General features: G+C 34.2%; 5 protein-coding genes across 9 annotated transcripts; 3 read left to right on the forward strand and 2 right to left on the reverse strand.

The window, feature by feature from the left end:
* Positions 1-4,235: 4,235 nt before the first annotated feature.
* LOC111053129 (sarcoplasmic calcium-binding protein) lies at positions 4,236-37,484 on the forward strand. The gene is made up of 6 exons (XM_022339973.2): positions 4,236-4,758; positions 12,368-12,520; positions 13,597-13,764; positions 33,770-33,910; positions 35,504-35,584; positions 37,002-37,484. Exons 1-6 carry the CDS (start codon positions 4,654-4,656, stop codon positions 37,143-37,145), a joined length of 792 nt encoding a protein of 263 aa, XP_022195665.1. The 5' UTR covers positions 4,236-4,653; the 3' UTR covers positions 37,146-37,484.
* Positions 19,688-20,871, forward strand: LOC120354346 (histone H3.v1-like). Its single transcript, XM_039441358.1, has 2 exons — positions 19,688-19,804; positions 20,067-20,871. The coding sequence occupies exons 1-2, from the start codon at positions 19,797-19,799 to the stop codon at positions 20,500-20,502; spliced, it is 444 nt and encodes a 147-aa protein (XP_039297292.1). The 5' UTR covers positions 19,688-19,796; the 3' UTR covers positions 20,503-20,871.
* Positions 37,485-49,058: 11,574 nt separating the features above from the next.
* On the reverse strand, positions 49,059-216,760 carry LOC111053130 (transcription factor 12). 5 transcript variants are annotated; one of them, XM_039441352.1, is made up of 17 exons: positions 216,626-216,760; positions 208,587-208,633; positions 203,750-203,849; positions 196,795-196,820; positions 193,709-193,762; positions 112,762-112,849; positions 73,184-73,359; positions 70,209-70,385; positions 68,246-68,401; positions 66,540-66,608; positions 65,229-65,369; positions 62,823-62,916; positions 60,751-60,880; positions 60,268-60,363; positions 58,468-58,613; positions 51,146-51,288; positions 49,059-49,795 (listed from the first exon to the last, which is right to left on the reverse strand). In XM_039441352.1, the coding sequence occupies exons 1-17, from the start codon at positions 216,705-216,707 to the stop codon at positions 49,757-49,759; spliced, it is 1,764 nt and encodes a 587-aa protein (XP_039297286.1). In that variant the 5' UTR covers positions 216,708-216,760; the 3' UTR covers positions 49,059-49,756. The 5 variants fall into 5 exon arrangements, with proteins under 5 accessions (XP_039297286.1, XP_039297281.1, XP_039297282.1 ...); XM_039441347.1 differs by lacking the exons at positions 193,709-193,762; positions 196,795-196,820; positions 203,750-203,849; positions 208,587-208,633; positions 216,626-216,760 and adding an exon at positions 170,623-171,271; XM_039441348.1 differs by lacking the exons at positions 193,709-193,762; positions 196,795-196,820; positions 203,750-203,849; positions 208,587-208,633; positions 216,626-216,760 and adding an exon at positions 170,623-171,270 and having other exon boundaries at positions 60,268-60,360.
* LOC120354344 (probable serine/threonine-protein kinase DDB_G0276461) lies at positions 174,418-176,081 on the forward strand. The gene is made up of 2 exons (XM_039441353.1): positions 174,418-174,473; positions 174,799-176,081. The coding sequence occupies exons 1-2, from the start codon at positions 174,429-174,431 to the stop codon at positions 176,041-176,043; spliced, it is 1,290 nt and encodes a 429-aa protein (XP_039297287.1). The 5' UTR covers positions 174,418-174,428; the 3' UTR covers positions 176,044-176,081.
* A 29,429-nt stretch (positions 216,761-246,189) lies between the features above and the next one.
* Positions 246,190-261,859, reverse strand: LOC120354345. Its single transcript, XM_039441356.1, has 2 exons — positions 261,230-261,859; positions 246,190-246,323 (listed from the first exon to the last, which is right to left on the reverse strand). The coding sequence occupies exons 1-2, from the start codon at positions 261,680-261,682 to the stop codon at positions 246,276-246,278; spliced, it is 501 nt and encodes a 166-aa protein (XP_039297290.1). The 5' UTR covers positions 261,683-261,859; the 3' UTR covers positions 246,190-246,275.
* Between the last annotated feature and the right edge of the window lie 14,795 nt (positions 261,860-276,654).

Below are 276,654 nucleotides of genomic sequence, written 5' to 3' on the forward strand. Positions count from 1 at the left end.
CTTTATATTTTCTGAAAGATTAAATGAATTTTCAGGTAGAGATAATCCTGAAGCCGATTACGACTATTGAGAGTGGAATGATAACCACTTAAAAAAAAGTAAGCAATTAGCGTTGTTGGCAACTCAGTTGCAATCTATGTCATCGAATTTGGAATTGCCTTTAACTGATTATAAAATTAATACCACAATTTTTATCAACAATAGTAGAGACTCACCAGTGATTAGAATTTAAACAACATATTAATATTGAAAATAATAACACAAGACTAATGAAGTATGATTATGAATACAGTATCAATATCAATCGTTTGTACAATAGGCGTGAAAGGACAATATTAAAGAAGTTCCAAAGTATGCTATTTTTTTAAACATAACAATACGTAAATTGCACTTTTCTAACCCCACAATGATAATAGTTTTTTTTAAGTTTCATAGTATTCACTAAAATTCTTCTAGTATAATAAAATAATAAAAAATAATTAAATAAAATTTTGCTAAAATCTCTCCATATTATTATAAACATAGTATTTTAACAAAAAATGGCATTATTCTGGATGTGGTTTGTAATTGGCAGTCTGGAAGAAATGCATATGCAAATCAGTTAATGTAATGCAATTTGTTGGAATTTTAATGCCTAATCTGGATGTTATTATGCACGCAACAAGTATGCTATTCGAAAAAAACATAAATAAAAAAAATTGGTTGATAGTTATTTGAATAAATAATATAGAATTAAGATTTTTTAGTAGAAAAATATCAAATAGCAAGTCATTAGGATGTTTTTAGTTATTTCAGGAAATATGTCTTTAGAAACTATGCAAACAAATCACCTTTGTAGTGTTATTGCACTATATACGATTTAAAAAAAAAATACATTTTGGTGAAGTAGTTGGCAGTAGTTTGCAAGCTCTCTCAATCTCCTTCCATTGTTTCTTATTGGAACGAAAATTAGTAATGGACATTCAATAAATGAGTAAAGGAGATGTATTCGTTGCTAAAATACTACTAAGTTAATTATAGTTTTGTTTAACTCTGTAAGTTTACTAATTGAACATCACTATTCAGAATTATAAACCAATTATAATATTGAATATTAATATTATAATATATGATGTAGTAAATGCAGAGAAGGTATGCAATCTTGGTAGGTATGGTATGCAATCTAGAAGGTATGGTATCTTTATTCAATACCTTGATTCTATAGCCATGATTCAAAATGTTGACATAAAATATGAAAAAAAACCATGCATGCCCCCCCCCCAAAAATGTTGATGGCGCAAATTGCGCCATGCCCCCCCTCCTTTTGGGCACCCCTGGTCAGAGTGCTAGTAGGCTACTGTGCATTGTGAGCATTCCTTTGTGATTTATCAATTACTGTGCAATGATGGAGAATATTCTAAGTGAATTTGACTGGAATAGAGACAATATTGAACTATTCAGAGATTACCCTGTGCTATGGGACGCTAAAAGTTCTGACTTGAAAAATCTAAACAAAAAACAGGAAGCGCGGAACGAAATTTCGGTTGCTATGAAAGTGGAGAGATTAATAAAAGTAATAAAAATATGAAAATCCTAATCGAACACTGGTTTATTCCAAACTAAATTATATGTAGCTCTGCTAAACAAAATTAACGTAAAATTTACTTATAGCAGAGCTACATTTAGCAGAGCTGTATGTAGCTGACAGAGCTATATGTAGCTCAAATTTAATAAAGCACTCCAGCTATATATAGTGTAAACGTAGCCTTGTTAGTGTAAACGTAGCTATAGTGCGGTCCACGTTATAATGGCAGTAGATAAAGATAGAAGAATAGCGATGCCGATTCTCTCCATCAATTAATTATATTTCTACACTGTCAAAAACATAATTGGCATCATTGTGGACCTAGAAAAGTATAGTAACACTTACTCGGCTTTGTCGAATAATAGACAAGGATAGCGAAACCTAAGTTGATCAAATACTGTCATTATAACATGGACCTCACTATAGTGTAATTTAGCCATGTTGAATCTAAACCCCCAAAATATAATCGATGATAGGCCTAATCTTAATTCCACTGAATAGTCTCAAATATGAAGAAATTGTGTACCTCTGGGTAGAGCAAGTGAGCAGAGGGCCGCAAAGGCCAAAAAAGTCAAGTTTGTTGATCTATGTGCTTTTGGCCTAGATGCGAGGCTCATGCGTGCAGTGCTCAGTGCGTGAATGAACTTTCTCTCACTCTCACGCATTCTCTCTCTCAACTTCACAACGACAACAGTGGTGCACGGTGCGTACAGAAAGTGCGTGCGCCTGTGTTTGTGCGTGTGCATGACCTGGTCCTTCAACTGACAAAAAAACAGGGCTACCAACTCAATTTTAAACAAACTAGTATTTTACCTCAACTGCTGTTACGCATAGAGCCTAGCGACAAAGCCAAAACTGCTTATCAATGATTCTCCACACTTGATTGCTCTATTAGAACTAACAAACGAAAAAATATGAAAAAGTTTCAGCCTTTTAGCTAATTACTTGTTTATTTGACTGCAACCGATTCTGACTTTAATATTGGGCACACATTCAACATTACGATAATTTAGTGCTAGGAAAATGATTGATATTATTACTGTATATATTCACTGTTTAAACTACATAATTTAGTGCTAGGATAATAATTATTGTTGCTGTACAGAAATATATCTTATCTGTCTGTATTTTTTTGGTGGAAAACATTTGCATACAAAGGGTGAAGTTTCAAATAACTACTGATACTACATGAAATATTGACAATTGATGAGTGAAATAAATAATTAAGATAATATTAGCATACAACTTCATAAATTACAGAATCATGTAGCTCAATTCTAAATTCTGAAGATGTTTCATTACTGCAAACACCAAATCTTTGAATTTAAAAAGCAATACAAAGAAAATACATCTGAAAAAGTGTTTAAATTATGTCAATTCATCATTCAATTAACCAAGTACAAAGAACGCCTACTTTTATTTTTGTCATTATTTGTGTTCATAGTTTTATTATGATTTTCCATATGAGTATAGTAGGCCTACCGATTTTCACTGTTTCTCCATCACTCCCCCACTATATACAATGCAGATATTGAATGTAAAGAATGTAGAATATGGTTACTGTATTTTATTTATCAACATCTTCACCATTTAATTCTTCAACTAGGCTAATGAAATTGTTTCTGTTGAAAATTATTCATTCTTCTTCAAACTTTTCAAAGATATGTGAACGAGTTTTAAGATTTTTTAGCTTGTTTAAATAACTAAATTTCTAAAAATATAATGATATTAAAGCATTACACGATTCATTCATTCTTCCATTCTGTGATGACCACATATATCTTCATCTATAATACCATTTTTTTTCTATTTACTACGCCTCTTTCAATTAATTTTTGGATTATAATTCAAGATTTCCCCAAATATTGTGGAAAAATGGGCACAATTCCTCTCACACCATTTCATGTAATTAAAGAGTGTGCAAATAAAGTCTACAAAAGTTTCACAACTACCTATGAAAAATGAAATGAAAGTCATTATTTTGATGGTTGTTCTCATTATTGGAATTTGACATTCTCTATTACATTTTTCTTATTTTCAATAAGAAATTTATTATGGTGTATGCACCACATTTACGTAGGTACTTAGACTGATATAGTATAATTTGTAGTACTTTTACTTCAGTTCGGAATAGGCTTATTTGTACCTAATCCTTAGATACAAATTCTTTGTATTTATACTTAGCAACGATAGTTTATGGAATGTGGGAGAAAATCATTATTGGAATATGAAACTTCTACATTCCATTTCTCAGCTCTTCTATAAATTGTATCTATCGGCTCTCTAATTTAATATGGGTAACCAATTCCATATTAATTAATGAAACAAAGAAAAATATTCTTCTTTGCATAATGGATGATGATAATAAATTCAAACATGATTCTCTGTTATGAATTCATAACAAACAGCCATCATTATCATTTCCTATTTATAAACAATCCTATTTCCTCATTTGAACTGCATGAACAAAACAATATTAGAGAGGATTATTATTGAATCACATAGGCAGTTATTTTTTCAAATCGAATTAGGCCTACGGCTACAGGCCTCAATAATTTATCTCCTGTTATCCGAATCAAAACTTTTGCTTTTCATTCTACATAGTTTTACTTAGACCTGTTTGGTTGACTGATAACGACGATTAGGCCTACTGAGCTGCCTCCAACTTCATTCAGGAAATTCCCTGTTTACTGATCAGTTCAGACAAACTGTTTCCAGTCGTTGTGCGCACTGCGCATGCGTAGATAGAACCCAAAATTCATCAGGCAACCAGTTTCTCACCCTCGATTGCTCGATTCAGTGCTGCGCTCCTCAGCTCTTCACGTCTTCACATCGTTTCACTAGCGCAATTCTACTAAAGTAGTGTGTGATTTAATAAACTGACTTGTCCAACTCAATAAATGATTTTCTAGTGAGACTGTAATGTGTATTGGACATTCGAATTGGAAATTCACAAGTGGTATTGTGCCGTGGTATTTAATTTAAACAGCTGCTTAGTGCAGTTGTTGCAGTAACTTGCACACAACCCCAACACTGAGACTGAGACTGTTAACTTTGTGATTGAAAACCAAAATAAGCCTAACGTGAGCATGGCTTTCAACACGTTATTTAAACTGTGTGCTCGATCCTCTGCATCGAGTGTGCTGAAAAGTGCAAGTGCAAGAAATGCTGCTGCATTATACCAGCAGATTCAGGTAAAATTGCATCCATCCATATCTATTAATAAATGCCACTTTTCAAGTCCTGCCTTGAAAACTACTTGCAATCTAACTATAACTAGCTCCGTTTCTCAACCCTTGTTAAGTAGGTTATCTTATATCATCATCTTTTATCCAATATAACTCATCTTATATCCAATCACAGTCACAGTAAGTTTATATGCTGCTTTTGAAATTTGAATGATTCCCCAATATCATGTAACCAAGTTTCCCACGAAAAATTATTGGTGCTCTGTTGGGAACTGTAATGATGTATACTACTTCTACTTCCCCACCTCATAAATTTCACAGTATGATAGCTTATAACTATAACAAATCTTATTGGTATATTAATATAAGTTGGCTATGGAAACTTTGGGTGCTAAACTTCAATAATATATAATAATTGAATGATTATAATTTTTATCAATAAATAATTAATCATATTAATAGTTTATTAATTCATTCAAGGTGTTCCACGAAAGGTGTAACAGCCGAACACTATATATTTTACATGAAGTTTGCAACAAAAAATGTCTATACTCTGTACAAAATTACTTCTTATTTGGGATGGACATGCGCAGCAGAGAAAGCACACAGCGGGAGGAATACAGAGGCGTGATGTTGCAGTTTTGAAGCGGCCAGCGCTCTCCAACTTCTAGTGACATAGAATCTATGGTATCCGGCTGTTACATCTTTCGTGAGACACTCTGTATACGAAGCCATACATAAAGTATTATTACTTTTATTCCATAAAAAATAATATTATATTAAAACTCCACTTATTAGAAAAATTATTTATAGGCCTACAAACACTCTTTTCATACGTTTTGTGTTATATGAAAATCCGTATGATGAAAATTATTTTATCACTACAAGCTTATCACTCTGTACATTTGCTCTACCATTATCACATTGACTTGTAGAATGACAATAAATATTTACATGAGTTCCAAGTCTATGTGTATAGTTTACCTCGTACGTAATAGGGATAGAATAATAGTATCATATTGTCTTTGGTGATAGGCTACTTGTCTTCAAGATAAGCTCATTCAATTTTTATCTGAATTTAAGGGATCTTTTTTCAGTATTGTAGGATTGATATTTTACATCTATAATATTTCCTTATATTGAGCTGCTTGACATATTGTGTGTTTTCATAACATTATTGTAATAATTGGAAACTATTTCTTCATTTTTAGGTAATTAGTGTTGACATGACAGAACCCGAAAAAGTTTTTATCTGATTTCTAACAGTATCGTACCGAATACTGTACCGGTACTGAATACTGTTCGAACCAGTAGAGAAAAGATTCGAGGATGTTGAGAAATTTGAAAATGATATGCTTTATTAATAACGATGAAGTGAATTGGTGATTATGATTTTTTGTGAGATAAAGATTTTAAAATTGGAACTTTAATAAATTCTATTCATTCGATTAACTTAACAAATACTCAGTTTTTTGGGTTCTTAGATAAATGAAGTCTGATGTTTGAAATATAAATTTGTAGTCTATCCATATCCATAGTGATTGGGTCACCTGCTAGGTTGCGAATACAATAGCTGTTGGAAGGGTGAGCGTGGAGCGAATAAGAAAGAAGGAGAAGAACCAAAACAGAGAGAAAAAGTGAGAAAGTGTTATGGAGGGGTAGACGTTTGATTAATTCCATCTGTGATCTGTTCTCATTTCATATCGCTCGTTAACAATTGACAAGTGGTTGGTCCCCACAATTGAATAATTTATAGTATATATTGATAGAGTATGTGAGTGCATGCTCAAACTCAAGACCGTGACATACGGTATTCTCTTAATAATATGATCATACATCATTATCATTTTGCGATTTGCATTCTATTCCAGCAAGAATGAATTGCTCTTGAGTTCTTTATTCCAAATATATTTAAATGTATACTTTTGGTAGCCCATGGAATTATAATATATTTTTGAATTGTTTAACATGAATAATCAGAATCACGATTCTATTTTTTAAATGAAAAACAGAAATTTCAGTTGGATATGGAATAAAAAGAAGTTTTTTCAATTTGCAGTTTCGAATTCTAATTCTATACGATAAAATTTCAGAAAAATATAAACCACAAACTTAATATGAGAGATATTTATCAAAAAAAATGTAAAAAATATTATTGAGATAGATTGTCTCGCAACGCAAAGTTGCACAGTGACAATGGTGGGTTCTGAAGTTGACAGTGATGAAATTAGTGGAGATTTCATATTGACGACATTCACGTAGAGCTTGAGATAGAGAATTGAAACTTTCAACTTTTATATGTGATCAGTTGCTCTTACGTTCCCTACATTATTTCAATGTATTTATTTATTTTTTACTGAGGTGGTTAGCGTGTAAGTTTTATCAGTAAGGAATGAAAATACCTTTCCAGCTTCAACCAATGGAAAGCCATTTTGAAACCTAAGAGAGTTATTAAGCGGAGCTGGTTCAAGTTGTCTGGTCACCCGTCCAACGGAAGTAACAGACGCACGTCTCTTATTAATCGTCGTTATTCAAACCTACAGCCTATTCAATTCAAATTAATTTTATTATCAGAAAGTGTACATTTTACAATGGAAATTACTCCTCTAATATGGAATAAGTGCGTGTTTAGAGGAGGAGTCAATACAACAATAGGACAATACAAGAAAAGAATAAGTTGATTTTCTACGGCCGTAGTTTACAAGAAAACCACAGGCTATTCAAGCATATTTACATACAATAATATGAACACATAAAACAATTAAAAATGTAATCTTAAATTCTTAGCCAATAATAATAAAAATAGATTCAATAAACAGAAACTGATTGCTCCGATACCATTCAATCGTTTTTACCATCTATTATATAATCCACTAGCTATTAATGGAGTAATAATGTAGACCTAGTATACTATCATCATCATGTGCACTATTAGCAGCGTTAGAGTATCCTATTATGAAGGACAGCCCAAGGACAAGTCTAGGTCTAGCCTAGAGGCCCATAAACTAAACACACGTAAAAGGTCAACCGAAATACAAATCAACTTTCACCGCTCAGCAACCAGCTATAACAAACAGACTAGTGCATTCAATAATTATTTATAGTCTCTTTTAAATATTTTTAATATAATTCCAGTGTCCGTCTTTGTACACTGTTCTTTCATACATATTTGTACATTGTTATAAATAACAAAGACTACTTCTAGTAATAAGTATAAAATGAACTGAGAATAGTAAACTCTTCGAAAAACACGTGTTACTCATTTCAAAAAATAAACTCCTTTAAATAAAAAAAAATTATTAATAATGATTAATAACAAGTTCATATTAATCATTTGTTTATTAATTTTAATAAATGAGTAAAAAGTGTTTTTAAAAGGTTACTATTCTTTATTCTTTCTTATTCATACAATAAGTACATCATCAAAATGATAGGAAGTGAAAAAATAAGGTAACCTTGTACTATGCCTCTCCCAAATTTAGATAAAGGTTAGGCCTACACATAGTCCGAAATAGGTTAAGTCTTGTAGTTGTTCAGTTTACAAAATTTTCAGTCCTTAATTATTTTCACAAAGTAGATTTTAAAATTTAGATGCTTCAAAACCAAACATAGAAGAAATATTTCACATTATTATCACTAAAATAGGAAATATTCACATATTAAAGAATTAATTTGCAGGACCAAAAAACAAACTTAAAATTCTAAAAGCACAGTTGTATAATTATTTTCATCCAATTTTATTTTTATTATACATCTGTCTCAAGCATTTTAGGAAAATTAACTTTGAAACTCATTAACATCTTTCTATGAGCAAATAAATTACGGTATTTCTAAAAATTATATTCCTACAAAATCGTATCTACTTTAAAATAAATAGATATAATCGCTGTCGACTTCTGTCAGGTTCTGGGTGTGTTGAAGGTTGAAGGTGGCGCGTTGCCAATAAATTAATGGGGATATGGTTTCTTTTCTTAAAAACCCGTATAAAATACAAATAAAATTTTATAATAATTGACTCTAAATCAAATGATCAAACAAATTTTAATCATGTAGTTGTAGGATATAATGATTCTTTCTTACGTATATAGTAAATCACTACTGGAATGTTTTTAATCTATCTGTGTCGTTAATATATTAATATAATATTATATATAACACTAATAGATGTTGTTTACTGTTTAATGAAACTGATCTAATGAAATAAGACATTCCAATAGTGATATTTACTATTTACGTGAGAAAGGATCATTAAAATAATATCCTACAACTGAAATTTACTCATCAGAGGTACCTGGGTGTTCGGTTTTTGCTTTTTTGCTCTCTCATTTATAAGCAACATTAAAATCTTAAGTAAATTCGAAGCGCAAAAACCGATCACCCACCTCTGAAGAACCTGGTACCCTACCCTGCAAGCGCCCCCGTTGTAAAACCTGCCCTTTCATTAATCCCTCTATTTCCTTTACTAGTCCAATCACCAACTACATCCATCAAATCCATCAATCCAGTAATTGCATCTCCAAAAACTCCATCTACCTCCTTTCCTGCAACTTCTGTCCTGCTTTTTACATAGGTGAAACCACCACTGCCCTAAACCTCGGAATCAAAATAATCACAGAGCTTCCATTGGAAATAATACTTCACTACTTACCCCTCTCCATGGCTCTGAGCACAACAAGGACTTTGACCAATGCTTCAAAGTCAAGGTTCTTGCCACTCCACTATAGACTATAGAACCTGCTTTCAATATTGAAGGGTATTTGGAAGAGTTATATTTATTCCCGATACTTTTTATTATGATATCTTGCAACAGCTTTGCTCATTGCCTTTTCTGTGATATTCAATGATAGGCCTCAACCTAGTTTATTCATTGTAGAATAACCTTCACTTCATGAGCTGTGGATTTTAGATAGGCTGTGGATATTGGATTGGAAGTAGACTTTCAATGGAAGAATGTCGGAAACGTGTTTAGATCCAGTTGCATGATTTAAAAGGATCAACAATCGAAATTGAATGTAACCGATGGTCATGCAACATGATATGTTGCTTCGATCTATTAGAACAACTACATCTTTTGTATATAAGCTATAGCCTCACTACTTTGTATGTTGATAGGATAAATCAGTGATTGACAACAAGCTAGATAGTAAGGTTCTACTTGTCCGTGCAAAAAGAGATGAGATTGCCATAAAAAACTACAATTTGCTTGGTGGGATTCTAACCAACTCAGTAATCAGATGAAGATGTAGAAAATTAAAACCGGTTTGCAACAATTGAGAACTTTATGTATGCTTGGAAAGGTTTTTAATAGTAAAATATTTATCCCATAGCAAGCAGGTTGGCGTTTATAAAGTCTAAATAAAAGACTATATCGATACGTAAGTAACTATAACTAAAAATTATGAGCTTCAAAACCACTTCCTGGTGGTTAGGAGCCCACCTAAAACTGAAGGTTGATTCACCTCTTCTATTAGAATACCACACAATCCTAGTACTTGAAAGGATATCATCCTCAGTAATATGAAAAAGTATAGAAAGAATTAAATGGTAGAAACACATATAAGAATGACACTTAAAAACTCACCGTGTTCAATAATAGAAGACTAATGAAAATGTGAAGAAAATTCTATTCTTCTTCTCCTCTCATTTTTCTCACCCTGATAAGAGTCTACCATTTTATGATAATGGACTCTTGAAAAGTTTGTGGAGGTTTAAGATGTTTATTTCGACTTAAGCTCAATCGAAATGTTGGTATCTTCTCTTGGTTCTATTTAGAAGCCACTGAAGCAAATTGATGATGTTACTGTGCCACTGTGGTTGTTGTTTGCGGAAATATTCTTCGACTGAGTAGCATTTCCTGTAAACATTCAATTGCTTTCAAACTGCAATAATGTTTTGACTATTCATCATCTACAATGTATCAGAGTTTGCTAATCTAAAATTTATAACTTGTATAGAACTATATAATGTATATAACTACTATAGTTTTCAAATAGTATAGCAGTCGTCCTATCATAATATGCTTTTAAACTGCATGTACCGTACGGTTAGTTCAAGTGAAGTTATTATTCTATATAATAATGATTTGAAAAAGGAATAATCAAGATACCTTTTACAGGTGAGCCTAACAATCTGAAAGTTAATCCAAGGTGAATTTTGTGTATTTCTTGCACACATCATCAAGTTCTTATGAGATTTAGTTTGGTGGGAGATAATAGATAGGATATAATGTTCTTAAACTGAAATACATTAGTTACTTAGTTTGACGAAATAAAAGTTATTAATGAAGGAAATCAATTATTAAAGGAAAATATTGTGAGCTCCTTGCACAAGCTATTGAATTGAATAAACATTCGAAATCTCTTATTGAGTATGAATGTTAATTTTTTCAACAAATATAAATTACATTCCCATTAAGTGGAATAATAATTTTTCGAACATGCATAGAAGAGATTGGAAATAAATTACTGTATAGAAGAAGTCTATTTGGTTTATGCTAAGAACAATATTTGATTAGAGGCTTTAAACATTTTTTTCTATTCTTGATCAATATTAAACTTCATAGTAGTTTTTAATGTTTGTTGAATTATATGTATGAAATATCCTACAATCAGTGTTCATCTTTTATTCTTTATTCATCCATACGATAAGTACATCATAGAAATTATATGGAGATAAAAATAAGGTAACCTTGTGCTATTTCACTTCCAAATTTTAGATATTGTTAATTCCTCTCCCAAGTTTTTACTGTTCATATAATAAAAATGTGTTTTGAAATTCCTAACCCAATTTGAATGTGAACCTTATTCTAAATATATAAAAGGATGTTGATACAACAAAAGTAAATACACTCTAAGAAAAACGCGTTTGAAGGGAATATTTCTTGTCATGACTTCTATTGTATATAATATAGCCTATATATTTTTATTGTAGTTTTTTCTCCTCAATGGTACAAAGGATGTAATGGACCTCACAGTAGGTTTGAATTAAGTTATCGATGAGTGAATTAGGAAAGAGACGAGAAAATGTATTTAAGTATTGTAAAGATATGCTACTATATTTGCTGTATGAATGGATGTGAGTTTTCAAGTCATATCTGGAGAGAGAGGAGTACTTATACAAAGTACATTTACACAACATATAAAAAGTTAAGGTATGCAGGGGGTTGGAATTCATTGATGGTTCCATTCACACTCCCAGTAGTGGTGCATTTGAGAGCTGTTGTGTCAGCGCATGGGTTAGGCCTATTTGTTAGCATAAACTAGATGTGTTACTTGATGAAGGTTGACCCAGGTTAGTGTTTAGCTTCAACCATCCTTGTTCACAAGTGAGGTTGTCATTCTCACTACATACTATGTGGTCTCAACGATCGAAGTTTGAACAGTATCAACAAAAGCACCACTACAATTAAAGACCAGTTGAAGAAGGTGACACAGTCACCGAAATATCCTGAATCATGTAAGTTTTCAAGTGTGTTTAAACCTATCTGTGTCTATGTCTTCATAATCATTGCACGATATATCAAAAGTAATAATTTTAATGATTACTTGAATCGGTTGTTAGCTACCTCATAAAAATTGTCTCAAATTGATAATGTTGCATTATTTTTGTTTGACAGGATTTCTCAAGTGTGAAGGCAGCTCAGGGCTACCCAAGCGCCAGTGCTAGTGCTAGTGCAAGTTCTGCCAACCTACAAAATAAATCTCACCGTAAAGAGCTATCAGACTCTGATTCAGATTCAGATACTGAATTTGATACATACGTGAAGAAGGCGAGTCTTTACAATAATAAACTACTAAGAAGTATAATACTGTTAACTCTTTGTCAAAATCAAAATCTTTTTGGGAATACGAAGTTAGTACCTGATCCATCCAAGAACTCTTGACAATTTGATGAGAATTAATTTTGCAAATTTATGAGGTGAATGTTTCGAAAGTGTATGTAAATCAATGGTACTAGGTCTTGTCCAGCTTTTTATTTGCTTGTATAGGTACTACCCATTCTTAATCTCATTTGAACACTTCATTCTACATACTATCCTGTTTGCTTGTACATTGTATACCATCACATTGTGATTATTTCTTTATTGAAAACGAACTTAACAACTAAAAGCTCATTTTTAATAGTGGAAATAGTATCTTCTTCCTTTTCCTCTCCTATTACTTCCTTTTAAATAATTTAATGTCAAAGTGCTCCTGTAGTTAATTTCTTTTTGTTATTTTCATTACTCAAAGTAAAACCTGTGAATTATTAAACATTTTTTTCCTGAACTGCTTTGGATTGCACATTAATTTTTAGTAGCTATTTATAATTTATTTTCATTTGTTCCTTTGAATTGTTATGGCTTCTACTTGATCACATTTATTAACATTTTTACTACGAAGATGTATTATGGATATAAGTTATTCTTATAATTTTCTGCCCTAGCTAGTAGCTATGTAAACTAGTAGGCATCCTGTTCTGTGGATATGGCTGAGAAAAAAGCTCTTCAGCTCTACTCATAAAAATAAATCGATTCATTCATTCATTCCCCGTAGATTTTTTAATTTCAGTTATTCGGGATCACATTTTACTTTATTTTGTCCAGACAGTTTTGTAATTTTCGTCAATAATTCACACTTTTTTGTTCTGTTAAGAATTCTTCATATTGCTTATTTCTTCTTATCCCTACGGTATGAATTTGTTTATAATTCAATTTTTAATGTGCTTTCTATCACTTTCCTCTGTTTTGTATTCTCTAGTATTTCTTCTTCTCCATATTAATAATGTAGTAAACCTGTTGCTTTGCCTGGACCCTCAAGTTTAATGATACATTTATAGTAAAATTGAATTATCAATTGTTTTAAGGATGGAGTTGAATTCTGGAGAAGGAAAATGCGAACGTTCCATGGAATTCTCGATATAAACAAAGACGGTGTTGTATCTTATGATGACTATCAACTACTTGTCAACAGGTTCATAAATCTAGGACATCTTTCTCCTAAACATGCTCAAGAGTTCAGGACACTAATTCAAGTGAGTTTATAAATCAGAATAATATCAAGTTAGCCTAAGAAATAAGCATTATCAATATATTCATGACTCATTTATAATTTTATTTATATCGCTCCAAATTTTTTTATTACTTTTCTAATAAGTAGGTGGATTCATAGTGAATCAATATTTATTTATTATTTTTACAAGAGAGGATTGACCGGGAGAGAAAAACTAAGGTTACTCCTTGTACTATTTCTCTCCCAAATTTAGATTACATTTTGAAAGTTCGAAATAGGGTTATGATTTCACTTTTCTGAAATTTAGTCCATTTTCACTTAAAAACAACAAAAACTAAGAATTTTCAAATTTTGACAGTTGAAAAACTAGATAAAACACAAAAATATTACACTCTTTGTAATGACATAATGTAAAATAATGACATTGGGCTTGTTTCACAAGGACGAAATTTTGAACAGCTCCAAATTGTGTTGAATGAGGATTTAGAAATAATGGCAGAATACTTCCAGCAGTGGTTTTTGAAGCCAAACCCGTCTAAAACTGTCTCAACAATATTCCATCTCAGTAACCAGCATGCAAAAAAGACAATTGATCTCAGGCTATGTGGCAAAAGAATATCTCATCAGGAAGCTCCCCGTTACCTAGGAGTCAGACTTGATAGATCCCTCACATATCGACAACATCTGCAGGGGTTGAGAGATAAACTGAAGACAAGGCTACATATCATCAGCAAACTTGCGGGAACAACCTGGGGTTGTGACATGAATGCCCTTCGAACATCAAGTCTTGCACTTCTGTACAGTACAGGGGAGTACTGCTCTTCTGTCTGGGCACGTTGAAAATTGATACAGTTTTCAATGAAACTATGAGGAAGATTAGTGGGACATTGAGACCAACAGAGACTGAGTGGTTGCCTGTGCTTAGTAACATCATGCCTCCAGATCTCAGAAGGTTGGAGAAGAAGAACAAGTTCATTTCCCACTTGCAACACATTCATGAGGATCTCCCAGTTTCTAGAGATTTGGCTAACCCTCCACCAAGGCGCCTCAAGTCAAGAAGATACTTGAGACTGGATGAGCAGAGGGAAATAAGAAGTGCGAGGGAGTTATGGAGACTGAGATGGTTGCAGGGAGAGGCCTTGTGGATGACCCTAATGACATTGTTCCTGGCACCCAGCTGAGACGTAGAGAGTGGTGTGGCCTTAACCGGTTCAGGACGCAGGTGGGAAGGTGTGCTGAGCTGATGACAGCATGGGGATACACCTCTGATCCTCTGCGCCAATGTGGACAAATTCAATCAATGAATCACGTAATATCTGAGTGTCCACAACACTCCTATCATGGAGGGCTGACACAAGCTCATGATGCTGGAGAAGATGCATGTCAGTGGCTCCACAACTTACTAGATTCCATTAGTATTTAACATATTAAGTGTAAAATTATGTTTTTTCTAACTTTGGCCTATGAATATATATATATATATATATATATATATATATATATATATTACACTCTAATCACCACATGACTCCGAAAAGGTTGAAATATTGAGTTGAAACGTGAAAAGTAAATCCAGCATTATTACGGACTATGTTATGCATCTCAATACAGGAGAGAAATGGTCAAGGATTCGCCTGTTTCCTGTCTCACAATTATTTTGATAAGTATTTGTATGAATTAATGAATCAATCAAATATTGAATGAAACTCATGGGCAACGTCAGCTAAACTTAGCTTGAGTTTATCGAGTTAATATTAAAATTGCTATTTGGGTAATCTATATAATAAGAGAGAGTAGGGTTGTGTTTGTTCGTGTGTTCTTTTGTTCGCATCAAAACATGTCAACTTGTGGATTGCATACCGGAAAAACAAGAATGATACATAGATTCTAAAAATATCAATCTCGTGCACCAAGAAGCCCAAATTTCAATTTTCATTCTAGATTTTTCAGAATTAATGTTCAAACTTCATTAATGGTACATACGATTTCATAAAAAAATCACCAAATCATAAGGGTGGAATTAAAAAAGGAACATCTGTTTCTATTATTGCTTTCTACCTAAGAAATAAAGAAATAGTATCATGTTATGGATAAACTTCAAAATGGTCGGCCCTTAGTTTTAAAATAACATATTTAACACCACTTAACCTCAATAATATTGTTTCGATAATTGATAAATATTTTTAATAATATATTTATTTTAAATATGAAAATAATAATAGTATTGTTTTGTTAATTAATAGTAGAATAGAAATGGGGAGTCTGGCACACAAGTGTGCCAGACTCCCCATTAACCTCAAGGTCACCCAAGTCGACCAAACCTAACCTCAAGGTCATCCAGGTCAACCAAACCTAACCTCAAGGTCATCAAGGTCAACCAAACCTAACCTCAAGGTCATCTAGGTCTACCAAACCTAACCTCAAGGTCATCTAGGTCAACCAAACCTAACCTCAAGGTCATCTAGGTCAACCAAACCTAACCTCAAGGTCATCTAGGTCAACCAAACCTAACCTCAAGGTCATCCAAGCCAACCAAACCTAACCTCAAGGTCAGAAAAAAAAATTGAAAAACAAAAAAAAAAACACATAAAATCGAGAATAAATCATTGGGGATCTGGGGATCTTGAACTGTAGGCTATAAAAGGAGTTGTTCTGCAAGGAGTGGGACATTGTGTCTTGTGCAGTCGTGCCGCCAGTACGTGTGTGTGCCACCAGTACAAAAAAAAAATTAAAAAAAAAAAATATTAAAAAAAAATTATAAAAAAAACTCATAAAATCGGGAATAGATGGGAAAAAAAATTAAAAACATTTAAAATCAGGAATAAATGGGGAAAAAAAACAATAATAAAAAACACATAAAATCGGGAATAAATGGGAAAAAAAATAATAATAATAAAAAACACATAAAATCGGGAATAAATCGGGACTTGGGGCTCTGAACTCTGGACTCTGGACTCAGGTTCTGAATGCTGGACTTCTGGACTCTGGACTCGGGGCTCTGAACTCTAGACTTCTGGACACTGGACCCTAAACTCTGAACTCAAATGTCCTGCATCGTTGAAAATGTCTGTCAATGAGATAATACCATGACTATGTAGTTCCTCCTCCTCAAGCTCAATCACTGCATCCCACAGACATAGCTCACTGTTTGACAACATGTCACAGTAGATGAAATACCTCTCAGTGCTGACAAGCCATCTTATACCAAATAGAGAAAAGTGGTGGTGGTGGTGGGGATAACCTTCCTTGTCAACAGGTCTATGACAATGCCACCCCATCATGACTCACTTCTCAATTCTTTGTTATCGTTAGTATAAAGAAGTATCATATTCTATATAATTTAAGTCTTTAAACATAAATCCTCTATGGTGTAGTGGTTAGCAAGTCAGCTTCCCGAGTTGGAGGTTCTAGGCTCGAATCCAAGGCGGTAAAGGTAAGTATTAAAGGTCAGTATCAACAGAACCAGAGGATATATTTTTTGTATGTAGTGGGTAGACTAGCCCACCACTGCCAGTCACCCCGCCGCCAGTCGTCCGGCCGCCACCGATCGCCCGGCCGCCGCCGGTCGCCCCGCCGGTCGCCCCACCACCGGTCGTCCCCGCCAGTCACCCGGCCGCCACCGGTCACCCGCTGGTCGCCCCGCCGGTCGCCCCACCACCGGTCGCCCCGCTGGTCGCCCGGCCGCTGCCGGTCGCCCTGCTGGTCGCCTAGCCGCAGCCGGTCGCCCCACCGGTCGCCCCGCAGGTCGCCCCACCACCGGTCGCCCGGCCGCCGATGGTCGCATCACCACCACCGGTCGCCCCACCACCACCGGTCGCCCCACTGACGGCTGCCATCCCACCACCAACAATTGACCGGCTGCGGCTGGCAATTGTCCCGCCGGCTGAGCATGAGCATTCTCAATGACCCTAGCTCCTCCTGCCACATGGACCATGCTCACCAGTATTCAGCATGTCTGTGGCAGGACGGTAGGGTCATCCACTCAGTGGTCAGTCAGTCAGTTCAATTACTGATCAGTCACTGATCAGTCACTGTTCAGTCACTGATCAGTCACTGTTCAGTCACTGTTCAGTCACTGATCAGTCACTGTTCAGTCACTGTTCAGTCAGTAGTACTCGGCACTTGGTATGGGTCCAAAATGTATAAATAGCGGAGCTCAAACTCTCAGACCTCAGTATACTGATAAACACTGACCAGTATGTATATCAAACAAAGGAACCATAAGCCAACATTGGAGGAGGTTGCTCCTACCATATTGGAGATTGCTAGGTTGAAGCGTGAAATCAAAAGGAGGCATAAGGAAATCATGCTGGGTAGATGGATTGCAGAAGAGAATCATGTGGAACACTTCAAACCTCTAGCTGAGCCACTAGTCAACCTAGTCAAAACCTTCCAACAGATGCCAGTTCAACAACCACAACTACCTCCATCAAGAGCATCCAAGAAGCATCCCAGGTATCTGAAGCCTAGAATAAAAATGCGCTCCAGGCATGTGAAGTGTAGGCAGAGACAATCCAAGCCAGAGTTGTTATCATCAGAACATCGTCCTTTCTCAGCAGCATCAACACACCACACATATCCTACTCCACCAACAACACCATTTGTTAAAGATGCCACATATACAAGGCGTGGACTTACTGGTGCAAGTAAAGCAAAACATAAGCTCCAACTCTCCAGCATTGATGAAGAGTCACCAACATTTGAATCATATGGAACTGGAGAAGTTTCAAGTCCAATGGCAGGCACCTCAGGAGTTGGACGGCAACTATGGAAAGCAGGCATTTGAAGGGGATGAGGGTGAGGAGTATAATATTAGTAGAGGATATGATGATAGCAGTGATGAGGAGCTGTCTGGAGATGGACAAGATGATGATAAGAATGTTGAACAATTATTGAATGAAAGTCATGGTACAACAGTTCAGAATATCCTTGATCAAACTGATCTAGCTGGAAAACAGGTAGCTGATTACATTAGAGGATCATTGAGCAAGGACAATGACGATTTTGATGACACTTTTGGGCCAAGAGTGAGAGACAATGCTTACTACCTGGGCAATAAGTATTCAACTTTTGGAGAGAATGGTGATGAAATTGTGCTGACTGACCCTGTAGATCAGGAAGAAAAGACCTTCACAGCTACATTGGGACTTTGTGAGTTGATTTTCAAGAAGAATCCAAATCGTGCATTAGTTGAATCCGCTGACAGACAGGCTTATGGAGAAATATTGAACTGGACCAGTGTGCACAGACAGAACAATGATCCAAGAGGTGAGATTGTTAACTACAACAAAGCCAAGTATAAGAATACAATCAAACGCCTTTTGGATGATAGCAGAGATGGTGGTCAAAGACATTCTGAGAGACAAGTGACTGGGAGAGGATCTATTGCCCCAAGGCGTGATTTTAGTAAGGAGAAAAGTCAGAAGATCTATAGAGGAAGAGGTGTTCTGTCAGCTATCAAGGGAGCTGCTGGTACAATAGTCAATAAGGCAATCGACATTCTACCAGTTGAACTTCATATCCCTGGCTATCAATACTGTGGACCAGGAACAAAACTTCAGAAGCAATTAGCACAAGGTGATCCAGGAATCAACAAACTTGATCAGGCTTGCAAGGAGCATGATATTGCCTATTCCAAGAGTGGTGATACAGCAAGCAGAGCAGTAGCAGACAGCATCTTGGCAGAGAGAGCCTGGGACAGAGTGATATCTGAAGATGCAGGGGTGTTGGAAAAAGCTGCAGCACTAGCAGTCACCAACATCATGAAGGCTAAGGCAAAATTTGGGGGAGGTATGTAAAGATCACTGAAGGAAGTCAGCAGGGTGGTTGAGAAGGGGAAGAAACAAAAGATTCAACCATCAAAGAAAAATCAATGAAAGGAGGTCGAGGTCTTTACTTGAGACATCAGAAACCAAAGGTTGGTACAGGTCTTTACTTGAGACAGCAGAGATCAAAGGTTGGTAAAGGTCTTTACTTGAGAAAGCAGAGAACAGCAACACCTTAGACATTAGGTAATATATTGAGGTACAATCAAAATCATAATGCTGTACAAATATGGATATATATTGGATACTTTTTGTGTAGTTGAGAAGTTGATATTGTGGTAATTATTCATATTGAATGAAAAAGACTAAGAAATTGTCAAAAAACCACTGATTTATTGATAATTAGAAAGACCGGTTTCGGTTATTACACCATTGTCAATCTCTTATAAACAAGTTTATAACTAAGGTAATTGACAATGGTGTAATAACCGAAACCGGTCTTTCTAATTATCAATAAATCAGTGGGTTTTTGACAATTTCTTAGTCTTTTTCATTCAATATATTGGATACATAGCAGATTAGATTCATTGTGCTGGAATCATCTGTGGAGAATAGACAATTTGTCGATCATCTGTGTATCTGGAACAATAGAGAAGATGGTACTCCTATTCTCAAAGTGGGGTGACTATGGTGAGACAAATTTACCATCAATCTCCCCATTTGATCTGAAGAAGGATGAGGATCATGTAGAAGATGAGGAAGAGGAAACTGATATGGAGGAGAACAATGAGGTAGAGGTGGAAGAGGAAGAGGAGGAGGAAGAGGAAGAGGAGGAGGAGGAAGAGAAAGAGGATGAGGAGGAGGAAGAGGAAGAGGAGGAGGAGGAGGAGGAGGATGATGTAGTGGTGAGAAATACTACTATACCTATACTTTTGACTCGAAGGAGCATCAATTACCTGAAGGGAAGAGGTTGTGAGGTGATTCAACAACAATGACAGGGTATTGTCTCTATCTGAAACAGTGTTCTAGAGTTATCGCTGAATATCATCCGGAAACTATCAGACAACATAGAAGACTTGCCAAGGACTAGTGCTGGGAAAGGAGTCTACTACCTGGGACATCACCTGCTTGACATGGACCAAGGAGAAACATCATGGATAAATCACTTTTCTGCACACTCAATATGATAAAAAACTTGGATTTTGGAACAGAGATATACCTGATTGTAGTAAACTTTTCAATGAAATGGATGTTGAATTGATCAATAAAGAGCTAATTGTATTCCAAACTGTTTACTTATTACCTACCATCTCCTTAGATATAGTTTAGCTATAAGTATATTCTGAGTGCCACTGACTGAACAGTGACTGAACAGTGACTGAACAGTGACTGAACAGTGACTGATCAGTGACTGAACAGTGACTGAACAGTGACTGATCAGTGATTGAACTGACTGACTGACCACTGAGTGGATGACCCTACTGTCCTGCCACAGACATGCTGAATACTGGTGAGCATGGTCCATGTGGCAGGAGGAGCTAGGGTCATTGAGAATGCTCATGCTCAGCCAGCGGGACAATTGCCAGCCGCAGCCGGTCGACTGTTGGTGGTGGGATGGCAGCCGTCGGTGGGGCGACCGGTGGTGGTAGGGCGACCGGTGGTGGTAGGGCGACCGGCGGCAGCTGGGCGACCGGTGGTGGTGGGGCAACCGGCAGCAGCTGGGCGACCAGTGGTGGTGGGGCGACCGGCGGGGCGACCGGCGGCGGCTGGGCGATTGGTGGCGGCCGGACGACCGGTGGCAGGGTGACTGGCAGTGGTGGGCTAGTCTACCCACTACATACAAAAAAAATATCCTCTGGTTCTGTTGATACTGACCTTTAATACTTACCTTTACCGCCTTGGATTCGAGCCTAGAACCTGCAACTCGGGAAGCTGACTTGCTAACCACTACACCATAGAGGATTTATGTTTAAAGACTTAAATTATATAGAATATGATACTTCTTTATACTAATGATAACGAAGAATTGAGAAGTGAGTCATGATGGGGTGGCATTGTCATAGACCTGTTGACAAGGAAGGTTATCCCCACCACCACCACCACTTTTCTCTGTTTGGTGTAAGACGGCTTGTCAGCACTGAGAGGTATTCCATCTACTGTGACATGTTGTCAAACAGTGAGTTATGTCTGCAGGATGCAGTGATTGAGCTTGAGGAGGAGGAACTACATAGTCATGGTATTATCTCGTTGACAGACATTTTCAATGATGCAGGACATTTGAGTTCAGAGTTAAGGGTCCAGAGTCCAGAAGTGTAGAGTTCAGAGCCCCGAGTCCAGAGTCCAGAAGTCCAGCATTCAGAGCCTGAGCCCAGAGTTCAGAGCCCCGAGTCCCAATTTATTCCCGATTTTATGTTTTTTAATTTTTTTTCCCATTTATTCCCGATTTTATGAGTTTTTTTTTTTAATTTTTTTTTTTTTTTTTTTTGTACTGGTGGCACACACATGTACTGGCGGCACGACTGCACAAGACACAATGTCCCACTCCTTGCAGAACAACTCCTTTTATAGCCTACAGTTCAAGATCCCCAATGATTTATTCTCGATTTTATGTGTTTTTAATTTTTTTTTTTCAATTTTTTTTCAATTTTTTTTCTTTTTTTTTCTTTTTTTTTATTTTTTTTTATTTTTCTTTTATTTTTTTATTTATTTTTTTTTTTTAGGTATGGTTGACTTAGATGACCTTGAGATTAGGTTTGGTTGACCTAGATGACCTTGAGGTTAGGTTTGGTTGACCTAGATGACCTTGAGGTTAGGTTTGGATGATGAGGATGGCCTTGAGGTTAGGTTTGGTTGACCTAGATGACCTTGAGGTTAGGTTTGGTGACCTTGGGTGACCTTGAGGTTAGGTTTGGTCAACTTGGGTGACCTTGAGGTGAAGGGCGATTCTGGGACACTTGTGTCCCAGATTCGCCCTTTTTATACTACTATTAATAAATATTTTCATTTTCACAAACTCTGTATAATAATAAATGGTGAATGTGAAACAGCTGCATCAAATTTATCTCAAATCATCTGTTTAGAAAAAACTTTCTCCCAGTTGCACGTATTCCGGTTAACGTTTATAAAATGCTATACTTCAATATTGATATTAACGCTAACTGAAGCATTTTGGTTGCACAAAAAAGAAATTTCAAGAGATAACGCCAAATCGACGTGAACAAATTTTAACAGGCGGTGACCAAACATTCACGGGGAATTAAATTCAACTAACGCCGATTAGGTACCTACTGATAGCTTTCTTCCAAAATTAGTTTTTGGTAAAAAAACTACAGAATTCAAAGTATGAGCTAAACATATGAATGAATTCCATCCGTTAATAAAATAGCAATAGTTATTTGTGCAACTAGTGCGCAGTGACATTTGCTGCACCGAAAGAAACGTTTACGCACGAGCCGTAGGCGAGTGTGGAATAATGGTTTCTTGAGTGCAGCAAAGGAACTTTGCACACGTATTTCACATTAAATTTTTCCTACAGTTACCATTGAATGTAAAAAATAGATAATTAAAAGTAAAAATGTCTCATAATTCATCAACTTTTTTTGAGTGTTATATTGTTGCACTTGAATTGCTGATAAAGAAGTATTGCAATCATTACACACAGAAATGTTCAGAAGTTAATGGAAATGACAATAGACGTGATATTTCAGAGTTATCCAGGAGTAAATTATTTTTATCTCATCTACAAAAAATCATAAAATAGTACTATAATGGAGATTATAATATCAAAATAATATGATTGATGTTAGAAAAAATTTCCTTTCCACATAGGCATGAAATAATATAGTTTTACTAATTTCGCTTTAGATCTAGTATTTACAGGGTTTTCTAACTTACCTTTTTCGGAGAGTAAAAGTGGAATTCAAATATTCTTCTTTCTTGTATGTTCATTGTTTTTTTCAATTATTAGTCAATTTTATGAGCTACTGCTGCTGCCTACTATTGTGTCTCACTTCCCCAATCACATTCAACACTATCCACATCCATTTTTTACACAAATTATTACGAAAATCAAATAAGAAACAACAAATTTGCATTCAAAATACACGCCAAAGGCTGATTTGAATGATGGAAGTATGAAGAACCGACAGGCACGTGACCTAGCGGAAAAAATCGTTACTACGTTCGTTCCATCTTTCCAACTATCTAAAAACAGTTTCCAGAAATTATTTTAGATTTACGGTCTCAATTTACGAAAAAATGCTCAAAGTAGCCTAAAAATATTAATAAAAATAACATAGACACCAGAGAATTGATTTGATTTTAGTTTTTTATTCATGTAGAGGCCAGCAATCAAGTATTATCAGACAGGCAGGCAAGATAAGATAGCGACCGGTCGGCTACAAGGCCAATATTCACTGTTCCCCTTTTTATAGTTAGTTGTGGAATCGCTTTCCTCAGTGAAACAACTCGACGCTAAATTTGTTCTCCGCCATTAATACTACAACGCTTGATAATTTATTCACATATTTCTGGAAACCTGCAGGTAGTATAGTATCTCCTTATTTTGATCAACCAACGGGTGAGTCATTTATGTTTCTTAATTAATATTCGCAATATACAGTCCACTTATTTCAATGCTATTACCGCCCCACCGTTTTGTTCGCTCCGCGCCGGAATTGTGGTCGCACAAAGCCACATTTATTTTAAATTACTCTATTCTATTATAATTTACGTTTTTTTAAATATTACTTCATTCTATTAAAATATTTGTTTTTTTTTTTAAATATCACTCTCTCAAATTTCAAAATGCCTTGCCTGTCTGATACACAAAAATCATGTCTGATTTTGTAGAATTGCTTATCTATTGTAGGCAATAAACGTCCATCAAAATGACCGATAAACAACAATCGGTAACTATCATGTCTGCTAATGAAAAAAGATTACGAATTCTAGAAGCTAGGAAAAATCAATTATTTCAAAGAATACAGCAGAATTATGATGTAAGCAAAAATCTTTCAGTTTCGGGTAATAGAAATATATTTTTAAATAAAATAGGTACTATCAAAGAAACTAGAGATGAATTTCGATCTTTAATGAACGAAATAAATGAATTATATCATGAAATCAATAACGAGTTTCAACCCAATTTTCAAGCTGTAGACTCTTTCGAAGATTTATACTGCTATATTGTAAGAGTAGAGAAGGCTATTTTATCGCAGGAGAAAAAAGAAAATGAAACAAAATTGTCTACTGAAAGTAAATTAGTATCTGAAATAAAACCAAAAATAAAATTACCAATTTTAGAACTCCCTGGATTTTCAGGAGAAATTTCAGAATGGCCCACATTCTATGAAAGTTTCAGAACGAATATCCACGAAAATACAAATCTTACGGATTGTGATAAAATTAGGTACCTCATTGGAAAATTAAGTAAGAAGGCTTTATCTCTAACATCTGGAATATTGCCTACCGCAGAAAATTATCCTATTCTATGGAAAACCTTGACTGATTAATATCAAGACAAAAGAAACTTAGCTTCTTATTATCTTAATAAGATAATTGACTTCAAACCTATCAAAAGTCAATCATCTAATGGATTAGAATACTTTCTACGAAATTTCGTAGCATCAGTAGATGCTATTAAAGCTCTCAAACTAAATGATTTAACAGATCTCATTATTCTTCAACTAGCTCTCTCAAAACTAGATCCAGCAACGGTGCTTTCTTTTGAAATGGATTCAAGAAAAGACGAAATTCCAACTTATGATAAATTGTTAACTTTTATCAGAGAAAATGAAAAGATTCTATCTCGTAACCCAAAAAAATATTTTCCAGAAAGCTCTTCAATGAAAGATAAAACAAGAACGAATAATAAGCTTCCACATTCTTTCTTTGTCAAGAAAAACAATAATAATTATCAACCGCCAAAATGTGTAATGTGCAGTGAAGTACATCAATTGTATTCATGCCCAGTGTACAAAAGCTTATCTACCGCTAATAGATTCGCGACGGTTAAGGAAAAGAATTTGTGTGTGAACTGTTTATCATCTCAGCACATATCAAAATATTGTAAGAGCACAAAATCATGTTTATTTTGTGGAAAACATCATCATTCTAGTTTACATCGTGACAGTATAGAATTGACAAAGGAATCAGATGTGAATAAGTTTAGTATAATGAAGAAATCTGTTGATTCACCATCAACATCACCACAAGAAGGTGCGTCAGTGTCACATTGTTCAATACATTCGCCTATTGTTAGCTCATTGTCATGTCGGGCGTTGTCACAAACAATGGTCATTCTATCAACCGCAAAAATTATCGTATTTGATTCTATGAATCGTCCTCATGAAGCTCGTGTTCTTTTAGATTCTGCTAGTCAATTGAATTTTATCACAACAGAGTTTCAACGCAAATTAGAACTCAATATTTCTCGTGTAAATTCTAGTGTACAAGGAATTGGTCTTAGTAATCATTCTCTCAAATTCAGCACTGCTTCAACTATTACTTCTCGATTTGACACGCAAAAGACGTATAATTTGGATGCATTCGTTATTGATGAAATAACCGATAATCTGCCAAATCGGTTCTTCTCACTGTAATCATTAAATTATTTGAAAAATGTTCAGCTAGCTGATATAGCTGTAATATTCCTGGAAAAATAGATATTTTATTGGGATCTGAAATTTTCTCATTGATGATGAATTCAAATAAAATTACAGGCCCACCTGGTACTCCAGTCGCTTTATCCACTTGTTTTGGATACATACTCATGGGTAAAATTGATGCTGAAAATACTGCCGATACTCATTCATGTTTTACAGCTACAGAGATTCATCTTAGCTCTCTGATGAGTGTAGAAGAGGTTCCATCGCCATTATTTCTTAACAAAGATGATGAAATTTGTGAGAAACATTTCACCGACACTCATAAACGCTTACCTTCAGGTCGCTATTCTGTACCTCTTCTTTTCAAAGAAAATCCTTCCAATCTTGGAGACTCATTGCCTATTTGTGAAAGACGTTTTCTATCTATGGAGAAACGACTTGAAGCCAATAAAGAATTAAAATTGGAATATCATTCCATTTTAAAAGATTATATTGATCAAGGTCATATGTCGCTCTCATCCTTCACAAATGATAGTTATTACTTACCGCATCATTGTGTTGTGAAACCTGACAACACAACCACTCGCCTTCGGGTTGTATTTGACGCAAGCGCTAAAGCGTCAAATAATCGCTCGCTAAATGATTTACTTTTCACTGGTCCAAAATTACATTGTGATTTGATAGCAGTGCTCCTAAGATTTCGCTTATTTCCAATTGCTATCACTGCTGACGTAAAGCAAATGTACCGTCAAATTGAAGTCAATGAGGATGATAGGAAATATCAGAAAATTCTATGGAGATTCTCTCCAAATGAAAACCTTGAGTGTTGGACACTTAATACTGTAACATTTGGCGTTAAATCAGCACCCTTCCTAGCGATTCGTGTCACACGACAATTGGGAGAAGATGAAAAATCACAATTCCCGGATGCCGCCTTTGTAATTGAAAATTCAATTTACATGGATGATTTAGTTTGTAGTGTGAAAAATATTCATGAAGCTAAGAACCTGTATAGTCAACTACGAAGTTTGTTTAAAGCTGGAAAATTTGAAATGGTAAAATGGTCAAGCAGTTCATCTCATCTCCTGTCAATTATACCCAAAGAAGATCAATTGCAGAATACAAAAAAGTTTCAAGATGATGATGTAACAAAAATTCTAGGCCTAAGATGGGTCCCGTCTGATGATTGCTTTAATTTCAATATTCGATGTGAAAACAAGAGTTGTACAAAACGCAATATCCTTTCAACAATAGCTAGAATATTTGATCCATTGGGTCTTCTTGCTCCAGTCACGCTTCTCGCTAAATGTATTATGAAAAAATTGTGGATTTTGAAAATAGATTGGGATGATATTCCCCCAGATGATATTGTTCATGTATGGAATGAATTCCAGTCGCAATTACCCACCTTGGAAAAGATGAAAATTCCTCGGAATATTTTTATCATTGAAAATCAGACAGCAGATCTGATAGGATTTTGTGACGCTTCTCAGATCGGAATGGGATGTGTTGTTTACGCGAGAGCTCAACAACCAAATGGAAGTTATAAGATAAATGTTCTATGCGCTAAATCCCGTGTAGCACCCATGAAAATTAGTACGATTCCACGCTTAGAATTGTGCGCTGCTGTCATGCTTGCACGTCTAATTGAATTTGTTACCAAAGAGTATCAAAATCAATTCAACTTCAAAAATATTTTTGCGTTTTCCGATTCAATGATAGTGCTTCAATGGATTAACAATGATGCATCTCGCTGGAAAACATTTGTCGCTAACCGAGTTGTCTTCATTCAAGAGAAATTACCTCCATCATTCTGGTCTCACATCAATGGACCAGAAAACCCCGCTGATTGTCTTTCTCGCGGCTTATTACCGAAAAATATAATTGAAAATCAACTTTGGCTCAATGGTCCTGAATGGTTGAATGGAGATTATGATCGTTGGTCGAAAAATCCTATTGACTTGACAATTGAAAACGCAGTAGAACAACGTAGTCTAGTTGTGACCGAGAAAACGATCTACCCGCTAAGAGAATTGATAGAGCGATGCTCCTCGTATAATAAAATATTGAGAAGTACAGTTTATATTTTGAGATTCATAAAGAAACTTCCACGCAATTCGCTGATACAAGCTTCCGATTTATCCGCCGCCGAGTTGTTTCTAGTTGGAGAAGTACAAAGAGAAAAATTCACTTCCGAAATGTCATTGCTTGATAAAAATAAGAGCTGTCGTACGTTCAAATGCTCAATCCATTTTTAGATGGAAAATTAATACGCGTAGGAGGGAGATTAATTCATTCAGAAATCTCTTATGAGAGAAAACATCCATTACTATTACCAAAGAGAGATAATTTTACTAATCGCTTAATAGTACATTATCATGAAAGAAATCTACATACTGGACCTTCACTTGTCCTAGCGCTAATAAGACAACGATTTTGGATATTAGGAGGTAGAAATGTTGTGCGAAATGTGATAAGATCCTGTAATATTTGCTTCAAATGCAATCCAAAACCATCATTCCCCATGATGGGAAATCTTCCGGCAGGAAGAGTAAATCAATGTCGAGCATTTTATCACACAGGAGTAGATTATGCAGGCCCATTTTGGGTGTCTTGGTCTAGACGAAGGGGAGTCCGACCGCAGAAGGCTTACCTGTGTCTGTTTGTTTGTCTAACTATCAAAGCCGTACATCTAGAATTAGCATCCGACTTATCAACTAAAACATTCCTATCCGCATTCAAAAGGTTCTTATCTCGTTGTGGACCCTGTAAATATGTATATTCAGATTGCGGTACCAATTTTATTGGAGCAAAAACTGAATTGAAAGAAATATATCAACTAATACAATCGAACGATTATGTACAAACACTTGGCTCAGAATTGGCTAGTAACGAAATAGAATGGAAATTCAATCCGCCCTCTGCTCCACATTTCGGTGGCTTGTGGGAGGCTAATGTGAAATCGGTAAAATCGCATCTTTATAAAGTAATTGGATCACAGATTCTAAGTTATGAAGAATTGTCTACAGTGCTGTGTCAAATTGAAGCAATATTGAACTCACGCCCGTTGTACTGTTTGAGTTGTGATCCGAGTGAACCCTCAGCTTTGACACCCGCGCATTTCATGTTCCAACAACCGCTGCATGGATTCCCAGCAAGTCATGTTTTGAACGAAGAAACCAATCATCTGGGTAGATATCAATTACTTGATCGTTTGATTCAAGAGTTTTGGAGAAGGTGGAACATAGAATATCTCCATAATATGCAAAAGAGACAAAAATGGATGACTCCCACTAATCCAATAGAAGTTGGATCTATTGTTATAATAAAAACTGACAATAGTCCTCCGCTCCACTGCATCGCTTATGGTTTATAAGCCAGTTATAGCCTATTATTTTACAATCGAGAATATGAGTTTATTTTTTTATTATTCTATTTTTATTTATTATCTTATTTCGCGTTTAGCCGTAATTATTTGCAGTTTCCATTACCTTTGTCACAATTTCCTTCCTTTAAACCTTTCTCTTCCGCGGGCCTCTTTCCCCTAAACCCTTCAGTGAAAGCCTCCACTGAAGTGAAGATCTTTCCTCTTCCTGTCTTAGTTTTTTCTCGCGTTTTTCGCTTAATCTTCCCGTTTTTTCATATGTGGTTCAGAAACTGTCGTTTCAGGGCGGGGGAGTATGTAGAGGCCAGCAATCAAGTATTATCAGACAGGCAGGCAAGATAAGATAGCGACCGGTCGGCTACAAGGCCAATATTCACTTTTCCCCTTTTTATAGTTAGTTGTGGAATCGCTTTCCTCAGTGAAACAACTCGACGCTAAATTTGTTCTCCGCCATTAATACTACAACGCTTGATACTTTATTCACATATTTCTGGAAACCTGCAGGTAGTACAGTATCTCCTTATTTTGATCAACCAACGGGTGAGTCATTTATGTTTCTTAATTAATATTCGCAATATACAGTCCACTTATTTCAATGCTATTACCGCCCCACCAATTCACATGGATATCAATGAACAGTAATTATTTAACCTCAAAATTCAAATTTCATTAATGTGTATTTGCTAGAGTACATTTCTCATTGCTTGCAGTTGCAATAATAATTATCAATAGAAAAGAAACATTATTTATTATTAAATGATAAGAAGTAATTATTTAATTATGATTTACATGAACATTATTCTTATTTTGGATTACTAGAATGAGATTTTATTAGAAATGTAGCCATTGAAATGATTCTTATCCAAACACAGTCATTCTAACCAACTTAATTTTGGCTTTTGCGCACCAATCATCCATATAACCCAATAACTGTTTTGTGTTGCCATGTTGCAAATCTGGAGTACAGAAAGTAATCACTTTGTGCACTAGTGCGGAAAAGTGATTCTTTGCATTCTGTATACAGTGCAGGAATGGTCACTTTTCAAGGAAACTGTAGGAAATATTTATTTGTATATCTAGAGTGAAAAGTACGACTTTTTCTCCCTGAGGGAAAAGTTTGAAGCCCGAGGCGAAGCCGAGGGCAACAATTTTCCTGAGGGAGAAAAAGTATTTTTCACTCGTGATGTACACAACATTTTTCCTCCATCTACATTTTTTTATAGAAACTGCAAATAAAATCATTTTAATAACTTACGTATTGGTGACAATATTTCCTAACAACATAACCTAAAATCTAAAACTTTAAAACCGGCCGTCTGATTGACACTGCCAATTGCGCTATCTATCGGCTAAAGTTGTAACAAGTATATCAGCTGGGTGTTTACCAAAAATGGCTGACTCCAGATCACGCGGTTCAGATTTGAATTGCAGATCAAAAATATTCGTTGGCTGGTATTTTGAATAGAATAAGATATTTTAAAAATTGTATAAATTTTTATCGTCTACTAATATTAAGAATATAATATCATACAAACATATATTTCATGAGTTGATCAAATTTCTGGTTGTGGTATTGAATTCAGTTGACTCAATGACAGACACCTCTTTATGCTTTCTCATCTGAGCTTAGACCTTCTAACCTATTATAATGTAAGTTTTTAAAATAGAGATGCTTCCCATGTTATTTAAATGGAGTCACTTTTACTCCCTAGGGAGTTTTTCTGTTTTTTACTACCGAGAGCGAAAAAGTGACACTTTAGTATTATGTTTCAGGGAGTAAAGTAAGTACTTTAGCCAGTAGGTGGAGGAAAAGAGTATTTAGCTGATATTAGCATTCAAAATTAGATTCTAATTTTTGAGGTTAGTTTTCGATCTTCTTCGACGACACTGGCGACAGACAGAACACTTTTATGGCGCATGCGTAATGAATAGTCACCGCTTCAATAACATAACCTCACTTTTTTGCCATTTGTTTAGAATAATAATTTTAATAACATCACTGTCGGATGAATTACAGTGTTGCTGGATTGTGAAACCGTTGAAATCTTGGTTAGTTAACCGGAAAACTTAATCTGAATTGAAAATTAACTGATCTTTGTGGAACAGAAATGAATCCGTAAAACTAATGCTGATTTGTTAATTGGCTTTAATGTCCATATTTTAACAGACGTACGTGCAACTGGCCCATAGTTTTGAAACTTCGTTTTCCTGATGCAATGTTTAGGCCTACACGTGGCATGCATTATTAATTTTTCAGCTAGAACAGCTTTTTGAGACAAAGTGCTAAATAAACGTCTACAGTTTCATCAATACAATATGAAAGCGCATGCAGTTAATATGTCTTTGAATAAAGGTGTTGATATTTACATAGGCTAAAGAAATTATTCTCTTCTATTTTCATTTAATTAAAATTTCAAAATTATTCGAGCCCTGATAGAATGACTGACTCACTGTACATCAGTCAGTCGAAAATGTTAATATTGGAATGAGGGGTATTTGGGCAAGCTGAGCAAAAAAATAAGGTCATATGAACCTTTTCGTTATATCTTCAAATGAAAAATGAGTTTTGTGGGTTGTCAAAACTCCTTCTGAAAGGAAAACTATTTAACTTATTCTATCTTTTAGTAAAATAACAATGATCATCCATCCATCTATTATCTTCTATACTATAATAAAGGAAAAAACTGGATTATACACGTATACAGGTGTAAAGTAGTATAGGAAAATTATGTTTGACGCATCATAATGTCTGAACTACTGGACTGATTAACTTGAAATTTTGCTTATAGATTCTTGCTTAACCGAGAATGGTTATAAACCTATTTTAAATTCTTCAATTGCTTATATGATTACATCAAGTTTACAGTTTGTCAAGTTTTCAATTATTTGTCATGCTTTCAGTTGTTGTAAGGAAGCAGCAGAACATTTTTCTTAAAAGGGAAATTAGAAGATAGGTATGATTGGGGATCCTTTTCGAATGATAAAAACAGGTTTTCCGTCGCACCCAAATTTTTTCCGCCATATTGAATCCAACTAATTTTTTTAATTGAAAGGTGGTCATATGATACATGATTCCGATACAGGATTTCCAGAGAAAAGGTATGGTGAAAACCGCACATCGATATCTCAAACCTTTTAAAATTTATTCTCATTCATTTCCTTTATTATAGTATAGAAGGTGATAGATAAATGGATGATATATCCATCTATCTATCATCTTCTATACTATAATAGAGGAAAGAACTGGCTTAAAGACGTATACACGTGTAGAGGATAGGGAAATTATGTTTAACGCATCATCACGTCTGAACTACTGGACTGATTTACTTGAAATGCTGCTTATAAATTGTTAATCAACCGAGGATTCTTATAGGCCTATTTTCAATTCTTCTGGATTTCATTACGTCAAGTTTTAAAACAGACCCTTGCGAAGCACGGGTTACCTGCTAGTGTAATAATAAACAAGAATTTTCATATTTATTTTTATAATCATGTTTGTTATAAAAAGGAGATACATTATCTTATAAAAGTTAATTTAGGGCTCACTATGTGAATAATTATCTCTATCGTGAATCATGATTGTAAAGCTAGGTATTATTTTTTGAACATAAATAGCTTCAGATTTTGTCAATTGTGGCACAAGAAGGGACTACTGGTACTTCCAGTCCAGCTTAGTGCAATTATTGAGTGAATTTTTAAAGTGTCATGGAAATGTTTGAAATGATATAAAACTGAACCAAAATATTATACATTTTTTTGAATTGATATTTTTGTTGTTTATTAGCATTATGGTTGGAATTTTTTATTTTCATAATAGAATGCCTCAATATCCATAATTTGAAGTACTCTCACTTGAAGTCCGTTGTCTACTGTTCACAGAACTATTTGTACATTATATATCAAATAATATGCTATTGACTTTGAAAGAGTTAAAAACACGGATTACGATGATTTTCCAAGTCTCTTTGTCTTGTTTTACATTTGCCAAATGATCATTCATATCCAGACTCAGTGTCACAAATGATTCCCATTTTTTCATAAAGAAAATCAACAAATAAAAGTTTGATTCTGAATCTCAAGAGTCAGAAGAAACCCAAGAAGACTCTGAATCTTCTATAGGTTCAGGACCCGAAAAAATGCAAAATATGAACCAGCTTTGAGAAGCTATTATTATTTTTAGAAGTCACCTTGATACGTAAAAATGATTCATCCAATTATTATCATAGGAGAAATTAATTTGCTTTCTCATTTAATTTTCTTCTGACGCAGAAAATGTGGGAGGAGAGATGGGGAAGCATCAGTGAGTACAATCTCATAACCACTGAGCAATACCTTGAAGACATGCATCATGTCATCGGTGACAAGTCGCTGAGGAAGAAAATTCATTACTTTCTTCCATACCTGTTCAAAGTAAGTAGAGCTCGTTTAAATTCCAATAATTAGAGTTTCCAATTAATATGTTAATAGAGGCAGACGAACCGTACACATAATCATATAAAACATGTACCGAAATAAAAGCCGCTCTTGGCCGTCCTAGAGACGTTAACCAATACATGTACTGTTCGTTGAGTTCCCCGTTCTAACCATAAAGAAGCTTTCTTTATATGATGAAAATTAATTTTGTGCCTCAATAAATGAAATTTCTTTAAACCATACACGATAACATGCAACTTCCGAGCTCAACCAAACCGTATTATAAATAGAATTGACTTGACTGTTTGCCGAAGACTATTAACTTCAATAAGAAATATATTTATTATCATGGTAGCCTACCTGAACATTTTCCAATGAAAAATATTAATAAGACGTCCATTAGAAAAAATTTAGTTGAATATTGAATGGATGAAATGTATCTCACCTCATAAATGATTGATATTCTTATCTTTTGTCATCTCTATGTACGGTATATTTTAGTTTTTATTAATGTTTTTTGTATTACCATCTTTAATAATGAACTAGTTTTGTTTCTATTTTCTCTAATATCGATCTATCGATTGAAGAATGATTGTTTGAATGAATGTTTTATTCATTTATAGAGTTAACATTTCTAATATTGATGCTCATTGCAGCACTCAAACTTCTGGTCTTGCTGGCGATGCCTATAAGGTTATGTTGAGAAAATGATAATTTCTTGTTTTTGTTTAAATCAAGTATTTTATTGGTGTTTTTGTTTCCAAAATTGTACGGTATTATGACAAGTAGAGGGAGAGAATTTATAGCGAAAAAAATTGCATGGTTGCCTGTAAAGTCGGTATACAGGCGAAAGTTTCACGTGACAACGACTTGAGTGGTAAAATAATTTTAATGTGAATATTCATTCGTATAGTAGGAAGAAGGATGGAATAATAGTAACAATTTAAAACATTTATTTATACAAAGAATTATATTTAAAACATTAATTTATACAAAGAATCTCGCACTGAACCACAACATTGTGATTACTACAACATAACCTAAGCAGGTTCACCTAAGCAGGTTTACTACATTCACCTAAGCAGGCGCAGTCGCAGGAGATTGCTTGCGGCGCCTGCGCAGGTTGACTGCTCCGTTTCACTCTCTCTCCAGGTGAATGCCTTCCGGTTGCTGTTGCGTTGGTTGCTCGCCACTGCTCCTATTCGTGCTCTTTCCAGACGACCGTGAACCGAAACGAACGCTCTCACTCGCACTCATTGTGAGCGCATAACGTGGGAACGTAACGCAGTTTCTTGAAGTGTCACCCGGCAAACCAATTTATAAGACGTTATCACGTCAAAATAAAAAATCACAGTATGCATCAATCATATTATTCATGCAAAGAAATTCAACATTAACAAATTCAAATTCTGTAGACAGTTCCAACTAATACATCAAACTAATTTTGATACCAATTATACACATCTCATCATGTCAGTTTTTTGACAATCATCTGTTACAATTTAATATTGTTGAGAAAAAATGTATGGTGTGAAAATTTATGTAAAGAGATTCACATTGGTAAATCATGGTTGAATTTTTCATCTACAGGCTGTTGACAATGACAAAGATGGATCGATAACAATTGAAGAGTTCAAATTATTTTTTCAGTGTTTGGGCTTATCTTCAGAGGTAAGTAAAAGATGAAAATCTCATTTTCATTCAAACTTGAAGAAGTCTCACTCATTGCTGATTCTAGTACAGTTGTATTTTTGCAAATGTAGGTAGTTATGTAAAATTGAGCAGTAATGAACTGTTCCAAGAATGTTCAGAATCCCGACCACTGAGTTAAATGGGCTTACTGAAGTCAAATTCAAATGTTTTCAAACAAAAAATTGATACATCTGAACGATAAATTCAGCGCAGTTAGAAAATGGTATATAAACCTTGTCTGATTAACTGCTGTCAGAACAGTCGTGAGTTCAAATTCCGCCAAACGTGAGATACAGAGTGGGGCAGAGCCGATTGACGAGTTTGGAAGGGTTGAATGTAATGAACCGTTCAACTTGGAAAAAATTCTTCAATGGGTTCAATTCAGTTTGAAATGTAGTTTTTATTGTTAATTTTTGAAAATTATATCAATACACTGATGTAGCGTATTTTTGAAACGTATTTTGGCACACTGCGATTGGTAAGGCCTGGATCTCTTTTCTGATTCGCTCTTTTAGTTCTTCCAAGGTGTGTGGGCGATGTTTGAAAACTTTATTTTTGAGGTAACCCCCATAGAAAAAGATCACATAATATGCTTAAATCGGGTGAGCGTGCTGGCCATAGTTCTTTGAGAATGGCAACATCACCGTCAATGTCACCTCCCAGCGCTATGTGACTATGTTACAAACGTTTCTGCGCCCCAAATTGGAAGAATTTGCTAAGAAACATGACTTTGGAGGAATATGGTTTTAGCAGGATAAAGCTACAGTCCACACAGGGCGCATTTCAATGAATGAGTTGAGACAAATGTTCCCAGGGCGGCTTATCTCACTAAGGGTGGACTTGAGGTGGCTGGCACGCTACTCACCCGATTCAAGCATATATGATCTTTTTCTATGGGGTTACCTCAAAAATAACGTTTTCAAACATCACCTACACACCTTGGAAAAACTAAAGAAGCGAATCAGATAAGAGATCCAGGCCTTACCAATCGCAGTGTGCCAAAATGTGTTTCAAAACTTCAAAAATACGCTACATTAGTGTACCGGTATTACTGCTGATGGCCGCCATTCAAATGATTAATTTTCATAAATTAACAATAAAAACTACATTTCAAACCCATTAAATAATTTTTTCCAAGTTGAACGGTTCATTACTTATAACCCTTCCAAACTCGTCAATCGGCTCTGCCCCACTCTGTATTACTTGATGATCACTTCTAATATCATATCACCCACGCACAAGCCAAACGCTTATATCTGGGCATCTTCCAGCATATTGACGAATTTTTACCTATTTCTGTTGTACAGCTCCAGATCTTTCAAACTAATTCTTAAACCTTGCTAAATTGTTTTTATTGTGATATTTTTTGATTTCATATTTATTTTATATTTTTCAGGATGCAGTAGTATCTTTTCACTTGATAGACGAAAACTGTGATGGGAATTTAAGCTCAGAAGAATTTGTCAAGCTTGGAAAAGAATTTTTCCTAAGCAGAGATCAAAAGAAGCCAAGTAAGATGTTTTGGGGCCCTCTCATCTAATTCCATGCATAATTCATAATTTGGTCAAGTGCCTTAGAGAGGGATTTCACTGAACTGTAATTGAGATACTAATATTATTTTATGTTTACTAGTTTGCCATAAGTGATAGACCGGCATACTATCGACTAAGAATTGAATTTGATTTTAATTTCAGCAAAATTATATCGCTGTTCGAGCTGGCTATTAGCTATAGGCTCTAGCTATAGTTCTTGACTAATTAGATTTTATTTCTCAACTTTCTTTGTGATCAGCATTCTTGACTTTTCCAACAAGTTGCATTGATGTACATATTGTTTATCTAGATTCTAGTACATAAATAAAGTAGATTTATAACATGTATGTGTGAGTGTGTTAATTGTTAACTGTTCACTGATGGTTGACAAAACTTATTCCAATTCGTCTCAGTTAGGAATGAGATCTAATATTCAATTAGCCTGCTTCAATGTGTGGTATTATCCAAAAAACTGCAATGTCATTGAAACCAGGCAACAGTATACTCCTCAATACAATAGCACTGACACTTTTCTCTAACTTTCTATTTATTGATTCTTTATCACAAATGACAATGTATTGCCAGGTATTGCAAGACCCATTGCATACTAGCACTACATTATAATGGAAACAAATGAACAATTATTAACATATTCAGAACAGAAAATAAATATGTAGATGAGTGGATAACTTTTAGAAACAGAGAGTAGAACCTATTTGTTATACAGAATAAAAATGAGAATACACCTGAAATTCTATCAATACTAAGTAAATAAAATAACTCAAATTTTCTTAACACACACACACACTCACAACAGAAAAAAACGACATGTTCAGGAATAGCATTCCAAAGTCTTGCAGCAGTCACCGCAAACGAAGAATTGAATCTAGCAGTGCGATGAATAGGAATCTGCAAGGTATACAAATGAGATCTCGTGTTGCGATCTGGATTGACATCAACAAGGCGGATGAAATCATCTGCTAGATAAGTAGGGCCCTCCCTCATAGCCAGAATTTTATATACTTGACAAAGAAGAAAATACTGTCTACGCTTATCCAATTTGAGTCAACCCAACACCATGAAGAATGGAGTGATTCGCGAGAAACGACTAGCATCAAATATGAACCTGACTGCATAGTTCAATGAGCGTTGGAGCCGTCCATTCAACTCATTGTTATGTCGTTATAAGGGATGCAGCAATAATCAAAGAATGGCATTATCAAGGACATGACAAGGGAAGTGCGAACAGCTCTGGGCAGAAATCTTCTTATCCTTCTAAGTTGATACATTCCTCCAAAAACAAAAACCCTATAACAAACATGAGTAACTTGTTCCCGCCAGCTCAATGAGCAATCAATTAATAAGCCTTTGACACTGGAACAGTAAGGAATATTAGTATCATTTATGGTTCAACAGCCTAGGATGTCCAATGACAATACTTTGGGTTTTTGAAGGGTTGAGTGTTAACCTATGAGCAGAAGTCCACTCAACAAGCAATGCAGTGCTGCTATTTTGTAGTGAAGATGATGTGCTAGATATCTGCACCAATCAATCTCTATCAATTATTATTACAGTACGATCATTGATCTCTATCGAGATATCGGTCAAATCGATAATTGTGAAATCGAAACCAGTTTATTGAAAATGTTTCATAAAAAAATAAGTGGTTAAGAAGAAAACCGACATTTTATCTGAAAATTACAGATAAATTACCAGATCATATTAAAAAACTGGGAACATGGTCATCTTCAAAAGATTGCCTAGAGAATATTTAATAGAAGTTGTACAATACAGTGTGCAAGAATTTATGGATCAGTATGCTCCAGGATGTTAATCCTGTTAGGTTTTACGTTCTTATAAATAAATATATGTATATACATCAATCATGTATATATTGTCGATACAATAGTTTTACTTATGACGATTTCCTATACTCTCCAAGAGTCACCAGGAAGAAAATTCAAACATGTCAAATTCAAGTTGTATTAATTCAAGCACTGACGTTTGTTTTGTTTCTTCAAGTTATAACCTTTTTGAAGAAATTAGGCTATAGGATACTAAAATTACTTAGGTCCACCTCAAATAATTTTCTAGGTGTTAATAATATGCTTCAGTCTTGAAAGAAAGAACAGTGGAAATTTGAAGTAGGTACTTGAACTAAACCTACAAAAACCTATAGTGGGCAGGGGTGCCGAAATTAGTAGTTTAAACAATAGTTTTATAATAGGAGTCTTTAAAGCACTAGTTAGATGTAGAGTTAATGTCTTAAAAATCTCAAGAGTGCTTTTAAGGCCATATAAAACCAATCAATCAATCTCTTTATTCAAAATATACATGAATGCGTCTTTCATTATTTATAAAAAAAACTGTTGTATACACTATTTTATTTACGACCACTCAAACAAAGTAGGCTACATTAGGGTATCAAATTCCTTACTGGCCTATAGCCTATAGAAAATGATTGCCAGCATGAAGCTCGATATGCAACGTTACAGCCGTCACGACTAGAGCACATAACCTATAAATTCATCAGATTCGATGACTAATTGAAATTTTATGTTGTATAAGCGTTATGGCGATAGATGAATATTAAAAGGGTTGGCTATGCTTTTACGATTCATATCTAATGAAAAGTCTTGTTTTGAAAATCCATTGCGAAAAGGAAGCTCTTATCGGATTGATTGTAATGTTCACATTATAACATGGTCGTAGATAAAATAGATTTAGGAAGAGGTTCGAAATTATCCTTCTTCCTGGTTCAAGGAAACAGGAATAGAATATGCCTTCATTGGATTTGCTACTTTAAGCCTCAGATCCAAGAGGATTGAAGAAAGGATATAACATGGAACATAACTTTTCATTTTATGCAATATTGTTTACTAAGGAAAAATGAAATGACCAAAAAATAATTCACAATACAGTTTTATTATGAAAAATTTATATTTTATACAAGCTATGCATATTTATATATAATAATTTTACAATCTATAAATATGCTATAGGGTAATTTATAAAAATATTTCATAAATTCTTGTTTTAATTCTCAGTTATTTCAGCATAAAATTTTGATAACGTTTTAATACTGTGCCACAACAGAAAGTATGCGGGCTTTTCTGCTATCAAACAACTTACATTAACTTGATTTTTACATTTTTATTTTTTACAAGTATTAAACTTAGCATAACACCTGATGGTATAAAAGTTGGAATACAAACTTGATAATCGTGATAGATTCTCAAAAAAAAAACTTAAACGCAAAATACTAAGGAGAATGAAATACAAATAAAAATGTCAAGTAAGACGCTTAACAATTGATACTTGGATTGTTGCAAATATACATTACAACGAAACATATAAAAAGGGAAACTTAAACTAACGTAGTTGAGTATACATAACTACCAGAATACAAAATATGGCAATAAAACGTTCATCAGTTCAAACAGGATAAATATTAAAAATGCAATTCTATAGTTTTATTTCACATGTTCATACACTAAGATAAGTGTATGATGGCACAATCTTTTCAAAAGTTTTTGATGCATCAAATAAAATAAGCGAAAATTCTTATCACAAAACTGTAGTACTTTTTGTTGCCTAGTACCTACATTTTGTGGCAATTTTTTAAGAGATCTTTACTACAGAAAACAATAACCAGGTCATGCTCCTTACTTACACAAGAGTACCTGACAAATTACAATTTATTAATTCAAGTCAACATTTTATAGGCTAATTGCACACATCCTCAAGATGTCTTCAAATCTACAGAGTTGGTGAAAATATGGAAACAGATTAATTTTTATTTAAAAAGGATAATTTGATAGCAGATTTCTTTGGGGGTCCTATTTGAATTGAAAATCTACTTTTCTGTCGCTTCAAAATTTTGTTCCGTCATCTTGGATCCGCCATTTTGAATCTATTCATTTTTTCAAATGGGAAGGTGGTAATGTGATAGACAACATTCCAAGTTGGATTCCAAATGGCAGACCAAAATTTTGAAGTGGCAAAAGTTGTTTTTTACTTTCCTTGCCCTATTACCATAGGTAAGGAAAGTATTGCTTTTCGAAAAAAATTAAGGTACCCCGATTTCTAAATTTCTAATTTCAAGTTTCAAGGTCCCCTGAGTCCAAAAAAGTGGTTTTTGGTTATTGGTCTGTATGTGTGTGTGTGTGTGTGTGTGTGTGTGTGTGCGCGCCTGTGTACACGATATCTCATCTCCCAATTAACGGAATGACTTGAAATTTGGAACTTAAGGTCCTTACACTATAAGGATCCGACACGAACGAACATTTTCGATCAAATGCAATTCAAGATGGCGGCTAAAATGTTGTCAAAAACAGGGTTTTTTCGCGATTTTATCGAAAACGGCTCCAACGATTTTGATCAAATTTCATACCTAGAAAAGCCATTTATAAGCTCTATCAACTGCCACAAGTCTCATATCTGTAAAAATTTCAGGAGCACTGCACCATCTATGCAAAGTTTGATTTTAGATTTCCAATTATCAGGCTTCAGATACAATTTAAACGAAAAATTTCAAGTCGAAAAGATTGAGCATGAAAATCTCTACAATTAAAGTTCAGTAACATTTTCACCTAAAATTGAAAATAAGCTCGAAATTCGAGAAAATAAGATTATTCAATTGCAAACTGTTGGCAACTGTTGATTCTATTAAATCATTCACTATGAAGAGATAGCAGAATTCGTGTGTCTGCAGCGCTATTGTCCTGTCACCAGCTGGCTCAGATCTTAGAAAAGTAGACTTGTGATGCGCGGGAACACTAGCGTCAGTTGATCAATTTTCATAACGGCAAAGAAAGTTGTGTGAGTGCACCACACCAGATTTCGTTGTGTTTTGATTCGGATAGGTTTCCCTATGAAATCTACTGTCAAATTATTATTGTAGAAGGAATATCAAGCTGTTTCCATAATTTTTATCAACCTGTATGGAGAAATTCAAAATCAACATGGGAAATTTCTTCAACTTTAAATAGGTCCTGAAATCCTGCTTAGTTAAAGTGCATGCAATTGAATGAAATCAACACTCAAAATATTTCAAATAAGTATGATTGGTTAAAAATAAACGAAAGAATGAATATGATAATAAATGAAATATTTTTTGAATAAGTGTACATATAATTTTGAATAAATTCAATAATAGAAAAGGGAATGGATAGACATGATGGGAAAATATTACCGAGCCTACTGCTTCATAAACAGCTGATATTCACATCCATGAAAATTAGTTACCTAATGTCAATGTAAACACAGTTTTTCATTATAGCTGAATAAAGTAATCATTGACTCGCAATCCATTTTTAAAACTTTAATACATATTCAAGATTTATTCCCAAGTATTCTTCATACAAAGTTATCCCAGTGATATTTTGGGTAATTATGATTTCCAAATCAGGTTAGTCGAAATAAGGATTCAGTTTCTGACATTTTAGGCCGGTTTCCGAGCTCGGAATCTATAAGTTCAGGACGTACAGAGTCCAGGACTAAAATAAGCGCTCGGTCTAAATCGACTTTCTGAGCCACGATTTTACCTTCTAAACTTTCGACTCGGAAAGGGGCGAGAATCTAATTCAAGCCCTTCACTCAGAAAGCGAAATTATAAACTCCAGGGTCTATTTGAGTCCTCGACTACGTTAACGCTCTGACTCGGTAAGCCAATTTTCTGACTCCAGAGTTTAAAGCCAGTTAAAGTCTAGAATCCCGAGCTCGGGAACCGGCCCTTAGAGTTGATTGATAATCAAGAATGAATTTTAGTCTTTGTAATTTTTAGTACTGAATGATTTTGAAAAATTTGAGTAGTTTTGTGACTTATTATATTCAAATCATGATTGGATGAATATTTTTAGTATTTTTGATGTTTAATATTTCCTAAAGAGCCGCCTTCAATTTGGATAATTATAATGATTTACGATTATAACTAATGAATATGAATACACATATTATATCTTGACTGTAATTTCCCAAGCTTTGCAATATTAAAATACCTTCAACTTTACATTACTTCCTATTACTTCAATTCCTGAAACGTATCAAACTGGTTTTAAATCAATAGACAGATAAAAGTCAAGTGTAACCCTTAGCGAATGAATTCAACAATAATTTAAGTAAAAAATGTGCTAGGTCAATTTATAGAATAAAAAATTGGTTTACAATGAAAGACATGGATGATGGGACGTGAAATTCATCCAATTCAAAATTAATACCTGAAATATTCCTTTACGTGGCGCTAAATTAACATCATATTATAACTGCAAATAAAATAATTTAAATTACTTTTTTTGAAAAACTGTGATTACATACTACTTTCAACGTAACTTGCTCTAATAACAACAACCGAACCTTACTTTTCACTGGATTATCAGGCATTCATTCCTGATCGAAAGAAGGCTGAGTCTATTTGAAAACTGCTATAGCATGTATTCATGTATTTAAACAAACAGATGTCAATAAAAATGAGACACACAATAAACTACAAAGTAGAAAACATCCGGTAAATCAATTCTATCGATAATTATTATAGAAATGAGACATGCATTTCATAATTTAACATTATCTGGAAGGTGATATGATATCAACAGTGCTACTGTAATTACAAACTAATATCAACAACATATGAATTGGAAAATTCAAATGAGTAAAAATAATTAGTGATGAATGCAATAAGTACATTCAGACTCACATATGATTGCAATAGGTACATTAAAATAAGTCTGATCGAATAGCATGTGGTATATTGTATTAACGGAAATTCGAGCAATCATTCAACAGACATGGAGTTTTTGAAATGTCAATCATCCAATGATCCAGTTGCTCGGGCTGGAGGAGCGTATCAAACAACTAACAAATGAGCTCATATGATTTTTAAAATACTAGCGTGTAGTATACAAACAATTCAAACAAAATAATTTTAAATGAAATAGACTGAAGTGGAATTGATCAGGCCTCTTTATGTGACATTAACAACCCCTTTCCATTGTGCACAAGTCACATCCTTGGATTACGGTACAAATGACAAGAAAACCATTTTCAAATTTAAAACTAATATACACACTTATATTTATATAGCTAAATATCAAACATAATACAATTGAAGGGGTATAAAAGTACCAATCACATACTCATGTGATGTTATAATCTTGATTGTGATGACAATAATAACAATTCAAACGATTCCATGATCTGAAATTACTATACTGATTACTTACGATGAAAATAACTTTTCATAACATTTAAGAACAGATAATGACGTCCTAGGTGGCCGGGCCTTTACGACATGTCTTTTGCAACTAACCATAACTCGAAAAAAGGGCATTTGCAAATAACTTTTATAGGCTGCGAAGTAATTAGCAAACAATATTCGGTCCTTTCGACAAGTTTGCACGCTTGTCAGTGTATGAAAACCATTCATAGTGATAATTTTTTTTTTAAATTGAATAATATTGTACACAGTACAGAATTGGGAAAAAAATCATTATTAACTACCTCTGTATAACGAAGTCGATTATCCCGAGAAAAAATTCGCTGCTGAAAGGTATTCGTTATTTAGATGTTGTTCTGTCAAGAAAACTGCCACGATCTTATGGATCTTGTAATATGGTATCAAGGCGGTAAATAAATGAATATGGTACATAAAACATATCATCGCGAACGTAGGTAGGGTACCTATTAGACCAATATTAATATGGAAATTTGAAAATTCATGCTGTTTAAAATAAATAAAAAAAATTGTTTTTTGAATATTTATAGAATGTAATAGGTAAGTAAACTCGCCAATTTATTTCTAGAAAGCTTGATTTGTACTATTAGTAGAGTTTAATCAAAGAACATAATCAGTACGGTAACAATATTTTTCAACTTCCTTCACCAAAGATTTTTTTGTACTTTACACTACTACTGTATTAGATTGAACGCAAAATACGGTAATTTTGTCAATAACTTCACTATAAATACTATAATAACTCAACTTCCCTATTTTTAATGGTTTATTTGAAAAAAAGTGAGTAATTTTCGACTGAATTTTGCATTTGAATAAAACATCATGTTCAATAAACGACTCACATCTATTCAAACAGTCTAACATAAAAAGGCTGGTACACTATTTTTCAGATTTAATCCTTGCCTCATAATTTTGAAAGCTTCTAGAACTTCTTGATCTGACGGATTCTTCTCCACAAGTTCGTCACAACCATCATCATCTTAGTCAGTTGAAAGAATTGAAATGTGTGATAAAAGCAAGATTTAGAAAGTCCGGTCGTTCACCTGCCTGGTCTACAAATGACAAGTTCTTGAAATCCAATTTAGAGTAACTTGCATTCAATTTCCGACATGTATTTCAACCTCTATTGACTGTCCACCTCCCATCTTCTTCCTACCTGAATTGCCATCATTTTTAGTCCATTGACCTTTCTGCTAAAACTAAACAATTCCTTGAAAATGATCGTCTGCTTCCTACACACACTACATTTTGTATGTTGAAGTCAAGAGAAAACTTTGTTGATGAGGGGTCCGAAATTCGTTAGAGGTGAATAAGCAGCCAAAACTCCAAAATGTCATGGGACCAGGTAAAAATTTGTTGTGTAGAGGATTTCGTCAAGTGGAGGTTCGTTATAGACAGGTTCGACTGTATTAGGATATTAAAATTACCAGAATTATCCATTTATCCTCCATCCAAACAATACTCTAAACTTTCAATCGAACATTCTCATTTGCTGCTCAATTTTATCTCATTTTGAATAACAGTCGTTGGCCATCCGTGAAAATGAATGAAAGCTAGAGACTCATATTTTCCTAATTCATGTATTTTTAGTAATACTATAAGTTTAAATTCTAAATGAATGTACCAAGTATATGGAATAAATATTTAAATAAAGGTGAATTTAGACCTTTAGTCGCTTAAGTTGTTGGTAGTATCACTTTGTTGGTCGCAAAGGCCCTAGCACCTATTTTTAAAACTATATCCGATATAAAATATGACCGATATTTTTGAAATCTTGATACTGATTTCGTTAAAAGAGAAAACTATTTTATTTTGAATTCGATTTGAAATGCAACAAATATATGCATAAAAATTCGCACATTAGCATTCGCTGTGATAAGTTATGAGGTGAAAGTATCCGAGTATGACCACACAAACAACACAAAGTCAACATCTTACATTTTTTATAAAAAATAAAATTATGAATGAAAGACATTGTTGAATAACAATACAGTAAAGACTCAAGTAACAATGCAGATATTTTTTACCCAGGTATAAAAAAAGTAAAATGATACACGGCGGCAGTTTGAAATATATTCTATCACTTTGCCGTGAAAACTGATCCATGAGAAAATTATTTACAGATATAACACATTTTAAATTTAATTGGTTAATATTTGTCATGTTATTCGACCCTCAAGGCCTCGTTTGATTCGGATAATCGAGGCTCTACTGTACTATTAATCGTCAACTGGCGCTTGCAAATTGTTAGTGTGGCCATTCTGTGATAAGATCATTACAGTTGATAAGATTGTGCATGACATTAAAAAAGCAAAAGGTGAAAATATATACTTCCTACAGATACCTTGAAAAGTGGCCATTTCTGCACTGATTGCAGGCCGCAAAGAATCACTTTTCCGCACTAGTGCGCAAAGTAATTACTTTGCGTACTCCAAATTTGCAGCATGACAACGCAAAATAGTAGGTTACATAGAGGACCAGTGCGGGAAAATCGAAATTAAGTTGGTAACACTGACATTAGGATAAACCCCCTTTCAAGCATTCATTCATCTGAGAGTGGCTCAGTAGCTCAGTTGAGAGCGAACTGGACTGGTAGAATATTGACAAGGATGATGAGGTCGAATCCATGAACAGTCTCTTTATTTGGCTGAGAATATTCAACTTCAATGAGAATTATTCATATAATTTTGACAAAATAAATATTTAAAATTAATAATGAATTATTAAAATAAAAAAATTGAAAATTTAAAAATATAAAAAAACAATTTAAAAATTTGGAACTAAAATTTTTAAAAGTTTGAGATTAAAAATTTTAAAAGTTTGAAAATTTTAAAATTTAGGAATAAAACAATTTTTTATTGAATTATCAATTTTAAAAGTAATAAAATTTGTTATTACAAAATCAACATACATTTGATGGATTTCAGGACATTCTACCCATAATTACTCACTTTTCATATTCAATGGTAACTGTAGGAAAAATTTAATGTGAAATACGTGCGCAAAGTTCCTTTGCTGCACTCAAGAAGCCATTCCGCACTCGCCTACGGCTCGTGCATAAACGTTTCTTTCGGTGCAGCAAAGTGTACTTTGCGCACTAGTTGCACAAATAACTAATTTCAATACTTTGATATAAAGTAGTGAGATTCATTTTTAATTGTCAGTATTGGTTAAATAGGAAGCATCTTTGTTATTCAAATGGAATGCTGATAGTTAGAAGTGAATCTCACCATAGTACAGTCTCGCTAATCGAATCTTTGATAATCAATACGGCACTTGAGATGATGTAATATACAATTTTGGTTTTGTTTACTCTCCAAAGCTTCACTCTATTTATAGACAGTAAATTATGTCTTTTTTTCACTTGAAATTTTAATAGGGTTTCCTCTCTAATTATTATAACTTTCATTAATTTGGACTGGTTTGCTTTCATCAAGTCTGGATTAGCGAGATTGTACTGAATCACTTTGGATGAAAAATGCATCGATTCATATATTGGAAAATTACGATATCATGCAAAATCTTCCCAATGAACACGAAGCTCAATTTTCTAGCCTTATCTCATCACATTAAATATAAACCTTCAAATACCGATAGGATCTTATCAATCACTGAGTTCCTTTGGACAGAGGCCGTGAAATTCAACAGATGCGACCTACATACTCACGACACCAGACCTTCAGTCTGCCGGAGGCCCAAATTAAATATTTACTAATTTTTTCAACAAATTACATGTGAAAACACACGATTGTTTTATAAATACACATAAGTTAACTTATACAATAAGTTGTACAATAACTTATAAAATAATACAAATAAGTTGTGAACAAATAAAATGTGAGAGATCAACATAAACATACTGTTCAACAGTTTTACGGGCTGCAACAGATGACTAAATTAATATAACGATGTATCTTGATGAATATCATGAAGGTGAGTACTGAATTTTCTCAACAGTATGAAGATTGGATTGATCATACTGGAATTATACACAGATACTATTGATAATATCGGACTTTCCGTTGTGTCCTATTTCACGAGAAGAAGAATTTAACAAAATGTGACTTTGATAAGATAACAAAATATCGGACTTTCTATTTTGTAAGAAGAATAATTTAACAAAATGTGACGTTGAAAAGATGAAAAATATTGTAGGTGAATGTGATGATGTAAAGGGCAATTTAAATTTATAAAATAAAAAATATCATAAATATAAAAAACGTAGGTGAATATGATGAAGTGAAGCGCATTATGATTTTTTTAATGAAAATCGAATCGAAACACACTAGAAAACACGGATAATATCAATGAGCACTATATAATATCAGAATAAAAGTTGAATGCGTTTTATAAAATGTGATATTATAAATGATTGATGTAAGGATATTCAATAATACTGCAATTATACTGAGATGCTACAGCTTTCTATATGCACTGAGTAAGTTGGTGAACACTTGTTTATATGAATAAAAACATATGACTTATCATTTAAAAGTATTAAAATTTTTCACCGCAGAAAATTCAGCTTACCAATAGGAAGTTAAGAACTGTGAAAACAGGTCAAGTTTCGGGTTGACTGTTATTTGTAGGGTATGTTAATACAAACTCTTATAAAGCAATGATTGTAGATAGTTTCTGGCAGACAGTCTATTAATTAATCTATTCGGGACTAGTATAACGAAAATTACCGTACGTAACTCGTAAAAACTCATAAAGAAAACAATCGAGATGGAATAAATGACATTTTTTGGTGAATGTGATGGCATCTAGGGTATTGCAACTATTCTTGAAAATATTAATAATACTTTGAATCATTCAATACAAATAAATTCATCATAACGTCAGACTGGAAGTTATTTTCTGTTTCATCAAAAACATTTTATGAAGATGATAATAATGAATAATTAACATGATAAAAATAATACCATTTTTGGAAATCAACCGAGTAGAGTCTCGACTATCTGACTGAACGGCCCTGGAGGTTATCTGACTGATAACTCGGAAATCGAGGACCGGATAATCGAAACTCTACTGTCTGATAATCGAAATACTATAGCATTTTGGCTGCAGCATTAGAAATAAGTAGTTATAAATATTGATGCAGATATCTTACAAGTTGATGTACAGTGTGGGAACAGTAGATTCTCGATTATCCGACCACAGTCGAGACTCTACTGTAGTTGTAAAAGTTACTTCAAACAAGAAGTAGAAAATAGAAGTTGTTTTCTTGTCATGAGAAGACTTGACTCCGAAAACGTTTGATCACAATAGACATTGCTAATAGATTGATTTGGTAGTTGTCTTCGTTCAGTCATCACCTACTATCTTCTATAATTTCTCAATGGGGACACCGGATGAAGTTCTTGGAACTGAAACCATGTTTTGATGCTATGGCTGTGTATTGGGCGGCAGTGTACCTTGCGTTCCCTGAAACAAATTCAATTGAAAATTCCATATAATTTTATCCTTTGTTCAACTAGTTTTAATTACAATCAACATAAAAAATAATCATTTAAAGAACATTAGTTGATGATATAACATGGTATTAGTTTACATACAAGTTTATATTCAGTGTTGGAAATGCCCACAGACCGCAAAGGACCGTGGGTCTTCAGTTGAAAAACGTTTGAAGAATTCAATAGTATCCATTCTCTAAATAAAATTAGTTAATAGTATTAGTTACAAATTTACATTCAGTGTTGGAAATGTCCGCAGACCGCAAATTGTAGCCGAGTTGAAGCACTTTTTAAGAATTGCATGGTATCCATTCTTTAAATAAAATTAGCTCACGATAGATCATAATAATAGTTAAAATTACAAGTTATAAGTTATAATTCGTTTAGCATTGAGAATAATGAAGTATTTATTTGTATAGATAATCTAAGCATGCTTATTTAGAAGTTTATGTTCATATGATGGTTTTTTTACTTATCTTGTTAGTAATTTTTTCTTTAAATTCCGTATCGAAATCATGCATTGCATGACCACCTTCCTATTTAAAAAATAAAATTTCATTCAAAATAGCGGATCCAATATGGCGGTTCAGATTTTTAAAGTCATAGTAAAGTAGTATTTTCAATTTGAGTAGGATCCCCAATCACACCCACCTTCAAATAGCATTTGTGTATGAGATATTAATGTGAGACTTTTCACCCACTCTATTAAAAGTGAGTATTTAAATTCAATTGCTTAACAGACTTCCTATGGTTCATACGCTACTCTTCCTATTGTCATATTTTGCTAGACAATTCCTTCTATAAACCTTGATCAAATGAATTGTATGAGATGCGATTGGTTATTAAGCCGTTGTCGGACTTTTCACCCACTCGTATATTAGTGGAATTGGTTTGTACTTTCAACTATATCTAACTAAATTGGATAGTTCGTATTTGTTTGGTTTAGCATCTCGAAACATATATGTAGGAAAAATGACATGTAATGTACAATCAGTAGCATGTATAGTTTAATACAACTCTAGTAGAGAATTTGTACAGCATTCATCGTATTATAATATCCTGATAATATCGCTCGAATTCCCCCCAAAAAACAGCAAGTGGTGTTGTTAACCTATTTGTAGGTAAATTGGTGGAGAGGGCTCTATTGCCTCAACCTTGCGTGCAATGCTTGTAATGCATGAAATAAAGGCTTTTATTTATCTACGAGAATGAGGCATTCATCTCGTATCTACCTCGTATGATAATAGGAGGTAGAACATTGAAAAATTAACATCTTGGAGAAATAATTGTAATAATTGATTTGGAGATTGAGATTACTCACAGGAGGTAGAGTAGTGACAGGGAAAAGAGGGTTAGCGAGTTGCTGTGAGACAGCAAGATGACCGAGTTTTGGACCAGCACTGTCCTCTGCCTTCTCCTCTTCCCTCCTTTTCAGACACGCCGCCTTCGGATTTAAATTACGTTCTAAAAAACAAACATCACATTCAATATATATTTTTTATAAGATAGATAGGCATAGATGGAGAATTTCATTTTTACATTTTTGTACAATTATATCAATACAATAGGCTACAAGATAAACATTTCATTCTCTGACATCTTACAACACTGTATTAAAAAAAACTCAAATTCGATTAGCGTAGCCGAAGCCGTCAGCCAGAGTTGAGTAGTTTCTACTATCTAATATCGTTAGAATTTCCCCCCAAAATAAGTTCGATTCTACTTCCTAACTGATAACAATAACACTAAACGAAACGCAAAATTATTATCAAAAACACAGACGTAAGCCACAGTGGTTTCCTCATTATCTGTTCTAAATTAACATAATTTCAATTTTGAAGAACACTTCTATTATTTGATGATAGCTATTGAAAAAGAATATTCCTCGGATCATTTGCAAACACAATGAAAGAATTAAAAATAAGATAACTAAATTAGTATGTACAGAAAGATCTTTTTCTAAAAATAAATGTATAGTAATTTAAATGGGAAAGTTTCAATTACATATAAAACATAATTATATCCTACCATAAACATAATTATCTAGTAATGATAAATTACTCGTTGGTATCTGTTATCGCCCACCAAAAATAGGTCATTTCACAGATTTCGAAAATGCCTTGCTTTCTCTTATGCCTCGTTATAACCGTATACTAGTTATGGGGGATATGAACACCGACTTGAACATGATGAATCGTAACTTTGACTACTTTCAACTGACTACAATTTTCCAATGCCTAAACATGACTATTTTACCCCTCGATCCAACTCATCATACTAATGAATCAGATACACTCATTGACCTTCTCATTGTTAGTGATCCCAATGAGGTTGTTCAAGCAGGCCAAATCTCAGTCCCAGCTATTTCTAGACATGATTTGATCTACTGTGTACTTTCCCATAAGATACCCAAGCCAGAACAGAAAATTATCACTTATAGAGACTTCAAAAACTTTGATGAAGCCGCCTTCCTGACTGATGTGGCTCAGACTCCATGGCATCAAATTGAAGCATTACCCTCAGTTGATGACATGGTCAAGACTTACGAGAATTGGACTTTGACTTTGTATGACAAACATGCACCTTATGTGACAAGGAGGATTAATAGAAAACGACGAGTACCGTGGATGACTGAAGACATACTTAAGATGATGGGACGTAGAGACAAAGCACATAGAAAATTTAAAAAGACATTTGACTTGGACAGTTTGATAGAGTATAGGAGCCTTAGAAATAGGGTTAAACAGGAATAACGGAACTCAAAGATTAGGTACTTGAATTCGTTTATGACAAACAATAGACAAGACTCTAAATCACTTTGGCAGGGAATAAAAGAATTCGGGCTTGGCAAACAGAAATCGAATCCACAAATTGACTTACCATTGAATAATATAAATGACCATTTCGTTTCACACTCTAACCAACGCGACGAAGTTGTCATTGCTAATCATATAGATGATCTTGAAGAGCAGGTTACAAACTTAGATTTACCAATCACTGATCAATTTAATTTCCATCCAATCTCAGAAGAAGACACTTTCAGAGCAATTCAACGTATTCATAGTAATGCTACAGGTGTAGACAAAATTCCTATTAAATTTATCAAGAAGATGTTATTTGCTGTTTTACCAACCATTACATACATTTTCAACAAGTCACTTGAAGAAGGCATTTTCCCTGAAAACTGGAAGTTTGCTCTGGTTCGCCCTCTAAATAAAGTTCCATCACCCAATAAAGTTGAGGATTTTAGACCAATCAGTATTTTACCTGCATTGTCCAAAGTGCTAGAAAGACTCATTCATGCTCAAGTTGTAAAATTTCTAGACAACAATAGTAAGCTTCATAACTTTCAATCAGGCTTTAGAAAATTCCATTCAACTGAGACAGCTCTGCTTCGTGTCACTGATGATATAAGGTTAGCTATGGACCAAAGAAAATGCACCATCCTCACCCCATTTGATTTTTCTAAAGCATTCGATACTATTGATCATACAGTCCTTCTGAATAAGTTGGCTATTCTTGGTTTCAGTCACAACTCGTTAGTTTGGTTTAAATCCTATCTATTAGGTAGGAAACAATGTGTATCTGTCGGTGACAAAAAGTCAACTTGGAAAAACGTTATGCATGGAGTACCACAAGGTTCAATTTTAGGCCCTCTCCTCTTCACTTTGTATGCTAATGACCTTTCTTCCATTATCAAATTCTCCAGTTTCCATACTTATGCAGACGACCTTCAAATCTATTTAAGCTGTCCCATAACAAAAATTAATGAAACAGTTGGAATAATGAATCAGGATATCAATTCGATAGTGGAATGGACAAAGACAAATGGCCTTAAGCTTAATCCCATCAAAACACAACCCATTATAATTGGATATTCTCATCTTATAAACAATATTGACCTTGAATCGATTCACAAAATTAGTGTAGACGGTAATGACATTCCTTACTGTAGCTCAGTTAAAAATTTAGGCATTATTATGAATAATACTCTTGACTGGTCAGAACAAGTGAACAAAACTTGTAAAAAGGTATTCTCAGCCATGCATGCATTGAAGAAAATGCACGATATCCTCCCTAGGAACATTAAATTATTATTGGTTCAATCTCTCATCCTCCCACATTTAATGTATTGTAATTCTGTTCTTAACGATATGCAAGTCACTCTGAATGATAAACTACAGCGTTGCCAAAATTATTGTCTACGTTTCGTCTACTCTCTCCAACGCCATGATCATATCACCGCAGCCCACATTGCTAGTTCAACATTGAAGCTTCCCGATCAGAGGCTATTTCGAATAGTCAAGCTTGATAGAGATATCTTGAAATACGGTAATCCGAACTATTTTAAAGATGATTTCAAATTTGTCTCTGAAGGTAGGAGGATAGATGCTTCACATACTAGAACCGGAGAAAGTACTTTAAGGATACCCAATCATCGAACTACTATTTTCACAAAATCCTTCTTAGTCAGTGCCTGTCGTGCATGGAATACACTTCCTGTTTCTATCAGGTCTATCGAGAGCCGAGCGAGCTTCAACCTGACTTTAAAAAAACATATTTTGGAACAAATGACTGAAACTGTCCGGCCCTAGAACGATCACATGACAACCATCCCTCACCCATTCCACCAATATAAACCTTTAAACCATGTTATAGAACGAATTGTATATATATATATATATATAAACTCATGTTATTTCAATTATCCGCTGTATATTACTGAAATTTGATAACCCTGATCTACTTTCAGCCTACTTCATTTTATTAATCAATTATTTGATCTTATCTACCTATATAATTATTTTACTTTATCAATTTTCTGTTTTTTTTTTCTCTTCAATATTCATATTGATTAAAACTTTTACAATATTTCCATTAATAAATAAATCCTTAGTTTAAATAACGAAATTAACGTTTTGGTAGAGAGTTAGTGGGGAGTATATTTTTAATATTCTTCCCAAAGAATTGACATTGATATGTCCAAAGCTTCGCCAATTTATGTAGATGCATAACAATATGATTATTATCTATAGTTATTATATTACAAATTGCTTTTTCATATCATATACAGTTCAATAGTTATTTTCTTAGTCTATATTATGTAAATTCATCTATAACTTTGCTGTATTGTAAGCTATTGTATATAAGTGTATAAGCCAGTATATATTGTAATCTACATAAATAAAGTACTCAATCAATCAATCAATCAATCAACCATAGAGAAAAAAAATACCTGGTGTCCTTCATATTGTCTGGTATTTCAAATGTGCAAGTATTTAAACTTTTCGTAATTTGTGATTATTATCAAAACATTTCTGATAATATTATCATATTGGAATTTAAAAGCCAAAAACTAACCTGCCTAACCTTTCCTTTTACCTTTAAAACATATTCAAAAAGAACCTTTCAGGTTATGTTCATCTAATTTTATATACAAGACAATTTGAAATGTGGCAGATCTGAGGAGCTCTCATAATACCAACTAACTACTACTACTACTACTACTACTACTACTACTACTACTACTACTACTAATCCTTTGCGCAACAGTTCATTCAGGGCCTTCACCTCTGACTTCAACTTCCAGTGAACGTCCTTCCAGGTCTTCTACACTGCTCTTGAGTCACTCATCCTTTCAACGTGACCTAGCCAACTTAATGGCCTAAATTTTATTTCTTTAACAAACTCAGGTTTCTTGTAAAGGTCACGTAATTCCTGATTTGTACGTATTCTCCAATCAATCAACCAGATCACTTTTATTTCGACATAAAACAATAATGACATTTTACATTATATACAATTGTGTTGATTATGGACTTATGTAACTAGGATTTAATAAAAACAAAATGAATTTTGTTAACAATCATACAAAATTATCATTTACAAATTGGTCAAAACAAAAATACTACTTGCTAAATTATAAAAAATTTGTTCGCAAGTAGGAGTCCCCAAATGTGAAAAAATTGGTTATGCTACTACATTCACTCGCCATTCATGCAATTAAAGAATAGATATTTCATGTATAACAGTACTATTGTTTTATATTTACAATAGAATCAAGCAATTACAATGTATAAACTCAATAGTTTCAGGTGGAATACTAATAAGCCATTTGAATGAAAAAATATTATTGGTTCTTTCAATCGGATAAGGCACATTGTTGAAAAACAATCTCCATTGATACAGACCGGCCCCAAATATTTTCCGCTCCCAAATATTATTTATAGCTCTTTGTAAGAGCCAGGACAATAATATAAATAAGAGCCCAGGATAATAAGTATAGAACTATATACAACACAACTAATTTAATTATTGTTACACAGATCTGAATTTTCAACTTCTTTGATAGTGTTCTGAGATACAAAACGAACTATGAAACGAACTGATGAAAATAAAATTTACAAAAACTAAATTAAAATAAACATGAAATGTTTATTACCATTTCAATTACCAGATAAAATGTCACCAAAATACCAAACCAATAAAATGCCTACACATCATCATCAAATTTATTGTTTTCAGCAAAGACCATTTAATGAGTTGACAAAATTAATATTGAATACAAGGAAATGAATGTAATGAAATGAGTGTATTATAGAATGTGACAGAACTCAAAGATTCGACAATAGCTAATGTAAAAGAGGCCCCGAATTTAGAATTATGTTTCTTTCAAATAAAATTATTAGGAAAGCAAGAAAAGACAAAGAAGAGCATTTGAATGGAATCTGTAAAGACATAGAGAACAGTTTGAATAGAGGTCATGTGGACATAGCATATAGAAAGGAAAGGGAATACTTAGAACCACAGACAATGAGCAATGAGCATTATGGATAAACAGGGAACAAGAATTGTATAATGGTGATAATAGAGAATTGCATATGGTGAGAGAGGATGAAGTTGACAATGAGGAGAGAAGAGCACCTATAATAAAGGAAGAATTTGAAAATGCTTTGAATTATCTGAAAGAAAGGAAGGCTCCACAAGTAGACGACATACAAAGTGAACTATTGAAAAATGCAGGAGGGAAGCTAAAAGAAGCATTGTATGACTTGGTTTGCAACATATACATGACAGGAGATTTACCAGAAGATTTTGTGAAATCTATAATAGTGTCATTACCAAAGAAAGCAAATGCAAAATCATGCCAAGAATATCTTACTTCTAGTCTTCAAGTCTAGTAAGTATACCCACTTCAAGTCTAGTAAATCATGCATAAAAAATTATCACTAGAATTATTCTAAGAAGGATGGAGAAACAAATAGAGGGACAACTGTCTGATGACCAGTTTGGCTTCAGAAGGGGAGTAGGAACAAGAGAAACAATCCTGTCTCTGAGACAAGTGACTGAAAAACAAGCGAAAGAAAAACCCACAGTGTTGATCTTACATCAAACTGGCAAAGTTTCGAAGAGAGAAGGCTCATCTATAAGATTTATACACAAGAAATTAGAATTATTCGTAGTGGTACTATGGAAGAGTTCGCCTCCATCCAAAAAGGTGTAAGACAAGGTTGCTCCTTATCCCCACATTTATTCAATCTACAAGTTCACAAGGCAATTGACAAGGTTGAGAGAGGAAGGGAATGTGGGTGTCAAAATCTATGGCGAAAAAATAGACGTGCTGAGATTTTCTGATGACCTAGCAATTATGGCAGAAAGTGAAGAGGATCTGGAAAGAATATTGTGTATTACAAATGAAATTATGTAAAAAGAATACAGCATGAGAATAAACGCAAAAATAAAAAGTACTAGTCTGAAGCAGAAACAGAGAGAATAGGACAGAAATAAGGCTGAGGAATGAAGTCGTATAAGAAGTAAAGGAGTTCAGCTATCTCGGAAGCAAGATCACTAATGATGGAAGAAGAAGTAGCTAGCAGGAATTATCAAGCAAAGTATGCTTTCAATAATAAAAAGAGGGTATTGGCTGCAAGAAAATTGAATCTAGAAGTGAGAAAACGGTTGCTCTAAACGTATGTATGGAGCATTGCAACCTACGGAAGTGAAGCTTGGGCGATGGCTGTGAAAGAAGAGAGAAGAATTTCTGCTTTTCAGACATGGTACTACAGAAGAATTCTGAGGATCAGTTGGAGAGAGAAGGTAACGAATGAAGTGGTGTTTCAAAGAGTTGGAGAGAGAGGTTGAATATTGAAGAACAATATTATTGATTAGACTTCCCATCATTGAAGTTTCCATAAACGGCGAAAATTTTGAAAGGTTGGACCAATACTCAGTCCAATCGTATCCAGACACAAAGCTGCTCTTCTCTAAGAAAATCATAACTTATATTTCAGTATACAAATTATTAGGTAATATTTTACAATTTATTAGGATGACATTCATTTCATCTATATTTCAGTCCATCTGTCATCAGATGATTGTTCAAAACTTTCGTTCTTTGTGTTAAGAATCTAAAATTATAAAAACATTTCAATATTAATACCAATTAATTATTATTATATTCAATAATTATTATATTATTGCCATTTAGAAGAAAAATCCTAACCTCTCTAAACTACTCTTTCACCTTTCAAATATAATTAAACAGAACCTTCAAGGTTATATTCATCCAACCTTATAGGGCGAATGAACTGAAATCTACAGGAACTAAGTCTTTTTATGTATTAATCATAATTGATGACTCACCTCTAACTTGTTGTTCTAAAGACATTATAACTTCCACAGCCATGTTCAATATCCCTAGTTTTGTTTGAGGCTTGTCTGTTTTCAGGTGGGACATACACATACGCCCAAGCTCTTTGAGAGCCTCGTTTATGTCCCGTATCCGGATCCTGAAAGAAAAATATTCAAACAATAAAGAAATACATTTTACAATACTGTCAAACCACTACTTGTGCGACAGTCTATCTAGAAATCAAACACAAGCAGAAGGACTCGTTCAAGTTTCTCTTTCCCGAGATGTGTCCACCATTGATTTTCATAGTTTATACCTTTCAAATATTTACCATCTTTTTCATTCAAAATGGATGATCCCCACGTGAGCTGTGGGCTTGTGCGTGGGTAATTGGAGGGATGATTGTGATTCCACGGTTCAATGTATATTTGAAACACCGGAAAACTATTTTCCAGTTCATAACCGTTAGCAAAGCTGGCCTCAAGCAGACAACGTTCCAACAAGTAAACCTATAGAACGACCATCTGTTCAACTTATTTCACTAGTCCGAATTTAAAAGTGAAGTAATTTAAGTAGAATTTTGATCAATTTAAAATTTCTATTCAATTACTGTATAATCAGTACTGTAAAGATCTACTTATAGAAATGAGATAGTTACTTTCTGGATTATCGAATCAACAGGACTAGTATTTGCATGTTCAAACTATCTATGTAGCTCTGTAGCTAAGAGCAGATTATGTTATTGATCTGATCAGCTGATTTTAGTTCAGCAATCAGTTTTTCGACACTGTTCCTGGGACATCCTTCATTCTGATTGGTCGAGAAGTTGTACTGTAATGTAGAAACCGTTGCATAATAAGAACATTAAAGTATAGTTCTGATAAATCCATTACGAAAAGGAAGCTCTTATGGGATTGATTGTTATGTTGTAATGTTTACCTTATAACATGGTCGTAGATAAAAGATTATTATATTGCACCCTGTCTTCATCTTCATCATCAATCGTTGAAATAGTGGATAAGTGAAATGACACCAATGTAACTGATTTCTTCCTCTTAAATTTTATTGAGAAATTTACTTAAATTTTTCTATTCAATTGGAATGCTCGAGTGAATATGCGATTAATGCTAAATATTGAATACTTCATCAAGTTATTAGCGTACCAAACAATTAACCATATTATTTTTATGATTACATGATGAACATTTTTATCTAGCGTTTGAAAAGCATACGTAATTCGAAATACGTAAGACTTAACTATGGTTTATAAATACTATTATAAACCTTCAGAGATAACAACTTCAAATATCAATCAATTAGCCATTTGTCGAAGATGCATACGGTAGCCTACTATAGACCTTCAGAATTAACAACTCCACAAATCGTTTCTTCACAATCATTTCTTCTCAATCCACACAGCGATTTTCTTGAATTAATTTTATAAATCTGAAGTACTTAATCTGGTGATCTGGAAATCTATTAGGCTAGCTACACACACATCGTTTTTTGTTCGTATGATATTTTTCCGTCATTATAAATGCTATTGGATTATTTCAAACAGATGATTTTTTCAAGTTCCGATCAATCTGGTAGGATTCATAAAGACGGCAAAATATCGTACGAATAAAAATCGATGTGTGTGTGCAGGGCTTTTGTCTATGATGAATTATCTGGACATCATGGAATGGACAATAGTATTCGGTGTATTGTACAAGTCTTGGCCTTTTTTTCACCAGCAAGATGAAAATTCTATATTTACATTGCAAGATTCAAGTAAACAAGACAAGATTGACATAAATGAGAATACTAACCTTTCACGAACATTGTTTGCCTGTCTCCGCTCTTTTTCCCTGTGAGCCTTTGTTGATGGATCGTCACCATCGTCATCATCAGCACTCGAACAACTGCAGCAAGTGCAATGTCACGATCAAAAACAAGCAAAGCTTACCAAAACAACATAAATATTCAGCAACTCATTAACTCATCAAATAAGTAGTTGAATTGCACATAGATGTGTAAAGTAACATCTTTGCTTCTTGAAGGAAATTTACTAAAAATTAAAGGTTTCAGAGAGAAGTCTATTTTTCTCAAGTCACCAGTAAAATTTTAATCGGACTATATTATCAATCACATCATTGAATACAGGAAATTTAGAACTGCTTCCAAATTCAACATTGAAAATGTATCTAGTAGAACATTTGAAGAATTCTCAAGGTTACATAACCTTGATTTGGACTATTCAGATTGTTACTGGAATTTATTGTTTAGTTGACTTGGTCGGGATTGATACTTACTAACGACGAGCCCGTTTTGAACTTTTAGCAGAACAAACGGCCGAGGGAGACGTCGAGTTGACGGCATTGTTGATCAACTCACTGCTAGATGGCTTCGTATCGCATGTCTCTGGAGGCTCTTTACGTTTTTCTACAAAAAATACAAATGTTCAAATGAAATACAACAATTTATAAGGATAAATGTGTAAATTGTGACATTCAATTATAATTGTGCATTTGTTATGAACGAGAATGGGCACCTCAGATCTGCGAGATTTCAAATTGTCCTAGAAGGTTCTGTTAAATTAGGTTTTAAAGGTGAGGGTTTGGCTTTTGAATGGCAATATGTCAATATTAATTGAAATGTTTTGATAATTTTAGATAATAAACACAAATAACGAAAAATTGGAATAATCGCACTTTTTAGATATCGCGCATTACAATAAAACACATTTAATGATACAAAAACTAAATCAATGTTATTAACACAAGACTCATAATAAAAAGTGTGTAATAAATAGAGTAAGGCCCGGTTTCCGAGCTCCGAGCTCAACATTTAGCCAACTTCAAACAGCCAAAGTCAGAAAATTGGCTTTCCGAAACGGGCAACGTAGTCGCAGTCCACGTTTCAATTGAATATCGAAAAACTAGAAAATTGAACACAAAATAAACGAAAAAGAGAAAATAGTGTAAAGTTTTAGCTATTTTGAATTATTCAGGAATGTTTCATTTCATCAAGGAAGAACGTTTAATAATAATAACTTTATTCTCGCAAAAGAAAGCACAAACAATAATTACAGAAAATTATAGAAATGAGAAAATAAAGATAATCATAAAAATTACGACTACGCCCAGTTTCGGAAAGCCAATTTTCTGACTTTAGCTGTTTAAAGTCTAGAACTTAGCTAAATCCCGAGCTTGGAAACCGGCCCCAAGTTACGTTACAGATCCTAAAACATAAGACAACAAAATTCTCACATACTTGTATAGAATACGAGCATTTTTTGCAACCTCAGATTGGCCATAAATGAAAGACAAATTTATATTAAAGAATAATTTGTTCACTAAAATTTACTTACACTTATAATTAGTATTCTTCCACGTAAGTTACGTAAAGGTTGAGGCATTTGTAATACCAGTGGACCAGCCTACCAAAACCCTCTTCATAAAATTCTGCCGCCAAATGAGTTCAAGTGACTATGACGTAGTTTTGGAGTTCCTCGTTAGTTTGTGAGTTTTGGCCTCAGTCATGTTTTGAGTTTGAGGAATGTTACTAGTGGTCAAGTCAGGATTGTATGTAGGGTTATCGAGATCATCCAATTTGATTTGTTGAAGAAGTCATTTCAACTGACATCTTCAATTTTCCTATACCATTCACACAAAATCTCGTAACGTTTTCCGCATAAACTTGAATTCTTCGTTAGATCTATGCTAAATTAATGCCTTTTGCTAGCAAAAATAAATTAAGCTACGTAACTAGCACTTGGCGGGAGGCTCAAGTGACGCGGCCATGTTTGTGGGTCTATAACTCGACACAATTGACGATTTTGCCGCACCGATAACAGGGCGTTTGGTAAGGTCGACAAGCTGTTCAGCGCTCTTTACACTCTGCCTACTTTTAAGAAGTCAATCACACTCTGAACTCTGAATGTCTACTGTCTGGCTATTAAAATTTTCCTCTGAAGCTGTTCTATCCTTCTTTTTGCCTTGACAGTTAAGCCATTATCTTAAGGCTTGGGCCCAGTTTTGGATGCAGCTATCTGATAGACAGCTTAATTCAGAGTGAGGATGTCCACATTTTCAGGGAGTCTCTTCATGAGGCCTTGATTCACCTCAGCCAGCGTCTTTGCAAACGAGCCATGTATCCTCTTCGCTTAGGAGAACTACCCTCCAGGCATATAAGCAGGTCATTGTGAAGGTCATCTGTCCCTGATCCCTACTGCTATCCGAGTGCAGCCGATGGTCAGAAGCCATTATTATTATCATATTATAAAACCACCAACTAAACAAAAACTGGTTCTTGAGCCAAAGCCAAATTAACAAGGAAATATTGTTTGAGTTTGGAGCAGGAATTGGAATAAGAAGATACTTACTTGAAACCGGGATCCTTTCCATTTTGATAGGACCTTGAGGATCGGATGATTCTGTGAGAGGAACCAAAGTTTGATACGCTCCGTGAGGGCTTGTCTGTAATAGAAAAATGAACATCAGTGTACAAAATTCAGATGTCATTCTTGGGAGGCAAAACAACAAATAAGAAAATCCAACTTTGAGTTTCTAGAAAGGAATTCAGTACGTTTATCTGGATTAGATTGACGAAATATCTCAAAGAAAAATGACACCGGAAAGACTCTGTATAAATGTTATGTGCTAAAGACGGTGAATCACGAGAGTTATGACCAACGATCTATATATATACTAACTGGATAGCGAACAGAGTAGGCTTTGCCAGCCATCCCCTCCACAAAGGGCCACACGAGTAGCCTACTGCCAGCTGGAGGCCTATGCACCATTAATAACTTTCATTAAAGCTCCAAAGGTCGAGCACCTTATGCTTCATGTTCTGCATACAATTGCACCAACAGATTTGAGAAAGGAAGTTGTATTGAGTTCCATTAATTACTGGAAAATTGTTTTTATAGGCCTACTTAATATAGGATACCGTAGACATCCATAACACTTCTGTAGCATCTATAGAGCTTCGCTCGTTATTCATTTATTGATAAATAGAACACAATTATTTTAAATGATTGGGGAAGGACAAACAGGCACAGCCCAAAACTTTCTTCCCCGAATTTTGATTTATACACTATAATTAGTCCAAAAAGTAGGTTATGTTCCAGGTCACACTTGAATTCAGGTCCAATTTTTAGTCCAAACATTTGAAAACCGAAAAATTCTAATTTAGATTGTTTACAGACCAACAGACAAAATTTAATAACAAAATAACACTCACCAATCACTTTAAACTGTAAAATAATGATAAGCTTTGAAAATTATTATATACTCTAATTTAAAATGATATACCATGTCATGTCAACAAATCAGATTATTTTGATCAAGTCGATTAAAATATTTCTAGATAATATTTCTCGTGAGGTAAGCTGATTGACTTAACAGCTGAACATAATTCTGTCTCTCTCCCAGACAGGCACTCACATCTTCTGTTATCAACAGATGATGAAATAATCATGTGTTTTTCCAAGGATGGATAATTATTATCCTTTCCATGTCCTTCAGTGAGTTTTCCCAGGGATGAGACCTAGTGCAATCGAATTTTTATATATTATCATAAACCTACTATGTTCCAAATTTAGTGAAAATCGTTAGAGCCGTTTTCGAGATCCGTTGGACATAAATAGCCAAATAACCATTTAATCATATAACCATATAAATACAGAAATTGCTCGTTTAATATAATAGGATTTTGTTAAATGTATCTCGAAAACATTAACTTCGAATTGTATTGAGCCAAACTACAAATATTTATTTCCTGACACAAGTTATATAGTGACACAAGTTCTTAATCTTCCAATCCTCTAAACTGCTTTTGAATAATCTTCTTTTTTACACCGAGTATATTCTGTGAATAGTTTATTTTGGGTATTTCCAAACCACACAAATGTTCACTTGTCAATGCAGCCTTACCATATTATAATTGGAAATTCTCAAATTAGAACGTTACTTCCATTGATATCCAATTCTTTCCTTCTATTGATAGAACAGTTCCATGAAAGGACAAAAAATCCAATCTATTTTCAACATTTACTTGAGCTTTGTATTTCCATTGATTAGGTAGATTGAACTAGACAGATTCAATTTCATATTCATTGTGAAATTATTTAATTTCATTGAATTGTAGATTATATTCTACATAATTATATATGTACTGCAAACACAAAATATTATATGATGTGTTCAATTATTGCTTAATAAATAAATATATTAATTCAGAATATTACATATTTTGTTGTTACATGCTTTGTGTGTCTACAAAGTTTCCTTTTTATCAATAAGTATGATTATTGAAAATATAAAGCGAATTTTTGTCAAGCAGAGTCGGCCGGTAGCTCGAAAAACGTGGAATCAACGGTCTTCATAATTAGGATAGATTCTATGTTTTTCAAGCTACTGATTACTTTCACGATGCTACCACGTGGTGGTATCTGTTGTCAGATTGTTTTGACAATTACACCATTCGATTCGCAATAAAAAGGGCTACAATAAAGCATTCTTGACACTTTTCACTTCACCTTCATTACAGGACAAAATTTTGGAAATGTTAATACTATGACAATTTAATCTAGTCTATTTTGATTTATATTCATGGACTGTCTGTGATTTTGTAACTATTAAATGTTTTGAATGTTGGTGGATTTTGACCATTGTAATACTCTTGACGATCTCAAGAGTTTTCTACAATAAAATGATTTGATTTGAATGAAGTATGTGTAGCTGAACGTGAATGGTCGAATTACAAGAAATGTTGCATAACTCACTAGGTGCGGCGCTGAATGGTGGTAGAGGGATGGCGAGGAATGTGCTACAGAAGCTATGGCAGCGTGAAGACCCAGCTGACTTTCGGCATGGTTTCGCAATACATTTATGGCATCGTCTAGTCGCTCCTCCATTCTCGTACCCTAACACATACATTATAACAGTATGAAAATCACATATAACACAAGTTTAGCTAAAGAAAACTAAAGAAAATAAATGAGAGCGTAAATTCAGAACGTACACTGAAATAGCAGAAATAAATTTCTGGTTACAATAGAGCACGTTATTACAGTGATCAACTGACAAAATGATTGGCAGAGATCTAAATTACAGCACGAGTTTAAAGACAATCTTCAACGGTTTCTGTACAGGCTATTTACAGTGAATTCTGTAACTACAGTGTTTAAAAACTTTTAAATTGGAATCAGCAGTTTTTTAAACGTGGAGAGTAACTTGAGGAGCATGAACAACCTTTTTAACCAAATGTATTACTAGAAATGATCAAAGATGAAATGAGAAGTAAATTATTTATTTGCAACATACATTACACCAAACAAGCAATTCAAGCATCATCATAAGTAAGTGTGAGAGCGAAGAATGTAATAGTATCAATGAAGCTGCTATGGAAGAATTATAAAATTATAGGCGTGTAACATTATTGAATTATTGTAATATGTTCAATTATCCAAAAATCCTATATATTATAGGTATCAAATTAATAAACCCAGTACATACCATTACATTTAATAAACTAATGGTTAGGCTATAAAATTAAGGTAGTTAAGATTAGATTTGGAAGCTTGACATTTTAAATAGAAAACAGCAGAAAAGCATAGATGAGGGCCATCGCTTCTCGTTTAATAAAATAATTTTGAATAATCAAGTATATAAAACAAGTACATATGATCAAATAAATTATCATATTATTCAAAAAGTTATTAGGCTTACTGTAACACACATGTATTTTAAGCATTATTTTTTACTTCAGATACTGTTGCTGGTGAGATGTTGTGATATTTATCCATAATGAAAACACTGGGATGTTGTAAAAATAATATCACTTATTTATTATTAATATTTATTTATTGTCTTCATTAATTAAAAAAAAATATAACGAGCTCCATTCCTATATTTTTCAGTTTCTAGTTCGTAAAGAATAGAAAAAGTGTAATCATCAACTCAAGAACTTTGTGTCAACAGCGTGACAAATTCAACAGCGAGAAATTAAATCCCACCCATGCTCTACTAAAGAGAGTACAATTTACTGAAAAAGAGTTCAACTATTGGAAATGGTTTATAGATGAATGGATTACCTCAGCATGCTCTCTGAGAAAGCCGATAGCGTCATCTAAGCTCTGCTGGTGGTCTCTGTTTGTCCCCGCCTTTATATATACACACACACGTGCAAAAACAAAATTTTTAAAACATAAAATAAACAAAAAAAAAAACACTAAAAAGTTATTGACACAACTAATAATAACCAAAACAATTAATACAGCCGCAATTGATGAAAAATATAACAATAAATTAGGCATTTGTAGATTGAAACTAGTGCAAGAACAGTGTTAGATTGTTGAAAAAATGGGAAACGTCAAACATATATACAAGAAACATGGTTCAATTTGGAGAAAATTTTCTGCGTGAGAGTATTAGAATGTGGAATTTCAAATGATAATACTTTGTGAAAAAATAAGTGAGGACACTTCAAAAAGAGACAGCTTAGATATTTACTGTTGTAGATTAGGAAGATCATGCGTGGGGCTTCATTTATAATACAGGCACAAATCAATAATCATACTAAATACAAGATAGTTCATAATCCTCTATAAGAGTACTATATCACATCAAGTGTATTCATTCTTGTATTATTTAGAAATAAAATCAGAATTTACTTTGCTACACAGATACAATTTAAAAAAAAAACTTCCAAGCCAAATATAAAGTTTCCTACTAACAAATCTTTGCCAATTTTTAATTTTAATTTTTTGAATATCAACGAATAAATTCTAACATAAAGTATGAATCAATCAATTAACATAAAATATGAATCAACGAATAAATTCTAACATAAAATATGAAATTGACCTATTTGAAATTTCGAAAGAACAATAAAAAATAATCTGAGAATTTGCTTAAAATGAAATAAGTCTAGTATCAAGTAAATTTTAAACTTATTGAAAATACAATTAATTACAAAATACCAACTTGAAAAATATTGCACTTGGTCATGTTCAATTCATATCATCAATGCCGATATTAGTATTATCTATGAGTGAAATACCCCATTTCAGAAGTAAAATGAAGTAAAGACAGTAAAATGATGACTGAGGCGTGAGAGTATTTCTATACAACATTGGAAAATCAAAATTAAAAGGAGAAAAAACACAAAATTGAAAGCCATGAAAACAAGAGCAGCAAGCAAAAATTCAATAATTTTGATATTGAATCCTGCTATTTACAACACTAGGTCATATCCAACATGATTGTAATAAAAGTCAAGAATATCATTCTCATAAGATCAGAAGGTTCTTCCCGCATTCAAATTACATCACATAAATAACATATTTTATGGATAAATTCCCGGTTAGCAGTTGCACACTCACTTTCAAACGAAACAACTTTTTTGTAGTGGATAAATTTACTGTTGCCAAGTAAATAATTACAAAGAAAAGCATTGTAACATTAGATTTCGAACTTTCGTTCAAAAATGAGTGTAAATTCTAATTAAAAGTATCCATACTTCATTGCCAAATTCTGTATACCAAACTGGTAAATATTGATATTAAAGAAAAAAATACATTGATGTTCTTCGAAAGCGGTAAGAACCAATTTGAATGTCAAGGATATTCTATTTCTCAAGAAACAAAAACTAGCTCAAGAGATTACAATTAGCATTGACATATAAGTAGAGCTTCACGAAAATCAATCAATGCTTATGAATACCGAGTCGTTCGTTTTGGATTCATTTATTTTTTATTTGAAATTAGTAGCGTTGCCAGAATTGCATTGCAATACGAACCATGTGAAGATTGCGATGATCGGGAGGGAAGTGGGGTGAAGCCGGGTGTGCGGGGGGATGCGTCCATGTGGCCCCCGCATTCAAGGGGGGAGGAGAGCTGACTGGTGTCGAAGGATTTGAGCTGTAGCTGCTCAAGCTTTGGTCAGTCGGATAAATCTGCAATCACGCAACAAATCGATTAACTTACAAAAAAATGAATTTAGTTGTAGTCACTGCTAAGGCCTTCAGTAGCAAAGTACACAATGTATACACAACAGTACAGCCTAGTGCACACTACTGCAATTCGCATCACGACGAATGTGACGACAACAATAATTGATTCACGGCTTGAAAATCTTCGCCGCCATCATGCGAGTCGCAGTGGTGTGCACAGAAGGCATAAAGCAGCTTCCTGAAATTGAGGAACGTTTGAAATTTACTTTTTTTTAGATAAATAGTCCGGGCGCAAATGTACAAAAAGACACTCTGTGTTCATTTTTGTCCGTGAAAATGTCTCAATTCTCCGTTAGGACTAGTATAATGAGAAACGCAATGATGATAAGAAGAATCACAGACAAACACTTCGCAACCAAGATGGCCGCCAAAATTTTATGTTATATCGCTTGTACTTTATTTATTTCTTCAATAAAGGCAAAAAACAAATTATCATAAAATGATTGGAAATTATAAAACAGACTTATAGTCCTTACTATTCTCATTCCCGAATTTTGATTGAAAATTAGTGAGAGAGGTTATGATTCATCAACACTCTTAAAAACATAAATTACAGAAAATTATGAATAATTTTTGATAACCGTTTATAATATTTGACCGTAATATTTGGAAAACCTTCCTCTACAATCTTTGTTACATGAAGGTTTCCTCTAAAACGCATATTTTATTAGTTAACCTATAACCTTCCAAAACTTGAAAAATTGTTGTTTTCTTTTTCTCATATTTCTTCCTTTTATAACGTTTTTCTTTTTACAAGAGATAGAGGAGAATGTTAGATCTATTAAATTTTGATAGTTTTCTCGGATTTAGAATAGCTACTAATAGATTAATGATTGATTCAATCTTACATTAGATGTCTATTTTTATTAGTCGATATTAAGATTCAAAGATGAGGACAAAAAAACATATAATTGATGATTATTTTTCCGAGATTGTATTGAGATTTGTATGTATTGCACCATTGATGGTGAACATTAAGAACTAATTAATAGCTTACATGATATAAGCTATTCAAGCAATTCATTCAAAATCCCTTCAAATTTCAATCCCTCATAACAATCCATGTAAAAATAAGCTCTGCAGGTCTACCTATAACCTTTGTGAAGGAAGTAACCTTTGAATTACAACCAAACCTATATTCTCGCAAAAAAAGGCCCTTAGACTCGGAAATAATGGCTACCGAAATGGAAGTCATGATCAGAGATCATGTGGTGGTGTTTCAGAAAAATGAAAACGGAAGCTGAGTGTTTAAGACGTCGGATTTTTTTTCATTCAAATGTTTTATTCTCCAAGAGTGATTGATTGGTTCAATATGATTTTGAATAACGGCAGAATGAACTTCTTAGGGTGGTCACTGACAGTTAAAGATGCATCATGTTAATCATGCACACACACATGTTCATCATGCATGTATTGTCATCAGCGAGAGGCTTCTAGCATAAATAAACAACCAATGACAATGAAAAAACTACTGAAAAATTACAAACTATAATGATCGAAAAATGATGTAACCTCAAATTAATAGAGCAGCGAGATTAACAAAAAATTGGAGAGACAACAACCTGACCTCAAAACATTTTGCTCGAAGCCTTTTGTTGTGATGAAGGAAACAATTCATTGTTGGGCGGTTACAAACAATGTATTCAATTCATTGATGCCACAACAATGTATTTCGACTGTTTATCATGCATGTTCTACCGTTAGTGGCCAGCCTAAGATTGATATTATGAAGGCTGAGAAGAGTACCGACCGATGCGAGAGCTTTGCCAAGAGTGTCTCCTGAGGTCTGTACGACGGGACTCTGGGCCGGATAGAGGATGTTGGCCGGCGAAGCGGCGGATGCCTGGCTGCTGCCCCTGAAGCTGGACATCGGAGGCAGGGTGGCTCCACCCCCTGCTGTGCTGCCTGGTGACATCTCTCCGTATCCCTAACACACAAAATAGATACATTGAAATTGATTTCACAAAACAGTCCACGTTCAAAAGAAGATACAGAGGGAAGACAATCTTTGATCCCACAGCTCTGTTTAGTGATGAACATATCACAATAGAACAAGGACATAACTCCTTACCCCTACCCCTACCCTTACCTCGTGCAAATGGTGTAGGGGTGTTTTTTTCGTTTTTGCATAAATCAAAAAGAGTGCCATTCAAACGTGTGATATCTCAAATGTGCGAGTATTTCAACTTTTTGTATTTGTGCTTATTATCTAAAATTATCAAAAAATGTCAAAAAATAATAACAACATATTGTCATTGAAAGCCAAAACCTCCCTAACCCTTCATTTTACCTATGAAACCTAATTGAACAGAACCGTTTAGGTTATGTTCATAGACTAAACAATTTGAAATCTCGCAGATCTGAGGCACTTCCCAAAAAACCTATGCGTCTTACGGACATGACCATCCTATACAAAATTCCTTACAAGTTTTATCAAACAAAATAATGGTTTAGTATATTCCTAGTTTTCGATATTCTGCTCTTGAAATAGTGAAATTGAAAAAACAGCTTCGATTCCAGTTTCTGTTGACGGTCTGCTTGTATAAACAAGCAGACATGTATAAACATTGGGTCATATGAATAAAGTTGAGCATTTGCTTATACTTCTAAAATATTGAGCATATACTTCATTTTCTATGAATAAACGCGAGCAAAACCTTTTGCTCATGCTCATAAAAAATATATAGTATGAGCATTTGCACAAAAGTAAAAGCTTATGCTCAAAATTGTATAAATAAAATAGAGCATTTGCTCAACTTGTGAAGCAAATGCTTCAAAAAAGGCGAGTCTAGCCTGGAGCAGCTTTTCACCTTTTGCTCATAGTAAAATGGCTCAACTAATTCGTGTGAGTAAGAGGAAACTATACCAGATACGATCACAACCAATAGTTGAGAACTATAAAACTAATTTTAGATTCAACCATGATATATATCACCATTATTCCTACAAAAGAATAATACAAAAGATACCTATCCGATATAAAGACATCCATCACAGAATAGGAAATATGCATTTAAGAAGATGAGAGTGTATACGATTATAAGAAGGCTATTGAGATTTAAAGATTATGCTGAAGATTATTATAGAGATGACATTTTTTCACGCTATTATTTCAAAATTTAGAACTCAACTAACCTAAAACACAATTCATAGATAGAGAACAGAGCAGACAACCAAACACAAGCGGTGTATATTCTTGCATATTTAGCGCTTACGTGAGTAGCACATTCTAACCTTTTACTATAAAACAAAGTAAGGCCACAAAGGCGAATCAGCTAATAAAAATCTTTAAAATACGTGAGCATTTGCTACAGAGTTCAGGAGTAAGAGTATAAGGTAAAGTTTATTCATATAAAAATGAGCTAATCATATAAAACCTGGTCTAATCGAGACACAGGACCTGGTGTAATCGAACTACTGGGCTAATCGAAGCATTCCGTCTCGATTAGCCCAGTAGTTCGATTGTACCAAGTGGTATAAACGAAACCTGGTCTAATCGAGACACAGGACCTGGTGTAATCGAACTACTGGGCTAATCGAAGCATTTTTGTCTCGATTAGCCCAGTAGTTCGATTGTACCAGGTGGTATAAACGAAACCTGGTCTAATCGAGACACAGGACCTGGTGTAATCGATACAAAGGACCTGGTCTAATCGAGACAAGGGCATGTCTCGATTGTATAAGCCAGTACAAAGAAAACTATCCATCTTGGAGAAAAAAGTCTCAGATCCAAAATGATGATTAGATCTTTATCTACAACTTCTTTGCTCTTAAAACTTTCCTACCCTAAAAATAAAAAAACTTTCTTGATTAGGATTTGTATTGGTGTATCATCTCAGAATGTGTACTGTTTAAAGCATCATCTGATAAAGTTCCTTATAAAAACTGAATAAAAGCACTAAACACATGTCTTTTTTTGGATTGTTCGAATCATAAAATATCATTTAAGTGAGCCAATTTTCAAAAATGTTCATGAATATTCATATTTATAAAAGGCATTGACAATAAAGATATACGCTTCAGCCGGATGGGCTCTATTTTTATGGTAGCGTAGCTACGGACTGTACTTTATATATATATATATATAATATATATATATATATATATATATATATATATATATATATATATATATAGCAACACGTGCTTCTGCCATTACAGTATATATGACACCTGGTACAATCGAACTACTGGGCTAATCGAAACATTCCGTCTCGTTTAGCCCACATGTCGATTATACCAGGTCCTATGTCTCGATTAGACCAGGTATCGTTTAGATGACCTGGTATAATCGAACTACTGGGTTAATCGAGACAGAATGTTAATCGATTAACCCAGTAGTTCGATTATACCAGGTCCTGGTCTAATCGGGAAAGTCCGACCTGGACTAATCGAGCACCTGGGACAATCGAACACCTGGGCTAATCGAAATACACCCATCATGCTCATGAGCGTATGCTCTGTTTTTATTCATATAGCCCATTATCCTCTCATCACTCTAATTTATATTATTGTAAACTAACGAGACAATTTTACTTTCAGCAGTCAGAATCATGTTCTGAGATACCATTCTCAATATTTTTGTAGCCTCAGATGTATCATATTCGTGGGGGGGGGGGGTTTCTTGTAAATTTGAAGCAGTATTTACTGTGGAAAAAATACATATTTACGGAGTAAAAAATATTTTGAATGTGAATATGGATGGCAAATTTGAATGATACATACGAGATTGTCATGTGGTAGGTGTATGGGTGGGGCTGGGGGCGCAGGGGGCCCAGGTGGTCCGGGGGGCACAGGGGGCCCTGGAGCGAGGCCGTAGCCACTGGCCGTCGCTGCAGGGTACGCAGCCGCAGGACCGGCACCCGCCCAGGGGTCGGCTGCAGTTCCTCCTCCCACTCCATCTAAAAACACATAATGTATTCAAAAACATTCCTTCCAAACAAATTACAAGGCTATAATCCTTACCGCTGGGAGTGAGTATCAGTTCTACAGACTTGAAGACTAGTAAGCCATTAACTTGTAAATTCAGGATTGTAAGCCATTACTGTAACATTTCACTAGATATTTTCGACTGACAGGCGAACAGTCTTCTGACCTGTACAAGCAAACTGACTACTGCACGCCTGCGTCGGAAGCGACAGTCACTACTATTTCAGTTTTCGACTGTAGTCAAATTTCCGGCGAGAAGTAATGAAAAATAGTTATTTGTGCAATTAGTGCGCAAAGTGACACTTTTCTGCACCGAAAGAAACGTTTACGCACGAGCCGTAGGCGATGGAATGGTTTCTTGAGTGCAGCAAAGATACTTTGCGCACGTATTACCAAGAGTTGGTAGCACTGAATGCTACAGTAAAGTCAGCTCGGAAGGTCGTCTGTTTAATATTGTAATCTAAATAGATTTCTTTTAAGTTTTCTTTCCTGATTGAGTGATTTTCTGAGGTCTGTGAAGTGTTCTTTCGAGTGCATGGATGGTTTTGAGGAAGGAATAAAATATTACAACTTTATTACAAACAGTTTCTTTATAACCTATAAATAAACAGTCGAAAAAGCCGGTTTCAAAGTGCCAGTATTTCTTGATTGAACTTTGACTTCCCTGCAAAGATCTTGACAGATCAAATTGTCTCAATTTTTCTTGGACGATAATCGACATAATTATGATAAGGGGGTGTTTCGTGTTGAAGGGTTCTTGTAAATGTTGCAGTGAGCAGGAACTCTCAGCTACTAAGAGCAACACCGTTCTTGCAACATGTACTAGTACGTGAATCATTCCATCATTACGTAAATAATTGCAAACATTACGGCGAGTATCTCCAGTGATTTTTGTTAATGAACAAGAGTGATGGCTTATTATCCATTCCTTCATTATTTATCGGTGCAATTCTCACTGCTATTGTTCTACCTGTGTAAATTACTGCCTGTGAGCTAGACTATTGATACGGTAGTAATAAGATTGATGATCCGAGATACAGAACTGAACTAACTGTTGCTATTATTCTACGATTGGGGATCCTCTCTACAATGCTGTTATCATGCTTTCTTCAATGAATATCGTGTTACGCTGTTTGATTTCCACCTGTTGACCACTGATTGACTTGATAGTTATTGGAACAATCTCGACGAGCAGCCGTGTCATCGTTTTGAACTGTTATCACTCATAATTTTCATTCATTCGTAGATATCATCCATTCATTTACTAACGGCTCATTTATACTTTATTTTCTAGACCAGGGTGTTAACTTATCCTTATTTTATAATAGAATAATTCATTTTATTTTAATTGTAAAATAGTTTTTTTCATCTAGGATTATAACAACCAATTACTTTAATCAGCCCCATATTCAACCATTTTCCATTATTCTGAAGCGATTCTGCAAGCAATTCATGGTTAATTTATTCATTTTATTGCCAATTAATTCATTGATTGTTATTACCAATAATTATTGTAGAGTAGGGAAATGGATGAACTTATTATTGGACAGACAAACAAAAAAAACCCTAAATTGACTTTCCGGTGTTTTTCGTACAGAAAGGCTGTAGTTAATTCAAAAGGTGAAATACAATGGCGCTGTCTATCGAAAACGTGTAGGGCAACTCTCAAGACAGACAAAGAAATTAAAAATATATTAGAAATGAAGTTGTCTGGTTCTCATAACCATTCTCCTCCTGTAGATGGAATAGATAAATCTGCTAACAATTCTGTTAGTGGGGATTCGGTTCATAATACCACTGATCTATCGCTGGATATACCAGCTATTCCACGCTGCAACAGCCAAATCCTGCCTGCGGCGTCAACACCTCATAATAATAGTAGCATAATACTATCAAATAATACTACAGATAATATTTCACTGCACAATAACTCCATAAAAGATTATTGTTTATTTAATGAGAATATCTCTCTGAGAAATGAAATTAAAAAATTGAGAAGAGAATGGGAGGCAGCAGTCGACAGATCTATTGAGAATGAATTGAAGTTGATGAATCTTCCTGAAAAATCGTTAGTAGATTGTGGAACTCAGACTGAATGTGAAAGTGAGATCGTGAAATCGGTGGCAGAATGTGCAACTCAAACAGAGTCTGTGAGTGATATCTCTGGTGATTTGTGCTTCTCGGGGGATGTCCTACGGGAGGATTCGGTGAAAATGTTACAGGACCTGCATTACAGATCTCTGGCTCAGATGAATCTTAATAACGAGAAAATGGAAATGGACATTTTAGAACTTCAAGATGATCTGAAAAAATGCAATCTGCAAGTATTAGAAGGAGAGAAATTGAATGACTCTCTACAGAAGACAGTGGACGAATTGAATCAACAGATTTCACATTTAAAAGCTTACTGGAATGAATCGAGTACACAGACTTCCCCTATTGATTTTCCTAATGTAGAGCAGAAAGAGGTCAATTATGATTTCGGAGTTGAGAGGCGGATGTTAAACTCAAAAAAAGATATCCTCATCTGGGCTGATAGCCACGGCAAGGGTCTAAGAAATATGCTGAGTGAAAAACTACCGACGCAGTTCACTTGCAGTGCATATATAGCTCCAGGAGCATCATTTGAAGTACTTGCTAAAAAAATGTTGGATGCAAATAATAATAGTCTAGCTAGAAGTGACTGGAATATCCTGATTGCTGGAACGAATAGTGTTACCAATGATTTTACTGAGAGGAATTTGAGGGAGTATGCTGAGTGCTTGGTTGACACAGTGGAGGGATTCTCAAACCAGAACCTTATCATAGCAACTATCCCCTATCGGTATGATTTGCATGCTCATGATTCCATTAATATAATGATTTCAAAATTGAATAGAGTGATTCGAAGGTTGCCATATTTTTATAAGGTCAAAGTAATGTATTTATGGATGTTTGAACCTCACAAACATACTAGGCATGGCTTACATCTGAATAGGAAGGGAAAGAGCTGTGTATGCATTTTGCTGAGTGATATTATTGTTGGTACCGGTAATAGCAGGAGAGATTGTGAGTCACTGTCTGCAGAGGATGAAGGACTTGTAAATGAAATACCAGTTGTTATATCAGCTGAGAGGAGAGGTTTTTTAGGCATGGTCGACCGATTGCTTTTGGAGCGGAGGTGATAGGAGATGATTATGAAAAGAATTATAGATGGCTGGAGTATGTCCATATAGAAGCACCGAGTGAAGGCAGTCCTTATAGTCGCGATATAAACTGTTCAAGCTACAGCAAAGTAAATTCACATAAAGAGCAACCTAAGGATTTGCTGATTCTCAATCTTAATGTAAGGAGCCTGGTTTCAAAGGTGGAAAAGTTTGAGTTGGCACTGTCAGGAAATTCTTTAAATCCTTATTTTATTACATTGACGGAAAATTGGATTTCAAATGATAATTTGTCTATATTGAATAAGTTGGAGAATTATGAACTGGCATCCTACTATTTGAGAAAGAATGGAAGAGGTGGTGGTGTATGTATTCTTGTTAGGAGGGGTACCAGCAATTTTGATAGTGTGAAGGGAATAAATAGACTGTCTCAGGATTTCCATTTTGAGTGTACAGCTATGAGAATTGAGTTGAGTATAGGAGGGAGATCGGTGTCATGCCTAGTAGTGGCGGTCTACAGGAGCCCAAATAGTGATTTCGATTCATTTTTAGATGCCTTAAGAAAACTATTTCAGATTCTTGGGAAGCTTGACAAAAGTATTCAAATTTTTATTAGTGGAGACTTTAATGTCAACATACTGTCTGCTGATAAGAGGTGTCGTGATCTGGCTGGCCTTATGGAATCAAATAACTTCCATCCTTTTTTCATGGAACCAACTAGAACATCCGGAAACTCAAGTACCTGCATTGATAACATTTTTTCAAATGTACAGTCACATTTATTCAGCACAGCTATTTTGGAGCTTGGTTTGTCTGATCATAGCGCATTGTGTCTTTACAGCAATAAACATATCAAGCACTCAATTATCATCATAAGAAGTAGATTGACCAACAGCAAGACAAGAATCAGTACGTTTAAGGAATTGTTAAGACACGAAGACTGGAGTCCTTGTCTGATGAAGAGGAACAGTGATGATGCTTACAACAGATTTTTCTCAATTATCAACAGACATTTTTCAACTTGTTTTCCTGTTAAAACTTTCAAATCAAAAGTCAACACTTCTCGGAAAGGTTGGATGACTCAAGGGCTTATTGTTTCTTCAAGGAATATTCAGAGGCTATACTCTGAGTCAAGATGGAATGATGATCCCAATTTCAAGCTTTACTTGAAACCCTACAAAATCATTTATAAAAAGACTGTAATGGCAGCTAAAAAACTATATAATCAGACTTTCATCGTGACAGCAACAAACAAAACAAAAGCAGCATGGACAATTGTTAGAAAGGAATTAGGTTTGAAATCTTGTACAACCAACAATATCAAGATTCGGATTGATGGAGGGGTCTCTGATAACAAGAAAAGTATCGCCAACTATTTCAATAAATTCTTCTCTTCTCATGCCAATGAAACAAATCCAACTATTAATGCTCCCAAGGCAATGCGATTCTTGAACAATGTTGGTGCTCCAAATGAAAATTTTATCTTCCAGGAGGTTACAGAAACGGAAATACTTAAAATCATAAATAAACTTAAAAATAAAAGCTCCTCTGGTTGGGATGAGATACCGATGAGGCTGGTTAAGGAAGTTAGCCAATGTGTGGCAAGGCCACTTGCACACATCATCAATGTTGTTCTTCAAATGGGCATCTTTCCGGAAAAGCTTAAATATGCCCTCATTATTCCAATAATTAAAAAAGGAGATTCAGAGGATGTAAGGAATTTCAGACCTGTAGCAGTGTTATCTTCCTTCTCCAAGATTGTTGTGAAAGTAATATTTGAGCAGATAACAGCCTATTTGCAAAGACAGCAGATTCTTGTCAACCAACAATTTGGATTTAGAGCTGGAAAGTCAACCAAGATGGCAATTTTTGAGTTGGTAAAGGATGTGATGTTGGCTCTGGATGGTTCACACAATCCTACGGGTATTTTTTGTGACTTATCACGGGCTTTTGATAGTGTTAACCATGACCTTCTATTGAACAAACTTTGGCAATATGGTTTCAGAGGGGTCTCACATAAACTTATCTCATCATATCTTGAGGGCAGACAGCAGAAGGTACTTTTGAGAGATCAGCATTCAGTGTATTCAGATTGGTCAAGGGTCACACTAGATGTGCCACAGGGCTCAGTTCTGGGCCCCATACTGTTCCTCCTGTATATCAATGATCTTCCAGCTAGTGTTGACTCGAGGATGATACTTTTTGCTGATGATGCAACAGCGGTAGTGGAGCCAGAATTAGGACAAACGGTGAGAGAGGCAATCTTGAAGGCTTCAGAACCTTCAACAGCATGGTTTCAGTCAAATGGGTTGAAGATGCATCTGGAAAAGACCAACATAGTGAATTTTCATGCCTCTCATCTTGCACAAATGGAAGAGCAGACAGAGACGCAATCCACATTTGGGAAGTCTGTTGAGGAGGTACAATTCCTTGGAGTGAGGATCCAGAGCTCTTTGAGATGGGCTTCAGAGGTTGACCTATTGGAGAAGAAGCTGAATAAAGCATTGTTTGCATTGAGAGTGATTCGAGGGTCATCAGACATTCCAGCAGCCCTGAGTGTATACCATGCATATTTTATTTCTGTGGTTAGGTACAGCATAATGCTATGGGGAAGTTACCAGACTCTATTGGATCGAATCTTCTTGAGGCAAAAAGAGGCTGTTAGAATAATATATGGATTGGGATTAAGAGAGAGTTGCAAACCGCATTTCGTAAGAAATAATCTTCTGACGGTACCAGCAATTTATATACAGGAGCTGGTGACTTATATCAGGAAAAATAGAATTAATATTGAGGAACCCAGACACACGCATACGTATTCAACAAGAAGTAATGTAAATGATTTCCAGCTACCGAGAATTAGATTAGACCTGGTAGGAAGAGGCCCTTGGTATAGGGGTATGAAAATGTTCAATTTGCTTCCATCTTACTTGAAGGATGACACTACTAATGGATGTTTTTTAAATAGATTGAAGTATTATCTTGTCAATAGCTGCCCATACAAGGTTGAAGAACTATTTCAACCATAGATCTCTCGTTTTTTATGCCTAACTGTTTCTTGACTCGAGTAACTTTCATCCTATTATGTACCTTTCATCCTATTATGTAACTTTTCATAGTTTTTGACGTGTTTCTATGTGTTATGATTGTAATGTTTGTAATTGTTTTATTGTATTCCTATTATTGGCTTGATAAATATTGTATTTATGCAAACAAATGTGACGAATAAAGATGTTATCTTATCTTATCTTAAGCCCGGTCCAGACACACAAGTTTACCATCAGTTTTTTGTTTGAGCCAAACAAAAGACGGATGTAAAATTGCGTCCACACGCATCCGTCTTATGTCATCCGTTTTCCTATTTTTGTGCTCACAAGCTGAGTTCTTGATATGATTCATTGAGTCTGAATTGTATACAGTTGACATAATCCGGTAGATGAGTAATAATTATATCGTATTTTTTCACTGATTCAACTGAATAATAATAATGCTATATTTAACAAAATAATGACAAAAAATATTACTGTTAATCGCTAAATGGCTTTGTTTAAATGTCATATCTCGAGACACAGTGATTGTAAATGGATTGAAATTTTGTAGATAGTATTCTTATCAACAATATAGTACATCTTGATATATCATGATAGTAAATCATAATATTAACATCAAATTCTGATAGTATCATGAGAATCAGGAAAGAAAAAAAAGCGAATCAGGAAAGTTAAATGGCGTTATATACAATCGATAAAAAAACTTGCTTATTTTCAAGTACTCGCGAGGAATTTTATTAATTTGAGGGCGCTGAATCCGAATCTGAAAACACAATATCTCTATCTCCATTAGTACGCGTTTTAGGTTTTGTTGGATAGGCAAAAGACGGACGGTTTGATGGAAAAAGATTCCCGGCCGATACATTTTAAGTTTGACGACTTAAGCTTGAAGACCCATCCGTTTTACCGTCCAGACGCAACGACTTACATACTCCGACTTTTGCTTGAGCAAAAGACTGAAGCTAAACTTGAGCGTCTGGACCGGGCTTTACACATTAAATTTTTCCTACAGTTACCATAGAATGTGAAAAGTCAGTAATAAGCGGTGAACATGGCTTATACTAAATCAAATGTTTGTGAAAATCTGTAGTATTTTTAATGCTGATAATAAAATAATATTGCAACCATTCCACAACAGAATTATTTCAAATTAAGTCTAAATGACAATAGAATGAATATTAAAAAGTTATATGAGATTCAATTATAATAATACTTCATCTACCAGAAGTCATCAGCAAGTGTGGAAATGGCCATATCACTTGTCTGTATATGTATTTTGAGTCATCAATGAGCCTCACAAACGTTATACTTCACCCGTGACTAACAGTTTGATATTCTCCTATCCAAAAACACAAAGTTATGCAGCAAACTTTGCTTATACTTATGGTGCCCATTAATTTGTTTTATTGATTAATTTGTCTAAAAAATTTGATCAAAGCTGTAAGCTTATGTTGTAATTTTTCTATTAATGTAAATAAATAAATAAGTTAATAGGCCAAGGACTGACTGATCAAGGATTAGGCTAGTGATCAGCCCTCAGGACAGACTTAAGTCTAACCTGACCATTCAATGAAATTTTCATGTGTATTATTTAGTCCAGTTCCAAATATCCTCAAGTTTGAGTCTGAATTATATATTATACTTCATATTAGTGTAAAGCAATTTGTCCTTTCTGCTTTTCTGGCCAAGCGCCCAGTAGCCTACCGCATGAATCGTATAAGTAAGGTTATACTGGATTCTTTAAAACGTGATTAAATTATATTATATAGACATTAACATTTACCTGAAATGCAGAACTTCAATTATTCAAGTCACTTTTGAGTAAACAGGATATTGTAAATCCAGTGTTTTTGATTATGGTATTCAATGACATCTATTCTGTATTCGGTTTCTAATTCATCCAACGGCATTCATTGAAGTTATTCTACGAAAATGTGAGTAAAGATGTTTCGGGGAGTTGAAGAACTGAATAACTTTTTTAAAGTGTGAATATTTATGTTTCAACTTCAAACCTAATGGGTACATTAGCATATTGTTTTGAAAATATAACAATCACAACCTCAGTATCAGTAACAAGGGTAATCTAACCACAAAAGTGAATAAAGATATGAAAATACTTGATTCCTTGATCATATGGTCGATAAATGTTTCCAATGTCTTCCAGTTAAAAATATAGGCATCTCACACATAAAAAATTGTTCATGATAACTTGAATAGACATAAATGACTGATATTGACTACTATAAAAACTTCTTGTTTATTTACTGTTATTCAATATCTCGCGGTAATAATCAGCTGTTCACAAAAATTTCCAGCCAGCAACATATTCAGGTTTACCAACATTTCTTTTACTTTGCCGCACTCTACCGTCATAAAGCGTGTTAACTATTTTGTGTTATGTTGCAAATTTGGAGTGCGACAAAGTCTTTGCTGCACTCAAATCTACATTGCCACAATGGGTGTGGGAAATGGAAATAGGGTATTTTGCGTACTTTAATAATTGATGCGGGAATGAGCACTTTTTCGGGTTAACTGTAGGAAAAAATATTGACACACGAGACTCGTACTAAAATACAAATAAAGTAATAGATTTTTATTTGTGAATTGGACATAATGACAAGTAGTTATGATAAGAAGATAGTAAATAGTTTTCATTGATATCACATGTTACTTGTTTCAAGAGTTATAATAAGCTGATTTTATATCAAATGAATATCCTGATTCAGAAATATCTGATGATTACCTTCATATACAGTTTATTTATTTATTACAATATTACATACAAGTAAGTAACATTACACATATGCAAGCTCTTTCGAGCATGACCGCATATGGGAGTATCGAATACATACATATAAATTATGAATTTCACATGATACCGATTAATATATATATATATATATATATATATATATATATATATATATATATATATATATATATAGAATTCAACAAGAATAAACTTTGAAGGTTTGATCATGAGAAATTTTTCCTCTCTTAAATTCTAACTGACAATGAAGAACATATGAAGGAGGTACTTGAAAAATTGTTTAAGTTTACAGCGACGATACAATAGCCATAAAAGTGGAGTCTATCACACTATGAGAAACTTAAAACAAAGAAAAAAAACAAAAAGATAGTACACAATAATGTACGTGCACTCTTGTTCGGGCATAGCAATTAGAAAAAATTTCAATCTACGTTTAAACAGATGTGGTGATACTACAAGTGAAATTTCCTCCGGCAACCTGTTTAAGAATTTACCTTGCAAAAAAATAAACGATTTGCGAAAAAAAGTTGAGTTAGGCCTTGGAACCCTTATCTCTCCAGCTGCACGAGTCAACGGCCCCTGCCCAGCAAAATCTACTGTATTGCCTTGATTGCCATTGGCCCAATAAAATTGTAACAAATCTTTGTAAATGAATAAAGATCGGAGGCTCAAGATGTTTAGACCGCTGAAAAGGTCAGCACGCATAGCAGGAGGTTCTTGGATGAATCTGAGCAAGGATCGCTGTAGAGTGATTAGAGGTTTTAAGCACGATGTGCATTCACCAATTATGTAAGGAGGAAGAGAGCTATGATAACTTTTGTGAGGGGAAAAACTATTATAAAAAAAGAAAACAGAATAACTAGAACTTTAATTAATGAATCTTTAACATAATATATACATTTAAACAAAACAAGATTAATTTTATTATAAAAACATGATTGATATGAATTAATGGGGAAAACACTCGCTTGCTGCTAATGATGATTCAATCTTTGTGGTTATGAAAATTTAAGAACAATGATTCAGTAGTCACCTACCTTTTTGAAATGGCTTCCCACTTTGACATCCACTGGTTTATTCGCGACTTTAGTATTTTAAAAGAACAAATATTAACTGAACCAATGAATAGGCTCAGAACCCGTCTCCCTTAACAATACAATTATTTTTAAACTGCCCGATCTGTGAGAGAATAACTGTATTATAAAACGAAACGAAATCTAGCCATTTTCACTGGGTCAGCCGGTAACTTTCAGTCCTATCGAACGAGCTCACACTGACCAAAAGTTAAATTTTGGGTATTAAATATAAACCCAGTCAATGCCAAACATGAAAGCCATTTCAAGTACATATTTTTATCTGTCGCACAAGCGGCACGTTTGTTATTAAAAACAAAAGAGAAGCTACGTTAATTTTGACAACAAATGAAATAAACAATCTTTCTGTCGATGACAAAGATTGTTCAAAGACAAAAACACTGTTCATTAAACTTTTTTAATTTAAAACTCTAAAATCCTGATCAATATGAGATAAATATATGATTCATATATATGTCCTATATGACCAGGTGACAAGGTTTTCAAGTGGGTAATGTGGGTACATCCCCAACATGAAATGCCATACGAAATTCTGGAGTGAGCTAAGGAGAAATATATGTTTTTCAGTACAGAATTAGGACATAATTTTTTTATAGGATAAAATCGGTGGGGAAGCAATCTTAGCAATCTGTGTTCTCCATCAACACACCCAAATATTTTACTTTTCTGGACTGTAATATTTCACAGCAAACACAATCAGCTTGATTTATACAGTTAATATTGTGGTATTTTAGCGGGATCTCAAAGGAAAATGGAACAGAGAGCGAAAAGTTAATGTAGGTTGTTTTATCTGCATTGAGTTTCAATTTATTAAAAGAAAACAAAAGAGATAATAAGTTGAGGTCTGATTGCATACTGGCATGCAGATTTCTTCACATTGTCTGCACCATAATTGAGAACGGTGTCATCTGCAAAAGCCGTTATGGCTCCATTGGGTCCATGATACAAATCATTTATAAATATTAAGAATAAAATGGGCCCCAAAACAGAGCCCTGAGGGACACCAGTACAAATAGATCTTACTGAGCTTGAGGTATCATTGACACATACAAACTGACTCCGCCCTGAGAGATAAGACTGAAACCAATTCAAGGCAATACCCCTTATACCTACCAATTTCAATTTTTTCAGTAAAATACTGTGATCAATAGTATCAAAAGCCTTGCGAATATCAAGGAACAGAGCTGAGACCTTTGAAATCTGTATATTATTTATATTTGAGTGAATTTCAGAAAGAAACTTATGCAAAGCCAATTCAGTGCTTAGCCCCTCCCTGAAGCCATATTGATTGGGAACAAAGAATTTAATGAGTTTAGAAAAGATGTCAGTCGGACCTTTACAAGTTTTTCGAAAATTTTAGAAAACATTGACAATAAAGAAATGGGACGGTTACAGTCAATTGTGTTGCCCTTCTTTGGAATGGGTATCACCTTTGCTAACTTGAGTTTGGATGGAAATATGCCCTCATGAAGACTTCTATTGAACAAGTATGACAGTATTTCACAAATTTTTGATGCTATTTTCTTTATTAGGAATGATGAGAATTTATCTGCTCCAGGAGATTTATTACTACATGAACTAAGGATAACCGTTAACACTTCGTCTGGGTTTATAGGCTTCCAGAAGAGTGATCTTAGACTTAGATTAATTTTAAAAGCCCTATATAGAAGGCATTCTTAACTTCTGTGGAAGGTGGAGGAATGGATATATCAGTTTTTCCAACATTTACAAAATAATTGTTCAACTCCTCTGCTACCTCCATTTCATCCGTCACAAGGTCACCATTTCACTAATACATGATTTCTTATTTTTTTGCTTACCTACTAATTCATTAATAATTGTCCATTGTTTTTTACTATTGCCCCTTGCATTGTGGAGAAGGGTTGAGTAGTACCGGTACCTCTCTTTTGCTTCCCTAATCCAAATTTGCACCTTATCCCTAAACCTTTTAAAATTTTGTTCAGCTCGAACATTACTTTGGTCCCTCTTCATTATTTTGAAAAGTTTGTTTCTTGTTTCAATAGCTTGAACTAGGCCACCTGTTATCCATGGTTTCAACGCCCTGGAACGGTGGTTCACCGACCTCCTAACTGCTTCATTAATTGTACTTGAAGATTGTATATGACTTGAAGATTGTATCAGTATCAGTTGAGCAGTCGAAGGGGCAAGTTGTATTTTTGTTCTCTCTCTTATCTGACCTTATAAAGTCTTTCAAAATGAAGTGCGATTTCTGTAAAAGTGAGGTGCAGGACCGTGATGTGTTGTTGTGTTCAAAATGTAGAATTGACTGTCACTTTTCTTGTCAGAATCTAATTTTCGTAAAATGTCCGCAGAAACTAAATCTAAATGGATTTGCTTGAACTGTAAGTCAGTCGGAGCAGGCTCTAAAGCGGCTGGCTTATCATCATCCACCGATAGTGAAAAGGAAGGTAAGAGTGGCAGTGCTTCACAATCACGCTCTCTGTATCAGGCTGACCTTGATGCTATTAGCAGTGTTATCAAGACAATGATTCAAGCTGAACTGGCCCCCCTCACACAAGAATTTAGTGCCATTAGAGAATCAATTAATTTTATATCAACCGAATTCGATAATTTCAAGAAAGAACTTTCTGCTTTTAAATCTAATGTTAAAACTCTGACTGAAGAAAATGCTATTCTGAAAAGTGCCAATTCCCAACTTAAATCTGAACTGTACTCGCTTCAAGAATATACACGTAGAGATAATCTAATTATCACAGGAATCCCGGAAACGGGTAATGAGTCCGTTTATGTATATTTAACAAAGTGTCAAACACAATCAACAGCCAGCTGACATCTAAAGACATTAGTACGGCTCATAGGCTACCAACTAAAAATAAAGCAAATATTAAACCTATTGTCGTGAAATTTCTTCGTAGACAAGATAAGGAATCGTGGCTTGCTAATTTCAAAAACGTATCATCAAAGGACAGGGCTAATCATGGTATTTCAACGAAGTCAATCGACAATATGTATCCGGACGGCAAGGTGTTCGCTCATCAACACCTTCCAGCACATATCTTGGATCGGCTCAAGATGGTGAGGGGCGTCGCCTTCCAAAAGGGCTACAAATACGTATGGGCAGGGAAGGAGAAAATATACGTCCGGAAAGATGCTACCCAACAGGCAATATTGATTCGTAGTAAAGAGGATTTGAACACTCTATGAATCATAGATTCATTATTTTAAATATGTATGAACTAGACAAATTGATCGAATTAAGGTTTCATTTTATTTTATATGTCAACTATTATTTGAAGGTGAAAGTATTACTCCAATGTGAATTCAGGTGCAGTTATGGTTCGCTTTTCAAGCATTGTTTATTTTTTATTGAATACATCTTGAGTGAGGGTCGAATTTCTATGATTGTGGTAATTTTTGCCATTCTAAAACTTGTGGTAACGATTATTGAGTTCATTTTTTCCATTTTTTTATTTTTTGTTTTCATTTTCTTACTAAAAAAAGCTTAAGTTTTTTATATGAATATGTGGGTTTTGGGGAAGTCCCATGTATTATCTATTATATTGCATTCTTCTGTATATTTTGTTTTTTTGTATTTCAATTGTTTTATTTAATTCTCTAAAATTATGACGCTAGCAAGATTACTTAGTTCAATTGAGGAAGTGAATACCTTTTCCTCGGAATCAGTAGGCATTGGCATCTATCACCAAAACATACGGTGCATGCAATCAAACTTTGATTCATTCATATTATATCTTAACGGTCTAACTGTGAAACCAGCGATAATTATTCTTAGCGAGGCCTGGTTACAGCATGAGAATGATGTTCTATTATATCAAATAGATAACTATGAGAGCTTTTCAGTATTCTCTGCTTTATCTAGGGCTAGTGGTATTGTCGCTTATGTGCACAATTCCATTGATGCGAGGACGGGTGATTTCCAGATTCCGAATTGTGATTGCCTACTTCTGAATTGTATATATGGGAATCGCAAATTCTCAGTAATGGGTATTTATAGATTGCACATTGGTGATCGTAGATTATTTGTTAATAATCTGAGAAATGCTCTTCAGAATGTAAAAATGAATGATTTGATCTGTGTCGGAGATTTCAATATAGATATTAGCCTAGACGACATTGTTGTAAATGATTATTTAAACTGCTCAAGCAGTAATGGTCTTGAACAGCTAATTGATGGTGGAGTTGTCATCAACTTGTCTCGATCACTTCTCTTATCGATCTGATTGGGCTACTGTCAGTGGAATCGCAGTAATTGATAACTTTATCACCGACCATAGAGCCTTAATAGGCTTTTTACCGGTTGGAGGGAAAAATATTATTACGTAATGCAACTGAATTCAATAAACTTGATTATGATTTAATTTCTGAACACATAAAGGCTCAATCATGGATAGGTGTACTCGAAGTGGATGATACAAATAAAGCATTTGATAAATTCTATAGTATTATGAACAATATTTTGAATAAATCCGTGAAGCAAGTGAAATATAGAAATAATCTGAAAATGATAAAACCGTGGATGACCCCTGGGTTGACAAACAGTATAGCAGTACGTGATAAATTGTACAAGTTACATAAAAGAATTCCTGATAATATTACACTCAAAAATAAATTCATAACTATGAGAGATAATGTAAAGCAGTGGATAAAGGATGCAAAATGTAAATACTATTCAGACAACCTGAATTTACACGATAAAAATCCAAGGAAAAAATGGGAAGTATTACATTCAATCTTGCCTGGTGAAAGTAAAAGAAGCCATGGGATTCAACTTGACGAAAGTGGCTCATTGATAGCAAGAGCCTTGCAGATATATTCAATAAATATTTTATTGAACTTCCTAAAAGAATCTCCTAGACTTGTCCACCAAAAACAGATCATATAATACAGCGATACTCAAATGAATTCAAAACGGAACTAAATGTCAGGTCAATTTTTCTGGATCCGATCAGTAGTGAAGAACTTATACAAATTGTTATAAAACTCGATATGAATAAGAGCTCGGGTAGCGATAGAATAACAGCTAGAATTTTGAAGCAGAATATCTCATATCTTTCCCAGGTTATTACATACTTATTCAATCTCTCAATAGTTGAAGGGAAATTTCCAAATGTCTTGAAAATCGCAACTGTTATACCGATTTTTAAAAAAGGGGACAGATTGTCCAAAACTAACTACCGTCCCATTTCTCTACTACCTACCCTATCAAAAATATTCGAAAAACTTATAAAAAAGAGAATTCTGAATTTCTTAGATAGTAACAACTTTTTCTCTCAGCAACAGTTTGGCTTCAGAGAGAATCTTAGTACTGAACTGGCACTTCAGCATTTCCTGCAGAATGTATATAAGGGATTAAATAAAAAACAAGGTAAAAATGCAGCTGGTTTGTTTATCGACATAAGTAAAGCATTTGATACAGTTGATCATGATCTTTTGCTACATAAATTATGGCGAGCAGGTATCAGAGGCACACCGTTGGAGTTGCTTAAAACTTTCCTTCAGGAAAGAAGACAATCAGTTAAAATCGATAATGAGATTAGTTGCCCTTTGGTAATCTGTCATGGAGTACCGCAGGGATCTGTCCTGGGACCTATATTATTTTTAATATATATCAACGACTTATTTAAGGGTGACTTCAATGGGGAAATAACTACTTTTGCTGATGACACTGCATTGTCATATAATACAGACAATAAAATCCAACTTCAGTTAAATATCCAGCAGGATTTGGATAAACTATCACTCTGGTCTTCTTGTAATAAATTATCTATGAATGTACAGAAAACGAATTATATTATTTTTAGTCTTGCTGGGAGTCAAAGCCTTCCAGACCCTATACTTCTTCACTCATTTGACTGCAGACGAGACCAATGTGATTGTCCCATAGTTAAAATGGAATCCACAGTAAAATATTTGGGTGTGTTCCTGGATAACAACCTATCTTGGAAACAACATATATCAGTCCTTAAAAAGTCTCTCCACTTTTACCTCAGAACAATGTTCAGATTGAAGGGGCTTTGCAATCAGAATATACTTAGAGATATCTATTATGCGTTTGCCCATTCAAGACTTAGTTATGGTTTGAGTTGTTGGGGGGGTGCCTATTACACTACTTTTGATCCTATAATTAAGCTACAAAAATCATTTATTAGAGTAGTTGCTGGCGTGGGTTATAGAGACCACTCTTTTCCACTATTTCTCCAATCTGGGATTTTGCCGCTGAGACATATGTATGTTCACAAGGTATTGTCCATGTTTTACTTGATAAGTGGAAATGACGGTGTAACAGTGGACTATTGTGATTTGGTTGAGGGTCCCCATTTAACAAGAGGAGTGGTAAATCACAACCTACGAGGAGTCAGGCCAAACTGCACTCTTATTAGGAAGTCATTTACACTTAAATTTTTCAATCAATTACCCAATGATATCAAAATAGTTTTCAGGTCTCGTGATAGAATACAGTCGCTTAAATCTTTTATCAAGAAATGGCTACTAAGTATTACCCGAAGGGATCTTGAAACCATGTACAACCCTATGATTTAATTTCCAGTGATGAATGATCTATTGCTCCAATTTTGCCAAAATTGATTAATGTTATTTTCTTCATTTTTCATTAATATATTCTCTACACACTTCAAAATGGTTTTAAATGATGTTTTAGTGTTTGTTTAATAATTCTTAAAAAAGTGTTTGAGTTGAATTCATTGTTTCCTATTGACTGGCTCATTATTCTTCTCCGTTATATTTCTAAATTGTGAATTATTGTAATGCTTTTTCAAGGAATAAATAAATAAATAAATAAATAATAAATAAATATATTGATGGAAATAAAAATTTATTATATTATATATATTATTATATGAGATAGCAAAATATTTTCAAAGGTTGAGTATGCAGCAATAGCAGCATCCACATCTACACAACTGATTACCGAATACCAATTTTCCATCTCAAGTAACCTATTCAGCAGAACATAATCTATCTTAGAGGTATAGGTGATTCTGTTATTATGATTAATCTTTTTACAAGGAATTGCAGCACAAACCGCTCTGTGGTCAGTCAATCCTGCATCAACCACAGCTGCTAACACATTAGACAAGGGCCTACCTCTAAATAATATGTGGTCGATACATGATGAACTGGTATTTATTACTCTAGTATCCAGATTAATTAAGGAATCCAAGCCATTCAGTGCCAATATCTCAAAGTATTTATCAACATTATAATCATCAGAATTATTTATATTGATATTGGAATCTCCCACACAAATGACCACCTCCTGACCTACTCCATGAGACAATTAAGCTGCAGCAGGAGTCCATTGATTCGTTGAAGAAGGAAAACGCGGAATTGAAAGCGGCTCACATCAAAATGTTGGCGTTGCTTGACGAACATGAACAGTACTCTCGTCGAAATACCGTTGAAATTCATGGTATTCCGGAAAGTGTCGATGAAGATGTCGTTCAAATTGCTACCTCGCTGGGTCGTGCATTGGGCATTAATTTAAACAGTGAAGCAATTGACTGCGCTCATAGGCTGGGAAAACCGAGAGGCGACCGCCCCCCTGCAATACTTGTCAAATTCGTTCGTCGGATTGATGCGCATCTTCTTCTTGATAGAAATAAAAAGAAGAAGATTTCACCCAAGTCAATCAACCTGGACGGGGAGGGGCGAATCTTCATCAATCTATCGCTTACCAGGGGACAGAGAATGCTTTTCAATGCTGCGAGGGAGCTGAAAAAAGACGGATTGGTGCGGCATGTGTGGTGTGATCGAGCTGGTCGAGTAAAAGTGAGAAAGGTTGACCTCGGTAAAATTTTTATTATTAAATCAGAGGAAGATCTTTTGCAGTTCCGTGAGTAATGATTTCTTTTTATCACGATTGATTTATTCAAAATTAGACTCAAATTAATTTGGTACGGTTTTCTTGGTTTCTAATGACATAAGTTACTTGTTATGTGCGTTACTCTTTTTTCTTATCATGTCTGCCTCCATTTTCACCCATATAGTATTCTGGTAAGTTCACAAACTCAATGAATAATACCGGATTTATATTCTAACTTACATGATAGTTTGTGCCCAATAAAGTTACTATATGGTAACAAATATGGTAATTAGCAAATTATTTAAAGCCTGGTAAATTGATTAATGATTTATTTAAGTTATTTGAGACCTTGTAAATTATTTACCGGAAAATTAATAATTTATTTAAGTTGTTTTAAACCTGGTAAATTATTATAAACCCGGTAACAAGTATTTGAATAGCAACATAAATAATATATACATCTACATGGAATATATAAATAATCATATTGTATTAAAATAATAGCCAAACAATATTGATAATTGCGAAAGGTTTATAAATAATGTGTATCATTATACACGGGATAGTTTGTGTTCAATAAAGGTACGATACCTAGTAACAAAAGTTTAAATTGTAACATAAATAATATATACAGTACATCGACTCGGAATATATAAATAATTTTTTTGCAATTTAAATAATAGTCGAACATATTGATATTGCAAAATATTTATAAATATTATATTGATATGTACCATAATACTTAGGACAGATATGTCAGTTGAAACCATAGTTTTAATCTATTATTCAAGTTTTTGTTATCTTCTCATCGAAAACTTTGTACTACGGTGATTATAGTTATTTTGATGATCAATTATCTTTAATAATATTCTGAAAACTTTTGTCCTGGAATTGTTATTGTACTGTATTGATCTTTAATTTTATTTTAAAAAATAAAGTCTCAGTATTCATACTGTTGGTCAGTGAGTTATTTCGCTACAGCTAAACTGTGCTGAATATAAACATGATTCATAATATTATAATTCATATTATAATAATTATGTATTGAAAGAAGAATGATTCCTATAATATATAGTTTCTCTAGTATTAAAATTTATTGTTTTATTATTACAAGTCTCTGATATAGAATATTCTACACATAAAATGAGAATATTATGAAGAGCTATGCAAATGAATGCTCTTTCACAGTACCAGTACCATTCAAGTTCTGGCTCTTAGTTTTCAACTGTGGAGAAACTGAACACATAAATAATTTCATTCTTATCTCAATTCCGTTCAACTTGCTGGCAGGTTGTTATCACTTTTGGCAGGTTGTTATTCTTTTTGAATCAATGATGCCTTGAATCTTATCTCTGAATAACTTCTGAATCTTATTGATTATGATGATCCTTTGAATTATTCCTAATTTTGTTTAAGTGTTGTTCGTTTATTTTTTCTAGCAAATCGATCTCATTCTAATGAGAAATTGTAGCCTATAAGTTTTCCTATATTTTCTATGAGTCTACTCTATGAGTCTTTTAGTCTTATACGGTCGGGCAAGAATTATATATATTTTTTATCTTTAATTATCTTTAATTCTTATTTTTCTTCTCAGTACTTTTTCTTTTATTTTTCCCCCTTCTCCCTTTCTCTTATTGCAAATAATGATATGGATAGTGATTTTGAATGTATATATTTATCCTCAATTGAGGACTTTAATTCTCACTTTAAAAATAATGAGAGTATAACTTTTTTTCACATGAATATTAAAAGCATCAATAGAAATTTTGATGAATTTCTGTTATATCTGAATAATTTGGATACTAAACCGGATTTTATCATATTGTCTGAAGCATGGATCCAACCAGATGTGAATATTAATTTATATAGTATTGAAGGCCACACTACTTTATTCTCATGTAATGATAACAGATGTGGTGGTGTTGTCCTTTATCACAAGGAGGAATTTTTATGCTGCACAGTGACTAGTGAAATTAATGGAGCCGATTCCATTGTCATTGATTGCGTGTGTGGTGGTTCTTGTTTCACATTGGTAGGGATATATAGGTGGCATGGAGTTCCTGTCGATTGTTCCCTTACTGATTTCTGTGGTTTGTTAGAAGGCTTGCAGAGCTCTATTGTAGTATGTTTAGGTGATTTCAATATTAATGTCAATAAATCTGATCGAATTAGTGACCAATACTTTGAGATAATATCTTCATGTGGTTTTGAAAATATAATTGATATTGACACACGTGTGACTGACACCACTTCAACATGTATTGATCACATACTGGTTAGAGGTCTAGCTCCATCTCTTGCACGCTCTGCTGTTGTCGAGGTCTCTATAACTGATCACAGAGCTGTATGTATATCTATGCATGCTGATAGGTCTCGATCTGAGGTGGTTTCGCAGGAATTTCAGGAAATTAATTATGAAGAACTTACTCGTTTACTCAGTGAAGAGGATTGGTCTACTGTGTACAGAGCTGGAAACGCTGATCAGGCTTACAATTGTTTTTTGTAATATTTTGAATTTGTCCATTCAGTCAACTACATCCACTAAGCTTAGGCAAAATAACCATAGACAGAGATTGTTAAAACCTTGGATGAGCAGTGGACTTTGTGAAGCGATTGTATCAAGAGACAAGTTATACAAAAGATCTATGAATGAGCCTGACAATCGTAGGTTGAAGCTCGAATTTGTAACTTTGAGAAACAAAATAAAAAAGTGGATCAAGAAATCAAAAGAAAGATACTACTATGGTCGATTCCAGATGGTTAGAGGAAATTCCAAAAAACAGTGGAAATTGATTAATGAATTGATTGGAAGAGGTATAAAGAAAAGCAAATTAAATTTGATTACTGAAAATGGGATTGTTAGTGAGGATTCAAAAGTGGCTGATATGTTTAATGAATATTTTGTTTCCGCACCCAAGTCAGCTGTTCCTCCTCCTTTCCCTTCAATAGCTTTACATGACTATCACAATTCTTTCAGAGAGCCACGTTGTGAGAGATCCTTTTTCCTGCATCCAATTTCTCCTTTTGAGATAGAGAAAGTGATTTCATCCTTGAAAAAATCCAAGGCCCCAGGAATTGATGGATATTCCTCTGTCCTAGTTAAATGGATGAGCTCTTTCATTAGTCCAGTGTTAGCTTTTATTTTCAACTTGAGCATTTCTGAGGGCGCTTTTCCTAGCAAACTCAAAATTGCAAAAGTGATCCCAATTCCCAAAAAAGGTAACCGAAAATTGGTGGAGAACTATAGATCAATTTCACTTCTTTCTGTGTTTTCAATTATTTTTGAGAAGCTGATTACAATTCGTCTATTGAACTTTCTAAATTCATCCAATTTTTTCTCTAGTAGTCAATATGGCTTTAGGGAGGGCTTGGGAACTGAGTTGGCTCTGAGGAAATTTGTCTCAGAAATATGTTCAAATATCAATAATAAAGAGATTAGAAGAGTATCAGGTTTGTTTCTGGACATTCGAAAAGCCTTTGATACTGTGGACCATTCTACACTTGTCAGAAAGTTGGAGGCATCTGGAGTTCGTGGTCTGCCACTAGCTTGGTTCCGTTCATATCTTACTGGGCGTTCCCAGGCTGTAAGCATTGGCTTGAGTTCCAGCCCGCTTCTGATGATCGACTGTGGAGTTCCACAAGGCTCTGTGTTGGAACCAATTTTATTCTTGGTTTACATCAACGACCCCTCCGTATCTGGGCCCCTTCAGAGGAAGTTTTACAGTGTTTGCTGATGACACGGCACTTTCTTATGGTGCATGTTCTGATGAGGATTTGTATGATCAGATGTCAAACGACCTGCACTTGATTTCCATGTGGTTCGGGTACAATAAATTAAGCCTGAATCTTGATAAAACCATTTATTTGAATTTTGGAATAGCCTCTTCTTTCTTGCTAACCCAACCTTTGAAGTTCCATCATGTGGGATGTACCAGTCGTGACTGTGACTGTGGTATCATCAATCAGTCAAAAAGTGTAAAGTATCTTGGCATTACTGTTGATGACAATTTGATGTGGAAAGGACAGATAGACGGTATGAAGAAGTACCTGCGTTGCTTACTGCATAGAATTTTCAGTTTGAAAAATATGTGTCCAACATTTGTTTTGAGAGATCTTTACTTTGATCTTGCTCAATCTCGCCTTTCTTATGGGCTGGTCTGTTGGGGAAGTACTTATATAACTCACTTAAGGCCAGTAATGTCTCTGCAGAAGTCTCTAGTTAGAGCAATTGCTAATCAAGAGAATTTTGATTTTCTATCGTCATGCCAGGTTATGAAAATCATGCCTCTGAGGCACCTGTACGTCTTCAAGGTCCTGTCTGAATTCTATTGGTCTAGTGGAAATCAAGGGGCAACTTTGGGACATGAAACTGGAATAATGAGAACAAGGTTCACTGATAGGTTCCCAATCCCTAGACCCAATAGCACTTTCTTTCAAAAATCTTTTTGTTTTTTGCAAGGCAGGTTTTTCAATCATGTGCCACAGGATATAGTTTATGCTAATTATCCTCTTCCTGTTTTCAAAAGAAAAATAAAAAAGGTAGTTTTTGCTCTCAATATCGATGTCATTGAAAGCTGGTATCATATTCAGAGATAAGATTATTCATTTATGTGAAAAACCCTTGATAAAATGTTTTAAAATTAGCATGTAAGTCATATTGAGTTATCATGCCTTTTAGTATGTATTCAGTGAGGTTCCCTGCTAATGTTCTACTGTTGTAGAAATTCAATAGGTCTAATCATTTTGAATATCCTCAAATTTTTCAATTTTTAATTGCGTAGCTCCATCTCATTTTATACTTTTTTGTAGCCTATACAGTATATTTACAAAATGTTTCATCTTAGCCTAGTATAATTAGTTATGCTCTCGTTTCATATATTATTTGCTTCTATATTCTTTTTATTTTTGTCAATATTCTAATATTCATTATATTGTTGTTGATATGATACTCCTGTGCGCGGACGGAAAATTTATTTTCTTTGCGCTCAGGAAATTTGCCATAATTATTATGATTTAGTTTTAAACTTTTATTGTATTATTGTTTTATTTACAATCAATATTGTGTTTCCAAAAGTATGTCTGTATTTGTTTTTATGGCAAATGAAGTCTATTCTATTCTATTATTCTATTCCTGCTTTGCATTGCTCAAAAACCTACCAAATGAATCTAAAAGAGACCTTATATTCCCTCCAGTATGCAATCAAAAATTCAAATTGATGAAAAAACAAAGTTTCCTATTATGAAATTGAGTAAAATACTGTCCGCTCCCTCAATTAGATTGCTGTCTAACTTGATACACTTGAGGTTTTCATTATAAAAAAACTATAATACCACCACATCTGTTGTCATTACAAGAGAAACTCGCGCTTCGCGCTCGGTAGGGGGCTTCGCCCCCTGCACCACCAGTAGGGTGGGTTAGCAGCCTCCGCGCTTCGCGCTCCGACTGGGAGGCGGGCTTCCCCCGCCCAATCGTCTTTTATGACTGCATAGTGTTGGGTAGCAGCCTCCGCGCTTCGCGCTCCGGCTGGGAGGCGTACTACGCCCGCCCAATCGCCTTTTATGACTATATAGGGTTGGATAGCAGCCTCCGCGCTTCGCCCGCACAATTGTCTTTTACGACTGTATAGTGTTGGGTGGCCGCCTCCGCGCTTCGAACTCCGGCGGGGAGGCGGGCTTCACCCGCCCAGTAGCGTTTTATAACTGTATAGGGTTGAATAGCCTGTCAACCTGTCTCCCCGACAACTAGTCTCCTCGCTATTTTGATCACAGGCGTCAGTAAATCCCCTGGCAAAATATACCATTGCCGTCAACTAGTCTCCCCGACAGTAAATCCCCTACTAGAACGAAGGAGACTAGTTGTCGGCGACAACTAGTCTCCTCACATGCTCACGACAACTAGTCTCCCCGACAGTAAATCCCCTGCTGGATAGGCCTATGAGGGGTCTGGTTGTCGTGATCGTATCCGACAACTAGTCTCCCCGACAGCTAATACCCTATTGAACATTGGAACCAGCTTGAAGCGGGCGGGGAAGTAGTACAATCACAGATACTGTTGTACACATTCTATTAATTCAAACAGTGTAGAATTTGACAACATATTTGAGTTTTCAATCAATATTATGGAACGGTTCTACAATATTGACAATGACTCAGTCGAATTTCTATGAATTCGATTATTAGAAGAGAAGCTTGTTGAAGTTGTCACTTCTATCACTGCAAACATAAAATTGAAAAAATAAACCACTGTATAATTCAAATATAAACCTCCGAATTCAACTGACTTGGAAATGTTCCTTATTGAATTGGCAAGCTGTTTCAGAATGAGTTCGTAAGTCTCGCAAGTGATTCCTGCATGTATGCATGGATTATATATAATCATCGCTTACCTCACCTAATTTTTTTGTTACCATTTTATATCACATATTTTTAACTCATATATGAGTTTTAATTTCATATAATTATATTCTCAACATGTATTCACTCAATTTTCTTTTTTTTATGATTTGATACAAGCCATATAAAAATGAATTGCACCTTTTCATATAGCTGAAATTTGTGGACGTGTTGTATAATATATATATCAGTTTATTACTTGTACATATTTAAACAAATATTTAAATCTTATGAATTCGGCTTGAGAAATAAATTGTTAATGAAAGTTATTGTTTGTAATTATTTGTTACCTTGAAAAAATAAATAGTTTCGAGAGCCAAAAAATCGAGACAAATTCATGGAAGATCACATTTTCAAACTCTGTTCAATATGGTCACAGCTAGTTTTTTAAAACAAGTCATAACCGTGTAAAGTAGTTTAGAAACGTTGCATGAAAAACCTATTGATATTTGATGAAGTGTCAAACAACAGGATGATAAATAAATAATTTCCTATTTTTTAATGTTTTAATTGAAAAAGTGAGTAATTTTCAGTTGAATTTTGCATTCGAATAAACATCATGTTCAATAAACGACTCACATCTATTCAAACAGTCGAACAGGTTGTCTGGTACACTATTTCACAGTTTTAATCCTTGCCTGTTATTTCTGAAAGCTTCTATAACTTCTTGATCTGACGCAGGGCCGGATCTACCATTTTTTCTAGGAGTGGGGGGCAAGGGTTACTTTTGGCGCCCCCCTCATGATCGACCATCACCGACCGATTTACAATAATGAGAGGGATTATTACTATATTAGTCATAGGCCTATACGACGTTGAAATAAAACTTAGGTTGAATTAGAAGGCAGTTTTAATGATAATATATGTCTTCTCATTGTTCATTTTCATTTACATACATAATTCAAAACAATGGTGGAAAAATCAAAGCCCCGACTGAGAATATTTAGAAAATATGAATATTGCTATTAATACTAGGGATTAATTTTCAACGCATTTTTAACAATAGAATAATAAGTGGGTAGATAATCTTAATGAAAAAAAAATCTAATCAAAGAATATTCACAAAATGCATAATTTGCGATTATCAGAATATACAAGGAATGACAGATATGGAGTTCTTTATCATTACAGTACAGTAGCAAAAATCACTCATCACAAAAATCTTCAGTGCTAGCCAATTACTTGAATAAAAAAGTACAGAAGTAAAATTGTTAGAAAATTGTCTGATAAATAACTCAAGTGAAAATTATACTTATAATTATACTTTTTGTGTCATAAGTTTCTCTTGTGCTTACTAAAACACCTTCATGTGTTTTACACCTTCATGATCCAGGTAATGCATTAGCATTAAATATTCTCCAGAGGCAGAATCTGCAATTGAAGCTATGAAATCAATCAAGGATTTAAGATTAATATTGAATGAAGTAAATTGTAAGATATAACAGACTAAGTAAAACAAAAACGTTATGCAGTGAAATGATAAGTCAGTTAATCGAGAAAATATATAGTTACAAGAAAAAAATAGATCCACAAGATAATTTGATTAAGTTCCTACAACCTACACAAACTATTTGAACGAAGAACTTCTAAATAAAAGAGTTATAAGTTTCTTGCCCTAACTGTAGAAGATGAACTGGAAGCCGCAAAAGCAGCATCTTTCAAATGATTCTAATTTTTCGGGTTTTTTTTTCTGAGAATGTGTTTATTATTTCATCAAAAGAAAGCAAAGAAGGCCTTTCATGTTCAATATTTATGATGCTTAAATTTGTTAGTCTTTGCTGGGTCATGGTATTTCTTAAATAGGTCTTATAATAAGTTTCAATTTACTGAAACTTCTCTCTCCAGATGCCACAGAAACTGGAAGTGCTACAAATGTTTTTAGAGCTACACATATGTTTCGATAACCCTCTAACAACTTGCTCTTACAAAATATTCTGAGCAAAGATGTTGCTGTTGCGGCTTCCAGTTCATCTTCTACAGTTGGGGCATGAAACTTAGAACACTCGTTACTCTCGATTTCATTTAGATGTTCTTCTTCGTTCAAATAGTTTGCATAGGTTGTAGCCAATTCTGTAGTCTTACTTTTCAAAGTTTTAACGTCTAGTGCTTTAATTTGAGCCTCACACAAAAAAACTGAACTTGTCAGCAATCATTTTCAATGCATCATACTTGTTCGTCAGCACAGTAATAATTCTGTCACAAATTTGAAAAAGTGATCTTCTGAAAATCACTTCTCCCGTACCTTATCTCTTCAAATTTGTACCTTCATCTTCATGTGCGTCTTCTGCCATTTTCTTTTTCTTTCGTTTGCTTGTTTCCTTGTACTCTGCTGCTATGTCCATGTTGCAAGATAAAAAATTTGCCTCAGTAATTGCATCTGGAATAGTTACCTCCCTAGTTGATGATAATAAAGTTGAAAGACCTTGTATGTTTCTTGCAGCATTGTCTACTGTTGTCTTCTCTCATTGCAAAAACTTACTCACTCGATCAATTTTTTTAAGGACTGAATATCAGAAGCATGTAATCACAACAAATTCTGAGCTCTTCATGTTTTAATGAGAAATTTAGCTCTTGTTTCTGGAGATGAAAATTCATGGGTGGCTTCTTCATGGGTGGATTCTTTAAGAGCAGAGAGCACTTTGTCCATGTGTTTATATAATAACTTCCACAGTTTCAATTCTTGCCGACCATCTTGTTTTAATCTCTGATTTTAATAAAAGAGGAACATGCTGTTTTAAAACTTCCCACCTTGATTTTAACCAATGAATGTAGTTGTAAAGGCTATTTACAATTCCAAAATATATTTGTGCTTCAATACATGCCTCTGCTGAATTAAGCCCAACTAAATTTAATGAGTGGGCTGAGCATGGAACAAAGTAGGCTAGTTTATACAGCGAAAGTATATTGCGGCTATAAAAATACTTCTTATTTTGTTCTGTTGGTTTTGCCAAAATATTTTAGTGAAATAAATTTAGAATGTGCACAGAGCTATATCACACTATTGGAACATCAAATTAACAATGTCAGATATAAACGCCTAAAGCAGTTATTATTTTTTTAACCTATATATCTTTATAAGAAAATGCTGATGCAACACCACCTGGGACGGAGTTAAGAATTAGATAGAGTTTGTTTAGGTATAACAATTTGGAACTACTGTTGTATGTTAATCATGCATGCATGTGTTGAGGAGATGATGCATGCATGGGCTGCCCCACCTCTTGTGGTATTGATACAAAAGATTTCTCGGACAGCCCTCAGAATGGGACAGGACGTTCGGCAAAAGTCATCATAGAAGTCAAATGCTATTGTAGTATAGACAATACATTATACGGACAATAGACTATGCAGGGTGCGTTTTTAAAAAGACTTTATTCAGGCCGAGCCTGTACACTACAACTACATAATACATAATATTGCTTAAGACTGCTTTACATTGATTCTAATACCGTATTTATATGAAACAGTTACATTGATAACATTGGGGGAAGCCAGATTAGAAATCACACAATAAACAATAACAACTGATGAGACCAATTTAGTAGACTAATGGATTGTAAATAAGATATCAGTAATGGATTGGACCAAGTACATAGAAAGATAATATTAGGGAAAGCTAGATTAGACATTACACAATAAACAATAACAACTGATTAGACAAATTTAGTAATGGATTGCAAATAAGATATCAGTAATGGATTGGACTAAGTACATAGAAAGATAATATTAGGGAAAGCTAGATTAGACATTCAGTTTAGACAATCAGACAGCAGTTTTGAGAGTTGATGGCAGCCACACTGATGAAGTGAAAATATTGAGAGGAGTGCGTCAGGGTTGTGTTTTGTCTCCTATTTTGTTTAATTTGTACTCTGAGTTTATTTTTCGAGAAGCACTCAGTGAGATGGAAGAAGGAATCATGATAAATGGTGCAAATTTGAATAATATACGATATGCGGACGATACCATCATGTTTGCAGATAGTCTTGAAGGATTACAACTGTTGATGGACAGTGTAACAAGAATAAGCTCACATTATGGTTTAGAAATAAACACAAAGAAAACAAAACTTCTGATAGTGAGTAAAGAGAATATTGCTGGAGCCAGCCTTTACATCGATCAAGTTAGGGTGGAAAGAGTGAAGCAGTACAATTATCTAGGAACAATTATTAATGAGAAGTGGGATAACTCTCAAGAGGTCCGGTGTCGCATCGAAAAAGCCCGTTCAGTGTTTGTTAAAATGAGCTCACTCTTCAAATCCCACAATTTGTCTTTAGAAATGAAGCTCCGACTCATGCGTTGCTACATTTTCTCTGTTTTGCTGTATGGTGTGGAAACCTGGACTCTGAACAAAGAAATCACCAGAAGACTTGAAGCATTTGAACTATGGCTTTACAGAAGAATTTTAAGGATATCTTGGACACAAAAAGTCACGAACGCAGAAGTACTACAGCGCATGAGAAAGGAAGCAGAGTTGGTAAACACCATAAAATGCCGGAAACTCCAATACCTTGGACATATAATGAGGAACACAGACAGGTACGGGCTACTCCAAGAAGGATCTCAAGGCAAGATAAACAGCAAGAGAAAACCGGGTCGAAGAAGAATATCTTGGTTGGCGAATCTGAGGAAGTGGTTCGGTAAAACATCAGTAGAACTCTTCCGAATCGCAACCAACAAAATCAAGATAGCCATGCTGATAGCCAATATCCGGAACGGATAGGCACTTAGAGAAGAAGATTAGACATTACACAATAAACAATAACAACTGATTAGACAAATTTAGTAATGGATTGCAAATAAGATATCAGTAATGGATTGGACTAAGTACATAGAAAGATAATATTAGGGAAAGCTAGATTAGACATTACACAATAAACAATAACAACTGATTAGACCAATTTAGCTTTATATGTTGACTAGCCGTCAGGCTCGCTTCGCTCGCCATATCCGTCTAGCCAGGGGGCTCCGCCCCCTGGACCCCCGACTGGATCGTCTAAGACTAAGATTAGCAGGCTCGCTTCGTTCGCCTGCATTTTTACCACGTTAGGACAATCCAGACTAAACGTCTGGCTAAACGGATATTGCGAGCGAAGCGAGCCTGACGGCTAGTAATATAATATTCCCAGGATTGAAGTAGCAGTGCCCAATCAATTTTTCCGCGATAAAAGCATTTAAATCTTCAACTTGGTGCCAACCTAACAAAGTCAACTCAACTTAATGCCAACCTGACAAAATTATTAATTTAGTTGCCAGTTAACAACTGTTTTGAAGAGGTACTCTATCTATATTATAGTTCTATAGTAACATATGATATGGAAATTTCAACTATTATTAAGAGATTGGGAGAAGAAGAATATACATGCTAAAAGACGAACTTAAAACCCTTAAAAGTAACCCTTAGAGTTAAAATATTGCCAAAAGATTTCTTAGTGCGCCTCTAAAGGGCCAACTGAACATACCTACCAAATTTGAACGTTTTTGGTCCGGTAGATTTTTAGTTCTGCGAGTGAGTGAGTGAGTGAGTGAGTGAGTGAGTGAGTCAGTCAGTCAGTCAGTCAGTCAGTGAGTGCCATTTCGCTTATATATATATATAGATGAATTGTTAGTGGAATAATAATAATGAATGATAAGTTGATAATACATTTTATTTCCACCACGAAAACAATATAAATGTTAAAATCGTTATTTCGGAAATTAACTACCAACTACATTCTTTGAAGGTGATGTCCACATGAGCTCAAGACTTGTGCGTGGATAATGGGAAGAATGTGATTTCTGAATCATCGGAAAGCGATTATAATCACATTTTGTAAATATCCTTTTCAGTTTCAAATAATAACTCGAGTTATTTAGTATTTCGTAGAATGATATTCTAATAAATCAAGTACAGTATGTTGTTCAATCTATATATATATATATATATATATATATATATATATATATATATATATATATAAAAGCGAAATGGCACTCACTCACTGACTGACTCACTCACTCACTCACTTGCAGAACTAAAAATCTACCGGACCAAAAACGTTCAAATTTGGTAGGTATGTTCAGTTGGCCCTTTAGAGGCGCACTAAGAAATCTTTTGGTAATATTTTAACTCTTAGGGTTGTTTTTAAGGGTTTAAAGTTCGTCTTTTAGCATTTATATGCTATATTCTTCTTCTCCCAATATCTTAATTATAATTGAAATGTCCATATCATACGTTACTATAGAACTATAATCTAGATAGAGTACCTCTTCGAAACAGTTGTTAACTGACAACTAAATTAATAATTTTGTCAGGTTGGCATTAAGTTGAGTTGACTTTGTTAGGTTGGCACCAAGTTGAAGATTGAAATGCATTTATCGCGGAAAAATTGATTGGGCACTACTACTTCAATCAGAGCTATTACTGGGAATATTATATTACTAGCCGTCGAGCTCGCTTCGCTCGCCATATCCGTTTAGTCAAACGTTTAGTCAGACGTTTAGTCTAGACCCCCGACTGGATTGTCCTAACATATGATAAAAATGCTCAAATGAAAAATGCAGGCGAGCGAAGCGAGCCTGCTGATCTCATTCTTGGACGATCCAGTCGGGGGTCCAGGGGGCGGAGCCCCCTGGCTAGACGGATATGGCGAGCGAATCGAGCCTGAAGGCTAGTACAATATAACTTGAAGAATGAATCCTCGAAATTTCATGAATTTATTTGCTATCAATTAAAAACAGTTTATCATGCCATATTTCAATGAGTTTTACAATATGGATTAGTCATATGGGGTGCTGCATATGATGTACACATGGATAATCTATTCATCATTTAGAAAAATAATAGAAACCATCTTAAATAAACCAAAGTTATACCCATCTAATCTTTTTTCCATGGATTTTGATGTTGACAACTATAATGTCAAAGCTGCGTTTACAAAATAAAATTATGGTTCATAAATAAAAAACATGGTGAAAAATACAAATATCTTGACAAAGCTGATCAAGAACACACTTATCATTTCAGACGGGGTGTAACAGAGAAATATCAAGTTCATTCTACAAGACTTTCATTGATCAGAAGGTAGCTAATTTACTCAAGCAGTAAACTGATCAATGAAATACCTTTGATTTGTATTTCAAAATTAGTAAAAAGAGCATGAAAGAGTGGATTAAAGGTAGGCGCACACAGATCGTCATCGGACGGACGGCACGCATCGGACGATTAGATTTGATGCATTGTTTTCAATTGGAGTGCGGATAGGTATGCGCATTCCAATTGAAAACAATGCATCAAATCTAATCATCCAATCCGTCCGATGCGTGCCGTCCGTCCATGACGATCTGTGTGCGCCTACCTTTAGAGAGAATTTTTCTATACCTGAGTTATAGCAATTTAATATTCAATTTCAATTCTTTTTTTTTTATTTTATCGTGTTTTCTCTGCACAATATTTGTTGATTTTTGATGATTCAACTGTTCTAAAGTTTCTACTGTAATTATACCGAATTAGTTAAATTTTAACCCAAATTTTCTGCATTATTTCGAAATATTATGTTTTTCTTTTACTGTTTTGCACCTCTCACCAGCGGCAAAGAGTTTCCTTTTGCTAGTGATGCCTAGATTTTATAATTCATTTTTTTAAGTATATGTTTGAATGATTATGTTTATTTATTTATATATTTAATGATATGTCAAATTATAAAGAATTTGTAATATGTCTTAAATATTCTAAATTGAAATTCTGAAATTACTCATTTCTAAGATTTTCAATTTTGGTTGCTCATATCTGATGCTCATATCAAATAAATGTGAACATTCTCTGTTTTATTGTACTTATCCAACAAGTACATTAGAAATAATTCTATTCAACTACTGAACTCCATTATAGGCTCTTTAAAATAGGGGGATCACTATAGGATGATTATCCATAAACGTATCACTTACTTGTTGATTTCTTCCTGGAAGATGATTGAATTCGGCGTGTTTTCTGTTGCTGCCCTTTGAAGAATTGAAGACCTAAGAGCCTCAATTCTTGATTCGTTGGGCTCACTCTTGCAGGCATTCTCTGGCAAATGACTACGAGTAATTGAGCATTCACCCATACTAGATTCCCCAGTATTGTGCATTCAACAGAGCAAGTCCCAGAACACTCTTTTTTAACGCAAACCATGTAAATGGAACCATTAAAATATTTTTTCTTTGCTTATAAATAAACCCACTTTCATCTTCCCACCGAAACCCTTTATATCTTGCTTTATATACTGCTGACATGACCAAAATCACTTGAACACTTTTTAACGACTGTCACTGGACACTACCGATTTGGACACTGCCGGGGAAGAACTGTCACCCTCACATTCCGTGCAATGTATGTGCTATGAGCGATTGTGGGAGCGGGCCTTCGAAGAATTTCCAGGATTCCATTCAAAGCTGAATGCTTTCTCCTACCATCAACAGGTTCTTGACCTGTTTTTACTTTACACAAATGACTTACCTAGATATTTGATTCACTGCAAGATTTTTATGTTTGCAGATGATATTTTGTTGACTTCCTCTCATAAATCGTTACAACATGATACCAATACTCTAGCTAAATGGTCTCATAATAATTGTCTATGTCACCAAAACCAAGGTGCTACATATAACCTCATCCTACATGAAAAGAATTAGGAAACCCAAAATTAAGCACCATTGCTGTGAATGTTTCCAACTGCAGAAGCAAGATATTTTCATATGTACAAGAGATTGTCAGTTTATATCGAATTGTATAAATTAAACGTATTTAGGAGTAACAATTGACAGTCATTTTCGTTGGGATATTCGTATAAAAAATGTTTGTAATAGACTCAAACAGGTATTGGCCAAAATGTATTATATTGATGATTTAATACCTAATAAAGTGAAGAGGATGATGTATATAGCCTTGGGAGAGTCTGTTATGAGATATGGATTGCAAGGGTGGGGATTTGCTAGCAATGTTTATCTTAGGAGAATATCTTCGGAACAGAGGAAGATTTTACGTTTGGTCAGTAATTCTCAGGGAGATATTTCATATGAGAACCTTTTGAATAGATGCAAGGTTTTGAATATAAAATGTATATTTCCGTTTACTTTGATTTTAGAAAACTACTTCTGCAAAAAATATTTAGTTATGAAAGTTAATCGATATGATTTAAGGAATGAGAGGTATGTTGTACCATTTACTTCGAATAATTTAGCCAGAAACACCTTAATCTACATTGTACCAGGAACTTTCAATGATTTACCCGATAATTGTGCTGAGTTGGTTAATATGCGCCTGTTGAAAAGAAATTTGAAGATTTGGTTGAATAATTACACTTTAGATGTAACATAATGTAACTCATTATTAATGTATTGTATTGTTGTAATTCATTCTGTTCTATTTTTTGTATGTAAGTTCAGGTTGACTATATATTATAATACTCTTTAGGTTTTTGAGAGCTGAGCCAACAATTAATTAATTAATATCATGATAATTTTAACTGTTAAGTAAATTCTGTAAGTAAATTTGACAGTGTAATAAACTGATAAGTGAATTTAACTGTTAAGTAAAAATAAAGTTCACTGATATATGTATGATTATATTTGAATTTACATGTTTTGTATAATAGTACCTTGTCAAGCAGCCTCTTTGAGGTTCGCTTAAGGTAGCTTATTTATTCAATAAACGTTTTTTCTATTCTATTCTATTGACACCCTCCACTGAATCTTCTGTCTTTGTCCCTCAATGAACAGCGTTGAAAATAATACATTTCCTCGATATTGTTCTGATTTTTCAGAGTTCTAAGGGCGAAATGACGCAGGTACGTTTGTTATGTCAATCACATTAGTCAAAAGTCATGGATCCTCTCTACAACTTCTGAATAATCACTTTAGTGGGGATTTTGGCACAGTGTTATGGCCTGTGATGAGTAATCGCCAGACAATACAGTTGACCTGTGCAGGCGTCTCAAAACAAGAGTTTATTGTTAGGGAAAACCTGATTTTTGTAAAACCCTTCAACATTTCCAAATGACGACCCTCCCTTTCTTGGATCAGTCCCTTTTTCTTGGAAATATTTCTTCAAAGATGCCGATTCTATTATTAATATATTGATAAATTCCTAAAACTTCTTATTGTTTCAATGAACAAGAGAGCCTTGTAAATACGATCTATACAATTTTCAAACATTCAAGTCAATCTTGGGGCTGGTGTGAAGTTGGCTGGTAGTAATAATATTCTAACTCTCAAATCTAAAACCTAGAAATCTGAACAAACGTCACATTTTTCAAAATAACCAAAACTAATGATGTATATTATTATTTTCAGCGTTTTTTTGCCTTTTCCCAGCTTTATCGAAAACAAATGAACAGAAAATATCCAAATTTAGTGCAGAAGCTCAGCTAGGGAGTAAGAATGTAGTAATAGGACTTTGGAATAATGCAAAAGATACACCTAAAATAAGCGGGTTTTCCAGCGTTTAAGAACATTTCTGCGTTTTCTAACGTAACATAATAGAGTTAAATAATTCTAACAAAACGTAACATAATTCTGACATAATAGAGGCTTATAAAACAATAAATTAACTCCGGTTTTTGGGTCCTCTTGCTCTCCCACTCTAGATATCAAGCTACCCAATACTATATTATTATGTTATCACTTATAATATTCACCTACTGTTATCTGAATCTTAGTTTTGTAATTTTAATCACACATATTGTAATTTATAGTAAATATAATACCATATAGCTTCTGAATAATACTGCTTGCAGGAACTGTCCCCCAATCTCAGACGCATAGTCTTACTGGGGGAATTCCACTCAATCAATATGTTGTTCTTTGTACTGTTTTTGTAAAAATGTGATTCTTATTTTGTTGAATTTCAAATATAAATATGTACATGTATTGTATGCCAAGTGGAAATAAACGAATTGAATTGAATTTCTCGGTTTTAAAAAGAAGTAATATACAGAAAATGTTCAAATTTGGTAAACAGGTGCGTACAGATTCACGCTCCGCGAGCACGACCAATTCACTTTCTATCAGCTGATTATATCTGTATTCGTAAAGAAACGGATATAAAAAATACAGATATAAAAAGCTTGGCATCAGCTGTAAAAAAATGAATTGCACGTGTTTGCAGGGCGCGTAAATCTGTACGCACCTCAAGGTCCATGTTATACGAGCGCTGATAAATTGAATTAGCAACGTTACTTTTATAGTGCGCGCTAACAACGCTGTGTATAACTTGGTTCAGCGCTGCCAGCGCCGCGTTAACGCCGCGGCATTAGCGCTCGTATAACATGGGCTTTAGGCAATACCTACTATTACTATTACTAAAGTAATAGTAGGTATTGCTTCAGGTGTACAAAATGTTCTATTGGAAGAGCTGTGGTATAACGTCAAACACAAGCCCAAAATAAGTGTTTTACTTCTTTTTCTCAGCTTTTTCGAGAACAAAAAGCGTTTAAATTAGGTACAAATGATCAGCTAGGGTCTAAAAATATTATGTTGAGAGGTGCCCAATATTTCACCGAAGATAAGCTCAAAGCTGGCGTTTTCCAACATTTTTCTATATTTTTCGGTTTTTCAGTACTTCATGGACAGAAATAGTTAAAATCTGTTCCACAGGTCCGTGTAATATTTTTTCAAGTTCAGAGTAAGTTGTTTTTCCAGGGTTTTCAGGAACAACTGAATTTGAAAGTGTAAACTTGAGGTAATGGCGGTGATAAATCAGATGGATTCTTTTCCCCAGTTTCTCATTTAGTCTTCTATGCATATTTCTCCATTTATCGGAAAATTCATACTTGAGAGAGTTTGATATGAATGTTTTGTAAGTTGACCACGTCATTCCTATAATCATTTATAAGCCTGTGGTACTTTTCGTCTGTAAGTTGTGTAATTCTCATTGATTGAATAAATAAATTCCTATCTCAAATTTAAAGGCCTGATCTGAATACAATAATTTTCATAATATCTCAACAAAGTCTCTACAGAGAAATAGTTATTCATACCAATAGAAACACGATTTTTTCCATCCTGCACTACATAATTCGAATCAAACAGTTCCTGAAAGTCTCTTTCGACTTTTTGATGGAAAGGAGCATGCCCATATGAAAAATGCAGACGAGCGAAGCGAGCCTGCCGACTAGTCTCAAATAGTTCCATCGATAAAACCTATAATATTCTACTTTGAAATTTTTCAATTCACTCAAGTTTTTTATATTATTGCTGCTGGATCCTCCTTGATCCATCCATCCGCCACTGCCTGTAATTCCATGACCCCTGGACCCCGGCAGTGTCAATGGGACTCACTTTGCTCGCCTGCAAATCCCATTGAACCGGATCTCTCTTGTACATCATATCAGTCAAAAGGGTATTTTGAACTTGCTTCACTCGCTTGTTGCTTTGAAATGTGGCGCTTGGATAAGAACATCAAAATATGAACCAATACATAAGCTGAACCTCATTATGAAGTTTGAACTATTGGTTCTTGAAAAATGTGATATAAATCTTAAAAAAAGCTATGAATGACTGGGAAAACCAGGCGTGATTTGAGGAAATCCATAGAGTAAGTGCATGAAATAAATATATGTCAATTTACTCGCGAAAACTCCGGCGCTCAGAGCGAGCGAGGAGCTTGGTTGTCGGGTTCGGTGACAACAACCAAGCTCCTTGCATGCTAGCGTCAACTAGTCTCCCCGACAGCTAGTCTCCCCGACAGTAAATCCCCTACTGGTTCAGAGGGGACTAGTTGTCGGGACCGTAGACGACAACTAAGCTCCTCGGTCGCTGACGACAACTAGTCTCCCCGTCAGTAAAGCTCCTCTTTCAGGAGCTTAGTTGACGCCGTCAGTAAATCCCCTCGAATGTGGTTTCAACAGGAGCTTTACTGTCGGGGAGACTAGTTGTCGGGGAGACTAGTTGGCGCGTTCCCGACTCAGTGAGTCTAGTGGTATATTCTTCTTCTTCTTTTAATTCTTCTTCTTCTAATTTTTCTTTTTCTTCTCAATTTCTTCTTCTTCTTGTTCTTCTTCTTCTTGTTCTTCTTCTTCTTCAATAATAGATCACAGCTGGTGGTCAGTAAACAACTTGGAATGATGCCAGGAAGGGCGGGCCACGTTACAACTATTTCACACTCACACACACACACACACACACACACACACACACACACACACAGTTTTCGATGAAAAACTCAATTTCCCGGGTCGCCATTTGGATTTGGTTGGAATTTAGCTATGGTTTTACACTTAAATTGGCGAGCTGAACAAAAAAGCTTCTTATAAATTTTTTGTGAGAAAGAAAATTTAAATGTGTCTCAAATATTTGGGAAGCATAGGGGTGGCGGGGGGCAAAATTTGGAAGGTCTGGAGGTTTTCCCGTAGCCTCCAGTGTAGTATGCAACAGATTTGGTATTCAGTGATCTTTCACAGTGATCATATAGTTTTGGCTGAAAATTTTTCGTATTTGGGAAAACTTCAAATTTTCGATGTAAACTCAATTTCCCGGGTCGCTATTTGAATTTGGTTGAAATTTAGCTATGATTATAGGCTTATCTCCCGGGAGCTGGTAAAAAAAGCTTGTAATAATTTTTTTGTGGGGAAATAAATTTGAATGTGTCCCAAATATTTGAAAGATTACAGGGGTGCCGGGAGGAAGAATTTGGAAGGTCTGGAGGTTTTCCCGTAGCCTCCAGTTTAATATGCAACAGATTTGGTATTCAGTTTTCACAGTGATCTTATAGTTTTGGCTGAGATTTTTCGTATTTGGGAAAACTTTAAATTTTCGATGGAAACTCAATTTCCCGGGTTGTCATTTGAATTTGTTTGAAATTGAGCTATGGTTATAGGTTTATATCCGGGAGCTGAACAAAAAAGCTTCTAATAAATTTTTGTGGGAAACAAATTGAAATGTGTCCCAAATATTATTTGGGCGTGAACAGGGGTGCCGGGGGGAAAAATTTGGAAGGTCTGGAGTTTTTCCCGAAGCCTCCAGTGTAGTATGCAACAGATTTAGTATTCAGTTTTCACAGCGATCTTATAGTTTTGGCTGGGAATTTTTCGTATTTGTGAAAACTTCAAATTTTCGATGAAAACTCAATTTCCCGGGTCCCAATTTGAATTCGGTTGAAATTCAACTATGGCTACAGGCTTATCTCCGGGGGCTGAACAAAAAAGCTTTTATCGAATTTTCTGTGCGATGCTGATTTCAAATGTCGAAAAAAATTGGGGGTCTCTAGGGGGCCAGGGGGGTGAGATTTTCGTGATTTGGAGGTTTTCCCATAGCTTCTAATACGTTCCCTAATTGATTTCGAGGTTGGTTCTCCGTGACAAACAGCCGTATTGGCTGTGAATTTTTTCTCTATGTGGCTTTAATATAATAAAGATTTGATCTGTAACCTGGAATAGTGAACAAGTTCATATTTATTAAAATCAGTTTTTAATCCATGCCTCCGATAAAACAATAACATCTGGCTTTTTCTTCATTTGATTCAAGTATAAAATAAATACATCAAAATTCTTTTTAATACTATAAATGTTCATATGGAAAACTGTAAGATTGTCAGTGTCAAAAACATTATTATATTGTTAAATTGAGGATATAAATACTGGTACACAATCATTATTGATTTCCATTCAAAGCTCAAAATTATAACCCAATAAACGAAAGAAAACTAATGAAAAGAAGAAGAGAAAAATTACAGTAAAAAAAAACAACCGTTTAAAAAAACGTTAAAAAAACAAACAGTTTTATAGTGAGGTATATTGATTTTAATTTCTGCTTCCAAAAATTTGATAAATCATTCAAGCCTGAATATGTGCGTAATGTTCACTCCTCTAGATATGCTTCCTATATTCTAGAGAGAAATAATTCAACAATCAACATTCATTATTATCCTTAGCCTATCCTTATTCCTCATCATCATTAATTCAAAAGATAACCAGATTCTGCTTATTTAAATAGCAAATACTGGACTAACTGAACAGCACAAAGTGCCGCGTCTTTCTTCGAATTGAGTTATTTTTGTGTGTTTGGATAAAAATTTGAATTTTAAAACAATTGCATTAAAAATTATCAGTGAATACTTCTATTGAAAAGTATTGCAGGAGCTCTTACCAAGGTAATACTGTTCAGCTGTGTACAAATTACTGGCTTTGGGTGAAGTGTATCTCGGTGAGTGTTGGCCAAAATCCTCAGGGCCATACTGAAACAAAACATTATAAATATAAATTCAGTTAGTAATATCATATGATAAATCTCACGATGCTCTCGAGTCACAATCGAGAAGAGTGAATTAGAATTGTTTCTAAAAATAATTTTCATTTGCTAAAGCTTCTTGAAAAGTTGGTCGTAATGAAGTCATCCTTATCAACAAACTGTACAATCAACATTATAATTCAAATTAATTACATTAATTATATTCTAATGTGAATCATGTCGTTTCTCTCGATTTTTTCAAAGAGAAGAGGGAGATATTTGATTGATTGATTATATGCCTTTATTAGGGCGGAGTTGGGACTCTAGGTCCTCTCTACCATTTAACCCTAAGAGAGAGAGAGAGAGTGAGGGGGGGTGGGATGGAGAGAGATTGATTGAGTACTTTATTTATGTAGATTACAATATACAGGGTCTGTATAATAAGTAACTGGACTGACCTCAGGAAATTCTTTATTGGCAAAATATATACAATTTTTATTAAGAAATCTCTAAAGTAGTCCCCATTGGAGTAGTGAGTCGATAACACGCTGATACCGGATTCTCCAATCCCTGAACGCTCCCTGGAAGTCGGCAACCTCTATGCTGTCTAGAGCCCTCGTCGTAGCACGTTCAACGTTTTCCAGAGTCCCGAACCGTGTCCCCTTAGTTGTCTCTTGATGTTGGGGAGCAAAAAGAAGTCCGGTGGTGCCATATCCGGGCTGTAAGGAGGATGTGGCAACGTTACCCTCAACTGTTTGGCCAACTGCTCGGTGACGAGCAGGCAGGTGTGCGACGGAGCATTATCGTGATGGAGGATCCACGAATCGGCAATCCCCGGACGGAGTCGATGAACCCGGGCGGTTAGTCGACGGAGCACCTCTATGTAGTAGTTTTTGTTCACAAAGAGTTTGTGCCACCGGGCTGTAAACGGCCAGTACTTCAGAGAGGTGCTCCGTCGACTAACCGCCCGGGTTCATCGAGTCCGTCCGGGGATTGCCGATTCGTGGATCCTCCATCACGATAATGCTCCGTCGCACACCTGCCTGCTCGTCACCGAGCAGTTGGCTAAACAGTTGAGGGTAACGTTGCCACATCCTCCTTACAGCCCGGATATGGCACCACCGGACTTCTTTTTGTTCCCCAAGAACAAGAGACAACTTGAGGGGACGCGGTACGACGAGGGTTGTAGACAGCATAGAGGTTGCCGACTTCCAGGGAGCGTTCAGGGATTGGAAAATCCGGTATTAGCATGTTATCGACTTTAATGGGGACTACTTTGAAGATTTCTAAAGAAAAGTTGTACATATTTTGCCAATAAAAAATTTCCTGAGGTCAGTCCGGTTACTTATTATACAGACCCTGTATACTGGCTTATACATTTATATACAATAGCTTACAATACAGCAAAATTATAGATGAATTTACATAATATAGACCAAGAAAATAATTATTGAACTGTATATGATATGAAAAAAGCAATTTGGAATAACAACTATAGATACTGTAATTTTGTTATGCATCTACATAAATTGGCGGAGCTTTGGACATATCAATGTCCATTCTTCGGAAAGAATATTTAAAAATATATCCTTCCCACTAACTCTGTACCAAATCAGATTGATTGATTGATTGATTGAGTACTTTATTTATGTAGATTACAATATATACTGGCTTATACACTTATATACAATAGCTTACAATACAGCAAAATTATAGATGAATTTACATAATATAGACTAAGAAAATAATTATTGAACTGTACATGATATGAAAAAGTAATTTGTAATATAATAACTATAGATAATTATATTGTTATGCATCTACATAAATTGGCGGAGCTTTGGACATATCAATGTCCATTCTTCGGAAAGAATATTAAAAATATCCTCCCCACTAACTCTCTACCAAAAAAGAAAGAGAGAGAGAGAGAGAGACAGAGAGAAATTAGATTTAGAGTTCCTTATTGATAAAATCGCTTCGCTTATATGGGCTACTTGATTCAAATAAAAACAATTTAAAAACTTTTAGTACCCTTTTATTAAAATACTTTAACGACTACCGACTAGTTTCGACCATAGGTCATTTTTTATGTTGTTTTTATTTCTTAATTCATGTATGTTACAATATATAATGACTTATTCACTAATTTACATTGAATGACAGTGCTGCTATTCAACGAATTTTACAAAGAAGTATGAAAAGTTATTATTTAGAATGAAGATTGAATGCTATTTGAATAACGATATACTATAATATTGTGATAAATCGGCGGTGTTACTAAAAATAATTGTCGACTCTCTGAAAAGGATATAAAATAATATCCTTCCCATTAACACACGACCGGGAAGAGAGTTAGATTGATTAAAGAGAAAGAGAGAAGGACAGATAGACAGATAAATGACTAATATTTACACTTTACAATAAAAGTAATGTGGACGAAAAAGGCAATAAGAGGCCCCTCTTCCATTTAAGATTGAGTGCTTATTGAGTATTTATGTTGATTATTTTTCTTTATTTATGTATATTCAAGTTTTAGATGAATTTACATAATATGAACTTGAGAAGACTCCAGCTCCACACAGCCCTTTACAAAAAAAATAAAAAATAATTAGATTACAAATTGATAATAAAAATAAAATCTTTACTAACAAATACAATTAAAATAAAAATATAATCTTAATCTCAACTAAGCGATACACGACCAAGAAATAAGAGAGAGACTTTGGAATTTGATCAGAGAGAGAAAGAATGATAGTAGACAGCTGAGACCAAATGGACTTGAAATTCAACCGGTTTATTTTGCAAAACCTAGCGTCTACTGAATTACTAATGCTAATGCCAATGTTAAATGAGCCAAGACATGATAGAGGTAGCGCTACAAATAATGTTGCTTTGTGGTCTGATGAGTTAGTATAATACGGCTCATATATAACTTATAACTTAATATTACTATTATTGATCCTGATGGTACATCAATCTGATAGAGGTTAATGGTCATCAATTACTTCCTGATACCATACTCCAAACGACGTCACTTCTAATTCAATATTACAACACTTATCCGATCATTGCTAATGGAAACGTATTCTGCTATATCATTTTCCAATAGTAGACAAATAATTTGTTGAAACACTGCGTACGATTTACGTACAATAGTTAAATTGCAATATTCTAATCGAGCGCCTATTATTTTTGCTTTACTCGAGAGGTTTTTCACTCATATTTGACTCGCATATAAATAAGAAAATATCGAAGAGATTGCATTGCATAAGCGACTCATGGAATAAGCTAGACAGATAAATGACTAATATTTACACTTTACAATAAAAGTAATGTGGACGAAAAAGGCAATAAGAGGCCCCTCTTCCATTTAAGATTGAGTGCTTATTGAGTATTTATGTTGATTATTTTTCTTTATTTATGTATATTCAAGTTTTAGATGAATTTACATAATATGAACTTGAGAAGACTCCAGCTCCACACAGCCCTTTACAAAAAAAATAAAAAATAATTAGATTACAAATTGATAATAAAAATAAAATCTTTACTAACAAATACAATTAAAATAAAAATATAATCTTAATCTCAACTAAGCGATACACGACCAAGAAATAAGAGAGAGACTTTGGAATTTGATCAGAGAGAGAAAGAATGATAGTAGACAGCTGAGACCAAATGGACTTGAAATTCAACCGGTTTATTTTGCAAAACCTAGCGTCTACTGAATTACTAATGCTAATGCCAATGTTAAATGAGCCAAGACATGATAGAGGTAGCGCTACAAATAATGTTGCTTTGTGGTCTGATGAGTTAGTATAATACGGCTCATATATAACTTATAACTTAATATTACTATTATTGATCCTGATGGTACATCAATCTGATAGAGGTTAATGGTCATCAATTACTTCCTGATACCATACTCCAAACGACGTCACTTCTAATTCAATATTACAACACTTATCCGATCATTGCTAATGGAAACGTATTCTGCTATATCATTTTCCAATAGTAGACAAATAATTTGTTGAAACACTGCGTACGATTTACGTACAATAGTTAAATTGCAATATTCTAATCGAGCGCCTATTATTTTTGCTTTACTCGAGAGGTTTTTCACTCATATTTGACTCGCATATAAATAAGAAAATATCGAAGAGATTGCATTGCATAAGCGACTCATGGAATAAGCTTGACACATCAAGAATTTCTTGAGCTGATAGCAATAAAAAACATCGAGGCTCAAGTATTGTTAATGTTGTTGATTTCACAATGCTACAATTGTACAATACACATTGCTACAGGGCAATAGACAGTATCACAATGAACAAGTAGTTTGTTACAGAATAAAACCAATATAATAACTATTCTCAGAATATTTCTGTTCACTAGGCTATTGTTTATAACTTATTGAATTCTTTATTACTTTGGAATATTAGTAACAGTCAGGCAGTTTAGGTAGGCCTATCAACAATAAACATTACAATCTTATCCCATATTATGGTATAGAAAATACCTAATATTGCTGATAGGTTATTATTATTATAAGCTGCAGAGCTTTCAAAGTGGAGGATGCTGAATATAATAATGATTTATTTCTTAGACTTGGTGGTGTTTCTCTCCTTTGCCTATCAGCTTCGAATTATCATTTAGAGAGAATTCACTTTTCTCTCCACTCCATTTGCTCCCATACTTTTTACCTCTGGTATAAGAGCACGCTCATTAATTTTCATTCTAAAATTATCAATGAAATTCATCATTGGTGATATTTGCCAGAATATATAGTTTTGAGGTCCGTGAAGTTGGCCCCACCCATGAAAGCACTAACGTTGAAAATGGTACCATTGGTTAGTGCTTCGTTAGTGCTGGATAGTGCTTTGAACCCCCCATTGTTAGTGCCTGTCCAGTTCTGGATTTATGATGGAAAAACCATGGATAGGGCTTACTTCACAGTGAACTTGGCCTCACCCAGTCAGATCTCGGCCCCCAAGTAAAATACAAGGTCGTAAATGGTATCATTGGATAGTGCTTTGTTAGTGCTGGGAGGAGCACCAATCCCCATCTTTAGTGCTTGTCCCATTCAGGAGTTATGATGAAAAAACCTTGGGTGGGGCTAACTTCACAGTGTACTTGCCCCCCCTCCTATCAAAGCTCGGCCCCCAAGTGAGATACAAGTTTGTAAATGGTATCATTGGTTAGTGCTTCGTTAGTGGTGGCAGAAGCACCAATCCCCATTTACAGTGACTTGATAGAGACAGTGTGGCCATTGAGTGTCACACTTTTGATTGGCTAGCTCGATCACGTGGTACAAATCCGCCATTAAGATTCCAAACAAACTGGAATCCTCTATAGCATCATTGTACTGCGACACTGCGACATTGGAATTTCAATATTTTAAACTTATTTTAATTGTGGATTTCGATAAATTGCATCAAGCATTTTGGAAGGTAAGCTATTTTCTATTTATAATAGGCTAATATGTGTAAGTTTTAAGGCAATTAATGAAATGGCGTAGGTCTTGTAGCCTAACATGCTTTCATTTGTTGGGGTTATTTCATTATGTAGTTTTAGTGTCTTGTTGTTATTATTATTCTTGGAAAATCTTTTTGATACATAAACAAGAGCTTCTTACTCTTCTGACACAGATTTAATTTGATCGAAGAAGAGGTAACTTGAATTCTTGTATTCCCATCCTTGTCGTGAAACAAATAAATTTCTAGGTTAGGATTTCTCATGTACCTATAAACTGTAAAATTATACAACTTTTTCAATTATAGACTTACTATAATAACTTTGAAAGCATAATTATCACTTACTTTATTCATACAATGTAGGATAGAAAATGATCTGCAGTTTATTACTACTAACTTACTACAGACTTGAAAAATCACTTGAAACATAGTACCGTACCATATGGTTTACCGTATTTGATTTGATTGTATTAAATTAAATCGAGACAAACATTTGTAATGAAATTATTCTATTTCACTGCATTTAAAAATGTTGTGTATTTGTTAATGATATGTTGTACTTTTTGCAGGTTACATGAAGGAAGATGACACTTCAAGATGAACTTTCCTGGATGTAAATAATCATCTTTGTTTCATAACTCAAATAAGGTAAGACCATAATGGTGCTTATTGTAATAATTTTATTGTAAGGTTCTTTTTCAGGCATGTTTTTATGAAAGGCCTGCATCCAGTAGGACAACTGAAAAATAACTCTTACAATCTCAAATTTCATATGAATATGCTCTATTCCAATTTATACCTGATTCAAACCTTACATTGCAGCATGCAGGCTTATGGCAATGCATTTTCTTATATGAATAAGAGCTTACTGTTTCCATTAAATATTTCTTTATTCAATATTTTTCATTTATTAGGCTATAGTTTAAAGTAGAAATTTATACATAAAACTTTTGTAAAACTAGCCTAGCCTACTCTTATTTTCAAAGTATCTTTGTTCTTCCTGAGATGAATCTTGTTTATTACAAACTAATAAAAAATAATAATCAAATCATTGAAAAAATAGAAGATAAGTTTTTATAATTATAACATAGACAATTTCAATGTATTATCAATGATAATAATGACTATTCAGGGGTATTAACATCGATGATTCCATAAATAGCCAAAATACTATTTTACATGTATAGAGATAACTCTAGAACTCTTCAAAATGCTTTTCAAGTTACTGGTTTCAACATAATTTCGCCAGATGAGACCCCTCAATTTGTGAACAAAATAATTTTATTGAAAAATATCATTGTACAAAATGAGTCCATGACTCAACAAAATGAATGAACTGGTTATTGAGGTTATCCATGCTTATTGAAAATGTATTAAATAATCATTCTGACTAACTTATAACTTCTTGATATATAGTTCACTTACTTGAGTCGCGGACGCGTTTCGAGCTCATGTGACTCATCCTCGGCTCTTTGAGCTAAGACCGGTCTCAGCTCAAAGCGTCAAGGATGAACAACATAGCTCGAAACGCATCCGCAACTCAAGTATGTGAACTGAGTTGATCACAATAATGAATGAACTGTCTAACAAGCAATGAAATGCATTGGATTCTGATGTTGTTATTTTTTTATACAATGTTTCAGATGGTTGGATGCTCAGCATTTGGGTGCACAACTAGATCGGAGAAGGGGTATGTAATGAAGAAGTATCCCAAGGATCCAGCAAGAAGAAAGGTATGGGCAGTCAAGGTGAAGAGGAAAGGATGGACACCCAGTGACACATCAGTGCTCTGTGAACTACATTTCGAGCAATCCATGTGGGAGAAAACGAGGGAAGATGGAACCAAAAAGCTGAAGCCGAATGCTTATCCAACGATCTTCTCTTTTTCTTCAAAAAAGGAACCCAGAAAACCTCCTAAGGTACGTGAAACTACATCAATGAACTACACCGCTGCATCAACACTGCCATCAACATCAGCTTCTGCTCAACCCACAATGTTCAATCCTGCTACTGAAACATCCCAGAAATCAGACATATTGCTTGACCAACACACAATGGAATCTACTTCATCCCTCCTAGAACAACAAAACAAAAAATTATTCCTAAAGAACCAAAAGTATAAGAAGCAGTTGAGGCAACTAAAATTGAAATTGAAGAGAAGTGAGGTAATTAATGAAAACAAATATAACAAAGTATTCAACCCAGACCAGATTCAAGCATTGCAGCGCTCATCCACTAGGAATTTGAAATGGAGTACTGAAACAGTTTCAAATGCTTTAAAATTGAAATTTGCGTGTGGAAATAATGGATACAGAGAGCTTTTGAAACAGGGTATGCCTCTACCATCACTGAGGACATTGAGAAGACGGCTTGAAAACCTCCACTTTGATAGTGGAGTACTCAACGAGGTTTTTGAGTTTCTCCAAATAAAAATAAGTACATTCTCCTCCTCCCAGGAAAGAGACTGTGTTATATTATGCGATGAGATGGCTATCACTCCTGCAAGTACATATGACACAAAACTGAAGAAATATTTTGGGAATGTAACGTTGCCTGAGCACACAGGAATTGCTTCTCACGCTTTTGTTGTGATGCTAGGAGGCATCACGTCACGGTGGAAGCAAACCGTTGCTTATCACTTCACAGGAGACAATATTGATGCCTCAATCTACGAGAAAATTATTTTCGAAATCATTGAAAAAGCAGAAGCTGTGGGACTGAAAGTGATCTGCATCACATCGGATATGGGGGCAGCCAACAAAGGTTTGTGGAAAAGATTGGGAGTAATGGCTGGTCGTCATTGCCAAACAAAAAATTCAATAACTCATCCACTGGATGCAACCAGAAGTATACTTATCATGGCAGATGTTCCTCATCTTTTTAAAAACATTAAGAGTATGCTAGTGAACAACAAAATTATTCGTGTTCCTGAAGACATTGTTGAGAAAAATAACTTGAGCAGTTGTTGGGTGGAGGCTCAACACATTCAAGATTTGATTAATTATCAGGAAAAGATGGAGTTCAAGTTGGCACCGAAATTAAGTCAAGAGGATCTCACTCCAACTCACTTTCGAACAATGAGAGTGTCAACATCTACTCATGTTGTGAGTCATGATGTGAGTAGTGGATTGAAATTTTTAGCTGCTCAATGCAATAAAGCAGAATATAAAACAACAGCTTGGTTCATTGATCAAGTTGAAAGATGGTTCAAATTGATGACTTCAAGACACCCAGTCAATGCACTTAGCAAAGAGAAGCTTCAGATCTACGAAGAGGTGATTGAATTTCTAAGAAACTTCATTGACTTATTCACTAGGATTGAAGTAGGAGAAAAAAAGCACTGGAAGCCATCACAAACAGGGGTCAACATTTCAACCAAGTCAATCCTGGACCTACAAAAAGAACTACTGAGTGAAGACCACTACAAGTTCCTTCTGACAGCTCGCTTCACTCAAGATTGTTTGGAGAATTTGTTCAGCAGTGTGCGCATCAAACAAGTGATTCCAAACGCGGCTCAATTCAAAAACATTCTAAGACTGATCAGTGTTTCTCAATTCCTGAGTGATGTGTCTAAGACAAGCTACGAAGAGGATGATAGGGAGATGCTTAGTGGCTTCTTGAACGTCTTAGAAAAAAAAACAAAATGTGTACCGACTGAAGAAACTTTCACCGACATTGAAACGACGTACGAACCTCCAATAATGAGCTACAGTGATCTCAGTGCACTGTATAACGTTTGTGGGTACATCATGTCCAGCATAGTTAAAAATGGAAAAACATGTGAGGTATGTGTTGGAAGTGTTGGCACAAAAACTTACAATGAGTCACTGGAGTATGCAGGTTTCACTCGCATAAAGTGCTTCCGAGAAAAGTGCCTCTTCTTCTGCAACAACATAACTTTTGATTTTTTTCGAAAATTAGAGAACATTTTCTTGAAATATTGGTGTGTTGCAAAGGATTGCGATATGGACTTGAAAGAGTTTTTTCGTAGGAAGATGGAGATGGTTGATGGGACTCACATTATTGACTGCCACAACATCAAGCATCAGATAGTGATGAGATTCAGTGTATTCAGACTTAAAATTTCCAGTAAAAGGAGATTCAAAAACTTGAATAAAACTAACAGCAGTAAATCGGTAGCTATGCATTCGATTTAGACAGTTAGTTGATTGATTCATTGATTAGTAAATTAAATTGCCGGTTCTGTTTTAAAATCAATAATAGTCAGGATGAACAGATCGATACTTGTATAATTGTAGCTATGTTTTATTGAATACTGTGAATCTGTATAAATAGATAGATAGATAGATAGTTAGATGAATAGATTGACAACTATACGCATTTCCTTAAGATAGCTAATTTTATTTAAATTAACAATAGTCATGATGATTAGATAGATAGATAGATAGATAGGTTATAATATAATTATGTAGGGTATGAGAATGAATAGATAGATAGTAGATTGACAATTATTATAATATGCATTTCCTTGAGATAGCTAATTCTATTAAAATTGATAATAGTCATGATGATTAGATTGATAGATAGGTGAAATATATATTTATGTAGGTAAGTAGATAGATAGTAAATTATGAATAGATTGATACATACTATATGCATAACCTTAAATTAATTAGGCAGTTCATTTTATTTATATTTATAAAATAGTCATGATGTATAGATAGATAGATAAGATTAGGTCGTCTATGAATTTGTTGGCAGTTTCTTATTGTCATAATAACTGTTTCGAATATAATAGTCATGATGAATATAATATGATCTGATAGTTATGATGAATAGTCATGTAATAAATTATATCAACTCATAGAACTAAAAAGTGGCAACTCATAGATATAAAGTGGCAAAGAATCAACTCCTTCCATCACTATTCTTTTTAGCAAATATGTTTTTGGCAAGCAATGCAACCATAACTTACTGTACAGTTTTATTGTAGTTCTCCTTTCTGATGAGTTAATTCTTGATAATTAATACTAAATAATTAATTCTTGTTGAATTACAGTATATCAATAAAAATGTATAATATTATGTTCTTTGTATTCTAATTTATGCTCAAATGTTCACCCATACACGTATAGAAGGTTGACATGTTGTTATAAATATTATTAGACTGTAAAGCTGCGTTTACACTATGTAACTTTGTTATAAAACTTTGATATATCAAGTTCAATAGAAATGTTACAAATTCGTGTTTTATAATATTGGAACAAGAAGGTTAAATGTATAAAAATTATGTTATATAACAAATTTTTCCTTTCCCACATGAAGTGGGTAACCTGTAATAAGTTACAGAATTCGGTGAAATAGGTGAGGGGGGAGTAGAATCATCAGCTGATAATATTATGAGAGCTTATTCATAAACTCATTTTTCAATCAAAAGTTGTATAACAAAGTTACAACATAGTGTAAACGCGGCTTAAGACTGTTACAATTCTATTGCATAATCATCTGCCTAATATAATAAGAAAGAAAACATTAGGGGTGTTCACGGTGCATAAATATGCTATTCTGCTATCCTGGCAATTTTATTTAAATTCCCCGTTGCATCAGGAAATGCAAGATGATAATGGACAGCAGCCAGCTGATTAACTTATTCATGGTACAAATTCCACCAACTAGCAGAATAGCATATATATGCATCGTGTACACCCCTATAATAATACCTATTTCATTTCACATGACATCGTACTATTACAATATAAAAATATGGACCATAGGATTTTGATGAGCATGATTCTATTTTCCTCAGTCTTTTTGGCTTTCAACTATAATTTTGTCCTGTCTTGTCATGGGAATTAAGTTATATCAGTTTGTGTAGAAGGGCCAAATCTCCCCTTCATCCAAAGAAATACAGGGTTGCCAAATCATTTAAAATTGCAACTTTCTCTAATTTCCGATTCAACGTCAGAATTGTATGTAGAGTATCATTTCCGATATCCTAGTAGTACTCAAAACCATTGGAAACATTGCGAAGTTTGTTTTTTCTATTGAATATAACTTTTCTTAGAATTATGGGGCGTCGTAATGCGTAATAATTATTTATCAAATTAAGAGGGAGAATGTCTCCCTTTTATTGGTGTTTGGATCATTCTTATCCGACCTATAGTTTTTTTTTAATTGATGATTATGTTCGCAATGTCAAGACATTTCAAGCAGAAAACATGAAATTTCTGACATCCTCGAAACTTTTCTGTTTCAAAAGATAAGTAGGTGATGAAAGGGAGAAAGTTTCTCAGAAATAATTTAAATTATTTTTCCAACTGTCAAACGTACTCGGAAGAGCGTATTTTGGCCTCTCAGGAGTTCCAAAGTCAAGGATAGCGGCTGAATGGTGTGCCACCATATGCTATCAATAGCCGGGATCAACAAAAACAAAATACAGAACGATTGAAAAATTTAACAACTGCAAGCTACATGATTATAAATAGTGAAAATGACAACCTCGCCTCAAATAATCCAAGCAGTGTTTCATTACAACCTTTCTAGAGGCAATCAGCTGCTTGCGTTTGAAATAATTTAGTCTAATATCTTGTAAACTGCCAGTCATTTCTTGTAGATAATGTTTATGTATTTAATTGAAACGTTGAATACTTGTTAAAAACATATCACTTTAGTTATAAAGTTTAAATACAATGAATCACAATATTATAGTATTTTATATCCAACAAAAATTATACGGGCATTCTTAAAATGCAATAAAAGATAAGGATAACTTTTATTTTGTTTCAATAATTTCAATAGCCCTGGAAAGTGAGTACTTGCTTTCTCTATTCTGACTAGCTATGAATATCTCCCGGATTTTCCTTTCTTAATATTGAACAAACTTTAATTGTTAATGGCTGTATGAATGTACAGGATTGGTGATAATTATGGAAACAGCTCAAGTTATCTTCTCAGATCTCAACAGTCAATTACAAGGATAATTTGAATGAAGATTTAATTGGGGATCCTAGTAGTATGATTTTGACGGTTCTGGGACAGGGTCAAATAAAAAAAAAATAATTAAAAAAATGAAATTTATTAAAAATTATTGAAAAGTATTGAAAAAAATAAAAATTATTATTCCTCTTTCTATGGACTTGGAAAATAAATCTAGAGTTGATGGAATGTGGTGGGGAGTGGTGGTGTATATAAGGGAGCTGTTCAGCCAGGAGAGATCATTCTTGCAAACAGTGTAGTTGTGCACATTATGATGCAGAAGAAGTTAAGCCATCATCATCAGTTGGAGATCATCACAGTGAAAAGCAAAGTAAGTACAAGTGTTTATCATGGTGTTTTAATATTATGCTTATATTTTTTGTAGAACTTTTCCATGTTTCTTCTGAACAATGTGTATAATGTATATTTCTAGAAGTTTAATATATTTTGGTTAGGTTAGGTATGTTGAAGTTACTAGTAACATCTACTGACCTAACCTAAATTTGGAATTTCGATTTTATTCATTGTTTGTTTCTGAGTTTAACCTAGATTTGAGATATTGATTGGTTTCAAGCATATAGAGTAAATAGCATAAATAGAGGCCTCCATGGAAAACCTAGATCAAGATGCCTATGGGGTCTATCACTCTATATCAGGGGATGTAACACTCTAGATTAGGGGACTAGATCAAGATGTCCATGGGGACATATTGCTCTAAGATGACCATGAAGACATAGTGCTCTAAGATGTCCATGGGGACCTATCACTCTATAGTAAGGTCCACGTTATAATGGCAGTATATAAAGATATGAGAATAGCGATGCCAATTCTCTGCATCAATTAATTATATTTCTACACTGTCAAAAACATAATTGGCATCATTGTGGACCTAGAAAAGGATAGTACCACCGGCTTTGTCGAATGATAGAAAAGAATAGCAAATCCAAAGTTGATCAAATACTGTCATTATAATGTGGACCTCACTACAGCCCAAGATTTCATGGGGGCTTATTGCTCAAGTGAGAGGCTTCCACTCTAGATAAGGGGTCATATTGCTCCAGATGACCATGGGGGGGGGGACACGTTACTAAGGGGGGACCTATCACTCTAGATTCTAGTCATTATTATTATTAATCTGCTTGTATGTATGTTACAGATGTCAAACAGCAATTCTTCTGCTGCCACTAATACCTCCACTGATGCCAGCTCCAGGATAGCAGAACAAATATATATGGATGGATGCCATTGAAATGAAACCACTTGTAATGGGCAATATCAAGGAGCTGGAGCATGAATGTCCATACAACCTACTTTGCATCAAGTCAGAGTGAGAAACATCCAGACTATGGCATGGGGATCATAGCCCATGTGGAGCGGGAGAACGACATATTATCAATATTCCTACCAAAGATTTACACTGCAACAATGTTTGAAAGCATCACAAGCAGCGAGACAGTGGACATGACCGGCTACAGCATCAAAGTGTCTCCAGAAGGGCGAACACATAGGGTGTAGTTGCTGAAAAATGAGGAGTTGGACACTAAGGCAGAGTCAAAGATAAAAAAAGATGAAAACTAGTACATTGTAAAGTGCTAATAAAATGTTCCCAATTATATATTGGTTTTTATTTATCAAATCCTCTTTACCCATTTAGTAATATAAGAAGAAGTAGTTAATCTATAAAATATGCAAGGATCTTGAATATCCAAGAAGTAATTAAATATCCTCTGCAGTGTGATGGACTATATGAATGCTTTCAAAAGTCTTAGATATGAATCCTGGAATGCTAAAAAGCCATTGTTCACATCCAATAGTATTCAGTCAGTGTTCAGTCACTGTTCATATAGGTAAGAAATCACCTTGCTATGCTTTCAGCAAAGGCTGTTTCAACAACCCCCACTCCACCTCCATGTCACATGACTAATGGCCATGCCCACCAGTCTTTATCAGCATTCAAATCCTGTTCCAACAAATCTGTATAACATTATTCCTCAACTATGCCCCTCACCACAAAAATGTTCCCACCCTAACAAGGATGGCTTGAATACCTGCTTATTATAGTGAGCAGCCTGTCACTGTAAGTCAAGTGGTGAGGCTCCCATGTCACTAACTCAAGTGAGTGGCTTCCATGGGGGACTTCCATGGTGGCTTCCGGGGGGGACTTCTGTGGTGGCTTCCATGGGGACCTGTCACTCTAGCCCAAGATGACCATGCAGGACCTAACACTCTACCCTAAGATAACCGTGGAGACCTATCACACTCTAGATCTATATGTCCATGGGGGACGTGTCACTCTAGATCAAAATGTCCATGGTAGACCTGTCACTCTAGATCAAGAAGTCCATGGGAGACCTGTCACTCTAGTTCAAGATGTCCATGAGGGGACCTGTAACTCTAGATCAAAATGGCATTCAAGATAGACATTTTCAACAATTCCCACTCCACCTCCTCCTGTGACATGAATCATTCAACATAGGCATTTTCAATGACCCCACTCCTCCTGTCACATGACCAATGACCATGCTCACCAGTCCCTCTATCAGTATTCAACATGTCTGTATGGCAAGGTTGGGTCATCCATTCACTCCACTCAGTGGTCAGTCAGTGGTCAGTCACTGTTCAGTCAGTGGCACTCGGTGAACACCCACCCCAAACAGTATAAATAGCTGAGCTCAAACTTTCAGACCTCAGTATACTGACAAACACCGACCAGTATGTATATAAAACAAAGAAATCATAAGCCAGCATTGGAGGAAATTGCTTCAACCATATTGGAGATTGCTAGACTGAAACGTGGAATCAAAAAGAGGCATAAGGAAATCATGCTGGGTAGGCGGATTGCAGAAGGGAAACATGTGGAACACTTCAAACCTCTAGCTGAGCCACTAGCCAACCTAGTCAAAACTCTACAACAGCTGCCAGTTCCCAGGTATCTAAAGCCTAGAATAAGAATGCACTCCAGGCATGTGAAGAGTGGGCAGAAAAAATCCATGCTACAGTTACCATCATCAGAACATCACCCATCCTCAGCAGCATCACAACACACTACATATATCCTACTCCACCAACAACACCAATTGTTAAACATGCCACATATACAAGACATGGACTTGCTGGTGTAAGGAAAGCAAAACATGAGCTCCAACTCTCCAGCATTGATGAAGAGTCACCAACATTTGAATCATATGGAACTGGAGAGGTGTCAAGTCCAATAGCAGGCACATCAGGAGTTGGACGAAAACTATGGAAAGCTGGAAAGCAGACATTTGAAGAGGATTGATTGATTGATTAGCTGCCTTTATTAAAAAAACCTAGGAGGGCGAAGTTAGGGTGCAACTGGCCCTCTTTTACACTTAACTTTCCAATACAATTCTAAGTAAAACTAAAACAATGTATAACTTAGATTATATACTAAGAAAACAAACTAATTTTACAAAATAATAAATACTTTCAAATATGAAATGAATGAAAGAAAAAAACATTTCTTTTGAATTCAAGTCAGTGGAAAAAATACAATAATAAAAAAGAGAAAAGTAAAAACGGTAGAATAGTCAGTTCAAAATCCATAGACCATTTTGATAAATAAATAAAATAAATAAATAACCCGTTTATTGTTTTCTTAAACAATTACAAAATCAAAAGCTATATAATTCAAAAGGCAATAATCAGCAGATGCTGGAATATAATTATCCTTTTTCCATAGAAGGATAATATAATTCAAAAGGCAATAATCAGCAGATGCTGGAATATAATTATCCTTTTTCCATAGAAGGATAAAGTATTGTATGAGTGCATTTTGTAAAGATTTCTTTCATCTTCATTTCAATCCTTGTAGAGCCAGACTTGTTTGAATATGTTTTTCATTCTCTCCCATTCCTTACTTTCTCTTGCTACTCTCTGCCACGTCGCTCTGCCCCATACTCTCCTGAATTCTTCATCCCATCTGTATGGAGGCCTTCCTCTGCTTCTGCTCAGAATGCGTAGGTGCCAGTTGAGTATTGTTTTGGTCCATCTTCCATCCATTGTCCTTGCAATATGGCCTGCCCAATTCCATTTTCTCTCCATTATCATTCTACCTACATCTTCAATTCTTGTTACATTTCTGATCCATATTTTGGTTTTCCTATCTATTCTTTTCACTTCTATCATTATTCTTTCCATCGATCTCACATTTGTTCTGAGTTTCATGATTATTTTCTCATTGATGTGAGTCCACATTTCGCAGCTGTATAAAATTGCTGGTAGAATACATGTTTGAAGTAGGCATCTCTTGCTTTCCATGGAAATATTAGATCTGAAGAGATAGCTGTATATCTTGAACATTGACCAACCTATTGCCACTCTTCTAGTAATCTCTCCCCATTGTCCATCTCTCCCTATTCTCTGTCCTAAGTAGATGAAGTGTTCAACTGCTTCTATCTTTCAGTCTTCAGAAGGATATAATAATAATGACTAATATTCTTCTCATTAATTCGTCTGGGCCATTCTTATAAAACTCATAGGGGATGCCATCCTGACCTGCTGCTTTATTATTTTTTGCCTTTCTTAAGAGGGCTTTCAACTCATCCAATTGGAAGTCGCGATCAAGAATATCATTGAAAACCAACGGCTCTGCGTACAAGACTGGGTCAGTGCTCAACGGTGGATTCAATAGCTTTTGAAAATGTTTCACCCAATTATCTGAGCTTATGCTAGTAGCCATTCGCCTAGATGGTTTCTTGAAAGATCTTATTGCCCTCCAAAATTTCTTTGTGTCATTAGCATCGTTCAACTCTCCGTAAATATCCGCATGATACGCTTCTTGTTTAGTCTGACATAGTTTCTTGTAAATCTTTCTCTCCTTGATATACATATCTTTTAATGTTGCTGTGTTACACTTCCTAAATAGATTCAACAGACTAAACATTTTATCTCGAGCTCTCTTACAGTCATTATCAAACCACCTCTGCTTAAAGTTAGCATGACCCTGACACTGTAGAAATGATGAGCTTGATGCCTTTTCTATGCAATCAAAAACTTATTTTATCGCCAGTCTTCATTATCGTCAGTTGCTGATTCTCTCAATCTTTCTGTCACCCGATCTTTAAACAAACGCTCATCACTTCTTCCCCATATCAGCTTTCTCGGCAATGACCTACTGTTGTTATCTTTCTCATTTTTCAATTCTTCACTTCTGAGCTGCAAACGCAACGGCATATGATCTGAGTATGACTCTTCTATTATACTAAAATCGTTCACAAAACTCAACAAATCTCCTGCCACCGCAACCAAATCATTCACCGCTACTCCCAACCAATAAACGTTAATTCCCCTAGCCTATCACTTGATGTTTTCCCATTAAGAATAATCAAATTATAATCTTCACATAGCTCTAAAAACCTACGTCCCTTATTATTCGGCTCTTTATCTTTGGAAACTCTCGGCAATGGAATCCTGTCGTTATTTTCAAGTAAGCTTTCATCATTTACCACCTGCCCTGTTCCGATGTGTACATTCATATCACCTATTAATACAAAATTAGAAACTGCGTTAGTGTACATATAATTAATCAGATTCAGAAACTCATTATTCCAGTTATTACAGTTCAAGTACAGAGGCAACAAGTTAATCTCTTCCTGTGGAGATATATTTATACTTATAGCTAAACAATAATTTATTTTTCAAAAATCTATCTGTTTATCGCGCTTAGACAATTTATTTATACCCATCAGCATCCCCCCGCTAGCCCTACCAAATTGTGATTGCCTGACTGCACCTTCAAACCTTATATCGGAATTATGGAGAAAATTATCATAAAAACTAATATCTTTTTCTTCAACAAAAGTCTCAGCCAAAAAAAATCACATCAAACCTGCCTAAAAATTTTAAAAAATTCAATTCATTTACTTTTGATTTGAGTCCACAAATATTATAATACAAAATTTCTGTCACCTGTGGGTAAGTATCGTTTATGTTGCCAGAATGACCGCCCTTCCACCCATAGTTGATCGCCTCTCAGGAAACACTTCAATTGACTTGAGATGCTCAGTAGTTCTTTTCTCGAAAAAGTAGCTTGCTTCTTTTTCTTCTAGTTGCCACAGATAAGTCTTTTTGGACACTGAACCCGGTACCTTTCAACTTGTTCACATTTTTTAATATATCTTCCAAATCCTGGTCGGAGGGAATGTGAGTGCATAAATTGAATATTTTTGTTATTATTTCAATAACTCTTTCGCCACCTGATTTTAACTCCTCGTTTGATATTCTATCAGGGCCAGTTGCTTTTTCCCCTCCTTGAGATGCTCGATTGTGCACTTTACCTCACTCTTCAATATCGGTGGACATTCTTCATTTCTACATTCATGTTCTCCAATTTCTTGTTTTGAGTTAAATTCTACTGGTTCATCTTTCTTATACAGATTCTCATAGAAATCGCAAATTATCTCGAGTATACCTTCTATTTCTCTCACTTCATTTCCTCTCTCATCTTTCATACAAATCTTTGTGTTCTTTCCAAGTAGTTGTTTTCTGTTGAACTCTTTAATGCTATTTCCAAATTTCAAGGTCTCTTCTAACTTCTTTGTTTTTCTTTCAGTTATCAATTCATTCCATTTCTTCCTGATGAATTTCGAAATTTCACTGAATTCTATTTTGTTTCTGCCAAGTCTTTTAAGCTTTCTTCTTTTCTCCAATAGCTTAACAATCTCTCTTTCTTCTCTCTTAACATTTCTTTTCTCGTTTTCTCTTACGTTTGCTAGCAATTCTTTAGTTTTTCTCAAAGTATTTGTCAGCTTATCAGTTAAAATATTTGTGTCTTCACATTCATCGATTCTCTCTCTATACAAATTGACTTGTAATTTCTGTTCAAATCCGGAGTTTCTCAAATCCATTGCACTTATTCTTGTGAGACGGTCGCCATAGTACTTCTTCCTTTCCTCTTCAATTCGTATTTCCATTTTAAGAGCTCTGTGGTCACTTCCTGTATTTATTCGGTCTTCTATGTCTACATCTTGAACAATACATTTCTTGTCTACGGCGAAGTAGTCGATTTCGTTTCTGGTCTCTCCATCAGGGCTCAGCCACGTCCATTTTCTTGTTTCATGTTTCAGGAAGAATGAGTTCATCAAATACATGTTTTTTACCTTCTACAAATTCGACTAGTCATCCGCCTTGCTCGTTCCTTTCACCGTATCCATACCTCCCCACACATCTTTCGCCTCTGTTCTTACCAATTTTTTTTCATTCATTTCTCCCATAATGATGTTGAATTTGCATGGATCATTCTCGAAAGCTTCTTCCAGTTCTTCATAGAAGTCTTCAATTTCCTCGTCTGATGACGCTGAAGTTGGTGCGTAAACTTGTATCAGTTTAGTTCTCCCTTTTACGCATCCATGCACTTTCCAAATTAATACAGAAATTCGGTGTGTGTACTGCTTGAAACTCACAATTTTCTTTTCTGATGAATTGTTTATTAAGAATCCTGTTCATCCTGTCGTGCCGTTTCCATTAAGATAAAGCATCTTATTGTCTTTCATGATGACACACTGCTCCCCATTCCTTCTTACTTCTGCGAGTCCTACAATATCCCACTCAATGTTTTCTAGCTCCTCTAGCAGCTGCTCTATCTTCCAATTAGCTCTTAGAGACCTACAGTTGTATGTGATTATTTTTATATTATCTTTCTTGTTTGCATCTCTATTTTGTTTGTTTTCCCCAAAATAGTTTTCCGTTTGTTCCCTTTCATTCTCTTTAGTTACAATTGCCGTCACGATCTGTGTTTGCTACTGTTGTTTTGATGTACCTTCCTTTTCTGGATTATTTTCTTTGACTCCTCTTGTTATTTATGCCTCTATAGTATTGTTGTTCTTTTTGTTGCCAAGCCGTCCAGAGCTCACACATTGTTCAGTCATTGTAGGTGAATCTCCATCACTCCTTGGTCTCTTCTTCTCCTTGTTGCTATTTTTTCTCAAATCTTCAAGGCTGAAGAGTTTTCCCTCGAGTAGTAGCCTGTCTCTTCTCAAAGAGACCATTTTCACTTGTTTCTTATAATGTGACATGAAATGTGATAACTCTTTCCTGGTGGCGCGAGTATTAAAGTCAAAGTCTTCCTGTATCTTGATGTGCTTATAATTTTCTTCTTGAGACAGTTTCGATTTTTTCCTGAGTACATCATTCCTTGTAAAAGTTGATGTGAACGTTACTCTGATTGGACCGTTTGTCGATTGATTCAGTCTTTTTAGATACTCCATATCCTGGTTTCTGATATCAACACTGAGGTATTTTAGTATTTCCATGATCTCTTTTCTTAAAATCCAATGTTCATCACTGCCCTCCATGCCGAAAATTATTAAATTTCTCCTTCTGTATGCTTCTTGTTTCCTCTCTTTTTATGTTTGAATATCATTTTCCAGATCTTCCACCTTTTTTCTCAAAGTTTCAAGTTCCTTACTGAAACTATCGGCTATTCTATCAATCTTCGTCTCTAGACTATCTAGCTTTTCCAATTTTTTCAGTATCTCGTCTAGTTTATTATCCATTCTACTTGAATATTGTACGATGAATGTTGATGGTATTCGAAAATTGTCGCCCTTATATACTTTTCCCTATTACTTTAATTGCTCGATTCTTGATTTTTCAGATCTATTAAACAGAAAGATATTTTAACTACAAAACTGCAACATTCTTTGATAAGACACAGTCGAGAGGAATTTTTCGGCAATAGATAACAAAAGATAAAAAATTTTCTGGCTACAAAGACATTTGCTGGTTGAATGAATTCGCCTGGCTAGGTAGGAAGTCCAAAGTCCAAGTCTTTATCTTCCGCTCAGCCCCTACCCATTCATCTGTAAATTCTAACCTCACTTATTAACTATTCTTTTCGAATCGAGAAAAACATGCAGAGTTTTCTCAATCCAAGCTACAGTTACCATCATCAGAACATCACCCATCCTCAGCAGCATCAACACACTACATACATCCTACTCCACCAACAACACCAATTGTTAAACATGCCACATATACAAGATGTGGACTTGCTGGTGTAAGGAAAGCAAAACATGAGCTCCCAACTCTCCAGCATTGAGTCACCAACATTTGAATCATATGGAACTGGGAAGGTGTCAAGTCCAATAGCAGGCACATCAGGAGTTGGACGACAACTATGGAAAGCTGGTAAGCAGACATTTGAAGAGGATTGATTGATTGATTAGCTGCCTTTATTAAAAAACCAATAATTAAAGAAACAATAATAAAAAGAGAAAAGTGAAAACGGTAGAAAAGTAAGTTCAAAATCCATAGACCATTTTGATAGAAGTGGGAAAGAAGAAAGGAATAAATAAAGGAGGGAAGAAAGGACACACACACACAACACACACTTACGTTAAGATTCAGTTAACATTCCAGCCAAGTCAACCACCTCTGATCCACCACAAGACAGCCGCGCCGAACCGACGATGTCCCTCAACAAGCCTTAGCTCAGCAGGCAGAGAATTCCACAAACTACAGGCTGTCACAAGGAACGACTTGTTGTACATAACAGTCCTATGTGTTGGAACAGCCAGCAGATGGGATCCCTGACGCGTTCCTTCATGACCAAAACCACCCAAGTAAGGATAATCTACTGCCAGATATTTAGGGGTTTTAGTTTTCAATATCTTATAGAGGAAGCACAAAGCATGATATGATCTACTTTCACACAGCTTCATGAGTTCAAGTCTGTTGAAGTATTCAGTTACATGGTCGTCATGACTCAGGTTGAAGATAAAGCAAACACAGTAATTATGTGCACACTGCATCCTCTGCAGAAGTTGAACTGTCATGTCAAAAGTCACAATGACACAGTAGTTGAAGATCGGGAAAATCAGAGTCTTGACCAACATAGCCTTCGTTGAAAAGGGAATGAAGTCGGAGATCCTCTTCAATGTCATGATCCCCCCAATGACCCTGTTACAAGTCTGAGTCACATGGCTGGTGCAGTCAAGAGTCCTTGTCATTCAGTCCTAAATTTTTCACGTCAGAGCTGTATTGTAATTGTATGTTATTCAATTTTATATAATATGGTCCATTAGTTATGTCAAGTGTGTTTAAAAGTCTTGAGTAACCTATTACTATTGATTTTGATTTAGTCTCGTTAATTTTCAGTCCATTATTCTCTGTCCATCGTACCAAATGAGTCAAGTCAGCATTGACTTCATCAACTGTGTCATTGAAGTCATTTTTCTTACAATGTCAGTATATTTGTAAGTCATCGGCATACTAAATTTGATTGGAATACCATCTGCACCAACAGCATTATTCACTCTATGAACAGCAAAACAGACTTCCTGCTCCGGACATTGGAGAAGTAGAAGTCTTCATTGGGATGAAAATCAGGCAGAGAATCGAAGTGGGCAAGAGCTTGGTCCAAACTTACAGGGATGTCAGTGAAGAAATCATTGAGATCATCCAGCGAGTGAGCAGCCTGCCTCTCCTTGCCAGCCCCAATCTCCCTCAGAGCATGCCATAGAGATGTAGTTGATGATCGTTTTGAGGAGATCAAGTTTTGGTAGAATGTAGCTTTAGCATTTCTAATTGTTTGCTTGCAAGAGTTTCTCAACCGCTTATGATGATTGAAGTCATTGGGACTTTTTGACACTTGATCCCTCATTAGCTGGCGTATCTCATCTGTGAGCCATGGAGCAGGATCCCTGGTTACTCTGCGATTTTTAAAGGAGCATGCTTTTCAAAAAGAGAGATTATATTGTGATTTAGAATGTCCAACATAACATTAACATCGTTAGTATGGAATATGTGCAGCCAGTCTAGATTAATTGCATCATTAAACAAATTGTGGTAGTTGATATTCTTATAATCTCTATAAGTGATTATTTTAGGTTCGTGTTTGAGCCTCTTAATATTATAAACTAGCAATATCATATCATGTGTAGAAAGGCCTGGAAAGGGGAGCTGCCCATGGCACACAACTGCTCTCTCATCAGCAACTGCGATAAGATCAAGCAATGTGTCTGAAGTGGATGTATGGTGCGTAGCTTGGAGAGGCAGCAAGGTCATACCATTTGCAAAAAACATAGTGATAAGTTGTATTTTGTCGTGAGTACCAGGTCCAAGAAGGTCAGTATTAAAGTCACCCATGATAGCCACATGTTCATAGAGCACCATCAGCTTAAGTAGTGCTTCCTCAAATTCTGACATGTACCCAATATGCAGTGGCCTGTGGCAAACTGCTATTAGCATTTTAACTACATTACACTTAACCTCAAAAAACATGTATTCAGGCCTAGCTGCATGGGAGGTATCGGAGGAAAACTTATGAACAGGCAGCAGAGAATGCTTCACAAATGCGGCAAACCCGCCCCCATTCTTGTGCAGTTGGTCATTCCAAATGAGCACATAATCTTCGAGTGCAACAAGTCGATTAGGGATGGTCGGTTTTAGCCAGGACTCAGATATCAGAATGATGTCACAATCTTTGTCCTCAAAAGTGTGCCTAAATTCATCTATATGACAGAGAAGGGATTGCGCATTAACATGAGCGATCTTAAGTTGATCAGGGAAAGGAGAGACAGCCTGCTCAAGGGAACTGCCAACACTCAGCGCGGCCGCGCCATCATCCTGCTGTACAGACAGGGTGGCTGCAACAAAGCAGCAAGGCAGAAGAGAGGGGTGAATTGATGAAACAACGAAATGTTACAAAAAAGACACTTACCACAATCATTCTGACACACACACACACACACACACACACACACACACACAAGGAAAGAAATGAGAGAAGAAATAAAGAAATCATAAGAGATAAAAAGAAAAATAAATATATTAAAAAGTCAAGCGCTATCATACAATAAGATAATGCTTTATAAGATGGCCCAAGCAGTTCGGCTCCATCAATATAAACATTCTACTGCAGTCAATGTTGAAATAAATCCTAGAGAAACAGTGAATGATTGATAGAAGAAAAGGAAGCAGATAACTTCAAGATATCAAGATACTGTAGTTGGTTAGAAAAATAGAGACAAGTATAAGGCAATGAACAGCATGCTGATAAATATAGGTATGAGTGTTAACCTCTTCCATTGTGACACAGGAAAATGAGATTGATTGGAAATGAGGAAGGAGGATGAGGGTGAGGAGTATAATATGAGTAGAGGATATGAAAATAGCAGTGATAGCTGTCTGGAGATGGACAGGATGATGATAAGAATGTTGAACAATTATTGAATGATATTTGTGGTACAACAGTTCAGAAATATCAGAACAACAGAAATAATCAGAACAACAGGCCTATGGAGAAATATTGTACTGGACCAGTGTGCACAGACAGAACAATGATCCAAGAGGTGAGATTGTTAACTACAACAAAGCCAAGTATAAGAATACAATCAAATGTCTTTTGGATGATGGCAAAGATGGCAGTCAAAGACATTCTGAGTGACAAGTGTCTGGGAGAGGATTTATTGCTCCAAGGCATGATTTTCATAAGATTTTCAGAAGATCTATAGAGGAAGAGGTGTTCTCTCAGCTATCAGAAACATTACTGGTGAAATCATTAAGGGTGCTGCTGGTACAATAGTTGATAAGGCGATTGATATAATACCAGTTGAACTTCATATCCTGGCTATCAGTACTGTGGAACAGGAACAAAACGTGAAAAGCGATTAGCACAAGGTGATCCAGGAATCAACAAACTTGATCAGGCTTGCAAGGAGCACGATATTGCCTATTCCAAGAATAGTGATACAGGAAGTAGAGAAGTAGCAGACAGCATCTTGGCAGTGAGCCTGGGACAGAGTGGGATCTGAAGATGAAGGTGTGTTGGAAAAAGCTGCAGCACTAGCAGTCACCAACATCATGAAGGCTAAGGCAAAGTTTGGGGGAGGTATGAAAAGATCACTAAAGAAAGTCAGCAGGATGGCTAAGAAGGGGAAGAAACAAAAGATTCAACCATCAAAGAACAAATCATTGAAAGGAGGTCAAGGTCTTTACTTGAGACATCAGAAACCAAGGGTTGGTACAAGTCTTTTCTTGAGACGGCAGAGACCAAAGGTTGGTAAACTTGAGAAAGAACAGCTACACCTAAGACAATAGGTAATATATTGAAATACAATCAAAATCATAATGCTCTACAAATATGGTTATATATTGGATACATAGCAGATAAGATTCATTGTGTTGGAATCATCTGTGGAGAACTGTCATTTTGTAGATCAACTGTGCATCTGGAACAATAGAGAAGATGGTACTCTTATTCTCAAAGTGGGGTAAATATGGTTAGACAAATTTACCATCAATCTTCCCATTCGATCTGAAGAAGGTTGAGGATCATGTCAAAGATGAGGAAGAGGAATCTGATATGGAGGTGGAGGAGAACATTGATGTACAGGAGGAAGAGGAAGAAGAAGAGGAAGAGGAGGAGGACGATGATGTAGTGGTGAGAACTACTTCTCCTTCTTCTTCTTCTTCTTCTTCTCTAAGCGCTACAGTCCTGGGTGGACCTTGGCTTTCTTAGCTATTTGCCTCCATTCATCTCGCACCACTGTTTTTTGTCTCCAGCCTCTCACTGACATTGACGTCAGGTCGTTCTCAATATCTTCCAGCCATTGTCTCCTTGGTCTACCTCTCTTCCTTGTGCCCAGCATCCTGCCTTCAAGCATCTGTTTCTGTATTCTATTGTCGCTCATTCTGTATACATGGCCAAGCCAGTTGATTCTCCTGGATTTGAAAAAACATAAAATTGGCTCCTTGTAAAATTCTGTCATTTCTTCATTGCATCTTATTTTCAATTCTCCATTGTAAAATACAGGCCCTTATATTTTTCTAACAATTCTCCTTTCAAATATTTTGAGGGCATTGGCGTTAATGATTAAGAGTGTCCATGCTTCTGATCCGTATGTGACAACAGGTCTAATAATGGTTTCATAGAGCTTCATTTTAGTTGTTCTTGTCACCAGTTTTGATTTTAAAAGCTTGGCATTTGCATAGTAGATCCGATATCCTTGATTTATTGATGTTTGAGTCTGTGCCTAGGTATGTGAAATTATTCACAGTTTTGAAAGTGTAATTTCCCACTTTCAAATCTTCTCTGCATCTTCTGGCTACAGCGGCGGTCATCTTTAAATACTTGGTTTTGTTATCATTGACCATAAGACCTGTATTGTGTCCTGCTTTTTCCAAAGTCGAGAATACATCTTTCAGTGTATTTATGTTCTGGGCAACCAGGAGTATAACATCAGTGTAAGCATGGATCTGTTTGGACTTATATATATTATGTTTCCCTTAGGATCTATTTGTGTATCACCTTGTGTAGATTGAACAGCAATGCTGACAGTGCATCTCCCTGTCTTACGCCTTTAGTGACATGGAAACTTCTACTTAGTTTACCTTCTACCAGGACTTTGGCCATGTTGTTTTTCAATGTCATGCTAGTGAGGTGGATAAGCTTTCTGGGAAAACCAAAACTTTCAAGCACATCCAGCAGCTTATCATTGTCTATGGAATCAAAGGCCATTCTGTGATCCACAAACAACATGTGCAGGTCTATATTATATTTGGTGCATTTTTCCATGACCTGTCAGACTGAGAGAATTTGATCTGTTGTACATCTCCCAATTCGGAAACTGCATTGGTATTCTCCTACAATTTCTTCTGCCAGGGTGCTTATTCTTCTCAATAATATAGTTGAGAATATTTTGTATCCTAAATACTACTACACCTATACCATTGACTCGAAGGAGCATCAATTACCTGAAGGAAAGAGGTTGTGAGGTGATTCAACAACAATGGTAGGGTATTGTCTCTGTCTGAAACAGTGTACTAGAGGTATCACTGAATATCATCCGAAGACTACCAGACATCAACATGGAAGACTTGCCAAGGACTAGTGCTGGAGAAGGAGTCTACTACCTGGAGCATCACCTGCTTGACATGGGCCAAGGAGAAACATCATGGATACATCACTTTTCTGCACACTCAATATAGTGAACAACTTGGATTATGGAACAAAGATATATCTGTTTGTAGTAAACTTTTTAATGAAATAGATAATGAATTGATCAATAAAGAACTAATTGTATTCCAAACTGTATACTTATTACCTACCATCTCCTTAGATATAGTTTAGCTATAAACTATATCTAAGGAGATAAGTACAATAGAATGCAGAGTGCCACTGACTGAACAGTCACTGACCACTGACTGAACAGTGAGTGACCACAGACTGACCACTGACTGAACACTGAGTGGATGACCACATACAGACATGTTGAATACTGATAGAGAGACTGGTGAGCATGGTCTTAAGTCATGTGAAATGAGGAGTGGGGTCATTGAAAATGCCTATATCGAATGAGTCATGTGACAGGAGGAGGTGGAGTGGGAGTCATTGAAAATGTCTATCTTGAATGCCATTTTGATCTAGAGTGACAGGTCCCCTCATGGACATCTTGATCTAGAGTGACAGGTCTCCACGGTCATCTTAGTATAGAGCTTGAACCAGTTATAGAATAAACACGGCCCATTGTATATTCATACTGAGAGTCGATGAAGCCAACACCTACTGCCAAATCCACCCATCTCGACGTCACACATCATATAGAAATTATAGAAATTTTTTTGAGTTTATTGTGTATTTGTGGTGTTTAACTTACGTTGTTGTTAAACAAAGCTTGTTTTCCATAGCAGATTGTTATTTATTTATGTAATTATTATTTATGAAAATGGTAATCTCCTGCGCAGCATATAATTGCACTGAAATTTTAAGGAAAAAAGTGGAATAGCTTTTGCATAAGTTGAAATTTATACACGTAAATATTGTAAGTTGTAACTGTAATATTATCCTTGGTTATGACGTAAGTGAACTCATTGCAGCATAACAATAAATTAGTTTTGTAGGCTACCGTACCTTATTATTTTCAAAACACATTATAACTTTGATGCCGATATCACATAACACATTATAACTTAACCGATATTGTTTTTGCCCGTAGCTAGAAATAACCTAAAAACACCATAAATCTGAAATAGACACAATCTGAAAGTTTTCCATACGATGCATGACATCACTGTTGTGACGTCAAGATGGGTGGATTTGGCAGTAGATGTTGGCTTCAGAGGTTGGACTTCCCAGTGTGTCTATTCTATAACTGGTCTAAGGTATAGAGTGAGAGGTCCTGCACGGCCATCTTGGGCTAAAGTGACAGGTCCCCATGGAAGCCACTCACTTATGTTAGAGTGACATGGAAGCCCCCACTTGACCTAAAGTGAAAGGCCCTCCATGGAAGCTCCCATGGAACTGGATTTGGATGCTGATAAAGACTGGTGGGCATGGCCATTAGTCAAGTGACAGGGGGAGGTGGAGTGGGGGTCGTTGAAACAGCCTTCATTGAAAGCATAGCAAGGTGATTTCTTACCTATATGAAGAGATTTAGAGTTGCTAAGGGGTGTTCAGGAGACCCTGCTCTACTAATAACTATCTACAGTGATGTTTATCGGGATACTGTACAAACTGATGGAGTATGCAGCATTTCAGAACGAGAGGAAAGGTCAGCAGAGATATATTATGAAACCAGGAAATATAAAAGAGGATTTCCAATTACTAATATATATATATATATATATATATAATATATATATATATATATATATATATATATATTCTGTTTTATAATGAAAAATAAATTTATATGGAAAGAATAAAAATATCGTTTTCTCTTCTCTACCCACTAGTGATAAGTATAGTTGATAGCAGTTGAGTGTATACTGAGTGTTCAGACTTCTACATGCAAAAAATATATCCTCTGTGGTGGATGGATCCTCTGGTTCTATTGATACAAACCTTTAATACTTAGCTTTACCGCCTTGGATTTGAACCTGGAACCTGGAACTGGTTGAGGGCACTGATCGGGTTAAGAGATTCAGGATTGAGGATGGAGAGTCGGGTGATCCCGCTTTTGAAATAATCATTTACAAGGCAGTTGCTTCCAGAATTATGTGCACAAGTTGAGAATTCTATGACGAAGATGATGATGATCTTTCTTGTGATGTACCTGATGGACCCTGCTAAGTTCGTGAGCATGAGGAGCCATCAGCTGAGAGGTATCATAGGACCAATGATTATACAAGAGGAGAGAAGCTGTTTCATCTGTATATTCTTTTCAATAATTGAGTTTTTGTCAATGAATACTAATACTTGTACGTTTTCATTATTATTCAACAACTTCCTCATCACTTGACTATAAGTACATTATGATGTCATACAGACCAGTTGAAACATGAAAACTTTCTTGATGTGTTGAGTCACAGTTGACCTATTAAAAAAAGTTATTTCAACAAAAGATATCCATCATGGTGTAATGGTCTACAAACAATTACGCTTACCTACATACCTACATTCCCGTAACCTACCTGAATACAATGGAGATTCGAACCCAGGACTCTAGAATGGAAAGCAGAAGTGGTAACCACTACACCATGATGGATATCTATTTACTTGTTGTTTATTATGTATACTTCAACTTCTATATCCAAAGAGTATAAATTCATTGCAGCTACTAGTGAGCTGTAAGTGAACACTGACTGAACAGTGACTGAACACTGACTGAATACTATTGGATGTGAACAATGACTTTTTAGCATTCTAGGATTAATATCTAAGACTTTTGAAAGCATACATACAATCCATCACACTGCAGAGGATATTTCATTACTGCTTGGATATTTGAGCTCCTTGTATATTTTATAGATTAACTACTTCTTCTTACATTACTAAATTGGTAAAGAAAATTTGATAAATAAAAACCAATACATAATTGGGAACATTTAATTAGCACCCCGGGTTCACTCAACGTATCATTATTCTGACCCTTTGACTCCTATTAGATAGGTAGCATCTTAACCAATCATTAGCAATTCCTCTTACTCCTGATTAATTTTTTTTACTCTATTAATAAGATTATTACTCCTAATTAATAAGTTTTTTAAGAAGCATGTTTTTATCAATAGCATTATATGCTTTAGAGATATCAAGAAATAGAGCTGCACACTTATTATTAACACAAAATACTTGCTACTTCCTCTAGATAGGTAGCATCTTAACCAATCATTAGCAATTCCTCTTACTCCTGATTAATCAAGTTTTTTAAGAAGTATGTTTTTATCAATAGCATCATATGCTTTAGAGATATCAAGAAATAGAGCTGCACACTTATTATTAACACAAAATACTTGCTACTTCCTCTAGATAGGTAGCATCTTAACCAATCATTAGCAATTCCTCTTACTCCTGATTAATCAAGTTTTTTAAGAAGTATGTTTTTATCAATAGCATCATATGCTTTAGAGATATCAAGAAATAGAGCTGCACACTTATTATTAACACAAAATACTTGCTACTTCCTCGGGATTTGTAGGGTGAAGAAAAATTGATTTAGTTGGAGATTTGTATGGAAACCTTATTTTTGATATTCTAGCAGTTTCTTTCCTGGTTTGCAATGTGCTTTGTTCTAATTTATCATTCATTTTGTTCACAACATTTAGAAAATAAGAATTAAACAAATTATAAATTTTATTAATATCATGTATGCTATTTCCCTGCTCATCAACAATTAGTTTAGTGGTTCTTTATTTTTTTTCAATCCTATTAACGCGTCAATTGTTTTCCACGTCTTTCTAATGTTTCCCTGGCTTTCTCTAAACAGTTTTGAATAATAATATTGTTCTCTTTCTCTCAGTTTATTACGTAAGTTATTTTTGAATGAATTGTATATTTGTTTTAAGTCGTCATTATTAGGTTGTTTGATTACATTCTTGTATAACTCATTTCTTGAGTTTATTTGCTTGATCAGATAACTATTTATCCATGGCAACCTAAATTTCTGTGTCAAGTTATTTCTTACATGGAGACTTTCTTGTCAATCTTTGATAGCGCTTATTAAAATGTCAATGAAATCCCCCCATCCCTCATCAACCGATGCTGCTGGTATTTCTCTATCACAATCAATCGACGATAAAATATTATTCAACTTTCCATAACTGATTAGGTATATTTTATTATTATCTGTATCTGCTTCTTCGTTGGATCTCTTCAATCCTTCAACTTGAAGTATGATTGTACTGTGATCAGTTATATCTAAATGTAGTATTTCTGGAATTAGATTAATTTCATTCAGTTTTGTTCTATTTTTGCCAGATTTCAAGTAAAGATGATCTATTAAAGAGTTAGAAAATTGAGTCCTATGAGTGTAATCAGTATTGAGTGAGTCAAATCCAAAACTGTTCATTAGATATTTGTAATCATCAATAATTCTGGTGTACTGGAAAAGATCTATATTTATATCTCCCGTGAAAAAGAAAGGGACCTCATTGTTTTCGTTAATATTAACTATTTCTTCAAATTACAAGGTTAATTCGTTAAGAAATATTTTGGGTGAGTTTGATTGCAACCTGTAAGCAGCCAACAACTGAAATTCAAAATTATTATATGAACAAGATATATGTACACAGTCCGCTGAAATAAAATCTATTGTCTTTGTTTTGAACGTTATCTCACTGCTAATATAAACTAAAGTTCCTCCTGCTCTGTAGTTATGATTAAAATTACCATGTACGGAATAGCCCTCCATATGACATAAGTCTATTTCATTCTCTAGTATCCATATTTCTGTCAAGACTATTATTAGCGGGTTGTTTTCTAATTTCCTTATTTGCACTAAGAATAAATCGAAATTACTTCGCAGACTGCGTATATTTTGATGAATAATTAGTGTTTCTCTGTTAGTGTCATCTCTGATGACATTTTTATTACTGGCACTGTTATTTTCTGGGTTATCTGGCTGCTCTGATGCACTTCTCACGCTCAACTTTCTCACTTGTTCACCGTTCTTGAGTTCAATAACTGGTGTTCCGTCTTCTTTCCTTGCTAGAATCGTCCCTTCCTTGATCAATAGGTATTTGATGTCGCCTCTTTTGTAGATCTCTCTCGCCATGGTGAAAATCCTTCTTCGCGTAGGTGCTAGACTTTTATTCACATAGACTGGATGGTCCGTTGTTCCTCCCATCTGCTTTGTAGAAAACTGCCTCGTGACTTTCCTTTTATTCAATATTACTTGTTTGTCTGTTCTACGAACGAACTTAACAACGATTGGTGGAGGTAGGTTTTCATTTCGTTGCTTTAGTCTGTGACAAATGTCGATTGCAACTGCTTCTATTTTGTGTCCCAATGCTTCGCTCATTCTACAAATGATTTCTGTTCTGTTACATCTTCATCCTGTTTTTTGGTTATACCATTTATTTCCAACATGTTCGATCTTGAGTATTGCTCCATATCCTCGACGCGCTCCTTCAGTTCTGCATTTTCTTTCCTGAGGCTAGCTACTTCTGTTGAAAGCTTATCGATGTTGATGACGCATGTGCTAATTTGCTTGTTTTGCTCATCAAACTTCTTATTTATGTCGTTAATCGCCTGATGACATGATTCAATTGATTTCCCAAGCTCCAACTCCATTCTCTTAATATTCTCCTTCATCAACGTCTGATTTCCTACGATTACCTCAAGAACTCCTGCGAGTTCTTGGAGAGTCACTTCATTGTTTCCTGTTGTCGATTAACTCACCATACTTTTGCGACGTGTAGAGGAACAGCTGCTAAATCTCCAAATTTGTTTGTTTTTCTTTATGTAGTCCGCATCGTCCCTGGTCATTTTCACACATCCTATATGGAAATTCGCTTCAAAGTCGACACATGAAATCAGCTCACCTGAATTCCGAACGGATTTAGAGCAAATAAGACAAGACATTTTTAAATCTTCAAATAAAATATTCACTACAGCACGGTTCACTAGCACGAAATATTTTGTTACGGAACGTTTAAACTTTGCACAGCTGACGCAGCAACCACTCCGATACGACCGCTCTCGTCGAGCTCTCAATCATTACTGTATGATTAATTGGTATCTTTAAATGTGAATTACTTTGAAACGGTTTGAGATTTCGATGACTGGTTCTCGTCATTTTCTCTTGAAATTCTGTATTGAAATCATATGACTGACTACCTTCCCATTTAAAAAAATGAAATTGAATTCATAATGGCGGATCCAAGATGGCGGAGCAAAATTTTGAAGCGATAATTTTTTTTAATTTTTTTTTTGTTAACAGGTTCCCCGATGAAATCTCAAGTCAACATATCTTTTTACAAGAAATATTAAGCTGTTTCCATAATTTTCACCAAGCCTGTATATCATGTGCAAACTTATTAAGCATAATATTATTTGCGGCATACAAAAGATATTGGGGTGACGTTCTGTGGTTGAAAACTTGAATAGACAGGGGCAAGGTTCGTTGCATTCGTTCATTCATTGATTGCTTGAAGGAAGCATCGAGTTAACCGGTTTCTCTTGTTATGGCAAAAGTAATCAACTGAGAATCATGCTATAATAGAATACATTGCGGGTAACCTACTATTATTATTATTAGCGTATGGCTTTCAATGGTGGGGAGACCGAAGGGTAGTTCTACCTCGCCGTATATAATCCAAAGTTCCCTAATGGGAAACAGATGGAAACCGTACACTAAGGTTATAGTGAGCACAATACTTTAAATTTACACTTTTCACTTCAAAATAAAGTTCTTTTTGATGTTAAAAGGTAGGTAACCTACTGCTTATGGTTTCTGTACTGTATTACAGTAAATAGCAAATACATAACTATATTTCATCAGCGTTATTTCTTCTAATTTTTGTCAAATAAATTGTGAGGATTGAATTAATTTTTTTGTTTATATTCATAACGACTTTTTATTGCAAAAGTACCGTTAATTCTTTAGATAAATACTAGTTACTACCGTTAAATACTTGAGTCGTGGATTAAAAGATTTCATCTTCTTTCCTTCTCAATTTCCATCCCTGTGCATTTAAACCAAGGAAATAGCTCGGTCCCCCAAGTATTTAGAACCAAGGGTGCTGAAAATTGTTATTTAAATTGTAATGAATGGAAATTGTCAAGACTTACGGTACCAACTGCATATATATGAAGCAGTCACACGACTTACCTGCAAAAAAGAACTTTGTATAAGCATTTTCATCAACTTTAAATATGAAACAAATTGAATTCGAACCATAGATTCATCATTTGTTGAATTACATTTACATTTGTTGAATGTAAAAGAAAACAATAAGATAATTACGTTAAATTATATCTTTGAAAATATAGTGGTTCAAATTTAAAAATTGTTAATTGTATTCTCAAAAACTGGGTTTGGGGGAAAATTGAGTCGCTTTTCTTTGTATCAACTCTTTATCTCTCTTCCTTTTTTGAAATATCATTTTTTATTTATCTCCCTCCTAGGCCTCTTATAAGATATAATCCAGTAAATAGTGTTACATAAATAAAGAACTCTAATCTATTCTAACCTTCATCATCGGGATTCTACTTACACGTTTTTGTAAAAGTCAAGTGTTGATCATTGTATCAAACTATACCTTCAGAATCAGAGATTTAAATCTTCATTTTTAGTCAACGTTATTTGTTTTTCCTAAAATATAAACATTTATTTCTCGACCATTTTTCTATTTCGCAACCCAAACAAAACTTGAAATTTTTGTGGCAGTAATTCCGCAATTGATCGATTAGAATACGTAGACGGGTTTAATAATGAACTAATGAAGTGCTAAGGAGAAATAACAGGTCTCGGTTTATAGAAGACATAGAAGGGGTCTTGCAACATTCAAATGAGCCGCCACAGAGAAATAATAGCTCGAGCGTCGCCAATATAAATCTAGACAAATTGTCTTTGTGAATGGCAAAGAAGCCAGAGTACAGATAAGAGACGGAGGTAAGGGGGTAATCAACTCCAGTCGCTCTCCAGTCTCCCTACCACGCCTCCCAATATTATAAAAACTAGGGGTGCCATCACACCACCATGTAATGCACCACCTCTAATGCAAAACGGCACTAGGCACCACATAGCTGTTCCTGTCATTTATGGTCCCTAAACAACCTACCCACTTCTCAAACAACAAATAATAATTTATTTATCTATAAAAACTGACTCGGTGATAACAATTAACTATTCAATTCTCATCCTCACACTTGAGCAATGTAAAAATAGTATATTCTAGCACTTTCAAATGTTATGTTTATAAACAAGTCTAAAAGTTTAAATATATAAACAACTACATTTTAACCATGAAAATATTCAAACATACGACACTAGCTGATTTACAGACGTATAACACAACAAATAGATAACCTAGCCCTAGCCACAAAGCACCACAGAAGAAGAATGCCAACTTCAACCTTGCAGTATATAACAAATAATCATGTATTATGATTCTTCATCATGATCGATAATATCTATATTATTTTTCAATTTTAATATAAAATTGAGATTTTTATATAATGTGATCGGCTCCTATTATTTTCAAGTTAAGGATTATAATATTCAATCTTACTTTCTTGAAAAATGTCATTCTCACTAAGGTTGTAATATTAGATCAATTAAGATGCGGTTTGCGCACTATTTAAGATTACGGTCCTATTTAAATAGGCTAGTTATATTTTTACAAATATGAATACAAATTTTAAATAATTAATAACGAATAGTGATACGCTCGGCTTTTAAACAGCACTTCTAGTTATTTGCATCACTAAACAGTGAGTGAATGATTTATTGGTTAAAGTTCCTAAAATGGAGTATCCTATTTAACAGTAGAAAGAGTTTAGATGAACACCAGTAATGAAAAAGAAAACGGAAACGAATTTATATTAACAGGTTGAGTTAACAGCCTGAGGATGGAAGGCTGCGTCGATGGAATTCATTCGGAAAAAGGATAATAATTTGCAGATAATGTAGAGGCATAGCCCGTGGTACGCAGCAACTTTATGGCCTCGCTAAAATGTCAACATGATATTAAAAAAGTACTTGAACGCTTCCAAGCCGACAGACTGATCTAGCGGCCATTTCCATCATCACACTCCCTTCTTCACAACAGCAACGGCACACCAAACATGATAGTAATTTTTAAATAAGTTGCAATAATAATCTATTGAGCAAATTCATAGGCAAGTTCCACATAATAAAAATAATACTGAGGGTGATGCCCACATAAGCTCTTAGGCTTTTGCTTGGGTAATGAGTGAGAGGGATGATGATGAGAGATGACGACTACTTTTAAGGTAGTCGGGACCGACGGCTTATCGGCTCCTCCGAAAGACAGGAGATGAAATTGCAATTAATCAAAAGGAAATAGATATAATATGCTAAGACTCCGGAGTGATAGCATATTATTATTATAATACTAGCAGAAATCAAGACGACCTGAAATTGTTACCATGTATTGAATAATTGAGTAACTAGTATCGGTTGTTACATCATTATCAATCTCTGGTAAACTGAGAACTACTGAATAAAGGACAATGGAGCTAATATGATTGGTTTAGCCTACACGAGATTGGCCGAGTCAAGACACGTGCACAGTAGGCTGAGCATTCACACTGCTTACCATGAGTCTCGACCACTGGATGTAAAGTAGTTTGAATGCCCCGGAATTGTATATGAAAGATCTGGGACTATGAATAGTCTATAAATCTTTGTCTTTTACTGACTCGACTACCGGTGATCAATTCATAAGCGAAGGTGATATTATAGAGCGCTTATAAATCCGAAATAGTTGAATAATAGTTATATGTGCCAAAAATGAGTGATATGTGCCGATAATTATTGTTAATACACGAGAAGTTACGTATGATACTTTTCGTTATTTATTTATTTATTGGATAGAGCAAACAATACAATAGTCAGAAAAGAAAAAACAGGCTATTGCCCAAAACTTTTTCTATGTCTGATTTTTGACTCAAATCGTCCAAATATTATGTAGGTAATGTCCATTTCAATTTCTTCACCAAATCACAAATCAAATATACTAGTTATACTATTCAGAAGGATGAATTAGATAAGAAAATACATACGCCTATTATCATTTCAAAAGTATGATCATTGCTTTATTAGAATTTCCATTGACATAACCTTAAAAAGCAGAAACCACTTAAAAATTTTGCTGTCTTTATAAGCTTCCTTCATAAATTAGCAGAGATTTCCAGTGGAACATGCATTACAGTACATGTTAATCCAGTAGATTTATTTTTAGTGTATGCAATACAATATTCAGGGGATGGGCTGTCTGTAGTTTGGATTTGTATTCTAATTCAAGAGGCCACCTTATTGAGTTGAAACGTCTGATAACCATGCAATATCGAGAAATCGAGGTTGGTTGGCAATAAACGTATTAATCGAGATAAAAACGGGTAAGCAGACAGAGTACCATATTCATGAAGAATGATACGCTGTGTGGTGAAAAAACGTGATGGCTTACACTGTGCCACGATTTTGGTGTTTGGGCGGGGGAGGTAGTGGGTTTGAGGTGGTATAGGGGAAAGATGAATCGCCCTAAACAATTCACTCGTTTGAAAAGAGGCATAGCATAAATTTGGAGTGTTGGCTGGGGGGATGTGGCACAGGGAACCCCACCACGTGTGCTTCTCGATCAAAGTGGAGCGAAGCACAGCTGAATATCAAGTGGAGATGGAGGAGATAGAGATGGAGATGCTTGCAAAGGGCAACTAGCAACAAAGCCGCCGGGCTATCAAATATTTACATTGATCACCCCAATGGTGAACCCACTCAGCCTCATCACATTACTTGTTGCTATTTGTCATAACAATAGGGATATCATCTTCAAAAATTGCATCACTTTTTCAAATTAATGTCTTCAATGTATGCATATAATCTATGCATCATAATGTATCTTTGTACATGAATTTGAAGTTTTCTTTTTTTGCGTGATAAACTAAATTGCGGCTAATATTAAGCTGCAAACCATGTGAAATATTTTCGTTTTTGGTTAGAATGATGCCCATATAAGCTCTACAATGGCAGATGATTCCAAACCAAAGGAATTTATATTGAACTTCATATAAACTTGCAATTCCTGACAATTTGATTCGATACATAATAAAGCTTGTTTGTAGATGATGAGTCGATGATGATTATTATTATTATTACTAGTCATAATTTATAATTCGTTTATTTCACTGCATTTATACAATAATTGGTAATACAAATACATACATTAAACATAATGGTTGAACATTACAATTGGTAATACAAATACATACCTTAAGCATAATAATTGAACATAGATAATAATATTAAGCATGTAACAGAAAAAAACCACAGTGCATCCCTCTTTAGGCTAAACCTGAGTTGAGGGATGTCTCGCTCTCTAGTTGAGTCAACTTAATTATAATACAATAACAATTTTGAGGTATCAAACAATAAAGTAAATTTTATACAATAATCAGTGTGCTTTTCACAAGATGGGATTACGAATCTTTAACAGTAAATTACATTTGAATGAAGACAGCAAAAAAATGTAAATAATATTACACCTCTATTAAACGTTTTTCTTCATAGAAGCGATTAAGTCTATTCTTAAACAAATTGTAACTGGGTGCATCTGATATATCTGATTGCAGTTTATTGAAAAGTCGTGGTCCCTTAGCAAAGGCATGTAAGGAGGCCACTCTACTTCTTGTGAAGGGTTCTTTTAATTTATTAGCAAGATTTCGACGAGTGGAATATACATGTTCATCCATAACTGGAAACTCTGAACGTCTTAAATACACAAACTTCAAAAGATTCATTTCAAATAGGGTATCGACACTAAAAACGCCAAATTCTCTATACAATACTTCGGTTGGATATCTTATGGGTCTCTTTAATAGTATATTTCGCACCTAGAGCAGAAAATGAGATTTTTCCAGCTCGAAATCGGTTTTCAAGTCCGAGGCCGTAGGCCGAGTACTAGAAAAGATTGAGAGCTGGAAAAACATTTTTGCCGTGGTGCGAACGATATTTTTCGCCACACTACAGGTATTTCTGACAAAATAAATAAAGAATACAAAATAAAGAATACTCGTTAAGCTATCGTACCTACATCTTGATTTTAGTGGTAGAAGATTTGCAGTCAGGATTTCAGATTCTTTTAAAATTTCACTTGGAATACCACAGTCATCTTCAAGCATTTTCGAAAATTCGGAATGCACTAATCAACAATAAATAATTGAATAAAACTGGTTGCGAAGCGAATTAGTTTGAATCGAAACTGGAACTGAAATCATGGCGACTGAAATGCTGGTGATGAAAGTGGACACTCGCCCGATCTAGCGGATGACTTATTAACTACTTCCATGAGCGGCTGGAAAGAGACAACTTTCTGGGCTAGACCGGAAAAGAAACCCTTTTCTGACATAGTCTGCAAACAAGGTCTTTCAGATCTACTTAGGGACTGGAAAACAGCTGCTTTCTGTGCAGTGTGGCGAAAACATATTTTTATTATTCTTTTATAAAGAGTTATGAGAGGTTGCAAAATTGAACTCCCACAACTTCCCCAGGATACAATACCATAGCAGATAATTGACTGTATCAGTGCCAAGAATACCATTCTCAATTGATAGATAGGAAGGACATTCCTTAATTGAACGAATTTATAAATTAATTTTCTAAGTTTTGAACAGATGTATGAAATGTGCGAGCTCCACCGTAAATGTACATCCAATACTACACCTAAATATTTTATTTCATTTTCTTTCTCTAATGTAGGACATCCAGAGCTGTAGTATGGACTGGCACAATTTATATTATGTGATACTAGTTTACAGTCAGTATTATCTGGAGGCAATCCAGAGGACGACAATGAAAAGGGAAGAAATCTAGTTTTTTGAATATTCAAATGTAGGAGACTATTCTTTAACCAGGACTTGATAACATCAAAGCATTTATTAGCTCTCTGGAAGGTGATTGGCCAAGTTTCCCCCCAAACTATAGCAACTGTGTCATCCGCAAAAGAGTACAAGGAACAATTCCCTAAATTTATATTTAATAAATCATTTATGTATATTAAGAACAAAACTGGCCCAAGCACTGTTCCTTGTGGAACTTCAATATTCACATTTAATAGTCCACTTGTCTTTTTATCAAGCCTAACTTTTTAAATATGACTCAAAGAATGACAATGCAATACCTCTTATTCCTATTGCTTCCATTTTATCCATTAGAATTCTATGGTCAACTGTATCAAATGCTTTTTGTAAATCCAGAAATATTCCTAAGCATTTGTCCCCATTATCTAATTTGCTCAAAATTTCTCTCGTTACTCTAAAAATTGCATCGGATGTACTCATACCTTTTCGAAATCCATATTGATTACTGAATAAAATGTTGTGTTTTTACAAATAGGATACCAGCCTCGACTTTACACACTTTTCAATTACTTTGGATATACTTGAGAGTAGGGAGATAGGACGATAGTTACCAAGTTCAGTCCTACTACCACCCTTATAGAGAGGAATAACTGTAGCTATTTTCATTTCATCTGGAAAATACCCCTGTTGGAAGCAAAGATTTATAATATGCTTCAACGGGTCACATATTGCTGAAGAATTTTCTATCAGACATTTTGAATAGATTCCATCTACTCCCGGAGCAGTACCTTTTTTAAGCCCCAATATGTTATTTCTCACCTCACAGGCCGTAGCTGGATAAAAGAAAAACGACCTACAAAATGATCTATCGACCTTATACTGGATATGATTTGAATTTGAACCTGTCTCTTTGACCCTATTCGAAATTTTCTGTCCAACATCAATGAAAAATTTATTAAACTCTTCAGCCATTTGTTCACTTTCAGTAGATTTTACTACTCTACCATCAGGTATATTAATTTCTTGAATAACATTTTGGTCTCGAGATTTGGAATCAGTAGCGTCATTTATAGTTTTCCACACCTTTTTCAAGTCCTTACCGCAATTTACAAACTCATTTCTAAAGAAAATCTCCTTTGCAGAACGTATCAGTGCCTTCAAAATAGTGTTGTATTTCTTATAATAACGAACATTAATCGTGTTGAACGGTTCTAGTAGTAGTTCTGTAAACAGTAGACATCGCGCTCAATGAGTCAGTCACCTTTGACCTGTTGTTAAGTTTTCTCAAAACTGAAAATAATACATTTATCAATTGAAAATGTCTAGAAAAAATACATACTAGGCACGCTTTTACGGATATATTTTCAAAGAAGGGGCACTTTTATGCAACCTTAATTTTATTTTTATTACACTGTATGACTACTTTATGAACTTAGGCACAGCACAATACATGCAGCATGCAGTGCTAAAGAAGTAGAAGTATCTTCTCCAGTAGGCCTACCACATCTACCAACTCAATAATTCCGCAAGTTTCCACAACTGACAAGAGTATCAGGCCAATCACTGTTATTACTATTACAAGTATTCTCACTGTATTCAGCCCATACATTTCCTTTAGCTCAAATTATAGCTCCTGGTATTTTCTGAGATTCTCGCCTCTGGTCTTCTGAGCATTCTCATCCGAAGGTACAGCGATATCTATTATATAAGCCCTCTTCTCCTGCTGAGAATAGGATGTTAGGCTTGTTGTGTACTACTTGCCAGTCCGTAATCATTTGGACATCCCAGTAGATCTTGGAGTGATTAAACTCAACCAAAGGAGGGCCCTGATAATAAATAAGGGGGAACCTCTGCAATATTCCCAAACTTGATCTGCAGCTCCAAGTGCACAATTTTTGCCACATTGTTATGGCGCAACATATACTCTGTTGGGGCTAGCACTGAGCAGCCGGATACGATATGTTGGATACTTTGTACTGCACTGGCACACATCCTGCATTTGTCACTCATGGTCCTGTCTCGCATTATATGCCTCCTATAAGCATGTGTTGCTATCACTTGATCTTGAATCGCCTGTACAAACAGTCCCTCAGTCTCGGAGCAAACTTCCCACTGTCAGCCACATACAAGACAGCTCTTCACTTATTGGCTCTGAATTAAGGTGCCCATAAAACCGTCCATGTAACTTTCTTGTTCTCTATTCTTCTTTTAGGTTTTGAGCATATAGGCAGATAGCAGCTTCCTCCTGCTTTGGTTTCTCGAATTAAGGGTTGTGTAATCATAATTGAACGAACGAAGTGAGGTCTAAGATTCAAGTAGACGGTTTGGCATTTCTCTTAATGTTTAAATGTTTATATGTTTTTATGTTGCGCATTTACGGCGTAACGCGGTAATAGATTTTCATGAAATTTGACAGGTATGTTCCTTTTTAAATTGCGCGTCGACGTATATACAAGGTTTTTGGAAATTTTGCATTTCAAGGATAATATAAAAGGAAAAAGGAGCCTCCTTCATACGCCAATATTAGAGTAAAAATCAGACTATAGAATTATTCATCATAAATCAGCTGACAAGTGATTACACAGATGTGTGGAGAAGCCAGTCTATTACTGTATTTGTATAAGGTCTATAGTTTCAATCAAAGACATTAAAAAGGTCTGCATCTTTAAGCTGGGTTTACACCAAAGTTATTAACAAAATGGTTATAACTTAATCCTTATAGATTCTATCAGATTGAACGGAAGTTGACAAACACATAATATGTTCATAATGTGTATGATAAGATATGTTGAATCTAATATAATCTAAAAGCATTGAGTTATTAACATTTTTTTAATAAATTTGGTCTAATCGCAGCTTTAAGGTCTTTGGTTTCAATATTTTGTTTTGCAGTCATGGTATTATTATGCGTGCCCATCAGTATCAATATTCTCACATTCCAAAAAACTAATTTAATAGATGAATAAAAATAAACAAATGAACTAAATAATGCTGGAAAAATTATAATATTTTTGATTCTAAAAAATTAATTTTCATCAGATAGAAAGATCATCACGGAACTGGATGAATTATATCATATGGAATACAAATTCAAACGTGAACTGAGTTTGTTAACATTTAAAACAGTTGACATCAGGTACTAATCTTGTGGATGAGAATACTGCGTGAGGTCTACTGTTCACAGAACTACTAGTCTAGCTGACATACCTTCACAAACAAATCTGAATGAATCAGCATTCCTTAAGTATGATCTTAACTTCATTTCCTGATTCACACACAAACTTATCAGACTGCGACCTACTATATTTCCTATTATTATTATTATTATGTGTGTTTTGCCTCCATTTTACTGGATAAGTAGGTGACATTGGCTTTTAAGCAAATGGCACCTTTTTATTATTATTATTAGAGATGATTAATATATTGTTGAGAACACTAAGTCTACAGTGGATTAACAAGTTGATTTATATAGTCACATGTAATCACTTTTTTGTATAAAGTAGACTGAGAATTAGTCTTGATCATCTCTTGATCATTGAATTGAAATCAATGATCAATAGATGTGTGATGATCAATAGTAATGTGTGATTATTACATGGTTAAATGGAATAGAATGTTAGAAGCTGATTTAAATCTTTCATTGAAAAATTTAATACTGTAATGAAAAATGCTATAATACTATATTGTATGACACTTTCAGTGGATGAATCGCAAATCCTGCAAGAAAGCATATTTCTTTAATATTTAAATAATCAACCAGCTTGAGCTGACCATCATTGTTGGGATATTTTTAGAAGTAGGACTCCTGTGCGAATAGTGACGCATATAATGAACAGCTGTTTATGACAGGTAGCTGAAAAAAAGCGAATTAACAGAATTGCTACATACTCTCATCTGGCTCCTTTCTGTCTCTTCCAATATTTCTCATTTTTATCATCTGAAAACACGTGTGCTGTGTGTTGTATCACGTGACCACGTTACATTCTCAGCAGTATCTAATTTGTTTGCTTCAAGATAAAAATGAAATGGAGGTTTTATGTTTAAACGGTAATCTTATACAATATTTTTACATGTCCAATGAATAATACTCGTTCTTTACGATGGACTTAGTGGAAACATTTAATAGAAAACTATAGCTAATAGAATTGTGCAATTAGCCAATGTTATTGGTTGCTAGGAAACTAGTCAGCTTGGCTAAGATTGTTCTTAATAATTGTTTAAAGATAGGATACTTCTTAAAATGGACTGAGATTAGATTAAACGCCTTGCTCTAGGTTCTTCCGTAGAAAGAAGTCTGCTTGAGGCCAGCTCCAACATCCAATGATCTTAAAATCCCATCCCGGTGGTTCGGAACCCACCCAACACTGTATGTTCATTCACATATCATCATCGTCCTTCACATATACAACCATCATCGTCAGCAAACACATAAACATAAGGTTACAAAAGGATATAGGAATAGAACTACAAACCATAGAACTGTATCAATTACACAAAAAATAATTATCATGTGGGAATATAAGTAACAGAATGTACAGTGGACAGTTAAAGTAAATCTACAGTGTGAATCCCCAGAGTTGAATTTTTGTGGTGAGAATCGAAAAATAATAACTGGGATGTCAATGCCATGGGAATAGTTTGAGAAAGGATCCTCGCTTCTACCTGGCTTGGATCATTAAACTTCCGGTTTTTTTCCTACCTGAGATGAGAATGGTCTATACACAACAGACCTTCGAATTTGAGCTTGAATCAAAACCTGGACATGTGATTTTTTTAATGCTTCTCACGCATTTCCAATGCTTGATAATTGAATTACTGTAAGTTATTCAAAACATCACTTGGGAAGTTTTTAGTTATAGTGTTGGCAATAGTTAATCAATTAGGTGTGATGTTTAAATATTTCTCACAATGTTTTAAATAAATAATTCAACTATAAACATAACCAGTCATGCAATTATATTCCAATTATGTTGATAATGAAAAAGTAGTAGGCCTACCGTACCGAGTACAGTAGTAAGTACCGACAGTGGCAGCTCTTAGTATTACTATTAAATTATCATTCTTATTATTTATTAGCATACAAAAATAGAAACTACAAATAGAGTTTAATATCGTTTTTGATATTAGCATTCATTATCATTACGATTGTTTTTATTGCGGTTGATGCCCATATGATGCATTATCATTATTATTCATAATTAGAAATTCTTCATAATTTTGATAAGTTATAATTAATGAAATCATCTTTGAGATGCAATAACGGGAGGTTAGTTATTTCGAAAGCAAAAGGTATTTATAATCAACAATAACAGTATAATGTCTCACTTATAGACATTGTACATAATTCAAAATGTTACTTCTATAAAATACAACGAGGCAATATTGTTGATGAACTGGTAGAGAATTTCCATGATCTAGATGGAAATACTACATGTTTATGATTACTACATTACCATCATTATCATTATCCATTACTACATGTTTTGTTGAAATATTTTCACAATGAATTTACTAAACCATAAAAATAAATATAGATTAATATAATAGATTATAGAATAATGTATTTATAAACTCATATTTGATATTATTTATATTTAATATAATATTCATATAATCTATAACTAATTAATGTATAGCTTATTTTTTAAATTAATAAACTATTTGGTCAAGTAGTATCAAAATGCCTTTGATGTTCAGTAAATTGTAATCAAAATAAAAGAGAAGTTGACAAAATGAGATATTGAATAACATTTTGATAATCATGATATCCAAAGGGGCGTAACGCCCGTAACGTGGCAACTGGCGAAGCCTAGATTGACTTTATCTTTCATACACAAATACATAGGCTATCTAATGCAAACAATCATACACAATAGAAGTTTGAAAACTTTCATTATTGTTTATTTAGTCTGTGAAGGTAGATTTTATCCAAAGTATTTCTTGGAATAGCATTCCAGATTATAGCAAAAAGGGTTAAGTTGAATAAATACAATATGATATGGACCGAGACAGACCTAACGGTCGTAATATCATTCTTGTGTTGAGTTATAACTTAACAAGTAACTCTGAATGAGAGATACTTCGATTTGGTAGTCATAAAACCAACTTAGTCCCGTTTTCTCCAGCAGACACTAACATTATTCAAACTGAAGGGGTTCGTCAATTCGACAAGCAGTCACACAATTATCATACTAAATAACAAGTGTCAATTTTCAAAATATCATTCATCAAAAAAATTCATTTCAACTAAAAAATGTAGTTTCACAGTTGGTTTGAGCAAACTGAGATACTTTATATATTTTCAGTGTTTGAAAGCGTTCATATTGCATAATATTACAACTTATTTGTTGCTAGCTCCCTATGGAATGGGAGGCGGGTGAGTGTAAAAGTAATGAAAGAGCAGACAATTTTTTTACCATCCATAACTAGTTCAAACAAAGTCGAAAATTGTGTTCAAACATTTCTTTCAAATACCTCTGTGAACTTGTCAAATATTGCAAAATTGAAGATTTTAAACTCAACGCGAAAACTGCTGCAATAATCGTAAGGGATTGCATAAAATAGTAAAATTATACATAAAATCAAATACATTTTAATCCTCATAATCAGCACGGATTTTTTATTAATCGTTGGAAAGTTATGAAGTCAAAAAGCTGTAAGCAAAACAGTTTTTTTAAAATAGCACACATTAAACATGTTGAATGCGGCTGAGTAAAGAATCATTGGCCGTGTGTGCTATACAGGTCTCCTTGTTTCTGTACACCAATCTCGACAATATAACCATCTACAAGTCAATCTATCAATTATTTTCACCAGTAATTGAGGCTAGGAATATTTACAATATGAATGTATCTACTTGAATCCTCCATAGCCCGCGTCTCGACCGTTCCTGACGCACTGAAGGATGTATTTAGAAAAATGTTTGATTTTACCGTTTTTAACCTTCATTATTAGCCATTATAAGCCATATAATACAGTATAGATATGTTAAAAATATACAACTACTATCAACTAAATAAATGGAACAATGAGTTTCTGTAGATGTAACGGGAATGGATAAAATCCTTATGGAAAGAGTGAAGATAACGTTCTTATAGAAAGAACGCAGATAATCTTCAAGGAATATTCAAAGGACTGAAATTATATATAAAAAAGATGAATATAAATTTCCTATTGGAATACTGTAAATTTTATATGAAAAGATAGATGGAGAAGTGATAATAGTCGTGGTGTGTTTACCTTACCACTACTTGGAAATGAACATTTTACTGAATAGACTATGAAGAGCTAATATATCTAGTCAATTATGCCATTTCAATGGTCTTAAACAAACACAGACACTCATCAGCAGCTACCTTTTGAGAAATTATAATAATGCAATAGCAATAATAGTGATCTCAAAAAACTCAAAAAACCATTCACAGTTTTTCAATCTACTCATTGACAAGTGAGAAGTTAGATACATATATCTATATTGAATCATATAAAAGGATTATACACAAAACATATAAACAGAATCACTCTGTCTTATCTGTGATTGAATCTGTTATTTCTTCAAACACTTTTCGGGGGGGGTAGCGCCCCCGGACTCCCCGTTTTCTGGGGGCATTCTTTTTTCTTAATCTTTTCCAAAACTTCTCATTTTAACGCTACTTATTTTTTAGTGTTCTTATATTCATTAAATTTATCTTAGTAAGTTCCCACAATTTATCGATAGCTGATTTTTCCTCAAATGAACAAATAAAATTTAGTATACAGTAGTCGTAATCCAACCTCCAAATCTCATTTTATTGTTTTCAATATTTTATCCGTTTTATATATTTTTTAATTCGCTTATAACTCATTTGGTAAAAGTCGGTAAATTTATCGGTTTTCCTCAATCATCGTTGTCTCTACTACCAAAGTACAATGTTCAGGCTTTCAGCAAACGCAGTGGCAGTAGTAAACTTATAAACGTAGAAACTCAATGAATTGCAAGAATCTACACAAATCAAAAGATTGTAACATTACTGCCTATACAAACCAATGTCAATTCTTTTTCGACCGTACTATATTTGAAGGGCTATAAGAATCGACTCGAATCCCAAGATTTCACATTGCAGCCAATACAAATTCGTGTCGTTTCTCATTTCGACCGTAGTAGAAAACATTGTTGCTTGCTGGTGTAGACTGTAGAGGAGTGAGGACAGTAGCCTGCTGAAGAAGAAACAGGAAAGGCAGATGCTAACTTAAGGGTGGGAGGAGGCGAAGAGGGGGAGCAGGTGGCACTTGGGCCAGCTGTTAGCCATGTTGCCATGCCACCACTGGAAGCGACGTAGCCAGTTCGAACGGATGAACCAAACCACAGCACAAGGTAGTGCTGTAGAAGAACTCTAGTATAATAGTAGACTAGTGGTCACAAGCCTACCTGTTGATTTCGTCCAACAAAACAAACTTTCGTTGACAATGATCAGCTGAGAGCTGACCCGATCAGCGATCAGTTCTAGTGGTCTGATTAGAATTAGTTGATCGCAAAGCCTATCAGTAGAGTGAACTGGCGATAGATGTTGGTAATCTCAAACTACTAAAAATAAGTAGTTGAACTACAAACCAGTATGTAGAATTATATACCTGACACTTTTAGTCCTTATATAAGATTAGTCTAAGTTATAAGATTATGGTCTGATTGTAATTAGCTGAATATTGAGAACCCTTTGACGAAACATTTTATAATTCTCAAACCCATAAAATATGCTGTTCTAATGCGAAAATTTATGAAACGGTCCGTTTATTTTAATCAGACTGTAGATTTCATGTTATGCTTTTTGCAATTATTACAGTAGAACCTCGATTAACCGTCACATTAAATGATTAACTGATCACCTCGATTAAATCATATTCTGTGATCAGTCAGTCGACAGTCCTTGCCTATAACTTCAGTACTAAAGCCTCAGATTTCTGAGTTGAAGTAATCATATTCAAATCACTACTAACATCTTCAAGTTCAATGAAAGACACTGTCTTAAACTTATATTCCTTAGATCAGCTGACGGCTGACCCAATATTCTATTATTGAAAAATATTCAAGATTTTGACAATATTCCACTTTATTTCAATAAAAATTATTATTTTACAGGAGCATGCTTTCACACACAGAAGCATACTCCTGTAAAGTAATATTTTTTATTGAAATAAAGTGGAATATTAACAAAATTTAAGTATCTTCAATCATGGAAAAGTTCCACATCAATATTCACTCTACAAACTTCATAAATAGTTTTATGTAGCTGAGCAATTCCCTAGCTCTCGAACTTTAAATGCTTCCTTTCATTCAATCATCTAAAAAGCATTCATGTTTTGTATGACAATTTCATATTGATTGCATGAAATTCACTAAATAATAAGATTTTTGTAGAATGTTATCTAGTAAAAATATTCATGAATTTCATCAAATATTACTCAATGGTCACCGAAATTCACTTCAAAACTGAAACCTACCACCACTTGAGTGACAAGCAATCTCTTCTGCTGAAACTTTTTCACGAATATCAATTGCCTAATTGAGGATAATACATGAACAATGGGAGCCTATAGCTGTAGAGTGCAGGCAGACTGAGCTAGGTGAAGCCCAATTCAGTATATCAGTATTACGGTATGCAGTTACACAATGGACAGGCAATTAGGGGGCTTAGGGTGGATGCTGCTATTGCCCTGATTTGCATACTGCTCGCTATCATAATAATCATCACTAGCACTCAACATGGGATGCCATCATAAGCAGGGCCAGTGCGAGAGCCGTGAAACGTTAACTGTCGTCAGGTAAAACAACTGCCATCCTCATCTTTCAATTTTTATCCGATAGGACAACTTTTATGTTTTTACAGAAAGTGGAAATATTTTATTAGGGTGAGATAGGGCCAAGCCACATGAGGCGTTTTTCAGTTGATTATATATTATTTATTTGGCTAATTTTTCAATGAAATAATCAATTCCAATTAGCATGGATTAGAAATGAACTGAATAATCAACAATTAGTTACTGAAAACTGAAAATGTGGAAGGTTGTGCCGTGAATATTTTTGGCTGAAAGTGAACCGACTAGTTTCAAGTTCATCCATTTAGTATTTCAAGTCCCTTTCAACTTCCGGTCCGGTGAAATTTGGTGTAAATTAATTTAAATCTATTCAACAGGTTGTGCTATGCATCTTGAACTGGAATCTAAATTGACAAAATCTAAAACTGAAATCCAAATTCATGTGCCATGAATAGTGGTCCTACAATGTTATCATTTTATTTAATATTTGAAATAAGTTTCTATTCAATTTTGTTTCTCGATGAGTGAAATTAGATGTGACTGTGTTAGAAACCGCCTGCTTGAAATTATTAGGAAAGTGTGAGAGCGTTTACATGAGTTTTCAGTTTTCAGTAACTAATTGTTGATTATTCAGTTCATTTCTAATCCATGCTAATTGGAATTGATTATTTCATTGAAAAATTAGCCAAATAAATAATATATAATCAACTGAAAAACGCCTCATGTGGCTTGGCCCTATCTCACCCTAATAAAATATTTCCACTTTCTGTAAAAACATAAAAGTTGTCCTATCGGATAAAAATTGAAAGATTTATGGAACTTTTGCTTGTAGATTTGAAAGAATTTTTCTGCATTATAAACCATTCAATACCTATGGGAGTGATTAGTCATACAAATAACACGGGCTGATGGCATAATATCCGAAGAATATTGTATTGAAGAACTCAAACTGATCACTTAGCATTCTGTGAAATCTGGAAGCACTATACTCCATAAGAGCACAATGCTACAATTCAAGGTCTGCACAGACTATAGATTATATCACTTCACTAATATTGTTAAAATATTCGTTATTTCGTTAGAGTCGTCAAGATTTTAAAAAAGGCCTTCCATGGAACATGTACACTTTTTATATAATTGAAGTTATATACTGTTATCTCTTGAAATATTCTAAAAATTATCGAATGAACTAAGTGACGATGATTCAAATGCAGTTGAGTTTCCGTTGACAACATTTGGAAATAGTGCATATAAGATGACGGCACTCCCAATGATCGAGCAATCACCATTGAAACTTCATCAGTAGCGAGTAGTTGCTTTTTGCTTTCAGCTGAATTGGCTCAATTTATTGTTCGCACTGTTAATTTTCTAAATGTTGCCTACAACCCCTGATGTGTTTTCTATGGGTCTTCTCAGAATAGTATTGTCTTCTCAGTAAATTGATATTTATCTTTATGAGTCGTAGTGAAGGTGAAGTCCAACTTTGAATACAACAACTTGAAATTACCACAGCTCATTTAATAAAGAGTATCGATTGCTAGTGCTACACCGTTATCAATCGCTAGTAAACTGAAAGCTTGAAATATATTTTTTATTAAATGCGTGTTGAAAATTTCCAGTAGCTTTATTCAATATTATATTTATTCATTAATAATTCCGATCGGTCAAATGCAAACATAGAACATAATCGAAAACGATGAAATACAAATTTGATAAGATTATGAAACGAGATAATATGGAACATTGGTCGTGTCAGATATGGGGCTTTGATGAGGATTAGAATTTAATAATAAATAATAAATGGTGAATGAAGAGAATGGACTGGCTGGATGAAAGGGACCATTAAAAGCAGGTGCTAACACTTAAATCAAAAGGCCATCTCCTCCAGGGAACCTACACATCAGGTCACCTACTAATAGGTCAGGCTTCATCCACCTGCACTAACAAAATTCCCAATATCATGCATACAATCTATTGGTGTGTTTGCGCCGCTTGAGCTCCAACATAGTGATGGATTGTAGCACCAAATTTCGCAGTTAGCTTTCTAACATGTTGAATAAATGCATCTTAGAGTCAGAGTTAAATTTTTATTCAAGATTTTCAGAAGTAATAATTAACAGTCCGTAATCTCAATTCAAAATTCTCGATTAAAATACAGTTGAACCTCTAAATCCTCCACGTAACAAAATTTGCCACATGACATTTCAGAATGTTTACTGTTTTTTTGTCTACTGTGTAACGAATACACAGCGGAATTTTTCTCGGGAAAAAATTTGCCTTGTTGGCATTTATCTGGAAGTAGAGCCCTCGTTCAAATCATGTGATTTTGTGTTATCAATTATCAATGACATATTTGAAAATCGATGTTCAAATGCTGAATAAGATATTCAAGCTGGAATTAATCGTTGTATCTACTATAACTCCAGTCTACCTCAATTAAAATGAACTCAAACGACTGGAGTAGATTTGCAGCAAAATGGGTGCTGAGGTACCTTAACACAAATCATGATCCCCTTCACCAATACTGACTGTTCGGCATGTATCACTCAACGAATGTTTGGACAAACTTACTCATGTCGCTTCTTATACCAGCTACAATCAGAGATGCAATGCATTAAATCAAACTAGGCGAAGCAGAGAATAGAGCATCATAGTTTAGCAAGTTATACAGAGTTTCGCGGATTGTTGGTCTGCGTCTCTGTCGCTCTGTCGGTTAGTCCAGTCACGAAGCCCAGTCACGACTGTAACGTATCCCATGTCCTCAATCTCCACTCCGTCCACCACTATTGTATAAACCCACCAATAAATAAATTAACCTAATAGATAGATGCATTGAAACGAATCGGAGGGCTGTAGCCAAACAAACCGTTTGACTACATGCCATAACAGGCAAGTTTTTGATGTCCATTGAATGATACAATGATCATATCTTTGTTCTCTCAACATATTTCTCATATTCATACCTAATATGGGAAATATGTACATCTATTATCCATCAAATTATAAAATCCCACAATAAAAATATTTGTACATATTTATTCTTATCACCAAGGATAAGATGTTGATCTTGTGTACATACAGATTTTGTTTTTATACAGATTACCGTAGATGTTATTTTATGTAGACTATTTTTTTAATCATGAATAATTGAACAGATTATAAAAGAATCGAGTATGACACTGTTTTTTGCAAAGCACGCATAATAGACTGCTTGTTATCGATGGATTTGAGCCGTTACCATTGAAAAATAAACAAAGGCACACCAGTACCCACTAGGAAGATAAGAAGGAGCACGACACTCAATACATGCGTTCTTCACAAAGGGAACCTACACCGGCTACTGTCTAGATGCGGGTAAAAGAATCTGCAGGATGGGATCAGATGATTAGACTCCAGCAATATAATATGATGTAATTCTAACTGAATTCGAACATTGCACAAAAGTCCTACTTCCTTTTTTTGCTGGTGGTGATTCCCAGATAAGCTCCCGACTCGTGCGTGGGTGATGTTAAACAATGGTAAGGATAACAATGATAAGAGATGGCAATAGCTTTATGGGTTCCGAACCACCAGCGAATAATATGAGTAGCAGGGGCATGTATCTCAATTTATATAAGATACCAGCGCAACCTAGGGACCAGCCCTTGATCCAGTGGTGTATAATATTGTAGAAAATGTTCCCACCTAAACATCCAAAAACTAGAATTTAGCCATCACAAGCATTATTAATCGCTGAAAAAAAATCTGGATAGCAATTATAATTTATATTGAGAATGTTTTTCTAAAAACTTCACATCAACCATTTTTTTCATATCGGGGGTTTAATGGAATTTTCATCCTTAAATATGGATACTATAGATTATAGGTTGAATAGGAACAAAAAAATGCTTTCTTATTGGTAAGCTTGTAAATGAGTAACTTCTCTCTTACATTACCGATTGATTACATTTATTCTCTCTTCCTCAACAAATTGCTGTCGCCATGACAAAAAAATTGCTGCTCTCTTCATATTTTTGAGCAGCAGTTTTGAAGAAGTCACAAATTCATCACTTAAATTAACATTATACAACACTGTATCAAGTAAAAGACTAACTAACGACTTGGGTAGATGCTTGAAAATCCAATACAATTAAACAATCGTGAAATAACAAATTAACAAGTGATATACGTGCAAAAGGGCAATTGTAACCTTGTTAGCAATACTGAACGAATTCAAGAGGAGTGTTTCAGTTGTTGGTGCAAAATTAAGGCAGAGAATGGAGTTATTGTTATATTATTATTATTATTATTGAATAATGAGAGAAGGTGGGGTGGGGCGTCTTAGATGAATGGATGCACCTAATGCTGTTTTTAGACAGTTAGATCACAGTTTAATCACCAAGTTACACGTCTATTGGATTAGAACGGCGTAAAATGGCCGAACAAATGACACAAAACGAATTGAATGACAATAAGATGACTTCATTTAATGGTGGTTTAGGCTGAATTGAAATAATAGAAGTACGAGCAAACGGGCCTATTTTCAGTTTTTGTTGCAAAATATTGACAGATCTTTGAGAGAATAGAAAATCATTACTGAATAATGAGACATGATGGGGGTGGGGGGATGATGTATTCACTTGAGAGAAATCGATCTAGATTGAGGGGTTGGGGGTGGGGGTAGAGACAAAGGAGGATTAGGCAAGGTGAAGACATGGGGCAAACTGCAGCCATTGTCTTCACTCCGTTATTAATTATTAATACCTGATCGCGAATACTAACATCCACTGCTCTGCTATAAGTACCATAACTCTGCCTATTTCATCATTTCAAAATTCATTTCATTAGATTGTAAAAATAATATATCCACTGAACAGACAATAGAAGATCGAAGACCATAGCATGCTTCCCATCGAAACTTTGTGGGCAAATAAATAGTTTATCTATTAAATAAACAAAAAATTGAAGAGCATCAATATAAAACTTCATGGGGCAATGGTAATTTTCAAAAATGGTAATTCAATTCGCACAATCACTCAGTTAATTGTTCTCTTTAATTGATTTAAAGATAAAACCGTTCTTTATTAAAAGTATATTTTTTAAATAGCCCTATTGATGTCTTTTATATAATTATAAAAATACAGGAAATAGATTAACGTGGAATATGAAATTTACTGTAAAAATAAAACGAGAAACGAAGAAAACATTTGATAAAGAACAATGGAAAGGATCAGAGCTTTAGTCAGAGCTTATACGCAATATCCATATCCTTAAAAAAGACAAGATTAATTCAATAGTAGCACAGACAATAGAACAATATTGTTCATAGACTCATAATAATCTGTGCAATAAGTATAAACCCAAGCGCAAATCGCCGCCTGCATCGATTAAATTTGCGCCTTTGTCAATATTCATCTGGTCTACCTTATCAGTCGAGTTTAGTATCTACTAATAATATTGTCAAAATCGGGAGATTATGTTTTTTACAATTTTAACCCAATTAACGTTATTTTTTCGGAATACAAAGATAGGAAAGTTGAACATCGTTTTGACGCCAACCACATGCAAAATAACCAGAGGCTGTCATTAGTTTTGCCCTTTCAAGTTAAAGATTCATTCTTTCACTAAATGTTTTAGCAAAATGTTTATTAAAACTACATTAAATAATCTTCAAATTGTGATAATAAAAATGAATGATAGTGGTTTAAACGGTGGAAAGATGAAAGAGAAAAATCTTGAAGAGTATTTAAAAATATTTTCTTCTTGGTCTCAAGGCAGGCGTAGTTTTCACATCAATAAGCCAATAATAATCAATTCACATCAGTAATGATATAGTGTGATAACATAACTTGTTTTCATTAGTTCCGCACCTGAGATATGCGTAAAAGCTTAATAGCAAAAGAACACTTCAATAAAGAAATACTAATAACGGTACATAATATAGAGAAAAAAATAAATAATGAAAGTAAAATTTAGGAATACAAACTTTTTAACCTGAAACATTACAATAATTCTCCAACAGATTTCAACTGTCAGGCCAATGCATATTTCAGGATGAACAGCTTCCAATAATTTAAAAGTTGTCGTAATCAGGGAATTATTTTTATGGCATCTTTAGTGATTGGTGACCTACCTTTAGAGTAAAGTTTTCTTATTGTTTATAGTCTAAAATCGCTTACTGATAACATTTGAAGAAAATGGAGACTGCTACATTATTGAGTAATAATGCAAATTTTGCTGCGTACTTTAGCAGCATGCCTAGTTGTGCACTGCAACAAACCTTCAGAGGTCACCTATCACTAGAGCTTCCATATCTCACTCAATATTCGTTATCTTGCTTGGAAAATGTGGTGTCAATCGATTTGCAATTAAATTTACTAAAAAACGTTATTCTTGTATTTTTTTGTAAAATCAACGGTTTTTTGGTTATTCAAGAAACAACATTTTAAACGATCGCCATTTTGTTTTATGAATTTGAAAAATTGTCGTATTTTTTAGCTCTACCTAGTTGTCATAAATGATTGTGCAAAGTTTCACTTCCCTATGTTCAACCATTATGTAGAAAAAAACAAAATTGCGGCTGTGTGAGTAAGAACTTTCGGGCAGATGATTTTATATGTTTCGTACCCAGGAACAATGCCCTAAAATCAACCCGGCAAGTCGGCAACCCCCTGGGTTCGGAAACACCCTGTATATTCATGCAATATTGGATGTATCATCTTATGTGTTGAAAGCATTTTGAAAAGTTTTAAGAATTCATTTGTCAAACTTTTCCAACTCACATAACTTGATCTAGATTGTTATGATAAAACATCATAGTATGTGACATCCGATCAATCATTATCTTTTGTTTTTATAGGCTAATGTTCCTAACCATATTTTCGCTAGAATTGGGAGCATTCGTTGTCGTATATGCTCACGCAGCCCTTCTGATTCCCGTACTTATAATGATAAATGTTGGTAAATTACCGTACTCATTGAAAAAACTCAATTTTTGAATAAAGCTTAATTGAATTCAAATGTTGAACGGGAATCAAGTTTCTTCTCCACTTTCGGAAGACTATATTGCATTACTTAAATGTTTATTTTATTATGATCACTGAACCTTCCGATGGCTTATTTCCTCAAGTTAGTGTTAAACGCATCACTTACGAGATGTAAATTATGAGAACAGGTGATTTAATAAGCAAAAATACGATAATTTAGTATGACAAAAACTACAATATTTAGGAAAGAAACATAGAGATTTGTCCAAAACGTCTTTATATTCATAATTTGGTCGACAGTCTAAATAAGGGAGAATTTGGAACAATATTTGAAATTGAGGTGAATTTAGTCAATAGTAAAAAATGAGTTACCTTCGCCCAAAATCCAGTTCTGACAAAATTTCGATTTTTCTTCTCGAAAAAATGAAACTATAAGTAGCATTTAATTTTGAAATTTGAAATTATTGATGAGATCCTAAAGATGTGAAATACAAATAATATTTATTTTATATTTATGGAAAGCAGTAGCCTACTCATTAATGATGACAAAATTAGAACTGTATGCATAAAAAGTGTACAATGATTGAAAATGAGATAGACTGAGAAAATGTAATCAGCCTAAACTGAATGAATTAATGAAAGCTGTGAAATAAGATAATAGAGATAGCACGTAAGCATCAAAGTCATCATGTAATTTAATTGATTAGAAATAGAATTTATCTATTATTCAAAAGAAGTCTAATTGTATCCTTAGCTCCTCACAGAGAAATTTACTAGAAGATAAGATCATAGAGAAACTATACCGTTATTGACATTGCATTATTCGTCTCTGATAAGAACTTCACATAAAAATAATTCAAATATCACTTTTGAGAGCTATCAATAAACTGACCTGATCAGGAGGAGGTTGAACGGAAGGATTGTCACTGTAAACGACATTTCCGTTGTTTTGTGGGCGAAGTTGACAATAGTCAGGATTGACCAGGTTGCATTCATCCTCTACATAAACGGCAACCAAGCGATGCTTGCGATTAGCATTCAACACATTGTTGTTGTCATGCGGCTTACAGTCTTGAAACTGCTGGTAGTTGATGGGGTCCACGACAACTTGCCGATTGTTATTGTCGTTGGGAGGCTTGATTGGAGCTGTAAGGTTATAGGTGTAAGGTGACACTATGCGAGATTGGTTAGCGAGTACATGTTGGTTGGGATCGAGGTTTCGAATGTTCGTGAGGGTCGGTGTGATTGAATCATAAGTGGCAGCGGAGAAAGGAATGTCCTCATGATCGGCCATTGTGTGCCCACAAACACACACACAACCGTCAAAAAATCACTTTTCTTTTCCAAAATTACGACTAAAAATTAAGGACTAGATCAAACACTTCACTTCAGCATGAAACTGTCACTGCAGCACAGCACACCAGTCACAGACATGACACTACACACCAAAACACCACTTCTACAGCCTAAAACACAACTAAATACAGAGCAACATGATCGCAACACTGTTACGAAGTGAACGACTGAACCACGCTTCCTGTTCTAATAGAATGGTCCTTCGCCTTCTGCTGCTGCTGCTGCTGTGGAGGGGTGCACAGAAGTGGGGTGGCTGTTAGCAACCGTGGAAGGGGCAACTCACACACATACACCATCCAGAGTCTACTAGAGCAAATACAGGAACAGGACGTCACCCGCTACTACTACTACTTGTTGATTTGCCCACTTCACGCATCTAAACATTTCGACTAAATCCAAGTTCAAGTGTTAACAACACTACCTATTAAAGACCTAAACCGACCTCATTCAGTAGCCATACTACTGTTAGTTAAAAATAATAAAATAGTTTTGACAATTCCCAGACGTCAATTTAATATGGATATTTACAACTGCCTTAACTGCAGCACATAACAACTATTGTCTACAACAGTCAAATAAATTGAAAAACGTTTGGTAGGGGGATTTGATTAACTATAGGTGACCAAAAGTGTCAAATTAACTAAAGAATAACTTTAATAATAAAATATGTGAGGTGAAAAGTAGGCTAATCGAATCCCATAACAATAAATTAGGCTATTGGAAACATCACAATATTTTCTGAAACATACTATTAAGAATTCAAACAATATTTTTTAAACTAATCTGTCAGTTTTTATTCAATATTCCTTGACTTTTGAAGTCTTTTATATAATATTTATCTGCTCTCTTTCTTTCTTATCAAACAGTTCCTAGGAGCGTGGGTTCTACGAAATTCTAGCAAGAAAAAAAGAAGAAAATACAAGAAACATCCCAAAACCAAATAACAAGAGACTCCACAGAAAATAAGAAGAGCAGGAATGTGTACAGTTGGGCCAATGAGGTGGAAAGAAGTGGAGGAACAATAATGGAAAATAAGTGTAGGTGACACAATATAGTGTCATATAGTCCAGGTCATATTAATCCAGGCGCTGGCTTACATTGAGCATACATGAGAGAGGCAGAGAATTTGATTTCGGATTATTGTTAGGGGGTCTTTAGTGTATATGAAACTCGATGTCGTCACGTCCCAGGGTGGTCGACAGCATTGTGGGGAGGGGGGTAAATTGTAAAAAACGCGCGTTTATAAAATCGCCTGTCCTGCAGTTACTATTCATAGTACAGCTTTTAATTTTTTCTCAATACTATGTACACATAACTGGCTTTCAATGTGGTCCTATACATTTTTGCGATAAACCGCAAAGTTTTTCCGTAAAAAATTAAAATATCTCGAAAAATGTATTTTTTTATTATGGACTTTTTGTTATTTCTCGAATATTCAAGTAATTAGCCGACTTAGAGGAAAAGGCTCCCAATAAACGTTGTAGGCCGTTTCTTGCTGAATCCAATGATATATATAGTTTGGGGGTTACGATCATAGATGCGGCGGTGGGAGGGGGATAAGTAGCACTGTTGCGCTGCGGCGCGGTCCTCCCGCATGATTAATGCGCGTAATGGCCTGTCTATTGCATCGCTCCTACTAGTCTATGCATTCAAATTATGTATTTCAGGAACGCTATCTTATGTATTTTCGGTCGCTGAACACGATTTTTCAACTCTCAAGCCTTAATAATTGATAATTCTCATCATAATATACTAATTATGGTCAAAATTACAATCTTCATCTCATTCTGCAAGGAAACTAAGAAATGACAGTTTGAAATAAACGAAACTTGGGTTTCAAGAAATATATTAGGATAGAATAAAGATAATATTTATATATGTTTATGTTCTATTGTTTTTATCTCAAATTAATTTATTGTGATGCGCTGCAGGCTAACTTATATTATTAATTGCACACTGGCCACGCTTACTTGATATAGTGGTCAGTTAATTTCCAAGAAATATTTGTGGAATTTCTTAGTTCTTCATGGTGGAAATGGAATTCATCATTTATTCGTTATCATAATGATTTTGTTTAGTATGAAAATGTTAATCTTTCGTGAATCTTCAGTTTGTCGTGAACTTTTGAGAAATTATATCCAATATAACAATAGATATGTGTTAAATCAAAATGAAATGAAAATTTAAATATTCATCCACATTATTTCTAACAGTATTATTATAATGATATTTCACTAACTTTTGATTAATATTCATCCATTATGGTATTCCCGTTCAGACTGTTTTGAAATGGAATAAGTTATTCAGTATCAAAATTTGGGATTCGAATAGTTTTGGTATTCTTTCCCAAACATATTTATATGATTTGTAATTTTATTCACAAATGAATGAATGAATGTATGTATTCCTGCACGTAGCTAACGGATGGATTATTTCTTTATAGATTCTTACATGTCACATTAATAAATCTCTGCCACAGATTTAGAAATCAAGTCTCGATGGTTTGGAGAGCATATTATTGGAGTGATTCTTTTACTCTGCTGCTTCTAATATGTTCACTACCTTTGTTTCATTTTAGACCATAGACATGAAAAGCTATGTCCACCTGTATCACTTCATCTTTATTGAGAATTTTCATAACTCTTCTCATCACAAAGTTTCCATAATCTTGCAGCGTATCGAAGTTTTGAAAAGTGAAGTAGGAGTTGAATTCAGGAGAGCCAGCCATGAATTTTCACAATGAATAGATAAATTGCTGACGACGGTGAAAATTCATGACAAGTAAAATTATGGAAAAATGAGAGGCTCTAGTCAGTCGGTGGTAAGGACGGGACCTGGAAACATCTACAGCAGATCAACCAGCCCGACTTCTCCCTACTGAGAGGGTCTCCCATTTGGGTAGAGTGAGTGCCAAATTAATTATATTATTTTTATCTGAGGGTATATCTTGTCAATATTATTTGAAATCATATTTTATCTTTTGAAAATAATTCTTTTTAAATTATCAATAAAAATTATATTATTCATTCTACATTTAATTATTTTACAATTAAAACCTTTCTCATGAGATAAAGAGTAAGATCCAAATTTAACCTCTCGTTAGCCAAGCGATATTTAACCCCTCATTTATTTGATCAGTACATCTTATTTATCAATTATAATATAACAGCATTATCTTTTATTAATTTCTGTATCCAACTCCTAGAGAGTTAGGACCTGTAATTCTTGTTGAATACAATCCATATTAATTATTTTGTTACAAATTTTAAATTACATCATAAATCAAATTAGTTCAACCATCAATGTAATCAATACCATTACATGGTGTTGGGCGTCGTTCTCATGAGAAAGAGTTTATTAATTGACAAGATTAGCCTTCAAATTATCTATTGACATTTTCATTTCAGGTCATTATCATAATTATTATATTCTGTGTTTGATCTCGTATAATTATGTCCTCTATTCTCTCAACTTACAGGGTAAATATGATAATTGTTATTATTGTTATATTGAGATGAGTAGCTCTAGTTCTAGTGACTCTGAACAATCACCTAGTGAATTCGAGGTTTCATTATTACGTTTACCTATTGATTTAAAAGTAAAATCTCTGGATAAATCAGAATTATTAGAGCTAGGCAAACAGTTAGGTATTCACATCCCTCAATCTGTTAGTATTGAATACTTGAGATTCGCTGTTGACTTGGCAAAAAAAGTTTGTATTTATGTGGACCACGATTCAGGAGCTAGAGATGCTCTAAGTCGATTACTTAAGTTAGGGTCCCTGTCTCAACGCGATCGTATTATCTTCCCTATGCTAGCCGATTACGAGCGAATAGTAGGCAAGCTAGGCAGAAATCAAGAACCCATCTACGACACAGTAGCTCCCGATAACTTAGCAAAAATCCCAATTCCAGAAAATAATATGGCAGGGAATGATAAAAGACCCTTTGCGAAACCCGAAAGCTATGGGGGTACAAAGAGTGAAGACTTCAACGAGTGGTTGAAAACCTTCAATAGGGCAGCAAAAATAAATAAGTGGGATGAGGATGATAAAATCTTGTATTTACCCCTCTACCTCAAGAAAACAGCATTGGCAATTTTCGACATATTTTCGGATAAAAATGAAAACGCGACATTTCTTGATGCAGTAGGCCACTTAAAAAGTAAACTTGTAGACCCTGTTCATGAAGAGACAACCAGACAAAAACTCGAAAACAGAAACAAATTACCAACAGAAACATACACAGAATACACAGCAGATATAATAAAACTTTGTCACATTCTTGAGCCTCAAATGTCAGAGAAAAGAATAGTAGGATATGTTTTGAGAGGCTTAGACGTAGGAGCATTGCAACATGTTGCTTTCATGGACAATGCATCAGTTGAAGATTTAGAGAAAAATCTCGCCAAATATGAAAGATCTCGCTTCCTTCTAGACAAAAAGTTAGGAATGCATAATGCTTCAATCGAACAGCCTGTCCAAAAAATAAATGTAGTAGATACTTTAGAGAAGAAATTGAACGATCTGAGTATTGTGGTGAAAAATTTGAGTAGAAATGTAGGTCAATCACAAAATCCCAATCCTAATAGACAGTTTGGAAATAGGAGCGGAAACTTTTCCCCACACGAAACAAATCAGAACAACTTCCAAAGACAACCTTATTCAAACAATAATAATTACAATGATCGCGACAGAAACACACAATCACATAATCCTAATCCTAATAGACAGTTTGGAAATAGGAGCGGAAACGTCTTCCCACACGAAACAAATCAGAACAATTTCCAAAGACAACCTTATACAAACAATAATTACACACAATCAACATCAGTCAATTACAGGACACCAATCAACCCTAATAGGACTAGATTCTGTACATACTGTAAGAGGAATAATCACTGGAAAGACGATTGTTTTTTCTTATCAAAAAACTCGAATACAGGATCCCGAGCCTAGACGAATCGGATATGAACTTGGGATCCGGATTTGAAAAACAAAGCGCTGAATTTCCATTTGATAATTATTCTCCAAATTCAATTGATAAAGAAGAAATCACATGTAATATAATATCTTCTGTATCAATGAAAGATGAACAATCCAAAGCGATAGAATTTGTCAGGCAGTTTTTTCTCAATGCCAATAATAATCAGTTATACTCAAATGAAAGTGAAATTAATTGCTCTAACGAAATAGAAAGTGAAACCAACTTCAAACAGCTATTGTCTTCCGAAATGCATGCTCAGCACGAACTTGGAATGAATGGATCATTGACTAAAGAGAGAAGAATTCAAGTCCCAGTACTTACTATTAATGGAAAATTCAAAGGAAAAGATGTATCAATTACCATTGACACCGGTACGAACGTAAACATAGTTCAAAAAAATCTTTTAAGTAGCGATGATCTAAAACATTTGAAAAATAGTAGTATTGCTTTATCGGTAGCTAATGGTTCATTAATGCCGATCACAGGAATGATCTCGAGTGAAATTCAAATACATGACAGGAAATTCGAAGTAAATTTAGTAATTTCTGAAGACTTACAGGCCGATATTATTGTTGGAAATTCCTTCTTCTCAAAATATAAAATGAAATTAGATTATGAGAATAACATCATTTCAATGAACGATAATGGTAAAATAGTCGAATTAGACATGGATAAAGAGTGGATTTGTACATTAAATAGATTACACAACGATTCTGAAACAAATATTACAAAAGAAGTCTGCATACCCAATCCCGTAAATTTCGTCAAATGTGCTCTTGAAACAATAATCCCCGCTCAAAAAGACGTGAATGTCAAAGTCAATCTAACACAAAAATTGCTCAAAGTATCCCATTTTACTCCAAATGAATCGTTATTACATAATAAAAAATTGCATGTGCTTTGGAATGAGGATGATTTTGAAACAAACATGAGTGAAATTAGAATTTTGAATCTAGGAAGGCAAGATATAAGATTGTTGCATGAAACTATTATTGGTGAAATTGAAGGAGAAGTTTGTAATTACGACGAATCTGTTTCATTAGTAGACTCTGTACTATTCGATGGAGGGGGTTGTGAAATAGATATTAATAAAGATCTTACACCAGAGCAAAATTCCAAAGCGAAAAGACTCATCAATAAATACAAACACCTATTTTCAACAAACGAAATTGATTTCGAGGAAGCGAAATTACCCGAATACAAGTTCAAACTTACAGATTACACACCCATTGCTAAGTCACCGTACAGATTACCTATCGCTCAAAGAACAGAAATAGACAGACAAGTAGAGTTATTGATAAAAGCAGGAATAGTTTGTGAAACCCAGAGTCATTATGCTTCTCCCGCATTTTTAGTTACTAAAAAAGACGGTGGATTCAGATTGGTTGTAGACTATAAAATGTTGAACGAGAAAATATTACCGGATAGATATCCCCTTCCCCTTCTTCAAACAATTTTTGATTCTCTTGACAATTCGGATTACTTTTCCACCCTAGATATCAGACAAGCATTTTTCCAACAGCCATTACACGAAGATTGTCGAAAATATGTAGCATTTGCAACTCATAAAGGGCTGTACACGTTCAAAAGACTACCTTTTGGTCTTAGAACATCTCCAAATGCTTTCCAACGAGCAATCAACCAAGTATTCAATGATTATTTGTATAGAGGAGTTTTGATTTACTTGGACGATATCATTAGCTATGGAGAATCATTTGATAAGCAATATCAACAGCTCGAGAAAACCTTGAAAAGATTGCAAGACGTAGGACTAAAATTGAATACATCTAAATGTCACTTCTTCTACCGAAAAATTAAAGTACTTGGACACACTGTCTCAAAGGAAGGGATACAACCCGCTTCCGAAACCTTGGAAGCTATCGAAAAATACCCTATACCCAAAACTGTCAAAGATGTCAGAGCATTTCTTGGTCTTAGTGGATTTTACCGAAAATTCATTCAAAACTACGCTATAATTGCAAGACCCTTAACAAATCTGATATCTAAAAATAACGAGAATAAACCAATCACTTGGGAAGAAGATCAGCAGAACGCATTCTCGGAAATAAAAAGCAAACTTTTATCACAACCCGTACTTCATCATTTTAATAATGATAAGGAGGTAGTGGTACACACAGATGCTTCTCGAGTTGGAATAGGGGGCATTATCTCGCAGCCTGATGACAATGGAAAATTACATCCAGTAGCTTTTGTTTCCAGAAAACTGACAAAACATGAAGAAAATTGGGCAGTAGGAGAGATTGAACTTCTATCAATAGTGTATTGTGTAAATTATTTCAGACAATACTTAATTGGCCGATTGTTTACAATCTACACAGATCATGCTAGTTTGCAATACTATAAAACTTGGAAAAACCCCAGTATTCGAGTCAGTAAGTTACTTATGAAATTAACGGAGTTCACGTTCGATTTGAAATATAAACCAGGAGCCCAAATGCACGTACCTGATGCCCTGAGTAGATATCCACTAGAGAAGGATATAACTGATCTCACAAAGGACGAAAACTACAATATATTCGAAATAGAAGAAATAGACATAAAGACTTTACAGAAAAATGATGAGAGTATAAGAAAAATATATGATGCAATACGAAACCCTAATCATAGTGATACAGCTACGATTAGAAAGGCGAGAAAATACACGATCGAAAAAGACATTGTCTATCTGAAGAAATTTGATGGGCATACCAATCAATTGAAACTTCTCGTACCCCGATCTCTTATCAATAAAATCCTTGAAACATTCCATGATGATTCCTTAACAGGTGGACATACCGGCATTTATAAAACCCATGAGAAAATATCATCGAAATATTATTGGGAAAATATGTATGAAAACATTGCGAATTATGTAAGATCATGTAAAAATTGCCAAGAGAGAAAAACCCCTACTACGAAGCCTCAAGGTTTCTTATCACCCATCAAGTGTGATAGTAAGCCTTTCTCAAGTATCATGATGGACTACATCGGTCCGTTAGAGAGCTCAATGGGCTATTCATACATTCTAACGATTGTTGACTTAACGACCCGATATATTTTAGCTGAACCTTGTAAACACGCCGACGCAAATAATACCACTAAATGCTTATGGAAATTAATATACCGATTTGGCGTTCCAAAAGAAATTCGATCCGATAGAGGTACACATTTTGTAAATAAAAAAGTCGATGACCTTATGGTTGAGCTTGGAATCAAACACATATTAGGATCATCAAGTCACCACCAAAGTCAAGGTCTGGCCGAAAGAGCCAACCGGACAATTCAAGAGATGCTAACAGCTTACGTAGCCGATAATAGGAAATTGTGGGTACAAATGCTGCCGAAAGTTTTATTCGCATACAATACTTCGAAACAATGCTCTTTGAAATATACACCTTTTTTCTTATTGCACGGTTTTGAAGCCACTACTCCTTTAGATTTGAAAATCTTTCCCGAAAATGACGACGTCACTTATCATTTAGACGCGAGATTAGCAAATCTTAAAGAAGTGCGAGAACAGATACCATCAATCTTATCAGATGCACAAGAAAAACAGAAATACTATTACGATAGGAATAGAACAGATTGCATTTTTGAACCAGGAGATTTAGTTATGGTCCACGATCCTGATGTAAGACAAGGACAGTCTAGGAAATTAGTCAAAAAATATTCAGGCCCATATGAAGTAGTAAAGAAAGTAACAGATGAAGTCTATGAGATATTTTTTCCGCTACGAGGTACTTATAAAAATGTAGCTTTTCATGTAGATAAATTGAAAAAATATTTCATACGAGATCCCATCAATTAAGTGTTTATTGTTCTATTGTCTAACTGTATTCTTTATTCCAGCACTTTTCTTTATGCTAGCAATTATACCTCGCTCATCCTAAATCTTTGCCTTTCATTAATTTAAAAGACAATTGATGAGAAGAAATCGAGATGAAACATTCATGTAATTTATTTATTTTCCAAATCATTGAAAAACAATATCATGCTTACAACTGAATTTTTAGAGAATTTTGTTTGCGAGATCAGTATTGACTTGTGAAGCGATCAAATCCATTTTCTCACGACTAGATATCGAGATGATTCTCAAATCACAATAGTATGCAGTTTTCAATCAATCAATTAATTAATTGGATTTCTACTTCGATGAAACAATGAAATATAATTGAGCTCTGATAGACAATTTTACTAGACATTCTAACGATGATTCATTATTAAAAGATGTGAATTGTTCTCACGTTTTTGTTTATGAATGAATGCTATTTGAAAATCATCAAATACGATTTATGCTTGAATATTATTTTCTTGACTCGTATGTAATAAAATGTTTCTCTTTTTCAGAAACGGATGATTCTTGATATAATAATTTATTTATTTATAAGATTATTTATGTGAAAACGTATATTTTAATAACAATATTATCTGTATTGATGTTAATGAAATAATCAATTCCAGTAAGTGATTACGATTGGAATATAAGAAATAGCTATTAATTTGACCATTTACATAATCTATTTGTAGGGTTTTTGGGGATTTTACTAGTAATTATTGTTTATAAAATTGATATCTTATACGAACTGTTCATTGATAGATTAATATAGAGTACTAACTGATATAATATTTTTAAAATGAATACCATAATACTTTGTTCCTTAGCATTTGTAGAAATATGTTGTACGGTATTGTCTCAAGAAATTTCTCTTTTTCACGGAGCTCTATTTAAAGAAATTCACAATGTAGTATTTTACGAGTCCACAGTTCCAATAACATTCAGTATTCCTAGGTCAAATCCTTTATTTGTTATGAGGAACCTTCTGAGTACTCCTTTAAAAATTGACTCATGTCCTTTCCCTTCCTCATCGGAGTGTGCAGTATTTGATCAGATTCATCGAACGGAGCTGCAACTTCTACAACTACAAGACGGCATTTACATTGGCAGCGATGACGACAACACTCCAGCTGAGAGCGAAAATCGACTACCACGCCGCGAACGCTCTATCGATACGATCGGGGCGGTCCTAAACTGGTGTTGCGGAGTAGCTACCGACGAAGAATTGGGCGCATACGTGAAAACCGAAACCGACATCACTTCTCATCTCAGTAATCTTCAAGACTTCGTTCACGCTGAACATGTCGAATTGATAGACAACACACGCAAGATGAACGGCATGGCAGAGAACGTGAAGAAAGTATTGAACAACATGAAGCATGACCTTATTCTTTGGCAAGAATCATTCACCCAACAGAATAAGTTTCAGAAAGGGAATACTACAACCGATGTACTGAAAACACAACTGAGGACTACTATTTTCATGTATATGATGACTCTATCTAACAACTACAATGAAATCGACATGAGATGCTACAATCAACAACTTTCTCATCACGTCATTTCAAAAGAAGACCTAAACAATCGACTTCAAGAACTCGAAAAGAAAATAAACAAGAGAAACTTCACCATATCAACAAAAGACAACGATAAAATTCGAAACTTGAAACTAACATCCTGCAGAAAATCCGACAACGAACTATTGGTTACCCTCAAAATACCAATAAAGAAGAAAAATTCAACTATTTCATTATTCCACCTGCAATCTATCCCGCTTCATTGGAATGGTCATACCTGCCGTTTGACCTCCCAACATCACCTGATACTTAGAGAAGAAAATAAACTGCAAATCCTGTCAGATGACGAAGAAGACGATTGCCAGTTCAAGCAGAAAGGCCTCTGCTTGATTCCGAGGAAAAAGATGTCGAACTCCGCCACCCAAGCCACTTGTCTCCACCTTCTAACATCAGAAGCAGACGTATCGAAGCTACGAGAAGTCTGCAAATTTGATTGTAAAGCAACTGACAATCAAACCCTAATCACTCGCCTACGAGAAGACACCTTCCTATTCCACAACACCGGCAAAAAGACAACAATTCGCTGTAAAAACTCAACAACTGAGGTCCCAAGCAACAGTCCAGGAACCCTATCACTCCACATCCCTTGCAACTGCGAACTTCAAGACGACAACGGCGACGTACTGATAAGCACTCTTTATCCTTGCGACTCCCGTTCCCATCCTTCTCCAGCTATTAATAACTTAATTCCTCACATGTGGACAAATTTATCTAAATTGAGCATCCCAATTTTTAAACATGAGACTCTGCCTCAGTACTTAAACCTTTCGGAAATTTTAAATGAAAATTGGCACTTGAATTTTTCAAAATTTGAAGAGCACAACTCATTCTCAGAAGACATTTTCCATCATGTTGAAATGCCAAATAACTTTGATTTGTTAGGGGTGAACAATAAACTGATCATTTATATTATTATTGTCTGGCAAACACTGATAACTGTTATATTCTTGTATTTATGTCTTCAAAATTATATTAAGAAGAAAGCAAATCAACTGAGAGTCCCGAAACGTACTCCAATTGTGGACTACCCACAGGAGCTTTAAGAATATATTGTGTTTTAGTAAAGTAGTATGTAATGAAATCATTAAAATAATGGGTTAGGATATAGGAAACTATGCAAATAATAATTACTTATTCACCATCAATGTAATCAATACCATTACAACACTTTTACAATTTGCCACAACTATGTTCAGATAAAAATCGTTGGAGACCGAATAACTATTTCTTCCTATACGTTCAAAAGAGAATCACACACTTCTTCACTTGCTTCCAGACCATTGATAACATTATGCAGATTCTGTTATCCATCAGAGTCTTGAAGAAAAATGTTATGTTCTCTTGAGAAGATTATGCTTCTGGAAATCATTCTCATCTCTCATTATTCTTGTTTTACTTCATTAGATGACTTTCTTCACAATCTCCAGTGATATCCATAATGATGTCAACATACTTGAACAGAATATCTTTGATGGAAGATTTATTTATATAGTAGCAGCCATTTTAGGAAAGCCGTTGAAGAACTAGCTATTCCAATCACTCAATTTTGGATGATCGAATGAGGGTTTGCTCCAAAGCATGATCGGTTGTCACATTTATTAAATTTTCAAGGTTTCATTTGACAGAGAGTCAATGTATTGACTGTATAGAGTTAATGTTTCCTTATTGGAAATTATTTTCTACTTCTATGGGTATTTTTTTATATTTTCTAGATATAACACAAACTTTATAACATAGTTTGTGTGATTGAATGAAAAAAGTATGGGATCTTTTCTCGTACAGTTTCTATGTGCAATACCAGAGTCTTTCCTTATGAGCATGAATACAATTTAAGATAATTTAAACTATGTTACAATAATCAGTCATAAATTTCAAGTAGTCATTGATTTTGATTCTAAAAAAACTCCACAAATAGCTCCTGACTTCTTTCAAATATACTTTGACAATCTCTCATATTTGAACCGTTCATGAGTCCTTGTAGTTGTTTCATTGAATTGATTGCTTGTTCTCACACCTTAATTATACTGATCTCCCCTCAATAGATTTCCAACAGTATTCTCTCCAAATATTTCAAATTCAACAGAGATATCTCTCATTCCACTTTCATTCAAGTACCACCCCAAGACAATCAGTCAAACTCAGCCAGATGAAAAATTCGTAGATATAAGTTACAGAAATCAGTTGATAAAGCTGCGTTTACACCAAAGTTATTAACAAAATGTTAATAACTTAATCTTTATAGATTCTATTAGATTGAACGGAACTTGGCAAACACATATGTCCATCATATGTATGATAAGTTATGTTCAATCTAATAGAATCTATAAAGATTAAGTTATATTAACATCTCCTCAATAACTTTGGTGTAAACGCAGCTTTAGAGTTGTATTTCATTTGTAATCAAATATTTAGTCATATCACATGGGAGTAATTGGCATTATTTGTGCTTCAACTGTAAATTTATATTAAGAAAATATTGTACTCCTGTTACACGGCGCTCTATATGGGGTAGCCTATATTATTTGTTTAACTTACTCCATTACTTGACTTTCGCAATTCCAAAGTGATCATTGAACTAAATGGAATAATTATTCTGCCTATGGAATATCAGTTTTTTATCGACTGAGAAACACATATAGGATTCCTAACACGATGGTTTATCATTACAATGTAATCATAAATAATGATAATGAGATGAAGATTGTAATTTTGACCATAATTAGTATATTATGATGAGAATTATCAATTATTAAGGCTTGAGAGTTGAAAAATCGTGTTCAGCGACCGAAAATACATAAGATAGCGTTCCTGAAATACATAATTTGAATGCATAGACTAGTAGGAGCGATGCAATAGACAGGCCATTACGCGCATTAATCATGGGGGAGGACCGCGCCGCAGCGCAACAGTGCTACTTATCCCCCTCCCACCGCCGCATCTATGATCGTAACCCCCAAACTATATATATCATTGGATTCAGCAAGAAACGGCCTACAACGTTTATTGGGAGCCTTTTCCTCTAAGTCGGCTAATTACTTGAATATTCCAGAAATAACAAAAAGTCCATAATAAAAAAATACATTTTTCGAGATATTTTAATTTTTTACGGAAAAACTTTGCGGTTTATCGCAAAAATGTATAGGACCACATTGAAAGCCAGTTATGTGTACATAATATTGAGAAAAAATTAAAAGCTGTAATATGAATAGTAACTGCAGGACAGGCGATTTTATAAACGCGCGTTTTTTACAACTTACCCCCCTCCCCACAATGCTGTCGACCACCCTGGGACGTGACGACATCGAGTTTCATATACACTAAAGACCCCCTAACAATAATCCGAAGTCAAATTCTCTGCCTCTCTCATGTATGCTCAATGTAAGCCAACGCCTGGACTATATGGGACATATATATTATGTGAATCATATATTTCACTTTTTGTGTAGTTGAGAAGTTGATATTGTGGTAATTATTCATATTGAATGAAAAAGACTAAGAAATTGTCAAAAAACCACTGATTTATTGATAATGTTATAATATTGATATTGTTTATCAGAGATTGACAATGGTGTAATAACCGAAACCGGTCTTTCTACTTATCAATAAATCAGTGGTTTTTTGACAATTTCTTAGTCTTTTTCATTCAATAATCATATATTTATCAGGATTTTAGAGTTTTAAAATTAAAAAAGTTCAATGAACAGTGTTTTTGTCTTTGAACAATCTTTGTCATCAACAGAAAGATTGTTTATTTCATTTGTTACCAATATTAACGTAGCTTCTCTTTTGTTTCTAATAACAAACGTGCCGCTTGTGCGACAGATAAAAATATGTACTTGAAATGGTTTTCATGTTTGGCATTGAGTTTATATTAATACCCAAAATTTAGCTTTTGGGGGAGACCTCGTTCGTTAGGACTGACAGTAAAGTCCGGCTGTTCTGGTGAAATGGGTTCAGATCCCGTCTTATTCAATAATACAATTCTCTTTAAACTGCCCGAACTGCGACAGGAAAACTGTATTATAGAGCAAAATCTATCCTTTTCACCAGAACAGCCAATAACAGTTTGTTATTAGAAACGAAAGATAAGCTACGTTAATATTGACAACAAATGAAATAAACAATCTTTCTGTTGATGACAAAGATTGTTCAAAGACAAAAACACTGTTCATTGAACTTTTTTAATTTTAAAACTCTAAAATCCTGATCAATATGAGATAAATATATGATTCATATATATGTCCCATATGACCAGGTGACAATTGGAATAAGCAAAACATTGAGTTTGCCATATAACTTTGTGCTGTTTGAAGGCTTAATCTTGCATTTTTTGTGGAAGAGACGTTTCGTTTTCCTTGTAGATTTGTGCAACCATATATGCTGAACATGGAAATATGGTAATTGTTTGTTAAAATCCACGATTAAGTATATTTATTGTATTAAATCGAAGTTACTTTCATCTTCTACTCTAACCAAATTATTAGCTTTTCTGACTGTTACAACTTATTTTAAACTGTTTGATCCCTTTGGAAACAGATATACAGATATATGAAATATTTAAATAGTATTTTTACAAAAAATGCCACAGCTCAGATAAGTTCAAAACCATTACCATTATCAGATGATTAACTTAATAGGAGAATGCTTATAATAATTCAAATATAGCGCTCTATATTTACGGGTAATATTTGAGGGAAAATGATACCTGCATAGGTTTAAAACCTGTGCGCAGGTCGGTTATTAAAAAAAGATCAAACAAAGACACAAAGAAAATTACAAACGAGTTGATAATTATAACTAACGTAGGTACCTAAGAAAATAAAAGTGGAAACTTTCCAGAGGTGAAAGAGATTATAATTATAAAGAAGAAAGCAAGATTGTGAATAAAACAAGCATAAAGACTAATTGAACAACAAAGTTCGCAAAACTATTTAATAGTTATGCTTATGGAACCTAATGGCTTTGCAATTACCAACGATGACAATAATTATTATATTTATTTACATTACGGTACTACTATGATACTATGAACGAGTTGACTAAAAAAAGGAGAAATGAAAAGGAGTACTACGAAACTAAACCAACAGAACAAACAAAACAATTGATAAGTTACTGAGGCAATCAAATAGGTGCAAACTGTTTTTAATCGTAAGCAAGTAACTCAAGGTCTTTTGATTCAAAACTAGGGAGACTATTGAAATAGGAGTTCACTAAGCTTATTATATTCAAGTATATATTTATCCAAATTTTTCCCTTTTCCGATATTCATATTAATATTCAGGAAGTCTCGAGGAAGACTGGTCTATTAATATTCAGGATGTCTCGAGGAAGACTGGTCATCAATTTATTTGATACATAGATGAATTGTCGACGACATACATCAAGCACGGTCCGATCATTATCGTAGATTATGATAGAAGGTCTTAAGTGGTATATGGGCTCACGCAGGTTGAAATTATTCTTATTATTCAGTATAAAGTGGAGAAGGCTTTTGGTGTACAACTGTCTCAGCGTTAAACCATAGAAATCAATAAAAAGATCGTTACTGGGGTATCGTCTAGGTTTGGATGAAATAGCTCCAATTAAAAACTTTTGAACAACGAATAATTTATTGAAATGAAGGTTTCAGGCAGCCCCCCCCCCATTATTCCGTATTGCAATACTGATTGTCCATAGGCAAAGTATACCAGACGAGCGATTTCCTTATTTTTTAGCATACCAATGTTATAGAATTTGTGAATTAGGTATCTTGACCTACGGCATAAGCTCATAATTTGTACATCCCATCTTAAATGACAATTCAGAAGGACACCCAGAAATCTAGTGTTTGTAACCGATTTTATTATTGGACAATCACAGACAGAACTGTCCCCACATGAGTGAATTCTCAGCTCATTCAAATTATTTGGGAGACCAAAGCTCTAATATAGGGCTGAATGATATTTTGCACTTTGAATGATATTTTGCACTACACTTGGAATGTATGGGATTCATAGCTAACTGATCCTCCACCCCTTCATTGCTTCCTACCATCATGAGTTAGGCAGATAGAGCTACAAATTCGGTAAAAAAGCTGATTGGTAGGGGTTGAATAAAGCAAAAGGTAAGGCATGGTTCCTAATGTGAGAAGGCAGTCTTGAGTCTTCGTGAAAACAGCTAAAGGATGGATTAGGTTAGGATCGATGCACCCAATCGATCGATGCATCGAGCCTAATTACTGTGCTCAGAGAGCGTCACCGGGTGCACGGTCTTCAATCCCAGAACGATGAGATAATCCCAGTAAGAAATCCCACGAATGCCACTGCAAGCGATTTTTCCTTTCCATGAATAGAACGTGACTTTACGATTTTTATGAAATTAGTTTTCCATTCTAATTTCTCACCACTCAGCTCAGAAATTAAATATCAGACGAACAGCAAAACTAGTCAAATTGAGCTTTCAAAAATATTATCAAATAATCTATTTTCAATTTCAGAGGTTTCTTTATATTTTTTATTTTTATTATAATTAGTTTAATGATTTAAATATTGCCAGACATCCAATGGTGAAAAAAGACTTGAATCTGTGATATTGCCTTGTGGAAATACAATCATTCAACTTGGAAAAATTATACAAGCAAATCAATTGAAGTAAATTATTATAATCATTATTATCAATATTGTTTAAATTATTCTATTGGAATCATTCAATATAATAATATTCATTTTCAATATCAGAGGTTTCTTTTTATTTTTATTCTAATTAGTTTAATGATTTTTCAATATTGCCAGACATCCAATGATGAAAAAGGCTTGAATCTGTGATATCGCCTTGTGGCAATACAATCATTCAAATTGATAGAATAATTCAAGTAAATCAATTGAAGCAAATTATTATAATAATTATTAATAATTGTTTAAATCATTCAATATAATAATTCATTTTACAAACAATCATTCAATTAAAGCACCTCACTATTATAATGTTTCAATCATTTGATTCAACTGATATAGTTGGCAATATAGGAGAGCGAGTGTTATTATTTATGTGTTTATGGATCGTTGTATCAGTTCTCATTACTTATATTTCAATATTATTTTGTTATTTTTTATTTTTATTATAATGAGGCAATCGGGGAAGGAAAAAAGGAGTGTAACAGGATCAGAGTTGAGGCCAACAGGCTGAATGACCACATTACCAATGTTGGTGAAAGACAGGCTATAGCTTTCAACAATGAACTAGCGAATTCTCCCAACTTTGATCACAACAACGATATAACCGAAACACCTCTACTGAATTCTTTCTTCATGAGACCAACAGATTCTAAAGAAATTGAAGAGACAATAAAAGAGCTGAAGAATAATTGCGCCCCAGGAATGGATAATCTCAATAACACAGTACTCAAGCAAATAGGCCACACTATTTCACAGCCACTAGCCACGATTTTTAATAAATGTTATGAGCAAGGCTACTTCCCCAAACACTTCAAAAAAGCCAAAATAAAACCTCTCTTCAAGCAAGGAGATCCATCAAATCCTGGCAATTACAGGCCAATCAGTCTTATCAGTAATCTGGCAAAAATTATGGAAAAGATTATAAAGAAGAGATTAGTCCTGTTTTTGAGCAAACATAAAATAATAAATGAAAATCAATTTGGATTTCAGGCTGAGAAGAGTACGGAAGATGCATTAATTAAATTTGCTAATACTGTTTCACAAAACCTGAATTCCAATTACAAATCTATAGCGGTTTTCTTGGATATCAAAAAAGCTTTTGATACTATTCCACATTACTCCCTTTTCAATAAACTCGAGAAATATGGCTTCAGGGGAATTTTCCTAGAATTAATTAAAAGCTATTTGAGAGATAGAACACAGTCTTTAACAATAAATGGATGTACTGATACCTCTAAAATGACCTCTTACGGGTTGCCTCAGGGAACTGTACTTTCACCAATCCTTTTTATTATTTATGTGAATGATTTACTGAGCCTGAAACTAAAAAACTCAACAACTATATCATTCGCAGATGACACTGCAGCTGTTTTCTATGGAAAATCGTGGATCGAGGCTCATGAAATTGCAGAACAGAATTGTTTTCTTATTAAAAATGGTTAGACAAAAACACTTTGAGCTTGAACATTGATAAAACCAATTACATCACCTTTGCACTCAGTACAACTGGTAAACCCGACGAAAATATGAATCTGAGACTACATTCAAACTGCAACATGAACTTCAATAACTGCACTTGTCCCATAATAAAAAGAGTAACAAGCACAAAATATCTAGGCGTCATAATAGATGAATATTTGAAGTGGGACATCCATATCAAATTTTTATGCAAAAGAATCAGATATCTTTCTTATAAATTCTACGAAGCAAAAAAAATTCTAAACTCAAGTCATCTTAAAATGGTATACTTTGCACTGGTACAGTCCATAATTCAGTATGGTATTTCAGTATGGGGGGCTGTTATAATTCCCACTTGGAAGAGCTTTTCATAATTCAAAAATCAATCATTGAAACAATATTAAATAAGCCTAGACTTTTCCCAACCAACCTGACTTTTGAAGAGTTTAACGTGTTGACAGTTGTATGTAATGAATGTAGTTAAGTATATATTTAAATATAAAAATAATTTCATTTGCACTAATAATACTATCAATAATCAATACAATTTAAGACCCACCTCAAATAAGTACCTAATCTATCATACTAACATTGAAAATATTAGAAGACAACTCATATATTTAAGCACTAAAATTATAAATAAAATTCCTGAACAAATTATTAGCTGTGCCAAGATAAGAAAAAAAGTAAAAACAGATATCAATGCTTGGATCAAAATTAACTACTTCTTCTACCTTTGAGAACTTAATAAGTTAACAGAGAACTTTTCTGATTAGTGCACTCACTTCCCCTACTTGTGCTCTATCATATCCCTTTCCCAATCCTTTCCAAAAATTCCAAGGATCAAAAGCCTTCCTATGACATGGATAGCCATAGTTGGAAGAACTTTTGATCCTCTACCCTTCTTCACCACATAACATGTATAAATTGCCTTCTAATATTGTAATGTGTTCTCATATTTATGTTATTTATTTTATACTGTAATGTTTTTTTATTGATGTAATTAATTTTTATTTCATATTGTATCTTATGTGTGTGTGTGTGTGAATAAATAAATTGAAATTGAAATTGAATTGAAATTTTCCATCGAGGAATGATCCGTAGTTCCAAATTCAACAAAGTTTAAAATCAGTTATGATTAATGCAATTCAAATTTATATTGAATTTATTTTTCCTTGAGAAACGTTAAAAATTGCACAAATACTTGAGAATGAATTGATCAATTCTTCCAGTGAATGAGGATTAGAAAAAGAAATAGTATTAAAACAAGATGTGATTAGTCGAAAATATAAACGTTGTTTAAATAGAAATTTATTGTTAAGTTTCAATTGAAGAAAAGGACAGTATAGGCGCTTAGCCATCAGCCAAGGCATGATTTAACAAGGCAAACGCGAAATAAAGAGACAGAGACAGAATACGACAGCAGTGAGCATTTTCCCATGAGCAATCATTAATTATTTACGAGTACAGAGGAGCTAATGGAAGCAGCAATATTGCAGTTAGCCCTTCACCCCATTTAGACCACCCTAGCGTGCAAGCATCACATCATCAGAATTATACCCGATTGAGAATCAAATATTATTGAATATAGTGCAGAACTCAATCTCCTTATTTATAATTAAATAATGCGAGAAACTTGCAGAAAAATAAATGAAATTAATTTTAGTTGAGACTTGGCTGACCTATGTAGCAGCATAAAGCGCCACTACTTTCTTTGTGAATTCACTCGTAAAAAATCTCGCCTTTTAGCAAAACCGCTTGAATAATTATTGTTTGATACCATTATAATGACAGTCATATTGATATGATTTCAATCATAGTTCTAAACGATGAGAACACCACTTCATCAGAAACATCATGGAATTTTTCAAATGTATTCAATCACCTAGGAAAGAACAAGCTTTTATTTTCTGTGATTCAGTGAAAAAGTGTTGCTTCACTTTATTTAGAAACAGTGCTCAACCCAGTGCTAAAAATGCCGTTAAACCGCGCTACCTGTATTTTGACCATTCCATTTTTGACTTTTTTGAAATAAAGCTTCAACAAATAAAACATCAAACAAGTTAGGAGACGCCAAAATTTATTTCAATACAAATTGTTTATCAATGAATCCTTTGAAACGTTTATAATGTCTGTTATTGAAAACTCATATGAAACATAATATTTTTCATGTAAATATCAAATCGAAAACTTTATGGACTGCCTAACAATATTATATAGTCGAATACATCATCGAGAAAATATCACATAAAAAAGCCTCGAATAAAGCATAGAAATCAGTAAAGTATGAATTACCGTTAAGTAACAGGCCCATCACTACTTAATGATGAAGATTAGTATTTTGTTGAATGATAAACAATAATAATCCAAAATGTGCAGCATATACAAAGCAGTATTCAAGATCTGCTGATATACTTATGTTATAATATAATTATGCCATCTTCAAATACCAAATTAATATGATTTTCAATGTTTTCAACTTGTATGCGAGTGTGTCACTGCACTACTCCATATTATGTTGTTAATTTTATTAATTAATGTTATTCATTCTCTCCCACTCCTTTACCTCTTTTCAAACTCTACTACTTATTTTATAAGAGTCCTGTGTCCAGAGTGAGAGTCATCTCATCAACTACTTTTTCTCTACTGTTTTTAACTAATCCAGTTTCATTGGCAATCTTTGCCATTGCAAAACTCTATCACCACCTCGTGGTGGTAGGACGGGAAAAATAAGAAGCCAGCTCAAGTTATTATTTCATTCATGTAGGCCAAAAATGTTGTCTATTCAGTGAATAATCTATTGTTTTAAACTGTTCTGTTGTATTTGATTCATGACTTTTAATATGGTGAGGTTGGTACTGAGCTTTGAGTGAGTGAGCCCAGTTTCGATCAAATGTGTTGCAAATGCTGAATCAGGTTTGTTGAACAAACATCAGTACAACCTCACCATATTAAAAGTAAAAAGTGAAGGACTTGAATTAAACACAACAGAACAGTTTAAAATTTATAAAGCCAGATGAAAATAGCATATTAAATGAACAATCAAACAAACTTTTTGACCATGCAATGAAATCCAACCCTAAACAAGAAATCAATGAACCGACCGACCGCCACTGTTGAAAATGGACGCTTGCCGCCCGGAAGTACTCCAGTCAGTAAGTAAACATAATTGTTTTTACTTAAATAATTGATTGCATGTCGTTTATCGTTGTATAAAACATTAACATAGTGTCCTATTTCAAAATAAACAGTCAGGTGGTTATTCATATAAATTTGATGATTTGATTCACATATAATTTCAAGTCTAAAAAAATGAAACAATTAAAATTTTTAATTTATCAGATCAATCAATCAACTTACAAATACGAAACAAGAAAATTCCATCACATTTGTAAAAATGTTTTAAAATTTCACTTGAAACCACGATAAAAAAATTTTTTGTCCCACTTGTGGCTACTACAGCAGTTCTTGAATAAATGTATCTTTTTACAGCGGCCTCAAGTAGAAATTCGGACTCTTCAATCACTTTAACTTTTCCTCTTTTCCATGAACTAAATTCTTATATTTCTGCAGAACAATGAATATGAATAGACATAGTTCATCCTTTAAATGAAACTGAATTATCGTTGCAAACTGTCGATTATTGGGAAAAATACTCGTAGATTTAAAAAAATCAATTATTTTATTTCAAATCTTGATTATTGGGATCATTTTCCAAATAGTAAATTTAGTGTGAATGGTACATTGAGAATATTAAATAGCAATATCGATAGATATATTCATCATTGTTGTAGACGTATGCGAAGTGTAGAAATGAGCTGTTTGTGAATTATTTACAGTTGAGAAATGGGTAGCTTTGCAATTGAGTTGAGGCAAATGATATAGATAGAGTAATGCAACGGCAAGTCAATTTCAATCATGATACAATGGACAATGTCATAGTTACTTAATACTTGTGTCAATTGCTTGAAAGCTTTGTATCCTATATATATAAGAGATAGGTTGAAGCTGGCACAGACATGAATACAGAAGAATGTGGAAATTATAAGAGAGTGGATATTGATATTTGATGTGTTACATAATAGCTGGTTGAAGGAGAATAATATGAACTTACCCAATGTTGAGGTGTCACTCCATCATTCGGTTCAGCACAATGTTCATCCAAGCTCTGCACAATCACAAAAAACTGAGTTAATAATTGTAATCATAAAGTAATGATAATATTAAAATAATACTATTTTCTAATCATTACTGAAAGTCAATAGCTTGAGAGATTGCTTCAAGATGTCATGCGAAGACTGCAAGAATAGCCAACTTCAGCAACTTCACTAGATAAAATTTATTAATTGAAAAGTAGCTTCCCGAAAGTTCGGAGCCCACCTATGCCCACATGTCTTCATCATCCTTCCCATTACCAGTTCCATTATGGGAACCTTACTTCCCATTGAAGGATCATCATCCTTCCCATTAACCACGCACAAGCCTGAAGCGTATGTGGGCATTACCTTCAGAAAAATTCATTAAAATGCAGATTATTGGGTACGCCGCTTTACAAAGAACAATGCTTATTTTTTATCTTTCCAAAATGGTAATGGTAAATAATTTTATGGTTTACAAATGGTAATGGTAATTCATGTACGAAAATGGTACTACATAAAAAACAGTTTTCCATTATTTATTCACGAGGGCAGATTAAAACGTTTCCGACCTAACTAACCATGAAGATGACAACTCACGCTAACAAGATCTGGAGTATATTTTTCATCATATTTTAGTTTAATTTAATTTCTAAACTACAGATAGTTTACAAATCAGCTTATTCTATTTACTTTGCACACATATACAATATCGATAAACATCTATCTAATCGCGATGAAATGCTATACTTTAATTGAGATAAGCGCTAACCGATGCATTTTGGTTTCACAAAAATGAAATTTCGAGCGATAACGCCAATTAAACTAATCGACGTGAAAAATTTCAACAGGTCATTCACGGGGAATTAAATCCAACTAACTCCGATTAGGTACCTACTGATAATTGTCTTCCAAAATTAGTTTTTGGTAAAAAACTAGAGAACTTTAAGTATGAGCTAAATATATGAATGAATTTCATCCGTTAATAAGATAGAAAAGAGTATTTAGCTGATATTAGCATTCAAAATATTAGATTCTGGTTTTTGAGGTTAGTTTTCGATCTTGTTCGTTTGCAGATAGCAAACAGGCGACAGACAGAACATTTTTATGGCGCGTGCGTAATGAATAGTCACCGCTTCAATAACATAACCACACTTTTTTCCATTTGTTTAGAATAATAATTTTAATAACATCACTGTCGGATAAATTACAGTGTTGCGGGACTGTGAAACCGTTAAAATCTTGGTTAGTTAACAGGAAAACTTAATCGGAATTTAAAACTAACCGATCTTTGTGGAACAGAAATGAATCCGTAAGACTAACGCTGATTTGTTAATTGGCGTTAATGTCCATATTTAATAGACGTACGTGCAACTGGCCCATAGTTTTGAAACTTCATTTTCCTGATGCAATGTTTAGGCCTACACGTAGCATGCATTATTAATTTTTCAGCTAGAACAGCTTTTTGAGACGAAGTGCTAAATAAACGTCTACAGTTTCATCAATGCTGTATCAGCAATATGAAAACGCATGCAGTTAATATGTCTCTGAATAAAGGTGTTGATATTTACATAAAGAAATTATTCTCTTCCATTTTTATTCAATTGAAATTTCAAAATTATTCGAGCCCTGATAGAATGACTGACTCACTGTACAGTCAGTCGAAAATTTTAATATTGGAATGAGGGGTATTTTGGCAATCTGAGCAAAAAAATAAGGTCATATGCACCTTTTCGTTATATTTTCAAATGAAAAATGAGTTTTGTGGGTTGTCAAAACTCCCTCTGAAAGGGAAACTATCCAACTTATTCTATCTTTTAGTAAAATAACAATGATCATCCATCTATTATCTTCTATACTATAATAAAGAAAAGAACTGGATTATACACGTATACAGGTGTAAAGAATAGGAAAATTATGTTTGACGCATCATCACGTCTGAACTACTATACTATACTGATTATCTTGAAATTTTGCATATAGATTCTTCCTTAACCGAGGATGGTTATAAACCTATACCTTCAATATTTAATTACATCAACTTTTCAGTTTGTCAAGTTTTCAATTATTTGTCATGCTTCATTTGTTGTAAGGAAGCAGCAGAACATTTCTCTTAAAAGGGAAATTAGAAGATAGGTATGATTGGGGATCCTTTTCGAATGTTAAAAACAGGTTTTCCGTCGCACCCAAATTTTTCCGCCATTTTGGAACGGCCATTTTAAATCTAACTTCTTTATTTAATTGAAAGGGGTTATATGATACATGATTCCGATACAGGATTTCCAGAGAAAAGGTATGGTGAAAACCGCACATCGATATCTCAAACCTTTCAAAATTTATTCTCATTCATTTCAATTATTATAGTATAGAAGATGATAGATGAATGATATATCCATCTATCATCTTCTATACTATAATAAAGGAAAGAACTGGCTTAAACACGTATACACGTGTAGAGGATAGTAGAATTATGTTTGACGCATTATCACGTCTGTAATACTGGACTGATTTACTTGAAATGCTGCTTATAAATTCTTAATCAACCGAGGATTCTTATAGGCCAATTTTCAATTCTTCTAGATTTCATTAGGTCAAGTTTTAAAATAGACCCTTGCGAAGCACGGGTGACCTGCTGGTAATATAATCAAGGAAAGAATTGGCTTATACACGTACGGGATAGGAAATTCACGATTCACGTTTTATACTTTCATGTCTGAATAGAAGGTTCACAAGCAAGCTCTTGAAGTTTGAAGAATTTCTTTCAGCAGTTTCAAGTATTTATCAGTTCTATAACTTGACAAATGTGTTATTTTCTATGACATCAAAATCAGTTAATGTCAACTTTGCTTGGCTGCCATAGCATTGAATATTATATTTTATATTGACATTTGAAATAAATCTAGAATTCAATGAATTATTTTGTGACAGAATCAAGGCTTCAGTACTTGTTTAAAAGTACATAAAGTTTATTATTGTTTAGATAAGTTTTATTGGATCATAAGCTAGTATAATAAATTAGCTAGCTATAAAAACTAGTAAATAGAATCAATACATTAAAACTTACCTCTTTCTTTCTTTTCACAGACGAACCTGGAACATGAAAATTTCATTTATTATCATATGGCTTTCATCAATGAATAAATATTAGATTAACTTCATTCTTAGTAACCAGCTTAGCAACATAGGAAAAAGTTTTTTGGGTACAAATTTCAAACAGAAATTCTATATTTGGATTGTTTTTATGTGATAAATTACTATTTGAAGCAATTTTGGACATGTGTAATGGTGAAGATGATTTGAAAATGTTTTTTTTCCTGTGAAAATTTAAAATTGAGTTTTAACCTTCTTTAACCTCAAAATTGTTCCAGCAATCAGATTTCCAACTTGAATATATGTAACGCTAGTTCGCCTCCATGGTGCACATTGGGTAACGCTAAATGGACTAGCAAATAGTGACGGTCAGACAAACTTATGTTCTCCTGACCAAATGTACACAACATCTCAAAGAATTTGGAAATATACAATGTATATCTAGGCATTTGAGACTCATAAGCCATATATTTGTTGTGTATCTGCCATACGCTATATAAATAGATAACTTAATTCATATGAAATACTAATCCTTTATTTGTTTAGTCATTCATCTATTTACAAGTACAAATAATCATACTATGACCGCGAGAGAACAGGCACAGTCCAAATCTGTTCTCCTGGTAATTTCGGTAGAATAATACTGTCCAAAATAACGCTAGTTACACATAGTAAATATTATATCTTCAATAGAATCAAATACCAAAACAATAAATGCACGGCATTAGAATCATACTGCAGTATTGTCTAATAACATTGAGCAAAATATGAGTATCTCTGTTTGATGGTCTGGTTTTTTTTTAGAAAAATTCAATAGAAAAGTGTGAGAATACAATACAAAATTGGTAATGAATAAGGTAAAGTCAAAGTCAAAACTCAAGTCGACCAGAGATCTTGAACAAGAAGCAGACAAGAAAGAACATACGGTTGTTAAACATTCATGTATTGTACATAAATAGATAAGAAAATAATGATAAATAAAATTTGCCAATGAAAGTTACTTTATTCAAATTGCAAATAGAACCAGCACATAAGTTACAGAAATGGTATCCTCTGTTTTGGTACAAACCGCATGTAAATTGAGCAAGTATTCAGAATAACCTAGTGGCAGCCATTGGTTTTGCATAAACCTAACAAAATTATTTTTTCCGTCTGGGAGCCCAATAAAGATATAAATGGGTAATAAAAACAGAGGTCTAATAATGGTTTGTTACCGAATGAAAGGTTTTACCTAGAGCTCAGTACTCTCCATAAAGCAAGGCAACTGTCATAGGGTGTGCGCATATTGAAGTGGTAGAGGTAAGAGGTCGAAGCAGAATATAGGTATATTACGTCTGAATATATTACGGCAGAATATATATATTACGTCTGGTTAGCCAGAACGGCGTCAGACAAGTCAAGGTGCTTGCAAAATTCAACACACCAACAATGGTTCTTTACATTTGAGTCAAAATTCAAAACCTATTAAATTAGTCTTTGGCTCAACTCACACGTACGCGACTCAGGTCGAGAAGAAACTAGACTCTAGTCGAGAGCATGTGTTTCCAAATGGTGACACTCAGACCAGTCGATTCTAGTCTCCGCGACTGTCACCATTTGAAAACACATGCTCTCGACTACAGTCGAGTCTTCTCGACCTGAGTCGCGTAAGGGTGAGTTGAGCCTTTGACTCCATTACAAAAGTCATTCAGACTATAAAAGCACTCATTCATTAAGAATACTTTCAGAATATGCTTGAACTCATTCATCCTTGCTCATTCTATCTCATCTGAATTGTTCATATTACCAATATAGCTGGGTTTTTCTTCAAAGAAAGATAATCTATGATACTCAGAGAATACGCTCTCAGTCCTGGTATTATATTCATGCTTCAAGTTCATAATCTGGAGTGGGAGCCTTCGAGCATAAGACACACATTTCAAGAATATAGACAGGGAACGCTGATTATCTCAATTTCAATAAAATAATCCTTAAAATGCGTTTGTGGATGCGTTTGTGTCGACATAGTGCGCAGTGTGTTCTTTTGGCAAATAATACTTTGCTGAAGGTTACTTTCTTTAGCTCCGCATAGGGCCACTGAAAACTTGATGCGTGATTCCACCAAACAATGATAGACTGACTTCAACAGTATCCCTATTACTTAATTTACATAAATTCAACACAAAAATCCCACAAGCCACCTTTTCTTGAATCTTATCCATTTGCTCCCCCCCAACCAAAACCTTTCTCTAGTATCACCCCCAAGAAATCCGCTGAGTTTTTGGCTACCAATTCTGATTCTCCAATGTTGGTAGAAAGAGCATCGCATGTTGAAGAGTTCTACCGCGCTGTTTTACATCACGCGGCTTTACTTCTCCTTTAGAGCTATAGAGCAACTGATGGCAACGTTTTCCAAGATATATTGCCTTGAACCGACCAATCGCGTAGAAGCACCGCACGGTAGTGTTGGTTGTCTCAAAAACTCGGTTGTCTTGAAAAGCGGTAAAGCGGGACCTCTTGGTAATCCGCGCAGTCAACCTCCTCACCATGCGGGCGCCCCATAAAAATATAATTGTGTTAAATTAAGGTACTTCTAACACGACCTCGAACTTCTCACTATGCGTGCACCCTAAGGATGTTACAAAAATACAAATACTATTGTTTGTCATCTTATTTTGTTTGTAAACTGCATAAAATTGATTCCACAGCTGTAAATCAATACTTTAAGAGATATCTTACGTATAACACAATAATTGGTACACAGAAGTAATACTTTTTGTGTTTAACGTGAGTTACTTTCATAAAATTGAATAGAAGTGTATTTATTTTACATAAAATTTCAATTTGGATAGGCTCATATTGTAACGATCAATTTTCGTGAATATAAAAATAGTGTAGTCGACTTTCCAAACCTAAACTAAAGTTTTAACCCTGCTATCTGCCAACTACAATATGTATTGTAATTCTGTTCTTAACGATATGCAAGTCACTCTGAATGATAAACTACAGTGTTGCCAAAATTATTGTCTACGTTTCGTCTACTCTCTCCAACGCCATGATCATATCACCCCAGCCCACATTGCTTGTTCAACATTAAAGCTTCCCGATCAAAGGCTTTTTAGAATAGTCAAGCTTGTTAGAGATATCTTGAAATACGGTAATCCGAACTATTTTAAAGATGATTTCAAATTTGTCTCTGAAGGTAGGAGGATAGCTTCACATACTAGAACCGGAGAAAGTACTTTAAGGATACCCAATCATCGAACTACTATTTTCACAAAATCCTTCTTAGTCAGTGCCTGTCGTGCATGGAATGCACTTCCTGTTTCTATCAGGTCCATCGAGAGCCGAGCGAGCTTCATCCTGACTTTAAAAAAAACATCTTTTGGAACAAATGACTGAAACTGTCCGGCACTAGAACGATCACATGACAACCATCCCTCACCCATACCACCAATATAAACCTTTAGAACTGTTATAGAATTAATTATATATATATATATATTATATATATATATATATATATATAAACTCATGTTATTTTAATTATCCACTGCATACTGCTGTATATTACTGAAAGTTGATAACCCTGATCTACTTTCAGCCTACTTCATTTTATTAATCAATAATTTGATCTTATCTACCTATATAATTATTTTACTTTATCAATTTTCTGTTTTTTTTCTCTCTTAAATATTCATATTAATTGAAACTTTTACAATATTTCCATTAATAAATAAATCCTTAGTTTAATTAATGAAATTAACGTTTTGGTAGAGAGTTAGTGGGGAGGATATTTTTAATATTCTTTCCAAAGAATGGACATTGATACGTCCAAAGCTCCGCCAATTTATGTAGATGCATAACAATATAATTATCTTTAGTTATTATATTACAAATTGTTTTTTCATATCATATACAGTTCAATAATTATTTTCTTAGTCTATATTATGTAAATTCATCTATAATTTTGCTGTATTGTAAGCTGTTGTATATAAGTGTATATGCCAGTGTTTATTGTAATCTACATAAATAATGTTAGATTTCGTCTGCCGTCCATTCTTCACTTCAGCTTTTTCGTAGTAGTCGCGCTGGCGGTGTTTGAATCTTGGCGCGCTTCCGCTGCCAACTTTATTTTGATCAGCTGACTTGTTGTTTATTCTTGTTTTTTCGTCATTCTTAATATTATATCTTTAGAATACATTGCATATTTTTGAAAGATTTTCGTCGATTGTCCTAATTAGGTTGCTTTCAGGTCTAAACTTTTAAAGCTTGTTTTTTTGGTTCTGCGTCGTACAACACAGCTTTACCCCCTGCTTCGTCTCTCGTAAACTTGGTTTTTCTTTCATTCGTTTTTCGCTCCAACTCGCTTTGTCCAGGGATCATGTAGCTCTGTATTTTTCAAGTTTTGAAACAGTTTTTTTGCACTCAATATCAATCTTCAGATCACTTTTCAAATGTTATAAAGTGTCTACAATCAATTCAACAATCAATCTTGAGTTTTAAACTTTGAAGTCTTAAATTCTCATAACTTTCAATTCAGTGCGTCACAACTATGTGTTTCATGTCTACTCAAGTGTTTTTTCCAAGTTACTTTGGACTCAGGTTTCAATGAATTTCAATCAAATTGCATCTCTCAAACATTCGTTCTGCAATTCTAACTCACTTTTTACAAATTTGAGTTGTGCTCCAAGTTTGTCACATAAGATTGTCTCGCTGTTGCATCACGTTGCAGTGTGACTTAACTGTGTCGTAGCTGTTAACCACTAATAGCCACATTGTTGCCGCTTTTCTTCCCTTGGAACGACTTCATCATTTTGGATCCTCGCTCAACTCCATGTTTCTCTTGATTCATAAGAATATTTGCTCCTCCGGTAGTCCTGCCTCTGCTGCAGCTTCCCATCAACATGTCCTGGCCTGGACATGTCCTATCTCTTGGCACTTTGAAGCTGCTAACCTTACATTGAGCTAAGTATTTTGTATTAATTTACCTTTTCTTTTACATATACGTATTATCTACTGTTTTTGATTTTCAAAATAGTTAACCTAAAAATCAGATTTTATTGACCATTCATTCATTAGGCCAATTACATTGTGTCATTTTGAAATTTAGCAACTTTTTCACATTGCCATTCACTGGTTCAAACCTGAATTATCATGTATTTTGTACACCAAATTTTTGTGAATCTTTTAAATTATCTTTCATTCTAGTCAAAGCTATTACAATTTGACTTTTGATTACAATTATCAGCTTCAATTATTTTGGTTCTTAGTTCCATTCCCTTGTTTGGATTTGTATGAATTTCTATCATAAATGTTAACGTTTGGCAATTCCAAGCCTTTTTTACAAACTTTAGTTAATCAATTCAATTTTAACAGCCTCAATCAATTTGTTCTTAAGTCTATTCTCCAATCTGGACTCACAAGAATTTTTGTAACATTACATATTATCTTTAGTATCTCAGTATTCAAATATTACATCTAATTTTGAAGATTAATTCATGTTTTACAATTAAATTTGATTCAATTATACTTTCATTAACTGCACTATAAGTCATAACTGCATTATAAGTCACTTTTAAGATTGTATTATCAGTAAGTATAGTATTTCTCATTGAAATTGCATTCCAGTAACATCACTTATATCAATTTTTATTAGAAGGGTTTCACACTCAATCTTTTTAATATTTTCTAATACTATAGTTCTCATCTATTTTATTTGAAATTTTGCTTACTTGTAACTACAACTCAGAAGTATTTAGAAATCTTAGCATCACATTGTTTGGTGATTGCTCACATTTAAAAAAAAACATCACATTTTTAAGTGTAGATATTAATTTTTTGAATTTCATCAATTGAATTACTATTATTATCATTCATTCTTGACTCAGTATATGTTTACTTGCACTTCTAGAAATTTTGTATGTTCAAGTTTTTATCTTGCAACAATCTTTGATTTATCAAAATATAATCTTGTATGATTATAAACCTATTGTTCTCATTTAGCATTGACCTTTCCTAGTATTCATATATTAATTAATTTTCCCTAAGCTATCTAGCTACCAGTAACTTTAATGATTGTTTTGCATTCAATTTCTGATCAATTTTGAATGTACAACAATCATTTAAAACTTTATGTATGATTGGTTTAGATTCAGAAATAACACTCTTAGTTGTTTCATTAATTTATTACCAAAGTCCACTGCTCTTTTCATCCAGATCATACAAATAAAGTACTCAATCAATCAATCAAACTACCGTAGCAGATAAGGCAGTTCTAGCCGAGCTCTAACAGATAATAGTTGAAAACAACTCCTCTATCCTTCCTTACATTCTTTACTGGAAAATGATAACAGGAAAGTACGAGAAACAAATTGGCAATGACGAGAAAGTGTACAGTGCGGTCCCGGAAGCTGCTGTGTGGAGTTGCCGTATCGTCTCTCGTGTTGCCGTGTGTCGTGCCGAAAAAAAACACATTTTGTCGAAAATATCCAGATACATGAAGTTCGCTGATAAAACCGTGTGCATGTATGCAATCTATTATTAACGTCATCGGTGAGTACAAAGATAAACATTATTTTATTAATTGTCATTGCCAGCTTCAATCCATGCTTCCCAGACCTAATTACTTTCTATCCACAATCATCCTACATAATATCAATTTTCTAATTAGATTTTCCAGTATTTTAAAAATAAATTTAATTCCGGCCATCATAACCTCCTTTTAAAAAGTTTGCAAATTATTGTTTTTGATCTTTAATCAAAACCATTACACCTAGCATTCCCGAAACAGGGATGGTAAATAAAAAAACTCTTACAATATGAATTACTCAGGATGAAAATGATCAAAGGATTTCGCTTTATTTAAATCAAATTCTCTCATTAATATCAACCAATTTTGGTTGGAGCTAACACCTGATCAGTTGCAAATTGTATACTTGAAAACTCACCAGCCGGTTGTGATCTTCTCGGAACGTTTCCAAAGGGGAAATAAGGCGAGTCAGGACTGAATGTCTCACTTGTTGTGCTGTAGCTATTTGAGTAAGTGGCCTGTAACATAATACAAATATCGAAATTGAACTTTGGAAGCGACAATTGGAATTAAAAAACTAAATACCAGTTCAAAAAACTTTTATATGATTTTAGGTAGACAATAAAGTCTAAGTTCACAATTCAAACAATTCAATTGAATTTCACTTTAGGATAAAACAAAGAGCGCTTAATCGATTAGAATTGAGAAAAAATATTTTTCTTCATTAATTAATGAAAAGTCTATGCTTGTCGACTGCTTATGTAGAAAGTAGACTACTTCATTAAAAGTATTGCTTAATCATAGTATAAATATATAATATTTATTCCATTGAATCATCCTTTGAACACAAACTAGTTCCATGTAAGATGAGTTAAGTCCACACACACACACACGCACACACACACACACACACACACACACACACACACACACACACACACACACACACACACACACACACATCCGGCCGGTCAACACCTCCACAATCGCCTCACAATGGAGATAGATGAATTGCGATTGCATATTTGGATTCAGGGCCATAAGATTAAAATAATTATTTGCGAGTACTCAAAATTATCCATAATAAGACATTTTTTTCATAATACCTACATGAAGTAAAACCACAAAAACGATGACGTAAAAAGAATAACAGTATTATTGAATAAAAAACTTTGAAAATGACACAATGAAAATAAGCAGTAGTAGTTAAGGAACAGTTTTCCCATTCATATTACCATGGAGAAACAATAGCGTAAGTAGATATCTCATGGTATAGGGCGTTTATGTCGCAACTTTTACTGTTATCTCAAGCCGATTATTGTCTATTTTTACTGTTTTGACCGGGTAAGAGTGTATGAACGGCACAATATGAGAGACTACCAGCGTCATAAAGCTTCACAGGAAAGAACTACGTGGACTATCAGCTTGAGATAACTGTAAAAGTTGCGACATAAACGCCCTATACCATGGGATATCTACTTATGCTATTGTTTCTCTATGATATTATGTACTACATAGAAAAAATTAAAACCATAGTGTATATTAAAACCATTAAAATTGTTTCAATAAAATGAATGAATGAAGATTACGAGTTACTATTATCAGAGATGTTGTAGGATTGTTCTATAGTGAAAAAAATACACGATATGTTAAGGTGTTTTGACTAATGCGCCACGAACACACGCCATCAGTTGAAGATGAAAGCAGTATTATAGTTGTATCTTACTAAAACAATATAAAAATCTTAAAGCACCCTTTATTTTTTAAAAACTTTAAAATAGTTTAACAACTAGTTTCGGTGATCACACCATCGTCAAATAATAATAAAAATAATACTTTTGTACACTTGAAGATCAGTAATAGTACTTGTAGGAACCAAGTAATAGCAATTCAATGAGCTGATGATTATTCTTTTTCATTAACATAAATATTTTCTAAGCTTGTAGACAATCAGGACCTTTTAACTAAACTCGAGGTCGCAGAAACCGAATTCGCAATAATAATTTCTCTATCTCGATTATTAGTCGATTTGAATTTTGGTAGCGAATTTGGCCTTGAACGATCCAGACAGCAGATGGACTGCGCCAGTAGCCATATTGGCAGAGTCGGCTCGAATTGAACCAACTCGCGCCAGACCCCCGTGTTTGTGTAGAGCGCTCAATATTTGATTTGCAGGTTTTTATATTGTTGAGCTATCACTCATAGTGATATCGATGTATAGGTCTCCTAGAGGGGATGCAAACCTGTCTTTTGATAAGTTGGAGCTTTGTATTTCTTATGCACTGTCTGTGGGTCATTATGTTTTGATTGGAACTGACCATAATTTCAATGCAATTTATTCACCAAGGGATGCCAGGATGTTTCTGAATGTTTTGCATGGGTTTGGGCTGTTTACTCGCTACCTATAAAAACCTGCAAATCAAATATTGACAAGTTTAATAAGTGAGGCAAAAAGAGGATGCTCAGCTCGCTTCACTCAGTTGTAACAAACTTAGATCCGGATTGTTTCACTGTGAATGTTAGCAAGGATCAATTATCAGACCACAAACATATCCAGAGAGCTGCTCGGTTGGCTTGCTATAGACGGGGTAAAACACTCAGAACTATCCAGTATCGATCATTTAATGAAAATTGTCTTCAGATTTTTTGTGTTTCACTACAAGATCGAATTGAGCCCTGGTTTAATATGATTTCAACATTGTCAGCAAGGGAGGGGTTTTCGTTTTTCTTTTGTAGTTTTAAGAAACATTTTGATTCTTTGTTTCCTGTGAAGACTAAAAGGGTTTTCTCATCATCGGGGAGGGATGCTGGTCGACTGGGGGGTGGTCCAACCTGTCCAAGTGCGATTGGTTCACTCCAGAACTTGAAGAACTGAGAGAGCTTATTCTGTTGGTAAGTGACATGTGTAAAACAAACCCTAATCTGAGCATTGTATTGAAGAATCTTAGACATGGGTATCGCAATAAAATTAGGGCAACATAATTGGAAGCAAACGCAAAACTCATTATGGAGTCTAGTAATAAAATAAAAGCTGCCTGGACCCTTATAAACAAAATAAGACCATCATCAAAAGAGAGCAACAACTCATTTGCCACAGCAGATGACTTCAACAATTATTTTCTTGATTCAGCTGAGAAGATTGTGAATGATATACCAAATGACGGTGAACCTATTCAGTTTACTTACATGCCTGCCATAGTTTCTGAATTCACCTGGAGTCCTGTATGTGCTCAAGATGTAATTGCGGTTTTAGGTTTCAGGAGTTCCAATTGTAAGGATATTTATGGCATGACCCCAAATTTGCTCAAGCAGATGATAGTTATTATTACACCCATATTAGCATTGTGTATAAACAACTGTTTAGCTAGCGGTACTTTCCCTGAACAACTCAAAATCTCCAGAACAGTCCCAGTCTACAAGAAGGATCCCTATTGTGACACCTCAAGTTTCAAACCAATTTCTATAATTCCTGTTTTTGCTAAGATATTTGAGGCAATCATATTTGCACAACTGTATAAATACCTTGAGGAGCATGACCTCCTGGCTCCTTCTCAGTTTGGTTTCAGGAAGGGAAAATCTACTGTCATGGCTGTGGAATCACTGTTAGAATCGATTATGAATTCTTTTGAGGAGCGGAAATCAACTTTTTCAATACTATGTGATCTCTCACGAGCATTTGACTGTATTCCTCATACAGTTCTTTTTAAAAAATTGGAGCATTATGGCTTACAGGATTGTGCAATGCGGGTGTTTGAGTCTTACCTTTCTGAGAGAAAACAGATTGTACATTGGAATGATGAGTGCTCAATTCCTCTTCTTGTAAAACGGGGTGTGCCACAGGGCTCATTGTTGGGCCCATTACTCTTTCTTGTAGCAATAAATGATTTGCACTACTATCTAGAGGGAAATGTGCTGCTCTATGCGGATGACACTCCTTGTTCTCTGCAAATAAGAGTGTCACCCAGGCTAAAGCAGATGTGATGGAGCTGTATGATAAAGCTCGTTATTGGTTCTCACTAAACAGATTGTTTCTGAATGAGGCAAGAACCCAAAGTATATTGTTCTCTCTATCAGATGTCAGTGAGTATTTGCAGCCGGTCCGATTATTGGGGTTCACTCTTGATGCCAAGTTACTCTGGGAACCTCATATAGACATGGTGTGTTCCAGTCTCAGCAGCATTGTCTATCTACTGAGAAGGCTGATGTCTGAACTGCCAATTTCGGTGGTCAGACAGGCCTATTTTGCTTTTTTTCATTCGAGGATGAGTTATGATTTGAAATTGTGGGGTCATGCATCTAGCACTTCTAAAGTGCTGTTAATTCAGAAGAGAGCGGTCCGGGTGATTTCTGGGGCGGGCTATCTCGATCACTGTAAGCCCCTTCTTTCTAAAAATGGCATTCTATCCGTCATTAATGAGTTCATCTATCAATGTTTGAAGGATATACATCAGATGCAGGATAGGCTACCAAAGAGCAATGACATTCACAGTCACTTCACAAGAAACCGTGAGAGTGTATATATACCAAGATGCAGACTTGAAAAGTCCAAGTCGAGCTACCCTGTGATAGGCTACAAATTCCATAACTTGCTACCAACTCAAGTTAGATCCTTGCCAAATAAACTTTTTCTCCAAGTACTTAGATCCTGGTTGATTGTGAATCAATTTTACTCAGTAGAGGAATTCATTACTGCTGATCACAACACCCTAGTCAATTTAATATAATGCTTTTTTTGTCTATTGATACCTAAGTACAGGAGACTAAATTATATGATCTAATTGTAAATTTGCTTCAACTGATCTGTTTTATTTATTATTGTCTATTGTATGTATTGTAGCTGTGCAATTTATTGTATGTTTCTTTAATGTGAATTGTGACTTGGCTATAAGTAACTTCTATGTTCAACTGGCCCAATAAAAACTTGAAACTTGAGGCCGAAATAAATTTATTGTATTTCCTGAAAACGAAATTCATTTAATTGCATAAAGTAGTTGAAGAATTTATTATTGCAGTATCAAGATTCATTTAATTGCATAAAGTAGTTGAAGAATTTATCATTGCAGTATCAAGATAAACAGTTATGATTCATGAAGACTCCTAGCACATAATATGATTTACAATATATTACAAAAATATCCTAGTTGTAGCTTAGATACTTTCGAGTCAGCTAAGAGATTAATTCAAAAGCAGAATAATCAACTATGAAGCATTTTGATTCTCCAATCCACGAATCATGGGTTAATATTTACACTCACCATGCCATTGTCCATGCTATTGTAAGGCGACTGGAAACCGGGTTTTTCTGAAACAAAGAAAATATATATTCAGTCAGATACTAGGCAAACCTCGGACAGCATTAGCGTCGAACTCTTAGTTCTGTCAAAACGCCGAGATATTACATACTATATACCATAGTATATTCCATACCATAGTAGAACTGAATAGTATGATGTAAGAAGATTTCCAGACACTGAACGTTTAAAAAATATAGTTTAAAATTGAATATACATAAAACAAAGTTTATTCATTTTAATCTAGGAATATAGACAGAATCGACCTATACCGATTCACAATTCCCACTGTATATGAATACAGTGGGAATTGTGAATAGCTGCAACTGTGGAACTATAACACATGCCGAAACCGTAAAATATCTTGATGTAACGGTAGACTGCAATCTGAGTTGGACTGATCATATACTAAGGGTTAAGAATCAGCTCTCCATTACTTGTAGGAAGTTTTTCTCTGAGATCTAAACCAAGATTATGTCTCACGAGTGTTTTACTATGCGTTAGTAGAAAGCAGACTAAATTATGGTTTGATTGGTTGGGGAGGTGCTTCCTTCCTTCTTTGAAGTTAGACTGTACTTCACTACAACCATTTAGTGCCTGGAAAATGCTACACTCCGATACTTGTAATTTTATAAGGTATATACTGCAGAGATTCTATTTAGAATACGAAATTACGAGGTATATGGGGCGGGGGGACAGGGCTTGAGATCCGGAAGCCATTTTGTTCCACCTAGACCATACAAAGAAATATAGAGACGGTTCTATTTATATAATGCTCCCAAAGTTTTCAATTTACTGCATAATGAAATTAAAAGAGCAACACTTTTATACCGCTTAAAAAATAAATTTAACGGATACAACAAATTAACGATATAGAAGAACTTTTTCAACAGTGGAATAATATCATGCTATTGTGGGGGAATTATTTCAGTTGAGACAATACTGTATCTCGGAAATAAGAGACAAAGCAGAAGTTTTATGCCGCCCTTCTGGTATACGATACCAACCTTGCTAATTAACTTGACCTTTGCTATTTAACAATAGGCTACATGACTGAAATCTCCCATAAGGCACAGTTTTTTGGTTGCATTGCTAGGTTTTAAATCGTTGTATTTTTATTTTACAAGAGCTTTTCTTCAACCCCGTCGATGCAAGTCTGAAATAATTTAAAGTAATGAATAGCAGTGAAATCAAGATCAAGACTGCACGGCTGCAGCACAACATAATTTATTATTATCTATGAATTTTTTCTAATATTGTAGCAATTTCGTTTTATTTATACAGTACTTGGTAATTTTTTCATTACTTATGTTTATCATTTATTTATTTATGCATAAATATGTTATAAGTTATATAAATGTAACATCATTATGATTTATTTTCTTTTTAAAGCCCCACACGGATCATCTCGGGGCTCATTTTATGTTTGATATTACTTGAATAATTGGAATATGTAAAGTGTGTTTTTTATCCAGTAGATTTGAATTAGAATTTCAAACAACATTAAAACTTAGACATATAGTACCGTATCCTTTGGTTTCAACACAAACCAAACGTTCACAATGTCTGTCATTAGTTTGATAAGTCTATTAAAATATTAATGGATAACTTGGAAAATGAAATATTAATAATAAGCCTCTAGCTTCAAATTAGCTAATTGATCCAGTATAACGTTCAGATTGGCAGTCATTAGTTTTGCTCCAGCACATCAATAATGAATAAAACAGTGTCATTCACTTTTTAATTTTGAATATATTTATTTGATGTAAAAACATCAAAATTGAACAATGGTTGAAATTTACTCATTCTTTTATTTAGTATGGAGAAGTGCCGCAATAGTGGACCTTGCAACTACATTGTTAAGGATGGTAACTTCGAAAATGAATATTAGGAAGCTACTTAAATAAACTAGTGCTATGTAATGTTTGCCCTCTCAAGATTTGGTCACTATTCTGCCAAAAATTCTCTCTTCGACTCAAGCCAAAATATGCTTGTCGCTTCTTACAATGAATAAAGATTTATGGCAAAACCATCAAGACAGATATGGCTTGGCTTCCTACTTCTACAAAGTATAACGGAGTCGGGGTGGAAGATGTTAGGAGAAGGATCTCGAGTACAACTCAAGCGTGTTTGCTTCTCGATGACTTCGGCTGAATCGTCAGGACAGATGTAAACAAAGCATGTTTAGCTAGTATAATAGCTAACATCTGGAGCACATAGGCACCCAAACGACAGGCATCGGCCCTTTTCTAATAAGTCAGAATAGGTTAAGAAATATATTAACCTCATTTTATGCAAGCGTTATTCGTTCGGACAAAAAAGGAACCATAATTTTTTTAATCAATAATTTAGATATAATTACCCATCAAAATTTATCGCCACTCTAAATTTGCCGTAGAGTACATTGGAGGCACGCAGAAAAAAGAAAAATTAAATATGTATTCAGCCATAAGTGTAAATTTCTGTCAATTTGCATTATAAACTGCTGGTATTATAAACTTTATAACGTGTCTTTGTATGGTTTTGGTAGACTTACAGTGGCGGTGTACACTGGGTTTAAAAATTACTGAATAAAGACAAGAAGATAGTAAGCTTATATGAAACTCATGCTAGAATGACCAGTTTCGAGAAACTAATGAATTGATTACAGAACAAATCATGAATTGGATGCATGTGTTTGGGAATCGGAGAATGAACTTGAATGAAGCAAAGAGAATGGGCAACAGAATTATCAATGGCAAATTCCTATATTCACTTAGATACTACAGAAAGTGAAAGGGATTGTTATTCATGCAAGCAATACGGTTACTTCAATAATGAAACTTAATAAGATCGCTAAGTCGATTATTATGAAGAAATATAGTTTAGAGAGTTTTTGTGTAGTAGAGCTTATCATTGCAACAAACTTAAGAAGTTTGCTAAATAGATTATTATACAGAAATATAGTTTAGAGAAATTCTGCGTGGTAGAAGCTTACCATTGCAACAATTTGACGATATAATTTGTAAGACTTATTAAGGGGGAATTGCACAAATTCTACTAGCATGATTGCAAGTCTCTGAACTTGTGAATGATTGAGGGTGAATGTGTTCATCTATATACGTTTATCTCACGTTATCTGAATCCAAGTGAATGATCACATCAACACCTGAACAAACACTTTGCATTCATCAACTTCAATTGTCCTTTTATACACAATAAACATTATTTCTTACTTCAAAACCACTCTTCAATATATTAACATTCGTAGCTTTTCAAGAAATAGTACTAAGTCTTTATGAATCCTGAATCATAAATCATGAAACCATTCGATTCACATAAAACGCATGAGACTAGTTTATTTACAAAACTGCACCGACTTGTGGATACGAAAATGATGACAACATTTAATCACCCACGAAAAAAGTCAATGAAAAATTGGTCTGATACTTTTTATTGGAATAATTCATACCATTGATTTCTGTTCATAGAAAAAAATAGAAGAAGCTCATTTCCATCATGATTATTCTCTTCAACGAGCACCTACTCAAATCCTACCGGAGCATATGGATAAATTACATATGGTTTTTGAATCATGCAAGTTGTATACTTTTAAACTGTAAGCGAGCCGTTGTAGTGCCAGTCCTAGTGGACTGGGTAATCTCTGAACAGGTCATGGGCTTGATTCCCGTTCCGTCTGGCATTCAAAACATCATTCCTCGCGCATAAGATTATAATTACATCATGATTATCAAACAAGTATTCAGCTTTCTTTGACAATAAGTTACATAAATAGCTGGAGTAGATTACTTCCTAAACTGGTACAATAATTGGTATTGCATTCAATAACCCCAAAGCCGAAAAGAAAAAATACACAAAACTGGAGATGTGTAAAAATGTTTAGAATAGCATATTGTATTGATGCGTTATTCTTCAATATTTGATAGACCAGCAATGGGAATGGCCATCTGGCAAAAGATAATACTTTTTCACGTTTTTTTTAAAAGTCAAAATGACACACTAAAAAGGGACTAGAGGAGAAACCTCTTCAAATTTGTAAGAACTGATGATTTAAGGAAAACTGTTAGCTTGATAATGGACCTTTTGAATATTCTTATCAAAGATAAAAAATCAAGTTTAGTCTATGGGTGATTTGGGTAGTAAACAATATTATGAGGATTCATAGACACAGGAAAATGTGGAGAGATACAATTTATTTATTCTTTTTTTATGACAACATATTATGTTCTTTGCAATAGAAATTTTCCGTTAGGATTTTTCCTGTGGTGATTAGTATTATTTTTTTTGTTCTTCAATTTTTATTAGAGCTTAATATTAATAAAATAGAATGACAAATGGAGTTTTCTTCGATATAAGAATCTGGTTATTCAAGGGATCACTAACTAGGACCTTGAATCAAGTTTAAGAACAACTCGAGTGCGAAAAGACGCACTACATCTAGACACAATTCCTGCGTCTAGAAATCTAGAATGGGAGTTTTCAATAGAATAGAAATATTTCAATTTCTCGAAGCATAAATTCTGAAATGCATGGATCATAGTCGAGCATATTGAGCACCACACTTGAGCAGTCACTTGAAAATATCAAGATGGTTAACAACGAAAAAAAACTAATACAATTAATTCAAATATAACACGAGAAAATGAACATTTTGAGCAGAAAATGGTACACAGCATTTTTTCCAATTTTCAACTCAATGAATAAAAATAATAGAAATAAGTAGGTGAGTTCATGATGTGACTTAATGAGCCATACACACAGAGAATAGAATTAGGAGAATAATTATTCTATACCGATTAGTAAAAAGTGTAATAACTTGACAAGATATTGCTATTGCTAGAAGAATTCCAACAATACTTAGCTTGCAAGTTCTTAGAATTGATCTTCAGAATTCCATTATCAGTTCAGATTCACTATATGTTTATTTTATTTATTGATATTGAACATTTATCTTATCAAATCACTCAATTTTGTAATTTACATAACAAATTGCCTTTCTCAATGCCCTCTATTACATGATAGTATGAGTATTCTAGTTTATTTTCATTTATTAATATAAATTTGAACAAAGATGTGCACTATACAAATAAGTTGCACACATTTCCAAATAAAAATTATAGATATACTACCAACCAGCATGTAAAATCTTTCAATCAATAAAATAAAATACCTTTACGATTGAATTTGAATGTCAATTTCAATATGTACTATGTACTCAATAGTGGCAAGCCACGTCCTAGATTAGGGTGGAGCTCATTAGAAATAGGTCGAGAATTTATAAAAGCACGTTTTTGGAAACAAAAAATACCATAAGAATAGCTTATTATGAAAGTGAATATGTTGATAATGTGAAATCACTCGTAGGTCAATTTCAGGTAAAATTCACTCTTAATGGAATAATTACAGGAATGAAATTGGAATTTATTGTCAACATTTAGGTCTACTACTGTAACAGTAAATGGAAATATCTGAATTGATTCGAGAAGCTGCTGTATAGAATGTAATTGGTTTGTTTAGCCAGAATAAGTGGGAAAATATTCCAAGCTGATGCTCAAGGAAGAGGTACAGTCAGAATACGATACAGTCAGAATACATGAGTAAAATGCGCTCGACACTCCCTTGACTTACTGAGGACAACAATAAGTGACAGTTGTGGACTATAAAATAACTCCACTGTGGTTCTAATACTAGAGATTCATTCATCATATATCATCATTCCTCCTATGACTAGTAACAAAAAACCTAGGACTCATCCTAAAAAAATTAACCAATTCCAAAAATACCGGAAATTCAGATCAAGTCAAAGTTTGTTACTTTAGAATTTCAAAGAATAAAAATCCAACTTCAGAAATCGAATGAATTCGTCATTTGCAAAGCAATTTAAATTTTTAAAGCGGGTATAATTTCAATAATATTGATTAATTATTATACTATAATCATTCATGATTGACAGCTCAAATAACTATATTCGAATACTTATATAAGTTTCAATTTGAACTAGAGCTACATTCTTAATCCATTTGTTTTCCAAAAAGAATTTGGCAACTCATTATATCTTTAAGCCCACAAAAGTCTCCCTCCAAGTATTAGGAAAAGAATTAGAATACTCAAATACATCACAAGACTAACGTTAGCACATTGAAAAAAGGTGCAACACATGAAAGGACTTTTGATAACCCATGTTTGATTTCTCTTCACATATAGGTAACACGTTTTTTCATCAAATCACAATATGAAATCGAATTTCTAATGCATTAAAACTATTAATGATCAAACATTGTCATTTTTCATATTCTTTACATTTTTATATGATCTAACTTAATTGCGTCTTTGTAGAACAATAGAATTAGTCTTCTCGAAAAACATTTAAAAACGTGTTCTATTATAGGCCTATTTATTATGAAATCTTTCATCTGAAGTAATCAGTTACTATGTGTAAGAAATTATGTAGGCTATAATTGGAAAAAAGGCAGGGTAGGATGGATATAATTAGAAGATTACTGTAAAATATAAGTTTTGGCAATAATAATCTGAAGAATACCAAATAGAACAAAGTTAAACTAGAACGATATAAAGTTGATACCAAGGCATAGGATGTTAATTGAGGATACCCTACTAGACTTCTGGGCGTCTAGGGAAGGGAAGAAAATAAGACGAATCCTTTGGCACCAGACTGTTTTCTCACAGAAGTAAAATAGCCTAGTCAATATCGATTCAGCTCACAGTGATTAGCTCTCATCACTAAATATTGCTTACATAATGTCACACACTTCTTCAAATTCCAATTATAAATCTAGCCTGCCTGAATTCAATTTCTGTTAATGATGAAACAATTTTTGTAATGTTCGTATATTGTGATGAAATGGGAAATAGTGGGATCGGCTTGAACGTCGAGTAACGAAAAAATAGATAAAAACTTGAGATAAATAATCCTTGACTTACAGATTGTTGTAATCAGTCATGATTATAGAATATAGGCCTAATCACATAGTAAACTTTCATTATAGGTAATCATTCAAAGTGCCCTAGTGCTGGTACATCAGCTAGGAAGCAGCAAGTTCTGGGTCTTGATAATTTATAACTTCAAACCTCTGTGGCTCAAAAGTAGCTAAAGTGAGCTTTATTTCCTTGTAATCAGTAGCAGTAGCCGCTTTAATTAACGATAGGTATGAAATAACGTTGGATGAATTTCAACTAAGCTTATGATCAAATAATTATGTTATTTAGCTCAGAAAATATATTCTAATCATGGTAAAATATGAATAAAGGTAAGCTATTTACTAATGACTGGAACATTGTATTATGTTACATTTACTTAAAATAAAGTATAGGCATGAGACACAAGTTGAAAAAATGTAGCAAGTAGCATAGGTAGAGTTTCACAGAAATGACTGACTGAGGTGCAAGTAATAAATTAGAATTTCCATTCTTGAAGTAACTTATGTTAGCCTATACCAATATACAATGTATTAAATTAATATCCTGTCAATAACATAATACAAACAAAACAATAACCGAACTCAATAACCTCTTCATGGTTTCAAATAACAGCAACTCAACTAAATTGAAAAACATAAGACGAAATTACATGAGAAAGAATATCTTTCGCAGTGTTTGTAAAATTTAAATCTATATGTATGTTTTTCGTAGCGTCTAACCCTAATAATCGAGTTTGTATAGGTAGGTCTAGCCCAATTCTTGTCAAAACTTTCTTTGTTTACCTCACATCAAAAAGATAAGAGCAATATATTTCAGCAATTGCTAACATAATTGTATAAAAACAATAATCCTCACACTAAGCATGAATGATAAATCATACTAACAATAATTTCTTGAAAGAGCAACTATAAGATCCCATACATCGTCAGAGAAGCTAAATTGAATGGGAGGAAAGTCACACACGCCAAAAGTCAATTGGCTCGTCATTTTGTATGAAAACCAAGTATTTGATGGACTAAGTAAAGCAACTAATAATATCTACATAAGAAATACAAGAAACTCACCCGGTTGTTTATTTGCAATTTTATTAAAACAATTTTGAAACACTTCATAAAGATGCATTGGCTCATCGTCACTGGTCGCCATCTTGTTAATGTTAATTCACGGGTTCACTCGCTTTCTGGTTGAAGTTGAAAAACTTGATGCTTTGCAGCTTCCAATTTCGCCGAAAGAGTGTAGCACTGAACAGGCGCTGCCATCTCTATAAATACAGGTCATGACGCAGTCCCGTGATGCATTGCAAAATCGCCATTTTGTGGGGTTCACCAATTTTCAAATTTATTTTTAGCTGTTATCATTGTAGATTGAACATAACATGATGTGTTATTAGTGATCCGAATTGATTCTACTAACAGAATAGAAGTATTTAGCAAAAAAATAGAAACTGAATTGTTAATTTTTAGATTTAATTGATCGGGAACTCTTTTTGAAGTTGGCCTCCCATATTTCTGTCACTACAATCATAATATAATATTGTTATGACATTGAAGGAAAAAATAGACTGAGCCTGTACTATTTCTCTCCAAGAATTTTGATAAAAACTATAATATTATTAGTGACTGTGGAAGGTGGAGAATTATCACTATGAGATTGATTGATTTTTATTATGACGTCCTAGGTCTCGATAGACTCATTGCACTATAGTGCGGTCCACGTTATAATGGCAGTATTTGATTAACTTTGATGTTGCTATCATTCCACAAAATAGGTGATACTATCCTTTTTTAGCTGCATAAAGATGCCAAATATGATTTTGACAATATGTAAATATAATTAATTAAGGCACAGAACAGGCAACGCTGCTCTTCTATCTTTATCCACTGCCATTATAACGTGGACCTCATTATAGACAACAGTACAATACTATAGCTCCTGAGAAGGAGATAGAAGAGGGGGAGGATGATGATCAAAGACCTTAAAGAGATATGCATCTTTAACAACGAGCTATTATAGTACTATAGAGTGGCTGTTGGTGTGCTTACAGCGCCCTCAATGTGTTACACGGCCAACTAAGGGCAGCCATGACAGAGAGAGGCAAGATTTCAAGAAGAGCCAGTCTGCCACTGCAGGAATAGAGGTGTTTGTTTTATTCAAATTGATTTCTATCAATATGAAATTATCATTCCAATTGGTACTTTTACAAAAATTGAATGAGGTATGTGTGAGAATATTTATCTCATTGAAATAACCTCTAAAATGTTCAGAATCGACTGAGGATACAAAATATAAATGTAGGTCTATAGGAGTAGGCTAGACTAGATCATGCCGACTATTTAATAATTTTGTTTATGATATTACTAACAAATTGAATTGCATTTGAAACTACAGTCGAGTTGGATAGATTTAGACTTATTAAACATTTCAACTGTACACTGTTAATATATTATTTATTTGTATTGTGTAGAGAATGTCAATGAAGTCATTCTTCATACAGTACAAAAAGTTCCCACAGTCACAATTTTTTTGGTATATGTTTGTATATATTGCCATTATTTTATTGACTGCACTATCCCCAACGCAAGGTAACAAGAGGTGTTTTTATGTTGAGAAGATAAAAGGAAATAGTGTGTCAAAATTTTTTAGTAAATGTCTACTATATTTACGTCCATTCACATCTTTTGTATGGAGCAATATTATGGGCCAATTGTAGTTGTTTCCATTCACGTTTTGTGTTACAAAAAAGAGCAATAAGAACCATGTATATGGTAATGTTCCTCCCCTTAAGCACTGCAACCGCTATTTGTTAGATTGAGAATTATGTGTTTGCCGTGTATTTTTATTTTTCAATGTTTATTATTCATAAAGATTAACTTGCTCTCATTCTCTAGTCATTTTGATGTTTGTTCTGAACAAAGCTCAGGCTAGAGCTACTAGAGGACTGTAATTTAATATTCAAATAATCAAATACAAACAAGGGGCAAAATTTAATCTTCAATTTGAGCCAGGTTATTTGTACAGTTAAACTCTGCATTAATGAACAATAAAAAAGAGCAAAAACTCACCAGATTTATTCCAATCTTGACTACTTGCCCTTTGAAGCCTTTATTAGGTGTTCTGGTCAAGTTCAGGGTGGGACAAAATCGGGGAATAGACAGGTTATTTGCTTATGGGCTGCCTTCTCGTTGATTCTGTGTTCAACTTGCAGGTCATACACTGTGTTTCGAACAAAGCTCAAACTGGATTCTTTATAAATTCAAATCCGATTCAAATTAATTCAATTCAATACTATTTACGCTGTTATATTCATAATTCACACACACGACACTCAAACAATTATTTACAAGAAATTTCCGATCGAAATTACATGACAAACACAATTTTGGTCTTGCAACAAGACAACGGGCTGACGAGACAAGACAGACTGAACTAGGACATCGAGAAGGCCAAAGCAGCAGGACGGTCTGCGCTGGCGCAAACACAAGCCTGCTATTGGCAGAACTGCAGTCTGGCATTCTGGTGCTACAATTCGAATTCTCTGGCCAGACCAATGTTTATTCGCACAACACAAGAAATAGGCTGAACCTAGAAACGAATATTGTCGGTATAAATCTAGTCATATCAGTTTTAGCGCTTGTGCTATTAGGTTTTATAATCAGTTACCGTTACATATAAAGAGGCTTACTAGTGAGTGAATATAAACTTAAAATTAAGAATTTTCTAATAAGAAACCTGTCTTTATACTAATGATGAATATTTTGCCTTTAATATTGAGAATTTGTGAGACGTTAATGTGATGATTTCTTGTTTTTATGTGGTATGATTATACGTTTTTTATGTAATAATTTATGTAATTTTCTCATGAAGTGGCCTATAAAAATTGTAATTTGTCTTTGAAAATGAATGAATTTTGATTTGATTTATAGCCTAAAGCTGGGTTTACTCCAAAGTTATTAACAAAATATTAATAGCTTAATCCTTATAGATACTATTACATTGAACAGAACTTGACAAACACATATTATGTTCATCATGTGTATGATAAGTTATGTTCAATCTAATAGAATATATATAGGGATTATTAACATTTTGTTAATAACTTTGGTGTAAACCCAGTTTAATAGATTATAAACATGTTTTGTTGAACTGAGTAGCCTACTATTTAACTAAAACTCATAAAAATGGATAATTTTTAATGAGTAGCCTACTATAGCCTTTTACTAGCTACTAAATTCATGTACTTACTAATAACTATGGAATTCTATTGTGCAAAAATCATATTGTTTGGTGCTAAAGAATGTTACTTAATTCAATTAACTATAAATATAACAAATCATTATTAGATTGTTCGTCTCTCGTTGGTTCTTTTATACCCATTTGTAGTCCAACTAGATATATATAAAATGTGTACATTAAATTTCACAAAGTAAACAACTATATTAAATAATAGAGAATATATTATTTTGAATATTATTATAATGGTATTTGGAATAAATGCATGCTATTTTGTTGAAAATTAAGACTGGACATACAGCTTACATTCTACCAGAATAGTGTATACGTCTATTTTACATATTATAAAATAATATAATCAAGGTCTATAAAGAGACCATGACTATAATAGTATCTATATAATAAGAGAGAGTAGGGTTGTGTTTGTTTGCATCAAAACATGTCAACTCGTGGATTGCATACCGGAAAAACGGGAATGATTCAGATCTCCTAATTTTGAACATAGATTCTAAAAATATCAATCTCGTGCACCTGGAAGTCCAAATTTCAATTTTCCTTCTAGATTTTTCAAAATTAATGTTCAAACTTCATTAATAGTACATACGATTTCATAAAAAATCACCAAATCATATGGTCGGAATTAAAAAATTTTATTAGTATATTAAAGAACTGGATTATACACATATACAGGTGTAAAGTAGTATAGGAAAATTATGTTTGAGGCATCATCACGTCTGAACTACTGAACTGATTAACTTGAAATGCTGCTTATAAATTCTTAATCAACCGAGGATTCTTATAGGCCTATTTTCAATTCCTCAAGAATGACAGCCTTCTGCATCTGACCTGCAAGCACAGCAGCAGGTCTCTCACAGGCTGGAATCGTTCTAAGGTTGGCCAAAAATGAAGGTCTCATGCCTCCCAGTACACCTACAATCAACACCACCATTCTCACAGAGTAGCCTGGGTTTAGCCTGCGCAGCTCCATTAGTAGGTCATGATATTTCGTCTGTTTTTCCTCCTCTTTGGTGACAATGTTACCCTCAGCTGGTGCTGAAAACTCAATGACATACATTGTCTTTGAAGTGATGTCAAGGAGGACAACATCAGGCTTTGTGGCTCTTAAAAGCCTGGTGGTAGAGAATGAGTAATTCTTATTGTTATTATTGTTGTTATTGTTATTATTCTTATTATTATTATTATTATTATTATTATTATTATTATTATCATTATTATTTTGGAGGGACGGATTCAAGGATCCAAAGGTTCAAAGGTTCTGTTCGGTTTTGACCAAGTGTATTGAAAATTCTAGTCAGGAAATAAAAATACCACACAGATATAAGCCTTTGAAGCCATGGATTACTTCTGGACTAATAAAATCAATAAGAACTAAAGATAAATTATATAAGAGATCAATAAAAGAACCTTTCAACACAAAACTGAAACATGATCTTAAAGAATATAAAAATGTATTAAATAGATTAATTGATGAAACAAAAACAAACTATTATCGATCAAAAATAGATGAATGCAGGAGTGATAAACGTAAACTATGAAATTACATAAATGAAATCATTGATGATACAAAAAATAAACCTGATGAACCAGAAATAGATTTAGCTGAATTGAATAGATATTTTTCGCAAGTTGGTAAAAACTTGGCTGCTCAAATTGAACAAAATACCACCACATCAGATTTCCTATATAAGAGAACCAATGAATTGAATGCATCTTTTTTTCTCAGTCCCGTAAATCCACCGGAGGTGATAGAAACTATAAAAACTCTGAAAAATAACTCTTGTCCAGGTCCTGATAATATAATTAATAGAGCTCTAAAGCAGATAGCAGATCTAATAGCTGAACCCTACTCTTACATTGTAAATAAATGTTTTGAAACATCTGTAATTCCTGATTCATTTAAAATAGCAAACATCAAACCGATTCTTAAAAAAGGTGATAAAAATAATCCAAGTAACTATAGACCAATAAGCTTAATTAGCAACCTTGCCAAAATATTTGAAAAATTATTTAAAAAACGAATAATGAAGTTCATACAAAAAAAAACATTATTAATGAAAACCAATATGGTTTCCAACCTAATAAAAGTACTGAGGATGCACTAGTGTATTTTGTAAACAATGTAACAGATATGTTAAATTCCAAGAAAAACCCACTTGCAGTCTTCATGGATTTATCTAAGGCTTTCGATACCATACCACATGATCAAATTTGCAACAAATTGGAGAAGTATGGTTTCAGAGGTCATTCATTAAAGTTTATAAGAAGTTACTTGGAAGATAGATTCCAAATTTTAACAATAAATAACTATAAAAGTATAGAGAAACTGTCATCTCACGGCCTGCCCCAGGGAACTGTTCTTTCACCAATATTTTTCATTCTTTATGTAAATGATTTGCTGAATATTAAGCTAAAGAATGGGAGAATTTCATCTTTTGCTGATGACTCAGTGATTATATTTTCAGAAAATAATTGGAATGATACTTTCATTGTTGCAGAGCAAGATATGAAAATTGTGAAGAATTGGATGGACTCTAATGCTTTGAGTTTAAATTTAGAAAAAAACAATTACATAGCTTTTTCAGCAAATAGAGAGGGTAAACCTAACAATCAATATAAGTTGAAAATCCATTCAAACTGTTCTTCAATAAATCAACAAAACATTAATAAATGTTCCTGCCCTGTTATTAATAGGAAATCAAACCTCAAATATATTGGTATATGGATCGATGAGTGTCTAAAATGGGACATCCATGTTAACTTCCTATGTAAGAGACTAAAATACCTATCCTATAAATTTTATAAATTGAAAAATGTGCTATCTTTCTCAGAATGCAAACAGGTATATACGGCACTAGTAGAATCCCTAATGCGATATGGTTTAATAGTTTGGGGTGGGACTTTCGATACTCATATTAAAAACCTTTTTCTAATACAAAAATTCATCATAAAGACAATTTTAAAGAAACCTAGAACTTATGATAGTAAGATTTTGTTCAGTGAATTTGATGTTAAAACTATACGACAGTTATATCTTAGTTGCATAACAAATTACAGTTTTAAATACAAGCATAATTTCCCTCTAGCCGATGACATAAATTATAATCTTAGACCTAATACAATAAGAAAATATGAAATATATAACACCAACTCAGCTCTTCTTAGAAGGCAACTTTACTACATTAGCAGTAAATTCATAAATATAGAAAGTGAATTCTACTAGAAAGTGAATTTCCACTTAATAATTTCCGAAATAATAAACACAGAAAAAGAGCCATAGAGGCATGGCTAAACTTGAATTATTTCCAATCGTTGACTTTTATACAATAATCAACTTCATATTATAAATTATATTTTCGAACACTTCATACGCTAGATTCAAGTTTATATATTACATCCCTGATTAAGCTGATTTACGACTCACACTGGCGCACAAGGAATCTTCCTTTTGCCGGTGTTTTTGCCTCACCTACTGTACTTATGCATGTGATCATAAATTGAATCTTCATTTCAAAACTATTGTTTGTAATGTAAAGGATATCATTTCGTTATTATATCTAATTAAATAAATGTATGTATCTTGGTTTAAGTGCAGTAGCATATACTTATATTTATTTTTTGTAAAGCTTTTTTGTATTTTGTTTTTGGCAAATAAAATTCATTCATTCATTCATTCAAAGAACCCCACATGTCTATCGAAGCTTATTGTGTTCCCTAGTAGTATGTTAGTTAGACAAACCAATACTTGTGTCCTTCACAAGAACCAGGTTTTACCTGGTCTTTTCCCTATGCTAACATCCCATTTATCACCTGGTTGCTTGTTGCAATCCAGTGTCCTTGAGACCTACGTGAGTTCCACTCCTGGCCTTCTTTGAAGGTCCTTTCGCTGAGGAAAGGGTGGCCAAGTTTTGCCTAAATAGCCACTCTTCTTTGAGCAGTGGTGAGGTTTGGTCTCTCCACCCACAAACTCGTGACCTACATGAGTTCCACTGCTGGCCTTTTTGTACCTAGGTCCTTCCGCTGAGAGAGGGGACGCCAAACTGCCTCTAGGGTGCCCGGCGCCCGGCCACCCTTGATTCAGCCTCTTGACCCACATTTGTGTCTAGAGTTTCACCCATCTCTGGTCTCTTGGGTTTTTCTTTTTGCCCCTCCGAAACTCTGCAGGGTCAAAAGCCTCACCTCTCCCAAGACGTTTTGCCTAAATGGCCGCCCTTATTTGAGCAGTGGTGAGTTTTGGCCTCTCCACCCACAAACTCATGACCTATGTGAGTTCCACTCCTGGCCTTTTTGTAGGTCCTTCCACTGAAAGAGGGGACGCCAAACTACCTCTAGGGTGCCCAATTTTCACTCTTGTAATTTTATTTCACTTTCTATAAATCCTATTTTTTCTATCTGTAGTATTCTTACCTATCCTTCTCTTTGTAACATTATCTTCTAGAAGAATAGCTTTTTGAATATTATGTCATAATGTGGAACGCGTACTGACCTCTGAGTACTGAACGCTGAGACGAATGCTCAATTGCTCATAGGAATTTGTGCGCCCGTCAGTATGCCTTTAGATACATTCCCTCTATATAGAAGCAACATCCCATCTCGGTGCTACACAGCACAGTAATACACATGCGCAAGTAATGGTTGTTCTGTTCCATTCAGTCAGTTCTATTAATCAGGTTGAAAAATAAAATTTTTATAGCTAAAAAGAGGCTAAAACTATTCATAATTGGTAACCCTATAACACTTTTCAGGTGTTCTATAAACATTAATGTTTTCTGTGATGACATTTACCAAGCACTGTTACTGGAGCTGATACTGACAGCGAACAGTTACATTATATTCGTTTATGAGCAACTACTCAAATAAGGTACTTCATTTTATTCTATAATGTTACTATTATTCTAATAATAATAATGATAATAATGATAAGTCTTCATCAAGTCCCTTGATGAGAATCTTGTGAGTACCATTGCTGAAAAGAAAAGAAAAAAATTGCATAGTTGCCTGTAAAGTTGGTATACGGGCGAAAGTTTTATGTGACAACGACTTTGAGTGGTAAAATAATTTTAATGTGAATATTCATTCCTATAGTAGGAAGAAAGATGAAATAATAGTAACAATTTAAAACATTTATTTATACAAAGAATTATATTTAAAACATTAATTTATACAAAGAATCTCGCACTGAATTTCATACTAACAAAATTTTATTTTTACCTTCACACATCCTCAACAAAATCACTCTGTCTCTCTCGCTCTTAGGCGGGCTAACTGTGCTCGATTCAATTTTTTACATAGCAAGTCGTGCTCATTTTTTCAAGTTAAACAAATTATTATTGGCTGAGAAACGATTTATACTACTTTTGTGATTGAAAACTACCACAACATTGTGATTACTACAACATAACCTATTCACTTATACCTATTATACTTACACTTATACCTATTCACTTATACTTACTTATTTGCATAACCTATTCACTAAGTAGTGGCACAGTTGCAGGAGATTGCTTCGTTTCACTCTCTCTCCAGGTGAATGCCTTTGGGTTGCTGCTGCGTTGCTCGCCACTGCTCCTATTCGTGCTCTTTCCAGACGACCATGAACCGAAACGAACGCTCTCACTTGCTCTCATTGTGAGCGCATAACGTGGGAACAAAACGCAGTTTCTTGAGGTGTCACCCGGCAAACCAATTTATAATACGTTGTCATGTCAATACCAGCCCCTGTCAGTTGAACTGAAAGATATGTATAAATTGAGGAAGGTGGTGATAATCCCTATAGTAGTGTCTGCCAATGGACTGGTCACAAAAGAATGGAGACAAGCAATGGAACAACTGCAGTTGGAGAACTGGCATATGAGAATTATGCAGAAAGCAGCAGTCCTTGGTACAACTAATATTGTACGTAAGTTTCTAAGCCTCTGATCTGGAGAAGAGTGAATGAGTCTCTGCTTTGAATTGCAACTATTTTAGTCTTGAGATCAGAATTGATCTCCGGCTACTTAGTTATTAAGACAAAAAATATTTTTCAATAATAATAATAATAATAAATTATCAAAGGCATATAATGAAGCTGCCTATAAATGATGATTCATGCAGACGTTGTGGCTTGGTACCTGAGACTATTCAGCACATCATGTATGCATGTCAACCACTGGCAGCTACTGACTATTTAAAGCGCCACAATGCAGTAGCTGGGATCTTACATCAGGACCTTGCTCTGAAGTACCAAATCATCAATCATAAGCTGCCCTACTACTTGTACAAGCCATCCCCAGTCTTGGAGAATGAGACACATAAGTTATATTGGGATCGGTCGGTGCTGACAGACAGAACAGTTGCTCATAATAGGCCAGATATCATCCTCATGGATAAGGTAGCCAAGAAAACAATACTAATAGATGTTGGCATACCATGCTGCCACAACTTGGACCAGTATTATAATGAAAAGGTCTCCAAGTACCTTCCCTTGGTTGCTGAGATCAAGGATGTCTGGATGCAAGAAAAGGTCACAATTGTTCCTGTCATTATCTCCACGGTTGGAGTTGTAACTAGAAAAGTGTCAGCAAATCTTTGTCAGATGGGAATATTGGAAAGTGCAAAATATGCCATGGAAAAAGCAGTTATTCTCAGCACAGCATCCATTGTGAGATCATTTTTGAACATTTCAGTTTAGTAATGCACCAAAGTCTAGCTGGTCTGGCCAGAGAATTCGAATTGTAGCGCCAGAATGCCAGACTGCAGCTCTGCCAATAGTAGGCTTGTGTTTGCGCCAGCGCAGACCGTCCTTCTGCTTTGGCCTTGTCGTCCTAGTTTTTTTAGTCTGTCTTGTCTCGTCACCCCATTGTTGTGCAAGACCGAATTTGTGTTTGTCTTGTAATTTCGATCGGAAATTTCTTGTAAATAATTGTTTGAGTGTCGTGTGTGTGAATTATGAATATAACAGCGTAAATAGTATTGAATTGAATTAATTTGGATCGGATTTGAATTCATAAAGAATCCAGTTTGAGCTTTGTTCGAAACACAGTGTATGGCCTGCAATTTGAATGCGAAAAGGCAGCCCGGAAGCGAAAACCTGTCTTTTCCCCGATTTCATCCCACTCTGAACCTGACCAAAACACCTAATAAAGGCTTCGAAGGGCAAGTAGTCAAGATTGGAATAAACTTGGTGAGTTTTTGCTCTTTTTTATTGTTCATTAATGCAGAGTTCAACTGTACAAATAACCTGGCTCAAATTGAAGATTAAATTTTGCCCCTTGTTTGTATTTGATTATTTAAATAGTAAATTACAGCCCTCTGGTAGCTCTAGCCTGAGCTTTGTTCAGAACATTTTATGTTCCTGCCGAGCTGGGATGAATTTGAATTTGTAATTTGTTGATTGATTCACACACATTGGATTTAAGCAGTTTCGTATTTGTCCAATGTTGGCATGTTGAGAATGGTCTGATCCATGCTCAACTTAAGTTTGTTGTAGCCTTGTTCTAAGAGCAAGGTTTCTTGTCAATTTGTATGTGTCTGAAATTAAATTTATTTCAGTTAAAATTATAATTTCCTAAAACTAGGCTCATTGTTCTTTTTTCAGGAATTTGTTTGTTTGTTGGAATTTGTATTGTCCATTTTTTTTATACATGTTAGTGAAGGTTAATCACCAGCATGATTTTGTTTGTTCAATTCAACAAGTTGTCGTTTGTTTGTGAGTTGTTGGAAGAACATTATCTAATCACATAGTTTTGTTCTCAGCAATAACTTATCTTGTGAATTGATAATCAAATTTGTTGTTGGTTATCCTGTAATGTTAGGAAAAATAATGAAAAATGTTACACTAAATATTATCAAGTTAACTTGAGAGAATTGTTTTTGTAATTCAAACTTGTCGATCTTGTACCGCCAAAACAAAATTTTAAACTTGCCGCCTTTTAATGTTGATAAATCAGGTTGAATAAATGAACTCGATTGAATTGTAACAATAGTTTATTTAATTTTTTATAAAGTTTTGACATTGTACAAATTAAATAACCAGATTATAACTTGAAATTTAACTTTTAGTTGATTGATACATTGAATTATATAACTCAGATTTCAGTAGCATTGAGATTTAGTTGCTCTAGGTAGAGGAAGTTCATAAAATATCCTGTTTGATCTGTACCTTTTTCACCTGAGAGTTCCACGAGATAGAACAAAAAATTTGGTTGCTCCACATTTATTTGTAAAATTTTAAATAACTATTTGTATTATAAATAAAACTTCATTTTAGCACAATAACATTTATTAATTCCTTCTTGAACATGACAACATTATTGAGACAACCTTCTTCTAGCCGACCACATTTCTGTCTAACCTCTCTAGTCTATTTCGATAATCGATCTCTGGACTATATCGATAGGTCGATTCTTAATGTATAATCGATACACAACATATTTATGACATCCCTTTTTTTTTTTTTTTTTTTTAAACAGAACAAATCATAATACTGCAAAACTGGCTTTTTAGACAAAGCTGATTTGATATCATTGAAACTTCTATCATGTTCTGGCAACCAACACCAATGACTATCTTTTTTCAGCAATTTCTGCAATTCAGAAGTGAAAGAACTGAGATTTGGAATAAATTTTGACACATAAGTTACCATACCTAAAAATGTTTGAAGCTGCTTTACGTTAGTTGGTGGTTTCATTTCAACAATAGCTTTTAGTTTATCTTCATCAGGTTCTATTCCCTTATCTGTGAATTTATGACCAAGATATATTACTTCATTGATGCAGAACTTACATTTACTCAAGTTAAATCTAACATTTGCCTTACTTGCTACTTCTAACACTCTGCCAAGAGTTTCAATATGTTGTTCCATTGTATCTGACCATATAACTAAATCATCAACGTAAATACCTACATTATCAATGTGACCAAAAATTTCAGCAAAACATCTATTAAATACTTCTGGTGCAGAACACAACCCATATGGTAATTTCAAATAGCAATACCTTCCATATGGTGTATTAAATGTTGTGTATTTAGAGCTATCATCACTCAATTTTACTTGATAGAAAGCTGAGCTTGCATCTAATATGCTGAAGATTTTTGCTCCATTCATTTTTGCACTAATTTCATCAAAAGTTGGCATTTTGTAGTGCTCTCGTAAAATACAAGTATTTAAATGCTGTGGATCAATACAAAGTCTTAACCCATTAGGCTTTTTAACTATGACAAGGGAACTCACAAATTCTGTTGGTTCATGTACTTTTTTAATTACATTAGCATTTTCCAACTTATCTAATTCTTCTTTTAATTGATCCATGTAAACAAATGGAACTTTCCTTGGACCTTCAATTTTACCTACAGCACCCGGTTTCAGCTGTATCTTATATTCAAAATTATTAATGGTATTGTATTCACTTGAAAAAACGTCAATGTACTTACTAACTACTTTGTTGCATTTTTCATTACTGATGTTTTGGACTAACCCTACTTGCTTATGTAGATTGTATTTATCAATAGTGACCCACCCTAGTACAATTGGTGTATTTTTATACATTAATTAATAACATTTATTAAATCCTTCTTGAACATGACAACATTATTGAGACAACCTTCTTCTAGCCGACCACATTTCTGTCTAACCTCTCTAGTCTATTTCGATAATCGATCTCTGGACTATATCGATAGGTCGATTCTTAATGTATAATCGATACACAACATATTTATGACAATTAATAGCTTATTATTTCATTTATTTGTTTAATTAAACATAAAGTAGAAAATTTGTTTATTAATGTAACTTTTGAAAGTGTCAATTTAAATTTTTAAGGTGATTAAAATTAAATGTGGAATCTTGGGTGAATTCACGTGAGTAGAAATTTTAATTAATCTCATCTATTTGAGAAGATCAGTAAAATTTGTTTATTATTTTAAAAATTAGGTCTTGTTAAAAAGAAAAACATAATTCAGAGAATAGGTTTGGTAGTAATAAGTTTCTATTTTATTGTTTAACATTTCTTTATTTTGTAAACTTGAAAAGTTTTCAATAAAAGTAATCAGATGCAATGTATTTTATTTATTGCCAACGCATTATCAACTTAATGAAAATGGTAAATTTGTTAGTTTAGGATCCAGAGTAGAATGATGAATATTTTTATTAGACAAGAGGCAAAATCCTTCTTGGAAAATAATAAAAGTATCAAATGATTCTATCTCTGAAGTGGGGTTTCGGTGCTACAATCAAAGTAACCACACACGAAACGCTCCAAATGGCATCCCTGAATGGGGAAAAAAATATCGGAACAAAATATTCACAAAGACCACAAATAATAAATGTTGAAACTTGAAAAGTTCATGGTTAGGTTAGAATTTGATAGTGACACTAAGAGATACTTTGAATGATTTTGACTAGGTTAGATTAGAAATCAGTTAAGTTCATTGAGTTGAAATGCGAGGTAAATTATAGAAAACATTGTAAATGAGTATATCTGTATTCAAAATACCGCGTTCTGATGAACAACTATCTACTAAGAAGTAAGACGAAGACATCAACCAAAATGAAAAAATTGATTCATGAATCTGAAGCGTCCAAAGATACTATAGTGGTAGATGAATTAGAAGATAGGGAAAGTACAATGCAAGAGTTTGATACATCCAATGATACTATTGTATTGAATTCAAGTGATATGGAGTCGCAAGAACAACTGAACTTAACCCTAGTAGAGTCAAATGAATCCTTAGGTGAAGATTTTGTTGGTTTTCTCGATCAAAACGATAGGAATTGTAATAAACCTGAACTACAAGAAGTTGATGATTCAAATTTAAAGATTTCAAATGATCAAGTCAATAATTCAAACAATGATGCTCAACAAAACATTGAAGATTCTATTGCTCAATCGAGCGATTCACTTTATAATGTAAATTCTAAAATGGATATCTTGATGAAGTTTCTTGAAGAACAAAACAAAAGTATAAAAAATGAATTTAAAAAACAAGATGAAGCAAAAAATGAAATTAAAAGTGTAAAAAATGAAATTAATGGTTTAAACCAGAAACTTAACAGACAAAATGATAGGTTTGATGAGAAGTTTAATGAAATAAAAGCACAGTTTCAAACAATAAATCAGAAAGTTGAATGCCAGGACAAGAAAATTGAGAAGGTTAGGTCAGAACTAGACAACAAAATTACAAAACAAGAAAGTAGGTTAGATCAATACTGTATGAAAAATAACAAAGAAATCGAAGAAATGCAGGTCAAAACTAAAAAACTTGAAGTACAAGTAGGTCAGGTAACCGAAACAATGAACAATAATACAAGTCAATTGAAAGATAAAATTAATAATATTAATGACGAGATGGAAAATGTTAGGGCTAGTGTTCACAAACAATCAACCATGCAAATTAATTTAGAAGATAGGATCACTAAGAATCTGAATATTTTGGAAGTTAGGCAGAACGAAGAAGCTGTCAAGGTCTGTACCTTACAGTTGAATGTAGAGAAAAACAGTGAAACAGTTGATAAATTACAGAAAAGAATCTCATCACAAGTGAACTTTGTACCGCAAGTAAATAATTGCTTTCCTTCTGACAAATACGAATTTCAAATGTCGATTGACAGGAGAAATCCTATGAACTTCATCAATAGCTTAACTGAATATTTATCTCGTAACCATATTACTGAATGGGGAAAAATAAAAAGTATTTTGGACAATAATTTGAATAAAACTTATCAGCAACAAGAATGGTGGGATTTTGTAAAAACCGATATTGACAGTTTTGAAAGCTTCAAAAACAAATTCATCTCGAAGATGTGGTCGCAAGACATCCAGAAGAAAGCACGACAAGAACTTCAATTTGGAAAATACGTCATGGGTAGTAAGTTAACTTTAAGTGAATATTTTATTTCCAAATTTAATATCTGTAAAAATATAATTCTGGCTATTGACAAAGACACAATTTTTGAAATGTTGAAAAATCATTACAATGAAAATATAATTACCGCTGCAATTGTTAGGAATGTAAAGAATGCAGAAGAATTTATTAAGGTGTTGGATGCATTCAGTTTATTAGATGAATATAGGGTGAACAAAAATCAAAACAATCAAGAAAATCAAGATAGGAATCAGTCAAATGACAATCGAAGATTTGATCAGGTAGGACGCAATAATTTTGATAATAGAAGAAATAATAATAACTTTCAAAGATCAGGTTATCAACAACGTCAGGAAGATCGTAGACAATCAAATAATTCAAACATGAATCAAATGAATCAAAACATGAATCAACCAGGTAATTTTCATCCTAGAAATCCAATGATGTTTCCGCAGCAGTTCAACTACCCGCCGCCTGGATATGGAGCATCACAAAGAAATACATCACAAAGTACAAATAGTAACAAACATCCTTTAAACTAAAGGATGAACAACGAAAAATGATTTCTCCTGTTAGTTCATTAAGTTCAGGGTTTACCAATGAAAATTCAAATGAAAATCTAAGTAAAAGTTCAAATGAAAATTCTTCAAATCAAGACAATCAACCTGTATTGAAAAATTATGAACGAATTTTAAAAAAGAGAACCTTTTGCATTTTCCAAGAATTATTAGATGAACCGGACATGCCTATAAAAGAAAACTATGAACTTGTCGAAGTAAATGTTAAGATTTGTAATAAAGAATTTATGTTAATTATAGACACAGGATCTGAGGTTAGTGTAGTAAATGAAAAATAATTAAAGAATTGAAAGTAAATAACTCTAAGAATTTAAGTATTGTTCCAGCTCAAAATATTAGTATTGTAAGTGCAACTGGTATAAAACATAAGAAAGTAAATAAGCAAGTTATTCTAGATGTAGGGTTTGAAAAGATGGAATTACCGATAGTATTCTTAATAGTTGATGATTTAAATACAGATTTAATTGTAGGTTGTGACTTTCTAAAAGAAATAAAAGGTATTGTTAATTTCGAAGAAGAAAAAGTAGTGATTAAAAAACTAGAGATACCTTTCATTAAGAAACCGATTTGTAGGTATGACAAATTTTCAATATTAAAGTCAATGCTGATAAAAGAACTAATGCAGAAATTTGGGATGATCAAATATTAAATATACGTCATAGTTTACAGAATGAATCCAAAGATCTAGTAGAGAAATTAATAAATGTGTTTGATTCCAATAAAGATGTATTTTCTGATTCTCCAGGCTCAGCTAAAGGATACGTTTGTAAGTTAAGAATGAAAGATGATATAAAATTAATCAAGAAAAGTTATCCTATTCCTTATAATCAAAGAGATGCAGTAAGGGAAGAGCTCAACAAAATGTTATCTCAAAAAATCATTGAACCAGGCTGTTCTGAATACAATAATCCAATGGTTGTAGTTAAAAAACCGAATAATAGTATCATATTGTGCTTAGACGGTAGGGAAGTAAATAAATTCATATTGAGAGATTACACTGAGCCAGAACCGATTGATAGTTTATTAATAAGATTCAACCAATGTAATTATATAACAAGTTTAGATCTAACTCAAGGTTTTAATCAGGTAAAATTAGATGAAGATAGTAAAAAATTTGTAGCATTTAACGTATTTGGACAAGTATATCAATACACGCATCTTCCATTTGGACTCAATATCAGCTCATCTGAATTCATATGTTTGTATAAAATACTAGGAGAAGATGTTTGTCAATTCATTATCGCCTATGTCGACGATTTAGCTATTTGTAGTAAAACACTTGAGGAACATATTCAAAGACTTGATCTCTTATTTAAAAGATTGAAAGAAGGTAATTTAACGTTAAAGTTGGCTAAATCTAAGTTAATTGCAGATAAAATAAAATATTTAGGATATGTAATAAGTAAGGAAGGAATCGAACCGGATCAAGTTAAGAGTAATTAAAGATTTTCCAGAACCCAGTAATTTAAAACAACTTCAATCTTTTCTTGGATTTTGTAATTATTATAGAAAATTTCAAAAGAACTATTCGTACTTAACAGCTGAATTTAAGCATCTATTGAATAAAAATAAAAAAATTATTTGGACTGATAAGGAAAGAAAAGTATTTAATGAAATAAAAGAAAAATTCATTGATTGTGTAATGCTCAAACATCCTGATTACAATAGAGAATTTATTATGAGTACTGACTGTAGCGATATAGGTATCGGTGTGGAATTATTCCAAGAAAATAATGAGAAGGAACATGGAGTGATAGCCTATGCTAGCAGGAGTTTAAATAAGAGCGAATTAAATTATTCTATTTGTGAAAAGGAGTGTTTATCAGTATTGTTTGGTTTGCAAAAATTTCAGAATTACTTTGGAGATCGTAAAATAATAGTAAGAACAGACCATAAAGCATTAACCTTTATGAAAAAATGTAAAGTAGGACACAGTAGAATGGGCAGATGGATTTTAGCATTGCAAAATTATAATATTGAATGGGAATATATCCCAGGTAAAGAAAACATTGTAGCCGATATAATTTCAAGAACCGACTTTGAGGGAAATTTAGAGGTAGGCCTACGTAATTCAAATGAATATAAAGTTTTTAATATTATTAAAAGTGATAAGCCCATGAATGAAATAATAAAGAAAATAAAAAATAAACAGCATACTGATCCATGGATAAATAAGATAAAAGATAAAGTAGAAATGGGTAACGTTCAAATTTGTAAATACTTCACTGTCCATGAAGACTTATTGTTCTGTAGAAAAACTACTAAAAATAATTATTGGAAATTGTGTGTGCCTTCTGCACTTTATGAAGATTTAATTATGGAAACACATTATAGACAAGGTCATGTAGGTATTTCTAAAGTTTGTCGATTTTTGCAAGAAACATTTTATATTAAAGATTGCTATAAAATGGTAACGAAAACTATTAAGTATTGTAAGTATTGTCAGTTGGTAAAAACTTCAAATGAGAAAAAGTTACTCGATATGCACACTATCATTTCTGAGAAAAAGAATAGCAAAATATTTATAGATGTATATGGTGAATTACCAGGAGGTCGATATAAATGGATGTGTATAATATTAGATGGGTTCACAAAGCATGTAAAATTATATCCGTTAGTAAGAGCAAATAGTAAGACTTTAATTAAAAAAGTAGAAGAATACATAAAAGAATTTGGTAAATTTGAATACATCATCAGTGACAACGGTACCTGTTTTCAAAGTAGAATATGGAAGTCAGAAATGGAGCGTCTGGGAATCAAACCTTACTACATTTCTATGTACCATCCTCAAGCTAATCTGAGTGAGCGGCCGTTAAAGGAAGTAAACAGGATCTTACGCACCTATGTTCCGAAGGAGAAGCATAATACTTGGTACAAACATCTTGATAAGGCAGAATACATCATTAACTGTAACTTTCATGAAACGACAGGACAGATTCCAGTAGAGATGATGATGAATAAAAAATTAGGTCATTTAGTTTTCAAAAGTATTAGATTTCCTCCTGATAATAAATTTGAACTAGAACCCGAAGAACTTAGAAAGAGTATTAATTAATATAAAAAATAAAGGAGTAATCAGAAGATTTAAACAGAATATGAGAAATAAAAATCCATGTAGAATCAATGTAGGTGATCAAGTCTTGATAAAAAATTACATTCTATCTAACAAATTGAAGAAAATATCTGCGAAACTGTGTGCAAAATATAAGGGACCGTATGTTGTAGTAAAAGATTTAAGAAAGGGTTGTTATGAACTTGAAGAAATAAAAACTGGAAAAATTTTGAAAGTAAATAAGTTTATGATGAAGCGTTTTTACCATAAAGATGATTAATTTTTCTAAACTTACGTGATCAATGGCTTGAGAATCATTCTAAAATAAAAATATGCAATTGAATACTATAACACTTTGTTAAATCAACTGTAGAAAATGAAACTTTGTTTAAAATAATAATGTAATTCAAATAAATTTTATTGAGTCATGAAATCTATTGTATTGGTACTGTTGTTTAGTATTCTTGTTGGTATGTATTAGTAATTATTGATTTATAATTGTATTTTGTTTGAGTAAGAAATCCTGACCTTGAAGTCTTAAGGGATGCTCATAAATTTTGTGTAATGTAATTTGTGCTTATGAATGACCATGTAGCTTGTGTTGGTAATACAATGATTTAAATGACTTGATGAAACGTATTTTGAAAGTTTTGGAAAATTTATAAATAATATTCAAATTTCATTGTGTTTAATTTCCTACTTTTATAGTAAATTCATAAACAAATGATTGACATTAATGATTAATAAAATAATGAATGTTCAAATTAATTGAAAATAAATTGCTGAAAACTATTGAAACTATTTAAATAAAGGAATAAATAATACAATATTGCTATTACCTAACTGTCTGAATAATTTGAAAATGTATTTTGTTCACAATGACTTGAAAAATATTATAAATGTATTAATGATGATTGTTATGTTAATCTGTCAAATATGTATTCAAATATTGTTGAGGTACTCATGATAATTGATATATTTGATATATTTACTCTATATTCACTTGTATTCAGTAATAATAATGTGTATGTACTTGAAATAATAATATTGTTTAATTAAAATTGATTCATATGCTATTGATCACTAATATCCTATCTAAATATTTAGTATAACTCTTCTGTCAATATTTTATTTTATGATTTACTTGAAATTTGTGGATAAATTCATGAACTTACAATATTCATGATTCATTTTGTTTGAAATATGGCTGACGATTTATCAACTTAACTATATTTTTGAGTAATAGTCAATTCTAAAACTTATCTTTAAAAAAAATATATATATATTTTATTCTTATTAAAAATTTAAATAATAATTTTTTATTCTTAAATGCTCATACATTCTTGAAGTGAAAGTGACTACTAGTGCATCGAATAACACTGCAACGTATGATACAAATGTGAATGATATCTTCGAATCTTCAATATTCTACAACAACGAAATTGCTGAAAATAAAATGGTAGTGGTATGGAACTTCGTCGCAGAACTTCAAGCTGAGATGTGGCCTAACTCCATTCCACAGCGTAAAGATGTCATTCCACATAGAGGTGTTCCAGAAATTATAGTCACAAGAACTTCAAGATTTTGCATTGCAAGAAACCTTTACCTAAAATTTACTTTACCTTAAAAAAGCTATTCCTTTCTAGATATTGGCAACAGTGAATCCTTTCTAGCAACTCACTCCGTTCCTTAAGTTAATCCTTTCAAAATTTTCCACTTGCACATAATGCAACTACAACTACAAATAAAAGTGCTATCTAAACGAGTATAGACATGTAAAAGTGAGAAGTAAAAGAAATGAGTGATTAAAAAATAACGAGATGTATCTATGAATGTGCCTGCAAATGAACTTTCATCTTCATCTAAATCCAAAAATGTTCCAGTTGTAAAAAATTGTTAAAATTGATCTTCGAGATTCGCATAAAACCAAGTCTAATGGATTTTTGAAACATCTTCATCTAAATCCAAGTCTAATGGATTTTTATAAACAATGTTCCTGCTTTACAAAATGTCAAATTGATCTTCAAAACTCGTAAGAACTATCGAATAAAATAGTTATTTCTACAAGAACTTCTATCAAATGAACTTTCTCATTGATGCTGTAAAAAAAAAAAAAAAAAAAAAATATCATGACTGAAATCTACAATATCTTCAAGTTATTCACGATGTATCTACAAGTTATTACTGCATAAGATGTGTCTGAAATCTGTATTCTCTTATGTTATCTTCGAGAATAAAAAGGAAGGAAAAATCACTCTAAAAAATTTTAGAAGCACTAAGAAAAATGAAACGAGATGTTTGCGATGTCTACAATTTGTGACTATAATTCTTCAATGATGACTGATGACTACAATTCCATGGTACTTCAAGAACGAGTTGGTCTACAAGAACTTCTAGAGTTCTATACTGCTACCATCTTCGCATTCATTGGAATAAAAACATTCTTCATCATCATTCATCATCACATAAAACATTTCATCGCAAAAAACATTCATCGACGTAAATATTGAAAGTGTCTTCATATATAGAATTATTCTTCGTAAATAGACTATAATTGAGTATGAGTATTTGAGAATGTTTTTTATAACATGAATATATCCACTATACATCATTGATTTATTCCATATTTGTTTTGTATTCTAATAATCTATATTCATTTATTATTAACTTATGGAATTTTATTCTTACAATTTGACAAATCTGTTTATATCTATAATGTATTCATTTTGATGAAAATTTCGACTATATACATTCTAGATTGTTATGCATAAAAATGTAACGGAAATAATTTTGTAATTTTCTTATATGAATTAATAATCATTTGAATATTTTTTGACATACTTAAAATTTTGCTATGAGAATTTAATGCAATTGCTTTATATATATAAAAAAAATAATTATTTCAGTATATTAGATGTAATAATCTTGATTCAGAATTTCTATACTTTGTGTAATTACACTTATAAAAAAAAAAAAAATCAATTTTAAATTTTTTCAAAATTGAAAATAATTTTTTTTATTGTTGAAGGCGGGCATTTGTAATGTTAGGAAAAATAATGAAAAATGTTACACTAAATATTATCAAGTTAACTTGAGAGAATTGTTTTTGTAATTCAAACTTGTCGATCTTGTACCGCCAAAACAAAATTTTAAACTTGCCGCCTTTTAATGTCGATAAATCAGGTTGAATAAATGAACTCGATTGAATTGTAACAATAGTTTATTTAATTTTTTATAAAGTTTTGACATTGTACAAATTAAATAACCAGATTATAACTTAAAATTTAACTTTTAGTTGATTGATACATTGAATTATATAACTCAGATTTCAGTAGCATTGAGATTTAGTTGCTCTAGGTAGAGGAAGTTCATAAAATATCCTGTTTGATCTGTACCTTTTTCACCTGAGAATTCCACGAGATAGAACAAAAAATTTGGTTGCTCCACATTTATTTGTAAAATTTTAATTAATAGCTTATTATTTCATTTATTTGTTTAATTAAACATAAAGTAGAAAATTTGTTTATTAATGTAACTTTTGAAAGTGTCAATTAAAATTTTTAAGGTGATTAAAATTAAATGTGGAATCTTGGGTAAATTCACGTGAGTAGAAATTTTAATTAATCTCATCTATTTGAGAAGATCAGTAAAATTTGTTTATTATTTTAAAAATTAGGTCTTGTTAAAAAGAAAAACATAATTCAGAGAATAGGTTTGGTAGTAATAAGTTTCTATTTTATTGTTTAACATTTCTTTATTTTGTAAACTTGAAAAGTTTTCAATAAAAGTAATCAGATGCAATGTATTTTATTTATTGCCAACGCATTATCAACTTAATGGAAATGGTAAATTTGTTAGTTTAGGATCCAGAGTAGAATGATGAATATTTTTATTAGACAAGAGGCAAAATCCTTCTTGGAAAATAAAAGTATCAAATGATTCTATCTCTGAAGTGGGGTTTCGGTGCTACAATCAAAGTAACCACACACGAAACGCTCCAATCCATCTTGTTTCCACTATTACTAACACTATTAAATTTTATAAAACTTTAAAGTGAAAAAGCACTCACATTATTTGATGTGGCGACGTCCGTTTCGTGCTGGTATTGCACATTTTCAAGCCAAACAGGAACTGAAGTGTTTAAGGTTATGAGGGTGAAATTTGGTTGGGGTGGAGGGGAGTTTTGGTGGTTGATGGAGGAGTATTTAAATGAGTTTGTCAAACAAGGTGTGGGAGGAAAAGTTGATTTGGTCATTTAGAATATTGTTTGGCTGTTGTTTGGTGTGTTTGTATATTTCGAACTGTTCTAGTACATTTAATTTTCTGTTTTTGTGGGAATAGTGGAGTATTTCGAGGTTGTTGTCTATGTCAGGGTGTGTGTGGTCAGTGGAGATAATGTGTTCTGCAAAGGTGGAATGGGAGGACGGATGGGTAATGGCTCTTGTGTGTTCTTTGAATCTTATATTGAAATTTCTAGTTTTATTGTTGTGGTATGTGAGGGTGACGAATGGTGTATGATTATCAGTGCAATGGAGACAAACCCTCAATGATTGACAAACTACTACAAAAAATCAAAAACAACAAGAACAATCCGCAAAACTCGGACAAATACAACACTGATAATCATACACCATTCGTCACCCTCACATACCACAACAATAAAACTTACAAAATAGCAGCATCATTCAAGAAAATAAAATACAACGTTGCATACAGAACAAAAAACTCACTAAAAAAACTCTTGTCCCCACACAACATCTCTCAAAATCAATACAATAGACCAGGAATTTATAAGCTAAATTGTAGAGATTGCAGCAAATTCTACATAGGTAAAACAGCTAGAAATTTCAATATAAGATTCAAAGAACACACAAGAGCCATTACCCATCCATCCTCCCGTTCCACCTTTGCAGAACACATTATCTCCACTGACCACACACACCCTGACATTGACAACAACCTCGAAATACTCCACTATTCCCACAAAAACAGAAAATTAAATGTACTAGAACAGTTCGAAATATACAAACACACCAAACAACAGCCAAACAATATTCTAAATGACCAAATCAACTTTTCCTCCCACACCTTGTTTGACAAACTCATTTAAATACTCCTCCATCAACCACCAAAACTCCCCTCCACCTCAACCAAATTTCACCCTCATAACCTTAAACACTTCAGTTCCTGTTTGGCTTGAAAATGTGCAATACCAGCACGAAACGGACGTTGCCACATCAAATAATGTGAGTGCTTTTTCACTTTAAAGTTTTATAAAATTTAATAGTGTTGATAATCAAAGTTTAACTTTGATAACTTACTAGTCGTGATTCTTCCTTTCATCTAGTTTTTGAACTCATTCTTGTTTTATTGTCTGTTGTTTGTATTGTCGGGGCTGAATTGTTTTGTGTATGAGTTAAAGATGGAGGAAAAATTACAGAAACAAATCAGGGTGCATCGCGCTAAACTGGAACAATTGTATGCCAGATTGCAAAGAATTTATGAACTGTCTAAAAATGTCTCTGATCCAAAAGTTGCTGAGAAATTTTCAATCTTGTATCCTCGGGTGTCTCAGACCATTTCGGATTATGAAAAGACAGAATTAGTGGTTAATGAGTTGGAACTTGAGTTGAATAAAGATCATGTTGTAGCATTCAACGACTCACACCTAGATCTGTTTCAGTATATTGAAGTAGCGGCTAACACTCTCAAACAGAAAGAGGCGACTGATGCTATTGCTCAATCTTCGGCAGCTACAGCAGCTAATGCACAGCCGGTCGTGTCTGAGTCGGTACTGCCTAAAATCGACCTTTCGAAATTTGATGGGAACCAGACTCAATGGTCGGTTTTTTATGAACTATTTAAGGCATTGGTACATGACAACAAGAATTTGAACGATCAGCAGAAGGTCCAATATCTTGTAAGTAGACTTACTGGACAAGCAGCAAATATTTGTCGTCATTTGCCACCATTGGCTAACAATTATCAAATAATTTGGCAGGCATTATTGACCCGCTATAACGATCCATGGGCGCAAGTCGATGCCTATTTCAAATTGTCATAGTAAAACTCAGTGTGCTCAATGTCGAGAATCTCATCATTCTTTATTGCACTTTTCCAGATCAAGTTCCAATGAAGGTGTTGCGTCCTCGTCGAACTCCAAGGCAGGTGGCACATCACCTACTAGTTATTGTTCTACATCCAACAATGTAGAAAATTCGACCGTTGTGTTGTCGACCGTCACTGCACATGTTCGAGATTGTAATGATCAGCTTTGTGATTTTCGTTTCTTGGTTGACACCGGGAGTCAGTGTCATTTTGTTACAGCCAAATTGTGTCGGCATTAGAGACTACCATTCCAGCCCATGAAAACCGTTGTTCATGTATTCGGTGGTGGTACTAGTGAAGTTCAAGGTCGTACTTGTGTGTCGATTCAGTCGAAGTTGGATCCTACCATCAAGTTTTCGATGGTTGCCACAGTGGTAGATAAAGTCATCGACAAGTTGCCTTCTTGTGAAATCGACAGATCCAAACTTCATCATCTTGAAAATCTCACACTGGCTGACGACAAATTCTACCCTCCTAGTAGAATAGATGGCATCATTGGTGCGGAGTTAGTTCCTTACTTGCTAAGTGGGAGTCCTAGTACAGGTGAATCGCACAAATTGATGACTGTTAATAGTGTCTTTGGTCACATTCTGATGGGGAGAGCGCTGATTATCACTTCAACAACGAATGTGTCGAATTGTTTTACAGCCATCTGTAGTCCATTCATTGGTAGTCCATCGTTGGATAGTTTTGTGGAACGTTTTTGGGAGTTGGAATCGTGCCCTGCACCAAGCTGTCAACTGAAACTGGAAGAGTTGGAGTGTGAGGTAAATTTTCGGAAGTCTGTACATCGTGTGAATTCTGGTCGTTTTGTTGTTGCCTTGTCATTTGCGGAGCCGCCCAGCAGCTTGGGAGATTCGTATGCTGTCACCAAACACAGACTACTGACTTTGGAGAGATGACTAGAGCTTGACAGCAATACTCGTATTTCATATCATGAAATATTGATCGATTACCTACGTCAGGGTCACATGTCGTTTGTAGCAGATCAGACAGACCGAGGTGGTTACTACATACCACATCACGCCATCGTGAAAGCAAGCAGCACTACCACGCCCATCCAAATTGTATTTGATGCTGGTTCCAGAACATCATCTGGTTTGTCATTGAACCAGGTTCTTCATGCTGGTCCCAAATTGCAGACTGACATTTTTGTTTTGTTAGTTAATTTTCGTTTGTTCCCAATCGCACTAACTGCCGACATTAAACAAATGTATTGACAGATATTAGTGGAGGATTCCTGCCGTCGTTATCAGCGTGTATTGTGGAGATTTTTGCCAGAGGATCCAATCGAAATTTATCAGCTCAATTGTGTTGTTTTTGGTGTTTCAAGCTCTCCATATTTGGTGCTTCGCACCGTCCACCAGCTTGTAGAGGATGATGGAAATCGTTTTCCAGCAACCAAGGCGAGAATACCAAGAGACATGTTCATGGACGACTTAGTCACATCTGTCGCCACAGAGTCAGAGGCCGCGGAGCTGTATTGTCAGTCCAAGCAGCTGTTTGAGGGAGGAGGTTTCTCGCTCACAAAGTGGACTTCAAATTCACCATCAATGTTGGAGAAATTCTCGGAGGAAGAGAAATCGTTTTCGTACAAGGATTTCGAAGCAGACAACTCCTTGGCTATCTTGGGATTGAATTGGCAACCTAGTACTGATCTGTTTCAGTTTTCAGTCAAGAGTGGTGAGGTCGTCGCTACTAAGCGTTCTATTCTGTCAGTGATGGCTCGTATCTATGATCCACTTGGTCTCTTGTCACCGTTTACATTATTTCTAAAGTGTCTTGTCCCAAAACTGTGGAAATTAGGAGTGGATTGGGACGAGAAGCCGCCTGAGTCTATATGCACTCTTTGGGAGAATTGTCAAAAAGAGTTGCCTCTATTGTTGAAATTTGCTGTTCCACGTCACGTTGGTTTGTTTCTGGATTCTCACATCAGTTTGATTGGTTTTTGTGACACATCATTGTCTGGTTATGGTGCAGTTATCTATGTGAAGTCGCAGAAGGAGAGCGAGGAGCCAAGAGTTGTATTATTGTGTTCAAAGTCCAAGGTGGCACCATCTTAAGTTGTTTCAATACCTCGTTTGGAGTTGTATGCGGCACTCTTGTTGGCAGAACTCATGAATTCAGTAGTCACTATTATTAGTGAATGTTGTCATGTGTCTCGTATTGATGCACTCTCTGATTCTACAGTCACCTTGTGTTGGATTAATGCTCCATCCGCGAAATGGCAAACTTTTGTTGGTAATCACGTCTCAAAAATACAGGATTCTTGTATACAGGAGTGGATGCATGTTGCCGGAATTGAAAATCCCGCTGACTGTTTGCCTAGAGGTTTATCTCCAGTTGAGCTTGTGAACTTTCCGTTGTGGCTCTCAGGTCCATCATGGATAGCAGAGGACGAATGCGATTGGCCTGTCCAAACTCAAATGGAAGAGATAGTGGATCCACCCGAGGCGAAAAAACCGTCAGTGTTGACAGTCACAAAATCTCCTGAGTGTAACAGCAATGCAATATATTCATTGATTGGTCGTTGTTCGGATTATGGTCGTCTTTTGAGAATTGTAATTCTTGTTCTCAAATTTTTACGAATCTTACCCCAATCAGAAGAATCAGATTTCGATGTTGCTGAGAAGTATCTATGTAAAGTGGTACAGAAGATACATTTTTCATCTGAATTTGTGCAATTAGAGAAGGGAGAAGATTGTTCTATGTGCCTACGTCGCCTGTCTCCATTCATTGATAGAGGTGTGATTCACGTCGGTGGTCGTTTGTCTCATGCTGGACTTGAGTTTGAGACTTGTCATCAGATGATCTTACCAAAATCCGACTCTTTCGTATCGATGTTAATTGATTATCATCACAAGAAGAATTGTCATGTTGGACCTTCGTTATTGTTGTCCTCGATCAGACAGAAATTCTGGATACTGTCTGCTCGCTCTATTATTTGTATTTGTGTCTTTAAGTGTAATCGTTGTTTCCGTAAAAGACCAGTAACAAAATTATATCCACTCCCAACTCAATAGTTGTTGTGATTGTTACATTTTTTTCTTTCGTGTTGTTTTTTGGTGTTGGTGTTTTGTTTTTATGGCATATCTGGATTTTTCCTTTCCGTGGTTTTTTCAGTTTTGTAACTTGGCTGAAAAATAGTTTTTCAGAGGCGGGGGTATGGTCTGGCCAGAGAATTCGAATTGTAGCGCCAGAATGCCAGACTACAGTTCTGCCAATAGTAGGCTTGTGTTTGCGCCAGCGCAGACCATCCTTCTGCTTTGGCCTTGTCGTCCTAGTTTTTTTTATTCTGTCTTGTCTCGTCACCCCGTTGTTGTGCAAGACCGAATTTGTGTTTGTCATGTAATTTCGATCGGAAATTTCTTGTAAATAATTGTTTGAGTGTCGTGTGTGTGAATTATGAATATAACAGCGTAAATAGTATTGAATTGAATTAATTTGGATCAGATTTGAATTCATAAAGAATCCAGTTTGAGCTTTGATCGAAACACAGTGTATGGCCTGCAAGTTGAACGCAAAAAGGCAGCCCGGAAGCAAAAACCTGTCTTTTCCCCGATTTCATCCCACCCTGAACCTGACCAAAACACCTAATAAAGGCTTCAAAGGGCAAGTAGTCAAGATTGGAATAAATTTGGTGAGTTTTTGCTCTTTTTCATTGTTCATTGATGCAGAGTTCAACTGTACAAATAACCTGGCTCAAATTGAAGATTAAATTTTGCCCCTTGTTTGTATTTGATTATTTAAATAGTAAATTACAGTCCTCTGGTAGCTCTAGCCTGAGCTTTGTTCAGAACACTAGCCAAAGGCCGACTTTGACTGCAATAAACACTCACTTGTCATGTGATGAATGAAATGATAATAATAATAATAATAAATAATCTCATTTTATAACATAATCAATACATTATTTCTTTATTCAATCAAACGAGGCAGATTTCAACCACCCAATAGCCTTTTACAACTGTACAGGAGTGAGTAGCACCCTCTGTGCTTCATACTCCACTGGGGGGAGATCTTTGCCTGCCATATCACCTTATAGATTAGATAAAGTGAGCTTTGTAGGGTGGTTTAGGTAGGGTAGGTTTGGTGAGGAAGAGTAGGTTATGGTAGGTTAGATAGGGTGGTTTAGCTCATTTAGGATAGGTAAGGTAGGAAAGGTAGGGTGAGGTAGGTTGGGTATGGTAAGTGAGGTATACCTTAGTTATATACCTTAATGAATTTTATAATTCTATAAATAATATGATCTGTCATACAAAATTGTAATTAATACATCATGAAATAAAAATTGACATTTTCCGTTTTTTTCATATCAATTTTGTAAATTCCTATTTATTTTTTGCATTTTCGACCAATAATTGTAGATTAATATTATTGCAGACTTACAGATGGCTTAGTTGGTGTAGATGAGGGGTATTAGTGGCTGAAGATTTATTCTGAATTTTGAAATTTTATATAGGTACTTGATGTTATTCAAATAGGCTAAATGTACGTTAAAAATGTATTCTCTCTTTAAAAGCAAAATGATACAATATGACAGAATACAGTCAGGGCTGAACAATATTGTTCACCTTGTCCAATACGAAACTTGAAACACACCTTGGGGTATTCAATGAGGTACTGTAATAAAGTCACAACACAAGCAGTTTTGTAGTTTTTACTGTAATTGAATTCAAACAAAATAGGCCTGTACAATTCTTGAGTGTCACATAACAAAGTGAAGTCTAATCCAAGACTCATGTTGATTTATTAACTTACATATTAGTGTATATAAAGGAATATTTCCATCAATCCATTTGAAATAAATTCTGTACAAAGCTGTTTGTTGTAAGGTGCAAGACTGTGAGCTCCAATCAATTTAGTATGTTCTTCTAATCTCAAAAATCAGCCATCAGTCACTATTGTGGCAGAATCCAAAGTCAGGGCAGTGGACTGTAAATGATAATTGATATTAATACCTACAAAATAAATCTCTGGATTCTGTGCATAAAAAACTGATAGCATGAAGTGCTGGGAGTATGCCAATAAAGGACAAAATGAGTAAACAAGTTGAGATTTAATATCAATGAAATAATAGGCAGACCACATACAAAAACAAGTGAATGGAAATTAAATCGAATGAAGATCTTTAGCTGAGTCTTATCACAAAATGAAATAAAACTGTTAGAAATGAAATAATTACAAAATTTTGAATGAATGTAAATTAATGATACTAATGACCATTGAAGACTGACAACAATTGATAAGGTAATGTTAATGACACCTGAATTGAAAATAGAAAATTTTAAATGATACAATAAAGTTAATGTTGAAAAATTCAATGTTACACAAGTTCAGAATCAATGTTACATACATTCTTGTCTTCGCTTGGAGCTCCAAGTGAATGGACGGATTTTGTTTTCTCTCTATCTTATCTAACAGCAGTTGGCTATGAACTGCTAGAATATTCTTTCCTGTGCGGCCGTGTACTAAAATCGGGTTTTTTGCAATTATTACCAGTTATCAACGCTGTGTGGGTTTTTTCTTTTATAAGTATATTGATTCTAACGTTACCGTACTGAATCAGCTATTATGAGTTTGTGTGGTGTTTGTAATCAACAAGTTGTGCAACCATCTAAGATTTCGTGCACAAACTGTCAAGGAATTTTCAGAGAAATCAATAATAGATTATGATAAATTAAAAAGCTTACTAATGCATCATGACTGGAGTTCGGTATATTTTTCTAATGATGTTAACTTTAAACTCAATACATTTATTGGTGTTTTGAATAATTACTTAAAACAGTCAAAGTACACTATTCTTGTAAATTTAACCAGTCATGATAAGAAATTGAAACCTTGGATGACTGAAGGGTTGTGTGCTGCTATAAAAAATCGTGATAAGCTCTACAAATAAATGTCCAGAAATCCAAATGACAATAAATTAAAATCAGATTATTTGAAATTTAAGAAAAAGTTAGTTGTGTGGATAAATGAACAAAAACACAGGTATTTTTCTCATCTCAATGTCTTACCTATCCAGCAACAATGGAAAGAAATTAATAAATTGTGTGGTCAAGCGTCAAGAAAACAAACAATTAGTTTACAGATAGGAGGTACAATTGTTAGAGAAGATCAGACTGTAGCTAAGGAGTTCAATAATTATTTTGCTAAATCAGCGGTTGAAGTAACTTCTTCCATGAAACCTTCATCTGATGAAAATAAGCAACTGTTAAGGAATAAATTTAAAATAAAAAATTATTACAATTCAATATTCCTTGAGCCTTTTCATTTTGATGAAATTGATAAGTTAATTCAGAGTTTAAAGAATGTCAAGTCTCCAGGCATGGATGGATTTAGTGGTAGGTTATTAAAAATAGTGTCTACATCAATTATTCCCGTTCTTTGTGACATTTTCAATAGTAGTATTTCTTGTGGAGTATTCCCTGATGCCTTGAAAATAGCCAAAGTTGTGCCTATCTATAAAAAAGGTTCAAAAACTGATATTGCCAATTACAGGCCAGTATCTTTGCTTTCAGTTTTTTTCTAAAATACTAGAGAAACTAGTAAAGAAGAGAATTGTAGATTTTTTCAATGTTAACAAATTCTTCTACAGTGGCCAATTCGGCTTTCAACAGGGTTTGAGTACTGAAATTGTGCTGAATCACTTTATGACAAATATTTATAATAGTTTGAATACTCGTGGTAAGATGAAAGTTTCAGGGCTCTTCCTTGATATTAAAAAAGCTTTTGACACTGTTGATCATGATATATTGATAAATAAGTTGTTCATGTCTGGGGTTCGTGGAACCCCCTTAAAGTGGTTTAAATCTTATTTAGAGAATAGGAGCCAATGTGTTAGTATAAATGGTATTAATAGTGAATTGGTTGTAAACAGCAATTGTGGAGTCCCTCAGGGTTCAGTCCTGGGGCCTCTCTTATTTTTAGTATATATAAATGACTTATTCTCATTGAATTTTCATGGATCTGTAACATCATTTGCTGATGATACTGCACTGGCCTATTCAGCTAATAGTATAAATGAATTACAAATGATGTTACAGTCAGACTTGAGCAATTTGAGACTCTGGTTTGATGGGAACAAAATAGTGTTAAATGCTTCTAAAACTAACTTCATTAATTTCTCCCTATCAACGGTTTTTGAATTCTCAGTCCCTTTAAAGTATCACGAGATAGATTGTCAAGCACAGTCATGTAAATGTAATAGTATTTATCAAGCTAATTCCTTGAAGTATCTTGGTATGACTTTGGATGACAGATTAATTTGGACAAGTCACATAACAAATTTGAAATGTAGACTTCTTTTTTTAATAATTGGGAAATGTTATAATCTTCAACAATTCTTACCTAGATATATTCTCCGTCAATTGTATTTTGCATTTTTTCACTCAAAACTAGATTATGGATTATCTTGCTGGATGTCAACATATGCTTGTCACTATAATCCAGTTGTAATTCTACATAAAGCCATAATACGCATCATTTGTGGTGTTAAAAGAAGGATTCACTCGTTCCCTTATTTCAAAATTTTGCAAGTTCTGCCCTTGAGAAGCATGTCGTTGCAAGGTGCAAGCAAGGTGCTGTCGTTGTTCTTTAAAATGAGTGGGAACCGAAATATGGGGATTGCGCCTGAAACTCATCCAATGGGTGAAGTGGTAACACGGCAAAGAACAAGAGAGTTGCTAGCAACACCAAGGCCTTATTGTACCAGGTATAAAAAGAGTTTTGTATTTTTAGGATGCAAATATTACAACTTGCTCCCTACTGACATAAGGAGAATCAATTCTTTGACACAGTTCAAAGTGAAAGTAAAGAAATGGCTTTTGAGTTTATCATTTGAAGATTTAATGATGTTTAATGAACTATAATACTTTTATTTTTTACCTTTATTAATTTATTTTTTATTTGTTGTACTCATTGATGAGTTCTACGACTTTGTCTATAATTAAACACCATCTCAGTGGTGTTGATGAACTCAAATATTTTTGTGTACTCATTAATTAGGTTTTTTTTATATACAACCTTGTCTTTAATTTGATATTATTATTATTATTGCAATTTTTTCACAATTTTGTCTGTACTGTGATACTGTTGTTGTAATGTCTTACTTCTAAGTGAGGTATTTATTTTTCCTTGTTGACATTCTGTATGTTTATTTTTAAAGCTAGTGTTTATTATTTTTTGCTTTTCTCTTCATAATGTCATCTATACTTGAGCAATCTAAGCCTTGTTTTATTACCATGGAATGAATAGTTTAATCAAGAATTAGTTGTTGGTTGTGACTATTTATTATTGAATTGTATGGTAAAGCTCAAATTGATTCCCATATGCATGTGTGAGAGTGTGTGTGTCTGCATGTGTGAAAGTACATTTTGATAAAAATTAGCAGTGTTGTCAGCTCCTACTAACGGGTGAAATACTTTGTTCTATTTTGTTAGTAGTAATTTTATTTTGCTCTGTGAAAATCATAAGTTTGTTTTTTTCCTTTTCTCTTATTATATATATTTTTTAGTTTTAAATTACAGTATGTTATTATACTCAAGAGAAGGAACTTGTACTATAATATGTTGTATTTGTTTTGATGCAAAATAAAAATTATTTGATTTGATTGATTTGATTTTTCATGGGGGCTGTGTCGGTCTAAAAGAAAATGATATTGAGGTGCTTAGTGGAAAAGCATGGAACTGTCAAACTTGTATCAATATAGTGGGTCGTCAGAGGGCCGTATCTGATTCCACTCCTGTAAAGTCTAACCCAAGTCATGGGTTGGTGGCCGGAGGAGCAGTGCAGGGACAGCCTGTAACACTCGACCAAATGAACAAATTGCTGGACAAACTTAGTGACAACTTGTATCAAAGACTGAGTACCGAGATTGCTGTGTGTAAGGAGTTGCTGGAGATGAACATGCAGGAAATAAGCAAGCAACGGGAGCAGATTTCAAACCTACTTGAAGAAAACTCCAGGTTAAAAGCCAAATTAAGGGAAACTGAGCTGAACCAGGACGAGCTTGAACAGTACAGCTGTAAAAATACCGTTGACATTTTTGGCGTGCCGGAGTTCGAAAACGAAAATATTGCTGAACGTATTATTGGAATTGCAGAGGCTCTCAACGTTAAGTTGGGCGCCACATCGATTGACGCGTGTCATAGGCTGCCAAAGCGGAAAAATCAAGCGACTCCTGTCATAGTGGTGCATTTGGTGCGGCGTGGAGATGCGGAAGCGTTGCTGAGAAACAGGCGGTCCTGCAAGTCATTCACGACGAACGACATCAATGTTCAGGGAAACAATCCGATCTACCTGAACAAATCTCTAATGGCGAAAATAAGGAAGATATTCGCAAACGCTAAATTGATGCTTGGAGATAATGATGCGCGTCGAGTGTGGATTGATCATGCCGGTAGAGTCAAGTTGCGGAGTGTAGACAGTAAGGTGGTTAAAATTCTAAGAGATGAGGAGGATTTGAGTTACATTGAGAGTAGTGGGACAGTAATTAACAAATAGAAAACTTTTTTCAGTCCGTAATGTAATTTATGAATTGGAATGAATATAATTATGTACTTACTATTTTGAGTTGAAAAGTATGATTTAAGTTGCTTGAATTTCTTCAATTCATTTGAATTTTTTTTTCTTTTTTAAAAAATTTTCTCTTGTACTTGAATTTATTAAGTTTAAATCTCTTGAATTTGGATTTCTTTAGTTTAAATTTCTTTTAATTTGTTTATTTCACTTGTGCTTAATTGGGGTGTCCAATGAATAATATAAGGCTTTCATAGTGAGATTGAGATGTGTCTATCAGTTTCGTTCTTCTTGACAGAGAATGATGATAAAATTGTTGTTTTTGGATTGGATTCTTTAACGTGTTTCGGTGGTTTGTTTTTCTAACTCATTCGGAAGGTGGAATTATCGATATTTCAGAGAGGTGATGATAAAGTCAGGATAACATCTTTGTTGATAATATTATGATAGAGTAAAGAATTTCTCTGCCTTCCTTTCCCCCGTATTCTTAGTTTCTTGTCACTATCTATCACTATCTTTTTGTCTTCCAAATTCTACCATTGTTTAAAGTTCTTGCTATGATAACAACCACCACACTGCGTTTTTACTATTTACTATACAAGTCGTTCATATATTTGAATAATTTCTTATTCATATTCTACTTTCGACATCTCAGTCTCACTTTCAATTCTGATTCATTTGTCTCAAAACAAATGCTTGATATAATTACATGAGAATGTATGCTTGCCTTTGAATATTATGCATAAAAGGCCTAACGTCTTACTAAAAGTTCCAACTAGCACAATCCCCATTTTAAACAATAATTTTGGATTTATAATGAAATTCTGAGCTTGAAAATAAACGATAATGTGAATTTATTACACATTTTCACATAAAAAAATCAATTTATTACATCTCTTTTTGCATAACAATCACTAAATTAATTTTCTATTGAATTACACGGCTGTACACAGGCTAACTTCATAAGGAAGGTAAATTATTTTTTACCCTTCTTCTTCTTTTACTTTTCTTTATTTTTTACATTTTTAATTTATTTTTTCTTTCTTGTACATTCTCCCAATTTGCGAAATTGAATTATTTTTCATCATGGTTTTGTTGGATGATTTTAGCGGTAATATTGAAGATGGATGCTATAATACTATAGAAATAGAAGATATACTCGATTTTCAACCATTTAACATTTTTAATGAAGGCTGCCGATCCTCCTTAAATATCTTACATTTGAACATATGCAGCATGAGGTGTAATTTCGATGAGTTTTCATATATGCTGCAGCATTGTAAAACTGATTATCACTTGATAATTTTGTCGGAGACATGGTTGTCTGATGATCATGAGTTTAACTTCAATCTAAATGGCTATCAAGTAATTGATTCACTGGCTATATTTGGTAAGTCTGATGGATTATGTATATTTATAAAGGAGAATTTGAGGACTGAGACTCTGGAAATTGACATTGCTTCAGCAAATTCAATTATTCTAGATGTTCATGATCCACAGTTGCAGCGAGATTTCACAATTATTGCAGTTTACAGATCCCCATCATTACGGGTTGATGAGTTTATTGAAGACCTAGGCCAGTGCTTAGAAAAATTGAAAGAAAGAGATAACATTATTTTGGTCGGCGACATAAATATAATTAAAAATCTAAATACAAATCTTGTAAATGAATACTGTAGCTTACTGCATTTAAACGGTTTCCAATCTTATATCAATAAATCAACTAGAATTCAAGGTAATTCAGTATCCTGTCTTGATCATATTTTCTATAAGAGTAGGAAACCTAAATCTGAAGAGATTCTAGGCATTATTTTTAAAACAAGCATCACTGACCACTTCGGAATAGGCCTTGTTGTGGGGTTCTTGGACCTCACACTCGAACCTAAAGAGCAAGTGAAATTCATTGAAAAAATGAATTATCCACAGCTAATTGATGTTCTAAAAAAAGAATCTGGGGATTGTATAATGAAGGGGTGTGACTTGGAAAATCTAACAGAAATTTTTATTAATAGACTAAATGAACATATAAATACTGCTAAAACTAAAGTTAATCTGCGGCATAAACTACAGCCATTAAAGAATTGGATGAGTGTGAATTTGATCAACTGCATAAAAAGACGAGACAAAATGTATAAAAATATGGCAAAGCAACCCCTAAACCTTGAACTAAGGAACAAATACACTAGATATTGAAACATACTGAGGAATCTAATAAAGAAAGCCAAGGGTAGCTGTCAAATACAATGAAATAATTATTAATGTTGAGTACATTAATAGAGGCGACATAGGCCTTCAATGAAAACGCTTGTAAGCCAAAGGTAGCTGTCAAATACAATTAAACAATTATTAATGTTGAGTACATTAATAGAGGCGACATAGGCCTTCAATGAAAATGCTTGTAAGCCAAGGGTAGCTGTCAAATACAATGAAATAATTATTAATGTTGAGTACATTAATAGAGGCGACATAGGCCTTCAATGAAAACGCTTGTAAGCCAAGGGTAGCTGTCAAATACAATGAAACAATTATTAATGTTGAGTACATTAATAGAGGCAACATGGGCCTTCAATGATTTGAATATCAAGTTAGACATCAATACAAATAATTCAGATATGAGAATATTAATTTGAGGTTAGAAATTGAAATGCTTCACAAATAAGTCAACTGATAATTGAAAACAATAAGATGATCAATAATACAATTATTATAACCTTGAAATATCGTAGGACAGTGCTCTCAATGAGACATACACTGTAACATATTGAATTCATGTACATAGGCTCGATTGCCAAATAAGTACGGACAATTTAATGTTTTTAATTGCCGTAAAAGCTGAATAATATCTACAAAAATAATATGAATTAACATTGAATTGTTCGAATACAGAATAAATTAGAAATAGAGAACAATGTCATCCAGTTTTGACACACTGTTAATTGTTTCATGAACAATTATGCAATACATGAGTAAAATGAAAATTGAATAAAAAGATTCACATAACCTGAGTTGAATTTTGAAGAAAGAGATGCAACCAGGCAGACAGGCAGGGAATCCACGGTACCCCAGGGAACAGCACGTTCAGCAAGCTCCAACAATGACCACGCGACCACGCGATGGCGAAATGAAAGCATCGGGTACGCGCCACCTTAGTCCTCCGACACACCCAGAACCTGACAGGAGTGGACAGCGACTATCTCATCCATCGACACCGTACGCCAGCGACAGGGAAAGACTGTTTTGAAAGAGTCTCGAATTGGCGTGTGCGTTAGGCGCCAAAACCGGCCACTTTTACATCCGTACAGAAACGACAAAGTCAGACACATCAAATCTCTGACACTTCAAAAACAAGACAGTCAGGTTATACTTCTTGGACGGACTGTACTACGCAGAGCTGACTGGTTTTCAAACAATGGTATTGTTCTGATGAATCCCCACATGTAGGCTATTCTTAACAAGACCATTGACAATTTATTTCTGAAACCTATCACTCTTTTCTATCCCTCTTCGTAGTAATATCAGTCGATGACTTATCTTGTAATTGTATAATTCCTATTTATCAGTCCTATATATATTTTATAAGTCCTATATATCATTCCTATTTTGTGCAGTTGTCTCTCTTTTCTGCAGTTATTTGGAGCTTAAATAATAGAACTATTAGTAAATTTCTTGACACAAAACAAAAATAACTTCACTTAATAGGTCAATTGTCAAGATTAGTGAGTACACTGAAACTTCTCTATAATTCGTAGTTTTGTCATCAAAAACACTGTAATTAGTATTCCCATAAAAATAAATACACTAATATGCCATAGTAACTGATTATTATGCTACAGTAACTAATAACTCCAGTGATGAGGAGACCGAAAATCACATCAACTGATGAAGTGAATTGGAAAAAAGGGTGTTGTGATTTATCATAAGTAAGCTGGAATATTAATTGCATGCAATTACCACAATTTACCCATTTATTCATAACAGCTAATGCTGATTGTTAATTATTTACCCATACGGAGTGAACTTTAAAGTTCTATGGATTCACATATAATAATATAACTAGAGACACCCTTGGTTGAAGAACTCGCTCTTGAACAATTGTATTGATCTCTGAAATCTTTTACAAGTATGTCAAATTAATATTTAACAATATTTTCTAATATTCATTCATAGAGGCTATATTATAAATTAATTATGGGCAAAGATGGGATCAGTATCAATGATATAATTTTCTCGTATTTTGTTTTATCAGCCTCGATATTGCAGAGCTTGATATATAATTCGTCACCCTCCAAAATTCGTATTAAATGCTTGGTCCCGTAAGCTACAAATTATATAGGTTCTACTGTGTTGAATGTAGTCTAGGCCTAATGGAGGGTTAATTACTCGAACATCGAGAATTTTGAATATAATAAAATTATTCAGTATTGTTTTTAATTTTGAATGTCATTTTCAATACTGGAAGATATACAGTTATCATTTCCCAAAATAGCGGGAAAATGTTATTTTTTCATGATAATATTTTGATGATTGATTTTTCTACGTTTCAACGACGGGATTTGCTTTTGTCTGTATATGTATGTTGGCATGTTTGTAAATTAGCTTTTGATGATTACAGCTTGGCAATGCTCTCGGTTTTATTTATAACAGGTAATATTGTCATCGTCAATACACGCCAATCAGTCATTGGATGTTTTTCCGATGTCCGAAGGGCTAATTGAAGTGACATATTGACAATGAGATCTGTTTATAAATGCTGTACGAGGTCTGCTGTTCACAGAACTACTAGCTACAAGTATTCAACTGCAGAAGTCGGAAATAGACATTTCATTTTACTCATGGAAGACACCCACCCTTATCTATCTACTTCACGTCTATGAAGATAACAATATCAAAGAAACAGAGTTGAAAGTACAAAGACATAGAGATGGAAATTTAGAAGTGAATGAATTGCTATAATTCAATTTCTCAGGTATATTAAAACTGACTACTTTAGCATTTACCTGATTAATATTACCGCAATCATTATGTTTTAAATTCAAATTTGCGTTGCGTTGCTGTCACTCGGCTGCTCTCTGCACCATTTTCTCGAATCATGCAATAACTTCAAAAAAATGACGTCAACAAACTTGGTGACTCAACACATCTGTCTCGTTTTCAACTGACAATGGCAAACTCTTTCGATCAGCTGTTTTCAACTGACAATGAAAAACTCTCTTGATCAACTGTTTTTAACTGACGACGGAAAACTCTCTCAGTCAGCTGCTACTCGGTTGATGAATATTATTACCGTACCTAATCATTTTTAAGTTCCCTCAGTGAGTTATCCTAAACATGAGTCCTAATCCAAATGATGATTCTCGTATCACAAACTCTATATTTCAAACTTAATCAAAATCGTTAGAGCCGTTTTCGATTTCCATCAGACATACAAACAAACTAACAAACAGAAATTGAATACGATGATAAATACGTCTATAGTAACATCCATATGGGGACGTCTGTTATAGTAGACTGCACAAAACTAATCCGATGTTAGTTGGAAGAGCTGAGTACCTCCTCACCCCTTACCATAAACTTTGCCAATTCTTCAGGTGTACTGTATTATGAAAATATCAATATCAATTTTTACTTATAATCAGCTGCCTAGGGGGCCTAGGCCCCCCTCAAGGATCAGATAAATAATGAAAATGCGGGTCTATCTACACGAATCCTCAGAGTCTCATAATGATTTAATACTTTTCTTTATCAGCAGTAGTATAATTCCTTCTACAGTATCAACAATGTAGCAAAATTGCCTTGAAAGTATGGGTAGAGAGTAATAAATAATATATTTTTCTCTGTGGTATAATTTGAATACAGAATGGGTACACTTATTGATCAGAGCACAATAAGTGAGTTATTGAATAAATTTCAATGTGAGAATTAACAAGTTGCAAGATGTCACAGTGAAAGCAAAAGAAAGGGCACAATCAGACAATCAAAAATGTATGTAAAGGGTTGTTGAGAATTAAGGAAACAGCTTGATGTATCTTCAGCTTTCTAACTGGAAGTTATTTTCCAATTAGAATATGATCCACAATGAAATTGTTGAAATTGTCATTGTAAAAGAAAAAATTATCTTTTTCCATGTTTTTTAAGAAATCTGTTTCAGTGTATTCCTACTCTAGGGCCTCTCTGTAGACCCATATTTCTAATAAATATTCCATGATTGAATTAAATAACTAATAATGTATATGTTTGTATTGATACTTCAACCACATTTGTATAAAATTGGAAAAAATGAAGCATATAATAACATCTTCTAATGTAACATTTATGGGGAAAAACCCAGGTCCCTCTATCCTTTGGGGGTATATTCCTCCCCCCCCAAAACCCCTTGGTTTTTACCCCCCCCTTTAGCAGTTTGGTGAAATGGCACCACTGAAGTTGAATGAAATCAACTTGGTAATTGTATGGCAAGATTACGATACTTATGAGCTCTACTTAGAAATGGATTGTGAAACAAGATAATTGTACTGGAATGTAATAAACTGTGATATTTTCATGATTATATAAAAGCAATTTAGCCATTCATTTCAATCATTGAGAGAAAAACCAATAAGATGCTCATATCATCTTCTCAAATCTTAATACATTAACAATACACTACCGGTAATTCACGTGTAAATAATACTGATGTGGTCGATTTCAATGAACATTAAATGAAATGTTTGTTTTCTTCTAAATGTCTATACTTGAGCATTCTGTTAATTTCGAACAGAGATCACTTTTACGGAGTTTTCTCAGATGATGCAGCAATCACTGAGGAATATCCAACACATAACTCAATAATCCAGGAGAGAGTCATCTAAAATTAAAACTATTAGTGCAATATTGCTAAATTATTAGTGTTTTTCAATAAATTATTAATCCTATAAATGTCTCTTAATTAAATGATAAGTTATGGAGTTCCAAATATTATAATATTTTTCGCATTCCCATTTTTCTTTTTTTTATATTTGAATCGCTTCATTTGGGTCACTCGTTGTTTAGTCGAATATAGTATTTAATAGTATTATTCAGGTATATCTATCACATAAATCTCTCTCAGCAGCTACTATATAAACGCTTAAAATAGGTTGCTAGGGAACGATAATGATAAGAATATGTGATGAATAATCTATCCTGTTCTAGGCGAGCAATATTTCTGTATCACAGATATCCAAAAACTTCAACACTAAAATGTGAATATCTTTGAAACGGTTAGATATATTTATGAGCGATTTCCACCATTCATTGTCTCTTGAAATTCTTTATTATTCGAATCTTGTATTAAAACCTTCCCATAGAAAATTTTTGATTCAATGTGGCGGAACGAAGATGGCAGACCAAAATTATTTTGAAGCTACCTATAGAATTTTTTTCAATTTGAATAGAATCCCAGTGGAGCCCAATGTTATATTATCTTTGGAAAAGGAACATTAAGCTGTGTTCCTATTAATATTACGCTGTAGGCCTACGTGAATCCATAGGACTTCATAGGTTTCTCCGTATGGTTAAATGATTCAGAATCAGAATTCAAATTTTGTTAAATCAATAATACCAACGACATAGCAACTGCCATCACAATTTGTATCATTAATATTACGCGTATGCTACTGAAGGATAATAGTCAGGCAGACACACAGGAGCAAGTTATTTTGTCTCATGCTGTACTTTCAATGTTACTTTTATATCCTGAAAAAGGACGAAGAAGTGAGTAAAATATTTTGTTGTTCAACGAACTTGACCTGTAAAAAGGTTCGAAGAGTGCGTGTTCAAAATTTGAAGCTGATCGATCAACTCTTTCTAAAGTTATTGTAGTGCATTCAAACAAACAAGCGAACCCACAGACTGGCAACAACTTTGAACTTGAGTAAAAAGTAAGAACTTGCTAACGCTCGTCCAACAAATATTATTGAGAGAACAACGGGCGGTATTATCAAGTTGGGAGCACATAACTTGAAAGAGTAAAATTATTTCAGTGTAGGGGATTGTGTATTTCACAAGAGAGTGTGGTTCTGAGGGATATAGGCCTATAGTGAGAAAGTGAAGAAGTGAGGATTTAATTGAATTGCAGTTTTAGTTTTTTTTTTTGCACGGCCGGCCCTCTCTCACATTCAACCATTAACCCTCCAGTACGATGCTACATCAACTATATTATACAATCCTACTCGGTGGAATGGGGGAATTCACAATATTACAAGCAAGAGTTGATGGTAATGAATATTATTGACACAAAGAAATTTACAAATCTAGGCATGGGAAAGTCAAATTCAAGATAGGTTGTAGATAATTATGTCTGAAGCATTGTATGAAATAATAACAAAACCCTGAGGGGTTTTGAAGAAAGGAGAGCATTAGCACACAACCGGGTAAGAGAGAGAGAGAGAGAGAGAGAATGAGAGAGGAAGCAATAGAACTAAATAAGGTTGAGATAAGAGACAATGTCACGCAGGAGTATTGTCCACACTTCTACAGTCACACAAGTTCTAAAAAGAATATTTCAAAGAAAGTACAGTCTTCGCCAAAATTGAAACCAGTTTACTTCCAAGCTATTCTGTCAGCTTAACTCACATAAGCGTCAAAAGCTGATAGCGACAACCAGAGACTGTTTTCCAGGTAGAGAAATTAGTCACGGACTCGCCCCGCCAAAACAAGACACTTCTTTTTTAGCACAAGAACGACAGAAGTTGCCACCGCCAAAACAAGACTGATTTTCAGTGCTAGGATGGATGTGTCTGACTTTGACGGTGGTGTATCCTGACATCGTCCCGAAAGCATCAAACACAGCAGACAATTCCCCCAATGGGCATGTGAACAGGAACATGTAGAACTCCAAACAAAAAATCCGAATTCCAAGTTGTGGAATTTTTAGATCGATTTCCAAACGGTAGAGATGATGAAATTGAAAGTCTGAGTTTCAAGTGGTGAAGCCATGTTGTTAGAGAAATGACGAGAGACACCAACACAATACTATGGAACTTTGACAAAGTCTATCAGCATAAATACACGAAGAAATTGATAAATAGTTGAATCACAGTTGATGAATACATTTGAAGAATTCATTTGAAGTAATATTTCACATTCAAAACGTTCAATAAGCCAGATGAATTTGGATGAAGAAAAGGTAGACCAGAAGCGATGTGCACTACCAAAGAGAGATGATCAAAAGATGAGAAGCTAGGCCAATGCTCGGCTAACAAAGGACAAGCTGGAAACGCCATACATGTAAGCAAACGTTCGCGACAATTTGATGAAAAAGTAGCAATTATCTTGAAAGTAAGATGCCTAAAGGACGAAATAAAATACCAAAAATTGAATAATGAAAATATTAAAATTGAAACAACGAATAATATTAGAAAACACAATCTTGAATATGTTAAGCCGCGTTTACACCGGAGTTGGCAACCAATGCTTGCCGACATTTATCGGCAATTTTGAGTTGCACGCATTAAAACAACTGCAACTCTCATTGCCAACCGTAGTTGGAGACCGATTTTGCGAGTTGGCAACCGAAATTTGGTTTTCCGACCGGAGTCGGTAAAGATCAAAGGCGGTTGCCAACCCCGGTCGGCAATGCAAGTTGCAGCGCTAACTTGAGCTGCAACTTGAGTCTGCAACTACCCTGCTACCCCTCCCGCCTGTTGGCTCCACGTGGTCACGCTGCGTCAGTTCCTCAGTTCAAGCAGGCTAGTCGTCGTGAGTTGTTGTGTTTTGTGTATGGTTGTTGTTTGTGCTAGTGCAATGGAAAATCTTTCAAGTGAAGTGGAGTGGACAAATGATCAGGTCATTACTTTGATAGAGTTGTTTAGAGAGAAGTCTGTCTTGTGGAACCACACCCTTTCGGATTTTAAAAACAAAAATTTAAAAAATTATGCTTGGAATAAAATTTCCCAGGAAATAAAAGTAAACAAACTTGAAGTCCAGTCTAAAATGAGGAATTTGATTACAACATCCCAAGAAGGGAAAAAGTGGTTCTGGAGCCTGAGGGTGATGAAGATGCCAATACATTAACTAAGCTATAATGTAAGCTAAGCTATACATTACTCAAGCTAAGCTATACATTACTTAAGCTATAGAGTTTCTTTGTTTGATTTGGAGTTTTTCTGTTGTATACATTTATTTCTAATTTTATGAATTGTGTTACTTTGAAACATTAACTTAACTTTGTGTTCATATTTTATTTACAAGTCACTACCAGGTTGCAACTTTTTTTGTCTAGATTTATTAACTCAGTGCACAACGTAAACAAATAAAAGGTATCTAAAAATAACAATATTTAGTAATTTTCTTTATTTGCCCACCTGTATGTTATCCTTCAGGAAACCTATAACAGCCTCACAAACCTCTGGCACTAAAATAGATATCGCACTTTTGGAAACTTTAAAAAAATAACTGAGACTAGTATAAGAGTCGCCACTCGCCAAAAAGCGCAATGTAATAGCCAATCTTTCTCGCACTGGAATTTCTTTCCTGTAGTTAGTATCCTGTTTACTAATTATGTGTCCAATACCAACAATTAAACTTTCAAAATCGTCACTTGACATTCTTAAAAAGTTTTTTACACTGCCATCGCATCTCAATTCTCCCGTCAAAGGATCTGTATCATCTCGATTCAAATCATTTAAAAGATCGCTGCCGCTATACTTTGCTCTTGCCTGCAATGAAGGTCGAACCCAGTATCTTCTGGGTTTTTTACATTTTGATAAAATAACACACGCTGCCGCAGCAAGAACAACCTCTTCAGCACTCGACATTCTACATACTGTCTGATTTTCTACATACTGTAAAGTTTAGTTGCAAGTTGCAGGTTGCAGACCTAAAAACAAACTATGTGCCCAGGTTGCAAGTACATGTTGCAGACTTCCATCGGCAACTAGCGTCTGTAATCGAAGTTGGCAATTTTTTGTTGCCAACTCCGGTGTAAACGCGGCTTTACCGTGACTGTAACGAGTATCGAATATCAAGTATATATCGAGTATCGAATATCAAACGAGTATCGAAGTGGAACCGTTCCAATAAATGCTTTGTCAGATTTTACAACTGTTTTCAAATTAACCAAGTTCAAAGTAGATATGTCTGTAAAAATTGAGTTGGGCATCAGATATGTGCAAGTGATGGTGACATTCAATGCTCTAAGTAGGCGTTTTGTCAACTCCAATAACAAAATATTCATGATTTGGAATCTCTGACTCCAGCAAATATGAGAACCACCCATAGCACCCATGACTGAAGGGTTCTTCTTCAACAAATAAATCAATTTTAAGTAAACCCCAAAGCTATCGCATTATGAATTAAAATTCAATACAAATTACAAATACCGAGATTTGTGATTGTATTCAGAATTGTAAAAATAATTTCTAGTAGGCGCTGGTAAGCTAAAACATTTATTTATTTCAAATTCACTTCATTTTACTTCAGTTTAGATTTATTTATCATCTTTGGAACAAAATTATACAAACCACTCTCTGTCTCAGACAGCACCGTATCGCGCATGCGTTAGCAACGGGTTTTTCCCGTTCCATTCAGTCAAATCTTTGAATGTAACGTTCTTTGTGATTATGGTTACCGAGCACTGTAACTGGAGCCAATCGTCATTCTATATGATGAAGATATTATTATCCAATGATGATTTATCATTAACTTCAATATAATAATGAATATATTATCATTTTATTTAATAAAAGCAAGAGTACTTTTGAAAAATATAACTAATAAAATATAACAGTTGTTATTTAACTGATGTTAAAAAACACTATAACTAAGTCAGCATATTGTCATTTCAAAACAAAAACCGAACCATCAACCTCCACTTTTACATTTTAAACATCACTAAACATAACAATTTGAAAAACCTCTAATCCCTTCCAGCATATTGCAATTTCAAAGCAAAAACCTAACCTATCTGTCCACCTTTGAAATATCAAAAAGCATAATTCTACCTGGACCCTAGCCCTTTCTAGCATATTGCAATTTTAAAGCAAAAACCCAACCTAACCTTATGTAACATTATTAAATATAATCCAAAAAAAACCTAACCACTAACCCCTAACCCCTTCACATTTGATAATTTGGATTCAAAGCAAAATCCTAACCCCCTAACCTATCCTTTCACATTTGAAACATCAAAAAACCATAACTCCTACTGCACCCTAGCCCCTTCTAGCATATTGCAATTTCGAAGCAAAAACCTAACCTATCCTAATAACACATTATTAAATATAACCTAGATAAAACCTAACCTCTAACCCTTTCACATTTAATACTTCAGATTTATTCGTCATCTTTAGAACAAAACATAAACATATGGTTCATTCCATGAACATGTTCACAAATATGTGGTTCATTTCATGAACATGGTTCATTTCGAACATGTGGTTCGAAGCAAAATCCTAACCCGCTAACCTATCCTTTTACCTTTGAAACATCAAAAAACATAACTCTACCTAGACCCTAGCCCCTAGCCCCTTCTAGCATATTGCAATTTTAAAGCAAAAACCTAACCTATCCTAATAAAACATTATTAAATATAACCTAAATAAAAACGAACCCCTAACTCTTTCACATTTGTTGAACGATAGACAAGGATAGCAACACCATTGCAAATCGTACACTACCATTATAACGTGAACCTCACTATAGATACTCAAAGAGTACTTTTGAATAACTATGTTATAACTGTGACTGTTGCTGGCCGTTACTCTGTTTCTGCACAGAGAAGAGATCAGAGGGAACATTCTTACCGACTATTGTTTCGCCTTATGTGTAGTATCACTTATACCGGTAGAAAGCGCTTGTATACGCAAATGACGATTTCTGTCTGAGCTGAGTTAGTACTGTAGTAGGGGGTCGTAGTGGGGAGTCATTGGCATCCTAAACTTCCCTCTCCAACAAACCAGTTCACACCACTCTCTCCCCCCAGCAAAACAACTGCTGACAGCATTTGTGGCTTGAGGCATGTATGTCATTGTTTTGCTAATAGTACATAGACTAGACATTCATTTTTCTTATTCTAATCACTTGCTACTCTCAACTCTCCAGATCGCATGAACGCTGCTTCTCCAGTGACAAAGAGGATTAATTTTTATTTCTAATCAACAAGAACTAGAAAACAATAAGTGAATGAGTGGCCAGATTTTGTAACTTTATTACATTATGTACTTCAATTCAATAATTGAAAAAATTTAAATCAATCTAATTTAATCCACAATATTGCGATTTTGAACTTAAAAATTGAGAAAGAGCATGGAATAATTTTAATAATGACATGTTCTTGAGGTGCTGTGTAATGCAGCATTATATTTCTCTATTATTGTTCTAAAATGATTTTAATAAATGATGTCAAAACTGCTCATTAACAATAATATTGTTTCAGTTACTTTTTTTTCATTGAATAGCCAAAGATTGTTAACCTTAATAATATTATTTCAGTTGCTTTTTGTTTTCATTGAATAGCCAATGGTTGTCAACCTTTTTCATGGACTGTACCCATAGTGGAAAGTTCTAATTTTGCATATGAGCTAAATGCTGTTAGGCTAGCCGTCTAGCGGGAGATTGGGGAAGAGGGAGTAATTTGAAAATTCAATGAATTTCTCTCATTATAAACTTATAAGAGCCACTATCTTCTTAGCATTCAGTAAAATAACATCCAGTTTCATTGTATATTATAAGGAGGAAATTGATTGATACTCTTTAAAAAGATTTACCTACCCCTGTTATTATGTATGTGTATTTTTGTCGTAAATGTATTTCCTTTCCTTGATATAATACAAAATTATAAGTAGAGCAATAAAGAGCAAAACTAAAATCGTAAATCGATTTAGAAATAATCTTCATGACCTTTTAGAAGAAACTTTGTGGCTGAATCTGCTAATCAATTCCGACCATGTTGATAAACTTGAAACGCAAAAAATGCTGTTGATTTTATCATTTTTATTCATAGTTCACTTGGACGCACGGTACGATTCAATCACTTGAAAATATCAAGAGATTGAAGATATTCTCCTCATATTCACGATCTCGGTATTTCTAAGATGGAAAACAGTAGTTGAAGATAAATATTTATGGTAACTGAGCTCCTATAGAATAAAATTTAGAACCAATCATGAGTTTCTATGATGTATGATCCTCGTTTAAGAGACTCTTGATTAACAGTGGAATTGCGAAAAAATGGTAAAACTTCAATCGTCACTTTTTCAATCGGTTGTAACTTTCTAATGGTATTGAAATCGAAAGTATTGTTGATTGGAGTGAGAAGAGGAGGAAATTCCTCACATCCTTGACTAGATTTTGATTTTATATCTGTATTATTTCATAAGATATGCAGCATTGAATAAATAAATTGTCGTTATTCTGTGTATGGAATATGGGTTGAAGTACAGTGTACACTCAACAAAAAATTTCCCATTTCTCTTAGGAACTTGACTCATGATATATGATTTCCAACTACCTTGACAAGCCGAAAAGAAAGAGCGTACGGGAAGATCCGAACATTGTATCAAAAGTTATGAATGAAATTTCGATCCTTGAGGTGTCCTGAAAATCTTTGAGATAGAGCGTTCTACCTGTTCTCAGATTGTAGAGCACAAAATTACGCCTAGTAGGTTGTTGAATTATAAATTTTTGAATTGTGACAATCGGAAGATATTGTTGATTGAATACTATAGGATTTATCAAAATTGATTTTCCATGAAATTCTACTCGTTTTGGAAAAACTGTAGGATAGAACTGATTGAAGTTATAGAGGTCTGAATGATTCCATTTTATTCTGAATTTTATATACAGTAAAAAAGGAGAGAGAGGATTTTTTTTGTCCAATGACTGGATTTAATTGTAATAGCTCAGAACTGGAGAATGAACCAGACATATTAGGTATTTGGGCCACTCTGTACAAGGAAATTTTGCATGCGAAAATTGGTTCTGGACTTCTCTTATGCATACAAACCCTAAAAAATGGGGTTATAGGGTTTATAGGTTTTTGGTTTGGCCAAAGACCGTTCAAGTCAGAAGGAAGCTTTTCCATCAAGGGCCAAGCGTAGTGATAGAGTATGTGCATATTTTTTGTAAATATTGTTGTTCACTGATGTTTTTCACTTAGTTTTATCTTTATATTTTCATATTTCAAATAAGTGATTTAATACTTCATATTTATCGTGGTAATACAGTATGTTTTTTCACCTTACAAATCGTACCAGATAGAATAGAACATTCATGATTGTGTGCGGCTGTGTGGGCGTTATGCTCATGCATGTTGATGTTACAGATTTTTGTGTTGAAAAATTAGAGTTGGGTAGCTTAGGGGGTTAGGTTTTTGTTTGGAATTGCAATATGCTGGAATGGGTTGGAGACCAGATTGAGGTATGTTTATTGAATGAGCGAAGCGAATTCTATGTTTCAAGTCAATCAGCGTTCGTCTATTTGTAAGATTTTTTATCTTTCCAATCGTGCTTCTAAGCTCAAAAGTGTAGAGAACTTCTATTTCTCAGCGTTCTCCACCGATCCTATTGCATATATCATCATACTCTAAATCCAATTTGTATGTGTGTTTGTGTGTGAATAGGCAGACGTGTATGAGTATAAATGTTAGTGAGTGTAGCGAGTTCTACTGTTCTCCGAACTAATAGTTATGAAACATTTCATAACCATATAAAGTAGAATACCCGTTTCCTGATTTTATGATACAATGGTAATTAAAAGATTTACTGTTATCTTCAAGGTTTATAAATAGTTTTCCAAACGAAAATTGTATAATAAAGTGATTGACCATGTCACCTCAATTTAATTAATTGAGCACCTCCGCTCTGTAATTGGCGCTTGTGCGAGTGTGCAGGACAAGTTTGTAGGATAACTGCAGTGAACCATGATAACACGATTACAAACGCATCCACCCCTAGTAGGCCTAGACAATAGAATACCTGGACAAAGTTTGGGACCCTAGAACAGTCTGGTAGGGCTTCATCTCCATCTTCTCCAACAAAAATTTTTAGCACATGGAATTAGGGATATTTTATTTTTTTCAATTATATCACCTTCTGCTTCTCATACTGAGTCTAAAAGAATTGTTTTATCCACCTAATACGAAATTTAGTTTTATATTGTTTATCATATTGTATGTTGATATTCCAATACGCTCTCAACTGCAATGTCAAATAATGAGCTGTCTTTGTTTAAAATGAATGAATTGCCTTTCGTGACAGCTATTCTTTGTAAACTACCTTTGAACAGTTGCTCTAGTGAGCCAGGGTGTCAATTTGTAGATTGTAGATTCCAACCAGTTTGACACACGCACAACTGCCAACGCCCTTCTTGCAGAAAGGTGTTCCTGAAGCCTACGTGAACAATAGTATTTCAAAACATTGTTATTCGAGGAGCTATTCACAAGTAATTGTCAATAAGGGCCTCTCTATTATAAACTGTAGGATGTTGAACAAACTAATATACAGTCGAACCTCTCTATAACAAACCTCCACCTAACGAAATCCTCTACACGACGAATTTTTACCTGGTCCCATGACATTTTAGAGTTTTTGCTGCTTATTTACCTCTATTTAACGAATTTCGGACCTCTCAACAACAAAGTTTTTTCTTGACTTCAACATACAAAGTGTAGTGTGTATAGGAAGCAGACGGTCATTTTCAAGGAATTCTTTAGTTTCAGCAGAAAGGTCAATAGACTAAAAATAATGGCAATTCAGGTAGGAAGAAGATAGGGTGGTACGATATTATAAGATCCATAGGATCGTGGCAGTTTTCTTGACAGAACCTCTCAATAACGAATACCTCTCAGCAGCGAATTTTTTCTCGGGATAATCGACTTCGTTATACAGAGGTTCGACTGTATTTTCATTTTCATAGTATTGCTTTTCGTAACATTAAAGGACTGATGAATTTCGAAGTATTTTCTATTCTGGTTGTGAATATAGATGTTATTATGGAATGTTGAATATTATTGTTTAACTTTGGGCTCATATATTCTATTGGTATTCATGATAAATTAAGCTTGGTAAATATATTTTGTTCATTTATAGTGGTTTTGTATAGAATAATTATTGAACTAGCGTGAGTTTTAACTTTTGACTTACTGAAGGACAAAGTCGTTGTCCGTCTGTTTGTATGTTCTACAATAACTTTAGAAAGAATTGATCAATCTTCTCAAATTATGAACACGTATTCTCCGAACCCTTTCACAGGTCAAGTTTGTTGGACAACAAATTGACTCACTCTTTTGTCTTTTTTCAGGATATAAAAATAACATTGAAAGTGCATTAGAAAAAAATTGTTATGATCTATCATTTGCTCAGCTGAAGAATTCTTTGCATGCAATTACTACAGTTTTTCCATTCATTCATTTGTAACATCATCTGAGGTTATTTGGGAGCAAAGTTAGTAGACTGTCTACTAACGTTGATTTGGGAGCAATCACACACACTGACATAATATGATTTTAGCTGGTTCATTATACTTTACAACTTTTGTATCAACAAAATGATATGGGTTGATATAATTATCAATTTGCGGTTTTGGCTATTTATTTTCTCTTGGAACTATGTATCGAAATCGTGTATCAAACATTTAGAAAAATCTTTGAGTGTCAAAGATGTTGAAGCGACAGAGTAATATTTTTAGAGTAATTTTTCATTTCAAATAACATTCCCAATGGAAACTGCTGTCAAATTATTATTGTAAGAGAAATATTTAGCAGCTTTAGTAATTTTCATAAACTCTGTATAATCAAAAGTTGAGGGTTTCAAAGATTACAATGCAAAACAGTTCTTGAGCGAGTTCTCTGAACCACGGGGGTCACAAGTTCATACAGATAGAAAAAAGATAAATTCTTTTAACCGTATATTATCATAATACGCTAGAATAGTATCAGTAGTTATTAGTAATTTTTCATATAGTGATAGCTAATAGTGGGTTATAGTAATTGCAATAATAATAGACTATTTATTATTTGATATAGCCTATTACTAAATAAGTTTCATAGAATGTGTAAATTATTTATTATGCAGATTTTTATATAATTTGCATTCATCAATTCCATTGAATTAAATTGAATTGTCATTCTGGGATATATTATGTCACACACTGTCAACAAATTTATTACTTTATATTTCTTTTCTATGAAATATATTATTGAAAGGAAATAAATTATGGAGGTTTCTGTTTTCTTCGTGATCTATTCATTTTTTGAGTTTATGAATTTTGTACTCAGAAATAAATATGGCTCTCTAGCAAGTAGTCAAATAGAAAAAAGCATGAAATATTTTTTCTGTATACCCAGTTTCCAGTAAGTTACAATTAATCCAGAAGATATAGAGAATAATTTTATTTGACTTTAATTTTTATTAATGGACTAATCATATGAATAGATGGTATGGTGATTTAATAATAAATTATTTGATTTGAAGTTTCACTTTGAATTGAAAATATACAGGCGAAAGTTGTACGTGACAACGACTTGAGTGGTAAAATAATTTTAATGTGAATATTCATTCGTATAGTAGGAAGAAGGATGAAATAATAGTAACAATTTAAAACATTTATTTATACAAAGAATTATATTTAAAACATTAATTTATACAAAGAATCTCACACTGAACCACAACATTGTGATTACTACAACATAACCTATTCACTTATGCATGATTATGTGATTATGCATTATTGTGATTACTACAACATAACCTATTCGCTTATTCACCTAAGCAGGCGCAGTTGCAGGAGATTGCTTGCGGTGCCTGCGCAGGTTGACTGCTCCGTTTCACTCTCTCTCCAGGTAAATACCTTCGGATTGCTGGCTGCTGCTGTGTTGCTCGCTACTGCTCCTATTCGTGCTCTTTCCAGACGACCGTGAACCGAAACGAACGCTCTCACTCGCTCTCATTGTGAGTGCATAACGTGGGAACGTAATGCAGTTTCTTGAAGTGTCACCAATTTATAAGACGTTGTCACGTCAAAAAGTATAACAATAATTGATGGAGCCTCAATTTAATCATTGATAAAAATTAATCTGGAAGAATCTCATTATCAGATTATTTGCCAATGTGTAATAGAATTGACTCATTTATTTATTTATTTATGCATTCATAGAAATAAAATAATTCCAAACTTATTATGAATTATATTGGAAAAGGAACAACAGCTTTTATGTTGATATAAGCAGCATGAGATAATACTGAGAGGGAAATTATGGAGTACTGTAGTATCACACAGAAAATATATTTTCCTTTCTCCTCTCTGAGAAGTTACTGTACTAGTGTGTGATTCACTGTATGGTGTGTGCATGTGTGCGTGTATGCGCTTCATAAAATTGAAAAGACAGCAGAGCAGTGCAGAGCAAGCCGATCATCTACTAGTAATATTGGATAATTGCCAATCGTGACTTGTTTTTATTTTGTTGAATGGGGATGTGGAATGACAATAGCGGAGCAAGGGGAGTAGGTGACAGAGTACTACAACTGTTGGAGGGGGATTTCTGAATTAGCGGGGAAGGCCTGTCGATGGTACTGATCTCTCGTAGCGAGTTGAAGAACTAACTGTTAGTCACCCATTTTACCCCCCTCCACACCCACTCCACACTGCTGGTCACCCATTAAGCGCAACATTAGATGAGTTCTCTGTCCTCTCCTCTGTGGTTTCTGAGACAAAGAGAAGCTGCTCAAAATTATATCCAATCATTTCACGATGCAAGTTGAATCTTACTGGCACGCAATCTCAAAAAATCAAAAATCAAAATTGTTTATTGTCATTACAAAACAAATTGTATAACAAGGTCAGGTACATTTACAATTCATAACATTCTTCATTCATCAATACATGAATAAGTATGGTAACGTTTTGTAACACTAACAATAAAAATAGTAATAACAAATCAACAATATAAAAACAGGACAACAACAATAATATTCTATATGTCTATAGATGTGTTATCAAGTGTCAAACATTCTACAAACTCATTAACACTATAGACACAAAGCTCACACAACATATCTTTCACACATTTTTTAAAACTGCTCATATTTAATTCTCTGACTTCCGTTGACAACAAGTTATAAATTCTCTTACCAAATTCATAAAAACTGTTCAGAGTTAGTTGTAAGTTACATTGACTTCTATGCAACAATGTCTTCTGGCGTGTTCCATAATTGTGAATGTGATTATTTGTCTGCATTTCATGCATGTAACTTTTTACATACAACAGACACTCAAGAATAAAAAGAGATGGAACCGTTAGTATTCTTAGCTCTCTGATCAAAGGTTTACAATGAGTTCTACAGTGGACATTAAAAATAGCTCTCACAGCTCTTTTTTGTAAAATCATGAGCTTTTTCATTTCAGACGAGTGTCCCCAAACCACTATGCCATATGACAAATGACTTTGAATGTGTGCATAATAAATTGACAGCAATACATCAACATTGACAAAAGGTCTAAATTTCCTGATGAGAAATACACCCCTAGCAACTTTTTTACTTATATTTTCAATGTGAATGCCCCATTTCATGTTTGACTCTAACGTCACACCCAAAAACTTCACCTCCCCATTTTCTGAATAATTAGCCAAGGAAAAATTAATTGTTTGGGTTTTGTTGCTGTTCAGACTAAGTGAGTTGGCTGCTGTCCAGTCTTTTATAACAGTATTTGCATAATTTATAAAACGTTCAACTGAAATTAAACATTTATTATTTACCTGAATTGCCAAGTCATCAGCATACATGTATGCATTCACTCTATCGTCTCCTATCGCTAATGGTAAGTCATTAACATATATTATAAACAATGTGGGTCCTAATATGGATCCCTGAGGTACTCCTGATTTGAGAGGCAGATATGCTGAAAAGGACCCATTAAAATAAACCGATTGGTACCTCCCTGACAAATATTCTTTAAAAAGTTGTAATGCAAACTGATCAAAGCCATAGTATTTCAATTTATATAACAATATATCATGGGATATTGTGTCGAATGCTCTACTCATATCATACCAGCTCCACATGACCTTTTCTCTACTATCTAAAGCATCCACACAAGCTTTCACAAAATTACGAATTGCAGTATTGGTTCCTCTTTTGGATCTGAAACCATATTGTTTATCTGAAAAAAGCTGTTCGCCCTCAAAATATTTAACTAATTGAGTATTCAGCAATATTTCAAAAACCTTAGCAATAATTGGTATGATTGACACTGGTCGATAGTTACTACAATCAGATTTAGTACCTCTCTTATACAGTGGAATAACTTTTGACAATTTCAAGCACACAGGAATTACACCCTCTTTCACACATTGATTGAATAAATATGACAATACCTCCACTATATAAGGTGCAGCAAGTTTTAAAAGAGCAGAATTCAAATAATACACATCCAAACTCATACTATTACTGAGAGAAAAAATGGCATTATAGACCTCTTCAACACTGAAATGGCCAACTGAGAAAACAGAGTTGATATTATTCTGTCTAGCATGAACAAATTTTTTCAAATAATATGGCATATCATGTCTTGATTGTTGGATATTTTGTTTTGTTGACTCTACATTATCAAGGAAGCATTTATTAAATTTATCAATTGTGAGATCAGTTACCTGTGGTACCGATGTTCTATCGTTAACATTCAAATTCTCTTTTATAACTGACCAAATAGCATGTGATTTATTTTTAGTCTGCAATGCTTTATTACAATAATACTCACGCTTAGCATGAAATACCATGTATTTTTACCTGGATCTCAATATCTTATACAATTCACAATGGTAAGCCAGACCCGTGTACTTGTGAAGACTATACATATTCAAACATTCCTCTTTGAGAGCTGATAAATTATCAGTGTACCATCTAGACTTTGGGGTTTTCTTCAATTTGAAGGACTTGACCGTTTTTAGAGGAGAAACTGTATCAACTATACTTAGGAATTTGTTCAATCGATACTCGGGTCGCAATCAGCTGATAGCTATCTGGAACACAGAATACTTTCGAATAACTCTGTGATAACTGTGTCAGTTGCCGGTACTCTGTATGTTAAGCAACGATAATGAACTATCCAAGTGTTCAATGACAACAAACCACTCTCTGTCTCAGACAGCACCGTATCGCGCATGCGTTAGCAACGGGTTTTTCCCGTTCCATTCAGTCAGTTCTTTGAATGTAACGTTCTTTGTGATGATGGCTACCGAGCACTGTAACTGGAGTCATTCTATTTGATAAAGATATTATTATCCAATGATGATTCATCATTAAATCCAATATAATAATCAATATATTATCATTTTATTTAATAAAAGAAAGAGTACCTTTGAAAAATATAATTAATTAAATATAACAGTTGTTATTTAACTGATGTTAAAAAACACTATAACCAAGTCAGTATATTGTCATTTCAAAACAAAAACCGAACCCCCAACCTCCCCATTTACATTTAAAACATCAATAAACATAACTATTTGAAAAACCTCTAATCCCTTCCACCATATTGCAATTTCAAAGCAATATCCTAACCTATCTTTCCATCTTTGAAATATCAAAAAGCATAATTCAACCTGGACCCTAGCCCTTTCTAGCATATTGCAATTTTAAAGCAAAAACCTAACCTAACCTTATGAAACATTATTGAATATAATCCAAAAAAACCTAACCACTAACCCCTAACCCCTTCACATTTAATAATTTAGATTTCAAAGCAAAATTGTAACCCCCTAACCTATCCTTTTACCTTTGAAACATCAAAAAACATAACTCTACCTAGACCCTAGCTCCCTCTAGCATATTCCAATTTTAAAGCAAAAACCTAACCTTTCCTAATAAAACATTATTAAATATAACCTAAATAAAACCTAACCCCTAACTCTTTCACATTTGTTGAATGATAGACAAGGATAGCAACACCATTGCAAATCGTACACCACCATTATAACGTGGACCTCACTATAGATACTCAAAGAATACTTTTGAATAACTATGTTATAACTGTGACTGTTGCTGGCCGTTACTCTGTTTCTGAGACAAAGAGAAGCTGCTCTATGGCAAGGATGATCGTGGAGTAGGCAAAACATGTTTGGCTGTCTCCGCGCATTCTGGCCTGCGCATCTTTTCGGCCATCTTGGATTGACCAAAACATTGCACTTGCACTGCAGTCATAGCATTAAAATCTGTGCTAATATGTTCATTTAATTGACTTTTAATGAAAAAATAAAAGTCTTGATCAAAATGGTAACCTGTTGCGCATTTGGATGTACAAACAGAAGTTCAAAGAGGACTCCAGGAGGGAATTTTTACAGATAATAATTTATTATAACTTTAATAATAAATTTAACAATTTGTTTACTCTTGTTAAGGTTAACCTGTAGATAGATAATAGGCCTAGATAAATGCCTTTTATTCACATTTAGATTGATAGATGAATAATTTTATTGTTCAGTTCAAGCATACAATACAAATTAAATACAATAAATAGAAGTTCCATCCAAATAATTCAAAAGTAACACAATAAAAAATTCTTAGGCATGGCCTAAGAGTTGATAGTTATTATCTTAAGGTGAAAACTTCTCAATCTTATTGTGGGCACTTGTTGAACAGATTAAAAATAATGATCACAAATTCCATTCCCGAAAAAAAGTTTAGTAAGGAACACTAAGTAAGTATAGAAAGGAACACTAATATACTTTCATCTAGAATAGTCTGCCAAAAATTGAATGTTCATAACTATTGTTATTTGTTGTTTAATATACAGAAATATATTAATATAATTGAATAAATATTGTATTGCAAAACTTATCTACTATTATATTTATCCCATTACCAAATATTGAGTTCAGTGTCAGAGTATTGATACTATATCATTCATAGTCATATTATTTCAACTAAATTTCCATTCTCTGTTTTTCAGTCATTTTTGACATAATTTTACCAATAATTTATCCAGAGAATCAGGTCATTCATTGTGCATGAATTTATTCTGATATTACAGAGAGCTTCAATATCTAGTTATAGCATTATAGAAAACAAATAATAAACATATATGGGATGAATAAACAGTAATCGACTGAGAAGTGAAGGCTTTGTTTCAAGTGGAGCCTTGGGCATTTTTCTGCCTGTCTTTGCAATAATTATGCCTAAACCAAGGCTGAGCTATAGAAGTATAATTCAAATGTATCAACATTATAGCTCGGACAAGCCTTGTTTGATTACAATGAATTTTGAATAGCCTCTCATTTTTTATAGGGGAGCTGATTTACTCATTTATTCTGTAAAACCTCTTTTTAGTTAAGCTTTTAAATCAAATTTGACAACTTCTGATGGGTATGACATCTTCAATTAATCAATTCATAGTAGTCAAATACTTTTTATTGTGAATCTGCAATAATTGTAGAGTTTTTTTTTATTTAATATTACAATGTTTTAAATGTATACTGTACCATGCAGAATCGAAACATGTTCAATTATTTTGATGTAAGGTAAGTCAAGATTACAGTACAAACTACAACTATGTTCCAGATTGAGTAACACATATGCCCAGTTGCACAGGAGTATGTTGAATTTTAAACATGATATGGAGTGGCGGTAGTCGATTGGACTAGATGCTGGCTTTATGATTCAGAGGCTCGGGTTCAAATCCATTGAGGTCATAAACACAGGTTTGTAATCCCCTCGACAAAACAAAATCACCTATATGGGTGATTTACTCCAGTCCAGTGTCAGCCAGTGCATGTTTTGAACATTATCAGATTTTATTTGACCGACTTGGTAAATCCTAGCATTAATAACACTTGAAGATTTTCGTCAGAATTAGAAACATGTTTTATGATTTGGCGAGTCTCCCTTTTCCTACATCATACTCCAAACATAAATCGTATTAGCATTACAAAGCATTCAACTAGTTTGAAAAAAATCATATGGCTTTTGTCAACATTACTGTATTAATTCATTAATGCTTATGGTCTATTTTCAATCCTTTGGAACTATCATAACGTGAAGTAAAAATATCCTGAGAATATCATTTCTCAGTTAGCACCTAGGGCCTATAAGGAAGCTATATTCCAATCACTGCAATCCATATGGTAGCCTACAGTAGTTTTCCACGAATCGTTATCAGTGAGAAGTCAGTGGTATTCCAGTTCTATAAATATATAAATAATAACATTGGCATTATCAGTTTCGTCCAAATACTTATTTTCAACTAGAGCCATTGATAATAACTTAAATCATTCGTAAATAATGATGAGAAAATGTAGAAATTGGAATGACATAATTGAATTAAGGTCAATCCAAGATGGCTAGCGCGGGAAAAAAGTGGCATCAGAGTGTACCAATGGTATAGCCTATTGTTTCGTCTTCGTCTCCTCGATCCTCCTTGGTCTATGGCTTAGACCAGTTATAGAATAGACACGCTGGGAAGTCTAGCCTCTGAAGACAACATCTACTGCCAAATCCACCCATCTTGACGTCACAGCAGTGACGTCACGCATCGTATGGAAAACTTTCAGATTGTGTCTATTTCAGATTCATGGTGTTTTTTTGTTATTTCTAGCTACGGGCAAAAACGATATCGATTAAGTTATAATGTGTTATGTGATATCGGCTAAGTTATAATGTGTTTTGAAAATAATAAGGTACAGAACTAATTTTATTGTCATGCCGCAATGAGTTCACATACATCAAAACCAAGGATAATATTACAGTTAAAACTTACAATATTTATGTGTATAAATTTCAACTCACGCATGAAAAGATAT

The sequence above is a fragment of the Nilaparvata lugens genome, chromosome X, assembly GCF_014356525.2.
Source record: "Nilaparvata lugens isolate BPH chromosome X, ASM1435652v1, whole genome shotgun sequence".
Taxonomy (NCBI): domain Eukaryota; kingdom Metazoa; phylum Arthropoda; class Insecta; order Hemiptera; family Delphacidae; genus Nilaparvata; species Nilaparvata lugens.

Bases quoted from the DNA above. Each gene is read 5' to 3' on its own strand.
- LOC111053130 (XM_039441347.1), bottom strand. From the start codon at position 171,024: ATGGCCGATCATGAGGACATTCCTTTCTCCGCTGCCACTTATGATTCA. The intron at 73,360-112,761 runs GTAAGAGCTCCT...ATGTGTTTTTAG, and splicing joins AGCTGAACAGTATTACCTTG to ATGGAGTGGGAGGAGGAACT. The intron at 65,370-66,539 runs GTAATCCATTCA...TGTATGTGTTAG, and splicing joins TTCTCAGAGAGCATGCTGAG to GGTACGAGAATGGAGGAGCG.
- LOC120354345 (XM_039441356.1), bottom strand. From the start codon at position 261,682: ATGTCGAGTGCTGAAGAGGTTGTTCTTGCTGCGGCAGCGTGTGTTATT. The intron at 246,324-261,229 runs GTGGGCAAATAA...TATCATTTACAG, and splicing joins TCCTGAAGGATAACATACAG to TCCACTGCCCTGACTTTGGA.
- LOC120354344 (XM_039441353.1), top strand. From the start codon at position 174,429: ATGAGAAAGAGTTTATTAATTGACAAGATTAGCCTTCAAATTATC. The intron at 174,474-174,798 runs TATTGACATTTT...TTGGCAAAAAAA, and splicing joins AGATTAGCCTTCAAATTATC to GTTTGTATTTATGTGGACCA.
- LOC111053129 (XM_022339973.2), top strand. From the start codon at position 4,654: ATGGCTTTCAACACGTTATTTAAACTGTGTGCTCGATCCTCTGCATCG. The intron at 13,765-33,769 runs GTGAGTTTATAA...CTTCTGACGCAG, and splicing joins AGTTCAGGACACTAATTCAA to AAAATGTGGGAGGAGAGATG. The intron at 33,911-35,503 runs GTAAGTAGAGCT...TTTCATCTACAG, and splicing joins TTCTTCCATACCTGTTCAAA to GCTGTTGACAATGACAAAGA.